The sequence below is a fragment of the Salvelinus fontinalis genome, chromosome 4, assembly GCF_029448725.1.
Source record: "Salvelinus fontinalis isolate EN_2023a chromosome 4, ASM2944872v1, whole genome shotgun sequence".
Classification (NCBI taxonomy): Eukaryota; Metazoa; Chordata; class Actinopteri; order Salmoniformes; family Salmonidae; genus Salvelinus; species Salvelinus fontinalis.
The window spans coordinates 51,213,892-51,502,249 of record NC_074668.1 but is presented as its reverse complement, the minus strand read 5'-3'; the positions used below and the strand labels follow the sequence as shown (position 1 = coordinate 51,502,249).

The following is a 288,358-nucleotide window of genomic DNA, read 5'->3' as shown; positions in this document are numbered from 1 at the left end:
GAGAAGCACATACAACCACCTTAGCAGCTGGCTGACTGATGCTAGAAACCTCACCAACCCTAATACTGTGAGTCATCCAGCTGGAAATCTGAACTCCTGATCAAACTGTGGGATGTCTTTACAAGACAGTTGTATATTTCCATGCTGCCATGACAACCCTGGCCTTTGTGCTATCTCCCCAGGTGATAATTCTTATTGGTAACAAGGCAGACTTGGAGGCCCAGCGAGATGTAACCTATGAGGAGGCTAAGCAGTTTGCTGAGGAGAACGGTAAGGTTTATCACAGCAGATCTCCGTGTACTGTAGATCATGGGAATCAAAGTTTGAACAATCACTTTCTATTTGCAAACAACTTTTCTTATGAACCTAATTCAGTCTGTTTTTGTAGGTCTATTGTTCCTAGAGGCTAGTGCAAAGACGTAAGTTAACACACCCAAATGTTTTCACTTGCATCAAAGAGGGCATTGAAGTTACTAGGAGACTAGTCAGTCCATTGTGCCTGAATCTGTTGTTTTCCTTTAACCCAGGGGTGAGAATGTGGAGGACGCGTTCCTGGAGGCAGCCAAGAAGATCTACCAGAACATTCAGGACGGAAGCCTGGACCTGAACGCCGCCGAGTCTGGTGTCCAGCACAAGCCCTCCGCCCCGCAGGGCGGCCGGCTGACCAGTGAACTGCAGCCCCAGAAGGAAGGCTGCAGCTGCTAATGACCACACCCGCTGACCCTCCAGCTGACCTTTGCCTCCCTGTGCCACAGCCTCCCTCCACCACCCAGGAGCTCACATGCCTCCACCAAGGCACTGACAGTCTGGGCCCCAGTAGGCTCTGAGCCAGGGATGGGCTTTATACCACTACCAGCCATCTACATCCATCTCCCTCTCTTTCTCTGTCTCCCCATATCTATCTCACACAGCTATACTGTATGTCCCCATAGCCTACATAACCCAGTGCACCCAGCACCTATGATGAGATGAGCAAGCCTCATGGGTCACACATTGTGATTAGAACACAGCAACAGGCCTTTGTGGCTGGCTGGCTGCTCTACTGAAGAAAAAGCCTTTTTCTATCCACAGAAGAAACCATGATGTGCATAACTATAAATGGAATGATTCATCACTCTTGTGGTGTTTTGAATGTAGTACTGTTTTAATTCAAATTAAATTATTAAGAGTGGCTGCAAAATACTTAGCAAACAGGCACAGATACCAAAGATAATGGATGCATGATTCACTCAACGTGTATAACCATTCACCAAATTGTTAATTCTTTTTAAACGTTTCCGGAGATTTTATCGGTCTTGGAATACGTTGGATTGACTTTTTGTTCGATATAATTATTATAAAATATTTGTTATTTTTTACCCATTTATTTTAATGAACATTAGTGGGAAATGATGTGTATAGTATAATGTAGAATATGAGCGTGTGAAAGACCAAATGGTCAATTTTTTGGGGTGCCTCAATGAGAGAGATCTGACCTGTAGCATGTACTATTGGAAAGTTAGACAGAACACTGGGCGTGGAGTCCAAGAGAAATCTTTGCACTTTTTGTGATGTGGTCTGGAGGCCGTTTCGGTGGAGATAGAGCTCCAGCAGGGGGGTTTTTACTAGAAACCTTACGGAAGCAAACAGGGAGGGACTAACCTGAAATTACCCAATGAATACACCCCATCAGTAGAGATTCTGATCAGTGAGACATCTCAGATGCCCACTCCAGCTGTGACTCAAATGGGAGTATTGTATGTGGATCTATGGTGGCTGTGGAAATTGGTCACCCTGCTCAGCCCGTGGCTTTGTATTAGAGGGATATCTCTCTCCTATGTCCCCTGGGGCACTTTAGTAGGACTTAGCTGGTGAACTGAGGTTGTGAGGTGGTTCAGCAATGCACCTCTCTCCCTTTGATTGATGTAATCTCAGGGACTTCATCTCACTGCTTGCATCCCAAATTGTACCCATAGGGCTCTGGTCAGAAGTCGTGCACTGCATAGGTAATATTGCGGCATTTGGGATGCGACCCCTGATCACACCCCCCATATCATTCACTCTGTGATTGTTTTTGCCTAATTTAGTGTTAACTTGTTATGCAAACTAATGTAGAACGCCTTCCTGTAAATTCAATAGGCTACTATATTAGATTCATAACTATTTTGATATATTTTACTGCCTCTCCAGATCATATGCACATATTGTACAAAACATTAGGGACGCATTAATATTGAGTTGCACCCCCTTTTGCCCTCAGAACAGCCTCAATTTGTTGGGCCATGGACTCTTCAATGTGTCAAGCTTTCCACAAGGATGCTAGCCCATGTTGACTCAATGCTTCCCACAGTTTTGTCAAGTTGGCTGGATGTCCTTTGGTTGGTGGACCATTCTTGATACAGGGAAACTGTTGAGCATGAAAAACCCAGCAGTGTTGCAGTTCTTGACACCTACTACCATACCCCGTTCAAAGGCACAAAAATATATGTATATTATTTTGTCTGGTTTGTTCCGATTCTAATAACACCAGATTCATTCCCTTGTAATGGAGCATCCATCAGGGCTATCTGAGCCACGCTGAGAGCAGTTTATCTTAGCTCCTCACCTTAAGCAGTTCCTGTCCCTTTTCTTCATGTCTTAGCAGGGGAGGCTGGTGGGAGGCCCTATAGGAGGACGGGCTCATTTTAATGGTAGAAATGGAACGGAGTCAAACAAGTTGATAAGGTGATTGATGTTACGATTCCATTCCAGACTTTACAATGAACTCTTCCTTCTATAGCTCCTCCCACCAGATTCCTCTGGTGTATACACTATGAACCAAATGAAAGCAAACAGGTAAGGACCTACCTGAATTTGTCCAATAACAAACCCTTGTTTTTGTTGCAAAATGTTTTCTAATGCAAATCGTTTTGCACTAATCAATACACCCCAGAGGACAGGAAAGCTCATTCCTCACCATTTCACAACAATGATCTCCACATTGGGATGAGCACACGCGGTGCATTCTGTAGAGAGCTTATGTTTCTCACTAATCTTTCGTTGAAGTCATTCCATATTTACCTTGACATCACTGATGTATGTGATTTCTTAGTCGGAGAGATGTCGAGCTATGATTCTGAATGTTTTTTTTTCTTTCTGCAGAGGTGTTAGTGTGTTATGTTCAATCGGTATTTGCTTGTGCTGTATTTCAGGGCCTAGTATCGCAACGCAGCAGTAGTGTTATCTTGAAAATGGGCTTAGAAGATACAACTGTAATGCAATTTCTCAAAGCTCGATGCACTGTAAAAAGACTGGTTCAGTCTGCCTTTCACTCAAGTTCTTTGGTGGCATGAAGAGACTGGCTAATATTAGTTGTGGTGCTTTTCCCCAAACGGTCTCCTTGGAAGTGTTGAGAAGGATTTAAATTGGTCTCATTACATGTAGCTCCATCACGTAGGCCTAGTCTCATATTCACAAAGCAGCTGAGTGGGAGAGAATCTAGGATCAGGTCCACCCTGTTCATGTAGTCTTATTCATTATGATCTTAAAGGCAAAACTAATCCTGGATCAGCACTCTTACTCTGATAGGCTTGATACATATGGTCCCTGGTCAAAAATCTTACGTGTTGGAATTGGTTCACTGATGGCTAGCCATTTCTGTTTGTAATGATTTTCTTTGATTAATGTAACATTTTTGGCTTGAGCAAATGTACTTTCATTATTGAATGACTTTATTTAGATAACCATTATTGTACATTCTTTATACTCTTGTGAATCTAAGCACAGATGCTCTTGACAAGACCAGATTATAAAAAGTGTTTCTGTGTAATAATACTGACTTCGAAGGACCACCTCTTAACCATGGTAAAATATTTATGGATAAACAACTCTTGATCTCAGTTTGGCGCTTTCTGTAATTAGATTTTGTTTTGAGAACAGCTCTGGATTAAGGGCAATCTTGTGTGTGGCAACTAGGGATGTGCATCTTTCTCTTTTAAAGATGATTCGGTACATATCTATACTGAACAAAAAAATAAATGCAACAAGTGAAATGTTGGTCCCATGTTTCATGTGCTGAAATAAAAGATCCCAGTAATATTCCATATGCCAAATAAGCTTATTTCTCTCAAATTGCATGCACAAATTTGTTTACATCCCCGTTAGTGAGCTTTTCTCCTTTGCAATGACAACACAACCACCAGACAGGTGTGGCATATTAAAAAGCTGATAAAACAGCATTACACGTGCACCTTGTGCTGAGGACAATAAAAGGGCACTCTACAATGCCACAGATGTCTCATGTTTTGAGGGAGTGTGCAATTGACATGCTGACTGCAGGAATGTCCACCAGAGCTGTTGTCAGAGAATTGAATGTTATTTTCTCCACTATAAACCGCCTCCAATGTAATTTTAGAGAATTTGGCAGAACAACCTCAGGACCTCCACATCCGGCTTCTTCTCCTAAAACCAGCCAGCTGATGAAACAGGAGTATTTCTGTCTGTAATAAAGCCCTTTTGTGGGGGGAAACTCATTCTGATTGGCTGGGCCTGGCTCCCCAGTGGGTGGGTCTATGCCCTCCATGAGTCCCTGCACAGTCATGTAAAATCCATAGATTAGGGCCTAATGAATTCATTTCAATTGACTGATTTCCTTTTATCAGTGGTTCCCAAACTTTTTATAGTCCTGTACCCCTTCAAACATTCAACCTCCAGTTGGATACCCCCTCAAGCATCAGGGTCAGCGCACTCTCAATTTTTTTTTTGCCATCATTGTAAGCCTGCCACACACTATACAATACATTTATTAAACATAAGAATGAGGTTGAGTTTTTGTAACAACCCAGCTCGTGGGAAGTGACAAAGAGCTCTTATAGGACCAGGGCACAAATAATAAATCATTCAACCATCTTACATATTAAATCTTATTTGTTTATCAAAAATTGTGAATAACTCACCACAGGTTAATGAGAAGGGTGTGCTTGAAAGGATGCACATAACTGCAATGTTGGGTTGTATTTAGTTTTCATGCTAGTGAGGGCCGAGAATCCACTATCACATAGGTACGTGGTTGCAAAGGGCATCAGTGTCTTAACAGCGCGATTTGCCAAGTCAGAATACTCTGGAGCAATGCCCAATCAAGAAATCTGGCAGTAACTTCTGATTAAATTTAATTGAGGCTCTTGTTCAGATATCGGTAAGTGGACTGGAGGCATGAAAGGGATAACGAATCCAGTTGTTTGTGTCATCCGTTTCGGGAAAGTACCTGCGTGATTGCGCACCCAACTCACTCAGGTGCGTCGCTATATCACATTTGACATTGTCCGTAAGCTTGAGTTCATTTGCACACAAAAAATCCTACAACGATGGAAAGACCTGTGTGTTGTCCTTGTTAATGCAGACAGAGAAGAGCTCCAACTTCTTAATCAATGCCTCAATTTTGTCCTGCACATTAAATATAGTTGCGGAATGTCCCTGTAATCCTAGATTCAGATCACTCAGGCGAGAAAAACATCACCCAGATAGGCCAGTCGTGTTAGAAACTCCTCATCATACAAGCGGTCAGACAATTGAAATGTATGGTCAGTAAGGAATTTTTTTAACTTGTCTCTCAATTTAAAAAAAAATTGTCCATACTTTGCCTCTTGATAACCAGCGCACTTCTGTATGTTGTAAAAGTGGATATCATAAGGTGAATGCACCAATTTGTAAGTCGCTCTGGATAAGAGCGTCTGCTAAATGACTTAAATGTAAATGTCTTACATGGTCGCTGCCAATATCATTGCATAGTGCAGAAAATACATTCAGGGTCCTTGCTTTAACAAAGTTAACCATTTTTACTGTAGTGTCCAAAATGACTTTCAAGCTGTCAAGCATTCCCTTGGCAGCAAGAGCCTCTCAGTGGATGCTGCAGTGTACCCAAATGGCGTCGGGGGCAATTGCTTGCACACGCGTTACCTCTCCACTATGTCTCCCTGTCATGGGTTTTGCGCCATCAGTACAGACACCAACACATCTTGACCACCAAAGTCCATTTGATGTCACAAAGCTGTCCAATACTTAAAACATATCCTCTCCTGTTGTCCTGGCTTCCAACATCTCCTGCCATGTCACTGATGCGTCGTGAAACAGTGTTGTTTGATGAAGGCATTGTCTGTATAGTTTTTTGGGCCTTTTCCCCCAGCATTGTCCCAGCCATATCCGCGGCAGTAGGAAGAATTAAGTCCACAACAGTATGGGGCTTGCCTGTCCTAGCCACTCGGTAGCTCACCATATAAGACACTTCTACCCCCTTCTTACTAATGGTATCTGTTGATTTTATACATGTCTTACTACTCAAAAGTAATCTTAATTTTCGCTCAATCTCCCATGGCTTATTTTTCAATTTGGCATGTTTTGTTTCTAAATGTCTGCACAAGAGTGAAGGTTTCATTGAGTTGTGAGATAGTACTTTTGCACATATAACACTGTGGCTGAGGAAAGGCACTAGTCCCAATATAAGTCAACCCCAAATCAATGTATTGCTCATCATATTTGCGCCTCTTCGATGGTCCAACGTCCCTGTCTGTTGTTCAGTGCTTTCCCGGGTAAGGGGGCAGTAGCTCTTCGGCTGCATCAGATTCACAACTGCCAGTGTCTATGCTAGCTGGGCTAACAACAAATGTAGAATTACTGATGCTAGCATTGGATGTGCTCGTGGAAGCAGAACATGTTTTGTCGACAGGTGCAGGTATAGCTGGTATGTGTCTCTATGGGCCTTACTTTTTTTTTTTTTTTTTTTTACCATTTATCCATTTTCGAGCAAACGGAATGAGCAGCAGCTACGTTTAGCTACATACGGATCGCTAATGGAATTCCCGCGAGAGAGTAACGGTTAATGTGATTGATGTTAATTTGACTAGGCTACCTGTATTTGACATTGTGTTATTTCGCTGAACACTAGATGGTTTAATGTTATTTTTGGTAGTGAAACGTGGCTACTCAGGCGAGAAAAAAACCCTTACCCAAATGTATAGCCCCGTTGGAAAATATAAAAGGACTGTTTGAAAATGTGAACAAATGTATTTATTTTCGTCTTAAAAAAAAAGAAGAAAAGTGAATCATATTTTTATTTGGCATCTCCCTTACGGCATTGCACGTATAACCCAGTTTAGGAATACCTGCCTTATATGAACTGTAACTAAGTAGAATTGTTGCATGTTGCGTTTATTTTTGTTCATTATAGATACATGGGCTCCGATGCGATACAGGAACGATATGTTTTAGTTTGAAACGATTCAGTGCGATACAGTAACATTTGCTTGATAAACACATTAATTTTCCATTCTAAATTAAAATCTGCTGCAGACGGAGCTCATGAACTTGGGCTTCTCTGAGCGGGATCCATCTGAGCTGACTTCTGTGTGTAAATTGTGTATGGACTATGTAGGCACCTGAGCTGAGCCTTATAAGGGAGACCAGGCATCTACCACCTCTACCACTATCATATTAGGGGGGGGCTTTTTTTCTGTCTCCCCACTTTTGTTCTGAAATCACCATCACCTACAAATGAATTTGTCATATTTGCAGATTAAGTGTTTGAGCTAGTAATGTATCAATATGTGTCATTTACAAATTAGCTATGACATAGCCCATATATATAGCACAACTTTGGATTTCACCCCATCTCAAAATCGAATGGTTTCGACCATTTGGAAATTTTTATGGAACGATATTTTCCATGCAGTGTGTCTCACAAAAGTGATTGCTCGTTATGAAATGATCAACATTACCCAGTATATCTAAAAATGACCATATACACTGATTTGTTTAAAGGAAAAACTACCAAAACTATTGCTGATGGTGAACCTGAACAATCAAAATAAAATATATTGTAGGCAATAGCTGTGCATGTTAGTTCATAGGCCTAAACCGAGACAATAAGAAGACACAATGGCAACCATACCTTAGTTTCATAACAAAACATATTACTTGTAATAAACAGTTTATATGACTTACAGCATGGTCAAGCAAGTTAATGCTTCCACATTTTCATGCTACTAAACAACTATTGATTTAGAACCACTGACAGTTACAGCAAGTCGCAATGAAAACAGGCACGGCCTCCACTATTCAAGCACCATTTCAACTTCAACATCCTCTAATCACCTATGCTTAATCTAATACAGTGACAACTAAAAGATACCAAAAAACGATTTAGTCCAATCAACTTAAGCTAAATATGATGTGGCTGTCCGTGGTACTAATTTGTGTGTGTGTGCAAGTAGAAAAAAACATGTTGATTCACCCTACTTGTAGAGAAATGCCAATGCCATCCTCCTCTTTCATGTTGCCTAAACAGTCTATGACTCTGTCATACAGTACACGCTTTTAGTTTTTGTTGTGCTGGCTAAAATGCTTGCTCGCCAGCCTTACTTCCTTTCATTGGCAACGATGGCCAGGCCAGCTAGTTAACATTAGCAGACTTTATATTGAACTTCCATCCTCAGGCCACGAGCACAATGCATGAATTTATGGTTGGATCAGAATCGCGGTTATAATCAATTGGCCAGTACGGAGAATTAAATAAAACTACAAGTCCAAATCTCTATCTACATCCATGGCTAATTTAGGAAAGGGACAATTTTAGTTAGCTAGCTAGCCACCGGAGGACAACGACACACCGAGATGCAACAATTCAAGTTTTCAGTCAATGACTTTTGGCCTGTGATGGGATTGGTGTGAAGCCAAATCCAAACTGGCTTCCCATGACACTTTTTTTGGGTGCATCAGGACCATTCACAGCTGAGTTCTCAGCCAATCAGTGTTCAGCTATCATTTCTTTATCAAGGGAGGCCAAATGCTCGCTGGCTTCCCTTGCATTCAGTGCTACAGGCAGCAACAATGTCATACTCTTTTTGACTAGACAGCATCAGATAGATGGGCTACACACACAGACAGAGGGTGCGCTGTTTCGTTCGCTCGGATGCTTTCTCCTGTTAGACACATACAGCCTCTTGTGAATTTAAGGAAATGTATGAAACACAGAGAGACCAAATAAATTATTTTCTATGTTTTATTCTTGATAAGTTTTGCGGGGAAGTCTGGCTTCCCTTAGCATCCATGAACTAAGCCCCGTTCAGCAGGTATAGTCAGATGAGAGTTGTCTCCTTGTAGCTAAGCCTACTTTTATTCCGGTTAAACAACATTTTCAACAGCGCATAGCTAACAATAACCTAGCAAATTACATAGGTTGTCACTAAACTAATAAAGTCTAATATCACACAAGGTATTTGAATACTGAAGTACCCGCTTACCTGGTCAGTGCGCGAATCACAGTGTTGCGGTGTCACTACAGCCTGGGGTTTGATCCCATAGGGCGGTGCAGAATTAGCCCAGCGTCGTCCGGGTTAGGGGAGGGTTTGGCCGGTAGGGCTTTACTTGGCTCATCGCGCTCTAGCGACTCCTTGTGTCGGGCCGGGCGCCTGCAGGCTGACCTCGTCGTCAGTTGAACAGTGTTTCCTCCAACACATAGGTGCAGCTGGCTTCCGGGTTACAGTGTATTCGGGAAGTATTCAGACCCCTTGATGTTTTCCACATTTTGTTACATTAAAGCCTTATTCCAAAATGTATTCAATATATTTTTTTTATCATCAATCTACACAAAATACCCCATAATGACAAAGCAAAACAGTTTTTTTGCAAATGTATTACAAATAAAAAATGGAAATATCACATTTACATCAATCTACCCAGCAGAAAATTATCCTGAAGGCAAAGTCAGGCGAAGAGAGAGTGGGAATTGTCAGAACCCTACAAATGCATTTGGAGCATGTTTTTAATTTACAATGATAAATAGGCCTACATCAAGATAACAAGCTAATATGAAGTTATCTAAACTAGATAACGTTAGCTGAACTAGATAACGTTAGCTGATGTTGTCACATAGCGAGCTAACGTTACATCACAGGCGAGACAGATATTTCACCGGATTTATGAATGTGAAGCATCCGCTTGGCATTTCCACTCACTACCAAATATGGTAGTGAAAGGAAGCCCAGTGTCCGGCAGTGAAACATGTGGACTACGTTTTGTAGACTTTACCCTTTGCCAAAGTTTTCAAAAATGGTGTTTAGTGCAAAGGCCGAATTGAGTTATTGCACACGCGCAATTCACAGAGTAGGCATTCCTTAACGGAAATATGCAAATACATGCTAGAACGAGCTAATAGGATCTCGCTAGCTCGTGCTTGGTTCTGCCCACTTCCTTGCTTGTTCTGCCCATTATGACTCATTTGTTCCCACTTGAAACGACGGGCTGTGGTCTATCTTCGTTTGGTTATACAGTATGTAAAGTTGGCCGGCTGTAGCCAGCTAATCATATATCTTTTTTTTTTTTTACATTTTCCAAATATATTCACTTGAATAGGTTCACTCCTACGCCCACAAAGCGGCCAATATTTTGGAGTGAAGTGTTTTCAAGCGGAGGCGCCACTACTGGTCAAAAGTGAAGGGTGCAATTGTGGCCAGCAATTTGAGGCGTTCCTGCATGTACTCACACAGGTCCAGAATTTGTTTCAGCCAGGGTTCGTTTCGGTTTCACACTTGCTTTATAGTGTGGATCAGGGTACCAAATGCTCCAGAATCTGTATCATAAGAGGATATGTGAAAGCGCCCCTAAAGGTAATTTCCGATTAAGCCAACATATGAATCTTTTACCACGTGAATGCAGTTTCCACTAACGTGGCAGGTAGCTTAGTGGTTAGAGCATTGGGCCAGTAACCGAAAGGTTGCTGGATCGAATTCCCGAGCTGACAGGGTAAAATTCTGTCGTTCTGCCACTGAACAAGGCAGCTAACCCACTGTTCCCCGGTAGGCTGTCATTGTAAATAAAAATTTGTTCTTAACTGACTTGCCTAGTTAAATAAAGGTAGCAAAAATCACTTTTACACTTTACTTGACACCCAGCATCATAACACATTATGACACAGTCATAACCATGTCATAATATGTCATAACAGCTGACATAACTTGTGGTAGAGAATCGTCCGCTGGTTGCCCTTTGAGTAATGTCGACTCGTTGAAGAATGCGGAGGACCTCATCCATAGCCGTCGCCAAATGAGCCAGCTGGTCATGGTGTTGACGAAGAAGGTGTTCCTGTTCGCCGACCATCTGGGAGATGTCTTGGTTAACTGCTGCTTCCATTTGTATAGTTAGTATCCTGTAACGTAGACGCAGGGAGTCAGGAAGCAGGTGCAGTTAGTGAGTTTAATAATAACGAACATGGAGCTATATAAAACAAGAGAAGCGTCTGACATAGAAACATAAACAATACTACCTGATGACTAATAACAAAAGCGTGCTATATACCACCTCAAGCTGAACCTCGGCAAGACGGAGCTGCTCTTCCTCCCGAGGAAGGACTGCCCGTTCCATGATCTCGCCATCACGGTTGACAACTCCATTGTGTCCTCCTCCCAGAGTGCTAAGAACCTTGGCGTGATCCTGGACAACACCTTGTCGTTCTCAACTAACATCAAGGCGGTGACCCGTTCCTGTAGGTTCATGCTCTACAACATTCGCAGAGTACGACCCTGCCTCACGCAGGAAGCGGCGCAGGTCCTAATCCAGGCACTTGTCATCTCCCGTCTGGATTACTGCAACTCGCTGTTGGCTGGGCTCCCTGCCTGTGCCATTAAACCCCTACAACTCATCAGAGAACGCCGCAGCCCGTCTGGTGTTCAACTTTCCCAAGTTCTCTCACGTCACCCCGCTCCTCCGCTCTCTCCACTGGCTTCCAGTTGAAGCTCGCATCCGCTACAAGACCATGGTGTTTGCCTACGGAGCTGTGAAGGGAACGGCACCTCCGTACCTTCAGGCTCTGATCAGGCCCTACACCCAAACAAGGGCACTGCGTTCATCCACCTCTGGCCTGCTCGCCTCCCTACCTCTGAGGAAGTACAGTTCCCGCTCAGCCCAGTCAAAACTGTTCGCTGCTCTGGCACCCCAATGGTGGAACAAACTCCTTTACGACGCCAGGTCAGCGGAGTCAATCACCACCTTCCGGAGACACCTGAAACCCCACCTCTTTAAGGAATACCTAGGATAGGATAAAGTAATCCTTCTAACCCCCCCCTTAAAAGAGTTAGATGCACTATTGTAAAGTGGTTGTTCCACTGGATATCATAAGGTGAATGCACCAATTTGTAAGTCGCTCTGGATAAGAGCGTCTGCTAAATGACTTAAATGTAAATGTAAATGTATATAAAGTGTAAGTAATCAAGGGAGTAGTGACTGATGATGAGACACAGGTGTGCACAATGATGGTTGCCAGGTGTGCGTAAAGATGGCTTGCCAGGACAGGTGGGTAGTAGACCGGTGACCTCGAGCGCAGGTGCGGGAGTGGACATGACATTCAGTTTGAAGTCAGCCCCCTGAAGTTTGGTTTCCAGGCTCTGGAGACCTTGTTGATTCTTCAACGGCAGAAGGCCTTCTTCGATCACATATTCTGCAGCATTCTGCTATGAGGCATAGGATGAGCGTTTGCTGTTCCAGGATCTTTTCTTGCTTGGTGAGCATTTCCCATATTTTAAGGGGCATTTCACTATAACACAATGAGGTGGGTTAGAGGGAGGTAAGTGTATATTGCTGCCCACCAGGAGAAGAGACAGGGAAGATGTGTCTTTCCTATGCAATGGATGGACACATCCTCCCCATATCTCCCTCCACCAGCTGATACTGAAACATTAGTGAGTGAGGAATTGTTGCCCACCAGGAGAAGAAGGAGAGAGGGAAGATGTGTCTATTCTCGGCGTTGGTTGGACACATGCGCCCTTGTGCGTCTGATGAATCCTTGGGTTTTCTTGTGGTGGTGTCTGCTGGGGCCAAGTTCTTGCATGGTCTTGAGGAATCTGGTTGACAAGAGCAAAGGGACTGTTAGATTAAGTGGGTGGACTGTCAAAAACAATGAATGGGAGCTAGGAAAGGAGAAAAGGGTTCTAGGAAAGGAAGATAATAAAGGATGAAATGAAATCAAGCTAGGGAAGGAGGAAAATACATTTACATTTAAGTCATTTAGCAGACGCTCTTATCCAGAGCGACTTACAAATTGGCGTTAGGTTCTAAATAAACAGAGTAAAAAACTCACGGACGCTTAATCAAGCTCGAACCAAGTTTATTCACCCACTGGGTCATACAGCTGCACATAACCACTTGTATTTAACCCTTTCTCCTATGCTGAGCCCCTCCTTGCACATCTGAGCAGCCAATACACCTCTGTTGCTATCCAGAAGATTAGTCATATGTTCTTCCTCACTTCATCTAACCTGACCTCTGCACAAATTCCTCACTCCTCCCCAACTCGCGGCTGTCATGTTGACTTGTACCAGACTGTGTCTCTTCTCCCTGATGGTTAACAATAACATATCCTGACAGAATGTAAACTCTATACAGTCCCCTTTCTCCCTTAGTGACATGAATAAGTATATTTCATATTATCACGTTTATAAGTCATAACTCATCAGTCCACCCTGTTGAACATTAACTCCATACTGTTCATCATTATATAAACTTGGAAATGACTTATAAATGAACAAACAATGATAATAACATATGATTAACATTCACAGTTGATTAGTATGTTTACAAATCTACGTCTTATGGACTTTGATCTGTAATCACACTATACACACTCTCATTCCAATTTCTCGTCGGATAACAGAGTGACATTTCAGCTGTAGCTTTGACTTTCTCCATTTCAACTTCTGGTTCCTAAGAGAGTGATAGCACAAGACTTGAAAAGCAAAAAGAAACACAAAACATAACAGTATTAATAATGTGTTAAACTATGCATAATTATATATGCAAAGAAAAACCCAAGTTTGATAACATGACAATTCCCACTCTCTCTTCGCCTGAGTATGCATTCAGGATACTTTTCTGCTGGGTTCCACAAAAATGAAGGCCATAAAAAAAATTCTTTATGCTTTCACCCAGTCTTCCCCTTTCAGACCACAGGCTCCAAGAGGTGTTCCCAAGCCATGTCAGTCTCACTTTGCTCCCCTTCTCCCTCCATAGCCACCGGATATACACGTGCGGTGGCCATAATCATTTGGACCTCTTCTTGAGGTAACTCAGTACTGTATATACGTTTCAACATCAATCCCCTCAGAAGATGATATCCCAACCAAAGGAACCCCTGCTACGACTAACACTGCCCATGACGCATATTTCACAATACCCCTCCACCGTAGTCCAGTTCCATGCTGTTACTATAGCCTCCTTCGCTACTACAACTGTTACTTCAATTACTGTCCCTACAGCGACTGTCGTGAGAATAGCTATTGCCTGAAATCTGTCTCCTGCTCTCCTATTATCTCCATTGTCTACTTGTAGGTCTACAACTGAACCTTTCAGACACTCCCGACCCAACCTGTCTCCCAACTCATACCTGCTTCCCTAGCCGCCAACATCTCCAATGACCTCATGTGTGCTGCTACAGTTGGTACCTGTGGATAATACTTTCCTGTGCTCAAATTAGGTACACATCGCTCATCCCAAGGCCGATCTACACCCCACCCGTTTGTGAACACCCTCGTTACAGTGTAAACGTTGGGTCCCAACGGTTGATAAGCAGCCACCTTCTGACACTTTCCGTTTACAGTCACTCAGTCCAAATCTTCTGGGAGGTATGTCAAGTGTTTGCTAGCTGTCAGAAATAGGGGAGAGATTAGTGGCATTGGAAGAGTATCCAACCTAACAAAACTCTGAGTCACATGTTTCTTAATCACTCTGCAGGAGATGTGATGCTATTATTACAGCGAACCTCCCTTCCGGTGATGTGGCCTCCTGGATACAGGAATCTGTGGCCATTCTTTTAAGCATTGTGCCTTCTTTGACACACCCATCACTGAAAGTTGACAATAGTGTCTGAAATGACATCACTATCTCTGCAAATCTCACCATGATCTGGGTATGTGTGACGTTCAATTCAACTTCATAGTAGTCTCTATATTGTGCACAGTTAGCTGTCATCCCTCTCCTACGAGCTATCTCCTGTAACAATATACATAGAGGAGTGGTATTATTCCCCAAAGACTCGATTACCCACTTCCTCAATGTATTACTCACACAGATCTCTGCCCCAGTCATATTCAATTCTGCTCTCCCAATTCCCTATAACGTTAACTCCTTGGTTTTTGGGACTCCATAGAGTCCCTGCACTGATATCAGTCCTGCCAGAATCTGCAACTGACACTCCATAGGACTGACCCTTGACCCCCCATCATATCATCTACACTGATGGATTTCTGTCTCAGTCAGTAGCTCAGACCCTAAATGAGTCTGTAAGTATACCTTCATCTGCATCTTCTTCCCCCTGACTCTTGACAGTGAGAATAGTTTGGTTCCCATATTCACTCCTTAGGATGTTCTCCAGAGTATAATTACCCCAACAAGCCATCTTTCCCCAGGTTCGTGGTCTACTGGTGTCTAAAACTTTCCCTGACCACTTCACTCCCTTAGTTGCTGTACTAAAAAGGGCATTACTGGTGACTAAAACCTCATTTTACGAGATGGCACTTCCCGCACACTCTCCTTTGCTGGTCCATTGTCAGCAATGGTTGTGTTCATGCTATCAACTTCCTGAAATGTTTTTAGTTCTGGTAGCATTCATCTGAAAGTTATCGACTGAGCTTCAGCTGATCTAGAACCATCTGCGGCAAAAGATAAAATCTAGTTTCGTTCTTAAGACTCTGTATTATTATGATCCTTCCACACTCCTGTCTGTAATAAAACTACACCTTGATCTGAACAACCTACGTACAATGTACTAATCCTGTTATCAAGTGGCTTCACCCATATCAACATACCTCTGTGATTAGTGATCTGTCTAGTATCCGTAGCACTGGTACTGACTCTACCCCAATGCATTCTCGTGTCTTCATATTTGGCAACCCATTCAATGCGAATTGTCAATGTATACTTTTTACATGGTTCAGTAAGCATTAAAGCAACAGACACAAAGACTATGGTGGTTAAAGTAGCTCCCAGACCCCACCCAACTGCTTGTCTACAGTGAAATCTACTCTTCCTCTCTCGGTTTAGCTCCGCTTCCTCTATCATGGCAGCTTCCAGCTCACCCATTATGCAGCTGGATCTCGTTTCACGTGAGAAGTGTGAACCCACCGAGAATAGACTGTGGACTTTACCGCTGCAGGTGCTTTAACACCTTCTCTTACTAAGGCTGCCGCCTTAGCAGTTTCGTCTGCTCTGCGATTCCCTATGGCTATTTTATCTGTACGACTAGTATGAGCTTCACATTTCACCACTGTTAATTTACTGGGTAGCTGACACACTACTAATAATGCCTCTAGCTCCTGTCCATTTTTTATTTCTGTTCCTATCGCTGTTAACATGCCCCCCATTGTGACCACAATGTACTGAAATCATAAACTACCCCAAATGCATATCGAGAATCAGTGTATATTGTTACATTCTCCCCTTCCGACAGCCGACAGGCCTCGGCTAATGCATATAATTCCACCCCCTGGGCTGACACCGAGGATGGCACTGGGCCAGCCTTTACTACACCCCTGTCATCACACACAGCGTACCCCGTTACTCTCTTCCCTTCTATGGTCATGAAACTAGAGCCATCTGTATACAATACTTGTCCCAATTCCAATGCTGTCTCTTCCAAATCGGCCTAGGCGTTTGGCGTAATTTGATCTGGGTCACATGTAAGTTCACCCTCCCCGGGCAACGGCATTAACGACGTAGGATTCAAAGTATCAATCTTATGGAAATGTAGATTTTACCCATTTAACTTTAATTCCCATTTTTTCCATTTCGCGCTAGTAACGTGTTGTGCTTTCGTGCTATTAGCTATGGTTGCTACTGCGTGTGGAACATACAAATCCACTTTTTGCCCCATTGTAATCGAAGCTGTGTTATGCAACACCATTTCTGTCGCTTGTACCGCCCTCAGGCACGGTGGCATTCCTGTCGCCACCGAGTCTAACGATATACTCTAGTACATTACTGGTCTCTCTATTCCCTCATGCTTTTACGTAACCACCGCGCTACAATGTCTTTCATGTTCATGAACAAATATTTTATAATATAAGGTCATTTTAGGTTTGGCAACCCCAATGCTGGCGCTTGACATAATTGGTTCTTTAGCTCGACAAACGCCATCTCACACTCTTGACTCCACTCTATCCTTTCATGGGGACCCTTCCCCCCTTTTGTCAACTCTGTAAGTGGTTCAGCAATTTCAGAGAATTACGGAATAAAATGTCTCACAAAATTGAACGCTCCTAGGGTTTTCCTGAGCGTGGAGGAGTGTTTGGCTGTGCCAGAGAAAGCATTGTTTCTACTCTATCACGTGTAATGTGTTTCGTTCCATTTCGAAATAGACACTCCCTAATATGTTACCTCTTGTTTCGATAGTTGTGCTTTCTCATATGATGCTTTGTGATCCTGCTCTGCCAAATAGTTTACTAATGTGGTAAGGTCTCGCATATGAGTTTCTTCATCTTTTTACGCCAATAACAAATCGTCTACGTATTGTACCAACACAGAACCCTGAAATGTACACCCTTTTCGCGATTGTTTCAATGCAGCGTGATACAAAGTTGGACTATTTGTAAATCCCATCGGTGCCCTAGCCCACGTATATTACTCCCCCTGGCAACAGAACCCAAACCAGTCTCGTGACTCCTCAGCCACCGGCACTGACCAGAATCCATTTTATGTCTAGCATACTGGTTTGAGAGAATTGATGCCAATAGGTCTGCCAAATCCGCTACCAAATCAAATTTCAATCAAATCAAATCTATTTATATAGCCCTTCGTACATCAGCTGATATCTCAAAGTGCTGTACAGAAACCCAGCCTAAAACCCCAAACAGCAAGCAATGCAGGTGTAGAAGCACAGGGGCTAGGAAAAACTCCCTAGAAAGGCCAAAACCTAGGAAAAACCTAGAGAAGAACCAGGCTATGAGGGGTGGCCAGTCCTCTTCTGGCTGTGCCGGGTGGAGATTATAACAGAACATGGCCAAGATGTTCAAATGTTCATAAATGACCAGCATGGTCAAATAATAATAATCACAGTGGTTGTCGAGGGTGCAGCATTTCAGGAGTAAATGTCAGTTGGCTTTTCATAGCCGATCATTAAGAGTATTTCTACCGCTCCTGCGGTCTCTAGAGAGTTGAAAACAGCAGGTCTGGGACAGGTAGCACGTCCGGTGAACAGGTCAGGGTTCCATAGCCGCAGGCAGAAGAGTTGAAACTGGAGCAGCAGCACGGCCAGGTGGACTGGGGACAGCAAGGAGTCATCATGTCAGGTCGTCCTGAGGCATGGTCCTAGGGCTCAGGTCCTCCGAGAGAGAGAAAGAAAGAGAGAATTAGAGAGAGCATACTTAAATTCACACAGGACACCGGATAAGACAGGAGAAGTACTCCAGATATAACAAACTGACCCTAGCCCCCCGACACATGAACTAATGGAGCATAAATACTGGAGGCTGAGACAGGAGGGGTCAGGAGACACTGTGGCCCCATCCGATGATACCCCCGGACAGGGCCAAACAGGAAGGATATAACCCCACCCACTTTGCCAAGGCACAGCCCCCACACCACTAGATGGATATCTTCAACCACCAACTTACCATCCTGAGACAAGGCCGAGTATAGCCCACAAAGATCTCCGCCACGGCACAACCCAAAGAAGGGCCACCAACCCAGACAGGAAGATCACGTCAGTGACTCAACCCACTCAAGTGACGCACCCCTCCTAGGGACGGCATGAAAGAGCACCAGTAAGCCAGTGACTCAGCCCCTGTAATAGGGTTAGAGGCAGAGAATCCCAGTGGAGAGAGGGGAACCGGCCAGGCAGAGACAGCAAGGGCGGTTCGTTGCTCCAGAGCCTTTCCGTTCACCTTCACACTCCTGGGCCAGACTACACTCAATCATAGGACCTACTGAAGAGATAAGTCTTCAATAAAGACTTAAAGGTTGAGACCGAGTCTGCGTCTCTCACATGGGTAGGCAGATCATTCCATAAAAATGGAGATCTATAGGAGAAAGCCCTGCCTCCAGTTGTTTGCTTAGAAATTCTAGGGACAATTAGGAGGCCTGCGTCTTGTGACCGTAGCGTACGTATAGGTATGTAAGGCAGGACCAACTCGGAAAGATAGGTAGGAGCAAGCCCATGTAACGCTTTGTAGGTTAACAGTAAAACCTTGAAATCAGCCCTTGCCTTAACAGGAAGCCAGTGTAGGGAGGCTAGCACTGGAGTAATATGATCAAATATTTTGGTTCTAGTCAGGATTCTAGCAGCCGTATTTAGCACTAACTGAAGTTTATTTAGTGCTTTATCCGGGTAGCCGGAAAGTAGAGCATTGCAGTAGTCTAACCTAGAAGCAACAAAAGCATGGATTAACTTTTCTGCATCATTTTTGGACAGAAAATTTCTGATTTTTGCAATGTTACGTAGATGGAAAAAAGCTGTCCTTGAAACAGTCTTGATATATTCGTCAAAAGAGAGATCAGGGTCCAGAGCAACGCCGAGGTCCTTCACAGTTTTATTTGAGAAGACTTTACAACCATCAAGATTAATTGTCAGATTTAACAGAAGATGTCTTTGTTTCTTGGGACCTAGAATAAGCATCTCTGTTTTGTCAGAGTTTAAAAGTAGAAAGTTTTCAGCCATCCACTTTTTCATTTTTTTTGGAGAGGAATGGAAGATTCGATATAGGCCGATAGTTTTTGATATTTTCTGGGTCAAGGTTTGGCTTTTTCAAGAGAGGCTTTATTACTGCCACTTTTAGTGAGTTTGGTACACATACGGTGGATAGAGAGCCGTTTATTATGTTCAACATAGGAGGGCCAAGCACATGAAGCAGCTCTTTAAGTAGTTTAGTTGGAATAGGGTCCAGTATGCAGCTTGAAGGTTTAGAGGCCATGATTATTTTCATCATTGTGTCAATAGATATAGTACTAAAAGTACCACTGGTGTGATTTTCACTACATGTTTGTTTATGCTGCGAAAATCCACAGTAATATGCCATTTTAGTCCCTTTTTCACTGGGAATAAAGGGCTGTTGCATCGAGCTGGTCCGTGTACCACTATGCCGCGTTCAAGTAATATTGGAAGATCCTCCGGAAATTATTTCTCAGGCTCCGGTTTAATAGGGTATTGCCTCATTGGTGGTGGCGGTTCTCCCTCCACCACAACAGGCTTGCAACCTTTGATTAGACCACAATCGAATGCGTCTTTTGCCATAGTGGATGATCCTGAAACAACAATTGTTCAGCTATCCCGATTCCTACTGCCAATTTTTATTTGTTACCTTTTAGAATCCACTCTCCCGGAATCTCGCAAAGATTATCCAACCCCAAAATCGGTTCTACTCCCATCGTCATGTAAAATGATCCTGGTATCATTACTGAACCAATGTTCAACGACATAGGTAATAGCTGTATCGCCTTAGATTGTGCCCCCTGTTAATTGTGATACTTTTTCCTGTCGCCAATTTCTCATCGTAAGGAATCAGTGATATTTGAGCGCCGGTATCTATTAGAAAGTTGTGTGAGACGTGGCCTCTTACGTCTCCCTTCACATAAATCCCTTAATGGATCTGGTGGCGTCTTTCTTTTTCCCAACGCAGTTAAGCCAAAACCACGCCCCGTTTTTCAGAGAGGCGTTGTACAAAGCTTTGAGCGCTCTCCAAGTCTCCAAGTCCGGAAGTGAAGGTCATGTAGCGCCAAATATTCAGTCACCGATTAATAACATTTGCCCTTGTATTTCAAGATTGAAAATTATAATAGCATAATGTCATGGACAGAGCTAGCCATTAACTTCTTATGGCTGGGGGCAGTATTGAGTAGCTTGGATGAATAAGGTGCCCAGAGTAAACTGCCTGCTACTCAGGCCCAGAAGATAAGATATGCATAGTATTAGTCGATTTGGATGGAAAACACTCTGAAGTTTCTAAAACTGTTTGAATGATGTCTGTGAGTTTAACAGAACTCATATGGCAGGCAAAAACCTGAGAAAAAATCCAACCAGGAAGTGGGAAATCTGAGGTTTGTAGTTTTTCAAGTCATTGCCTATCGAATATACAGTGTCTATTGGCTCATATTGCACTTCCTAAGGCTCCCACTAGATGTCAACAGTCTTTAGAACCTTGTTTCAGGCTTCTACTGTGAAGGATGAGGGAATGAGAGCTGTTTCAACCAGGTGTCTGGCAGAGTGCCATGAGCTCACTCAGGTGCGTCCCCATGAGAGGTAGCTGCGTTCCTTCTCCTTTCTAAAGAAAAATTAATTCTCCGGCTGAAACATTATTGAAGATTTATGTTAAAAACATCCTAAAGATTGATTCTATACATCATTTGACATGTTTCTGCGAACTGTAATGGATTTTTTAAACTTTTCACCTGGACTAAGTGTGCCTGTGCGTCGTGAATTTGGATTTTTGAATTAACAAAAAGGAGTGAACAAAAAGGAGGTATTTGGACATAAATTATGGACTTTATCGAACAAAACAAACATTTATTGTGGAACTGGGATTCCTGGGAGTGCATTCTGATGAAGATCATCAGGGAATATTTATAATGCTATTTCTGACTTCTGTTGACTCCACAACATGGCGGGTACCTGTATGGCTTGTTTTTGTGTCTGAGCGCCATACTCAGATTATTGCATGGTGTACTTTTTCCGTAAAGTTTTTAAAAAATCTGACACAGCAGTTGCATTAAGGAGAAGTTTATCTAAAGTTCCATGCATAACACTTGTATTTCCATCAACATTTATGATGAGTATTTCTGTAAATTGATGTGGCTCTCTGCAAAATCACTGGATGTTTTGGAGGCAAAACATTACTGAACATAACGCGCCAATGTAAACTGGGATTTTTGGATATAAATATGAACTTTATCGAACAACACATACATGTATTGTGTAACATGAAGTCCTATGAGTGCCATCTGATGAAGATCATCAAAGGTTAGTGATTCATTTTATCTCTATTTCTGCTTTTGGAAATATGGCTGTGTTTTTCTGTGACTAGGTACTGACCTAACATAATCAGATGGTGTGCTTTTGTCGTAAAGCCTTTTTGAAATCGGACACTGTGGTAGGATTAACAACAAGTTTATCTTTAAAATGGTGTAAAATACTTGTATGTTTGAGGAATTTTAATTATGAGATTTCTGTTGTTTGAATTTGGCGCCCTGCATTTTCACTGGTCCCATTAACTGGATCTCAGCCGTAAGAAGTTAACGTCTCTTAACGCTCAAAGACAGATTCAATGGCTGTAGCATAGGGTATTCGACTGAATGATTAGCTAATAGAGTAAATATTTGAGAAATGAATAATAAGCATTTGCTTTTACCCGATAATAGACCACTAATGATAATATAACATCTTCAAATGCAGCGAAACCCTGAGATGTTTAATTTGGTTCTGCCTATCCCCAAGATCTTTCTCTAATTCTTGATTTAGGTTTTGACTCTTTTCTAGCGCAATAGCCAATTCCTGCTTCTGTTCGTCTAATCTATGAGCATGACCTTCAGATATGCCAAGTTTTTTATTCGTCGCCTCATTCTGCCACCACTCACTGTCAAACGCTCCCTAAAACACTTCAGCGAGCAGGCCTTTCTAATCGACCTGGCCCGGGTATCCTGGAAGGAAATTGACCTCATTCCGTCAGTAGAGGATGCCTGGTTATTCTTTAAAAGTGATTTCCTCACCATCTTAAATAAGCATGCCCCGTTCAAAAAACCAAGAACAGATATAGCCCCTGGTTCACTCCAGACCTGACTGCCCTTGACCAGCACAAAAACATACTGTGGCGTTCTGCATTAGCATTGAATAGCCCCCGCGATATGCAAATGTTCAGGGAAGTTAGGAACCAATATACACATTCAGTTAGAAAGGCAAAGGCTAGCTTTTTCAAACAGAAATTTGCATCCTGTAGCACAAACTCCAAAAGGTTCTGGGACACTGTAAAGTCCATGGAGAATAAGAGCACCTCCTCCCAGCTGCCCACTGCACTGAGGCTAGGAAACACTGTCACCACTGATAAATCTGCGATAATTGAGAATTTCAATAAGCATTTTTCTACGGCTGGCCATGCTTTCCACCTGGCTACCCCTACCCCGGTCAACAGTCCTGCACCCCCTACAGCAACTTGCCCAAACCTCCCCCATTTCTCCTTCACCAAAATTCAGATTGTTGATGTTCTGAAAGAGCTGCAAAATCTGGACCCCTAAAAATCAGCCGGACTAGACAATCTGGACCCTCTCTTTCTAAAATTATCTGCCGAAATTGTTGCAACCTCTATTACTAGCCTGTTCAATCTCTTTTGTATCGTCTGAGATCCCCAAAGATTGGAAAACTGCCGCGGTCAGCCCCCTCTTCAAAGGGGGAGACACTCTAGACCCAAACTGCTACAGACCTATATCTATCCTACCCTGCCTTTCTAAGGTATTCGAAAGCTAAGTTAACAAACAGATCACCGACCATTTCGAATCCCACCGTACCTTCTCCGCTATGCAATTTGGTTTCCGAGCTGGTCATGGGTGCACCTTAGCCACGCTAACGGTCCTAAATGATATCATAACCGCCATCGCTAAGAGAAAATACTGTGCAGCTGTATTCATCGACCTGGCCAAGGCTTTTGACTCTGTCAATCACCACATTCTTATCGGCAGACTCAACAGCCTTGGTTTCTCAAATGACTGCCTCGCCTGGTTCACCAACTACTTCTCAGACAGAGTTCAGTGTGTCAAATCGGAGGGCCTGTTGATCGTACCTCTAGAAGTGTCTATGGGAATGCTACAGGGTTCAATCCTCGGGCCGACTGTTTTCTCTGTATACAGTTGTGGCCAAAAGTTTTGAGAATGACCCAAATATTAATTTTCACAAAGTCTGCTGCCTCAGTTTGTATGATGGCAATTTGCATATACTCCAGAATGTTATGAAGAGTGATCAGATGAATTGCAATTAATTGCAAAGAACTGAATCCCCCCAAAAATATTTCCACTGCATTTCAGCCCTGCCACAAAAGGACCAGATGACATCATGTCAGTGATTCTCTCGTTAACACAGGTGTGAGTGTTGACGAGGACAAGGCTGGAGATCACTCTGTCATGCTGATTGAGTTTGAATAACAGACTGGAAGCTTCAAAAGGAGGGTGGTGCTTGGAATCATTGTTCTTCCTCTGTCAATCATGGTTACCTGCAAGGAAACACGTGCCGTCATCATTGCTTTGCACAAAAAGGGCTTCACAGGCAAGGATGTTGCAGCCAGTAAGATTGCACCTAAATCAACCATTTATCGGTCAATAACTTCAAGGAGAGCGGTTCAACTGTTGTGAAGAAGGCTTCAAGGTGCCCAAGAAAGTCCAGCAAGCGCCAGGACCGTCTCCTAAAGTTGATTCAGCTGCGGGATCGGTGCACCACCAGTACAGAGCTTGCTCAGGAATGGCAGCAGGCAGGTGTGAGTGCATCTGCACACACAGTGAGGGGAAGACTTTTGGAGGATGGGCCTGGTGTCAAGAAGAGCAGCAAAGAAGCCACTTCTCTCCAGGAAAAACATCAGGGACAGACTGATATTCTGCAAAGGGTACAGGGATTGGATTGCTGAGGACTGAGGTAAAGTCATTTTCTCTGAATCCCCTTTCCGATTGTTTGGGGCATCCGGAAAAGAGCTTGTCCGGAGAAGACAAGGTGAGCGCTACCATCAGTCCTGTGTCATGCCAACAGTAAAGCATCCTGAGACCATTCATGTGTGGGGTTGCATCTCAGCTAAGGGAGTGGGCTCACTCACAATTTTACCAAAGAACACAGCCATGAATAAAGAATGGTACCAACACATCCTCCGAGAGCAACTTCTCCCAACCATCCAGGAACAGTTTGGTGACGAACAATGCCTTTTCCAGCATGATGGAGCACCTTAAGGCAAAAGTGATAACTAAGTGGCTCGGGGAACAAAACATCGATATTTTGGTTTCATGGCCAGGAAACTCCCCAGACCTTAATCCCATTGAGAACTTTTGCTCAATCCTCAAGAGGCAGGTGGAACAAACAAAACCCTACATATTCTGACAAACTCCAAGCATTGATTGGCCTCAATTTTGTCCCACACATTGAATATAGTTGCAGAGAGTCCCTGTAATCCCCGATTCAGATCATTCAGGCGACAAAAAACATCACCCAGGTAGGCCAGTCGTGTGAGAAACTCGTCATCATGCAAGGGTCAGACAAGTGAAAATGATGGTCAGTAAAGAAAACTTTAAACTCGTCTCTCATTTTTTTTTTAAAACGTGTCAATACTTTGCCTCTTGATAACCAGTGCACTTCTGTGTGTTGTAAAAACGTTACATGGTCGCTGCCCATATCATTGCATAGTGCAGAAAATACACGAGAATTCAGGGGCCTTGCTTTAACAGTTAACCATTTTCACTGTAGTGTCTAAAACGTCTTTCAAGCTGTTGGGCCTCTCGGTGGATGCTGTAGTGTATCCAAGTGGTGTCGGGAGAAACTGCTTGCACACGCGTTACCACTCCACAATGTCTCCCTGTCATGGCTTTTGCGCCATCAGTACAGATACCAACACATCTTGACCACCAAAGTCCATTTGATGTCACAAAACTGTTCAGTACTTTAAACATATCCTCTCCTGTTGTCCTGGTTTCCAGTGGTTTGCAGAAGAGGATGTCTTCCTTAATTGACCCCCCATAAAAATAACGTATATATACCAGAGCTGTGCCAGGCCCGCCACATCTGTTGACACGTCCAGTTGTAATGCATAGAATTCACTGGCTTGTATGCAAAGCAGTAATTGTTTCAAAACATCTCCTGCCATGTCACGGATGTGTCACGAAACAGTGTTGTTTGATGAAGGTATTGTCAGTATATATTTTTTGGGCCTTTCCCCCCAGCATTGTCCCAGCCATATTCGGGGCAGCAGGAAGAATTAAGTCCTCCGCAATAGTTTGGGGCTTGCCTGTCCTAGCCACTCGGTAACTCACCATATAAGACGCTTCTACCCCTCCTTACTAATGGTATCTGTTGCTTTTATACATGTCTTACTACTCGAAAGTCCTCTTAATTCTCGCTCAAAAAATGTCTGTGAAGGTTTCATCAAATTGTGATAGTACTTTTGCACATATCACTGTGGCTGAGGAAAGGCACTAGTCCCAATATGTGAACCTCAAATCAATGTAGTTCTCATCATATTTGCGTCTCTTCGATGGTCCAATGTCCCTGTCTGTTGTTCAGTGCTTTCCCGGGTAAGGGGGGTAAGGGGCCAGTAGTTCTTCGACTGCATCAGATTCACAACTGTCATTGTCCATGCTAGCTGGGCTAACCACAAATGTAGAATTACTGATGCTAGCATTGAATGTGCTCGTGGAAGCAGAACAACTTGTGTCGTTGATAGGTGCAGTACTGCTGGTAGAGGCAGTACTACCAGTAGAGCTGGTAAGTGTTTCTATGGACGTCTGCCTTACTATTTTTAAACCATTCATCCATTTTCGAGCAAACAAAATGCGCAGCAGCTACGTTTGACTACATTTACATTTACATTTAAGTCATTTAGCAGACGCTCTTATCCAGAGCGACTTACAAATTGGTGCATTCACCTTATGACATCCAGTGGAACAGATACATAGTGGACTGTCTCGTTCCCATGGTTCTGTCTGGTTTCACACCCATCACTCAGTGCTGTCGGCGAGCGAGGCTGCGTCATCCTCTGTGTTTGTGTTGTAGCTGCCGTTGTGCTGGATGCAGGGTGATGTCAAACCCTCGCTTGGTGTTGCCGACCCCTCCCTGTCACTCTGGTAGTCCTTCTCCTCCCTGTCGTAGTCCCTTTCCACCTTCATAGGTTTGGCCTTGAGCTCCATCTGTTCTTTATCTCTGCTGCTCTTCTTCCTGGAGTTGGAACTCTCCCTCTTTTCCCTGCTGCCATCCCTTGGTTTCTCCCTCTTCTTGTCTTTCCTCCCCCTCTTTGGTGAGGGAGACCTGGCTACATACGGACCGTTAATGGAATCCCGCGAGAGAGTAACGGTTAATGTGATTGGATGCTAATTATTTGACTAGGCTACCTGTATTTGACATTGTGTAGTTATTTAACACTAGATAGTTTAATTTTATTTTTGGCATTGAAACGAGGCTACTCAGGTGAGAAGAAAACCTCACCCAAATATATAGCCCCGTTGGAAAATGTAAATGGACTGTTTGTAAATGTGAAGAAATGTATTTCTTTCTTGTTGTTTTGTGAATCACATTTTTATTTGGCGTACCCCCGAAGGCATTGCGCATTGTAGGGACTTGCGTTGTCCCACACGGACCTGCGCAGTGATACTTCAGCCATTAGCTATCAAAACTGGGCAGCAGAATGGCGTCTAGTAAAATAGTTCCCCCTCGTTTGAAGGATAGGTACATTTTCAGGGTGATTTTTCATAATTCCAATAAGGTATCTTAAAATATATGTCTAAAGGAATTGATTTTTTGCTTTTTCACGTTATTTTGGATGCCAATTCCACCTGGGGTGCACGCACTTCAAACCACTTGTGGCCCTATCACCTTAATCATGATATTGGGCGAAGTAACATCACAGTCCCGGCAGATGTTGCACAATTTGATTGTGTTGTAGTAGTGGTGCGGGGGTAAAATCAGAGGAATCAAGCCAGGAAAAAAAATCCATGACAATCTATGTGTTGCGATAATTGCGTTGCTTGCTCTATAACCTGGTAGTTCCTCCTCTCTCATGTTGCCTGTCATGCAGTACACACTTAGTTGTTGTTGTCCTAGGCTACCTGGCTAAAATGCTAGCTACATGTTGAACTTCCATCCTCTCAGATCAGGGGCACAATATATGAATTTATTGTTGGATCAGAATCACCTTTATAATCATTGGCCAGTATGGAGAATTAAGCCAAACTGTTGCTAACTCTGACCAGTTTTGCCTTTTACTGTATCTTCCCGAGAACATGGAGAAATGTATAGTATTACCACTAATGGAATTTAGTAACTTTTGGATGCATGTGTGTATGTAAATGTCTCTCTGGGTCTATCCGCCCTTTCCTTGCTGTGTTTTGTCCTCTCCTTTCTGCCTCCTCTGTCTGGTGCAAGCTGCAGCCACCTTATGACAAACTTCTCCATCTCCCTATCTGTAGCTTTGGATGTGAAAGTGTTTGTCCTGACAGCAATCAATCAAATCTATTTATAACGCCCTTTTTACATCAGCCTATGTCACAAAGTGCTGTACAGAAACCTAGTCTAAAAAAAAGAGCAAAATAAGTAGTTACAACAATTAGTCAGATTTTGACAACACACAAAAATCCTAGGAATCACAATCCAGACTTCAAATGGGAGGTATATCAACACAATAACCACAGAGGTTTTCAATTTCAACACGGAGTCAAACAGATTTCAACACTGAGTGAAACAGATCAAGAGATATAAATGTGGGCCTGTTGTAGCGCCACCTTGTGGTCAATCCGAATGTGCTTGGATATGTTGAGTCTTGACAGGGTTTGGAACATGTGTATTAAGTTTGGTTACAATACAACAATTTGTGTCTGATTTATATGAATATGTGACAGACCACGCCCACATTAATATTTATTGGTCAGTTGTTTGACATACTAGTCTGGAATATATTGCGTTGAAAATCCTTGTTCCATAGATGCCATATCTCAAGTTTCGTCCAGATCGACCCTGTGGCTCCGGAGGAAATGTAATTGAAGTGTTTTTCAAAAATTCAAAATGACCTTGTAAGACCATATGTTTATCATCTGAGCTGTATCCGTGAATACTGGGCAGGGGACACAAGATAACAGAGATCAATTTCCCTCAGAAAAGAACTACTGTGTGATCTATTGTCAGGCTATGTCATAATACTATTCTAATTCCTAATTCTATGGTCAGGCCGCTGTCTGTGTCTCACACCAGTATTCATGGGTACAGCTCTCAGATGATAAACATATGGTTCGTGATATTCAGAATCCTTTGGACGTCCCTACCCCATTGAAGTTGACATTTAAAATGGTTAGGTAACGGATTTGGTTATGTGTAAGGTTAAGGTTATGGTCAGGGTTGGGTGGTTACTTTCTAAATGTAATCCGTTACAGTTACGTGTCCAAAATTGTAATCAGTAACGTAACATTTGGATTACCCAAACTCAGTAATATAATCTCATTACATTGAATTACTTTCCCTTTAAGAGGCATTAGAGGAAGACAAAAATTTTGTCACCAATTAAACAACATATATTGCAGGATAAATCAATGTTCAAGTTTACATAGCTGGCTATATATGGATGATACAATTTACTTTATGGGTTGGTTTGTAGGATTCTTCTAAACCATCGCTTTCTATAACATATAATATGATTAAATTATATATTTACCATAAAAACCAAAGTGTATCAGAATTTCAGTCATTCCAACAAATCTTATACCCCTTGATCTTCAAGAATAGGACTTTGAAATATGTAAGTATAGATTAGCCAAATTGTTTAACCTAAACATAACCCCAAAATTAAGCCAGCCCTACTATTCTGTTTATTATTTTGTTGTCATGGAGGACTGATTGGGCTCATTGATTCGAGTTAAATACTGTGCTCATGGAATGGCATGCTTTGAGCACTACAGAAAAGTGCTATTTACATGCGAAAAATGTTTGCCATATGCTACAGGCCTATTGTTGGTGACACTTTGATATCTTGATAATATGAAGCTGTTTAAAGGACAAATCCATAGATGAAGCAATAACGAAATGGTCGCCCCGCCTCTGTTTTGATAAAAAGCTGAGGGATGGGCCTGGAAAAATGTAACCACTCTCAGATTAATAGACAGAGCTATGGATTCAAGGACTAACCATCCATGATATCAAAATGATTGTTTTAACCATGATATGAGGCTATAGAATGTGAAACATTGGAGAAAAACAAGCTTATATTTTGTGTTCTCATGGAGTGTGACATTTGAACTAAGCTCATGAGGCATTTATAAGTTACATTCTTCAATAATCAATGGATATACAGTACCAGTCAAAAGTTTGGACACACCTACTCATTCAAGGGTTTTTCTATATTTTTAATATTTTCTACATTGTAGACTGTTAAACAAATCCAAATATAGTTGACATGTTAGAGTTTTCAAAGTAGCCACCGTTTGCCTTGATGACTGCTTGCACACTCTTGGCATTCTCTCAACCAGCTTCACCTGGAATGCTTTTCCAACAGTCTTGAAGGAGTTTCCACATATGCTGGGCACTTGTTGGCTGCTTTTCCTTCACTCTGCGGTCCAACTCATCCCAAACCATCTCATTTGGGTTGAGGTTGGGTGATTGTGGAGGCCAGGTCATCTGATGCAGCACTCCATCACTCTCCTTGGTCAAATAGCCCTTACACAGCTTGGAGGTGTGTTGGGTTATTGTCCTGTTGAAAAACAAATGATAGTCCCACTAAGTGCAAACCATATGGGATGGCGTATCACTGCAGAATGTTGTGGTAGCCATGCTGGTTAAGTGTGGCCTTGAATTCTAAATAAGTCACAGACAGTGTCACCAGCAAAGCACCCCAACACCCTCACACCTCCTCCTCCATGCTTCACAGTGGGAATCACACATGCGGAGATCATCCGTTCACCTACTCTGCGTCTCAAAGACATGGCCGGTTGGAACCAAAAATCTAAAATTTGGACTCATCAAACTAAAGGACAGATTTTCACCGGTATAATATCCATTGCTCATGTTTCTTGGCCCAAGTAAATCTCTTCTTCCTTTGGTAGTGGTTTCTTTGCAGCAATTCAACCATGAAGGCCTGATTCACTGTCTCCTCTGAACAGTTGATGTTGAGATGTGTGTTACTTTTACTCAGTTAAGCATTTATTTGGGCTGCAATCTGAGGTGCAGTTAATTCTAATGAACTTATCCTCTCCAGCAGAGTTAACGCTGGGTCTTCCTTTCCTGCGGCGGTCCTCATGAGAGCCAGTTTCATCATAGATCTTAGATCATGATGGTTTTTCCGACTGCACTTGAAGAAACGTTCAAAGTTCTTTAAATTTTCTGGATTGACTGACCTTCATGTTTTAAAGTAATGATGGACTGTCGTTTCGCTTTGCTTATTTGAGCTGTTCTTGCCATAATATGGACTTGGTCTTATCAAATCTTCTGTATACCACCATTACCTTGTCACAACACAACTGATTGGCTCAAACGCATTAAGAAGAAAATAAATTCCACAATTAACAAGGCACACCTGTTAATTGAAATGCATTTCAGGTGACTACCTCATGAAGCTGTTTGAGAGAATGCCAAGAGTGTGCAAAGCTGTCATCAAGTTAAAGGGTGGCTATTTGAATAATCTGAATAATAACACTTTTTTTGGTTACTACATGATTCCATGTGTTATTTCATAGTTTTGATGTCTTCACTATTATTGTACAATGTAGAAAATAGTAAAAATAAAGAAAAACCCTTGAATGAGTAGGTGTTCTAAAACTTTTGACCGGTAGTGTATGTACGGTTACTGTGTCTTTTCCCCCTCTGGTTACACATGTGACATGCTGGTAGAAAAGAGGTTAAATGGATTTAAAGTTGCCTTCATTAAAGTCCCCGGCCATTACCCTGGAAGAGTATTTTCTTGTTTGCTTATGGCCTTATACAACACTAACAAATTTTAAAGTTATTCCACTAGATGCACCATCATATTTCTCTCCCCAAATGATAGCCTTAAACTTTTCTAATTCCTTATGAGTAAAAGTGTAGTTATTTGTGATTAAATATGTGATCCAATTGCCCCACAGTTCAAAGTAATACGGTTGATACAGTCTATCAAAGTAATCAAACCAGATATTTTAAATGTAACTTTGACTATATTTCTCCGCTTCACTTAAGTAAAACATTTTAAACTTCTTCCACTAACACAAAAAAATACTTTCAAAAGAGCTGAAGCAAGTCACAGCATTTTTCTTCGTGGAAAATTATAATCTAGTTATTATTGTGGTTTAAGTGTAGGGTGTTAGGGGACAAAATTTTACTTTGGTTCTGGTGTTATTTGTATTCCCAGTTATAGCTTCTCAGGAACACAAAACACTTTATTTCATGAGGATATGATTTACCATTGCTGAGATATCTTAATTTCAAATGGAAAATGTAAAAAAAAAATCACAGACAGGTTAATGTTAATCCCTAGTCAATAATGGTACCAAATCAATTGTCTGGATTACAAAATTCAACACGTTTTGTCCAATATCTCAAGATAGGGTGGTCATACTGTTATGACATTTTCAGGGCTGATGTAAAACACACGATTAAAATAAAATTAAGAAGTATTAAATTAAAAAGCTACATTTTGCAAATGAAGCACTTAATATGCAAATGAGGCAGTACTAAATACATATTTACAGTAATTTAAGATCAACTCAAGGTACCCTACCTTGTCATTAACAAATCTTCATGCAAAACTGAGTTTAACAATTTAAAACAATTGATGTAATTATTACTACTTTTTATACAACTTCATGCAAATTAGATACTTAATACACACACACACCACATCACACAGCCTACACAGATACACACTTCTCACTAAATCTGAACTGTAACACAGCAGGTTACTAGTCTAATAACATAGCTTACTTCTAAGGTAGGCCTGAACCCGAGTTGGGTTACATTGTAGTGTTATGTTGGGTTTTGATGAGTTTCTCTGGTGATGGAGGATAAACTGCAGCAAATAATTAGCCTAGGCACAGAAGAGACAGAGTGAGCTTTGGTAGTCTATCAAAGTAATCAGAACAGATATTTTTTTATATATTTAGCTTTGACTATATATTTTACCGCTTCACTTATGTAAAACATTTTAAACTGTAACAATGCCACTCAGGAACATTCAATGTTGTCTTTGTAAGCGACTCCAGTGTTGGTTTTAGGTTGTTGTCCTACTGAAAGGTGAATGTCTCCCAGTGTCTGTTGGAAAGCAGACTGAATCAGGTTTTCCTCTAGGATTTTGCCTGTGCTTAGCTCTATTCCGTTTCTTTTTATCCTGGAAAAACTCCTTAGTCCTTGCCAATGACGAGCATATCCATAACATGATGCAGCCACCACCATGCTTGAAAGTATGAAGAGTGGTACTCAGTGATGTGTAGTGTTGGATTTGCCCCAAAACATAACACTTTGCATTTAGGACATAAAGTTCATTACTTAACCACATTCTTTGCAGTTTTACTTTAGTGCCTTATTGCAAATAGGATGCATGTTTTGGAATATTTTTATTCTTCCAATTAGGGTAGTATTGTGGAGTAACTACAAAGTTGTTGACTCATCCTCAGTTCTGTCACAGCCAACGTTATTAATTTGATATAGTAGGCAGATAAATTAAGTCACCAATTATCAACAATTATTAGTCCACTCAAGTTCCTACATTGGTATGAAAGGTATATTAGATAGACATTGCAAAAAATGAAGAGACTGTAAACTGAAAGAGTTTATTTTCATGCTTTAGCCGGATGCTAGGAATTAAATGCTACCGTGACTGGATAGCTTGTAAATAAATGAGACATTGATATTAAAAGTAAAAAAATATACCAATATATGTCATACAAAAAACAAGCATATTCATAGGCAAAAATGTAATTGAATTTGCCCAAAGAACTTCTCAAACTAGTTGAGGTAGTGGAAACTATGTTAAGGATACAGTACTTCTTAAGCCACACACATATATATATACTTGTATAGTTATGAATATATATATATATATATATATTTTTATCTTGCTTGATGATCCTGCTGACAGGCCAAGTGCACTTTGGATGGATGAGAGATTGTTCCTCTTCACCCTGGGTAAATATTGCTGTGATGGTGGGTCATGTTTATGCATGCCACACCAAACAAGACTGTTCACGCTCTAAGGTAAAGTTTCCCCTAGGTAGTGATCTAGGATCAGCTTCCCTCCCCCAATCCTAACCTTAACCATGTGGGGAAATGCAAAGATGACCCAGGATCAGCATCTAGGGGCAACTTCACCCTACACCAAGGCTGGGAGGCTGTCAGAGGCCTGGACTCAGCCTGGGGCCTGGCTACTTCTCAAGTAGTGTAGGATCCAGTCTCACAGGTTTGTGGGACACCTCTGCCTGCGCACTCTCCTGGAGACGCCATTTCTCTGGAGCATCTGGCTAAACAGATCAAGACCGAGACTGTATTGTTAAGAACTGATTTCCACATGTAGCTTATGGATACAATGAATCTACATGAACTATTAGGGTGGTTCTAAAATAAATGTATACCATACAGTAAACAGTACCATGGCAAATCACATAAATTCCTTTTACTGATGGATGAATGTAGCTGCTATAAGTGCTATTAGACAAGGGTTCCTTACCTTTTTGCTCACACTTACACAGCCTTGTTTAAGTGGGGGCTCAGAGGAGCTCAGAGATAAGGAGTCCGAGGTGCAGTTGCCGAGCAGTTGGCCCAGCTTGTCCACTCGTCTGCTCAGCCCCAGTAGACTCCCCTCGGTCTGCTGCCTGCGCTGGCTCAGAAACTCTTCCTGAGACCACATGCGTCTGCCTAGCTGAGCCTGGCGAGGACAACAGAACAGTCAGAAACAAATGAAGAGTGGCATAGATAGGCCTCCCCTGCCCATCTGTGACCCAGAAACCTAGGCGTATGTCACACGTCACTACATCACAGGAGAGGCATTTGCACAAAGACATTTACATTTTTTATAAAAATGCGTTTTTTGGCTGAAACGCCATCTGGAACATGTGAACTTTCATGTGCCTTAATAACAAACTTGTATGACATCTGTAAAAATAAATTTTGAGCCTGGTTGGTTTAGCCATGGAAAAAAAACACAGGAACCTTCCCGCTAGCCATGAATGGCCTAACCCTAGATGATGGATGGGCTGGACAGGGCGAGAGATGAGTTCGGATTGGTCTGCCATGTAGCATGCTCAAATCAAATTTTATTTGTCACATACACATGGTTAGCAGATGTTAATGCGAGTGTAGCGAAATGTTTGTGCTTCTAGTTCTGACCATGCAGTAATATCTAATAAGAAATCTAACCTAACAATTTCACAACAACTACCTTATACACACAAGTGTAAAGGAATGAATGAGAATATGTACATACAAATATATGAATGAGCGATGGCCGAACGGCATAGGCAAGATGCAGTAGATGGCATAGAGTACAGTATATACATATGAGATGAGTAATGTAGGGTATGTAAACATTATATAAAGTGGCATTGTTTAAAGTGGCTAGTGATACATTTATTACATACATTTTTTCAATATTAAAGTGGCTAGAGATGAGTCAGTATGTTGGCAGCAGCCACTCAATGTTTGTGATGGCTGTTTATCAGTCTGATGGCCTTGAGATAGAAGTAGTTTTTCAGTCTCTCCGTCCCCGCTTTGATGCATCTGTACTGACCTCGCCTTCTGGATGATAGCGGGGTGAACAGGCAGTGACTCGGGTGGTTGTTGTCCTTGATGATCTTTTTGGCCTTCCTGTGACATCAGGTGGTGTAGGTGTCCTGAAGGGCAGGTAGTTTGCCCCCGGTGATGCGTTGTGCAGACCTCACTACCCTCTGGAGAGCCTTATGGTTGTGTGCGTAGCATTTGCCGTACCAGGCGGTGATACAGCCCGACAGCCCGACAGGATGCTCTCGATTGTGCATCTGTAAAAGTTTGTGAGTGTTTTTGGTGACAAGCCAAATTTCTTCAGCCTCCTGAGGTTGAAGAGGCGCTGCTGCGCCTTCTTCACCACGCTGTCTGTGTGGGTGGACCATTTCAGTTTGTCCGTGATGTGTACACCGAGGAACTTAAAACGTTCCACCTTCTCCACTACTGTCCCGTCGATGTGGATAGGGGGCTGCTCCCTCTGCTGCTTCTCTCGATAACATGAGCTGCTCAGTATGTGTAGATAATCCTTTCTACTGTGGATCTTTTTAAAGATATCATGAATAACTGCAAAAGTGTGGCTACTGCTCTCAACAATGCTGCCCTGAATTTAACAGGCGCCATCGACAAAGATCAGAGGGAAAAAGTTGTGATGGACTACTTTCTGGAGGGGGATCGTGCGCCACGCTGACGCGCTCTGACTATAAAAATGAATCAGACATTTAGATTTTTTTTATATTGAACGAAACATTGTAGAGTCTTCTGATGACAGTGATGGGGAAGAAACGGCGCTCAATAGTATTGTTGTCGCGGAAGAAGTTGACCGAGTTTTGAAATCTGTAAAAATGCCCAGTGGAAGCAGAGTATGATTGCAAATGCGATGGGAGTCGAAAAGAGAACACAGAAGGCTGTTGTATAAAACCCCTGTCTCCGGATTACATCTTCAAACTAAGGGCAACCATGGCATCCATGACAGAGAGGGAGAAGCATTCATCCATGAATATGGGTAAGAGTCTAGCTACATTTTCAGATATTATACATTTCAAATTTTGTCAGAAAGTTGTTTTCATTGCAAGTTAAAGCGTACTGTTAGCTAGCAGGCAACATTAGCTGGCTGGCTCGCTAGCTAACGTTACGTGTATGAGCTGTGTATTAATATTAATCGCATCTCAGAAATACATTTGCATTGCTAGTTATAGCCTAATGTTAGCTAGCTAGCTAACATTGAACCAAGTTGGTTAGCTTTAGCTTCCTGCAGATTAATGCATGGTGCATGGTAGTATGGGCTTGGATTATTGGTCTAAACAAAATACTCCACTATGCAAGTTACCATTTCACTGTAGGGTTTACACCTTCTGTATCCTGGTCATGTGACAAAATACATTTTATTTTATGTAGTGTGTGTTTACCAGAGACGGTAATGTGAAAAACAACATGACCTGCATCAAAGTCAGATTAGGATGTAGGCCAAGGACTAGAGAAAGTGTATTTTTACTACTACTTTCCCCACAACATGAGATGAAGCATACTAGAATGTAAAGACAAGTTGGGGTAGTAGTACCTTCAGGAGGTCCTCCTGCTGTCGAAGTCTCTCTCTTAGCACCTCTCCCCTCCACTGCTCATCCTGAAGACAGACATGCAGAGAAACACAGACCTGTCATCGCTTCAGAGGAATTCCTACACTGTACTGCACACTCCATCAATCTAAGGAACACAGGCAAGACCTCTGCCTGCTAGTGATGGTAGAACAGCGGTTCTGCAGTAATCTTTGTTACAAGGTATTTCGCATGAGGTATGATGAAAATGTAAGTATGTTAAACTCAAATACCAAAAGTTAACCACAGACACAAATCTTGGGCATTGCTCAAAAAAGCTTTGTACACACAGACTTGAAGCCTGGTCTCAGATATGTTTGTGCTCATGCCTTTGTCATTGTCAAGCTAAACAATTCCACAAGGTATTGGCAAGAGAGCAGAAATAGACTGGCACCCAGGCTAACAGACTTGTGTGTGCAGCACAAACTAGATATGACAGGGAGAGATGTAAGGTAGCAAAGCTGAGGCATTACAGTAGGATTGCAGGCTGGCCTAGGCACGGCTGGGGTTGAGTAGAGGGGGTAGTTCTCTTTGTGGTCGTCAGTGTCTGAGGAGGATGAATCTTGGTCAGGGGCGAGGGGCAGCTCTACCATCCCACTGTTCAGCTCTGCCTTGACGTCAGTCTTCAGCCAACGCATGGCTTCCTTGATCTCCCTCAGGCGGCTCTCGCCCCCCTCCTCTTGACTGCGCAGCTGAGGGACACAACAGATTACATAACAGAATGCAACTTCATACTCTGTACTCAAAGTGCTCCATCTTGAAAACTTGACTGCTGATATGCATGATTTTCTTTATTGTATTAACAGTGGACTAATGAACAAAATATTAAAAAGATAGCTTTTGAGTGTAGTTTAAATGCCCAAAACAGTAATCTACTTTTTCGAGCTGAAAGACGATGGCTATGGCTTACCAACAATTTAAGTCAATAAGTCATCGTTTTAGTAAAAGTATGATATATTTGGGTTTGAAGTGACAAATCTGAACTGCCCACTATGTGCAAATCTCCATTGCTTTGTTTGGTGTAACGTTAGCTAGAAGTGTCTACCCAGATAATGAAAAGGCACCCGCGAAAGAAAATAAGGAAATTAAAGTTACATGCCATTTGCGGCATGCATGATCATGAGCAAAGTCATTGTAGCCTATCATTTCATTTCCCCTGTGAGAAACCAAGTGCATGGGCTGACATGGCTTTGCCACAGCCGAAGCCTGTCAGCAGCCCACCTACCAAAGGTTGCACAGTGATTCTTTCTAAATATTTTGATGGCGGATTTGCGGCCGCAATTTATGGAAGACTCTTTTGGAGATGACAATAGATGGTCAAATATAGGCCAGTGGTTTCTATCGGTGATGAAGTTTTCCCTAAATCAATGCTTATGACAAATCCAGCTCCAGAACCAGTCATAGAGCCAGCTGGCCAATCTTTTGAATACTGCATTTTAAAAACAAACAAAAAAACACTCCAGTTCCTTGATTTTCTCAATGACGTGACCCATCAGACAGGTTGGGAGATATACACTGAGTGTACAAAACATTAGGTACATCTACTCTTTCCATAACATTGCCTTCAGAAAGTATTCACACCCATTGACTTTTTCCACATTTCCTTGTATTAGTCTGAATTTAAAACAGATTATATTTTGTGTCACTGGCCTACAAACAATATCCCATAATGTCAAAGTTAGTTATGGCAAGCCTAAAATTAGTTTAACAAGTCATATAATAAGTTGCATTGACTCACTCTGTGTGCAATAATAGCTTAACATGATTTTTGAATGACTACCTCACATCTCTGTACCCCACACATACAATTCTCTGTAAGGTCCCTCAGCCGAGCAGTGTATTTAAAAAGCAGATTCAACCAAAGACCAGAGAGGTTTTCCAATGCCTCACAAAGAAGGATAAAAAAAGCAGCCATTGAATATCCCTTTGAGCATGGTGAAGTTAATTACACTTTGGACGGTGTATCAATAAACCCACACACTACAAAGATACAGGCGTCTTTCTTAACTCAGTTGCCGGAGAGGAAGGAAACCACTCAGGGATTTCACCATGAGGCCAATGGTGACTTAAAAACAGTTTCTTACTTTAATGGCTGTGATAGGAGAAAACTGAGGATGGATCAACAACATTGTAGTTACTCCACAATATTAACCTAAATGAAAAAGTGAAAAGAAGGAGGCATGTACAGGATACAAATATTCCAAAACACGCATCCTGTTTGCAATAAGGAACTAAAGAAAAACTGCAAAAAATATGGCAAAGAAGCATAATAGAGCTGTGCACAGGCAAAAACCTAGAGGAAAACCTGGTTCAGTCTGCTTTCCAACATACACTTGGAGACAAATTCACTTTTCAGCAAGACAATAACCTAAAACACAAGGCCAAATATATAGTATAATATAGTATATATTGCTTACCAATCCCACCTTGTAAGACAATAAAATGTGGAAAAAGTCAAGGGGTGTGAATACCACGTGAATCCATGTGAAAGCGATGATCTCTTATTGATGTCACCTGTTAAATCCACTTCAATCAGTGTAGATGAAGGGGAGAAGACAAGTTTAAGAAGGATTTTTAAGCCTTGAGACAATTGAGACATGGATTGTGTATGTGTGTCTTTCAGAGGGTGCATGGGCAAGACAAAATATTTAAGTGTCTTTGAATGGGGTATGGTAACAGGTGCATCGGTTTGAGTGTGTCAAGAACTGCAATGTTGCTGGGTTTTCACGCTCAACAGCTTCCAGTGTGTATCAAGCATGGTCCACTAGTCAAAGGATATCCAGCCAACTTGACAACTTTGGGAAGCATTGGAGTCAACATGGACCAGCATCCCTGTGGAACGCTTTCTAAACCTTGTAGTCTCATGCCCCAACGAATTGATGTTGTTCTGAGGGCAAAAGGGGGTGCAAATCAATATTAGGAAGGTGTTCCTAATGTTTTGTACACTCAGTCTACATTTGAAGGTCTAACTCTGTAACTAACTCCAACTCTGTAGTGGAGATGTACAGAACATTATCTCTGAGGCCCATCATCTCCTTGGACACTGTGTTGAGCTCCTTCTGCAGGCCTCTGGCCTTCTGGTTGTTGTCCTATGCAGCCTGATCTACCATGGCCAGCTCCCAGCCATTCAGGACATGCATATCAAGCGGTGTCTGAGGAAGGCCCAAAAAATTTCCCCAAACTCCGGCCACCCCTTCTATAGACTGTTCTCTCTGCTTCCTTCCGGTAGGCGGTACCAGAGTATCAGGTCTCGGACCAACAGGCTACGAGACAGTTTCTACCCCCAAGCAATGAGACTTTTAAACAGCTAGATTATAGCTGCCCACCCCCACCTAGGTCTCTAGCCACACACACAACCACCACTTATGATGCTGCTATATTGTTTAATATTATTATTATTTATCCTGTTACCAATCACTTTCTCCGAAACCCTGCAAATTTGCCACTCAGATTGCCTAAATATGTCAACAGAGACTATGGGCGACACATTTCATTCTTCTTAATCTCGGAAACAAAGAATTGAAATTGCTTCAGATGCTCGATTAGGTTCTGGGGGAAGATAGGAGAAAAGATACTAACGAGACTAGCGAAGTCTCCAACCGCCTGAACGGAAACTCACAGCCAACACATGGGCCAACTGTTCCCACCCCTTCCGAAAATTAGAAAGATGCGAACACCTGCGAAATCGTTATTTTTCCAAATGATCATTGATGAAAAAATGTGCACCGGAACAGAGTTCCAAATTAGTTCCTCCTTAGTCGTCGCAACCCACAGTCTGATGACAGACGCTACAATACCATCCTGTTAAAATGGTACAGCAATGAAAAATACGTAGATGTCCACTAAGTTTAGGTGAAAAGCCAGTAGCCATCCATAGATATCCCTCCCTACCATCTATCCATCCATCCATTCCTATGACCCACCTGCTCTGTCTCCTTAAGTTTCTCTTGGTGGGCGTGCTCGCAGCTCTTCTGGGCCTGCAGCCTGCTCTCGGCACTCCTCCTCTCCTCCTGCATACACTGTACCTCCACCCGACACGCCCCCAGCTCCTCCTGCAGCGTAAGCAGCTCCTCAGCCTGCTCCTGCAGCTGGGCCTCCCTCTCACACAGCTCCTGCCCTGGGATCACATTCACACACACACACAGGTAACAAACTGCTTCAGGTGTGGATGGACAAACCAGGCAGGCAAAAACCAGCAAACACTGCAGTGAAGATTGGTGATAGGAGCGAATGATGAAAGATAAAGTGTATTGAGATCAGACCTGAGTTCAAAGAGTATTTGCTTTCTTTCAAATACAGTACCAGTCAAAAGTTTGGACGCACCTACTCATTCAAGGGTTTTTCTGTATTTTTACTATTTTCTACATTGTAGAATAATAGTGAAGACATCCAAATGATGAAATAACACATATGGAATTATGTATTAAACAAACAAAAAAGTGTTAAACAAATTCTTCAAAGTAGACACCCTTTGCCTTGACAGCTTTGCACACTCATGGCATTCTCTCAACTAGCTTCATGAGGAATGCTTTTCCAGCAGTCTTGAAGAAGTTCAGACATATGCTGAGCACTTGTTGGCTGCTTTTCCTTCACTCCGCGGTCCAACTCATCCCAAACCATCTCAATTGGGTTGAGGCCGGGTAATTGTTGAAGCCAGATCATCTGATGCAGCACGCCATCACTCTCCTCGATCAAATAGCCATTACACAGCCTGGAGGTGTGTTGGGTCATTGTCCTGTTGAAAAATAAATGATAGTCCCACTACGCGCAAACCAGATAGGATGGCGTATCAATTAGAGGTTGACCGATTAATCGGATTGGCCGATTTCAAGTTTTCATAACAATCGGAAATCGGTAATTTTGCACGCCGATTTTGCAGATTTTTTACAATTATTATTATTATTTTTTAACACCTTTATTTAACTAGGCAAGTCAGTTAAGAACACATTCTTATTTTCAATGACGGCCTAGGAACGGTGGGTTAACTGCCTTGTTCAGGGGCAGAACAACAGATTTTTACCTTGTCAGCTCAGGGATTCAATCTTGCAACCTTACGGTTATCTAGTCCAACGCTCTAACCACCTGCCTCACGAGGAGCCCGCCTGTTACGCGAATGCAGTAAGAAGCCAGGGTAAGTTGCTAGCTAGCATTAAACTTATCTTATAAAAAACAATCAATCAATCATAATCACTAGTTATAACTACACATGGTTGATGATATTACTAGTTTATGTAGCGTGTCCTGTGTTGCATATAATTGATGCAGTGCGCATTCGTGAAAAAAGAACTCGTTGCTCCAACGTGTACCTAACCATAAACATCAATGCCTTTCTTAAAATCAATACACAGAAGTATATATTTTTAAACCTGCATATTTAGCTGAAAGAAATCCAGGTTAGCTCATTGCAGTTCATTGCACGCAGAGTTAGTTCATTGCACGCAGAGTCAGAGTATATGCAACAGTTTGGGCCGCCTGGCTCATTGCGAACTAATTTGCCAGAATTTTACGTAATTATGACATAACATTGAAGGTTGTGCAATGTAACAGGAATATTTAGACTTATGGATGCCACGCGTTAGATAAAATACGGAACGGTTCCGTATTTCACTAAAAGAATAAACGTTTTTTTTTCGAGATGATAGTTTCCGGATTCGACCATATTAATGACCTAAGGCTCGTATTTCTGTGTGTTATTATGTTATAATTAAGTCTATGATTTGATAGAGCAGTCTGACTGAGCAATGGTAGGCACCAGCAGGCTCGTAAGCATTCATTCAAACAGCACTTTGGTGCGTTTTGCCAGCAGCTCTTCGCAATGCTTCAAGCATTGCGCTGTTTATGACTTCAAGCCTATCAACTCCCGAGATTAGGCTGGTGTAACCGATGTGAAATGGCTAGCTAGTTAGCGGGGTGCACGCTAATAGCGTTTCAAACGTCACTCGCTCTGAGACTTGGAGTAGTTGTTCCCCTTGCTCTGCATGGGTAACGCTGCTTCGAGGGTGGCTGTTGTCGATGTGTTCCTGGTTCGAGCCCAGGTAGCAGCGAGGAGAGGGATGGAAGCTATACTGTTACACTGGAAATACTAAAGTGCCTATAAGAACATCCAATAGTCAAAGGTATATGAAATACAAATCGTATAGAGAGAAATAGTCCTATAATTCCTATAATAACTACAACCTAAAACGTCTTATCTGGGAATATTGAAGACTCATGTTAAAAGGAACCACCAGCTTTCATATGTTCTCATGTTCTGAGCAAGGAACTTAAACGTTAGCTTTCTTACATGGCACATATTGCACTTCTACTTTCTTCTCCAACACTTTGTTTTTGCATTATTTAAACCAAATTGAACATGTTTCATTATTTATTTGAGGCTAAATGGATTTTATTGATGTATTATATTAAGTTAAAATAAGTGTTAACTCCAAGTCTAAGTTAACTCTAATGAACTTATCCTCTGCAGCAGAGGTAATTCTAGGTCCTCATTAGAGCCAGTTTCATCATAGCCCTTGATGGTTTTTGCGACTGCACTTTTACTCATTGACTGACCTTCATGTCTAAAAGTAATGGACTGTCATTTCTCTTTGCTTATTTGAGCTGTTTTTGCCATAATATGGAATTTGACCAAATATGGCTATCTTCTGTATACCACCCCTACCTTGTCACAACACAACTGATTGGCTCAAACGCATTAAGAAGAAAATAAATTCCACAAATTAACTTTTAACAAGGCACACCTGTTAATTTAAATGCATGGTTGAGAGAATGCCAAGAGAATGCAAAGCTGTCATCAAGGCAAAGGGTAGCTACTTTAAAGAATCTAAAAAATATATAATATATTTTGATTTGTTTAACACTTTTTTGGTTACTACATGATTCCATATGTTATTTAATACTTTTGATGTCTTCACTAAAATAGTAAAAATAAAGAAAAACCCTGGAATGAGTAGGTGTTCTAAAACTTTTGACTGGTACTGTATGTCTTTCAAACTCTTTGGAGCATTTGATTGAGCCTGCGTGTGGCGTCAGATGGGCAGGCTTTGTACTTTGGGGACTATACCATTGGTTCCATGGTGCCAGGTAAGCTCAATCAAGTGCCTTTAAAGTATTTGAAAGAAAACTAATATTATTTTAACCCTGGTTGAGAGCAAGAGTACAGCGATAGCGAGCAAATAAGGAGTCTAAGTCTAATAGGAAGTTTACATACACCTTAGACAAATACATTCTAACTCAGTTTTTCACAATTCCTGACATTTGATCCGAGTAAAAATGCCCTGTCTTAGGTCAGTTAGGATCCCCACTTCATTTTAAGAATGTGAAATGTCAGAATAATAGTAGAGAGAAGTATTTATTTCAGCTTTTATTTCTTTCATCACATTCCCAGTGGGTCATAAGTTTACATACACTCTATTAGTATTGTCACGTTCGTCATAAGGAGTAGACCAAGATGCAGCGTGGTATGTTTCCATCCTTTATTTTGGAATAGAAAAACTTCAAACAACAAAACGAACAAACGAAACGTAAAGCTAGAATAATGCTCACAGGCAACTATACATAGACAAGATCCCACAAAGCACAATGGGAACCTAAATATGATCCCCAATCAGAGACAACGATAAACAGCTGCCTCTGATTGGGAACCATACTAGGCCAACATAGAAATATAATTCCCCTAGATAACCCACCCTTAAATCACATCCCGACCTAACCAACATAGAGAATAAAAGCTATCTATGGTCAGGGTGTGACAAGTATTTGGTAGCATTGCTTTAAATTGTTTAACTTGGGTCAAATGTTTTGGGTAGCCTTCCACAAAAGTTGGGTGGATTTTGGCAAATTCATCCTGACTCAGCTGGTGTAACTGAGACAGGTTTGTAGGCCTCATTGCACGCAAACGCTTTTTCAGTTCTGCCCACACATTTTCTATAGGATTGAGGTCAGGGCTTTGTGATGGCCACCCCAATACCTTGACTTTGTTGTCCTTAAGCCATTTTGCCACAACTTTGGAAGTATGCTTAGGGTCATTGTCCATTTGGAAGACCCAATTGCGCCCAAGCTTTAACTTCCTGACTGATGTCTTGAGATGTTGCTTCAATATGTCCACATCATTTTCATTCATCATGATACCATCTATTTTGTGAAGTACACCAGTCCCTCCTGCAGCAAAGCACCCCCCCCACAACTTGATGCTGTCACCCCCGTGCTTCACGGATGGGATGGTGTTCTTCGGCTTGCAAGCCTCCCCCTTTTTCCTCCAAACATAACAATGGTCATTTTGGCCAAACAGTTGTATTTTTGTTTCATCAGACCAGAGGACATTTCTCCAAAAAGTACTAGCTTTGTCCCCATGTGCAGTTGCAAACCGTAGTCTGGCTTTTTTATGGCGGTTTTGGAGCAGTGGCTTCTTCCTTGCGGAGTGGCCTTTCAGGTTATGTTGATATAGGACTTGTTTAACTGTGGTTATAGATACTTTTGTACCTGTTTCCTTCAGCATCTTCACAAGGTCCTTTGCTGTTGTTCTGGCATTGATTTGCACTTTTTGCACCAAAGTACGCTCATCTCTAGGAGACAGAACGCGTCTCCTTCCTGAGCGGTATGACGGCTGTGTGGTCCCATGGTGTTTATACTTGCGTACTATTGTTTGTACAGATGAACGTGGTACCTTCAGGCATTTGGAAATTGCTCCCAAGGATGAACCAGACTTGTGGAGGTCTACAATTTTTTTTCTGACATCTTGGCTGATTTCTTTTGATTTTAACATGATGTCAAGCAAAGAGGCACTGAGTTTGATGGTAGGCCTTGAAATAAATCCACAGGTAAACCTCTCCAATTGACTCAAGTTATGTCAATTAGCCTATCAGAAGCTTCTAAAGCCATGACATCATTTTCTGGAATTTCACAAGCTGTTTAAAAGGCACAGTCAACTTAGTGTATGTAAACTTCTGACCCACTGGAATTGTGATACAGTGAATTATAAGTGAAATAATCTGTCTGTAAACAATTGTTGGAAAAATGACTGTGTCATGCACAAAGTAGATGTCCTAACCGACTTTCCAAAACTATAGTTTGTTAACAAGAAACGTGTGGTGTGGTTGAAAAATTAGTTTTAATTACTCCAACCTAAGTGTATGTAAACTTCTGACTTCAACTGTAAGTAGTACAAGTTATTTTTCGCTTACCAAGCAGAGGCACGTGCTCTTGCAGGACGGCACACTGCTTGTGGTCCCTGGTCACTACTCGCCGGTTCCTGTCCTCCATGTCGGCCACTGCAGTGTTGACCTGCTCCAGTCTGAGTGTGTGCTGGGCCAGAGAGCTCTCCTCAACCTGGCTCTGGGCCTGCAGTTCCTGGAGCCTCTGCCGCTGCCTCTCCTCACGCTCTTTGGCCTCACATTGCAGCTCCCGCGCACACTACACACACACACACACACACAGAAATGACTGCTTCCTCCATTGCACTTAAGCAGCAGTTTTAGGTTTGAAACGTTGTGAACCAATACAGCTATGGAGCCATTGAGTATACAGTTGTGGCAAAAAGTTTTGAGAATTACAAATATTAATTTCCACAAAGTTAGCTGCTTCAGTGTCTTTAGATATTTTTGTCAGATGTTACAATGGAGTACTGAAGTATAATTAAAAGCATTTCACAAGTGTCAAAACCTTTTATTGGCAATTACATGAAGTTGATAAAAAGAGTCAATATTTGCAGTGTTGACCCTTCTTTTTCAAGATCTCTGCAATCCGCCCTGGCATGCTGTCAATTAACTGCTGGGCCACATCCTGACTGACGGCAGCCCATTCTTGAATAATCAATGCTTGGAGTTTGTCAGAATTTGTGGGTTTTTGTTTGTCCACCTGTCTCTTGAGGATTGACCACAAGTTCTCAATGGGATTAAGGTCTAGGGAGTGTTTTGTTCCCCGAGCCACTTAGTTATCACTTTTGCCTTATGGCAAGGTGCTCCATCATGCTGGAAAAGGAATTGTGTGTCACCAAACTGCTCCTGGATGGTTGGGAGAAGTTGCTCTCGGAGGATGTGTTGTTACCATTCTTTATTCATGGCTGTGTTCTTAGGCGAAATTGTGAGTGAGCCCATTCCCTTGGCTGAGAAGCAACCCCACACATGAATGGTCTCCGGATGCTTTACTGTTGGCACTACACAGGACTGATGATAGCGCTCACCTTGTCTTCTCCGGACAAGATTTTTTCCGGAAGCCCCAAGCAATCGGAAAGGGGATTCATCAGAGAAAATGACGTCCTCAGCAGTCCAATCCCTGTACCCTTTGCAGAATATCAGTCTGTCCCTGATGTTTTTCCTGGAGAGAAGTGGCTTCTTTGCTGCTCTTCTTGACACCTGGCCATCCTCCAAAAGTCTTCGCCTCACTGTTCGTGCAGATGCACTCACACCTGCCTGCTGCCATTCCTGAGCAAGCTCTGTATTGGTGATGCCCCAAACCCACAGCTGAATCAACTTTAGGAGACGGTCCTGGCGCTTGCTGGACTTTCTTGGTCGCCCTGAAGCCTTCTTCACAACAATTGAACCGCTCTCCTTGAAGTTCTTGATGATCCGATAAATGGTTGATGGTGCAATCTTACTGGCAGCAATATCCTTGCCTGTGAAGCCCTTTTTGTGCAAAGCAATGATGACAGCACGTGTTTCCTTACAGGTAACCATGGTTGACAGAGGAAGAACAATGATTCCAAGCACCACCCTCCTTTTGAAGCTTCCAGTCTGTGATTCAAACTCAATCAGCATGACAGAGTGATCTCCAGCCTTGTCAACACTCACACCTGTGTTAACGAGAGAATCACTGACATGATGTCAGCTGGTCCTTTTGTGGCAGGGCTGAAATGCAGTGGAAATATTTTGGGGGGATTCGGTTCATTTGCATGGCAAAGAGAGACTTTGCCATTAATTGCAATTCATCTGATCACTCTTCATAACATTCTGGAGTATATGCAAATTGTATAGGCCTATTTCACTATGGCTGCGCCTAAAAAAGTGCAGTTTTTGACCAAAGTAATGCACTATATAGGGAAAAGGGTGCTATTTCAGACTACGACTTATTGGCAACAGTGTATGGTGTCTAAATCTTGCCCTGTCATGTTACTTGTAGTTGAGTCTGCCTCTCAGCCAGGTCAGTGTGCAGCTCCATCAGCCTGTGCTCCAGCTGCTCAGCTCTCCGTTCATCCTCCTCCAGCTGCTTCCTCGCCTCCTGCTCCTCCCGCACGACACTGTCCCGGACCATGACCAACACTCGCACCTCCTCCTCCAGCATCTCTAATTGCCGTTGTTGCTCTTCCACCTGCTCCTTCCGACCACTAAAGATCTCAGACTCCCGGTATAGCTGTTGCTGAGTGGCTGCCGTGTTTCGTTCCATCTTCTGCCTGAAGGATAAGATGAGATAAGATAAAATAATGACTTTATTATCCCCGTGGAGAGATTTTGCTTCCGGCTCGTGTGCATACATTAAAACATATCATCAAGCATAGACAAAGGACATATCTTCTAGAAAATTAAAGACAATAAATACAATAATAGAAAAAGTGCAGTTTGTGAGTGATTCATACCTGTGTGTGTGAGCCTGTCTCTGCTCCTGTCTCAGCTGGCCCAGCTCTGCATGCAGCCTGTTCAGCTCAGCCTCAGCCCCCCGCGCCCCGTCCTCCGCCACCTCCAAGCACCGGTCGGCGTGTGTCCGTCTGGCCTCCAGGTTCCGGCATTGCTCCTCCAGCCTGTTCCTCTCCCTGGCGGCCTCCTCCGCCTGCACCCGGACTCCCTGCGCCTCCTCTTTTAGCTCCATCCGGTCCTGCTCCGCCAGCCTCCTCTGGAGCTCGCCCTCAGACTTCTGGCGCGATGCCTCCTGCTGCAGCGCCTGCAGCTCCACACGCACCTGGGGGAACACACAGAGACATAAAATACACACACACACAAAAAAAAAAAAAAGTGTAAACACCCAATTGTCTGTGCACACATTAAATGGCACTATTTCGGACAAGAGCCCTATGAGCCCTGGTCAAACGTAGCGCACTAAATACGAATAATAATATAACATTTTGGTAATCTCAGTCCATGTGAATCAACAAATCACAGCACATACAGTGTATTCGGAAAGTATTCAGACCCGTTGACTTTTTCCACATTTTGTTACAGTCGTATTCTAAAATGTATCAAATAGTTTGTTCCCCCTCATCAATACCCCATGATGACAAAGCAAAAACTGGTTTTTAGAAATGTTTGCAAATTCATAAAAAATAAAAAACGGAAATATCACATTTACAAAAGTATTCAGACCCTTCACTCAGTACATTGTTGAACCACCTATGGCAGTGATTATAATCTCGAGTCTTCTTGGGTATGACACTACAAGCTTGGCACACCTGTATTTGGGGAGTTTTTCCCATTCTTCTCTGCAGATACTCTCAAGCTCTATCACGTTTGACAGGGAGCGTCGCTGCACAGCTATTTTCAGGTCTCTCCAGAGATGTTCGATCGGGTTTGAGGACATTGAGACTCATCCCAAAGCCAACCTGCGTTGTCTTGGCTGTGTGCTCAGGGTCATTGTCCTATTGGAAGGTGAATCTTCACCCCATTCTGAGGTCCTGAGCGCTCTGGAGCAGGTTTTCATCAATGATCTCTCTGTACTTTCCTCCTTTCATTTTCCCTCGATCCTGACTAGTCACCCAGTCCCGTCCTCTGAAAAACATACCCACAGCATGATGCTGCTACCACCATGCTTCACCGTAGGGATGGTGCCCGGTTTCCTCCATACACGACGCTTGGCATTCAGGCCGAAGAGTTCATTCTTGGTTTCATCAGACCAGAGAATCATGTTTCCTATAGTCTAGTCCTTTAGGTGCTTTTTGGCAAACTCCAAGCGGGCTGTCGTGTGCCTTTTACTGATGAGTGGCTTCTGTCTGGCCACTACCATAAAGGCCTGATTGGTTGAGTGCTGCAGAGATGGTTGTCCTTCTGGAAGGTACTCAAATCAAATCAAATGTTATTTGTCACATGCTCCGAATACAACAGGTAGCCCTGTTATTTACGAAATAAACAAAAGTTAAAAATAATAACAGCAGCGTAGGGGGGTGGGGGGGTCAATACAAATAGTCCGGGTAACCATTTGATTAGCTGTTCAACAGTCTTATGGCTTGGGGGTAGAAGATGTTAAGATGCATTTTGGACCTACACTACCATTCAACAGTTTGGGGTCACTCAGAAATGTCCTTGTTTTTGAAAGAAAAGCACATTTTTTGTCCATTAAAATAACATCAAATTGATCCAAAATACAGTGAAGACATTGTTAATGTTGTAAATGAGCTGGCCATAGCCTGGTTCCTCTCTAGGTTTCTTCCTAGGTTCTGGCCTTTCTAGGAAGTTTTTCCTAGCCACCGTGCTTCTACACCTGTTTGGGGTTTTAGGCTGGGTTTCTGTACAGCACTTTGAGATATCAGCTGATGTAAGAAGGGCTTTATAAATGAATTTGATACGGCTGATCTTAAATGGAATATACACATAGAAAATGTCCAGAAACAAATCACTTTCTTCTGGAACTCATCAGTCTATTCTTGTTCTGAGAAATGAAGGCTATTCCGTGTGAGAAATTGCCAAGAAACTAAAGATCTCCTACAACGCTGTGTACTACTCCCTTCACAGAACAGCGCAAACTGGCTCTAAACAGAATAGAAAGAGGAGTGGGAGGCCCCGGTGCATAACTGAGCAAGAAGACATAAGTACGTAAGAGTGTCTAGTTTGAGAAACGGATGCCTCACAAGTCCTCAACTGGCAGCTTCATTAAATAGTACCCGCAAAACACCAGTCTCAACGTCAACAGTGAAGAGGCGACTCCAGGATGCTGGCCTTCTAGGCAGAGTTGCAAAGAAAAAGCCACATCTCAGACTGGCCAATATAATAAAAGATTAAGATGGGCAAAAGAACACAGACACTGGACAGAGGAAGATTGGAAAAAAGTGTTATTGACAGAGGAATTTAAGTTTGAGGTGTTTGGATCACAAAGAAGAACATTCGTGAGATGCAGAAAAATGAAAAGATGCTGGAGCAGTGCTTGACGCCATCTGTCAAGCATGGTGGAGGTAATGTGATGGTCTGGGGGTGCTTTGGAGGTGGTAAAGTGGGAGATTTGTACAGGGTAAAAGGGATCTTGAAGAAGGAAGGCCATCACTCCATTTTGCAACACCATCCTCCTACAACAGGACAATGACCCAAAGCAGCTCCAAACTATGCAATAACTATTTAGGGAAGAAGCAGTCAGCTGGTATTCTGTCTATAATGGAGTGGCCAGCACAGTCACTGGATCTCAACCGTATTGAGCTGTTGTGGGAGCAGCTTGACCGTAAGATACGTAAGAAGTGCCCATCAAGCCAATCCAACTTGTGGGAGATGCTTCAGGAAGCATGGGGTGAAATCTCTTCAGATCACCTCAACAAATTGACAACTGGAATGCTAAAAGGTCTGCAAGGCTGTAATAGCTGCAAATGGAGGATTCTTTGACAAAAGCAAAGTTTGAAGGACACAGTTATTATTTCCCCAAAATGTTTTAATCATTATATATAACCATGTCAGCATATTGACTATATTTCCTATTCTTTTGCAACTCATTTCATGTATGTTTTCATGGAAAATAAGGACATTTCTAAGTGATCCCAAACTTTTCAACGGTAGTGTACATTTGGTGCTGCGGTACTGCTTGCCGTGCGGTAGAAGAGAGAACAGTCTATGACTAGGATGGCTGGAGTCTTTGCCAATTTTTATGGCCTTCCTCTGTCACCGCCTGGAATAGAGGTCCTGGATGGCAGGAAGCTTGGCCCTGGTGATGTACTGGACCGTACACACTACCCTCTAGCGCCTTGCGGTCGGAGACCGAGCTGTTGCCATACCAGGCGGTGATGCAACCAGTCAGGAAGCTCTCGATGGTGCAGCTGTAGAACGTTTTGAGGATCTGAAGACCCATGCCAAATCTTTTCAGTCTCCTGAGGGGGAAAAGGTGTTGTCGTGTCCTCTTCACGACCATCTTGGTGTGTTTAGACAATGATAAATTGTTGGTGATGTGTACACCAAGGAACTTGAAGCTCTCAACCTGCTCCACTACAGCTTCGTCGATGACAATGAGGGTGGACTCGTCCCTCCTTTTCCTGTAGTCCACGATCATCTCGTTTGTCTTGATCACGTTGACAGAGAGGTTGTTGTCCTGGCACCACACTGCCAGGTCTCTGACCTCCTCCTTATAGTCTCATCGTTGTCGGTGATCAGGCCTACCACAGTGCTGTTGTCGGCAAATGAATGATGGTGTTGGAGTCGTGCTTGGCCACGCAGTCATGGGTGAACAGGGAGTACAGGTGGGGACTGAGCATGCACCCCTGAAGGACCCCCCGTGTTGAGGGAGGTGTTTAATCCCAGGGTCCTTAGCTTAGTGATGAGCTTTGAGGAAAATATGGAGTTGAACGCTGAGCTGTTGTCAATGAACAGCAAACATTCTCACGTAGGTGTTCCTTTTGTCCAGGTGGGAAAGGGCAGTTTCATCTGTGGATATGTTGGGTTGGTATGCAAATTAGAGTGGGTCTAGGGTTTCTGGGATGATGGTGTTGATGTGAGCCATGACCAGCCTTTGTAAGCACTTCATGGATGCAGACGTGAGTGCTACGGGTCGGTAGTCATTTAGGCAGGTTACCTTGGTTTTCTAGTGCACATGGACTATGGTGGTCTGCTTGAAACATGTAGGTATTACAGACTCAATCTGTAATCCGTCTGGTCCTGCGGCCTTGTGAATGTTGACCTGTTTAAAGGTCTTACTCACATCGGCTATGGCGAGCGTGGTCACACAGTCGTCCGGATCAGCTGGTGCTCTCATGCATGAAGTTGTTTAGCTCATCTGGAAGGCTGGTGTCACTGGTCATCTCACGGCTGGGCTTCCCTTTGTAGTCCGTAATAGTTTGCAAGCCCTGCCATATCCGACAAGCATCAGAGCCGGTGTAGTAGGACTCAATCTTAGTCCTGTATTTACCCTTTGTATGTTTGATAGTTCGTCTGAGGGCATAGCGGGATTTCTTTTAAGTGTCTGGGTTAGAGTCCCGCTCCTTGAAAGCAGCAGCTCTACCCTTTAGCTCACTCTGGATGTTGTCTGTGAACCATGGCGTGTACGTACGGTCACTGTGGGGACAACATCATTGATGCACTTATTGATGAAGCCGGTGACTGATGTGGTATAGTCCTTAATGCCATTGGAGGAATCCCGGAACATATTCCTCCCGGGTGGCGCAGTGGTCTAGGGCACTGCATCGCAGTGCTAGCTGCGCCACCAGAGTCTCTGGGTTCACGCCCAGGCTGGGCTGGGTTCGCGCCCAGGCTCTGTCGCAGCCGGCCGCAACCGGGAGGTCCGTGGGGCGATGCACAATTGGCATAGCGTCGTCCGGGTTAGGGAGGGTTTGGCCGGTAGGGATATCCTTGTCTCAGTGTGTAAAATGTAATATGTAATATGTAAAAGTGTAAAAAATGTAATAAAATGTATGCACTCTACTGTAAGTCGCTCTGGATAAGAGCGTCTGCTAAATGACTAAAATGTAAATGTAAAATGTAATATTCCAGTCTGCGCTAGACCTATCGGCTGCCTTTGATACTGTGAACCATCAGATCCTCCTCTCCACCCTCTCCGAATTGGGCATCTCCGGCGCGGCCCACGCTTGGATTGCGTCCTACCTGACAGGTCGCTCCTACCAGGTGGCGTGGAGAGAATCTGTCTCCTCACCACGTGCTCTCACCACTGGTGTCCCCCAGGGTTCTGTTCTAGGCCCTCTCCTATTCTCGCTATACACCAAGTCACTTGGCTCTGTCATAACCTCACATGGTCTCTCCTATCATTGCTATGCAGACGACACACAATTAATCTTCTCCTTTCCCCCTTCTGATAACCAGGTGGCGAATCGCATCTCTGCATGTCTGGCAGACATATCAGTGTGGATGACGGATCACCACCTCAAGCTGAACCTCGGCAAGACGGAGCTGCTCTTCCTCCCGGGGAAGGACTGCCCGTTCCATGATCTCGCCATCACGGTTGACAACTCCATTGTGTCCTCCTCCCAGAGCGCTAAGAACCTTGGCGTGATCCTGGACAACACCCTGTCGTTCTCAACTAACATCAAGGCGGTGGCCCGTTCCTGTAGGTTCATGCTCTACAACATCCGCAGAGTACGACCCTGCCTCACACAGGAAGTGGCGCAGGTCCTAATCCAGGCACTTGCCATCTCCCGTCTGGATTACTGCAACTCGCTGTTGGCTGGGCTCCCTGCCTGTGCCATTAAACCCCTACAACTCATCCAGAACGCCGCAGCCCGTCTGGTGTTCAACCTTCCCAAGTTCTCTCACGTCACCCCGCTCCTCCGCTCTCTCCACTGGCTTCCAGTTGAAGCTCGCATCCGCTACAAGACCATGGTGCTTGCCTACGGAGCTGTGAGGGGAATGGCACCTCCGTACCTTCAGGCTCTGATCAGGCCCTACACCCAAACAAGGGCACTGCGTTCATCCACCTCTGGCCTGCTCGCCTCCCTACCTCTGAGGAAGTACAGTTCCCGCTCAGCCCAGTCAAAACTGTTCGCTGCTCTGGCACCCCAATGGTGGAACAAACTCCCTCACGACGCCAGGACAGCGGAGTCAATCACCACCTTCCGGAGACACCTGAAACCCCACCTCTTTAAGGAATACCTAGGATAGGTATAGGTTCTAACCACCCCCCCCCCCCCCCCCCCCCCCCCTAAAAGATTTAGATGCACTATTGTAAAGTGGCTGTTCCACTGGATATCATAAGGTGAATGCACCAATTTGTAAGTCGCTCTGGATAAGAGCGTCTGCTAAATGACTTAAATGTAAATGCTAGCAAACAGTCCTGTAGCTTAGCATCTGCGTCATCTGACCACTTCCGTATTGAATGAGTCACTGGTACTTCCTGCTTTAGTTTTTGCTTGTAAGCAGGAATCAGGAGGAAAGAATTATGGTCAGATTTGCCAAATGGAGGGCGAGAGAGAGCTATCTATGCCTCCCTGTGTGTGGAGTAAAGGTGGTCTAGAGTTTTTTTCCCACTGGTTGCACATGTAACATGCTGGTAGAAATGCATTAAAGTCCAGTCACTAGGAGCACCGCCCTGATTTTTTTGTTTGTTTCTTGCATTTTTTTGTTTGCTTATGGCTTTATACAGCTCATTAAGTGCGGTCTTAGTGCCAGCATAGATTTTTGGTGGTAAATCGACAGCTACGGATTACCTACTCATCGAAGAATTCTAACAAAGGCACCCGGACCTGCGTCCCCCTGTATCGGCGTCTTCTCTTCATGCGAATGACGGGGATTTGGCTATGGTCTGGTATCTGGAGTAAATCCTTTGCGTCCGACTCGTTAAAGTAAAAAAGTCTTTGTCCAGTTCGAGGTGAGTAATCACTGTTCTGATAGCCAGAAGCTCTTTTCAGTCATAAGAAACGGTGGCAGAAACATTATGTACAAAATAAGTAAAAAAAGCAAAAAAACACAAAATAGCACAATTGGTTAGGAGCCCATAAAACGGCAAACATCTCCTCCTGCGCCATTATATATCTCCCATCTCCACAGAGGAACTCTGGAGCTCTGTCAGAGTGACCAACGGGTTCTTTGTCACCTCCCTGACCAAGGCCCTTCTCCCCCGATTGCTCAGTTTGGCTGGGCGGCCAGCTCTAGAAAGGGTCTTGGTGGTTCTAAATTTCTTCCATTTAAGAATGATGGAGGCCACTGTGTTCTTGGGGACCTTCAATGCTGAAGAAATCTTTTGGTACCCTTCCCCAGATCTGTGCTTCGACACAATCCTGTCCTGGACCTCATGGCTTGGTTTTTACTCTGACATGCACTCTCAACTGTGGGACAGGTATGTGCCTTTCCAAATCATGTCCAATCAATTAAATTTACCACAGGTGGACTCCAATCAAGTTGTAGAAACATCTCAAGGATGATCAATGGAAACAGGATGTACCTGAGCTAAATTTCGAGTCTCATAGCAAAGGGTTCAAGTCTCATACTAAAATACTTATGTACATAAGGTAATTCAGTTTTTTTGTCATTATGGGGTATCGTGTGTAGATCGATGAGTCAAAAAAGTATTTATCCATTTTAGAATAAAGCTGTAACGTACCAACATGTGGAAAAAGGGAAGGGGTCTGAATACTTTCCGATTGCACTGTATTGATGGGTGCACTTCCTGCTTTTACTTCCTGCTTTGCTCCTTTGGGTACACTCACAATGGCCGCCAGTCCACCCATTATACCATAATTGACTTGAATGAGGATGCCCATTCTATTTCTATGGCAGCACATGCAGTCAAGAGTGGAGGAAAATGTGCAGCAAATAATTTTTACTATTCAAACTGTCACAGCCCTCAATACGGTGCCATTTGAGATCCAGTCAGCGTTACGAGTGACCTCTGACCTGCTGCAGGCTCTCCTGACTCCTCTCCAGCTGGTCCAGGCGCTGGTCATGCTGCAGCTTCACCGCCTGCAGCTCCTGGCCCGTCATCTGCAACATCTCCAGAACGTGCTTCAGCTCTGCACATACACATATGCACACAGACAGGCACACACACACACACACACGTGCAAGCACAAACACACACAATGACACACAGTCATCAAACTGCATTACTCTATAAGGTTACTACTATGTAGTAATACATAAGCATTGAAGTGCAGAGTAACCTCATGGTTCATGGTCCTATGCCATGTCCACACTTTCTGATTCTTGGGCTGCACTCGCTTTCCCGCTGTAACCACACGTGGCAGATCTTGCACTAATAATAATAATAATTTCTTCTATACTGTTCATATAGTTATTGGGATGTCTGTACCTTGCTATCATTAGGCTTTTGGGCGTAGCCTGAGTGTCAGTTTGTTTGTGCCATCACGCCAACTCCTTGTCACTTATTGCCATTGTCATGACGTTGGCCTGGGGGTAGGTTTATGACAGTCATAAATACCTCTTTCCCCCTTTTTCCCTCTCCCTACTATAACTGATGTGACATTAGAAAACCCATTGGTTAACATAGAGATTCTGGGAACATCAGAAGTTGGGGGGAAATGAACTATATTCTGGTAATCCGACCAACTGAACATATGCGGTGGTACTTAAGGTATATTATGTCAGTTCGGTTGCCCTCTGACACATTCTCATCAATGATAGAATGACACAAACTCTACTGTGGAAAGTGTAAACGTCAGAGGTATCGGATTCACATGGAATTGTTGTTTAATTCAAATGTTTGAATATGAAATTATTTATGAAGAGATGAAATGTAATTTTAGCTTCCAAATGAGAGATTTGGGTTTTCATAAGTTTGGCCTCTGCTCAACCAGTGGCCCGCCCCTGTGAAGAGACATGGTTTACAAACTTTTTAGACACACCTCTCTCCCTCCACTATAAAAGCCATTGACAAAAATATAACTTCCTGTTCCGGGTACATTTAGGATGACGATCCGATGTCAGAATGGTTCAGATAATAACTACAGAACTAAGCCAACATCAGCATGGACTTTGGTTGTAAATGGTATGAACTTTGAACTCGTATTCACTACAGAAGTGATACCTCCTAGCCGTTGAGTTAGCAACAGCTGCTACAAACGCAGGTTAGGAAGGACAGTCAGAGTATCCCGTCTACTACACATCGACGTTACTCCAACGTATCCAGTGACCACCAGAGACATTCTTCAAAGGACAGAGGACTCGGGTTGGCGATACGGTCTTCCATCTACCACCAAACTACTGAAGCGCAGCTCAGAGTAAATATTTATTGCATTTTCCTTCTTCAAATGGGCGGTAATTTAGAATGCATAAGATACTGTATTTACGATAACACAGCTCGCCTATGTTCCAGTCTCCCGCTCTTTCACTAAAACTCAGCCCCTTCCCTTTGTGTAACAAGCTGTCATATCTATTCCGCCCGCTAGGGACGTTTTTCTTTATGACGGCAATTTGTGATCAAGTTATGATTTAATTGTGTATGTGTGATTCTGTGTAATTAGTTAGGTATTTAGTAAATACATAATTAAACCCGATTTTGTATTGCTGATTCAACTTGTTAGCCAGGATTCTTGCAGATAACCAAGGATTTACCACTTTCAGATGAGACTGAATAAAATGACGATTAATGTGACTGCTATGGATGGAAAATATTACTAAATCTTTAAGAGTTTATTCGGAAGATAACAGCTCTATAAATATTATTTTGTGGTGTCCCTCTCTAGTTAATTATATTTACATGATTAGTTCAGACAGGTAATATTAATTACGGAGAAATTATTTTATAGAATAGCATGTCATTGCAATTAATCTGGCTTAGCCAAAGACACGACACCATGCAAACATGTTTGGCTTGACAATGAGCAATGGAGTTAGCAAGAGCACAAACAGATCTTGGATCAGGCTATTTAGGGTCTGGGCCTTGAGCAAAACCCTCTGACCCTGTCAATCTAGGTGAGAACTAGGTGAGTTAGCTGTGTGTGACTCGTGCTAGGGCTGGTTACCTGCTTTGTGCTTGTTGATCTGTAAGTGGACACTTTGTAGGATCTCCTCTTCCTGACCTCCCTGCTGTTTGAGTGCAGCCACGCTGGCCCTCCTCTCAGTCAGCTGGGGCTCCAGCTCACCCTTCTGGACATAGAGCGCCTCTACATCCCCACGCAGCACCTACATACACACACACACAGTTACATACAAAGTAATTTGAACTACTAATTGGTCATTGGCACATTATTGATACAAACAGGTCTGTGACTATCGAACCGGCTATGAATATCGGTGTGCATTTAAATGAGGCTAACGTGGTTACCGGCAAGTGCCCCTAGTGACCCTCCCTGACATGCCAGTTTAAGGAGTGCTGCATGTTAAGCTGAACCCAAGAAAGGCATTTGATTAGTTTGATGTGTTGCGAGGTGTCACTTATTTACACCGGTTCTCCACCCCATTTTAGCTCATTTTGGCCATAGACTTCACCAGGCTTCCCGATTCTCATTGAGGCTAAGTGTGTTGTGACCCCTTTAAATAAAATTTGACTTGACATTGTGACAGAAAAACTAAGAATGTCATTGCAATACCTGAATGTTGAGTTGCTCTAGCTCGCTCCTGCGTTGGGCGAGGGTGCTCTCAGACTGTTTGCAGGTTTCCAGCAGTGCGACCTCCTTGTTCTGGGTCTCCTGAAGCTGGCTCCGGAGGGCCTCCAGTCGCTCACTGGCTCGTTTCACCTTCTTGTTGACCTCTTGGAACACCAGGTCGCGGGCAGCCACCACCTCCTCCACCCTCTGTAGAGTGTCTCCCTGCTCTTCCTTGTGTCTCCTCAGCTCCTGGAGATCCTTCTGCAGATCCCTGAGATGCTGTTTGGCCTCCACCAGCAAATAGGCGCTGTCCCGAGTGCGGAGTTCCAGCTCCTCTAGCTCCTGCTCTGTGTCGGCGAGCCGCTTCCGGGCCTCAGTTTGCTGCTGGAGAGTCGCTTTGGTCTACACAGGGTCACATGAAACAGTCTGTTACAACACTACTGGCTAATGATACAAGAGATGGTACTACAGACAAATATCACCATTCACCAGCAACAAAGTCTTCAAATGTAAGACGGTCAGTAATTCAACTATAATATTTTAAACCAGAAGGGCAGACTATCAAGCTGCTGATAACCAACTATTGCACCCCTCGCTACATTCTGCCACCCAAGAGGTAATAAGAATATGGCAGTGTATATTCGACTGGCAGAAAATGAATGGTGGTGGACGGCGGTATGCTAACATTAAGTAATTTATTTCGACCCCTATGCCTAAGCGTACGTTTTCTTCTTCCGGTCGAATATACACTTCCTAATAACATTATATATGTGATATATGTCAAGATATGTGACCTTGGTCCTTGTGTCCTTCAAGCTGCTCTGTGCCTCCAGCAGCAGTCGGTCTGCCTCCCTGAGTTCAGCCCTGCGGCGGAGCAGGGTCTTCTCCAAACAGCCTACTTCATCCAGCAGAGCCCCGTGGTGCCGCAGGGACTCCTCCACAACCTCTGACCCCCCTCGGCCCTCCAGCATCTCCCTGAGGAGACACACACATACCTGAGCAAGATGTCCCCAAGTTGGTCTTTTAGTCTCCCAAAAAATATGATGTACTGGACTGCAGGGTTGGGGTCAATTCAAATTGAAGTCAGTCAATTCAGGAAGTGAACAAAAATTCTAATCCAATAATTGAAAAAAGTGTATTTCTTTTCAATTACTTCTCAATAAGCTTAAAAGGAGAAGTTATTTATGTCAAAAGTTATCCCAATTTTGGACTTTTTTATTCAAATCACTTCCTGAATTGACTGACTTCAATTCGAATTTACCTTAACCCTGCTGGACTGTGAGAGCTGAGGGTTACCGTACCTACGGCGGCGAAGTTGGCTTAAGGCTCTCCGGAGCTCTCTGATCTCCAGTCTGAGCTGTGTGCGCTGATCCTGGTACCTGAGCACATCCCTCTCCACATGGGCCCGCCTCTCCTCCTCCCCTGGTCCCTGGCTGCCACGTGGCTGTTCCTCCACCAGCTGCTCCAGCCTGGCCAGCTCCCTTTCCTGACGGACGGACAGACGAACGAATGGATACACACACACTTTTATGGCTTACATGCTGACCACACCGCCCCCATCGCGTGAGCAAGCGCTGCAAAATAAATGTACACATACATGTTATTCAATCATTGCACCAACACTGCTCGCGAGGGTCTGCAAAGCCAATCGCTAAAGTAGAACTCGGTTCTATTTTGACGTTTGACACGCTGCAAGTCCCGCCTCTCCCATCTTCTGATTGGTTTTTAGGAGCATATACCCACATGGGTGATTGAAAGGTGAACAGAGGTCCACACTTCAGTCCAGTTGGTGGTGGGAATGCACCTTAAAGTTGGTTGCCAACCACCATATAAAGTCCAAAGAAGAAGAAGTCTGAAGGAGGAGAGATTACTAGAAACAAACTCATTTTACCCTTTTATTAGTGGATTGATTGTCGGAGTTGAGGACCCTATGCATTTCAGGTAAAATAACAACTCAATGTTTATATCCCAGGACAAATTAGCTAGCAACAGCAAGCAACCTAGCTAAATTGGTTCCATTTCCTTCCATGTCAAGTTATCCTGGTATGGTTACTGGCCCAATGTCCAATGACATAGGTAATAGCTGTTTCGCCTTAGAATTGTGCCCGTTACCCCGCTAAATGTGATACTTTTCCGGTCGCAAATTTAGCCCATTTCTCATCGTAAGGAATCAGTGATATTTAAGCGCCGGTATTTATTAGAAAGTTGTATAAGACGTGGTCTCCCTTCACATAAAAAAAGTAATCTCTATGAACCACTATTGATCTAACCGAGGCCATACACCGCTATGTGAAAGTTTCCTGTCCCACTGCTTTCAGGAGTGTTTGCTGCTGCTGTTTTGACAAAGATGCAAATGCTTGCATCGCAGCATCCCCTCGAATGCAGCAGGGATCCCCACATCTAAAACAGGGATCTGTCCCCCTACACTTTAAAGTTTTTCGCAATTTTTTCATTCTTGTTTCTTTGTCTTACCTTGGCCATTAAAACCACTGTTAGTGACTTTCACTGTGGCAGTATTAACCCCTTGCATGACTGCGAAGTGAGCTGAATTGTACTCAACTAGTATTTGAAAGCATCCTGCTCTATATCATCCACTACCCCCTCAATTGCCGTTTTGATCACAGCTTTCAAACCTGCCATCAAAGCTGACGTACAAATTCTATCAATGTTCTCACGTACCCAGTCTTTTTGCAGTGGAGTACATCTACTCATTTTGGTTTTATCGGTTATACTCTTCTGTTGATAAAACGGTGACATCAAAACACTTGTATATTGAGCTTGCGATTTCTCATTGATGTCATTGTGCCAGACCACAACAGCAACTAGTCTAAAGAAGGCCAGTTTTATTGCTTCTTTAAGCAGGATAACAGTTTTCAGCTGTGCAGGCATAATTGCAAAAGTGTTTTCTAATGATCAATTAGCCTTTTAAAATGATAAACTTGGATTAATTAACAAAACCTGCCATGTAGATATACCATTAAAAATATCTGCCGTTTCCAGCTAAAACAGTCATTTACAACATTAACAATGTCTACACTGTATTTCTGATCAATTTGATTTACTTTAATTGACAAGAAAAATTGCTTTTCTTTCATTAACAAAATAGCAATTTCTAAGTGGTGGTGTATATATAAATATTTATCAAAATTATATATGGGGGATTGGAAATGATGCAGACAATTACATTGATGGAAGCTACAATCTATCCGCAATATTAAAACTGATCCACCCCCTGGTAGTATATACACTGCTCAAAAAAATAAAGGGAACACTTAAACAACACAATGTAACTCCAAGTCAATCACACTTCTGTGAAATCAAACTGTCCACTTAGGAAGCAACACTGATTGACAATAAATTTCACATGCTGTTGTGCAAATGGAATAGACAAAAGGTGGAAATTATGGGCAATTAACAAGACACCCCTCAAAACAGGAGTGATTCTGCAGGTGGTGACCACAGACCACTTCTCAGTTCCTATGCTTCCTGGCTGATGTTTTGGTCACTTTTGAATGCTGGCGGTGCTCTCACTCTAGTGGTAGCATGAGACGGAGTCTACAACCCACACAAGTGGCTCAGGTAGTGCAGTTCATCCAGGATGGCACATCAATGCGAACTGTGGCAAAAAGGTTTGCTGTGTCTGTCAGCGTAGTGTCCAGAGCATGCAGGCGCTACCAGGAGACAGTCCAATACATCAGGAGACGTGGGGGTGGCCGTAGGAGGGCAACAACCCAGCAGCAGGACCGCTACCTCCGCCTTTGTGCAAGGAGGTGCACTGCCAGAGCCCTGCAAAATGACCTCCAGCAGGCCACAAATGTGCATGTGTCTGCTCAAACGGTCAGAAACAGACTCCATGAGGGTGGTATGAGGGCCCGACGTCCACAGGTGGGGGTTGTGCTTACAGCCCAACACCGTGCAGGACGTTTGGCATTTGCCAGAGAACACCAAGATTGGCAAATTCGCCACTGGCGCCCTGTGCTCTTCACAGATGAAAGCAGGTTCACACTGAGCACATGAGCACATGTGACAGACGTGACAGAGTCTGGAGACGCCGTGGAGAACGTTCTGCTGCCTGCAACATCTTCCTGCATGACCAGTTTGGCGATGGGTCAGTCATGGTGTGGGGTGGCATTTCTTTGTGGGGCCGCACAGCCCTCCATGTGCTCGCCAGAGGTAGCCTGACTGCCATTAGGTACCGAGATGAGATCCTCAGACCCCTTGTGAGACCATATGCTGACACATGCACATTTGTGGCCTGCTGGAGGTCATTTTGCAGGGCTCTGGCAGTGCACCTCCTTGCACTAAGGCGGAGGTACCGGTCCTGCTGCTGGGTTGTTGCCCTCCTACGGCCTCCTCCACGTCTCCTGATGTACTGGACTGTCTCCTGGTAGCGCCTGCATGCTCTGGACACTACGCTGACAGACACAGCAAACCTTTTTGCCACAGTTCGCATTGATGTGCCATCCTGTATGAACTGCACTACCTGAGCCACTTGTGTGGGTTGTAGACTCCGTCTCATGCTACCACTAGAGTGAGAGCACCGCCAGCATTCAAAAGTGACCAAAACATCAGCCAGGAAGCATAGGAACTGAGAAGTAGTCTATGGTCACCACCTGCAGAACCACTCCTTTATTGGGGGTGTCTTGCTAATTGCCTATAATTTAAACCTTTTGTCTATTCCATTTGCACAACAGCATGTGAAATTTATTGTCAATCAGTGGTGCTTCCTAAGTGGACAGTTTGATTTCACAGAAGTGTGATTGACTTGGAGTTACATTGTGTTGTTTAAGTGTTCCCTTTATTTTTTTGAGCAGTGTATATATACTGTATATTTATTTAAGTGATGCGGGCAATAAACTGTTCCTTCTTCCTTAATGTGACCTGACCTCAGCCCCCTTCCTCACTAAACCACATCAGTGATTGCCCATCCTTTACTCAATACATTCCAACCTTAATTGCCTCCACCATATACATTCGTCTTACAGATAACCATTAACTTCTGGTGTAGAAACCAGACTATGGCACTCAATATTTCAATAGGATACCTGATAATTAACAATATTTTAAGTTTCGGAGTCAGAACCCAGAACCCATGAATGCTTTTCCACCTGTCCCCAAATTAATATTTCAGAGTTTGTTTTGATATTTCAACCTGCGTGTCCTGATCGCGTCTGGTGTGGGTGGACAAAATCAACATGCGTGCGATGGCGGACGCGCACGAGCGGTGTGGTCAGCATGTTAGAGCTCCAGAGTCAGTAGAGCACAGTGTTGTGGAGCACTCAGATACAGATACTATTCATTCTGACATGTGGCCAGAGTAAGAAATGGCGTCTCTGGGACGTTCAGCATGTTGTAACCTTCTGAACGCCACCCATGTTGGAGCCAGAGAAAAAAGGCATCTGTAAGTCGAGGGCATCATTTTAGTTAATGCATTTTCAATATCATCTTAATTCACCCTCTAGTGGTCATATCGTAGATTAGCCCAGTGTTTTCCAATCCTGGTCCTGGGGACCCAAAAAGGGTGCAACTGTTAGATTTTGAGTAATTAAAATCATCAAAGGCTTGATGATGAGCTGGTTAGATGAATCAAGTGTGTTAGTGCTAGGTCTAAAAGCGGAAATCTTTGGATCCCCACGACCAGGATTGGGAACACTGGATTAGTCCATTCAAACCATTAGGAATCATCATCTCATCCATGTCACCCACCATCTCCTTGTGCCCTGGCATGTTGCAGTGGAGCACCCCGGTGGGGAGGCTGACTCCGAGCCAGGGCCCAGAGAGGCTGCTGGGGCCATAGACCAGGTGGGCCCCCTGTGGTGGAGACCCGTAGATGACCGTCCCGGGACTGACCGCCAGGCTGGCCGCAGGGGGGGCATAGATCACAGAGCCAGGGGGCAGGGGCGAACCGTCGGGCAGCATGGTGTAGATGGCCGAGCCAGGGGGATGGCTAAATTGATCCCCAGTCCCCATCCCAGAGGAGCTGCAGTCTGCCACATCGCTCTCACCACTACTGTCCCTCGCCTCACCTGAGGGGTCAAGCACACGCAGACACATACACACACATACGGATACAAACCGATGCACACATACACCGATGCGTGCACACACACGTTGATGTGTTGACTCTCACGGTTTGCTGTATCATAGTGTAACTACAGAGGTCTCAGAGGAAAATTGCAATGTGCCTATACATACCTCTTCCTTTGGAAGTGTGTGAGGATGTGTGCACCGGAGGGGAGTAGACCCAGTATTCCCCTTCAGGCTGGGGACCTCTATCCCTGCTGACCCCCCTGCGCCTGCCGCTGTGGTGCCCCCTGTCAGGCGAAGAAGGATACTGCGACCCTAGACCTGAATCCTGAGTGCCCTGAGAACCTAAACTGTGAGCCTGACGGAACAAGGAGAAACAGACAATAAAACTATAGTATATTAGTCCTGTACAATATCAGCCTTAAGCCTAATTTATACCAAATGCAATATAAGAACTACAAATAGCTATGCAAAAACGACGATCCTGCGTAATTGTGTAGGAAAAATACGCAAAGGTGTACAGCCCCGCAATTATAAACTCGACACAAGTAAGCAGGATCACCATTTTGCGGTCTTGCGTTGCATATATACAGTATAACTTAGGCTTTAAACATACTACATTTAAAACACAACTCCTCTGGCACCAAATGACCGATCTGCACGAAACTTGATCTGTGGACCAATGTCTCCCAACGCAACAATTTCTAGGCTAGTATGTCAAACATACTGACCGATAAACTTTCATGTGGGCGTGGTCTAGCACATAAATTCATACAGATCAGACACCGATATTTGAATTGTACCAAAACTTGGTGTACATATTCCAAACACTGTCAACACTCAACATATGCAAGCACATTCAGATCTACCACACGGTGGTGCTATAACAGGCACATGTTTATATCTCTTGAGTTTGGCTGCATGGTGGCACTGTTAGACAGGAAAAAGCGTTAATGCAAGCTCATGTTGTTTTATCGTGACTCTTGGAAAATTTTGCCTTTCATTCTTTAGAGTCTAAGGTGTTGGGGGGAGAGGGGGTGCTAAGCTGACATGGAATTGTTTTAAGATTGTCATAGTATGGATAATTTAACTATTTGGTTGTGAATATTAGGACCCCTTTAGGTTTAAAAATACATACTTTTTGGGGGGATAAAATATTGATTTTGGCCTTTAAAAAGAAACAAGGTTTTGAAGTGTCTGTCCTAAATCTAGGAGATAATAAGAAAAAAACTCAGGAAGAAAAACTTCAAATTAGTGGATTCGGCTATTTCAGCCACACCCGTTGCTGACAGGTGTATAAAATCGAGCACACAGCCATGCAATCTCCATAGACAAACATTGTCAGTAGAATGGCCTTACTGAAGAACTCAGTGACTTAACATGGCACCGTCATAGGATGCCACCTTTCCAAGAAGTCAGTTGGTCAAATCTCTGCCCTGCTAGAGCTGCCCTGGTCAACTGTAAGTGCTGTTATTGTAAAGTGGAAATGTCTAGGAGCAGCAACGACTCAGATGCGAAGTGGTAGGCCACACAAGCTCACTGAACAGGGTCGACGAAAACTGAAGTGTGTAAAAATTGTCTGTCCTCGGTTCCAATGCTCACATTCATGAAATGGGTTTCCATGGCCGAGCAGCCGCACACAAGCCTAAAATCACCAAGCACAATGCCAAGCGTCGGCTGGAGTGTTGTAAAGCTCGCCGCCATTGGACTTTGAAGCAGTGGAAAAGCGTTCTCTGGAGTGATGAATCACGCTTCAGATCTGGCAGTCCGACGGACAAATGTGGGTTTGGCAGATGAAAGGAGAACGCCACCTGCCTAAATGCATAGTGCAACTGTAAAGTTTGGTGGGGGAGGAATAATGGTCTGTAGCTGTTTTTCATGGGTCAGGCTAGGCCCCTTGACGCTGCAGCATAAAATGACATTCTAGACAATGCTGTGCTTCCAACTTAGTGGAAACAGTTTGGGGAAGGTCTGTTTAAGCATGACATTGCCCCGGTCATGACTCTCCTATGAAGATCTGAAGAATCAGGTTACAATGGGTCCGCTCTACAGCGCCCTCTCCCTTCCGCAGAGGGAGAGAGGGGTGAAGTTGGCCGTTTTATGACGCTCGTAAATACCAGCAGGAACTCTCTCACTCCCATACAATGAAAGGGAAGTTAAAAATCCCTTCATTACAACAGAGAGAGATTTTGTAGTACTGTGACATCCAAGATTGGATAACGAAACAATATTTCTGTAATCCAAACAGTTGGAAGGATCCGTGGGTACTTAAAGAACAATTATGTCAGATCAGTTGTTGTTTTAGGATCTCATTAAGGATGGTATAACATAACTGTATCTCTGAATGTGTATATTTCCCAGTTGTCAGGTTTACATCCAAATGTTGTGGAACTTCTAGGATTAAATATGAAACTCTTTGTGAGAAGACGAAATGTGATCTTGGCCTTCTAAATAAATAAAACGTTTTTCATGTAAAGTTTATCCAGTCAGTAACCACGCCTATGTCAGCACAGACATTATGCCAAACGTAATGGAACACCCTTTATCTCCAAGTGTTTAGAAGGACTCGCTGAAGAATTAACATATTAGACCAAAAGCCAGGTTGCTGCCATTCAGTCTGCAGCTGTTTAAGCACTCTTAGGTCTAGTAAACTCGACCGAGAACCACCGGGTGGTACTCTGAAAGAACCATTCTAAAGCACATTCCCCTATCAAACGACCAGTGGTACGTCTAACGTATCCACTATAACAGAGCCCGCTGAGCAATCTACAACTATGAAAGACTTTGATCTCTGGTGGACAAACCAGAGACTTTCTGTCGAATTACTCCCCAGACGGACCGGCGATTTCAACAGAGACAAGATATACACACGTAAATATGTACATTGCAATTATTTTTCGAATGAGCAGCCGTTCATGTGCAAAGTATTCACATTTCCATGAGCATAGTTATCAGCTGTATGTACGACAGTGAAGTCCTTAGTCTCTTCTCCCGTTCTTTCTTGCATGCCCCTCCCTTCTCATTTTTGTAACAAGCCATCATATCGGGTTAGTCCACTAGGGACTTTATTGCCTTGTGTAGTAATCAACCCGTAAACTATCCTGTTTGTGTGTGTATGTAATTCTGTGTGATTATTTAGTTAGAAAATAAATAACACAATTTGTATATCACTGATTCATCATTTATGCTAGGGTTTATGCTAGGGTTCATGCAGATTTGAAGTTGATGTTTGGAATTAGACTGAAGGTAAATAAGAATTAATGAATTGACTGATGTAAGAGATCTTTATCTTTAAGAGATAATTCGGAAAACAGTAACTCGTTATATAAACTTTTTCCGTGGTGCCCCAGATTACTACTTAATTAATTGTTAAATGGTTAATTTAATCGCGTAATAATTAAACATAGTTCATTGATTTTATAAAATAATATTCAAACACATTAATGACAGCAAAGACACGACACCCCCGTGTACAATGCGAAGTCCATACAAAAATGGTTTGTCGAGATAGGTGTGGAAGAACTTGACTGGCCTGCACAGAGCCCTGACGTCAACACCATTGAACACCTTTGGAATGAATTGGAACCCTGAATGCGAGCCAGGCTTAATCGCCCAACATCAGTGCCCGACCTCACTAATGGTCTTGTGGCTGAATGTAAGCAAGTCCACATACTTTTGGTCATGTTGTGTACTTAACCCCTTATTTTGGGTAGTCACAAAACTACATTCATACTTTCATTAGTTAAAAAAAATACACTACTGGTTACCTTCAGACGTGTCCCGGGACACTTGTCAGGGTCGAATGGGCAAAACAGAGAACACCTTAAGTTTGTAGTCCAAACAATTTGGATGCTACAGACGTTTACACGAGAAGACCGATTTTTAGGATGTCTCATGGTCTGACAAACACCGCTCTAGCTCTGCCACCTTTCACCAGATGTGGAAGTGCGACGTCGGCCGATGCGGTGGACTGAGACCCATCCAATGCATCCATCTCTCTTTCTTAAACTGACAGATTTTGATGGGGATTCTTTTATTATGTTACTTAGATTGACACACCGGTGCGTCAATCGACTCTAGGGGGTTAAAGACGTGCATCCATAGATGCTATATACCAAATGTTGTACCAATCTGTCCAGCAGTTCAGGTGAAGATGTTTAAAGTAGTCAATATCATAAACCAATGTCCAAAATACATCAATAGCATATTGCATGATCTGGTTGATTTTGAGGTTCTATTACTTGCCTAGTGTGGTAAGGAGTACAGAAGTAGCTCATCCTAAGGCAATGTGTCCAAATAGTCCTGATGGAGGCACAGTGGGCACACAGCTTGAACCTCGGCATTGCAGCTTTCATCTTGCAGCTGTGTCACCCTGCATCCCACTGCTGGCATGCCTCTGAAGCTAAGCAGGGTTAGTCCTAGTCGGTCCCTGGATGGGACCGACCAGGACCAGATACTGCTGGAAGTAGTGTTGGACCAGATACTGACCAGATACTGCTGGAAGTAGTGTTGGAGGGCCAGTAGGAGGCACTCTTTCCTCTGGTCCCCCCCAAAAATATCCCAATGTCCCAGGGCAGTGATTCGGGACATTTCCCTGTGTAGGGTGCAGCCTTTCGGAAGGGATGTTAAACGGGTGTCCTGACTCTCTGTTGTCACTAAAGATCCCATGGCACTTATCGTAAGAGTACGGGTGTTAACCATGGTATCCTTGCTAAATTCCAAATCTGGCCCTCAAACTCAGTCAACTCATACGGTCATAACCATGCCATAACAGCTGTCATAACCTGTTATAATATAGTCATAACACAGTTGACATATGTTGCATTATTTTATGGCTGGTTGTCAAAACCCACCACACAAGGCAGAGCATTTCATTATTATTTTTTTGAAATAGACCATATTAAATTATCATTGTAATTGCACTCACATTTATGTCAGACACACATCTACCCCAGTGCTCTGTTGCTGATGACTGGGATGAATGCAGGAGCATATTTCAGGAGCAGGACAAGACACACTGTTTTTGACTGATGACTGATATAAGGGCATGTTGGTGATGGATCATATAAGCCAGATGGGCCTAATTGGTCATAAAGTGTATTTTCTTAGTCCAAGTAAAGTGACACAGGATGGTCTTAATGCTTGTGTATTTTCTACAAGTTACTTAAAATATGAGGAAAACAAACATGGCTGTAAATAATTCATTACAGCAACAACAAAGGATTTAAAAAACAAACTTTCAAACGAAAGGAAACTTCTTAGCACTCTTATGTAGGTGTCATAACCTTCCATAAAATAACGCAATATCTGTCACAACAGGTGTAAATATATGGGTCATGACAGTGTTATGACAATGATCGTGTCAACGTGTTATTACACTGGGTGTACATTTTTTTTGTTATTTTGATGGGTCGGTGGTATAACATCACTATATCTTTTGTCGAATCAGGATTTCGTGGAGGTGGTTTCCTTCCCCAGAAGGAAACCGAATAAGTTAGCTTGATTTGGTTCTTCTGAGTTTGCAGCCAAGTAGCAGTCATATCCACACTCCAACAATCCCATAAAGCATTACCATCAACTACTGAAACAGTCACAGGGAGGTTGGTAGGTGGTGGTGATTCCTTACATTTGTGAATGATGGGACATAGTACCAGTGACCCCTGGTCCTGTGAGGGTCTCGGAGGCTGGATAAGACCTGGTTCTGCTGGACCAGGTTTTCCCTGAGAGCACACACCTCCCCCATAAGCTCCTCCAGGTTCCCGCTGTTCTCTGTGGAGTCAAAATCACATTGGGGATGTCAACAAAACAACAATAAAGTGGATTATAGTGCAATAAAGTATATATTTTTTTAAATATTGATGTAGGCATCGAAGCTTCAGAAAGACATACAGGGCTAGGCCTAATAGGTGAATTGGGGTGTTTTTACAGTGTTAAGACTAACTCAACCAAAAAGGGCTAAAACAAACTGTTCAGCCGACTAACTCTCTCTAGCCAGGGCGAGCTGCTCCCGCAGTTGCTTAGTCTGCGCCTCTTGTCTGTTCAAGGCCCATTTCAGTCGATCCAGCTCCTGCTGTTGAATGCTGATGTCTGAAATACCCCCCAGGCTATTTTGGTCCATCAAATGCATCTAATGGAAAGAGCACAAATATTGTTAAATAAGGATACATCTCTACTCATGTACAACACGGTGTGTATTCCAAATGACACCCTATTCTCGACATAGTGCACTACTTTTGACTAAAGCGCTATGTGCTCTGGTCAAAAGTAGTGTACTATATAGGGAATATGCTGCCATTTGGGATGCAGGCATTGTTTCTGTAGGAGTTGAGTCTTAGCTTTTTTTAATACCCTGTACTTCAGTAGCTTTTTCAGTAGCTTTTGCAGCAGCTGGATCTCAGCCTCGGCTTTGGTCAGGTTCTGAGTGATCTCAGCTGCTAGAACCCTAGACCCCTCCAGCTCCTCCGCATCCTGCATTAACACAACACGTCACAAATAGATAGACTCAATCTTAATGAGTCTTTCCTCAATTCCTCTCATTTTAACTCCTGGCCTCCTTCTCAACCGTATTGAATAAGGTCCGAGAGGAGAATTTTGAGATGGAGGAAAGAGGGAAAAAAGGGAGAAATTGAGGACAGATTCTTTGAAAAATAGCTATTCTCTTTAGTCTAACACAGTCTCTCTACACACAGACAGCACCGCAAAAGTATGGGACGACGAAAAGGAGAGAGAGATTTATTTAGTCCCATAGGGCTCTGGTCAAAAGTAGTGCACTTTGTAGGGAACAGAGTACCATTTGGGACACAACCTATAGGTGTTTAAGTTTATGAAGAGACACCCACCTCAGCCCTCTCCTGGTTGATTTGCTCCACGGTGGTGTGTAAGGAGCAGAGCTGCTCTTTGGCGGCTCTCAACTGCTGGACGGACATCTTGTCTGCCGTTGTGAAGGAGCTTCTTAGCTCCAACAGCTCCAAGTCCAGAGACTTCAGCTGCTGCTGGGTGTGGCACTCGCCCACTTCCATCTGGGGGAGACAAGAACCTACAGTCAGTGAGTGAGTGAGTCAGTCAATTTATCTGTCCATCTATATCCATTCATTCAGCAATCCTGTCAACTTAACTCATTTACAATTATGATGTGATACATTCCCAAAATGGTTTCTAAACAGTAGCTCTAGTGGTACATGTTGTTTTCTCTGTGTGTGTTATACTTATACACTAGTGGGCAAAAGACTCGTAGATCCTTTGAGCAGTGGAAGTAATGACCTGTTTGTCTTGTTCCTTCAGCTCAGCGAGCAAAAGCTCTTGCTCGTCCTTAGCCTCCTGGAGCCGCTGGCCCGTCAGTTTCTGGAGCTCTCGTGCCTCCTGCAGTTCCTCCCGGAGCTGGAGTATCTCCTCCTCACCGAGTTTCTTTGCTGCCTGCTGGTGGGTGGGACAAGCCATGAACAACAGGGAACAAGTAAAACAACAGCAGTGGCAAATCAGTCAGAGATGCTTCCCTCCTCCCAGGGGGTGAAGTTTTCCCTTGGTAAAGATCTTGGATCAGCTTCTTCTCCCCAATCCTAAACTTAAGCAATAAGGTAAAGTGTGCGAAACTGACCCAACTTCACCATACATCCTACCAGTGGCCTATGGAGGTGGTGGAAAAAGAAGAGACTCACCGTGGCCTGTGCTGCAGCCTGGCAGGCTGCCTTGTGTTGCTCTCGGAGGGAGGCCAGCTCCGTACTGAGTCGAGCCTGGCCCTGCTGGGCTTGGTCCCGGTCTGTTTGGGCAGCAGACACCACTCCCAGCACCTCACGCTGCAGCCGCTCCAAGTTGCGGCCCACCATGCTCACTTCACTGCGGACCCTGCTAACATGAGAGAGAGTAGTACTGCAGGTGATGATAAGTCCAACACTTGGCCACTCTGAACCATGTGTTTTTCTTTTTCTTCTTTTTAACGTCTTATGGCTGCAGGGGCAGTATTGAGTAGCTTGGATGAAAGGTGCACAGAGGTGCCTAGAGTAAACGGCCTGCTCCTCAGTCATAGTTGCTAATATATGCATAGTATTATTAGTATTGGATAGAAAACACTCTGAAGTTTCTAAAACTGTTTGAAATTCTGGGGAAATGGTGGATTTTCAACCAAGATGCCATTGACATTACAGCGGGATATGAATGGGTTTGCACTTCCTACGGCTTCCACTAGATGTCAACAGTCTGTAGAACTTTGTCTGATGACTCTACTGTGAAGGGGGCCGAATGAGAGAATAACTAGTCACCACTGCCATGACCTGACCATGCTTTCACCATGCGCGTTCACATAAGAGGGAGCTCCGTTCCATCGCTCATCTGAAGTCAATGTAATTCTCCGGTTGGAACGTTATTCAAGATTTATGTTAACAACATTCTAAAGATTGATTCAATACATCGTTTGACATGTTTCTACTGACTGTTACGGAACTTTTGGACATTTCGTCAGGTTTTAGTGAACGCGCTTCGTGACTTTAGAATTGTTTACCAAACGCGCTAACCAAAGTAGCTAATTGGACATAAATAACGGACATTATCGAACAAATCAAGCATTTATTGTGGACCTGGGATTCCTGGGAGTGCATTCTGATGAAGATCATCAAAGGTAAAGGAATAATTCTCATGTAATTTCTGGTTTCTGTTGACTCCAACATGGCGGAGAAATGTTGTTTCTGTTGACACAGCGGTTGCATTAAGGAGAGGTGTATCTATAATTCCATGTGTATAACTTGTATTATCATCTACATTTATGATGAGTATTTCTGTTAAATAGATGTGGCTATGCAAAATCACTGGATGTTTTTGGAACTAGTGAACGTAACACGCCAATGTAAACTCAGATTTTTTTATATAAATATGAACTTTATCAAACAAAACATACATATATTGTGTAACATGAAGTCCTATGAGTGTCATCTGATGAAGATCATCAAAGGTTAGTGATTAATTGTATCTCTATTTGTGCTTTTTGTGACTGCTATCTTTGGCTGGAAAAATGGCTGTGCTTATTCTGTGGCTTGGTGGTGACCTAACATAATCGTTTGTGGTGCTTTCGCTGAAAAGCATATAAGAAAATCGGACACTTTGGTGGGATTAACAACAAGATTACCTTTAAAATGGTATAAATCACATGTATGTCTGAGGAATTTTAATTATGAGATTTCTGTTGTTTTGAATTTGGCGCCTTGCACTTTCACTGGCTGTTGTCATATCATCCCGTTAACGGGATTGCAGCCATAAGAAGTTAAATAACTCCTCCACCACCTCCCCTCTTCGGAGAACAAATATCTTCTTTTTTTTATAGCTTTTTTGCCACATATACATACATGGTACTTTTATATAAAGCAGTCACATAACAATAATACATTACCAAACATAAGCTCTTTAATCCCAACCCTCTGCCACTCTCAGCTCATCCCACCTATCACCAAAGACCACCCTCGTTTGGTTCCCATGTGCATTATATTTTTCAAATGCGCTGTGATGTTTTACAAAATGTTTTAACCTTTCTAATTGTATATTATCCACAGATTGTGAGCTAAAGATGAAAACCTTTCCTATGAGTTATTATATTATTTATTGACTGACTATGGCTTTCCAAATCGCCCAACACTGCTATTTGTAAAGTTGATTTTAATTGCATGTTGTGATTTTTTTACCATTCCTGAACCTGTGACCAGAAACAAGCTACATGGGGTCAATACTAGAATAAATTATCTATTGATTCTGTCTCTTTGCAGCAAAATCTACAGAGCTGAGATTGATGTATGCCCCATATACAGTGGGGTAAAAAAGTATTTAGTCAGCCACCAATTGTGAAAGTTCTCCCACTTAAAAAGATGAGGGGGGCCTGTAATTTTCATCATAGGTACACTTCAACTATGACAGACAAAATTAGAGAAAAAAAATCCAGAAAATCACATTGCAGGATTTTTCATGAATTTATTTGCAAATTATGGTGGAAAATAAGTATTTGGTCAATAACAAAAGTTTCTCAATACTTTGTTATATACCCTTTGTTGGCAATGACAGAGTTCAAACGTTTTCTGTAAGTCTTCACAAGGTTTTCACACACTGTTGCTGGTATTTTGGCCCATTCCTCCATGCAGATCTCCTCTAGAGCAGTGATGTTTTGGGGCTGTTGCTGGGTAACACGGACTTTCAACTCCCTCCAAAGATTTTCTATGGGGTTGAGATCTGGAGACTGGCTAGGCCACTCCAGGACCTTGAAATGCTTCTTACGAAGCCACTCCTTCGTTGCCCGGGTGGTGTGTTTGGGATCATTGTCATGCTGAAAGACCCAGCCACGTTTCATCTTCAATGCCCTTGCTGATGGAAGGAGGTTTTCACTCAAAATCTCACGATACATGGCCCCATTCATTCTTTCCTTTACACGGATCAGTCGTCCTGGTCCCTTTGCAGAAAAACAGCCCCAAAGCATGATGTTTCCATTCCCACGCTTCACAGTAGGTATGGTGTTCTTTGGATGCAACTCAGCATTCTTTGTCCTCCAAACACAACGAGTTGAATCTTTACCAAAAAGTTCTATTTTGGTTTCATCTGACCATATGACATTCTCCCAATCTTCTTCTGGATCATCCAAATGCTCTCTAGCAAACTTCAGACGGGCCTGGACATGTACTGGCTTAAGCAGGGGGACACGTCTGGCACTGCAGGATTTGAGTCCCTGGCGGAGTAGTGTGTTATTGATGGTAGGCTTTGTTACTTTGTTACTCCCAGTTCTCTGCAGGTCATTCACTAGGTCCCCCCGTGTGGTTCTGGGATTTTTGCTCACCGTTCTTGTGATCATTTTGACCCCACGGGGTGAGATCTTGCGTGGAGTCCCAGATCGAGGGAGATTATCAGTGGGCTTGTATGTCTTCCATTTCCTAATGATTGCTCCCACAGTTGATTTCTTCAAACCAAGCTGCTTACCTATTGCAGATTCAGTCTTCCCAGCCTGGTGCAGGTCTACAATTTTGTTTCTGGTGTCCTTTGACAGCTCTTTGGTCTTGGCCATAGTGGAGTTTGGAGTGTGACTGTTTGAGGTTGTGGACAGGTGTCTTTTATACTGATAACAAGTTCAAACAGGTGCCATTAATACAGGTAACGAGTGGAGGACAGAGGAGCCTCTTAAAGAAGAAGTTACAGGTCTGTGAGAGCCAGAAATCTTGCTTGTTTGTAGGTGACCAAATACTTATTTTCCACCATAATTTGCAAATAAATTCATAAAAAATCCTGCAATGTGATTTTCTGGATTTTATTTCCTCATTTTGTCTGTCATAGTTGAAGTGTACCTATGATGAAAATTACAGGCCTCTCTCATCTTTTTAAGTGGGAGAACTTGCACAATTGGTGGCTGACTAAATACTTTTTTGCCCCACTGTATATATAGCATTCTGTTGGTGGAAAGAATGGTATATAATAATATTTTTAAAAATTAAAAAGTCTTGAATCAAGTGTAGTTTCTTGTACCAGTTCATAAACCATGTGCCATGGAATTGGTACATCGAAAAGCTCCTCCCATTTATTTTGCAACCTGTATGATGCAGCTGTCAACATTTTTGTCCTCAGATAAAAATTGTATATTTTTCTATTGCCAGTTCCTGTCAGCCAATTTGTATCTTTAACAAGTTCCCTACCTTCTCCCTTTTCCACTTGCCTCCTCCATTTTTGTCACGCCCTGACCATAGAGAGCCTTTGTTTTTCTATGGTATAGTAGGTCAGGGCGTGACTGGGGGGTTTTCTAGTTATTATTTTCTATGTGGGGTTCTAGTTTCGTTTTTCTATGTTGGTGTTTGGTATGATTCCCAATTAGAGGCACCTGGCTATCGTTGTCTCTATTTGGGGATCATATTTAAGTAGCATTTTTTTCCACCTGTGTTTTATGGGATATTATTTTGAGTTAGTCCACTGTAGTCACGGTTCGGTGTTTGTTTTGTTCTTTCTTTTTTGTTTTGTGCCTTATCAAAAAATATTCATGTGGAAACCATATCGCGGTGCAGTTTGGTCAGATAATTATTCCACCAAACGTGACAATTTTTGTGTTAGTACTGCAATCAGTTGGTTGTAAAGTTTGGATTGAGCAGATATTCCCATATATTTTCGATAACTGCATATGTGACATAACTCCTCCGTTTCTATTCATAATATCATTAACAAATATAATACACATTTTTTCAATTTTTTCCATAAAGAATGTTTTTTGATTTAAAAAAAAATCAGTATATTTTAATTTAACCATAACATTTGTTGTAATATTTGTTCTATCTTTTCTGGAGGATAAAACTGAAATTGTAACCAGCTTTGTACGGCTTGTTTAAGAAAGGGCGATACTTCAAACAAAAACAAAAAATTCCACTGGTCGGAAATGAGAAATCTGTATAAAGGCCATTTTTGAACAAAGGATGAGCCTTTCTTAATAATCTACTTAAACCATTTTGGGTTTAAGTATAACTTATGTATGAGTGAAGTTTTTAGTGAGAGGTTTAAAGCTTTAATATTTAATAATTTTAGCCTCCCAAACTCATTCATTATATAAATAGGCACGTTTTATTTTATCCGTCTTAGCATTCCAAATAAAATGAAATCTTTTTTAGATTTACATTTTTATGATTAAAAAAATGTGTTATCTGGAGTAGGCAGTGCCATTAGTAAGTGATAGGACCAAAATGTTAATCCATGTGATTTTTCCATAAATAGAGTATTTACCTCTCCATGGTTGCAGAATCCTATCTATTTTTGCTAAATTTCTATGAAATTAATTGTGGTAAATAAAAAATAAAAAATTACGATGTGAATACCAAGTATGCATAAACCATGTGTTTGTCCCAATCATAGAGTTGGAATGAGGGCCCATACCCTATCTTTACCATTATAACTTATTTGACAGCATGACGCCACTGAGGGCTACCTCCCTTATTTAGGCTTTGTGGCAAGTCTTCTACCCAACTATATGGTCCCACTCTCACTGGGGGTGAACAGTGGGAGACTCCCTCACCTGATGTGGCCAGGCTGCCCTGAGGTGATGGTCCTGATCATCTGCTCAAGATGCCTCTGCACCTCCTGTGGGCATAGCAATGTTCCCCTGGCCTGCTCTAGAGAACTCTGCAGAGCACCCACACACTCCTCCAGACTGGCCTTGTCCTCCTGTAGAGCAGTGAGCTGTTCCAGGAGCTCCTCCCTCTGCTGCTCCCTCTCTGCAGCCAGCTGTAGTCGGGCCTGGGCATTGTCCTTGGACTGCCTTTCCTTGTCCAGCGCCGCCTGCAGGGCAGCGTGCTCCAACTGGCTAAGCCTGCACATTCGCCCCAGCTCCTCCTTTAGCTGGCCCGCCTCAGTGTGGCGCTCCTGCAGCTGGCTCTCCAGCTCCGCTTCGTAGGCGCTGATCTGACCCTGCGCCCGCCGCAGCTCAGCGTTCTCCCTCCTCAGCGCGTCCAGCTCCTGCTGCTGCTGTGCTTTCTCTGTATCAGTGGCGGTGGCGATTGTCTCCAGCAGGCGGCGCTGCTCCTGGCTCTCATTCAGGTAGCGCTGCAGGGCCTCCATCTCCCTCTGCAGGTGGTGGCAGTCTGCCTGGGCACACCGGGCCTGCTCCTTCACCCCGCTCAGGTACTCCTGCAGGCCAGAGATTATATCCTCCAGGTCCCTCTTCAGAGCCTCGTTGGCTGCTATCTGACCTGTGGTGGGAGGCAGTGCCATTAATTAAGGACAATGGTGGGGAGACTCGTGACCGTGTCAGTGAGTCTAAATAGCAATTATACTCTCCAGGTATTTAGAAGGATCACAGCAAGGCCTGGTAGGTTTAATGTGAGTTTGGAAGAGCTCTGAATAATAATGGGGGGTGGGGGTTCTGAAACAAGGAAGCTATTGTGTCTAACTCAATTAGCGGGACTTTTGGAGGGGAACTGTCTGGGATATATGCAGATATGTTAAAGCTGCAGCTTCGCACATGATGCCACATTTTCCTGGGAAGAAACAAATAGTGTCAATGGCGTAATGATAAAATGTACATACAACTGCTATGAACATACCCCACTAAGGACCAATTTAGTAGATGTTCTGAGTTTTTGACACCAAGATCAACTGTACTAGTTGTTCAGGCTCTGATCTTGTCCCATCTTAATAGGGTCAGGTGCAGCAAAGAAAGACCTAGCAAAGCTGCATCTGGCTCAAAACAAAGTAGCTCACCCTGCCCTTAACTGCACACAGAACTAACATCAACAACATGCATGCTAGTGTTTCATGGTTAAGGAGAAATTGACTACTTCTCTTCTAGTCTTTTTAAGAAACATTTGTGTGTTGAAAATGTCTAACCACTTTATAATCTATTTGCATACACTTCAAACAGACATAGTGAGCTCCAAAAGTATTGTGAGAATGAAACATTTTTGTTGTTGTTTTGGCTCTGTACCGCTGCATTTTGGATTTGAAACGATAAAATGACTGGGGGGACCAATTAAAGTAGTCAAAAATGTTGTATTTGGTCCAAAATTCCTACCACGCAATGATTACATCAAGCTTGTGACTCTACAAATTTGTTGGATGCATTTGCTGTTCGTTTTGGTTGTGTTTCAGATTATTTTGCCCAATAGAAATGAAATGATAAATAATGTTTCATTTTGGAGTCACTTTTATTGTAAATAAGAATAGAATATGTTTCTAAGCACTTCTACATTTATGTGGATGCTACTATGATTATCGATAGTCCTGCATGAATCGTGGATAATGATGAGTGAGAAATATCATCCCCCCCCAAAAATGCTAACCTCCCCTGTTATTGTAATGGTAAGAGGTTAGCATTTATATAAAACCATTCCGATTTTATATTTTTTGAGGTCACTCTCTTTTCAATGGGTTTTCATTGGGAATCCAGATTTCTAAGGGACCATCCTGTAGTTCCTATCGCTTCCACTGGATGTCAACAGTCTTTAGAAATTGGTTGAGGTTTTTCCTTTGAGAAATGAAGAAGTAGCCATGTTCAGAATGAGGCTCCAGTGAAGTGTACTGTTTGTTAGAGGAGCGTGACCAGAAAGCATGATACACATTGTTTTCCTCCGGTATTGAACACAGATCATCCCGTCTTCAATTTTATCGATTATTTACGTAAAAAAATACCTAAAGTTGTATTACAAAAGTAGTTTGAAAAGTTTGGACAAAACCTTTGAGATATTTTGTAGTCACGTTGTGCAAGTTGGAACCGGTGTTTTTCTGGATCAAACGCGCCAAATAAATGGACATTTTGGATATATATCGACGGAATAAATCGAACAAAAGGACCATTTGTGATGTTTATGGGACATATTGGAGTGCCAACAGAAGAAGCTCGTCAAAGGTAAGGCATGAATTATATCTTTATTTCTGCGTTTTGTGTCGCGCCTGGAAGGTTGAAATATGATGGTCTGTGATTGTTAGCTGGGGTGCTATCCTCAGATAATAGCATTGTTTGCTTTTGCCGTAAAGCATTTTTGAAATCTGACACGTTGGTTGGATTCACAAGTGTAGCTTTAATTTGGTATACTGAATTGTGCGATTTCATGAAAGTTACATTTTTATAGTAATTTATTTGAATTTGGCGCTCTACATTTTCACTGGATGTTGGCCAGGTGGGACGCTACCGTCCCACATATCCCAGAGAGGTTAACAAGAAATTTGTGGAGTGGTTGAAAAATGAGTTTTAATGACTCCAACCTAAGTGTATGTAAACTTCCGACTTCAACTGTATTTATGAACAGTGTGTAAATAGTATTTTTGTTGTCTCTTGAGGTCTTTCCATTATATAACTTTTGTTGTCGTCTTTAACTGTTCTGTACTTTGTCATGTATTTGTACGTTTTATGAGGACCCCAGGAAGAGTATGTGCAATAGCTAATGGGGATCCTAATAAACTAAACTTTAAACCCAACCAGAAGCAGCTCTCTCTCATTATCTGTTTGGAGACAAACAGCAGAGTCGTGTTCATTAGGGCACATTGTAGGAAAATGTTTTACAAAGGAAAACGTTTCTAATTGAACACATTCAGGTAGAGTGGCGCAGTGGTATAAGGCACTGCATCTCAGTGCAAGAGGCGTCCCTACAGTCCCTGGTTTGATTCCAGGCTGTATCACATCCGGCCGTGATTGGGAGTCCCATAGGGCGGAGCACAATTGGCCCAGCTTCGCCCGGGTTTGGCCGGGGTAGGCTGTCACTGTAAATAAGAATTTGTTCTTAACTTACTTGCCTATTTATTTTTTAATTTTTTAAAGCCCCTCCCCGTGTCAGTCGGTTTTCTTCCTTTTTGTGGCTAATGAACAGGACTCAGGCAAATCATCAAGTTCTAGTCCCTCTCACCGTCGGTCAGCTGCTGCTCCAGGTCCTTGATCTCCTCGGTCTCCTTGGCGATACGGGAGAGCATGTCATCCAGCCGGCCTTCCAGCTCCCGGTGCTTCCTGCTCATCATGTCCAGCAGCTGGCTCTTACTGGACACCTGAGCCTTCACATGGGCCTGGAGAGGGGAGGATGGACAGGGTTCAGCGACAGTAGGTCAATATACACTCCTATTACTGTCAATGATGTCAATAGAAGATGAAAATTCTACTTTAATAGGAAATTAGGATGTTCCCCTAGGCTCCTATTACTGTAGGTATGGCCATACTTCAGCATGACAACTCCAAATTGAATCAATACATTTTGTGACGAAAATATGAATGCATGTGTTTGTAATAATGTGTTACTCAATGCTTAATTTGTAAACTGGGTGACCATTGCATGCATTATCCTCACTTTTGCGTACTGGCACAGAGCAGTAGAGTAGTAGGCGCTTGCAGAAGTTGCACACAGTTTGTAGCTTTTTTTAGTTGCCTTTTATAAACGCATTTCATGCAATTCCACATCATTTTAGATGACTGAAAACCTTAGCAGAATTTGTTTTAATACCTAACAAATGATTGAAATAACAGCCTATTTTGACAATGACAAACTATAATATGCGATCAATAAAAACAACCTTGTCATCAATAGCCTAGGCCTTGGTGTGTGGAGATGCATATTGTATAATATTCTAGTCCTAAAAAAGCCTTCCAGTTTCACTGACTCACCCAATGATGCGCAGCTCAATCACTGGCGATGGCTGATGCCCTTGTGTCAAAAGCCTTGCCTCTCTCGTTTTACTTTATAAAACAATGCTGTTCGCTCAACAGGCCTATTTGGAAGTTGATAACATATTTGGTAGCCTACAGGCAGATTAGGCTTCTATTTTCAGCAGGAGTCATTTGCTTTTACAACTTATTTTGCTGTGATTGTATTAGAAATATTGCTAAAGCCCTGTTTTGGCTGCATGCTGTTCACTGACATATTTGATGCGAGTTCCTGACTGGAGACCAGTAGCGGTGCATGGGTAAAATCAACGGGGATACCAAGCAAGGAAAAAAGCCATATTACAACCTATGTATTGTGATAATTGCGTTGTTTGCTCTATAACCTGTTAGTTCATACAGTACCTTCGGAAAGTACTCAGACCCCTTGACTTTTTCTAAATTTTATTAGGTAACAGACTTATTCTTAAATTGATGAAATCGTTTCCCCCCCTCATCAATCTACGCACAATACTCCATAATGACAAAACAAAAACAGGTTTTTAGAAAAATGTTCACATGTATAAAAATAACAAAAACTGAAATATCACATTTACATAAGTATTCAGACTCTTCTCAGTACTGTGTTGAAGCACCTTTGACATCGATTACTGCCTCGAGTATTCCTGAGTATGACGCTACAAGCTAGGTACACCAGTATTTGGGGAGTTTCTTCCATTCTTCTCCTCAGATCCTCTCAAGCTCTGTCAGGTTGGATGGGGAGGTTTACTCCAGACGTGACGCTTGGTATTCAAGCCAAAGAGTTCAATATTGGTTTCATCAGACCAGAGAATCTTGTTTCTCATGGTCCGAGAGTCTTTAGGTGCCTTTTGGCAAACTTCAAGTGGGCTGTCATGTGCCTTTTACTGAGGAGTGGCTTCCTTCTGGCCACTCTACAAAATTCACCCAGCTTATTGTGGGAAGATGGTGGAAGGCTACCCAAAATGTTTGACCCAAGTTAAACAATTTAAAGGCAACACTACCAAATACTAATTGAGTGTATGTATGTAAACTTCTCACCCACTGGGAATGTGATGAAAAAAATTCAAGCTGAAATAAATCATTCCCCTTACTATTATTCTGACATTTCACATTCTTAAAATAAAGTGGTGATCCTAACTGATCAGAAATTGTTAGACAGGGAATTGTTACTAGGATTAAATGTCAGGAATTGTGAAAAACTGAGTTTAAATGTATTTGGCTAAGGTGTATGCAAACTTCCGACTTCAACTGTATGTGGCCGTCCATGGTACTGGTGTGTGTGTGTGTGTTTGCAAGTACGCTGAACAAAAATATAAAACGCAACATGTAAAGTGTTGGTCATGTTTCATGAGCTGAAATCACTTCAGCAGTGATCAATTCATGAGCTTCTTTGACGAAAATATCATGATCATTAGAAAGCAAATTACGGACTCCTCTTTAAATCTGCGTATTTCTCCAAAGCTCAGTTGCACTGAGTCTGCACAACACTGCCAGGACGTAGGATCAAGGGAGACACTCAAGTATTCTAATCCTAGATCTCTTGACACATTCATGAAAATAGTGATGGCCTCTAAACCTTCAAGCTGCATACTGGACCCTATTCCAACTAAACTACTGACAGACCTGCTTCCTGTGCTTGGCACTCCTATGTTGAACATAATAAATGGCTCCTAATCCACCGGATGTGTACCAAACTCACTAAAAGTAGTAGTAATAAAGCCTCTCTTGAAAAACCCAAACCTTGACTCAGAAAATATTTTAAAAACTATTAGCCTACATCGAATCTTCCATTCCTCTCAAAAAAAATATGAAAAAGCTGTTTGCGCAGCAACTCACTGAAGAGAATGTATACAAAACTCTTCATGCTGGTTTTAGACCCCACCATAGCACTAAGACTGCACTCGTGAAGGTGATAAAGGACCCTTTAACGGCATCATACCAAGGGGTGGGCAACTCCAGTCCTCGAGGGCCTGATCGATGTCTCACTTTTTCCATCCCTAGCAAACACAGCTGATTAATGAAATTGCATTCTAAACTAAAGATCTTGATTAGGTGATTATTGGAGTCAGGTGTGTTAGCTGGGGCAAAACTGTGACACCAATCAGGCCCTCGAGGACTGGAATTGCCCACCCCTGTCTAGACCTTAGTGCTGCTTTTGACACCATTGATCATGACATTCTTTTGGAGAGATTGGACACCCAAATTGGTCTACACGGACAAGTTCTGGCATGGTTTAGAGCTTATCTGCCGGAAAGATATCAGTTTGTCTCTGTGGATGGTTTGTCCTCTGAAAAATCAACAAAGTTTCGGTGTTCCTCAAGGTTCCGTTTTAGGACCACTATTCTTTTCACTATATATTTTACCTCTTAGTGAGGTCATTCGGAAACACAATGTTAACTTTCACTGCTATGCGAACGATAAACAGATGTACATTTCGATGAAACATGGTGAAGCCCCAAAATTGCCATCTCTGGAAGCATCTGTTTCAGACATAAGGAAGTGGATGGCGGCAATTGTTTAACTTCTAAACTCGGACAAAATAGAGATGCTTGTTCTACGGTCTACGGTCACAAGACGCAGGCCACAAGACGCAGGCCTCCTTATTGTCCCTAGAATTTCTAAGCAATCAGCTGGAGGCAGGGCTTTCTCCTATAGAGATCAATTTTTATGGAATGATCTGCCTATCCATGTGAGAGACACAGACTCGGTCTCAACCTTTAAGTCTTTATTGAAGACTCATCTCTTCAGTAGGTCCTATCATTGAGTGTAGTCTGGCCCTGGGGTGTGAAGGTGAACGGAAAGGCACTGGAGCAACGAACCGCCCTTGCCGTCTCTGCCTGGCCGTTTCCCCTCTCTCCACCGGGATTCTCTGCATCTAACCCTATTACGGGGGCTGAGTCACTGGCTTACTGATGGTCTTCCATCCCGTCCCCAGGAGGGGTGTGTCACTAAAGTGACCTTCCTGTCCGGGTTTGGCTCCCCCCTCAAGTTTGTGCCGAGGGGGATATCTTCATGGGCTATACTCAGCCTTGTCTCAGCGTAGTAAGTTGGTGGTTTGAAGATATCCCTCTAGTGGCGTGGAGTTGGGTGGGGTTATATAAAACCTGATTGACCCTGTCCGGGGGTATCGTCGGACGGTGCCACAGCGTACCCAACCCCTCCTGTCTCAGCCTCCAGTATTCATGCTGCAATAGTTTGTGTTGGGGGCTAGGGTCAGTTTGTTATGTCTGGAGTATTTCTCCTGTCTTATCCGGTGTCCTGTGTGAATTTAAGTATGCTCCCTCTAATTCTCTCTCCATCCCCTCTTGGAGGACCTGAGCCCTAGGACCATGCCTCAGGACTACCTGGCCTGATGACTCTTTGCTGTCCCCAGTCCACCTGGTCATGCTGCTGCTCCAGTTTCAATTGTTCTGCCTGCGGCTATGGAAACCTGACCTGTTCCCCGGACGTGCTACCTTGTCCCAGACCTGCTGTTTTTGACTCTCTCTCTCTCTCTGAAAAGCCAACTGACATTTACTCCTGAGGTGCGGACCTATTGCACTCTCTACAACCACTGTGATTATTATTATTTGACCCTGTTGGTCATCTATGAACGTTTGAACATCTTGGACATGTACTGTTATGTCAATCCGGCACAGCCAGAAGAGGACTGGCCACCCCTCAGAGCCTGGTTCCTCTCTAGGTTTCTGCCTTTCTAGGGAGTTTTTCCAAGCCACCGTGCTTCTACATCTCCATTGCTTGCTGTTTGGGGTTTTAGGCTGGGTTTCTGTATAGCACTTTGTGACATCGGCTGATGTAAAAAGGGCTTAATAAATACATTTGATTGATTGAAATAAAAGATCCCAGAAATGTTCCATACACACAAAAAGCTTATTTCTCAGAAATGTTTAGTTCTTTATTTACTTACATCACTGTTAGTGAGCATTTCTCCTTCGCCAAGATAATCCATCCACCTGACAGGTGTGGCATATCAAGAAGCTGATTAAACAGAATGATCATGACACAGGTACACCTTGTGCTGGAGACAATAAAAGGCCACTCTAAAATGCGCAGTTTTATCACACAACGCCACAGACGTCTCAAGTTGAGGAAACTTGCAATTGGCATGCTGACTGCAGGAATGTCAACTGCATGAATGTCTCTGTTACCAGAGAATTTAATGTTAATTTCTCTACCATAAGATGCCGCCAATGTCGTTTTAGAGAATTTGGCAGTACATCCAACCAGCCTCACAACCGCAGACCACGTGTAACCACGTGTGATGAAACAGAAGTATTTATGTCTGTAATAAAGCCCTTTTGTGGGGGAAAACTTATTCTGATTGACTGGGCCTGGCTCCCCAGTGGGTGGGCCTGGCTACCATGTGGTTGGACCTATGCCCTCCCACCCATGGCTGCGCCCCTGCTGAGTCGTGAAATCCATAGATTAGGGCCTAATTAATTTATTTCAAATGACCGAAATGAATAAACTCATTAAAATTGTTGCATGTTGCGTTTATATTTCGGTTCAGTCTAAAAAAAAAACAACATGCCAATTCCATCCTCCTCTTTCATGTTGACTAAACTGTCTATGACTGTCATGATACAGTACACGCTTTTAGTTTTTTTGTCCTAGCCTACCTGGCTAAAATACCAGGCCAGCTATTTAACATTAACCTCATACATCTAGCTACATGTTGAACTTGTAGGCCAGGAGCACAACGTGTGAATTTATGGTTGGTTCAGAATCGCTGTTATAATCATTGGCCAGTACGGAGAATTAAGTAAAACCACAATCCCGATCTCCATCCATCACTAATTTAGGAAAGTGACAATTTTAGCTAGCTAGCTGGCCACCGGAAGACAACACAAAGCGATGAAACCATTCAAGTTTTTTCTGTATATGAAGATTGGCTTTTGAGGTGATGTGATTGATGTGAAGCCAAATCCAAACTGGCTTCCCTTGACACTTTTTTTTGGTGCTCTAGGACCATTCAAAGTTGAGCTCACTCAGTTTAGCTCCAAGCTGATTGGCTATTATTATAATTGTTTTATTATCAAGGTAGGCCAAATGCTCGCTGGCTTCCCTTCAGCGCTTCAATGCTGGTCAAAAATAATGATATTTTTGAAAGCATCCGAGCGAGCGTATCAGCTCCCCTCTCTCTGTATATGAAGCCCATCTATCTGAGGCTGTCTGGTCAAAAATATATTTTGCTCACTTGGATGCTTTCAACAATATCATATTATTTTTGACCATACAGCATCAGATAGATGGGCTTTACATACAGAGATAGGGCCGCTGTTTCGCTCACTCGGATGCTTTCTCTGTTGAGATACATTCAGCCTCTTGCGAATTGAAAGAAAATGATGAAGCACAGAGACAAACATTTTTATTTAATGGCATTAACAGAGAATTTAAAACCTTTTTTGTAATAACACAGTATATGGGATTGATTTTAAGAAATGTGGCTTAATTAATTTGATTAATATTATGGTGTTTATAGTCAGAGAAAAACAAAAAACGAAACCCTCAGGGTTTCCGTTAGAATGGAAAATATGACGCTGTACAACGGGAGGAAGGAGTAGGCTGTCTTTGTAAATAAGTATTTGTTCTTAACTGACTTGCCTAGTTAAATAAAGGTTACACTAAGAGCATAACATTTCTGCATCATCATTTGGCTCGGGGAACAAAACATCGATATTTTGGGTCCATGGCCAGGAAACTCCCCAAACCTTACTCCCATTGAGAACTTGTGGTCAATCTTCAAGAGGCGGGTGGACAAACAAAAACCCACAAATTCTGACAAACTCCAAGCATTGATTATGCAAGAATGGGCTGCCATCAGTCAGGATGTGGCCCAGAAGTTAATTGACAGCATGCCAGGGCAGATTGCAGAGGTCTTGAAAAAGAAGGGTCAACACTGCAAATATTGACTCTTTGCATCAACTTCATGTAATTGTCAATAAAAGCCTGACACTTATGAAACGCGTGTAATTATACTTCAATATTCCATAGTAACATCTGACAAAAATATCTAAAGACACGGATGCAGCAAACTTTGTGAAAATTAATATTTGTGTCATTCTCAAAATTTTGGCCACGACTGTAGGTAGATGTGGAAAGATGGATACAAATTATTTGTTGCAAGTTGGGGGGGGGTCACACCTAGCTCAACTATTAGACAATTCTTTAGTAAAAGGTTGAAAAGTCTATTGTTCAGCTAATAGCCCATCCTGCTTCTGAAAAAAAAAAAAAATAATACTTTTTCCCCTTTCCACGTTAAAGATTACAATTGATAGTGTTTTTAGCCACAACCTCAATTAAAACATTCGATAGCTTGCTGGACTTCGGGCTAGAATGTTGAGGGTTTGAAACCTGCTCCCTGCTTGTTTCGTTACATTATTATGCCGGTCTCAGAGCAAATAGCTTGGATTGTTATTCCCATCTCGTTCCTCGCTCTCTTCCACGCGTCATTATCCCCCTGAGTGGCTCGCTTGTGGACATGCTGGCAGGATGTACTGGGTTTTATTCTGTTTATATGAATTACAAATCAGCCTTTACTTAAATCATGTTTCTAGTCTATTGCATAGTTACAATGTGTAATCATTGATGTCCCAGGGGCAGGAGTGGAAAAGAATGTTGACGTGTATAATTGTAATACATCATTCAAAGAGTGGAGTTTGATACACCTGGTATTGGATATGATAAAACTTGCGAAATAGCGATTTTCATTATTACATTTTATGACAAAAAAAATATGCACAATCGTTTGTCTCTACATTAACTAACATATTCCTCTCAATTGTACATTTTTAGCTTCTCGTTATGACGTTATAATTACTTAAATTTGCTTCCACCATAATGTTTTGTCAGCCATCTTTGCTGAAGAAAGTCACCAGGGACGTGTAGCTCGCATCAAATTCGTCATTGGAACCACTCAATATGATGATTGGTAATATAAAAACCTTGGGACCAAAATGCATAATGAGTGCTCTAACTCCCCCTTGCAGTGGTCTGGAGCAATGAAGCCGTGATGCTGGGTACCTCTAAGTCCCGCGGTGAAAGCTCGCAACTTTTAAAGGAGGAACCAGTGTATGTTTTTTATTTTTGTAAATTAGTAAATTAGGAGTAGCATAGTAGCATTCGCGTGAAAGTGAAATCGCGAACCACCGCATTTCACCATGGCAAGGCGACTGGTAATATGGCAGAATATAAACAGTGTAGTTATTCACTCCACAAGGCAATCAAACAAGCTAAACGTCTGTATAGAGATAAAGTGGAGTCGCAATTCAACAGCTCAGACGTATGTGGCAGGGACTACAGACAATCACAGACTACAAAAAGTGCCAATGCCATCTGGACAAGAGGAATACCTATGTAAGAATGCTGTTTATTGACTATACCTTAGCATTCAACACCATAGTACCCTGCAAGCTCATCATTAAGCTCTGGGTCTGAACCCCGCCCTGTGCAATTGGGTCCTGGATTTCCTGACGGGTGAAGGTAGGAAACATCACCTCCACTCCATTGATCCTCAACACTGGGGCCCCACAAGCGTGCGTGCTCAGCCCTCTCCTGTACCCCCTGTTCACCCATGACCGCGTGGCCAAGCACGCCTCCAACTCAATCAAGTTTGCAGACGACAACAGCAGTAGGCTTGATTACCAACGATGACGAGACAGCCTACTGGGAGGAGATGAGCGCTCTGGGAGTGTGGTGTCAGGAAAACAACCTTTCACTCAACATCAACAATACAAAGGAGATGATCGTGGACTTCAGGAAATAGCAGAGGGTGCACCCCCCGCATCTACATCGACGGGACCGCAGTGGAGAGGTTGGAAAGCATCAGGTTCCTTGGCGTACACACCACAAACAAACTGAATTGGACCACCCACACAGACAGTGTGGTGAAGAAGGAGCAACAGAGCCTCCTCAACCTCAGGTTGAAGAAATTTGGCTTTTCACCCAAAACCCTCACAAACTTTTACAGATGCACAACTGAAAGCATCCTGTCGGGCTGTATCACCGCCTGGTACGGCAACTGCACCGCCCGCAACCACAAGGCTCTCCAGAGGGTGGTGCGGTCTGCCCAACGCTTTAACAGGGGCAAATTACCCGCCCTCCAGGACAGGTACAGCACCCAATTTCAGAGAAAGGCCAAAAATATCATCAAGGACATCAACCACCCAAACCACTGCCTGTTCACCCCGCTATCATCCAGAAGGCGAGGTCAGTACAGGTGCATCAAAGCTGGGACCGAGAGACTGAAAAATAGCTTCTATCTCAAGGCCATCAGACTGTTACACAGCCATCACTAGCACATTAGAGGCTGCTGCCTATCGACATATACTAGAAATCACTGGCCACTTTGAGGAATGGAACACTAGTCACTTTAATAATGTTTACATATCTGGCATTCCTCATCTCTTATGTATATAATGTATTCTATACTATTCTACGGTATCTTAGTCCATTCCGCTCTGACATCGCTTGTCCATATGTATAGTCTTAATTCATTCCTACTTAGATTTGTGTGTATTGGGTATATGCTATGTAATTTGTTAGATATTACTGCACTGTTGGAACTAGAAACACAAGCATTTCCCTACAACCGCAATAACATCTGCTAATCACGTGTATGTGACAAATAAAATTTGATTTGGGATTGGGCTACACACAATCCACAGCTAGGCTATTTAAAAAATATATATATAAAAAAGCTATTGATCCTATGTGGCTAAATTATAGGCATACTCCTGGTGTAGTCTTCCAAATTTTTTCATTTATTTCTTAATAACCTACATTTTACATTTACATTTAAGTCATTTAGCAGACGCTCTTATCCAGAGCGACTTACAAATTGGAAAGTTCATACATATTCATCCTGGTCCCCCCGTGGGGAATGAACCCACAACCCTGGCGTTGCAAGCGCCATGCTCTACCAACTGAGCCACACAGGACCAACCTCTTGGAAATAGGGGGCGCCCTGGATAAAATTCTGGATAAAATTGTGCCCAATTTAAACGGCCTCGTACTCTGTCCTAGATCATATGATATGCATATTATTATTACTATTGGATAGAAAACACTCTGAAGTTTCTAAAACTGTTTGAATTATATCTGTGAGTAAACCAGAACTCATTTGGCAGGCAAACTTCCAAACAAGAAGTGAAAATTCTGAAATGGGTCTCTGTGAAAGGCATTGCCTATTCAATGGTCTTGCATTTATGGATCTGTATGCACTTCATACGCCTTCCACTAGATGTCAACAGGCAGTAGAACATGGAATGAAGTGTCTAGCCTTTTCTGGGACCGGATGGGACTCGTTGGAGTGAGAGGTCAGCCATATTGGTAGTACTTGGCTTCGCACTTGGGTTTGTCATATCGTTGTCCTCAATGCATTAGGTAGACACGAAGAAATGCTCCGTCTGGGACGTTATTGGATATATTTGTGAAAAACATCCTAAAGATGGATTTTCAACTGAGATTGACCAGTTTATTCGACTTTTATTATGACTTTTTGAATTTTTCGTTCATGCGTAAAATCTTCATGGACACGTGAGCTCCACCATGCTAGCCAAAGTTGCTAATTCGACAGAAGAAACGGACATTCTAAAACAAAACAACGATTTATTGTGGAACTAGGATTCCTGGCACTGCATTCTGATGAAAGTTCATCAAAGGTAAAGGAATATTTATGATGTTATTTCGTATTTTTGTGGACTCTTTGGACTCCAACATGGCGGAGAATGGCTGAGCGCTGTCTCAGATTATTGCATGCTGTGCTTTGTACTAAAGTATATATTTTTTTTAAATCTAACACAGCGGTTGCATTAAGAACCAGTGTATCTTTAATTATATACGCAACATGTATTTTTCAGCAAAGTTTATGATGAGTTTTTCTGTTAGATTATGTGGCTGTCTAAAATTTCTCTGGACATTTTGGTGCCATTTGTGACCATGGCGGCAATGTAGAACCACGATTTATAGCTATAAATATGCACATTTTCGAAAAAAACATAAATGTATTGTATAACATGATGTCATAAGACTGTCATCTGATGAAGTTGTTCAAAGGTTAGTGATTCATTTTATCGCTATTTGTGGGTTTTGTGAAAGCTATCTTTGCGGTGAAAAAATGGCGTTGTGTGTTGGGCTATTGTGGTGAGCTAACAAATATATGTTGTGTTTTCGCTGTAAAACATTTTAAAAATCGGACATGTTGGCTGGATTCACAAGATGTTTATCTTTCATTTGCTGTATTGGACTTGTGATTTCATGAAATTATATTATATGATATCCCTGTGGCGCTAGGCTAGGCTATGCTAGTCAGCGTTTCTGATGAGGATGATCCCGGATCCGGGATGGGGGGTCCGTAGAGGTTTTAACAGACAGCAGGAATTAAATAACTTCAACAAATATATTTAAATGTATCATCTGGGGTGCTGCGGCACCTCCAGCACCCTTACCGTGCCTATGATTTTATATGGAAATAAATTATGAGAGTTGCAGGCTCATGTCTATCAGAGTAGAGTGAGGTCATAGAAAGTGAATGTATTTCTAGTTCTGTGAGAGGTACAGGCACGCTTCTCTGTCTCACCACAGCAATGGCCAGGCGTTGGTCTACGGTTACAATATTGCGCAAACCATAAATCCAGGCAGGCCCAACTCTATTAAATTCTTAGAATATCAGCCACGTTCACGTTACGTTTTTTAGGGGGCAGGATAATTACAGAGGTAACTTTAACTTCACTAGGGTAGGGGGCAGCATTCGGAATTTTGGATGAAAAGCGTGCCCAAATTAAACTGCCTGCTACTCAGGCCCAGAAGATAGAATATGCATATAATAGGTAGATTTGGATAGAAAACACGCTAAAGTTTCCAAAACTGTTAAAATAATGTCTGTGAGTATAACAGAACTGATATGGCAGGCAAAAACCAGAGGAAAATCCAACCAGGAAGTACAATTATTTTGAAAGGCTGTTTTACCATTGAAAGCCCATCCACCATACAAAGACTTAGGATCCAGCTCACGAGCTCTCTGGCTTCCTCTACATGTTGCCAGTCTTTAGGCATCGTTCCAGGCTTTTACTCTGAAAAATGAGGGCGATACAGCACTTTCAATCAGTGGCCAGTGGAAATTTCCATTAATCAGCCATGCGCCTGATCGGGAACGCGCCTTCCTTGTTTCTCCTTTCCTATTGACGAAGCTTTTGTCCGGGTGAAATATTATTGATTATTTATGACAAAAACAACCGGAGGGTTGATTTTAAACATCGTTTGGCATGTTTCTACTAACTTTTATTGTACTTTTTTGACTTTTCGTCTGGACTTAGTGCACGCGCCTTAAGCATTCGGATTACTGGACAAAACGCGCGAACAAAAAGGATGTATTTGGACATAAAGAGGGACATTATCGAACAAAACAAACATTTATTGTCTAACATGGAGACCTGGGAGTGCCACCAGATGAAGATCATCAAAGGTAAGTGATTCCTTTTAATGCTATTTCTGACTTTTGTCACACTCTCCTTAGCTGGAAAATGGCTGTATGGGTTTCTGTGGCTAGGTGCTGACCTAACATAATCGCAAAGTGTGCTTTCTCCGTAAAGCCTTTTTGAAATCTGACACAGCGGTTGCATTAAGGAGAAGTTTATCTTTATTCGTATGTTTAACACTTGTATCGTTTATCAATGTTGATGAGTATTTGATGTGGCTCTCTGCACTTTCACCGGATGTTTGTTTGAGACAATGTATTTCTGACCATAACATGCCAATGTAAACTGAGATTTTTGGATATAAATATGAACTTTATTGAACAAAACATACATCTATTGTGTAACATGAAGTCCTATGAGTGCCATCTGATGAAGATCATCAAAGGTTAGTGATTCATTTTATCTCTATTTCTGCTTTTTATGACTCCTCTCTTTGGCTGGAAAAATGGCTGTATGGTTTTCTGTGACTAGGTGCTGACCTAACATAATCGCATGGTGTGCTTTCGCAGTAAAGCCATTTTTAAATCGGACACTGTGGTTGGATTTACAAGAATCTTTAAAATGGTGGATAATACTTGAGTATATTTGAGGAATTTTAATCGTGGTATTTCTGTTGTTTTGAATTTGGCGCCCTGCAACTTCACTGGCTGTTGTCGAGGTGGGACGCTAGCCTGCAATAACTGGTCAGTATTTGCCAAATAGTGAGCCAATATTTACCTCCAGTTATTAACAACTTATAAATGCACTTAAACACTTGTAAGATTAAGGATACCTCCTCCAACTGTGCAACTATTGAAAATAAAGTTGCATGATGATACATAAGGGTTCAATATTACACGCATTTGTAGGTGAATTTAAAAATGGTCAATAGTTTGAGGTAAATAGTGGCTTACTATTTGGCAAGCACTGACTGGAAATCAAACTATTTTGACCAATTTGTTATAACATTTATTAAAGGTTTATAATGCATTTACAAATGATGAAATAACTGTTAATAACATAATTACAAACTTTTTGTAAGTCCTTTAGAAATGGAGCCTTATCAGAAAGTGTTACCAGAATGGGTACATTGCAAACAGTGAAAACATTTCTCATGCCAAGAGAGGTACTGGATCCTGGCAAATTGTTTGCGGAATGAAACAGTCCAAAACTCAGAGGTGCCGGATCAAATTAAGCACTTGTTATACTATATTATCATTAGTTCACATTCAATAGAGGTAGTCTATGGTGAGTTAACGAATACAAAATGTGAGCATATGCCATGAAAAGCAAGAAAAATACTAATATCCCATCACATTTACATAACTGTGCAGGTTATTTTTATGGGTATCAGGTTAACCTTATTTTAGAGTGAAAACACTAGCTTTGGCATATCAGAGGTGACCAAAGAGGAATGTGAGTGACCTAACTCCACACTAAAGCAGAAGAGGACTTTTATGCTTCCTACTCAATTCTTCCTGACCGGGCCAACTTACTTATTCATTACTTCAGCTCTGTTACACTCACAGAGCAAGAACAATTGCACCACAAACCTAATTATAATTCACTTCACATTGTTCACTAAATATAATAACCAGTCGGTCACTTTATGTTATGTGACGGCTGTCATATTTGATTGTGTACTGGCCCCCCCAAAAATGTTGTAAAAATGCTTAGTAGGTCAAACTATAACAGTGCAGTAATTTTAGGTAATAGCAAGAAAAACTGTGTATTCCTGTTTACAGAAGAGTGATGCAAATATGAAATCAAGACAGGAGAAGAACAACATTTTTGGAAAACCTTCAGAACAACATTTCACCCAGAGTCCTGTTACATATTAGTAACGGTTGCAATAACAAGTATGTTTCTGTTTAAACATTCTCTTCAATTTAGAACACAGTAGAGAAAGAAGATACGAGAGGGGGAGAAAAAGCTGAAAAATGTCAGGAGTCCCTCCCAAGGCCAAGTTGTGGTACTCACTAGAAATCAGTGCAGTCAGATTACTCTTTGGTTTGCATCCCCGCAAATGTATCCAGTTAGCCAGCTCTCATCTGCTTCTCCCGAATCTACAGGAGGCCCCCGGGTGAAGACGTTGCATTTCCTGACTCCCTCCTGGTTAGGTCCAACCCCCCAGCTCTACAGGCTCAGGGGCTGAGGTTTCCGCTTCTTTAGGACTTCACTCTTTAGTCCCCACACCCTGAGCATGCCTCCTAACCCCCTTCCCTCATGTACTCCACTCTCTCTCTTCGAATCAACACAGGAAGCCGCCCTGTAGACCAATCAACATGCATGGATAGGCTATGACAATGCCCCTGGCATTTGGTGGAAGTGAGGCAAGTTCTCTTTCCCTGCCCTCTATGGTGATTCCCCAGAGAACTCTCCGACTTATTTTAAAGGCACAGTAGCCCCTTTTGTTCACTTGTTGCTTCCATGGAATAATTCCCACAGAATTCCCGTAGGGTAAAAATAATGAATTATTCTGAGAGGTCCATCAAGTTAAGCTTTGACACATGCAGGTGCGATGAAAATATAGCAATGTGCACTTCTTTGTTTGTGACCGAGGTTCCACAAATGAAATGTTACTTTTTATGGATTTAGATTACATGTACATCTTCATGTATGTTGAAAACGGTTCAAAGCGTTTTGACAAGAGAAATAAGAACACATGTGGAGAATATCTTCTGTAAATGTATGATTAAAGTCCACGACCTGGAGGGGCAGATAAAACAAAAAGAGTGGCTACGCATCCTGTGTTTGTCCTGCCCCCCGAAATGCCTTTTCCTGTTTTCTAAACCTCTTTTTAACATTCTGCACATGTTGTTTTTCTGCAATGTAATATCCCTATAGTGTTATGCTATCTGTTGTTAAAAGTTGAAAAAAACATGCATTTCCAATGTAATGTTTAAACAGGGCTAATTGTTTCATGTAGGTTATGCAAGCAAGAAATAAGTGTGTATGCTAAGAGCGTCTGCTAAAATAGCATAACACTATAGGGATATATAAAAAAAAAAGTGATGTAAATCTAATAAATATTAGAGTATGAATTATCAGAGTAATGAATAATGGCACTAGAGGGAATGGCGGCCGTTTACTGACCAATTGTGCTATTTTGTTTATTTTTGGGCTGTAATAAAATAAAATAAAAATGTACATAATGTATCCGCCATCGTTTCCTATGTCAGAAAAAAGCTTTTGGATATCAGAACAGCTATCACTAACCTCCATTTGAACGAGGACTTCTACCTCAATGAGTAGGAGGCAAAAGACATATTGATTATCACGGACCAGGCCCAAATCCCAGACACTTGAAGGTGGAGACGGCGCTATAGATACCTGACAAGACTATTTCGGAGAGTGGATAAATCGCCTCTACCCTCCATTCTATTGGCGAAAGTGCAGTCACTGGAGAATAAACTGGATGAACTCTGTTTGAGACTATCCTATCAACGTGATCTGAAGAACAGCAAAATCCTATGTTTCTCAGAGTCGTGGCTGAACAACGACATGGTAAATATAAATCAAGATGTTTTTTCTATACATCGGGCAGGACAGAACGGCTGCGTCGAGGAAGCTCAGAGGGGTTGGGTGTCTCTTAACACTATTTACCAAGAGAGTTATCTATATTTTTCGTAGCTGTCTATGCAAGGGTTCCCAAACTTTTTCACTGTGGCTCCCCCTTCCAGCATTGGGGAACATCCCCCGCCCCTTGTCTATAGCTATGGGCACAAGCACTCATGAAACAAACTGTTCACACCCTCTTGTTGGTGGCAATTTTACACTTTGTCATGGGGCGCAATTTGTTTTGTTCCAGTTTTAAAGTAAATTTTCTTGCAGTTCTTTACAATTTGCCATGTCTAATGTGTGCTATGTGAGTGACAAAAATATTACAACAACATCTATGGGCTAAAAAACCTAAATAGAAAATTGTTAGCTGACATTAGTTGATCTGGACATTTCTGACAAGTTCTAAATAGCTATCTAAGGTATGTAATGAAAAACATGAGGAACTGATGTGGAACTACCCAATTTCGAAATTGCACCTTGTGCATTCTACTATTACAACTTTCAAAAGTAAGTTTAAAGCCGGACCACTGTGCCCACCCTGCTGACCCCTGGGGGCGCACCCCACAGTTTGGGAACCACTGGTCTATAGTACCACCACAAACCAATGCTGGCACTAGGACTGCACTCAATGAGCTGTATAGGGCCATAAGCTCTATAGTGCTCCTAGTGGCTGGTGACTTATATGCAGGAAAGCTGAAATACGTTTTCTCATTTCTACCAGCATGTCACCTGTGCAATTAGAGGCAAACAACTCTAGATCACCTTTACTCCACACACCGAGAAGCATACAAAGCTCTCCCTCGCCCTCCATTTGGCAAATCTGACCATAAATCTATCCTCCTGATTCCTGCTTACAAGCAAAAACAGAAACAGAAAGTACTCAATACGGAAGAGGTCCGATGAAGCAGATGCTAAGCTACAGGACTGTTTTGCTAGCACACACTGGAATATGTTCCGGGATTCATCTGATGGCATTGAGGAGTTGCCCACATCAGTTGCCAGCTTCATTAATACGTGCATCGTCAACGTTGCCCCTACAGTGACCGTACATACATATCCCAACCAGAAGCCACGGATTACAGGCAACATCCGCACCGAGGTAAAGGCTAGAGCTGCCGCTTTCAATGAGCGGGACTCTAATCCAGACACTTAAAAGAAATTCCGCTACGCCCTCTGACAAACCATCAAACAGGCAAAGTGTCAATACAGGACCAAGATCGAATCCTACTGCACCGGCTCTGAATCTTGTTGGATGTGGCAGAAGCTGAATAAATCGCATGATCATTACACAGGTGCACCTTATGCTGGGAAAAATAAAGGGAGTAATTCTGTTTAAAATAAAGCCCTTTTGTAGGGATTCTGATTGGCCTGGCCCCTGCCCAGTCATGTGAAATCCATAGATTAGTGGCTAATGAATATATTTCAATTGACTGATTTCCTTACATGAACTGTAACATGGAAAAATCTTTAAAATTGTTGCATGTTGCGTTTGGTGGGAAAGGGCAGTACAGTTGAAGGTGGAAGTTTACATACACCTTAGCCAAATACATTTAAAATCAGTTTTTCACAATTCCTGACATTTAATCCTAGTAAAAATTCCCTGTTTTAGGTCAGTTAGGATCACCACTTTATTTTAAGAAAGTGAAATGTCAGAATAATAGTGTAAAGAAAGATTTATTTCATCTTTTATTTCTCAAATCACATTCCCATTGGGTCAGAAGATTACATAAACTCAATTAGTATTTGGTAGCATTGCCTTTAAATAGTTTAACTTGGGTCAAACGTTTTGGGTAGCCTTCCACAAGCTGCCCACAATAAGTTGGGGGAACTTTGGACCATTCCTCCTGACAGAGCTGGTGTAACTGAGTCAGGTTTGTAGGCCTCCTTGCTCGCACACGTTTTTTCAGTTCTGCCCACACATTTTCTATAGGATTAAGGTTAGGGCTTGTGATGGCCACTCCAATACCTTGACTTTGATGTCCTTAAGCCATTTTGCCACAACTTTGGAAGTATCCTTGGGGTCATTGTCCATTTGGAAGACCCATTTGCGACCAAGCTTTAACTTCCTGACTAATGTCTTGAGATGTTGCGTCAATATATCCACATCATTTTCATTCCTCATGATGCCATCTATTTTGTGAAGTGCACCAGTCCCTCCTGCAGCAAAGCACCCCCACAACATGATGCTGCCACCCCCGTGCTTCACGGCTGGGATGGTGTTCAATGGCTTGCAAGCCTCCCCCTTTTTCCTCCAAACATAACAATGGTCAATATGGCCAAACAGTTCTATTTTTGTTTCATCAGACCAGAGGACATTTGTCCAAAAAGTACCATCTTTGTCCAAATGTGCAGTTGCAAACCATAGTCTGGTATTTTTATGGCAGTTTTGGAGCAGTGGCTTCTTCCTTGCTGAGGGGTCTTTCAGGTTATGTCGATATAGGACTTGTTTAACTGTGGATATAGATACTTTTGTACCCGTTTCCTCCACAATGTCCTTTGCTGTTGTTCTGGGATTGATTTGCACTTTTTGCATCAAAGTACGTTCATCTCTAGGAGAAAGAACGCGTCTCCTTCCTGAGCGGTATGATGGGTGCGTGGTCCCATGGTGTTTACACTTGCGTACTATTGTTTGTATAGATGAACGTGGTACCTTCAGGCGTTTGGAAATTGCTCCCAAGAATGAATCAGACTTGTGGAGGTCTCCAATTTTTTTTCTGAGGTCTTGGCTGATTTCTTTTGATTTTCCCATGTCAAGCAAAGAGGCACTGAGTTTGAAGGTGGGCCTTGAAATACATCCATAGGTACATCTCCAATTGACTCAAATTATGTCAATTAGCCGATCAGAAGCTTCTAAAGCCATGACATCATTTTCTGGAATTCCCCAAGCTGTTTAAAGGCACAGTCAACTTAGTGTATGTAAACTTCTGACCCACTGGAATTGTGATACAGTGAATAATTAAGAGAAATAATCTGTCTGTAAATAATTGTTGGAAAAATTACTTGTGTCACGCGCAAAGTAGATGTCCTAACCGACTTGCCAAAACTATAGTTTGTTAACAAGAAATGTGTGGAGTGGTTGAAAAACGAGTTTTAATGACTCCAACCTATGTAAACTTCCGACTTCAACTGTACAGTCCCAGTCAAAAGTTTGGGGACACCTACGCATTCAAGGGTTTTTCTTTATTTTTACTATTTTCTACATTGGACTTCCTGACAGGCCACGCCCAGGTGGTGAGGGTAGGCAACAACACATCTGCCACGTTGACCCTCAACACGGTGGTCCACCAGGGGTGCGTGCTTAGTCCCCTACTGTACTCCCTGTTAACCCACTACTGCGTGACCGGGTGACACGACAATGGTAGGCCTGATCACCAAGCTCAGCCTACAGGGAGGAGGTAAGAGACCTGGTAGTGTGGTGCCAGGACAACAACCTTTAAATCAACGTCAGCAAGACAAAAGGAGCTGATCATGGACTACAGGAAACAGAGGGCCGAACACTCCCCCATTCACATCGACAGGGATGTTGTGGAACAGGTTGACACCAGTGAGAGCATCTTGACTGGCTGCATCACCGCTTGGTATGGCAACTGTTTGGCATCTGACCCAAAGCGCTACAGAGGGTAGTGCATACAGCCCAGGCGGTGTCAGAGGAAGGCCCATCCAAGCCATAGACCGTTCTCTCTGCTACCGCAAGCGCTACCGATGCACAAAGTTTGGTTAGCTATAACACTGCTAAATAGTTCACCAATAGCTACCCGGAATATCTGCATTGACCCTTTTTGCGCTAATCTCTTTTGACTCATCACATACTCTGCTGTTACTGTTTATTATCTATCCCGTTGCCCAGTCACTTCATCCCTACCTATATGTACATATCTACCTCAACTACCTCGTACCCCTGCACATCGATCCTGTATATTGAAGTGCTGCATCAATTCCAACTGAAGGGACTAGTTTAGAAAAGTGCTAAATCTGTATCCAATTGAAGGGAATAGTTTAGGAAAGTGCTAAGACAATGTATGCAACTGAAGAGACTAGATTAGGAAAGTTCTAAAATGGTGTATCCTGTGAATTTGCCGTATTCAGTATGAATAAACACTTGCTAAAGTGCCAGAATACAGTGTATCCAACTGTAGGGATTCATTCAGAAAAGTACTAAAACAGTGTATGCAACTGAAGGGACTAGTTTAAAAAGGTTCTAAAGTGGTGTATCCTGTGAGTTTGGTGTATTCAATATGTAATAAGTTGCTCTGCTCTGCAGTGTGTCAGTGGTGCGGGTGGTGTAAAGTGATGCTGATCGCTCGCTCTGGTCCAGGCCGTTAGTGGAGGAATGCACACTAACGACCTGGACCAGAGCTAGTAGCTAGCTATCTAAAGTACTAACATGCTGGGGGTCCCTGGGATCCAGTGTGTCGAGTAGGCCCTGGAGGTTGTCCAGCTCTCCCTGGGTTCGGTTCATTTCCCCTCTCTGTATCTCCAGCTGGCCCTCCAGAGCCTCCGCCTCATCTCTCAGCTGCCTCACTTGCTGGATCCTCCAGTGGAGCTTCTGCCTTAGTTGCTCTTTCTCTGCCTCGGACACCTAGATGAAGGATGGAGAGAAGAGGCTTTTAAAAGTGTCCGGGGTGGATTAGGCTAGTTGATGTGGAACAGTGCTGTTATTGTAGCATGGTCGCAGATCTGTTTGTGCAATCATGTCAACTCTTTGACATGACAATAAGTGACAAGGAGTGATGAGGAGTTGACATAATAGGACAAACAGATCTGGGACTACTGGATACTGTTATTACACTATTAGGGGAAAAAAATTGGGATAGTGCCAAGCCAATCTACACGGTCACCGACATAACCGGTGGGGGGGGTGATATCGGCAGCTGCTCCGCCCATAACCGGAAGGCTCTCCAGAGGGTAGTGAGGTCTGCACAACGCATCACCGGGTGCAAACTACCTGCCCTCCAGGACACCTACACCACCCGATGTCACAGGAAGGCCAAAAAGATCTTCAAGGACACAACGACCCGAGCCACTGCCTGTTCACCCCGCTATCATTCAGAAGGCGAGGTCAGTACAGGTGCATCAAAGCGGGGACCGAGAGACTGAAAAACAGCTTTTATCTCAAGGCCATCAGACTGTTAAACAGCCATCACTAACATTGAGTGGCTGCTGCCAACTCATCTCTAGCCACTTTAATAATGTAAAAATGGGAACCAGTACCAGAATCACGCAGGTCCTCTAAACTGGGGCCTTTACATCATTAATATAAAAAAATGTAACATTGAACATCTAATTGTCAAATCATAGCACCACATGTGAGCTGGTTCTACTCATTCAATTTCCCCTTCCTGTTGCACACAACAAGCTTCCATACCCCCTGTCAAGGGGATTTAAGGCTGATTTGAGATGTAATCATCAACCCTGTCACTTTATTTGGCACTTACTATAGTAATTTTTTGAAATGGAAAAACATGTTTTTTATTAAGTTGAACATGTGCTGTTCATGACAGATTGTTAAAATTAGGTAAAAAATGTTTTAATAAAATTCAAAGTTACACTACCAAAAAGGGACAAATTTGATGGAACGACCAAGTGCATTAATTTTGACAAAAATACTGCACTGTATAGGGAATAGGGTGCCATTTGGGACACAGACAATAGGAGAGCCGGTGTCTCACCTGTTTCTGGGAGAGTGTCTCCTGCAGCTGGCGAAGCTCTCCACCGGCCCTGAGGACCTGCTGCTCTGCCTCCTCGATCTCCCTGTGCAACTGCTGCAGACGCTCCTCGGCTGGGGACACAGTCACACAAACAAGAACTCACCTAACTACACCTCACCTAACACTCACGTCAGTCAGCAACAGTCAGAGGAACAACCCTGTAGTTCACTTCACATACAGTAGGCAGGGTGATGCAGACAATAGGAAAATCTTGTTGTGTTACCATTTCAGCTTCCCCTCCTCCAATTCGAACCTTAGCCATTAGAAGGAAAAAAACTTAACTGATCCAAGATTAGCATCTAGTAGGACGAACTTAACCATACTCCCTCTTCTGTACCTTTAGTCTGTTCTTGGCTGCAGTCTCTGGAGCTGATCTTGGCCACGACTTGCCTGGGGTTGTCTGTCTCTATGTGGCCAGCAGTTGGCATCTGATGACTCTGGATGCCATCTGAGGCCACCGTGTTCCTCTTGTGCCGTGCCTTTCCAATGTAAGGGCTTTCCTCCAGCAAGCTCTCTGCCTCCAACTCCTGGTGAGAGAGAGGGGAAATTAATCATGAATTCATGCAGATTCCAAGGGTGCATCCAAAATGGCATCGTATTTCCTGAGTGTACAACTTCCTAATCTTAATGCACCCCCCATGGCCTCAATTTGTCTGGGCATTGACTCAAAAGCGTTCCACAGGGATGCTGACCCATGTTGACTCCAATGCTTCCCACAGTTGTGTCAAGTTGGCTGGATGTCCATTGGGTAATGGAACATTCTTGATACACACGGGAAACTACGGAGCATGAAAAACCCAGAAGTGTTGCAGTTCTTGACACAAACCAGTGCGCCTGGCACCTACTACCATACCCTGTTCAAAGGCACTTAAATCCATTGTCTTGCCCATTCACCCACTGAATGGCACACAATCATGTCTCAAGGCTTAAAAATCTTTCTTTAACCAGTCTCCTACCCTTCATCTACACTGATTAAATTGGATTTAAAAAGTGACATCAATAAGATTAATCAAGCTTCACCTGGATTCACCTAGTCAGTCTAGGTCATGGAAAGAGGTGTCCTTAATGTTTTGTACACTCAGTGTATAGTTGACTACTACTGACCAGAAGTATTGCACTGTATAGGGAATAGGGTGCCATTGTCGGCGGACCCTAAGACAACAACTGAATGAAGAGATGGCTCATGAGGGGTCTGGATGGATGCACTCACATGGTCTGGGTAATAGGGATATGGTTCAAACTTGGCGTCGATCTTCTGAAAGGCTAACTCCTGCTCCAGCTCATACTGCTTCTGGCATGCTCGCGTCAGCTCCACCGTTTTCTGTTTCAGCTGTCAATACGGCCATGCAGTATAGAGATTATACAGAGATATAACAAACACATTGAAGAAAAGCATCATACACTCACTGCAAGTTAGAATGGAATGTAATTGCAATATTTTGGATTCTCCGAAAAATATAGCTCATCATTATGGTGGTCAATCCCATGTAAGCCACTGCTCAGTATAATAGCCTATCTAAAAGCAGCTGCTATCTACCTAAATGTACTTTGTCACAATAAAAAACAAAAGTGCAAATGTACCTGTATATTATACTAGCTTTGACCATATAAAGTCAAACCAAGAAAAAACAGGCAGCATCTATCATCTTTACATTTAATCTGAAACACGAGGTAAACAAACAAAAACAACAAAATGCTGGCAAACATGAGAGTGCTCTGCGAGTGAGAACCTGAATGGACAGAAGAGTCATGGACATTTAAACAAGGACATGGGTCAGCAGTGGGCATTGGGTTCACATGAATATGTGTGTGTCTTCAGGAGTACCTGACAAATAGCATCCAGTAGAGGAGCAGGCAATGAAGGAGGCTGAAGAGACCGAAGCAGTGGGAAAACAAACAGAAAATTCATGCAAAGAGCAAATGAGAAAAATGGATGAAGACATGATCATGGCCTGTATTCATAAAGAGTAGCTGTACTGATCTAAGATTAGTGTTGCCTATTATATTATAATGAATACGAGTTACTGGAGTGAGGCGCTGGCATTTGAAAAGGTTAGTGTTTTGTTTGTTTGACGCAACCTGGGTGCATGACTTATGAAACTAAATCATCTATACCACTGAGTCATAAAAGGCCATTAAGAAATCATGTGAACGATGAGCAATAAAAACTAAAGAATTTGCTTTCTGTACACACAAACACTATGCCACACCATGCAATACCACACCATGCAATTATTTTACTAAGACTTCATAGGAGGCGCATGAGTTTCAAGTATGGAAACATTAACAATTTATCATTGATCTGCGTGCCAGTTATGTATGCATCTTCTGGGAACAGTTTAATTTCAAAAATAAAATTTTGGTTTCTCAATTTTTGTCAAGTGTTTAATCATAAAAATCTTAATTAAAAGGCAAAAAATATAAAACAAAAAATGTAACTAATGTGAGAGCATCAGCCTCTGCCATACGAACACTGATACACCGTGATCATTGGCGGCTATATACAGTGCATTCGGAAATTATTATTTTTCCACATTTTGCTACGTTAAAGGATAATTCTCAAATTGATTAAAACGTTTTTTCCCCCTCATCAATCTACACACAATACCCCATAACGACAATACAAAAAACAGGTTCAAAATTTTTCCCAATTTGTAAGAATAACAAAAACTGAAATATCATATTTACATAAGTATTCAAACCCTTTACTCAGTACTTTGTTGAAGCACCTTTGGCAGTGATTACAGCCTCACGTCTTCTTGGGTGTGACGCTACAAGCTTGGCACTTCGATTTGGTACAAGTCCGGGCTCTGGCTGTCCTGCGGCCACTCCTGCATTTCCTTGGCTGTGTGTTTAGGGTCATTGTCCTTTTGAAGGTGAACCTTTGCCCCAGTCAGAGCAGGTTTTCATCAAGGATCTCTCTGTACTTTGCTCCGTTCATCTTTACCTCGATCCTGACTAGTATCCCAGTCCCTGCCACTGAAAAACATTCCCACAGCATGATGCTGCCACCACCATGCTACACCGTAGAGATGGTGCCAGGTTTATTCCTGACATGACGCTTGGCATTAAGGCCAAAGATTTCAATCTTGGTTTCATCAGAGAATCTTGTTTCTCATGGTCAGAGTCCTTTAGGTGCCTTTGGCAAACTCCAAGTGGGCCGCCATGTCCCTTTTACTGAGGAGTGGCTGCCGTCTGGCCACTCTACCATAAAGGCTTGATTGGTGGAGTGCTGCAGAGATGGTTGTCCTTCTGGAAGGTTCTCTCATGTCCACAGAGGAAGTCTGGAGCTCTGTCAGAGTGACCATCAGGTTCTTGGTCACCTCCCTGACCAAGGCCCTTCTCCCCCGATTGCTCAGTTTGGCCACGTGGCCAGCTCTAGGAAGAGTCTTGGCGGTTCCAAACTTCTTCCATTTAAGAATGATGGCCACTGTGTTCTTGGGGAGCTTCAATGCTGCAGATTTTTTTTGGTACCCTTCCCCAGATCTGTGCCTCAACAAAATTCTGTCTCGGAGCTCTACGGACAATTCCTTCGATCTCATTGCTTGGTTTGCTCTGACATGCACTGTCAACTGTGGGACCTTATATAGACAGGTGTGTGCCTTTCCAAATCATGTCCAAACAATTTAATTTACCACAGGCGGACTCCAATCAAGTTGTAGAAACATCTCAAGGATGAACAATGGAAACAGGATGCACCGGAGCTCAATTTCGAATCGCAAAGGTTCTGAGTACTTATGTAAATAAGGTATCTGTTTTTAATTTTTAATACATTTGCAAACATTTCTAAAAACCTGTTTCCCTTTGTCATTATGGGGTATTGTGTGTAAATTGATGAGGGGGAAAAAATTATTTAATACATTTTAGAATAAGGCTGTAATGTAACAAAATGGGGAAAAAGTCAAGGGGTCTAAATACTTTCCGAATGCACTGTAGCCGAAATGAGCGCATGGAACGCAGAGATGGCCAATGTAGCCGTTTGTCAACCAAGTAAAAATACATAAAGCCGACAAATAAAAACAGTAGAAAAAAATACTGATTAATTATTTGGTTCTTTGAATCACATTCATTGCGCTACAGCCAGTCTGCCTGCATTTCTATTGGTCTTGAGCTATAGCTAGTGAAGTGCAACATTGTATCAACTAGCCTATTCCGGGCCCTCAGAGTTTTCTGAGGGACAGACAGCTGTTTTTGCGCAAGGGAAAGCTATTCTATGACGCTCCACTTGATATACAGTATGGGATCATCAGATGATGATATTTTGCTCTTTCACGCAGGCCTACTGTAAGGAACTATTAGGGTATCATTCACAATGGATGTTTAGAAAACAGACTTCGTTGAAAAAATGACTGAGAAGCTCAGCTTATTAGTGGTGGATGTGGTTAGAAAGAAAATCACAAATCAAACATTCGCAAATGGGCACTTTATTGCATTTATTCGCAGCAGGTCAGGTATGCTACTTCTGTGTATGCTCAGGCACTCATGCTCCCTCAACATTAACAAGACCGAGAAACCCGACCCATCATTGCTCACATGGAGCACTCCAAACAAAAGACAATGAAACAAATTAACAAGTTGTAAATGATAACCAAAAGTTGTTTCTCACAGTGTAGCAGTTTGTGAACTCTGCAAACAACTTTTCCACTCCGAGAATGAAAACGGTAAATATGAGGCCTAATTAGTAATACAATGCATTAACAATAGTGTAAGAATTGATATTCCTCTGTCCCGCACGCCCTGAAAAATACACTTATTTTTTTGTTTCTACTTGTCAGCATTACTTACAACTGTTGTTACATTAAGGTTTTTATTCTAAGAGAAACAAAAATGTTCAATTATATTCCATGATATATGTGTTGACTGAATATAAGCAAGTGATGTCTGCTAAATAATAAAGTTGATGGCACAGTCATATAGCCTCGGCACCTACATAAAACTGAGTGACTCACTCATTCATGGCTTTAGATCGAAATAAATAAGTACCAACTCTTTCTTTCTGATAGTCTTTAATAAAGAAATGTTTTGGTTATCCTGACCTGGACACCATGTATTATATCAGCCCATTATGGGCTATTAGCAGGACAATAGACTTTAGCCAACACCTCTTTGTATTTTGATACTTTGTGCAAGGCAATTGATCAGCATTAAAAACTTTGTGGATGGGGCCTCCCGAGTGGCGCAGCGGTCTAAGACACTGCATCGCAGTGCAAACTGCTTTGCTACAGATGCTGGCTTGATACCCGTCCCGGCCGCGACCGGGAGACCCATGAGGCAACGGTGGGCTTTTGGTTTCTCTCCCTCTAAAAACAGAAATAAATAATTCTAAATAACAAAACTGGCTTTATTTACAAATTAGTAAGAATGTTTCAGCCCATGTTCAAGAATGTGCCCCCCCCCCCCCGCTCACATTAGGTTATTTGAAAACGAAATCATCTCCAAAATATCATAATTAAAATAAAAAAGTTATTATTATTATTCATTAATTGAATTTAGAACGATATAAAAGCCCCTGAGATATTCTCACAGATCAGATTTGCCCTTATGAAAAATGCCCCTTCGATAATAATTTTGAATCCTCCAAATCTAATTATTTGCGGAGTCACGTCATTGAAAAAAATATTTTTCCAAATACTGTTGGCCTACCGTAGGTGACATGAGTCTTACTTAGTGTTTAGTAATGTGCTGTTAAAAGTGGAATAGGTCTTATTTATTTAAAAAGCATATTGAAGTTTGAAGCAATAGCCTACCCGCATGTGATAAACTATTTCAGCACCATTTCACACTGCTCTGAGACAAGCATGGGGACTGGTCTTGATAAATCAATGAGATTTTTATTTTCCCTGAATCTCTGTTTGGGTTAGACTACAATTAGGGTGTGGAAATGTTATGCTCTTAGTACTGTAGCCTACTAATGACTGTCATGTTGTACAGCGCCATATTTTCAAAAGGGAAACACTACAATATTAATCTAATTAATTAAGTAACCTTTTCTTAAAATCAATCCCATATACTATGTTCTTAAGATTTTAAATTCTCTAGTACAGACAATATTGAAAGCTATCAAATGCTTCTCAAAGATGCCCTTTGGTTGTCAAACTAGCACTTACTAGCATTAATGGTAACTATGGCTGACAATTAAATAACGTCCCATAGAATTCTGCGGCAGCCCGTAAGATGTGCTGCAGTATGATGCAACTTTTACAGGAAGGACCACTGTATATTAGCAACCCATCCTAGTTGTTGCATCTTTAGATTCACCCCCTCCCAAGTTTCTAACGAAGATGTTCATCTCTGTCATATACCGCTCGCATCAGGTGCATTGTTTAGATTGGTGTTTTCCCGCTAATTGTATTTTGGCAAAGGTTTGAAAATGACGTTTTATCGGATGCCTCATTACAGGAGCTACATGGTATGTTATGATGAATTGCCATAATCAAAATGCGATCTGTCATTCTGAGCCCCGTGGGTGGCTGCCGTATTGAGACACACCCAATGCATAGCGGTCCGGTAAATTTCTCAAATGGCCGGTAAATTAAAATCTTACTGGTCACGTTGTCCGGCACCACATTTTCCTAACGGAAACCCTGGTGTGTGTGTGTGTGTCTCTTTCTCTCTGTCTGTCTGTCTGTGTTTGAGTGAGTACGTGCATGTTGAGATAAATGCCCACCAGCTCTGTCTTGGTGTCCAGCTCCTGCTCCTGCTGGGCCTGGCAGTGCTGTTGCTGCAGGCTCTTTAGCTGCAGTTGGTCAATGAGCTCCTCCTGCTGCTCAAGCTCCTCCACTGCAGCCACCTGCTCACTCTGCAGCCTCCCGATCTCTGCCGCACGACACTCCAGGTCCTGCTCCAGACGCTCAATCTCCTCTGCAACCACAGCATGAAAAGAGTTGCAATTTCCACTAACAGTGCCAACTAGGAAACAACCTAAGTGTGGTACTGAGTTACTGTACATTCACTAGGAAACTAACAGAAGCAAACGGGCCAAAATGAGGGACTTTTCTAAGGTTTGCACTAATGAATACACACCAAGTATCTAAAATATACAAAGGCTCATCTAGTAATGAGACCCTTTCAGGGTTTTAAGCAGGGATTGTGCAATACTGCAATGTACCCATTTGAAAGCGCTGAGGGGCCTGCTCTCTCTCTTCCTGGCTGATAGGCTGCCCATCCAGTGTCTCAAGTGACCTCAGATGGAAAACCAGGAAGAGACGGTAATGGGGGAGATTGGCTATAGGGTTCTCTGCCACAGTCAGCTCTGTTAGGTTTTTCAGAGGCTTTAATCTGGACAGCTCATGCAGCTGCAGCAGCCCCGGGTATGAAGAGAAAGACAAAAATGGTTAGCAGATGTTAGCACATGTTAATGCGAGTGTAGCGAAATGCTTGTTCTTCTAGTTCTAACAGTGCAGTAATATCTAGCAATTCCCCAACAACTACCTAATACACACAAATCTAAAGTGGTGAATGAAAATATGTACATTGAAGTATATGGATGAGCGATAGCCGAGCGGCATAGGCAAGGTGCAGTAGATGGTATAAAATACAGTATATACATGTGATATGAGTAATGTAAGATATGTAAACAATATTAAAGTGGCATTATTTAAAGTGACTAGTGATCCATTTATTAAAGTGTCCAGTGATTGGGTCTCAATGAAGGCAGCAGCCTCTCTGAGTTAGTGATTGCTGTTTAGCAGTCTGATGGCCTTGAGATAGAAGCTGTTTCTCAATCTCTCGGTCCCAGCTTTGATGCACCTGTACTGACCTCGCCTTCTGGATGATAGCGGTGTGAACAGGCAGGGGCTCGGATGGCTGTTGTCCTTGATGATCTTTTTGGCCTTCCTGTGACATCGGGTGCTATAGATATCATGGAGGGCAGGTAGTTTGCCCCCGGTGATGCGTTGGGCAGACCGCACTACCCTCTGGAGAGCCTTGCGGTTGAGTGCGGTGCAGTTGCCTTACCAGGCTGTGATACAGCCCGACAGGATGCTCTCGATTGTGCATCTGTAACTGTTTGTCAGGGTTTTGGGTGACAAGCCAAATTTCTTCAGCCTCCTGAGGTTGAGGAGGCTCTGTTGCGCCTTCTTCACCACGCTGTCTGTGTGGGTGGACCATTTCAGTTTGTCTGTTATGTGTACGCCCAGGAACTTGAAACTTTCCACCTTCTCCACTGCTGACCCTTCGATGTGGATGGGGGGGGGGGGGGGGGGTTCTCCCTCTGCTGCTTCCTGGAGTCCACAATCATCTCCTTTGTTTTGTTGGCATTGAGCGAGAGGTTATTTTCCTGACATTGAGCGAGAGGTTATTTTCCTGACACCACACTCAGAGTGCCCTCTCCTCATCCCTGTAGGCTGTCTCGTCGTTGTTGGTGATCAAGCCCACTACTGTTGTGTCGTCTGCAAACTTGATGATTGAGTTGGAGGCGTGCATGGCCACGCAGTAGTGGGTGAATAGGGAGTACAGGAGAGGGCTGAGCACACACCCTTGTTGGGCCCCAGTGTTGAGGGTCAGCAAAGTGGAGATGTTGTTTCCAACCTTCACCACCTGGGGTTGGCCCATCAGAAAGTCCAGGACCCAGTTGCACAGGGAGGGGCTGAGACCCAGGGCCTCCAGCTTGATGAGCTTGGAGGGTACTATGGTGTTGAATGCTGAGCTGTAGTCAATGAACCGCGTATGTATTCCTTTTGTCCAGATGGGATAGGGCAGTGTGATGGTGATTGCGTCATCTGTGGACCTGTTGGGGTAGTATGCAAACTGAAGTGGGTCTAGGGTGGCGGTGAAATGATCCTTGACTAGGCTCTCAAAGCACTTCATGATGACAGAAGTGAGTGCTACGGGGCGGTAGTCATTTAGTTCAGTTATCTTTGCCTTCTTGGGTACAGGAACAATGGTAGCCATCTTGAAGCATACGGGGACAACAGACTGGGATAGGGAGCGATTAAGTTTCTGCCTATAAGCCGGGATGAGCAAGATGGCGTCGTGGTCAGATTTGCTGAATGGAGGGCGGGGGAGGGCTTTGTATGCAGCGCAGAAGTTAGAGTAGCAGTGGTCGAGAGTATTAGCCCTACGTGTCGTGCTATTAATATGCTTATAAAATTTAGATCTCAAATTTGCTTTGTTAAAATCCCCAGTTACAATAAATGCAGCCTCCGAGTATATAGTTTCCAGTTTACATATAGTCCAGTGAAGTTCCTTGAGGTCCGTCTTGGTGTTTGCTTAAGGGGGGGGTGTACCCAGCTGTTACTATAACTGACGAGAATTCTCTTGGTAGGTAGAATGGCCTGCATTTGATAGTAAGGAATTCTAGGTCGGGTGAGCAGAAGGACTGGAGTTTCTGTCTGTTGTTATGATCACACCATGAGTTGTTAATCATAAAGCATACACCCCTGCCCTTCCTCTTCCCAGAGAGGTGTTCATCTCTGTCGGCGCGTTGCATGGAGAAGCCCGGTGGCTGGACCGATTCCGACAACATATCCCGAGAGAGCCATGTTTCTGTGAAACATAATGTTACAATCTCTGATGTCTCTCTGGAAGGCAACCCTTGCTCAAATTTCATCTACCTTGGGTCAAGAGACTGGACATTGGCGAGTAGTATACTCGGGAGCGGTGAGCGATGTGCCCGTTTACGAAGCCTGACCAGAAGACTGCTCTGTCTGCCCCTTCTGCATCGTTGTTTTCAGTCAGCTGCTGGGATTAGATCCATTGTCTTGGGTGGTGGTCTGAAGAGAGGATCTGCTTCGGGAAAGTCGTATTCCTGGTTGTAATGTTGGTTAGTTGACGTTGCTCTTACATCAAATAGTTCTTCCCGGCTGTATGTAAAAAGACTTAAGATTTCCTGGGGTAACGATGTAAGAAATAATGCATAAAAAAATAAAAATACTGCATAGTTTCCTAAGAACGCGAAGCGAGGCGACCCTCTCTGTCGGCGTCATCTCAAGAATGTATTGGCTGGTGCAATCAAATTTCCCCTTTGAGGATTAGTAAAGTACTATCTTAAAAAGGTTCAATGCATCTCATTATCAAATTATTACTATGTAACAATTAAGTACCTGACTGCAATTGTCTTCAATTAAAATTGTCAAAAAGAAACAAAAGAATAGCTTCATTGCAAAGAGCAATTTCTCAAGCAAGAAATTTGCTAGGACTGTTTGGGAGTGGTCTGAGTGGAGAGGGGAAAACTAGCTGTTATTGGTAGACCTGTTTGGAACTCTTTCTCATTGGTCTATTAACTAATGTACTACCTATTTGGCCTAATTTACCACTTGTTTGGCCTAAAATGTGTCTATTAACACATTTTGAACCAAAACTCCATCCCGCCAAAACAGGATGAAATGTCAGGTCTTTACAAACTACTAGGGCTGAGCGATTAACCAAAATGGTGGTTATTTCTCAGTTTTTAAACAACTAACTGACCAACGTCGGTTCAATTATCTGAATTCCACTTCGTAGTTTTTTTTCTGTGAGCTCAATGTGCACATTGTGCTGCACTTTCTGTACAGACAAATCAGATCATGCCCGGACTGTGTGATGTAGTAGGGAGTTGTAGTTTCCAACAGGCCAATGTTCTACATCACGTTTTCTGCGCTAATCTAACAACAATGACCATAATCTATTGCACAGCTAAACTTGTCCGGTCTATGTTTCTTTTACGCCTGCTACGTAAGAGACCGAAGAATGCGAGACAAGAGGGGATACACAGAGAGCAGTTTCTTCGTGAGGTATCTCTACCTGAAAATACATGATCTAAGTGATAGTTCGTATTCAGCAGTCATAAAAGTATGCTTTATTACTTTAAAGAACTACTAAAATAGTAAATTTGTCAGACAGCATAGGCAGCAGCTCTATAGAGATGAGATGACATGGAATTAAATAAGTCATAAAATAAAACAAATGTAATATACACAACTGAAATATTTTATTAAAGTAAAGTAATGTGAATAACTGACGGTTAATAAGTGATAAGCAGTCATGGGCAGTCACTACCATCATCTGACTTTTATTTAAAAAAATATTCTGTGTTGTTACAGCCTTCAACCCACATAATGCAGAGTGAATTTAATGTTTTAAAAAATGTATCGAAAGTGAAATCTTGATTCTTTTTTTATGATTGAAACCGAACCGACCTCAAAAAGCACTAATCGCTCAGCACTTACAAATAAAAAAGGGCATTATCATAATTTTCACAATTCACAGTATTATTCCAATCTCAGTGTGGAAATATACACTGAGTATAACAAACATTAGGAACACCTACCTAACATTGAGTTGCACCCCACCCCTTTTGCCCTCAGAACACCCTCAAATCATCAAGGCATGGACTCTACAAAGGTGTCGAAAGCGCACCACAGGGATGCTGGTTCATGTTGACTCCAATGCGTCCCACAGTTGTGTCAAGTTGGCTGGATGTCCTTTGGGTGGTGGACCATTCTTGATACACGGGAAACTGTTGAGCATGACAAACCCAGCATCATTGAAGTTCTTGATACCAACAGGTGCACCTGGCACCTACTACCATACCCAGCTCAAAGGCACTTCAATGATTTGTCTTGCCCATTCACCCTCTGAATGACACACAATCCATGCCTCAATCGCCTTAAGGCTTCATTAACCTGTCTCCTCCCATTCATCTAAAATTATTGAAGTGGATTTAACAAGTGACATCAATACGGGATAGTAGTTTGCACCTGATCAGTCTTTGCCATGGAAAGAGCAGGAGTTCTTAACGTCTTGTCAACTCAGTGTATGTACAGTTGAAGTCGGAGGTATAGATGCACCTTAGCCAAATACATGTACACTCAGTTTTTCACAATTCCTGCCATTTAATCCTAGTGACAACTACCTGTCTTAGGTCAGTTAGGATCACCACTTTATTTTAAGAATGTGAAATGTCAGAATAATAGTGTAGAGAAAGATTTATTTCAGTTTGTATTTCTTTCATCACATTCCCAGTGGGTCAGAAGTTTACATACACTCAATTAGTATTTGGTAGCATTGCCTTTAAATTGTTTAACTTGGGTCAAACGTTTTGGGTAGCCTTTCACAATAGTCCCACAATAAGTTGGGTAAATTTTGTCTCATTCATCCTGACAGAGCTGGTATAACTGAGTCAGGTTTGTAGGCCTCCTTGCTCACACGCTTTTTCAGTTCTGCCCACACATTTTCTATGGGATTGAGGTCAGGGCTTTGTGACTGCCACTTCAATACATTGACTTTGTTGTCCTTAAGCCATTTTGCTACAACTTTGGAAGTATGCTTGGGGTCATTGTTCATTTGGAAGACCCATTTGCGACCAAGCTTTTAACTTCCTGACTGATGTCTTGGGATGTTGCTTCAAAATGTTGTCACAATTTTCCTGCCTCATGATACCATCTATTTTGTGAAGTGCACCAGTCCCTCCTGCAGCAAAGCACCCCCACAACATGAGGCTGCCACCCCTGTGCATCACGTTTGAGATGGTGTTCTTCAGCTTGCAAGCCTCCCCCTTTTTCCTCCAAACATAACAATGGTCATTATGGCCAAACAGTTCTATTTTTGTTTCTTCCGACCAAAGGACATTTCTCCAAAAAGTACAACCTTTGTTCCCATGTGCAAACCGTAGTCAGGCTTTTTTTTATGGCAGTTTTGGAGCAGTGGCTTCTTCCGTGCTGAGGGGTCTTTCAGGTTATGTCGATATAGGACTTGTTTTACTGTGGATATAGATACTTTTGTACCTATTTCCTCCAGCATATTCACAAGGTCCTTTGCTGTTGTTCTGGGATTGATTTGCCTTTTTCGCACCAAAGTACGTTCATCTCTAGGAGACAGAACGCGTCTCCTTCCTGAGCGGTATGACGGCTGCGTGGTCCCGTGGTGTTTATACTCACGCACTATTGTTTGTACAGATGAACGTGGTACCTTCAGGCGTTTGGAAATTGCCCCCAAGGATGAATCAGACTTGTGGAGGTCTACAATTATTTTTCTGAGGTCTTGGCTGATTTCTTTTGATTTTCCCATGATGTCAAGCAAAGAGGCACTGAGTTTGAAGGTAGGCCTTGAAATACATCCACAGATACACCTCCAATTGACTCAAATTATGTCAATTAGCCTATCAGAAGCTTCTAAAGCCATGACCTCATTTTCTGGAATTTCCCAAGCTGTTTAAAGGCAGTCAACTTAGTGTATGTAAACTTCTGACCCACTGGAATTGTGATGCACTGAATTATAAGTGAAATAATCCATCTGTAAACAATTGTTGGAAAAATTACTTGTCATGCACAAAGACTTGCCAAAACTATAGTTTGTTAACAAGAAATGTGTGGAGTGGTTGAAAAGCGAGTTTTAATGACTCCAACATAAGTGTATGTAAACTTCCGACTTCAACTGTATGTATGTATGCATGCATGCATGCATGCACGTACGTACGCACAAACGCAGTGCCTTCAGAAAGTATTCATACCCCTTGACTTATTACACATTTTGTTGTGACAGATAATTTAAAATGGATGAAATATTTTACCCCATATTGACAGTGAAAACATCTTTAGAAATATTTAGAAATAAATGTCTAATTTACGTAAGTATTCACACCCCTGAGTCAATACCTTGTAGAAGCACTTTTGGCAGCGATTAGAGCGTTGAGTCGTTCTGGGTAAGTCTCCAAGAGCTTTCCAAACCTGTATTGTGCAACACTTACCCATTAATATTTAAAAGATCTTCAATCTCTGTCAAATTGGTTGTTGATCATTGCTAAACAACCATTCTTAGGTCTTGCCATAGATTTTCAAGTAGATTTAAGTCAAAACTGTAACTAGGCCACTCAGGAACATTCACTGTCTTCTTGGTAAGCAACTCCAGTGTAAACGTGACCTTGTGTTTCAGGCCTGCTGAAAGGTGAATTAATCTCCCAGTGTCTGGTGGAAAGCAGATTGAAAACAGGTTTTTCTCTAGGATTTTGCCTGTGCTTTGCTCCATTACGTTTATTTTTTATCATGAATTACTTTAGTGCCTTGTTGCAAAGAGAATGAATGTTTTGGAATATGTTATTCTGTACAGGCTTCCTTCTTATCACTCTGTCAATTATGTTAGTATTGTGGAGTACCTAAAATGTTGTTGATCCATCCTCCGTTTTCTCCTATCACAGCCATTAAACTCTTAACTGTTTTAAAGTCGTCATTGGCTTAATGGTGAAATCCTTGAGCTGCTTCCTTCCTCTCCGGCAACTAAGTTAGGAAGGATGCATGTATATTTGTAGTGACTGAGTGAGTCTCATCTTTCCATAAAGGTGTCATAATAGTTTTTAGGCCAAACCGTTCAGATGATTTTATGATTAGACAGATTTTCGGGATGACTCATGGTCTGACAAACACCGCTCTAGCTCCGTTATCGCTCAATGCAGATGCGGTGGATTGAGACGCATCCAATGCAAAAAAGATATCTCTAGCTTAAACAGACAAATTTTAACTGGGATTTTTTTATGTAGACGATTATTTTAGGACCTTGCAGACACCTGGGAGAGGGAGGGAAGGCTGTTTGTATGGCTGGCTGGCTGGCTTTATGGAGAGTGCATTGACGCAGCTACTGGAAACAGCGTAACTTTTTCTCAACACATTGCAGATGTAAAGATGGCTGTAGTACATGGCTTAGGTATGGTAACTGCTGTTTGACTTGACATGAAACTAAACTAGAGTTTTAATCCTGGTTCTGAGCTAGTGCGTAGCAGGCAGCTAATTATTGTGGGTAAAAAAAAAAAAAAAAAAAAAAAAAATATCCCAATGCCCCAGGGCAGTGATTGGGGACACTGCCCTGTGTAGGGTGCTGTCTTTCGGATGGGACGTTAAACGGGTGTCCTGACTCTCTGAGGTCATTAAAGATCCCATGGCACTTATCGTAAGAGTAGGGGTGTTAACCCCGGTGTCCTGGCTAAATTCCCAATCTGGCCCTCTAACCATCATGGTCACCTAATAATCCCCAGTTTACAATTGGCGCATTCATCCCCCTCCTCTCCCCTGTAACTATTCCCCAGGTCGTTGCTGCAAATGAGAACGTGTTCTCAGTCAACCTGGTAAAATAACGGTAAAATAAATAAAATAAATAAATAAAAAATTGTATGACATGTGTTTGTAGAATGTTACGTTCCCTATTGACTGAGGTGAATGAAGCTACAGCAACAAAGTGATACTTTCTGTTCTCTAAATTGCATTTCGTTTTTAAATTGTGTAGAAATGCAGTAAATTATCTTCAAATATTGTTTTTTATCCTCTCACCCCGTCACTTTGCCATTCTTTAAGTTTAGCTGAAATGACACCCCTGACCTGAATAAATTATACATCATAAACTAGCTACAATCGGAAAGATAGAAACAGGCTAAATTAAGTGCATAGGTGGTGCATGATGAAGAAGACAGAGAAAAAACAGAGATACTCACAGAAGAGATCTTGTTACGTTGAAGGTTTAAAGTCTGGAGTGATCTCAGTTTCTTAGCCAGCCATAGAGGCACATGTTCAATGTCATTGCTGGAAAGATTTAAAAGCTGAAGTCTTGTCATGTGCTCTAGGCCCTCAATTTTACTGCAGAAAGAAACAATGTTTCTTAAAATGTTTTATTACAAAAAACAATATTACAATTAGCAATCGTAATAAATGTTTGATACACGTAGTCTGTTAACCGAATGGCAGAGTACATCAATAAAAGGAATTGATTGAGTGTTGTTTAAGTGTGCTGTGCTCTTACTGGATTATGTTGTTAGAGAGATGTAGTTCCCGCAAGTTGTGCAGCTTTTCAAGCTTCTCAATTTTTTCAATGACATTATGGCTGACGTTGAGGATCTGCAGGTGTTCGCACTTCTCCAAATTCTCAATGAACTGAAACACAGAAGATATGCCACTGTATTACGTCTGTATCTATGTCAGTGTAGGCTCCTCAGAAGAGGAACATTCTACTCAGTAAAAAAATATATACTTTAATATATTCACGTCACCAAATACCTGATTAAAACACAATGTTTTGCAATGGTCTACAATAATCTCAACAGCACCCACTAGGGACACACCACGGTGTAGCCAGAGGACAGCTATTTTCCAACCTTCTCTGGCTACATTGACTTCAATCCAAAATAAACTAGGAGGCTTGTGCTCCTCACGTCCTTCCATAGACCTACATGGTAATTATGACAACTTCCGGAGGACATCCTCCAACCCATCAAAGCTTTTGCAGTATGAACTGACATGTCCATAAAAATCAAAGGACCAGAGAATGAACCTAGTACTACACATGTGTGATTTAGAAGCTTGGTGAGTTGGTGACATTGTTGGGTTGATTGAAATAGTTCAGCAGTTTCAGGACATTATTTAATTCAAATTAGTTTATTCAAACTACAGGAGACAGCGGAGGTAGATTATATATTGTTTTCTTGGTTTTAGATCTTTATTTTTGTGTTGATGTAGTGCCATTTTCTTCAATTTGCCCTGCAAACTTTAGTATCAAGTAGCTAGCTACCAGAGTGCAGTTTTCTCCGCCAGAATGGCAAGCTAACGCTAACGACAAATAGTGCCTTTTTAAATTGAAGAAGCCATTTCATTGCCTACATCAGATTCCAGCTTCTGGGAAAAAGCTGTATCAATCATGTAATGGAGGAAGGTCTGGTTAAATTGTGCAACAACAAGAAGGTAAGAAAAAGAAACAGTGATACTTCATTTTTGGGCATGTAAGAGTTGGCTTTTAGGGGGCATGTTGATCGTCCTGCAACGAGCCAAGGGCAGAAGAGGGAAAGTTCTGCAAACAATGGCAACTACAAGGAGCTTGGAGAGGTATTTGCCATTACAATACTTTACTTGCTGAGCATATTGTAACGGTCCTGACCTGTTTTATGTTGTTTTTGTATGTGTTTATGGTCAGGGCATGTGTTTTGGGTGGGCAGTCTATGTTATCTGTTTCTATGTTGGTTTTGGTTGCCTGGTATGGCTCTTAATTAGAGGCAGGTGTTTTGCGTTCTCCTCTAATTAAGAGTCATATTTAGGTAGGGTGTTCTCACTGTTTGTTTGTGGGTGATTGTCTCCTGTGTCGTCGTATGTATGTACCATACGGGACTGTTTGGCTGTTCGTTTATTTTGATGTCGTCTGTTTCCTGTCCGTGAGTTTACGTTTAGTTATGTAAGTTTATGTTCAGGTTTCGTCAACGTCGTTTTCTTGTTTTGTATTTTTGAAAGTGTTTTGTTTTTTCGTGTTGCCATCATAGTTTTTTCAAATAAAGAGATGGCCTATTTCCCTACTGCTGCATTTTGGTCTGATGATCCTTCTCTCCTCTCCTCGTCCGAGGATGAGGAGAGAGACAGCCCTTACAGAATCACCCACCAAACTAGGACCAAGCGGCAAGGGAGTGCTCAACAGAGCAACAAGGACTCCTGGACTTGGGAGGAGATCCTGGACGGTAGAGGACCCTGGGCTCAGCCAGGGGAATATCGACGTCCCAAGGAGGAGTTGGAAGCAGCGAAGGCTGAGAGGCGCTGGTATGAGGAGGCAGCGCGGCGACGCGGTTGGGAGCCCGTGAGTCAGGCCCAAAAATTTCTTGGGGGGGGGTACACGAGGAGTGTGGCAAAGCCGGGTAGGATACCCGAGCCAACTCCCCGTGCTTACCGTGGAGGTAGAAGGCGTCGTACTGGTAAGACACCGTGTTATGCGGTAAAGCGCACGGTGTCCCCAGTACGCGTGCTTAGCCCAGTGCGGGCTATTCCACCTTGCCGCACTGGGAGGGCTAGGTTGGGCATCGAGCCGGATGTCATGAAGCCGGCCCAACGTATCTGGCCTCCAGTACGTCTCCTCGGGCCGGCGTACATGGCACCAGCCTTACAGGTGGTGTCCCCGGTTCGCCTGCATAGGCCAGTGCGGGCTGTTCCACCTCGCCGCACTGGCAGGGCTACGGGGACCATTCAACCTGGTAGGGTTGGGGAGGCTCGGTGCTCAAGAGCACGTGTCCTCCTTCACGGTCCGGTAGACCCGGTGCCACCTCCATGTACCAGTCCTCCGGTGGCAGCCCCTCGTACCAGGCTGTCTCTCCGGGTTCTCTCTCCTGCTGTTTCCTCCTCTCCAGCGCAGCCAGTGCCTAGACCCCGCACCAGGCTGTCTCTCCTTCTCCTCCCTACAGAGCCGTCCTGCCATGACCAGCCAGAGCCGTCCTGCCATGACCAGCCAGAGCCGTCCTGCCATGACCAGCCAGAGCCGTCCTGCCATGACCAGCCAGAGCCGTCCAGCCAGGGCCTGCCAGAGTCCCTCAGCCAGGGCCTGCCAGAGTCCCTCAGCCAGGACCAGCCAGAGTCCCTCAGCCAGGACCAGCCAGAGTCCCTCAGCCAGGACCAGCCAGAGTCCCTCAGCCAGGATCAGCCAGAGTCCCTCAGCCAGGATCAGCCAGAGTCCCTCAGCCAGGATCAGCCAGAGTCCCTCAGCCAGGATCAGCCAGAGTCCCTCAGCCAGAGTCCCTCAGTCAGGATCAGCCAGAGTCCCTCAGCCAGGATCTGCCAGAGTCCCTCAGCCAGGATCTGCCAGAGTCCCTCAGCCAGGATCTGCCAGAGTCCCTCAGCCAGGATCTGCCAGAGTCCCTCAGCCAGGATCTGCCAGAGTCCCTCAGCCAGGATCTGCCAGAGTCCCTCAGCCAGGATCTGCCAGAGTCCCTCAGCCAGGATCTGCCAGAGTCCCTCAGCCAGGATCTGCCAGAGTCCCTCAGCCAGGATCTGCCAGAGTCCCTCAGCCAGGATCTGCCAGAGTATATCAGCCGGGACCTGCCCCTTGTCCCGGTGTTGCCCCTTGTCCCGGTGCTGCCCTTTATCCCGGTGCTGCCCCTTGTCCCGGTGCTGCCCCTTGTCCCGGTGCTGCCCCTTGTCCCGGTGCTGCCCCTTGTCCCGGTGCTGCCCCTTGTCCCGGTGCTGCCCCTTGTCCCGGTGCTGCCCCTTGTCCCGGTGCTGCCCCGTCTCCCGGTGCTGGCTGTTTATTTAGGGGATGTTAGTTTTAGGGTGGTCATTGGAAGGGGAAGACAGAAGCGGGGAGTGACTATGGTGGTGTGGGGACAGCGTCCAGAGCCTGAGCCACCACCGTGGTCAACTGCCCACCCAGACCCTCCCCTGGACTTTGTGCTGGTGCGCCCGGCGTTCGCACCTTGAGGGGGGGGTTCTGTAACGGTCCTGACCTGTTTTATGTTGTTTTTGTATGTGTTTATGGTCAGGGCATGTGTTTTGGGTGGGCAGTCTATGTTATCTGTTTCTATGTTGGTTTTGGTTGCCTGGTATGGCTCTTAATTAGAGGCAGGTGTTTTGCGTTCTCCTCTAATTAAGAGTCATATTTAGGTAGGGTGTTCTCACTGTTTGTTTGTGGGTGATTGTCTCCTGTGTCGTCGTATGTATGTACCATACGGGACTGTTTGGCTGTTCGTTTATTTTGATGTCGTCTGTTTCCTGTCCGTGAGTTTACGTTTAGTTATGTAAGTTTATGTTCAGGTTTCGTCAACGTCGTTTTCTTGTTTTGTATTTTTGAAAGTGTTTTGTTTTTTCGTGTTGCCATCATAGTTTTTTCAAATAAAAAGATGGCCTATTTCCCTACTGCTGCATTTTGGTCTGATGATCCTTCTCTCCTCTCCTCGTCCGAGGATGAGGAGAGAGACAGCCCTTACACATATGGACGTTTCTACTGTCTTCTCTGGGATGTCGAAATCAATTCAGAATTATGATCATTTATCACATCATCCATTAAGTGTGATTAAAAGAGGTTGACGCAGCACATTTTTTCACATGGTATGTGGATGATCAGGGTTTTAATTCAGGAAAGTTTCATGGGCTACATTTGATCCCACTGGGAACACCACATCATTTCAATTTGGAAGTTAGGTAATATTTGGTTGAGACGTTGATCAATGAGATTAAACTATATTTAACCACTCAAAAAGACAGCAAAAATGTTGTTGAATTTCCAATGTGTAACCACTACGATTTCAACCATCTAAAAGCACAAGCAAAAACCATGATTTTTGGTTAAGGGCCCTGTGCAGTCAAAAACGTGAATTTCCTGCTTGTGTTTTATACATATTCCCACACTATGAGATTGGAATAATGCTGTGAAATTCAGAAAATTATGATAATGCCTTTTTAGTGTAAGAGCTGTTTGAAAAGACCGGCCTAAAAAGTCCACCTGTTTGGTGTGGTGGAGTTTAGGCCTGCCTGGTGACATCAGTAAATGTGTTAATAGACCAATAAGAAAGACAGTTACAAACCTCTGTCAATAACAGCTAGTTTTCATCTCCCCAATTAGACCACCAAAATTCTTGCTTGAGAAATGTATGTTTGCTAAGAAGATATTTGTTTCTTTTTGGCCATTTTAAATGATAACAATCACAGTAAGGTACTTCATTCATTCATCCGGTGCATCCCATTTCCATTGATCATCCTTGAGATGTTTCTACAACTTGACTGGAGTCTGCCTGTGGTGAATTAAAGTGATTGGACATGATTTGGAATGGCACACACCTGTCTATATAAGGTCCCACAGTTGACAGTGGATGTCAGAGCAAAAACCAAGACATGATGTCAAAGGAATTGGCAGTGAGCTCAGAGACAGGATTGCGTTGAGACACAGATCTGGGGAAAGGTACCAAAAAATGTCTGCAGCATTGAAGGTCCCCAAGAACACAGTGGCCTCCATTATTCTTAAATGGAAGAAGTTTGGAACAACCAAGAGTCTTCCTAGTGCTGGCCGCCCGGCCAAACTGAGCAATCGGGGGAGAAGGGCCTTGGTCAGGGAGGTGACCAAGAACCTGATGGTCACTCTGAAAGAGCTCCAGACTTTCTCTGTGGAGATGGGAGAACCTTTTAGAACGACAACCATCTCTGCAGTTACTCCACCAATCAGGCCTTTATGGTAGAGGCCAGGCGGAAGCCACTTATCAGTAAAAGGCACATGATAGCCCACTTGGAGTTTGGCAAAAAGCACCTAAAGACTCTCAGACCATGAGAAGCAAGATTATCTTGTCTGATGAAAACAAGATTGAACTATTTGGCCTGAATGCCAAGCATCACGTCTGGAGGAAACGTGGCACCATCCCTACGGTAAAGTATAGTGGTGGCAGCATCATGCTGTGGGGATATTTTTCAGTGACATGGACTGGAAGACTAGTCAGGATCGAGGGAAAGATGAACGGAGCAAAGTACAGAGAGATCCTTGATGAAAACCTGCTCCAGAGCGCTCAGGATCTCAGACTGGGGAGAAGGTTCACCTTCCAACAGGACAACAACCCTAAGCACACAACCAAGACAACGCAGGAGTGGCTTTGGGACAAGTCTTTGAATGTCCTTGAGTGGCACAGCCAGAGCCCGGACTTGAACCCGATCGAACATCTATGCAGACCTGAAAATAGTTGTGCAGCGACGCTCCCCATCCAACCTGATAGAGCTTGAGAGGATCTGCAGAGAAGAATGGGAAACTTCCCAAATACAGGTGTGCCAAGCTTGTAGCATCATACCCAAGAAGACTCAAGGCTGTAATCGCTGCCAAAGGTGCGTCAACAAAGTACAGTAAAGGGTCTGAATACTTATCTAAATGTGATCAGTTTTATCTTTTTTTTTTTATAACTTTGCAACAGTGTAAAAAAAACAGTTTTTGCTTGTCATTATGGGGTATTGTGTGTAGATTGAGGAAAAAAACTATTTAACCAATTTTAGAATATGGCTGTAACGTAACAAAATGTGGAAAGTCAAGGGGTCTGAATAATTTCCGAATGCACTGTACAGGGTGCAAGTGACCAATACTGTTCAAGATTCTGTGCAAAATATTACAGCAATTGTGACGATCTCCACAGACCTGCAACAACCTACAGTATGCATGCAATCTTGAACATGCACGCTTTATATGATTAGAGAAGAAAAAAATGTATAGTTACAGTAACCTCAATGTGGCCATGGATGTTACTAATTTTAAGATTGAATGTTACATTTGTTTTTAAGATTACTTTTGTAATACAGTAAATTTCCTAAAGTTACCAAATATCAACATTTAAAGGGGATTCATCTTCTGCCACTGACTTAGTCTGGTTTTAATTACAGTTTTTCTACAAATTAATAATTGCTGTGTTGGATTCACATCTCCATCTCAACCAAAAATCTAAATTAAAGAATAGGATTAAATCAATCAAATTTAAATATAGTTTGGTTTAGTCCTATTCTTTAACTTAGATTTTTTGGAGACGTGCACAGAAGGTACTATCCAAGCAGAAGATAGATCTCCTTCAAATGTTGATACTGTATTTGGTTGCGTTGACAACCAAGCACATTTCAATATCACTACATATTATACAATTTAAAATCAACAAGAGCTTGAAACCCTAGACCTATTGTATTGTCTATTTTTAAGTTGAATTCTGTGTTGAATTGAAACAATAGATGTTGATGACTTTGCAACTGCTATATAGGCTTAAATAGCATTATTGATGATACATGAATGATAAAGTATGGTCACATTTCATTTGCTCTGTAAACCCACCCTTTGGAATGACTGATAGCAACAGTAAATCTATTTAGTTTTTATTGGAGATCTCAATCATTCTCACGATGGCACATTGGTAATAGTCAGTGACAATAGCTATGCAGGGCTTGGTTAAAACCCTGGATGGGAGACCAAAGGGTAGCTGAAGATCAATTCTCCAGTAGGTGCTGTGCCCAGCCTATTGTTTTTTTCTTCTTCTAATAGTGGATATAACATTGAAGATCTGACATTTTAAAAAGGTACAAATTCAACATATTTTACACAAGGTTTGTCAATGTTGAAATTTGGTTACCACTAACATGCTTCCATCCATTTCCATCCGTTTTATGCAAGTCATAACAAACAAATAATAATAATCACGACAGCTGTGATGGAAACAGGAAGTTTCGGTACAATTTTATAAATGCCGACAGATAATTTGTTCATTCACGATGGTGGGATCTTTTTGTGTCGGTAAAATTAATTATGCGAGAAATAGCGCTGGAAACACCTTTATGACAATTACATTTGACATTTTAGTCATTTAGCAGACGCTCTTATCAAGAGCGACTTACGGGAGCAATTAGGGTTAAGTGCAATGCTGAATGGCACATCGACAGACTTTTCACCTAGTCATCTCGGGGATTCGAACCAACAAGCTTTTGGTTACTGGGCTAAAGCTCTTAACCGCTAGGCTGTGCGCAAATATTGATATAAAAACCATCATATCGAAAGTAAACTTGGAGTCATGCGATGATCTGGTGTGTGGTCCTTCCACTACGAATCATGAAACCATGCAGTTTATTAGGCTACAGATTAAATAATTTATGATGAACTTCACAGGGTGGTGAAAGTAATAATAATAATATCATTATGTAGACAGCCTTGCCACACTGTATCTTCTGGCTAGAGCGCACGTGCCAACCAGAGTAGGCAGATTTGCTATTTAACCCAACTGTTATTGTGACAAAACTATCGGTAGAGTTGAAAATGCAAGGGAACCACAGTGAACTTTAGATTATAATACAGTACATGAAAGTGCACACGAAATGTACTTTTTCGTTTAAGTTATGTTATCACACACTGATTTTTATCTGCAACAAGTCAGTTTGGCGGAAACATACCACTGGTGAGAAAATTTGCATATTTTCTTTATGCATATTTTTGAATATTCGCATTACAATCTGTTGCCAATTGGTGACAAAAGTTTGCAGACAACAACGGTCGGTGCTTGATCACCGATAACGATGAGACAGCCTGTAGGGAGGTCATAGACCTGGCAGTGTGGTAAAAGGACAACAACCTCTCCCTCAACGGGATCAAGACAAAGAAGATGATCGTAGACTACAGGAAAAGGAGAGCCGAGCACGCTGCCATTCTCGTCGATGGAGCTGTGGTGGAGCAGGTCGAGAGCTTCAAGTTCCTTGGTGTCCACATCACCAACAAACTATCTCGGTCAAAACACAACCAAGGCAGTCGTGAAGAGGGCACGACAACAACTATTCCCCCTCAGGAGCCTGAAAAGATTGGGCATGAGTCCTCAGATTCTCAAAAAGTTCTACAGCTGCACCATCGAGAGCATCACTGCCTGGTATGGCAAATGCTCTGCATCAGACCGCAAGGCGCTACAGAGGGTAGTGCGTACGGCCCGGTACATCACTGGGGCCAAGCTTCCAGCCATCCAGGACCTCTATACCAGGCTGTGTCAGAGGAAGGCCCTAAAAATTGCCAAAGACTCCAGCCACCCTAGACTATTCTCTCTGCTATCGCACGGCAAGTGGTACCAGATCGCCAAGTCTTAACATTCCTTAACAGCTTCCTCCCCCAAGCCATAAGACTGCTGAATAGCTAATCAAATGGCTATCCGAACTATTTCCATTGCCCCCCCCCCTTTCTTTTTAACGCTGCTGCTACTTGCAGTTTATTATCTATGCATAGTCACTTTACCCCTACCTACATGTACATATTACCTCGACTAACACGTACCCCAATATATTGACTCGGTACCGGTACCCCCATATATATAGCCTCGTTATTGTTATTTTATTTAAAAAATATATTCTTTAGGTTATTTAGTAAATATTTTCTTAACTGCATTGTTGGTTGAGGGCTTGTAAATAAGCATTTCAGAATAAGATTGTTGTATTCAGCGCATATTACAAATAACATTTGATTTGAAACCTGCGGTTTAAATTTTTCCCTAAAAACAATAGTTGATGTGGATGACTTTTTTCAAATCCAATGTTTTTTCCACGTCACAATACCGTCAGACAAAATTAGTATCGTAACGCATATGGAGAATTTTCCAAATACGATTATGACAAGTATTTTTTGTAATTATCTGTGATCTAAAAAATGTGCTTTCAGCTACCAGCACGCATCGCTCTTTCACTCAGTGTGAAGCGCTATGTGCTCTAAACAACTATTGGCTAGTTCTTCTGTCTGTAAAAAAACGGGTGGGGTATCGGTTGGGCCTGCTGCAATGATTGGATTAGAACAAGCTCTGTTTCAGTCACACGGTCACTCGTCTCATGGCACAAGTCTCCCTTCTCCAAACATTGTGTATGAATCAGAATCCGTAGCTAGTCATTGTTGTTCAATCTAATAATATCCTGCCGACTTTGCTGAAGCCATATGGTTGTTTTTTTCTGTCTACTTAGTCTGTCCGTATAATTATTCCATTGCTGACGACGTTATGTCACGATCCAAGCCCATGCTTGCTTGCTATTATTTTTCTCGCCCAGGAATGTTTATCAAGCGGCAGATCATTCGAAGATAAAATGACAAATGTTGATTGTTTATTTTAATTGTACAAATGTTGTGGCATAAGTGTCGGGAGAGAAAATGTTCGTTTGAATAGGACTAAGTAAGTAAATCATGTACATTTTCATCTATCGGGATAATTTACCTTTGAACAATGTGTGTGAAGGAACATAACGATGCGCTGTGAGATGCGCTCTAAGTGGTAGTATAGTAATGCACACTTGAGGAATAGGCTTTACTGGCATTTAAAGCGCACTTCTGGGTTTTCCGATCACGAGTAAATCCAATTACGAGTATCAAGTGTGATAAAACAGATACAATTATGACAAGATCGGCACACCGATACTCTGAACACCTCAACCCCTGTCCTGCACTGAAGTCTTACCTCAGTTAATCACTCAATGCTCAATGATCAGAATCCCTTCCAAACTCTAAAGTAGCTCTCTCATTCCCTTCCCCATTATATTTGACTATAAAGGTCTTTATTAAAAAGTTTTGGGTTAAAATAATATATCTTTGATGATTTTGAAAACAAGCTTTGTTGTCTCTGTGCGCCTTTACCGTAGGTCTCCTACATGGTGCTGTTTTGGTGATTGTTAAATCCGACTGATGGAAAAGGATATTTCAGCTTCATCACATAATTCTTACCTTGAATTTCTTCTCTCCACTCTTTATTACGGCCAGGTTTAGGGACCGTACAAAGGCTAGATTGTCCTGCTTGGTCAGTCTCGAGATCAGGTCCTCTGTGATATATCTGATTCCCTGGATACTCTCTTCATCTATACCAAAATGACGAAAAAGAGTGTTTCATCCAAACAGGTCAAAGGTGAAAGCAACACATTAAAGGAATTGTTGTAGCTAGCTAGTACCTGAATGTTTTGACCAGACTCGTCCTTTTCTACCTTCAATGGCCACAGTCTCTGCGAGTAGACAATCTTCATTCGCATCAGTAATGTCTAACTGGTGATTACTGTCCATCTTGGAGTGGGTTGTCCGGTGGAGAGGTAAACGGGTGGGATATGGAGTAAGGCTGTAAGGGTCCAACAGTGGTGAGCCCAGACTCTGTATCCTTAAGCTTACTTTGGCTCCTCTCCTGGGTGAGATCCTCTGCGTAACCCCCTTTTTCATTGTGAAGCTGTGAAGTGGGGGATTTGATCAATTTATGAAGCTAACATTAGGTAGCTGCTAGCAAAATTAATTAGCTAGCTATTTTATCTAGCTAAGTTACCTAGTGACTGTTGAATGAAGCTAGTCTTAAGTTCTACCATAGATAGCAGAGTTATATCAGGGATTTCCAGCAAACAAAAACCAATGAATCTGGCTAGAAGAAGTCAAGATATAAATAACTTTGTCGTTCGTTAGCTAGCTTGCTACTTAGTTATCTAGCTGATTAACGTAGCATACCCTAACTTTACAAATTAGTTTTATTCACAGTATCAGTGCGTTAACACAAGTCAAACCAACTAACGCTAGCAACAAACATTAACAATATCAAGCACTTGGGACGATAACATTAGCTAGTAAGGCTCTATCAAAAAGATGATTGAGATAAATTAGCTTTAAAGTTCCAAACCCTCATTGATTTGAATGGTGTCAGCAATTTTTATCTAACGTTAGCTAGCTAATTTCCCCCCAACATCGGCCACCCCCTAACTTCGGATACTTTCTAGTGGTTGGAGGACTAAATCACCTCGAGCTCAACATTTAAATGGACTGGAAAATAACGGTAAGTTTTGCGACTAAAGACACGCTTCTAGCTAGCTGACCACTGATTTTTATTGCAATTTATGTAAGTTAAGTAAGGTTGAGGGTTTTCAAAAAAGTAACATGTATACATACACGTTGTAACGTACGCTAACCCCATTCGGTACAAATGTGCGCAACCGCGACATTCAAACGAGGCTGCAAAGAAAACTAATGGGACTGTAGCGACTGTGTTGACATGAAAATCTGGGGTGTGAACTACGTTTCTATTCAAACATTGATTGACATGGTAATGGGTCTATAGTATTGGAGAAAATGTGAAAAAACGGATCCCTCCGACGCTGTGCGTAACGTACAGCACGCATAAAGCAACTAATTCTGTCTTACAGCCTCTCTCCACCAAGTGTAGCACTTCTCTCACCTTTTAAAAACAAGAAATGGACAGGGTAAGGTGGGATACCAAGTCATTTTTTGCGTCATCACTGCAAGCTATCATGACTCTCAAAAGCCGCTGTTTACTTCAAGATCACTTTAACCCCTCCCTAAACCTGATTCAAATTTGACACAGACCTTCAAATATGTATGTAATGACACATTGTATAAAACTATTTATCATGTTTTATTTACATTTTAGAGGCGATAAGGTGATAAGTTGGACAGTGAGTGAAAAAAGACGTTTCCCCTCACGACATCTCTACTCACTATCACGCAATAGGTTTCGCTTCCCCCCCCATTTTTAAAAAGACCCGACGGAGCTCATTGCCTTCTTGAATCATGCAGAGATGGGCATCATGAAGGTCTCGTCATTGACTTTGTTGGAAAAGAGAGAAATTGTGCTTTACAATGGCATTGATATTACAGTCGATCTGGAAGTATTACGTTTTTTGGGCGCTAAAATAAGGTCAATTGTACGGACCAGCACGATGTACAAAAGTGAGTTATTTTACGATATAACATAAACTTCAACTACGCGACAGACCAAACAACATTTAATATCCAACTTTTTACCTCAAATATAGTTAACGGATTTGCTAATGTTGCTAGCTTGGTTGCTAAATGTTGATATAACTGTTAAGTAAGCAAAAAGAAAATAAATTGTAAGCGTTAGATAATACATATGAAAACAACTGAATGTTGTCAAGCTTTTACCGTATCAAAATTGGAGTCCTCTGATGGGGGCGTTTTGCACAATCTGCAAAAATTCTATTTGAACCATGAACTTTTTGACACCTATCACTGTTGGCTATGTTTAATCTTACAACAGCTACAGTACATAGAGGCAGTATTTAGTCAAATGTTACAATGTATGCATCAATATTAAACTAATTGGGACACTAATTTTCATTACAGATATCAAACAAAAAACGTCAGTACACTTTCAGTTATTGTGATCATCATCACCTTTCAATGCCTTAGCTCTGAAATGTAAATGTTTATACATATTCAGATTAAGTTATCTTTCTAAAACGTGTATTGTGTGCCAAGTTATTTAGCACCACAGCATGGAGAAAGTCAAGAGAAAGCAGTGGAGTGAGATGGACATTTTCCATGCCATGGAGGACTGCGGGGCAGGGATGGCTAGCCGCCAGGCTGCCCAGGTTAGGCATCTTTTGTTTTTAGGAGATTACCACGTGTATGTGAATTTTATCTGCTAGTAACAGTTTTATTTTCTTACCTACCAAGGTGCATGGTGTACCTCGGCAGACCGTGGCAGATTAGCTGAGCGGCCGGTAACCCATGGTTGTCGCAGTGGACCACCCACATCGCTTGCACCAGAGGATGAACATTATCTGGTGCAGTACAGTATCTACTGCGCCAGCCATGTATCTACTGCGCAAGTATTTGGTGTTCTATGTGTTTATGTATGTAGAATGCTGGACTGACTGTTCTCAATGTGTGTGATGTAAATGTGGATGTGTATGGTGATGCCAAAACAAACATTTTCATCCTGGATGGACAATTTTATATTCTATTCTAGGTTTCGGCACCCAGGGGAAACAATCCCACCGCTGGGGAAAAGGTGGTGGGAAATGTTCAGGAAGAGGCACAAGAACCTGAGCTTGAGGAGGCCGGACAACATAGTTAGGGGGACAGCTGAGTGTGCCACACGTCTGACATAGACACCTTCTTTACTTCTTATGAGAAGCACTTGGAAGAGAGAGTGGATTGAGGGAGAAACCTAGAACAAATCTATAACGATGCGATGAATCTGGGTTTCGTAGCGACCAGAGCAGGCACAAAGTGCTGGCTCCCCGGGGCGCAAAACTGTGCTGGCACCCCCCCCCCCCCCCTGACAGGGACCTGTTCAGGAAGTGGTTTAGGTAGCCTAGTGGTTAGAGCGTTGGACTTGTAACCGAAAGGTTGCAAGATCGAATCCGCGAGCTGACAAGGTAAAAATCTGTTGTTCTGCCTCTGAAAAAGGCAGTTAACCCACTGTTCATAGGCAGTCATTGAAAATAAAAATGTGTTCTTAGCTGACTTGCCTAGTTCAAAAAAAGTTCAAATACATTTTTAAAAAATGGACACAAGAGCCACATGGACCCGGATGTGCTCGCAGCAGCACTAAGGGAAGGGGTTATACCTCTTTGTCTTCCAACACACTCCAAGGTAGCTGGAGACCTCAGCCATATTGACCGATCCTACATTGTAAACAAATCTGAATTTGCCAGAGTATTCCGCTACCCGTACCAGCGCTGCAAGGACATGCGCTACATGGTGGAAGGGTTTAAGAAGTATGGCCTTTTCCCTTTTGACCCTTCAGCCATTGAAGTGTCCCGTTTAATGGCGTCTCGGTCCCTACCGGGTCCCACTACCGGCTCTCCTGGAACCAGTAGCACTGTACCGTCTATCAGCACCTCCTCCCCAGCGACCACAGGAGGACCCTCAGCCCCTGCTCCAGTCCCAGTCCCTGCTCCAGCCCTAGCTCTAGAAGAACACCCCCTAATAGAGGGGGATGCTGATAGCAAAGGACCTGAGGCACATCCTTACTGTCCTGAAGTATCGGCTAGACCAATACAGAAGACTCCCTGTGGTCGTCACATGCCTCACCGGGGAAGAATACACGCGCCAGTGGCAGGAGAGGGGTGAGAAGGAGAGGGCGGAGGAGAAAGAGCGTCGGGCAGCCCTCAGAACACAGAGGGCACAGGAGAGGGCTGCCATGGATGAGACCATTGACGCCATCGTCTCCGCTGGACCTCCCGCTGGAACCACTCCTGACAGCTGCATCACCACCGTCAGTGCCTCCCAGTGTGCAACACTTGTAGGACCCCCCAGCTACAGAAGAAGGCCACGTGCCTATTCTCCCGGCCACACCATCATCGGCCCCTTAACCCCACCATAACAAACACCAGCTCCTCCAAGCCATTGTCAGTGGTTTCGTCCACCACCACCACCACATCACCCCCCCTGTCTGTCACCACCAAACCGGCCTCCTCTGGACCAACTTTCTCTCTCTCATTTGTATCAATTACTATTGTTGCTGTAGTACTTCTACACTTTGAAAAACCATGTTAATCAATTTGATGTGTTTTGTTTCCAAATAAAAGAAGACACCACTCGCTGTGCTCCCTGCGGGGAGCGTGATCCACCTGCAAGCTCCCCGTAAGAGTGTAGGCCCGAGGTGCCATGGGTGTGCTGTGACTTCTGCCAGCACTGGTTCCACTGCAGGTGTGTAGAGTGAGATCTATAGTTAGCGATGGAGCTGGATTTTTGTGACAATATAGGGGTGGAGGTTGAGATTTAATTATTTGTTTTGTTTGTTTTCATAAGAAATTATTTATTTGTAAAAAAAAAAAAATGACATGTCTAAAATATAATACACTGCTCAAAAAAATAAAGGGAACACTTAAACAACACAATGTAACTCCAAGTCAATCACACTTCTGTGAAATCAAGCTGTCCATTTAGGAAGCAACACTGATTGACAATAAATTTCACATGCTGTTGTGGAAATGGAATAGACAACAGGTGGAAATTATAGGCAATTAGCAAGACACCCCCAATAAAGGAGTGGTTCTGCAGGTGGTGACCACAGACCACTTCTCAGTTCCTATGCTTCCTGGCTGATGTTTTGGTCACTTTTGAATGCTGGCGGTGCTTTCACTCTAGTGGTAGCATGAGACGGAGTCTACAACCCACACAAGTGGCTCAGGTAGTGCAGCTCATCCAGGATGGCACATCAATGCGAGCTGTGGCAAGAAGGTTTGCTGTGTCTGTCAGCGTAGTGTCCAGAGCATGGAGGCTCTACCAGGAGACAGGCCAGTACATCAGGAGACGTGGAGGAGGCCGTAGGAGGGCAACAACCCAGCAGCAGGACCGCTACCTCCGCCTTTGTGCAAGGAGGAGCACTGCCAGAGCCCTGCAAAATGACCTCCAGCAGGCCACAAATGTGCATGTGTCTGCTCAAACGGTCAGAAACAGACTCCATGAGGGTGGTATGAGGGCCCGACGTCCACAGGTGGGGTTTGTGCTTACAGCCCAACACCGTGCAGGACTTTTGGCATTTGCCAGAGAACACCAAGATTGGCAAATTTGCCACTGGCGCCCTGTGCTCTTCACAGATGAAAGCAGGTTCACACTGAGCACATGAGCACATGTGACAGAGTCTGGAGACGCCGTGGAGAACGTTCTGCTGCCTGCAACATCCTCCAGCATGACCGGTTTGGCAGTGGGTCAGTCATGGTGTGCGGTGGTATTTATTTGGGGGGCCGCACAGCCCTCCATGTGCTCGCCAGAGGTAGTCTGACTGCCATTAGGTACCGAGATGAGATCCTCAGACCCCTTGTGAGACCATATGCTGGTGCGGTTGGCCCTGGGTTCCTCCTAATGCAAGACAATGCTAGACCTCATGTGGCTGGAGTGTGTCAGCAGTTCCTGCAAGAGGAAGGCATTGATGCTATGGACTGACCCGCCCGTTCCCCAGACCTGAATCCAATTGAGCACATCTGGGACATCATGTCTCGCTCCATCCACCAATGCCACGTTGCACCACAGACTGTCCAGGAGTTGGCGGATGCTTTAGTCCAGGTCTGGGAGGAGATCCCTCAGGAGACCATCCGCCACCTCATCAGGAGCATGCCCAGGCATTGTAGGGAGGTCATACAGGCACGTGGAGGCCACACACACACTACTGAGCCTCATTTTGACTTGTTTTAAGGACATTACATCAAAGTTGGATCAGCCTGTAGTGTGGTTTTCCACTTTAATTTTGAGTGTGACTCCAAATCCAGACCTCCATGGGTTGATAAATTTGATTTCCATTGATAATTTTTGTGTGATTTTGTTGTCAGCACATTCAACTATGTAAAGAAAAAAGTATTTAATAAGAATATTTCATTCATTCAGATCTAGGATGTGTTATTTTAGTGTTCCCTTTATTTTTTTGAGCAGTGTATACATTTATTCAACCCATCTTGTGCATTTCTTCCTTTACTTTCCAAGTGCATCTTTGCAACAAACTCCAACAGTGTTTAAGTTGTTTATGTCAATGCATATGACTGAAATTAAAGTTCTATTTATTTAAACAAATTTATATTTTAGTATTAAACTTTACTTTCTCAAAACATAAGATTAATCTATAAAACAAATTATGACACATTATTTGGTTACAACACTGAATATGTTGATGAAGAAACATTTTTTAAGAGTCCACAGGAGGGCGCAACGGGCTACGCAATGAAAAGTTGACATGCGAGTAAAAACATTTTTTTTTTACCAGAAAGTTAGCCAACTATCTAGTAAACACTTCGGATACGGGGTTGGCTTCTCATTTTTTAAGCTGATAACGTTAGTATTTCCACTGAAATGTCAAACATGCTAATTGCTGACCCGTTAGCTAACGTTAACATTTTTATGACACCAATAATCACAAAACATTGATGGCTTGATCACAAGACAACACTGTTGAAGGTAATATATTTCTTAAACGCTGTTGAATATACCGATAATACGGGGTTCCACGCTAACGTTAGTATTCTTTTGAACTTAACATTAATTTGGGTAACGTTATTTAGTTACTAGTTAACGTTCCTAGCTATAACGGTACTGTAGCTATATAACGTTAGGTAGAGAACATTGAACAGAACAAGGTTATGTCAATAACTAAATGTTATTGCAGACAGAACCTTAGCTATAGTCCCTAGCTATCAACTCACATTTTTGTGACTTTTTGTGATCCTCGGTCTTGTGTGTGTGAATTTAACGGCTAACATTACCGTAGCTAGCTAACCAACTGCCTCCATAGTAACCAAAGTGATACAAAGCACTTTACAACTTGACCAAATACTACTACTTCTTCGATGAGGTCTAACGGCGTTTGGCATCCAATAAATGTTCCATTACCGCCACCTACTAGACTGGAGTACAACTTCCTTATACTTTGCTTGAAAAAATAAATAAACAAATACATCTAACAATACACTCACAAGAAAATACAAAATAACACCACCCTACTCCACTATTTAAATATATTTTGTCCTACCTCAAGCCAACAACCTGAAAGGGTGGGACACCACCACTTAACACACCATGTAACTCTTCTGATGTCATGTCTCTCACACGAAAATACCTCTGCAGCTGCCACCACAACCTACATTTTCTGCGGCTTACGTTCCATCCCTGCAGTACAGTTGATAACCATTGCTATAAATGCAAAAACTCCAATCTCACTGAAACATATATCACTTGTTGGCCTATCCCTCTGTACTGGTACAGATCTACTACTCACACCACTCCTCTCAGGATCCCACCCCCTTGACCCATCTTCCTCTACTTTCTTCACTGCCTCAGCATATGACAACTTCTGCTCTACTCTAACCCTGGAAACCTCAACCTGGAGGAGGCTCCAAGATGGCAGCTTGAGTGCACGTTTCCTACCGAGCTCTATATACCAGCTTTTGAAAGATAGTGAAAGTGTATTATTTTGAACTACCAAAATAACACCTCCAGGTCCATGTGGCTCTTGTGTCCATTTTTTAAAATGTAATTTACCTTTTATTTAACTAGGCAAGTCAGTTAAGAACAAATTCTTATTTTCAATGGCGGGGTTACCTGCCTTGTTCAGGGTCAGAACGACAGGAATTTACAAGTATAGACAGAGCAAGGAGAGAGAAACTGTGGCCAGCTGTGGGGGAAAAAAGCACAGACAAGTACAATTCTACAAGTATTGTGAGGTTTCTTTTTTGACTCTGGGGTGTGTGAAATCAATTGGGAGGCTGAGAGGGAACAGTGTGATGACCCTATTATAGTTGAAGAGATCATTTATTCTACTGAACACCTTAAAAATAATACGTTTCCTGGGACTGATGGTATATCTGCTGAGTTTTACAAAACTTTTTCTCAACAGTTAGCCCCATTTCTGTTGGAGGTCTTTTCTGAAAGCAAATAATGCTCTCCCTCCCAGTTTGACTCAAGGTCTGATTACATTAATACCTAAGCCCAAGAAAGACTTACTTCTACTCGATAATTACCGTCCAATCTGTCTGCTCAATAATGACTACAAAATATTAGCAAGTAGAATGAAGGCAGTATTGGACTAAATTATAGAAGAGACCCAATCTGGCTTCATGAGGAATAGACATATACAGTTGAAGTCGGAAGTTTACAGACACTTAGGTTGGAGTCATTAAAACTAGTTTTTCAACTTGTTAACAAGCTATAGTTTGGGCAAGTCAGTTAGGACATCTACTTTGTGCATGACACAAGTAATTTTTCCAACAATTGTTTACAGACAGATTATTTCACTTATAATTCATTGTATCACAATTCCAGTGGGTCAGAAGTTTACATACACTAAGTTGACTGTGCCTTTAAACAGCTTGGAATATTCCAGAAAATGATGTCATGGCTTTAGAAGCTTCTGATAGGCTAAGTGACATAATTTGAGTCAATTGGAGGTGTACCTGTGGATGTATTTCAAACCCTACCTTCAAACACAGTGCCTCTTTGCTTGACATCATGGGAAAATGTAAAGAAATCTGGAAAAGAATTGTAGACCTCCACAAGTCTGGTTCATCCTTGGGAGCAATTTCCAAACGCCTGAAGGTACCACGTTCATCTGTACAAACAATAGTACGCAAGTATAAACACCATGGGACCACGCAGCCGTCATACCGCTAAGGAAGGAGACGCGTTGTCTCCTAGAGATGAACGTACTTTGGTGCGAAAAGTGCAAATCAATCCCAGAACAACAGCAAAGGACGTTGTGAAGATGCTGGAGGAAACAGGTACAAAGTATCTATATCCACAGGAAAATGAGTCCTATATCGACACAACCTGAAATGCCGCTCAGCAAGGAAGAAGCCACTGCTCCAAAACCGCCATAAAAAAGCCAGACTACGGTTTGCAACTGCACATGGGGACGAAGATTGTACTTCCGGCGCCGACAGCGATGACCACCTCGTTTCACGTTCCTAGGAAACTATGCAGTATTTTGTCTTTTTATGTATTATTTCTTACATTGTTACCCCAGGAAATCTGAAGTTTTATTACATACAGCCAGGAGGAACTTTTGGATATAAGAGCAACGTCAACTTACCAACATTACGACCATGAATACGACTTTCAAAAGGCGGATCCTCTTTTTGGTCCACTACCCAGGGCAATGGATCGGATCCCAGCCGGCGACCCAAAACAACGGCGCCGCAAAAGGGGCAGACGGAGCGGTCTTCTGGTCAGGCTCCGTAGACGGACTCCCAAGTATACTACTCGCCAATGTCCAGTCTCTTGACAACAAGGTAGACGAAATCCGAGCAAGGGTTGCCTTCCAGAGACACATCAGAGATTGTAACGTTCTTTGTTTCATGGAAACATGGCTCACTCGGGATACGTTATCAGAGTCAGTACAACCAACTGGTTTCTTCACGCATCGCACCGACAGAAACAATCATCTCTCTGGTAAGAAGAAGGGCGGGGGTGTATGCCTTATGATTAACGAGACGTGGTGTGATCATAATAACATACAGGAACAAAAGTCCTTTTGTTCACCTGACCTAGAATTCCTTACAATCAAACGCTGTCCGCATTATCTACCAAGATAATTCTCTTCGATTATAATCACAGTCGTGTATATTCCCCCCCAAGCAGACACATTGACAGCCCTGAAAGAACTTCATTGGACTCTATGTAAACTGGAAACCACATATCCTGAGGCTGCATTTATTGTAGCTGGGGATTTTAACAAGGCTAATCTGAAAACAAGGCTCCCTAAATTTTATCAGCATATCGAATGCGCAACCCGGACTGGTAAAACCCTGGATCATTCTTACTCTAACTTCCGCTACGCATACAAAGCCCTCCCTCGTCCTCCTTTCGGAAAATCTGAGCATGACTCCATTTTGTTGCTCCCAGGCTATAGACAGAAACTAAAACAGGAAACGCCCGTGCTCAAGTCTGTTCAACGCTGGTCCGACCAATCGGATTCCACCCTTCAAGATTTCTTCGATCACGTGGACTGGGGTATGTTCCGCATAGCGGAATACGCTGATTCGGTGAGCGAGTTTATTAGCAAGTGCATCAATGATGTTGTACCCACAGCGACTATTAAAACCTTTCCCAACCAGAAACCGTGGATTGATGGCAGCATTCACGCAAAACTGAAAGCGCGAGCCACTGCTTTTAATCAGGGCAAGGCGACCGGAAACATGACCGAATACAAACAGTGTAGCTATTCCCTCCGCAAGGCAATCAAACAAGCTAAACGTCATTATAGAGACAAAGTAGAGTCGCAATTCAACGGCTCAGACACGAGAGGTATGTGGCAGGGTTTAGTCAATCACGGACTACAAAAATAAAACCAGCCCTGTCGCGGACCACGATGTCTTGCTCACAGACAAACTAAACAACTTCCTTGCTCGCTTTGAGGACAATACAGTGCCACCGAAACGGCCCGCTACCAAAACCTGTGGGCCCTCCTTCACTGCAGCCAACGTGAGTAAAACATTTAAACGTGGTAACCCTCCCAACGCTGCCGGCCCAGACGTCATCCCGTCATCCCTAGCATCCCTAGCATCCTCAGAGCTTACGCAGACCAGCTGGCTGGTGTTTACGGACATATTCAATCAATCCTTATCCCAGTCTGCTGTTCCCACATGCTTCAAGAGGGCCACTATTGTTCCTGTTCCCAAGAAAGCTAAGGTAACTGAGCTAAATGCCTATCGCCCCGTAGCACTTACTTCCGTCATCATGCTTTGAGAGACTAGTCAAGGACCATATATCACCTCCACCCTACCTGACACCCTAGACCCACTCCAATTTGCTTACCGCTCCAATAGGTCCACAGACGATGCAATCACAATCACACTGCATACTGCCCTAACCCATCTAGACAAGAGGAATACCCATGTAAGAATGCTGTTCGTTGACTACAGCTCAGCATTTAACACCATAGTACCCTCCAAACTCGTCATTAAGCTCGAGACCCTGGGTCTCGACCCCGCTCTGTGCAACTGGGTCCTGGACTTCCTGACAGGCCGCCCCCAGGTGGTGAGGGTAGGAAACAACATCTCCACCCTGCTGATCCTCAACACTGGGGCCCCACAAGGGTGCGTTCTCAGCCCTCTCCTGTACTCCCTGTTCACCCATGACTGCGTGGCCATGCATGCCTCCAACTCAATCATCAAGATTGCAGACGACACTACAGTAGTAGGCTTGATTACCAACAACGACGAGACGGCCTACAGGGAGGAGATGAGGGCCCTCGGAGTGTGGTGTCAGGAAAATAACCTCACACTCAATGTCATCAAAACAAAGGAGATGATCGTGGACTTTAGGAAACAGCAGAGGGAGCAGCCCCCTTTCCACATCGACGGGACAGTAGTGGAGAAGGTGGAAAGTTTTAAGTTCCTCGGCGTACACATCACGGACAAACTGAAATGGTCCACCCACACAGACAGCCTAGTGAAGAAGGCGCGGCAGCGCCGCTTCAATCTCAGTAGGTTGAAGAAATTTGTCTTGTCACCAAAAACACTCACAATCTTTTACAGATGCACAATCGAGAGCATCCTGTCAGGCTGTATCACCGCCTGGTATGGCAACTGCTCCGCCCACAACCATAAGGCTCTCCAGAGGGTAGTGAGGTCTGCACAACGCATCACCGGGGGCAAACTACCTGCCCTCCAGGACACCTACACCACCTGATGTCACAGGAAGGCCAAAAAGATCATCAAGGACAACAACCACCCGAGCCATTGCTCGTAATACCATCAACATTGTGCATCGCCTCGACAAGAAGCAACAGCAAAAGGATTCAAGACCAAGGGGTATCATCATCCTCTTCACTGCCAGATTCTACAGGGATGCTGTCTGGAAAGCTGCTAAGAAGAACGTCTTCCTTCAGAGCCATGGTATGCGTTTCGACGAGCATCTCAGCCTGGAGGACATAGAAAGAAGGAACAAGTTGTGGCCAACGATCAAGAAAGCACGAAATTAGGGAAAGGCTGCTTACTTTGTCAGAGGACGAGGCTTCATCAACGGTTCAGAAATCCATATTCCTCCCTATAATCTCACCAGAATGAACAGATTGATGGTTTCGGCCATGGTTTCTCATTTTCCTTGTATTGGTTAACTTTACCTAACAAGCATCAGGTGACTATTTTCGGAATACTCAGGTACTTCAATTTATTAGTTTGTTCTTGTATGACCAGAAGGCCTATTTTGTTTACAAACTTACGAAGAAGACTGAAAGTTGTATTTATTTTTTATGTATACAATAACTAAGATATTGTTTTAAAGGGCATACAGGTCTGCTCTGACTTTACACGGTTATTGTTCTATTTAGTTATTAAAGGTCTTAAAGGTGAAAAAGGTCTTAGGAACATGTATATGTAAAACAATTTTTATTCAATTTTTTTTTATGATCAGTTTTCATATGCACTTAAAATAGTAGGTACCCTTTTATTAAAATTATTATTTTGTATTTTATTTATCAGAATAGTTCCTGATTACACTAAAGAGGTCTCTCTTACTACAAAGAACCCTTGGTTTGGTCTTGAACATAAGTTTCAGTTGAGTTGAATTTCAAAAGCTGGATAACATTGTCGTGATGCTGTATTAGTTAATGTGACGACTGCTGCTCATCAAATGATTAACGGTTTATAATTGCGTGATTAAATGAATCAGGCAATTATTAACTCGTTAACCTGGGGCACCATGGTAAAATTACTTTTATTGAGTTTCTATTTCCCAAATGAACTCAAAGAATATCAGAATATCGATTTTACAACAGTCGCTAATTAATCAATTTCCTCTACAGTCTCATTCTGAACATCGCATAATCCGAAAATCTGCACAAACCTGAGTCACACCAATGAGCTTGTACCACACCAATTTTAGTTGATTATTTATTTACTACAAAGCTAAAATTATAATAAAAGATACACATACACAAAAACACAGTCTAGGCTAATTGCCCTTAGTACAATGGGCCAACACACTCTGGTGCGTCACCCAAAATGGTGATTTAAAAGAGAGAGAAACAGAGAAAGTACACGAGAGAAATATAAATTTGGGTGCATTTGTCAGCTATGCTTATTTTAACCCTAACCTTGCCCTGAACTGCCGTTCTTATGGGTCAGAATATAATGATGTAATTACGTGTTTAAGGTCTGCGCTGGGGGTCTCTGCGTGGACCGTTTCTTCTTTTCGGATGGCGCACTTCTCTGGTTGTCCGCACGATGTCAGTGTCCTTTTTGCTTAGTGGTCTGAATCCTCGCCCTTGTTCTGAAAGGAGTCTTCTGAGGAAAGCCAGCCCTGTAGCTCAGGGCTCACAGCGTAGGAATGAAAACAGTGTAGGTACACGCTTCGATGGGGAGTGGAGACCGGGTGATCAGTTCTAAATTCACCCTCTTAGACGCAGCTACTCATCCGTAGCATGGATAGAATAAGGTTCCTTTGTCTTCAACCTCGTTTTGCGTTTTGGGTTCGTTGACTACTCAGACCTTGGCTGCAGCTCGGGTCACTTAGTCTGATATGTTAATTCTTAACTCACATGTCCTATACCCTCGGGTCAGAAGTGGGCGTAACCGCCTTTAGGGCAATTCTCTGGGCTACCAAGTTATGAGGCAAGGTCTAGATTTTACTCAGATCCAATTTAGACAATTAACTTCACATTTCATGTTTACAAAAACATTCTCTTTGATTTGGACATTTTCCACACAACGTACAATGTATAAACATCAAGCACATATTAGGAAAACTCTTAAAGTTACAATGTTGTCATTATAACATCGTCTTTTGACTTTTAATAACATAACAAAAATTATATTAATGTTCCATCTATCGTCATTACCACCATTGTGGCTGACGAAACCATTGTTCCAAAGTCCATTTATTGCATGTTTAATGTTCTGAGGCCGGTTCTCCATAGTGAGAGGACAAAGGAATTTTGTCTGTTGCCTAAGATTTACAATGTGCGTGAGGGGTCAATAACCCCCACATCTTCATACCCCTAGATCTCTCATCCTCTGTTGGGGTGAGAGATAATCTGTAGGGTTGTGGTCTCCTGTAACCTGACCTGATCAGGACAGTCATGACAACATCTAGCTCAGAGTTTATGGAATAAGCTATTTTCACTTTAAGTTGACTTAAATGGTGCAGATCTCGGTACCTTATATGTTCACTGCTCCTACGTTTTTGACTCATCCTACTACAGTTTATACTTTTATATAATCTTTGTTGTTTTGTCTTTGCCTATAGTTTTTCTTAATGCTAGGGGGTTACGAAACAATGTGAGGCGCAAGGCCTTATTTTTATTAGCTAAACAATTTCAAACTTCTGGAGGTCACAGTTTGAGAACCATATCAGACCAGACATAGAAATATAACAACATAGAAAAAAGAAAATAGACTACCCACCCCAACTCACGCCCTGCCAAACCTAACACAAAACATAAAAAAGGAACTAAGGTCAGAACGTGACAGTACCCCCCCCCAAAGGTGCGGACTCCGGCCGCAAGACCTAAACCTATAGGGGAGGGTCTGGGTGGGCGTCTGTCTGCGTGGGCGGCACTGGCACGGGACGTGGACCCCACCATAGTCTTTGCCCGCTTAAGTGGCGCTTTTGGAGCGGCGACCCTCGCCGCCGACCTCGGACTGGGAACCCTTGCAGCGGGCCCCGAATAGATGGGAGGCTCCGGCACCGCCGGACAAGCGGGAGACTCCGGCTACGCCGTAGTGAAGGGCGGCTCCGGCAGCGCCGTAGTGAAAGGCGGCTCCGGCAGCACCGTAGTGAAAGGCGGCTCCGGCAGCTCCTGACAGACGGGCGGCTCCGGCAGCTCCTGACAGACGGGCGGCTCCGGCAGCTCAGGACAGACGGGCGGCTCCGGCAGCTCAGGACAGACGGGCGGCTCCGGCAGCTCAGGACAGACGGGCGGCTCCGGCAGCTCAGGACAGACGGGCGGCTCTGACCTGGAGAGAGAACCTGGAGGGAGGAGACGGAGAGACAACCTGGTGCGTGGGGCTGCCACAGGACCCACCAGGCTGGGGAGACCTACAGGAGGCCTGTGCATGGAGGAGGCACCGGATGGACCGGGCTGTGGGGGAGCACTGGAGCTCTGGTGCGCAGCCTTGGCACCACTCCTCCAGGCTGGATGACCACTTTAGCCCGGACCATCCAGAGTGCAGGCACAGGTTGAACCGAGCTGTGGGTGAGCACTGGAGATCTGGTGCATACTACTCGTACCTCTCCCTTAGGCTCAATGCCTACATTCGCCTGGTACGGGGCGGAGCGCAGGCATAGGATGCACTGCACCCTCCCAGCGCCCCGGAGACACAGCACGCAGAGCCGGCGCAGGATACCCTGGGCCAAAACGGCGTACCGGAGACCAGACACACTGAGCCAGCACAATACACCCTGGCTGGATGCCCACACTCGCATGACACTTGCTGGGGGCTGGCCTATAGCGCACCGGGCTATGAGCGCGTACTGGCGACACCGTGCGCTTAACACGGTCCCTGACCAGTAACGCGCTGCTTACGATAAGCACGAGGAGTGGGCTCAGGTCTCCAACCTGACTCTGCCACATTCCCCATGTGCCCCCCCCCCCCCCCCCCCCCAAACAAAATTGGGTGTTCGTCATATTTTAATACCAAACTGAACACTACACAAAATAACAATGAATGAGAAAACGAAACAGTTCCGCTAGGTGAACAGACACTAAACAGAAAATAAACACCCACAACCAAAATGGGGAAAACAGGCTACCTAAATATGATTCTTAATCAGAGACAACGATCGACAGCTGCCTCTGATTGAGAACCATATCAGTCCAGACATAGAAATATAACAACATAGAAAAAAGAAAATAGACTACCCACCCCAACTCACGCCCTGACCAACCTAACACAAAACATAAAAAAATAACTAAGGTCAGAACGTGACAATTTGGGCATAACCTTTACAAAGGATCGAAAGCCTAGAGGCTTACTAAATTTCAACCCTCTTATTAAAAAAACCCAGGTGAAGCTAAATCAATGGCTACAGAGGGACTTATCTTTAAAAGAAAGTCCTAATAACCAAAGCTGAAGGTATCTCTAGACTAACATATGGCGCTCTATCTTTATATATTGACAGTAAAATAAGCAAGGAGATAGACCAGATGCTTTTCAACTTTCTGTGGAGTAACCGTATCCATTACATTAGGAAAACTGTTGTAATGAACACTTTTGAGAATGGTGGGCTAAATTTCCTGGACATTACTACCTTAAATAATAATTTTAAGATCAATTGGATAAAACAATTCATAAGAAGACCCACTTCTATGTGGAATTTTATTCCTAATCATGTCTTCTCTACTTTTGGTGGCCTTAACTTTATTGTTGGTTTGCAATTATAATATTGACAAAGTTCCAGTGAAACTTTCTGCTTTTCATCGGCAGGTTTTGTCATGGTCCTTAATTTATAAGCATCATTTTTCTCCACACAGATATTATTTATGGAATAATCGGGATATATTGTATAAAAATACTTCTTTGTTTTTAGAACATTGATTCCGAAATAATATCCTATTGGTGAGCCAACTGGTAAATGCAGAGGGTCTTTTGCTCAGTTATAAGGAATTCTTATCACTTTTCAATATCCCTGTAACACCTAAAGATTTTGCAATTGTTTAGATGCCATTCCCTCAGGTGTTGATTTATTATTCAGGAACGTGTCAAGACCTGACCCTCAGAGCCTACCTTCCGTTCACCCTGTTGACTCATCAGTAGGAAAGATTTGTTTCTCTTTTGGTCCATTCAACAACAAAGCGATATGAACCTTGTTTCAGCAGGATGTTGTATCTATCTATACCTTATGTCATGCCTAATTGGAATGGATTTATTGATAATATCAGTTGGAAAAAAGTTTGGATGTTGCCACACACATACCTACTTGTTAACAAAATTACGGAAGTTTCCTTCAAAATTATTCATAAATATTATCCTGCAAACCACCATATGAAGAAGTTTAAGGAAAAGATCAACTCAAATGGCTCCTTTTGTAATGACCACCCAGAAACAGTGTTCCATCTTTTTTGGCATTGTATTCATGTAAGAAAACTGTGGCAAGACACTAGTAGATTTATAATTGAACACATTTATGAAGATCTTACACTATTGTGGAGAGATGTACTGCTTGGATTCTTTACCTACGATAGAAATAAGCTGAAACGTTTTTATGTAATTAATTTCATTATTCTTTTGGCCAAATGTCATATTCACAAATGTACATTTTCAAACAAAACACCACATTTTCTTACCTTAATTTTTTTTATTGAACTGTATTTTAAGACAATTACATAATCTACTAACAGAAAAGATGTTAGAATAATAAGTGTATGTATGTCCCTTAAGGTCCTTGTGTAATGTGATATTGTACCCCCTAGCCTAATTGTCCTTTGTATATTATTTAAATATACTTCAAATCAAATGTATTTATAAAGCCCTTCTTACATCAGCTGATATCTCAAAGTGCTGTACAGAAACCCAGCCTAAAACCCCAAACAGCAAGCAATGCAGGTGTAGAAGCACAGTGGCTAGGAAAAACTCCATAGAAAGGCCAGAACCTAGGAAGAAACCTAGAGAGGAACCAGGCTATGAGGGGTGGCCAGTCCTCTTCTGGCTGTGCGGAGATTATACCATAACATGGCCAAGATGTTCAAATGTTCATAGATGACCAGCAGGGTCAAATAATAATAATCACAGTGGTTGTCGAGGGTGCAACAGGTCAGCACCTCAGGAGTAAATGTCAGTTGGCTTTTCATAGCCGATCATTCAGAGTATCTCTACCGCTCCTGCTGTCTCTAGAGAGTTGAAAACAGCAGGTCTGGGACAGGTAGCACGTCCCTTGAACAGGTCAGGGTTTCATAGCCGCAGGCAGAACAGTTGAAACTGGAGCAGCAGCACGGCCAGGTGGACTGGGGACAGCAAGGAGTCATCAGGTCAGGTAGTCCTGAGGCATGGTCCTAGGGCTCAGGTCCTCCAAGAGGGAGAGAAAGAAAGAATTAGAGAGCGCATACTTATATTCACACAGGACACCGGATAAGACAGGAGAAATACTCCAGATATAACAGACTGACCCTAGCCCCCTGACACATAAACTACTGCAGCATAAATACTGGAGGCTGAGACAGGAGGGGTCGGGAGACACTGTGGCCCCGTCCGACGATACCCCCGGACAGGGCCAAACAGGCAGGATATAACCCCATCCATTTTGCCAAAGCACAGCCCCCCCACCGCTAGAGGGATAACTTCAATCACCAACTTCCAATCCTGAGACAAGGCCGAGTATAGCCCACAAAGATCTCCGCCACGGCACAACCCAAACAGGAAGATCACGTCAGTGACTCAACCCACTCAAGTGACTTGTGTTCCAACATCTACTTCCTGTATTGATTTGTTATTAATTAAAACAATATTTTTTTTAAAGGGGGAAAAAAATCAATAATACATTTTTAAAAAGTGCTTTTTGACGTGTATATTTTTTGACACAAAAAGACCCACACGGCGTTCCATAGTTCAAAGTCATTAGCCCCCGTTCTACTTTTGAGCATCAATATGGCTGAGGCGTCTGTAGAACGTTGACAACAATGGCAATGTCGTGACAATAGTGACGGAGGCGCAACCCACAGAGTTTGGTCAGAGATACTCAGAGTTGGTACTTTTGAGGAGTTGGGAAACTCTTTTGGAATCATAGTAATGTACGTTGCCCATGATGGGACAAGGAGAGCTGTCCAAATAGGGAATGGGAGTCAACTGGGCGCCAGATCAAAAACCCAATATTAGCATTAATTTCGTCAACAAGAACTACAACATTACAATTTTTTTCCGAGATGTGAGATAATTAACTCGTTGTCTGTAATACCGTATAGCTTTGGAATTGTGACCTTATGTACTTTCGAGGAAAATAGGCAGGTTTTTCGACTCATACCCTGACTTTGAGAAGGGATTGCATGACGATTAGTTTAGCAAATACGTGACACAGCATGACAACGTGAACGCGATTGGTCTACAGTCTGCTAGAATGGCTGTTATAAGTTCCTCCATTCATTACCCAATGGGATTCCTATTTGTGTACACTTTTCGTCAATGTTTGGCGTCGCGTTTCCATAACAACATAAGATACCAACAGGAAGTAAAGAGGTATGTAATGTCGATTTCTTCATTTGTAAACTAGCTACAAAAAACTAAATTGCAGTTCTTGCCTCTGATATGAATAACGTTATATTATTTTGAAACTATGTAATTTGTAATGGTTTTCATCAGTTGTATAGTAACGTTGTTGACTCTGGCCTTAGCTGCTGCCGATTTCTTGCTAGCTCTTGATCATAACCAAACCCAAACGGAATCAGCTGGGATTTCTTATATTTTCTGCATCGATTTCTGCTGAAATTCTGCGGAAAGTTTTTTTTTGCCTCTAGGGTAGTAACATTATTTTATAACATGGGAACATGGCTTATGTGAATGAATGCTTAGATGACAATGAACCTACGGTTATCCTTCTACTAAAGCTCAGTCAAAAATAACCTCTACACAAACTCAACCTTTACAGTATATGATCCTTTAAATCGTAAATATGATAGATAAATAAAGTGCAAAGGCATATAAATACAAATGATACATTGACGAATCCAGCTATAAATACATTAACGCCAAATAGTTTAGGTGAACCATTCTGCCTCTTTGTTCCATTCAAGATATAACTATTGATTCATTATCAAATTGCTTCAAACCAAAACACAGAAAGAGTGGTAGAGTTGGTGGGTGTGACTGACATGCTTTTTAGTGCTCAATGCTACTATACTTTGCAATCAACAAAATTGTAATTTTTCTCCATGAGGCTCCTTCTATGCTGACTAAGTAGCATCTTATAATGTGAGAAGTCTTTCTACATCCACTGAGGTAGTGGGGTTGGCACAGATGCATCGCCGCAATGTGAGCTAAGGCTGTCTTGTCCTCCGTAGCTGCCCACCAGTCCACTGCACTGACTTCTGTAGCATCTGCCTTGTCGATGCCCATGTATCTGTGCAACTCTTCTGCAGACACCTGGCTCCGAGCAGGGATGGCATGGACAGTCCTTAATGTCCTTTCTTGCGCCTACACCCTGGGCTGGATCTAGAACAGTTAGTGACAGGTGAATGCAGGGGTGCTACTTCAGCACAGTGTGCAGCTTGATTGAGCCTGCTGCCATTGCAGAATGGAACAACTCGGTGCAGGAGAGCCTGTCTTCCTCTACAAGCTGCCACAGCAGCTCAGTTGTATGAGAGTGCCAGTTGTCAGCCCCAGCTGTTATGCCATACTCAACTGCATTTGCAGGTCCTCCAGCTTGCTGGCGATGTTGTGGGCTGTTGGCACAGAGGTCTCCTGCAGCTTTATCAGGTTAGCCGCTATGCTCCACAATGAACACTGCCTGGGCCTTCAGCTGGGCCTTGTGTTCCCTCAGCAGCTCACAAAGGTCCTGGACATACTTTGCTGTTTCTGGTAAGGTCGTAGTGAAGTCGGTGAGCACATCCATGTACTCACAGGAGAATGGCCATTTTCCAGCATGAATGATCTCTGCTCCAGACGACGCTGGGGTGCCTAACACCTTTTTCACCAAAGCACACAGCCTGTTCACGTCCTGAAACACCTCTGGAAAAACCTCCAGCACCAGGCTCAGGCTCAGGAGATGGGAAAAGCAGGTGACGTGTCCAGAGTTGGGGAAGAGGCCCTTCAAGATGCTGGTGAAAGCCTTCTTCATGTAGCTAGCTGAGTCGCTTACAAAAGCCCACACATTGTTAAAGTCAACCCCCATATTATTGATACAGGAAAGCTTGGGACACCGTGGTAAATTTGACTTTATCCAAGAAAGCCAGTTCTGCTACAACAGGTCATTCAACCACTGGCTTAAGTAGAATGGCAAGTGCACACATCTTCCAAAGGTATCGGTCGTCTCATCAAGGATGACATACAGTAAAGATCTTTTCCCTCTACAGCATGATGTCCTGCTCAAATTGTGGATAGAGCTCTCGCAAGTCCCCTTCTCGCAGATGGGATGGTGCTGGGATAAACCCTCCCTGCTTGCAGTGTTTCTTCAGAAATGTGGAGAACTTGGGCCCCTTTTCGAGAACTATATATCTGCTTTGATTGAACTCCTCTCAGCTGTGGAGGGGTCTTTGCCAGACACGTGTTCTTGTTTGGACTGAAACATTTTTTGAAAATAAAGAACAATGGTTACATTTAGTAAATTAAGATTTCTCAGGTTGAGTTCAATAGCAGGCCTATAGTCGATCTCATGCTTTGAATCTAAGCACACACTCTCCTGAAACGACACTAACACAGCCCATAAACCTGACAGTATGTCTCTCACACAAATACATTTTCAAACAATGATAGTTAACATATTTTAAGACATTTTTTTGTTATTTACTTGCTGTTTTTGTGATTCCTAACTTGATAGCTCCATCACATCACTTTGGCTAACTTGTTAGCTGAAGTAATGTTAGCTAGCTAGCCTAAATGAAACGGTGGAGCTGGAGTGACAACATGGGGAAGCTTGCCAGGCTAACTTGCCACTATGTAGATGGACAAAAATGTAACTGTCAAGAACCGATATTAGCTAACTAGAACAAACCTATTATATAATGTAGCTAGCTAAAGCATCAGAATGTTTACCTGGTCCACGGAATTAGCCCTCCTATTTTTGTTTCGGAGTGACCTCAGGTGCTCCACCACAGTTTGATGGCGATTGAATGCTGACAGACTTTGCAGAAAAGTACTCCTCCATCCTCATACAGTTCAGCTGGAAACGCCCTGGCTGTTATTCTGGTCGCCAAGTGTTTACTTCTCAGCTCTTCTGCTGTAAATCTGGGCATTTTTTGTTGGTTCTCTCATCAGACAGCTGTCATTCATTCCCGTAGCTGTCTGCACCTCTCACTCACACAGGGGAAGGGCTACACTTTTTGATTATAGAAATACATCAATGAAAATAGAGGATATTTAAATTAAACAAGTCAATTTTATTTAACTTTTATATCAGCTGGCAGCTTATTTTTAGCTATAGATATCTATGAAATAGATATGCATTCTATTTCAAATTCGGCAGATTTTCGTAAGGAATTCTGCGTGCGCGGATTCCGTGCGGGTCTAATTATAATCATAACTCTCAGTGCCATTACATTGCACATAAGAGTCATTGACATTGGACGAAGGCGTCAATTGTAAGGGAGGATTTTTGTTAAGAGCCGCGACGCTCGGTCTGAACATTAACACGCAAACATTAACACGCATCGTTTGCGGTATGGTTTTGGAAGCATAAGGACCTTATCTTTCATATCGGCAAGACATTTTTTTCTAAAAACAAAAGGTTAAATTCAGGGGCGAAAATCTGATATCAACCTTGGAGGGGACAATTACATTAAATTTTCTCAGGAGCAATTCCTGAGGGGGACAACAAAAGTAGTGCTGTAACACATAGCCTACGTTGTAATATGTTAAATGTATATTGAGGGACCATAATCACTACTACTGGATAATTGTTAGGTACAGTAGTTAACTGAAGGGTTGTCCCAACTTGTTTAAATCATTATAATACTACTACTAATAATAGTTATAGCAGTGTTCCTTATCAGTCCAGTATGTATACAGGTATTCGTACTTACAACCAGCAATATCAAGAAAGGCCAGTAAGCGGCAATGGTACTGTACACTGTATGGGTGTAGTTTTCATAAATACAATGAACATGGTGTGATCTCATCGTAAAGAATCTCCATTGAGAACATTCACAAAGTTGGTCTCCGTATTGAATTGACCTTTTAATTTGACTTTGTGATACATTTATAAAGTCATTAAATATGTGCACCTGGCCTGAGTCTACTACAATATCTTTACAAGAACAAAAAGCTTAAAATAAGTACAGTTCTAAAAGCAAAATAACTACTTCAATGAAAAACCCAAATAAATCAAACAAAATATCCTTCAGTCAGTGTCTCAACTCTTCAAACAGCAGCTATGGACAAGTATTTTTTTTTATTTTTTTATTTTACCGTTATTTTACCAGGTAAGTTGACTGAGAACACGTTCTCATTTGCAGCAACGACCTGGGGAATAGTTACAGGGGAGAGGAGGGGGATGAATGAGCCAATTGTAAACTGGGGATTATTAGGTGACCATGATGGTTTGAGGGCCAGATTGGGAATTTAGCCAGGACACCGGGGTTAACACCCCTACTCTTTCGATAAGTGCCATGGGATCTTTAATGACCTCAGAGTCAGGACACCCGTTTAACGTCCCATCCGAAAGACGGCACCCTACACAGGGCAGTGTCCCCAATCACTGCCCTGGGGCATTGGGATTTTATTTATTTTTTTAGACCAGAGGAAAGAGTGCCTCCTACTGGCCCTCCAACACCACTTCCAGCAGCATCTGGTCTCCCATCCAGGGACTGACCAGGACCAACCCTGCTTAGCTTCAGAAGAAAGCCAGCAGTGGTATGCAGGGTGGTATGTCACACAAAGTATGCAATTTTAAATAAAATAACATGAAATAATAATAATAATTTGTAAGTGTACTGTCATGTACTAAAAACTGAAAACTACTAAACAAAATAACAAATATCAATTACACCAGGGGTTCTCAAACAGGGATCCATGGACTAATTGCAAGGTGTCCGTGAAATAAAATAAAGTGTAATGAACGTATTCAGTACCACAAGGTTTCCAGTAAGTTTACATATAATATAGAGGGGGTGGAGGTCCCTGAGGGCCGCTCAAAACCTTGCCTGCCTTGCCTCAAAATATGCAGGGGTTCCAGTACCCAAAAAAGGTTGAGAACCACTGCTATACACACTACTGAACAAAAGAACCAAACATATGTTTGCGGGTTTCAATGGATCCAACAAATTGCTGGCAGATATTTTCCCTCTTGAGACTGTCCAGCCTGTCTTTATGTACATTACAGACAACTACGCCGTTCAGTCTCTCTTGGCCCATGCTGGCCCGTAGCCAAGTCTTTAACCTGCGGAGTGCACTGAAACTCCTCTCAGCCTCACATGAACACACTGGCACCACAAACAAAATTCTGATCAGCACCTCAACTTGGTCAAACAACCCCCGCACCTCCACTGGAAGCCTCCTGAGGACCTCTGCTGCCTCTCAACTGCTGCTACAGGGGTATTTGTTGTGAAAGAGAGGGATCTGCACTGAAAGAGAATCTATGTTCAGCTCAGGGTACTGATCTAGAGACTCATCCAACTCGCCCGTGAGAAGCGCTCTTTCCAACTTTTGCAGGACGTTTAGACTGTCCTGGTCAAAACGGTCGCCAAACTGAACCTCCACACCATCCAACACTTAAAAAAATTCTGCCCTATAGTGATCCACTGCTTTGCCAGCAAATCGTCTTGAGTGCGTCTCAATGGATTCAATGGATTCAATAGAGTCAATCAAAGTTGTTGCTTTCTCATACAGTGCAAGGTAGCTTTCGTCATTTCTCTTGCCCCTAAAAGATGACCGCACACACTCGACTGCAGCCTGCATACCAGAGACAGGGTGTCGGAGACAACAGGCGAGTCCTCGTGAGGGACAAGGTCATGGTCAACATAACGCAGACAGACACTCTCCTGTTCAGCACCAGAGACATCTTGAGTACCATCAACAATTAATGAAAATTGTACAATCGGAAGAGACCTAATCTCAGCTGCAATGCCTCGAATGACTGTATTGGCCATGATGTTCAGAATTTCATTCTGTGCTTTGCGGCCTGTGTACATTGTGGTACGCTCTGTTAACCACTTCAGTAAAATGGCATCATCCTCTTCTGCCCTGAGTTTCAAAAGCTGGTATAAATTCCCACTGTCATCCGTGTGGCCTCTAAAGGCTTGTCCCTGTCTTACTACATGCCGCACCGAACTAACAATTTTCATCAAGCAATGCCTTGCGTCCTCCTGCTGTTTACCCCACGCGCTGGATAACTGGACACTGATTGGATTTAGCTGGTGTGCTGTTACAGTTACAAAGTGGCGGTGGGTTTGGCAGTTTTGATGTGCTGTGAATTTTTCAATGGCTTTTCTCCAGTTCCTAAATCCTGCACTAATGAAGGGAGCATCTGCTCTTTGGCCAAAAGATGGCTGGCTTGAAAACCCTTGGCTACAGTGAAAACACAACACTCCTTTTATTGATGGATTATAATGTAGCCAGGGGAAATCGCGAAACCATCTCTCTTGAAACGTCAACACTCTGTTGGCAAGAGTTTGCGGTTCTATAAATTGTGGGTGTGGCTGATATGGTTTTGTGCCATCACTGAGGTAACTGGACGATGCTGTGCCACTGTCCCCTATACTGGTGCTGCTGGCAACAAGGGTGACACCTGGTCCTGCCGTGGCTGTGACACTGTCCTCTGAAGTCTCTCTCCTTGGCTCTTTCCCTTTCACCACCCTCACTGACTCACAGTCTGACTCCTAGAAAAGAAATAAGGTGTTTGCTGTACTCCTAACTACCGGTACCCAAAACTACACAATTAATCACAACAGCAATACCATTGCCTTTAACAAATCTTAGTTTAGTCACCAGTTTAAGTTGAGAGTGGGGTATCCATGGCATTTTCCAATTATGTCCCTATTTTACAAATCAAAAAAATTGAGAACCTTTCATAATGTTGCCAAACAAAGACTCAACAAACTTACCTGAGACTCCCTGTCTCTGCCAGTCTGTCCCTGCATATCTGTCCCCAACTCAGCTGTCTGTGTGCCATCTGTTGCCTGCTCTGCCTAATGACATCATTGTGAAACAATACCATTAGCATTTCACTTCTTTCTTATGAACATTTTATCAACTCGTCTTTGAGATAATAGGCTACTAGAGTTCTTAATTTGCGTTTTGGTGTACTGAAAAATATTCTGATGTCCGTCTTTTTACTTTTTTCTGACATTTTTCTACCTGACTGGCTGGCTGGCCGGTCTAGCTGCACACACACACATTTACACAACACATGCTGCAACCTTTTGTAATTTTAACATAGTTTGTTTCATATTGGCTAGCTTCCAACAATAGCTGAATTTGCAAAGCTAGCGATCACCAATTCCGTTTCTGTGGTGTTTGCTATAATCTTTGCTACCTGGTTAAATAAAGGTGAAAAAAAATAAAAAATCACTAGCGACAATTTAGCTTTTGCAACGAGACCATTAAATATATTTAAGACAATGGTATAAGAGAGTGTAGTTCTGTTCAGTTTGGACTTCAGTTTATCGCTAACCTTATCACAGGGACTTTGAAGCACTACAGCTGCATGCTAATCTTGGAATAAACTGACGATAGCAAATATTCCATCTTTGACGACGCCACATAAATGGAATAGGTACTAGCTAGCTTGATAGTTAATGTTTGCTTTAGTTTGCGCGTTAGCTCTGCAAATTCAGCTAGTGTGTGAACCCTGCAACATTAGAAAAATATATACATTGCTATGGCGCAATTGACTGAATTACCTCACGTCAGTTACGTACATGTGCCTTTCGGACAGTAGATACGAACCCTCTATTACCTTGCAAGCTAAAGAACTGGCAGTGGATCAAACCATCGTGAGGCAAAGGACGGGGGGGGTCGCAATCTTGTGAAACTTAAAAACGCGCTATTAAGTGTCTATAATCAGCACAAGTGCTTTCATTGCGTATTATTAATATTATTGAAATTACATAGTTATGTTTACAGTGATATATTGGGGGGGACAAGTCATATTTTTCCCAGGATGGGGGGGTCGTGTCCCCCCCGTCCCCCCTGGGATTTCCGCCTATGGTTAAATTGATACACACCGTTTTAGGGTTAGGTCCCACACAGCCATGTTTCCATGTTACCATTAAGGAAAACCGACAGAAGACAGAGTAAAACGACCTGTGCTAATTGACTATCTGTGTCTCCGAACACCTGTGTGTAAACAGAAGACATGCCACAAACGTCTTGTCACTGAAAAATACTGTTGGCTGCAATTATGTTACAACCGGTTAAAACAGTGTACAGTAAGTGTGTATTTTTCATTTGTTAAGTTATTTTGATGTCAAATGAAAGTAGAGGGATTAATGTTTCTAGAACCGTACAGCAATTGAGCATCAATTCACGTTTAGATATAGTATTTGGCTGTTTTGGCTTCTACAGCAAATTCGCCATTTAAACAGAACATGTAAGGAAGGTCCTTGGACTAAGGAGCAACGTTAGGCTTCTTTAATCGACTATTAGGCTAATTGCTTGCTAACAAGCTGTTTAAATAAATCCATGTTCAGTCAGGATTGATACATTTGAGATGCCAGTATGAAATAGCTAGTATAAAAACTTGTTTGAATTCTTGGCCTTGTATGATACAGTAGTGATAATGGGGGGCTGGGATTAAAAATAAAAGTATTTAAATATAGGACAAAAAACACATCAAGACAAGAGAAACAACACTACATAAAAAGAGACCTAAGATGACAACACAGCATGGTAGCAACACAACACATGGTACAAACATTATTGGGCAGAGACAACAGCACAAAGGGAAAAAAGGTAGAGACAACAATACATCACGCAAAGCAGCCACAACTGTCAGTAAGAGTGTCCATGATTGAGTCTTTGAATGAAGAGATTTAGGTAAAACTGTCCATCTTTGAGTGTTTGTTGCAGCTCGTTCCAGTCGCTGGCTGCAGCGAACTGAAAAGACGAGCGACCCAGGGATGTGTGTGCTTTGGGGACCTTTAACAGAATGTGACTGGCAGAACGGGTGTTGTATGTGGAGGATGAGGGCTGCAGTAGATATCTCAGATAGGGGGGAGTGAGGCCTAAGAGGGTTTTAGAAATAAGCATCTTTCATTAGAGAGAAAGAATCCTTCAAATAAACAAGATGCTTACACACAGGTGTTCAGAGCATGCTAGATAGCTAATTAGCACAGGTGCTTGTCTCTTGTCTTCCGTAAACAAGCGCTGTAACATGGCGATATGGCCGATCCCATCAAGGTGTGCATCAATTTAACCTTTTGTTTTTTGAAAATTATTTTTTGTTGATAAGGTCCTTATGGTTCCAAAACCGCACTGCAAGAAACGCATGTTAATATTCAGATTGAGCGTCAGGGCTCTTAACAAAACTCCCCCGTACATAAAACACCTTCGTATAATTTTGGCCCTGGTGGCACCAAATAATCAAAGGTCTGACTGTACAGAGATGCTTGGGAAAATGGTCACAACAGGGGACTAGCGTGTGTGTGTTTCAGGGGAAAGGGGTGATCTGCTCTCCATCACCTAGGACTTGACAATGGTTAATCAAATATCCCCATTTTTGTGTCAATTTTGCATGCCTTCTCAAACAGCTGCAACTGTATATGCCATTGTAAATCAAGTCTTTGGGCTCAGGGATGGAACCACTTTTGAGCATCTGAGCTTATGGTTGTTTGTGGGGGAAAGGGGTTGAGTGTGTGTGTGTCCCACATCTGTTGCTAGAGGGTAATGATGTTAGGGACAATATAGGATGAATCACAATAATTGTTTGCTAAAATAATAATTGCTTGCCAAAAATGTCATTTTTGTAATGGTAATCTTGGTTATAGTTAACAACCCTCTGCACGAACTGCCTGCATTATTATGCATATTATTTGTTAATTATTGGAAATTAAGATGACGTTGTGTTGAAAAAGGAATGGGGAGGCGGAATATATTTCTCCCATGGACAAAGTAATTCAAAAGGGGTGATGATATTAAGTAACTGTAATTTTTTGATCCGAATGTGCAAATTGTCCAAACTGATCCTGAAGGTAGTTGGGTGATTTTTAACATGTTATTAGGTCATAAACAGATATGACTAATTAACCTATACGGTCCAAATAATGATGATCCACGTTTCTTTGAAAATATGTATAATAATATATTAACCCTACAAGCAATACAAGTCTATATTATAATACAGTTTTAAATACCTCTATGGCCAGTGAAGGAAATCACACTACAAACTATCACCCTCATGCACTTATATATCACAAATATAGATATATTGGAACTAGTGGATATATGGAGGCTTAAATATCCTGACCTCGTGAAAGCTTGTCGTCTTGACTACTTATGTCATTCTCTCCGGCATAAAAAGTTTAAAAAGTGTTGATAGGGGGCAGAATGCAGTCGGACCATCAAATAATTGGCAAATATATTACTCTTGCAGAATTTCCACATGGGTGAGGATATTGGACATTTAATCAAAGCCTATTGGATGATAACTTGTTTTTAACTAGGATTAAATAATTTATAACTGACTTTTTCTGACATTACATAGGTACAGCAGATCCCCTTATTGTATGGGACTCTTTTAACCATGGACTTCGGTACTCCTCTCTAAAACAAAAGCAATTTAGGTCAAAGGAGTTCATATTAACAAAGGAAATGGAAAGACTAACAGTACAGATAGATAGCAATAAAAACTGCCATAGAGGCTCAGAAAAAGTAAGCAATAAAAACAAAAATAAATGGAGGAACTTATTCAAGAAAGCACCTCCATACACACAACACCTGTTAGACATTGCTACCTGACAGATAGCTAGAGGCTAGAGCTGACCTGGCTGTGGAAGCTACTAGCTAGCTAGCTAGTTAGTTAATTCACTTCAGACAGAAGTTCAGTCGAGAGGGGATGAAACACTAGCTAACGTTACATGTCATTTACACTACTAACTCAGCACTGGGATTATTTATGTTAAGTCAGTTACCTTGCCATCTACATCAGTCAAATAAAGAGTAGCCAGTTTCTGCTCTGCTTGCTTTTACAACGCAGAGAAAAAGCAAAACACACACAGACAACAGCTGCCTCTGTTTGCACTCTCTGTGGTCATGTCCCCAGTGAAAATTGCACCCCTGCTGTAACCTACAAAAGCCTCTTCCTGCTCTTTTCCCACAATCCAGCAAATACATTTAGTGTGTCATAGGGTCTCTGACTTGTGGTCAGACGCAGAACAAAAATAAACTTGCACCTTTTTTCAGTGTGTTTTTCGAATGTAATTTTGAAAACAGAAAGGTGTCATAAAGAATTTTTTCGCAAACATAATTTTTGATCATAAAGAGGCCCTCAGCATTTGCTACATCCATTTTGGAATTTATAAATGAATGATATATATACCCATTGATTCTTGAAGAATGTAACTTATAAATGATTCATGAGCTTAGTTACAACCGTCTTACCCCACCAGAACCCCAAATATAAGCTTGTTTTACTCCAATGTTTGTAAAGAAGAACTAGCTAGCTAGCTTCTGGGGCGGCAGGTAGCTTAGTGGTTAGAGTGTTGGGCCAGTAACCGAAATGTTGCAGGATCGAATCCCCGAGCTGACAAGGTAAAAATCTGTCATTCTGCCCCTGAATAAGGCATTGTTCCCCAGTAGGCTGTCATTGTAAATGAAAATTTGATCTTAACTAACTTGCCTAGTTATATAAAGGTTAAATGAATAAATAAAATTTAAAAAAAGAAAATGTAAGCAAACACTATATAGCCTCAAAACATGGTTAAAACTATAACGTTGATATCATGGATGGTCAATTCTTGCATCATAACTCTTATCTATGAATTTAACGGTGATTACATTTCTCCAGCCCCATCTCTCAGATTTCTACTGAACCAGGGGTTGAAAAGCCACTTTATTGTTTCTACTGCAGATTACCTCTAAAAGTAATCCTATAAGTAATCATTTTTTTTATTTTTTTAAGTATCTAATCTGATTACAATATTTTAGCTGGTAACGGATTACAAGTTGAATTTTTTTGTAATCAGTTTTTTTGATCTGTTACTCCCCAACCCTGTATATTAACTATACTGAACAAAAATAGAAACGCAACATGTGAAGCGTTGGTCCCATGTTTCATGAGCTGGAATAAAAGATCCCAGAAATGTTCCATATGCACAAAAAGTTTATTTCTCTCAAATTTTGTGCACAAATGTGTTTACATCCCTGTTAGTGAGCATTTCTCCTTTGCCAACCGAATCCATCCACCTGACAGGTGTGGCATATCAAGATGCTGATTACACAGCATGATCATTACACATGTGCACCTTGTGCTGGGGGTAGTAAAAGGCCACTTTAAAATGTGCAGTTTTGTCACGCAGACGTCTCAAGTTTTGAGGGAGCGTGCAATTGGCATGCTGGCTGCAGGAATGTCCACCAGAGCTGTTGCCAAATAATTTAATGTACATTCTTCTACCATAAGCCACCTCCGTCATTTTAGAGAATTTGTCAGTCTGTCCAACCGGCCTCACAACCACAGACCACATGTAACCACACCAGCCCAGGACCTCCACATCTGGTTTCTTCACCTGCGGGAACGTCTGAGACCAGCCACCCGGACAGCTGTTAAAACTGTGGGTTTGCACAACCAAACAATTTCGACCCAAACTGTCAGAAACCGTCTCAGGTTAGCTCACCTGCCTGCTCGTCATCCTCACCAGGGTCTATACCTGACTGCAGTTTGGCTTCGTAAATGACTTAAGTGGGCAAATGCTCACCTTCGATGGCCACTGGCACACTGGAGAAGTGTGCTCTTCACGGATGAATCCTGGTTTCAACTGTACCGGGCAGATGGTGTTGTGTGGGTGAGCAGTTTTCTGATGTCAGTGTTGTTAAAACAATGCCCCATGGTGGCAGTGGGGTTATGGTATGGGCAGGCATAAGCTACGGACAACAAACACAATTGCATTTTATCGATGGCAATTTGAATGCACAGAGAATACCGTGACGAGATCTGAGGCACATTGTCTGTCATTCATCCGCCGCCATCACCTCATGGTTCAACATGATAATGCATGGCCCCATGTCACAAGGATCTGTACACAATTCCTTGAAGCTGAAAAAGTCCCATTTCTTCCATGGCCTGCATACTCACCAGACATATCACCCGTTGAGCATGTTTGGGATGCTTTGGATCGACGTGTATGACATCGTGTTCTAGTCCCCGCCAATATCCAGCAACTTCACAAAGCCATTGAAAAGTCGGACAACATTCCACAGGCCACAATCAACAGCCTGATCAACTCTATGCAAAGGAGATGTGTTGCGCTGCGTGAGGAAAATATACTAACTGGTTTTCTGATCCACTCCCCTAACTTTTTATCTTTGACCAACAGATGCATATCTGTATTGTGAAATCCAATCATGTGAAACCCATAGATTAGGGCCTAATTAATGTATTTCAATTGACTGATTTCCATATTGGAACTGTAACTCACTAAAATCTTTGAAAGCATTTAGGCATTCTTTTCAAATAACAAATTACACTGAAACGGCATTATCATTTTCACAATATTATTCCAGCCTCATAGTGTGGAAATATACAGTACCAGTCAAAAGTTTGGACACACCTACTCATTCAAGGGTTTTTCTTTATTTTTACTATTTTCTACATTGCAGAATAATAGTGAAGACATCAGAACTCATCAGATGATCATGTGCAAGTAGAGATACTGGTGTGCAAAAGAGCAGAAAAGTAAATAAATAAAAACAGTATGAGGATGAGGTAGGTAACTTGGGTGGGCTATATACCGATGGACTATGTACAGCTGCAGCGATTGGTTAGCTGCTCAGATAGCAGATGTTTAAAGTTGTTGAGGGAGATAAAAGTCTCCAACTTCAGAGATTTTTGCAATTCGTTCCAGTCGCAGGCAGCAGAGACCTGGAAGGAAAGGCGGCCAAATGAGGTTTTGGCTTTAGGGATGATCAGTGAGATACACCTGCTGGAGCGCGTGCTACGGGTGGGTGTTGCCATTGTGACCAGTGAACTGAGATAAGGCGGCGCTTTACCTAGCATAGCCTTGTAGATGACCTGGAGCCAGTGGGTCTGACGACGAACATGTAGCGAGGGCCAGCCGACTAGAGCATACAGGTCGCAGTGGTGGGTGGTATAAGGTGCTTTAGTAACAAAACGGATGGCACTGTGATAAACTGCATCCAGTTTGCTGAGTAGAGTATTGGAAGCTATTTTGTAGATGACATCGCCGAAGTCGAGGATCGGTAGGATAGTCAGTTTTACTAGGGTAAGTTTGGCGGCGTGAGTGAAGGAGGCTTTGTTGCGGAATAGAAAGCCGACTCTAGATTTGATTTTGGATTGGAGATGTTTGATATGAGTCTGGAAGGAGAGTTTGCAGTCTAGCCAGACACCTCGGTACTTATAGATGTCCATATATTCTAGGTCGGAACCATCCAGGGTGGTGATGCTAGTCGGGCGGGCGGGTGCAGGCAGCGACCGGTTGAAAAGCATGCATTTGGTTTTACTAGCGTTTTAACAGCAGTTGGAGGCCACGGAAGGAGTGTTGTATGGCATTGAAGCTCGTTTGGAGGTTAGATAGCACAGTGTCCAAAGAAGGGCCAGAAGTATACAGAATGGTGTCGTCTGCGTAGAGGTGGATCAGAGAATCGCCCTCAGCAAGAGCAACATCATTAATATATACAGAGAAAAGAGTCAGCCCGAGAATTGAACCCTGTGGTACCCCCATAGACTGCCAGAGGACCGGACAACATGCCCTCCGATTTGACACACTGAACTCTGTCTGCGAAGTAGTTGGTGAACCAGGCAAGGCAGTCATTAGAAAAACCGAGGCTACTGAGTCTGCTGATAAGAATATGGTGATTGACAGAGTCGAAAGCCTTGGCCAGGTCGATGAAGACGGCTGTACAGTACTGTCTTTTATCGATGGCGTTTATGATATCGTTTAGTACCTTGAGCGTGGCTGAGGTGCACCCGTGACCGGCTCGGAAACCGGATTGCACAGCGGAGAAGGTACGGTGGGATTCGAGATGGTCAGTGATCTGTTTGTTGACTTGGCTTTCGAAGACCTTAGATAGGCAGGGCAGGATGGATATAGGTCTGTAACAGTTTGGGTCCAGGGTGTCTCCCCCTTTGAAGAGGCGGATGACTGCGGCAGCTTTCCAATCCTTGGGGATCTCAGATGATACGAAGGAGAGGTTGAACAGGCTGGTAATAGGGGGTGCGACAATGGCGGCGGACAGTTTCAGAAATAGGGGGTCCAGATTGTCAAGCCCAGCTGATTTGTATGGGTCCAGGTTTTGCAGCTCTTTCAGAACATCTGCTATCTGGATTTGGGTAAAGGAGAAGCTGAGGAGGCTTGGGCGAGTAGCAGCGGGAGGGGGGGGGGGGGGGGTGGAGCTGTTGGCCAAGGTTGGAGTAGCCAGGAGGAAGGCATGGCCAGCCGTTGAGAAATGCTTGTTGAAGTCTTCGGTTATCACGGATTTATCGGTGGGGACCGTGTTACCTAGCCTTACCTGTTCTTGGTTCTGCATTTTTTAAACGGAGCATGGTTGTCTAAGATGGTGAGGAAGTTACTTTTAAAGAATGACCAGGCATCCTCAACTGACGAGATGAGGTCAATATCCTTCCAGGATACCTGGGCCAGGTCGATTAGAAAGGCCTGCTCGCAGAAATGTTTTAGGGAGCGTTTGACAGTGATGAGGGATGGTCGTTTGACCGCAGACCCGTAGCGGATACAGGCAATGAGGCAGTGATCGCTGAGATCCTGATTGAAGACAGCAGAGGTGTATTTGGAGGGCAAGTTGGTCAGGATAATGTCTATTAGGGTGCCCATGTTTACAGATTTAGGGTTGTACCTGGTGGGTTCCTTGACGTGCGGCTAAAGGCTATCAAAACTGGTCGCCTAGAGCGTTGGGGACAAGGAATAAAAGGAGCAGATTTATGGGTGTGGTAGAATATATTCAGGGCATAATGTGCAGACAGGGGTATGGTGGGGTGTGGGTACAGCGGAGGTAAGCCCAGGCACTGGGTGATGATAAGAGAGGTTTTATCTCTGGACATGCTGGTTATAATGGGTGAGGTCACCGCATGTGTGGGAGGTGGGACAAAGGAGGTATTAGGAGTGGAACTAGGGGCTCCATTGTAAACTGAAACAATGACAACTAACCCGAACAACAGTATACAAGGCATATTGATATTTGAGAGAGACATATAGTAAGGCATAAAGTAATCGCAGGTCTTGATTGGGAGAGCTAGCTAAAACAACAGGTGAGACAACAGCAGCTAGTCAGCTAACACAACAACAGCAGGTAAAATGGCGATGACTAGGCAGAGAGGGTCGGATTAACTACACACAGAGCCTGAGTTCGCTGCTGGGGCCGACAGATGAACACAAATAAACAGAATGGAGTACCGTGATTAATGGACAGTCCAGCAGGCATCAGCTATGTAGCCAAGTGATCATAGTGTCCAGGGGGGAGCAGTAGATGGAACAGGGAAGCCGTCAACACGCTAGCACGTGGCGTTTAAAGTTAGTAGCCCGGGGGTGGTCTGCTCAGACGGAGGCCGGTTGAGGGCACAGTGGATGGAGTATTCGTCGGCAGACCAGACGTGGTGGTGCGGCGGGGCGCCGTGTCGACAGAGAATCCAAGCCAGATGGCGAAAGAGGTATTGTAGAATTTTGTTTGCAAACTGGTGCTAGCTTCGTGGCAGTGGCGTTAGCCACTATAGCCAATCGGTAGCAGTGGTGATCCGGTGCCAAGGTCCAGAGTTAACAGCAAGGATCCGGTGGAGTATTGGGCTCTAGTCGTGTATGAGTGGGGTTCGGGTAAACAGCTGAGTAGGCCGGGGGTGGGCCTCAGGGATAGCTTCGGTACTGGGTGCCACGGAGGGTGCAAGCTAGCTGTTAGCTAGCTAGCTGTGAGCTAGCTAGCTGCAAGCTAGCTGTGAGGATCAGAAGTAGTGGCTCAGGGATTACGGCAGGAATCAGGCGTTGTTGTGGAGAGAGAGTCCGATGCTGGTAGATTGGCGAGTAATATCCAGGCTAAGAACAGGGCTGGTGTCTGTGCAGAAGGTAAAAGCCGCTAGCAGTGGCTAAAAATGACTAAATAGCTTGTAGCTGGTTAGCTACTGGAGGTTCTTGAATGTGTTCCAAAGTTAAAAATAATAGCGATTCCGTATCACATTGGGTGAGGCAGGTTACCGGAAGGTATAATCGAATAAAAAATCGAAAAGAGATAGAATTAAAAATATATATAATTACAAAAATACGAAAAATACAAAAGTACACGAGAGGACGAACAAAACACGCCTACACTGCTACGCCATCTTGGATCCAGAAGATCAAGAAGTTTAAAGTTAATATGTTGAATTTCTTTCCTTAATGCATTTGAGCCAATCAGTATTGTTGTAACAAGATAGGTGTGGTATACAGAAGATAGCCCTATTTGGTAAAAGACTGAGTCCATATTATGGCATGAACAGCTCAAGTAAGCAAAGAGAAATGACAGTCCATCACTACTTTAAGACATGAAGGTCAGTCAATCCAGAAAGAACTTTGAAAGTTTCTTCAAGTGCAGTCGCAAAAACCATCAAGCGCTATGATGAAACTTGCTCTCATGAGGACCGCCACAGGAAAGGAAGACCCAGAGTTACTTCTGCTGCAGAGGATAAATTCATTAGAAATGAAATGGCAGCCCAAATAAATGCTTCACGGAGTTCAAGTAACAGACACATCTCACATCAACTGTTCAGAGGAGACTGAGTGAATCAGGCCTTCATCAAATTCTATTGGTCACATACACTTGTTTAGCAGATGTTAATGCGGCTGTAGCGAAATGCTTATGTTTCTAACTCTGACAGTGCAGTAATATCTGAAAAGTAATATCTAACAATTTCACAACATATACCCAAAGGAATGGAATTAAGAATATTTAAATATATGGATGAGCAATATCAGAGCAGCATAGACTAAGATACAATAGAATACAGTATATACATATGAGATGAGTAATGCAAAATATATAAACATTATTAAAGTGACTAGTGTTCCATTTATTAAAGTGGCCAGTGATTTCAAGTATATATATATATATATATAGGCAGCAGCCTCTAATGTGCTAGTGATGGCTATTTAACAGTCTGATGGCTTTGAGATAGAAGCTGTTTTTCAGTCTCTTGGTCCCAGCTTTGATGCACCTGTACTGACCTCACCTTCTGGATGGTAGCGGGGTGAACAGGCAACAAGGGGTTGTTGTCCTTCATTTTTTTGGAACTCCTTCAAGGTTGTTGGAAAAGCACTCCAGGTGAAATTGGTTTAGAAAATGCAAAGTTGTCATCAAGGTAAAGGGTGGCTACTTTGAAGAATCTGTTTAATCAATCAATTTTATTTTATATAGCCCTTCGTACATCAGATAATATCTCGAAGTGCTGTACAGAAACCCAGCCTAAAACCCCAAACAGCTAGAATGCAGGTGTAGAAGCACGGTGGCTAGGAAAAACTCCCTAGAAAGGCCAAAACCTAGGAAGAAACCTAGAGAGGAACCAGGCTATGAGGGGTGGCCAGTCCTTTTCTGTTTAACACATTTTTGGTTACTACATGATTCCATATGCGTTATTTCATAGTGTTGATGTCTTCACTATTATTCTACAATGTAGAAAATAGTAAAAATAAAGAAAAACCTTTGAAATAGTATGTGTGTCCAAAGTTTTTACCGGTACTGTATAGAAAACACAGTAAATCACGTTTTTGACTACACTGGGCCTTTAAGGTTAGGATTGGGGGAGGGAAGCTGATCCTTTATCTGTATTGGAAACTTCACCCCGGAGCCAATTGCCACATTACTAATTTTTAGACCCTAGATAAAACCAGAGCATGTGCTGTCAGTTCAATAAGAACATTAAATCTGAGCAGAAATTTCTGAAGGATGTGTATCTCAAATCAAATGTTTAAATCAAAATCCTAAGAATGTGTATCTGTGTTAAGATGCCAAGCGTTTAGCTGTTTCGTGAGGGTAGGCCTATAGAATTACAGAGAACATTATACGCCGGTTTCCTGGACACAGATTATGCCTAGTCCTGGACTAAAACACATTTCAAAGTAGATTCTCCATTGAGCTTCTTTAGTCCAGAAATAGTCTTAATCTGTGTCCAGGAAACCCACCCTTGATGTAGGCTAGCCTTCTCCATGGATATCAAGGTCTAGCAGCAATTGTACTATTTTAGGTAGGCCTAATTGATTGATTTGCTTGTTGGTTGTACCATCTGGAATAACTCCTCTATTTCCCCAAGGTGTAACCGTCCTGAACCTGGAAATGCAGGCTTCTCGCGTCGGAGTGGTCAGGGACTCCATGCTGGCTAATCCTCTTTTAATTAGGGTAAGGAGCATGGTTTGAAGATAGGCTACATGGACCACGCAAAGCGCCGAGCAATCATACCCATACTGCATTGGCTGCCCTCACCTGCTTATTAGGCTGTTTGCACAGGCAGCCGAATTCTAACATTTTTTTCCACAAATTGGCCTTTTGACCAATCAGATCTTTTCACATCAGATATTTTTCAGATCTGATCTGATTGGTCAAAAGACCATTAGTAAAAAACAATATCAGAATTGGCCTGCCTGTGCCTTAGTTTCTTCTTTGAGATATTTCAATGTCATTCGATTTCAGAAAACAACACTAGGGGGCAGCATTACCAGTTGAATAATATATTTCTTATCTCTGTCCAAATGATTTCTCCTTCCTAAAGTGTACACTTCTTCACCTTCAATGATTTAAAACTGGAACATGAAATATGGTGCAAACTCCTACTTGCTCTGTGTATGGACCCTAAAACGTTTGGTGTGAATATTAGTTCAGAACCTATCTATGAACCTCAGCTGCATCATAGTTGTTGTATCGACTTCAAGTCTGAAGGGCATTAATGAAGCCTATGGATAGAGTAGAATATAATAACGTTATTGTGCCATATACATGTACTGTAGTTATTACCACGCATGAGATCCCCATATTGTAGCCTGTACATTGAATATATTCACTGATCATGTACTCTTCCTAGGGCAAATAAAGGTGTCATTCAGGTATTTATTTTTATTTTTTACCTTTATTTAATTTGACACGTGGAAGAGGGCGAGGAACGAGATGCGAGTAACGATTCAGGCTATTTGCTCTGTGACCGGCATAATAATGTAATGGAACAAGCAGGGAGCAGGTTTCGAACCCTAAATATTCTAGCCCGAAGTCCAGCACGCTATCGACTGTGCCCAAATGTATTAATTGGGGTTGGGGCCGATTGTGGCTAAAAACACTATCCATTTTAACAAGTGGAAAGGGGAAAAGGTATTATTATTAGTTTATCACAAGGGTAGCAGGCTGTGAATTCTGCAAACAATGTTTCTAGGATGGGCTATTAGCTGAACAATAGACTATTCAACCTTTACTAAAGAATTTCCACATTGGCAGTACCAAAGAATTTAAAACCTGTTTTGTAATAGCATAGTATATGGGATTGATTTTAAGAAATTTGGCTTAATTAATTTGATTAACCTTTCTGAACCACCCATCCCGGATCCGGGATAATTGTCATCAGCAACACTGAATAGCATAGCGTAGCTAAGCGCCACAGGTAAATAATATTACTCGAAAATATTCATATTCATGAAATCACAAGTGCAATATTGCAAAACACAGTTTAACCTTTTGTTAATCCATCTGTCGAAATTATGCTTTACAGCGAAAGCAATACAAGCGTTTGTGTAAGTTTATCGATCGCTCGACAAAACAATAACTACACTTAGCATCAGGTAACTTGGTCACGAAAATCAGAAAAGCAATCAAATTAATCGTTTACCTTTGATGATCTTCGGATGTTTTCACTCACAAGACTCCCAGTTAGACAACAAATGTTCCTTTTGTTCCATAAAGATATTTTTTATATCCAATTACCTCCGTTAGTTTGGTGCGTTATGCCCAGGAATCCACCGGAAAGAGCGGTCATGACAACGCAGACAAAAATTCCAAATTATATCCATAATGTCCACAGAAACATGTCAAACGTTTTTTATAATCCATCCTCAAATATCTATTCGATAATATATCAACCGGGACAGTTGGCTTTTCACTAGGACCGGGAGTAACAATGGCTGCCTTTCTCTTTTGCGCACAACTCACTCTGAGAGCACCCACCTATCCACTTACGCAATGTGGTCGTTCACGCTCATTCTTCAAAATAAAAGCCTGAAACTATGTCTGAAGGCTGTTGGCACCTTAGGGAAGCCATAGAAAAAGGAGTCTGGTTGATATCCCTTTAAATGGGCAATAGGGATGCATAGGAACAGAGAGGTTTCAAAAACAGGGCCACTTCCTGATTGGATTTTCCTCAGGTTTTAGCCTGCAATATCAGTTATGTTTAACTCACAGACAACATTTTGACAGTTTTGGAAACTTCAGAGTGTTTTCTATCCTAATCTGACTAAATTATATGCATATTCTAGTTTCGGGGGCTGAGAAATAGGCAGTTTCAAATGGGTACGTTTTTTAGCCAAAAACGAAAATACTACCCCCTAGCCTTAAGTTTTAACGGGACTACAGCCATAAGAAGTTAACGGGATCGATATGACAACAGCCAGTCGAAGTGCAGGGCGCCAAATTCAAAAACCAGAAATCTCATAATTAAAATTCCTCAGACATTCATGTGTCTTATATCATTTTAAAGGTAATCTTTTTGTTAATCCCACCAAAGTGTCCGATTTCAAATAGGCTTTTCAGCGAAAGCACTACAAACGATTATGTTAGGTCACCACAAAACCACAATATTCACAGCCATTTTTTCCAGCTAAAGATAGCTTCACAAAAACCAGAATAGAGATAAAATTAATCACTAACCTTCAATTATTTTCATCAAATGACACTCATAGGACTTCATGTTACACAATACATGCATGTTTTGTTTGATTAAATTCATATTTATATACAAAAATCTGAGTTTACATTGAGGTGACTAGATTCACTAGTGGCAAAAACATCAAGTGACTTTGCATAGCCACATCGTTTCAACAGAAATACTCATAAATATAGATGATAATACAAGTTATACACATGGAATTATAGATATACCTCTCCTTAATGCAACCGCTGTGTCAGATTACAAAAAAACTTTATGGAAAAAGAAACCCACGCTATAATCTGAGACGGCGCTCAAAAGTAAAACACCACAGCCGCAAAGATGGTGTCAACATAAACAAGAAAATATATGATAAATATTCCCTTTGATGATCTACATCAGAAAGCACACCAGGAATCCCAGGTCCACAATAAATGTTTGTTTTGTTCTAAAAAATCCGTTATTTATGTCCAAATACCTTCTTTTGTTAGCGCGTCTGGTTTACATATCCAAACGCTAATTCTGGTCAGCGTTATATCGGACAAAAACTTAAAAAAGTGATATTACCGGTCGAAGAAACATTTCAAACTAAGTACAGAATCAATCATTAGGATGTTTTTAACATATAGCTTCAATAAAGTTCCAACCGGAGTATTCTTTCTTGTCTTCGTGAGCAATGGAACTCAAGTGAGTACCATGAGGGAAAAGCATGATCAGAAAATGGCTGCTTGATGGACACCTGACTGATTCTGCTATCATTCTCTCCCACAACATCATAGAAGTCTCATTATAATTTATATTGATGGTTGACATCTAGTGGAACCCCTAGGCAGTGCACAATCATTCATATCTCAAGGGAATTTCATTAGGGACTCTGGTGAATAGGGACTTCATTAGGGACTCTGGTGAATTGGAGAATACCTGTTTTGATTTCAACTGAGGATTTTGCCGGCCAATATGAGTTATGTTAATCTCACAGACATAATTCAAACAGTTTTAGAAACTTTAGAGTGTTTTCTATCCAATACTAATAATACTATGCAAATATTAGCAACTATGACTGAGGAGCAGGCCGTTTCATATGGGCACCTTTCATCCAAGCTACTCAATACTGCCCCTTCAGCCATAAGAAGATAAAGGAATTTGAATATGCCTCAAGAGAAAAGATCATTTGCCCTTATTAAACTTTTAAAAAACAAATGTTAGGCTCTTTCTGGCAATTGTGCCAGATGTTATGAATACAAACGGTTATAAATGGCCTATTTGGGAGATTGACTTGTCATTTTCAACAGGCATAGGCTAGGCCTACTGACTAAAATCTGTTTATAAATGTAAATCAACTTTGCCATGGTTTGGTTACCTAGATGCAGATGGCCTATAGCCCCTGATAGGCCTACATCTAATTTCAGATGGCCTACACAGTATCCTAGTTAATATCTCAAATTAATGATTTTGCAGCTTGCTTAGGTCGAATTGTCAGATTAATGTATTTAACATGAATAGTGAGACTCTTTCGTGGTAAGAAGTGCTTGTGTTGCAAAAATAGCCTGCTGGAATAGGCTACTGAGGATGGGATTGTCAATGTATAAATTTTTTACCTGTAGCCTAATCTGACTGACGGTTACCTTCAATCTAATGCATTCTAACAACAGCTGATCTGCAATTGCGATAGAACTGTGACCATGATCACAATTGATAACTTCCAATTTCATTAAATTTTCATGCACATTAATAATTGCATAATAACACAAGGCTACGACAACAATAAACTGAAGTTAAAGGCAATTTTTAAATCAGTTTGCCAGCTCCAGGTAGGCAACACGTGCCACAAATTGATTTGCAATGACTCCAATGATATTATAATTTCAACATATTTATTTTATAAAATGGTAGAAATGAATAGGATAATCATAAATTGAACCATGTTCAATTTTAGCGCCTGTCTGCGCAGACGCTCGAGAGCAGTTTGGATGCAATGATTGAATAAAATTATTGCATCCAAACTGCTCTCGCACGTCAGCGCTAAAATTGAACTTGGTTGAACTTGGGAGAGGCAAGTTCCGCCTCTCCCATCTCCTCATTGGTTTCAATGAGCATATACCCACGTGGGGGTGTATGCACCTTAAAGTTGGTTGCCAACCACCATGTAGTCGAAAGAAGAAGATGCCTGATGGAAGAGAGATTACTAACTCGGTTTACCCCTTTATCTGTCGATTAATTGTCTAAGTAGAGGAAATTGTACATTTCAGGTAAAATAACAGCCCTAGCTAAATTGCCATGAATGTTTAATGCTTTTCGACCTGTCCCCAAATTAATATAGTTGGTTCAAAGTTTGTTTTGATATTTCAACCTGCATGTCCTGATCAGTCTGGTGTGGATGGACAAAATCAACATGAGTTTGATGGCACACGCCCTGTCTAGTCAGCATGTAATGCGCCTAAAGTCGTTTTCCTGTGCTTTGTCACCGTTACTTCTTGATGCGCATCAGTTCTAGCGCGTTAAAACGTTTTATGGAAAAAGGGTTGGAAATAGGTGTCTCCATAATGACATTCTAAAGTAGTAAAAAGTTGTCATGATGCGCGTGCTGCTCTGTCTCCTCTCACTCACATGACTCAGCTGCCTGCTGCAGCGCTCAGTCTCAACACATACACACACACCCCTCCCCCTCCCCACCACTCACTCTGTCACATACTCACTCAGAAACAAGCGGCAGCAGGTCACAGTGAAATATATATTTGTAAGAAATTGCCATGGCGGCCGCGGTGCAATTTAGAAGTAGCCCAAAATCCTGCAACCCAATACATTTTCACGCGCGACATCGTTTTCAAAGACGCACAATTTGGCAAAAAAAAAAAAACACAGACATGGCAACCCTGACTATGCTGATAAATGACAATATTCATCCTGAACTTTGTGTGACCGGACCATCTTGAATAGTACTTGAGTACACCTGCTATAGGCCTACACCACAAATATATTCTAGCCTCCCATGCATACTGTAAGTCTACTTTATGTCCCTAACACTGAAACGAAATTTTATAAAACTAATATAAATATAATATAAATATTTTTATCAAACTAAAACTGAAAACAAACTAGTAAATCAAGTCTGAAAAGTAATTGAAACTAAACTGAATTTAAAATAATAATTTAAAAACGAATAGAAAATTACAAAACTAAACCTTGAGGCCTACCCTACATAGGGCTCTGGCTTGTTAGTGGCCAAAAGAAGCGCACTGTGCTATTCGGGACGCAACACATCTCAGGGCCCACTAACAAGCATCTCTGTCCCCCCTGCTTGATGGGTGTAGCAGCAATTACATAGAGGAAACCAAGTCCAGATTTAGCCTGCAGCTTGGATATGTGTTGAGAGAAGGACAGTGTACCGTCTAGCCATACTCCCAAGTAATTATATGAGATAACTAAACCCTCAGAGGTAGTAATCACACCGGTGGGGAGAGGGGCATTCTTCTTACCGAACCACACAACCTTTGTTTTGGAGGTGTTCAGAACAAGGTTAAGGGCAGAGAAATCTTGTTGGGATTATTGTTAATTGTTTAGCTAGCTAGCTAGCTACATGCCTAAACAAAAGACTCCACTGTGCAAGTAACCATTTCGCTGTACCTTTTACACCTCCTGTATCCTGTGCATGTAACAAATAAACATAGATTTTATTTGATATAGTGTGTGTTTACCAGAGACGGTAATGTGAAGAACAACATGACCTGCACCAAAGTCAAATTAGGATATAACAGTAACGTTTGGCCAACAAGACCGTGTCCAAGTTCTAAAATTCTCCGGGAGAATGCCCTGCTTTTATTTCGTCACACTCACAACTGTAAGCTACTTTCTGTAATTAGCTCGCCATTAACTTGTTAAAAATGATCTTCTTGTGAGTTTATTTTCCTGTAATAATGAATACAAATTAGATAAAGTTAGGAGGTCGTCAGCTATGATATGTCATTATTTGAACTGGTTAGCCAGCTAATTTAACGTTAGCTAGCAAGCTAACAAGCTAGAAACTAACGAAAACATTGTTTAGTAAGTTGCTTTTAGTTGCCTGGTTTGCTGGCTTGTTTGCTATTTTGGACCACCAGGCTGCTGATGTAATGCAGCCTGTCGTTTTTGTGTTTATACTTTTTCATAAAAACAACAACAAGTTTGACATCGGACGACAATAGAATGTTCATTATGTCACTGTGACAACTGTACACAGACATGTTGATATACATAGTTTAAACCAGCCTTTAGTCTTGAAGTCTTTGGTTGTTTAGTACACTACCGTACTCACATGTGAATCCTTAAAGTGATGGGTAGGGCTTAAGAAGGTGTGAACGATGCTGAATGGGTAAGAGCTCTCCAGTAGGTGTACAAAATATTCAAGGGCTATTTTCTTAAAAGTTACAAGTTTATCAACTTGATGATTTGATGTTAGTTTGATGTTCAGCTTTTCAACTGACCTAAGAAGGCAGGAAAGGAATTATTGATGTTTAATTTACTGCAGTGGGCTAAATCAGGGTCACACAGTGTTTCTTGGTAGTCTTAAACAAATCTACTTTGAAACCGAAGTATACACCTCACACATGGTTGTGGGCTTAAAAAAAAGACACCTGTACCATGTCAGATATAGTTGAAATGTGTTAAATTTAGAGTTTGCATCCCAATATTACACTTTATATACATCACAGAGCTATAACAGAGCTATAACAAAACACAGTTGACATAGAAACACCGGATATATATTGTTGATTAATTATGAAAAATATTAATAACATTCCACCCATGGAGCCACTAGAGGGCGATTTGATCAGTTGACTGCAGGAAAGCGGTGCATCTGAAATGGGAAGAATTCTATCCATCTTTGATGTTTCGATTTCTGTAGGGGAGAGGCGAAGAGCCTATAGCAGCTCATCTGTAGTACGGGTCCTTGAGAGTCTGTGGGGGGCTTACCCAGACACATGCTCCCAATTAGTTGGCCTTCTTTATGTAAATGCTTTATAAATTATCCCCAATGCTTGGGGATTAGGCGCTCATAAGGAGAGTTTGCATATCAATAAACAGACAGGTTGTGCATGGAGAATGGATCACAGACAGACATGGGAAGAGAAGGGGGAGGGTTATGGGGGTGGGATGGGGTGGAGGAGACATTATGGAATGTGGGGTGGTCTGTTTAGGGAGCTCTAGCTAAGTTTTACATTTTTAATTTTTTACAGCCGCCCACAAATACGGCAACATATGAAGCATGATTCATCAATTCATAAAATGCTTTTCCACTGCTCCAGAGTCCAATGCCGGCAAGCTTTACACCTCTCCTCTTTACACCTTGAGAATGCTGTTCCTCGATTACAACACAGCGTTCAACACCATAGTGCCCTCCAAGCTCGTCATCAAGCTCGGGACCCTGGGACTGAACACCTCCCTCTGCAACTGGATCCTTCTTGACGGGCCAACCCCAGGTGATGAGAGTAGGCAACAACACCTCCGCCACACTGACCCTCAACAAGGGGGCCCCCCACGGGTGTGTGCTTAGCCCCCTCCTGTACTCCATATTTGCCCACGGCTGTGTGGCCACGCAGGATTCCAACTCCATCATCAAGTTCGCTGACGACACAACGGTGATCACCAACACACGATGAGACAGCCTAGAGGGAGGAGGTCAAAGAACTGGCAGTGTGGTGCCAGGACAACAACCTTTCCCTCAATGTCAGCAAGACCAAGGAGCAAATCGTGGGCTACAGGAAATGGGGGGGGGGGGTAGCTGGTTAACTTCTTGTGGCTGCAGGGGTAGTATTGAGTAGCTTGAATGAAAGGTGCACAGAGGTGCCCAGAGTAAACGGCCTGCTCCTCAGGCATAGTTGCTAATATATGCATATTATTATTAGTATTGGATAGAAAACACCCTGACGTTTCTAAAACTGTTTGAATTATGTCTGTGAGTATAACAGAACTCATATGGCAGGCAAAAACCTGAGAAAAAATCCAAACAGGAAGTGGAAATTATTAGGCTGGTCGATTTTCAACCAAGATCCCATTGAAATTACAGCGAGATATGAATGAGTTTTCACTTCCTACGGCTTCCACTAGATGTCAACAGTCTGTATAACTTTGTCTGATGCCTCTACTGTGAAGGGGGGCCGAATGAGAGAGGAATTTGTCAAGTCTTCCATGACCTGACCATGCTTTCACCATGCGCGTTCACATAAGAGGGAGCTCCGTTCCATCGCTCATCTGAAGTCAATGTAATTCTCCGGTTGGAACGTTATTCAAGATTTATGTTAACAACATTCTAAAGATTGATTCAATACATTGTTTGACATGTTTCTACCGACTGTTACTGAACTTTTGGACATTTCGTCAGATTTCAGGGAACGCGCTTCGTGACTTTGGAATTGTTTACCAAACGTGCTAACAAAAGTAGCTAATTGGACATAACGGACATTATCGAACAAATCAAGCATTTATTGTGGACCTAGGATTCCTGGGAGTGCATTCTGATGAAGATCATCAAAGGTAAGGAAACATTTATCATGTAATTTCTAGTTTCTGTTGACTCCAACATGGCGGCTAATTTGACTATTGTTCTGAGCGCCGTCTCAGATTATTGCATGGTTTGCTTTTTCCGTAAAGTTTTTGAAATCTGACACAGCGGTTGCATTAAGGAGAGGTATATCTATAATTCCATGTGTATAACTTATATTATCATCTACATTCATGATGAGTATTTCTGTTGAAACGATGTGGCTATGCAAAATCATTTGTGAATAACTCACCACAGGTTAATGAGAAGGGTGTGCTTGAAAGGATGCACATAACTCTGCAATGTTGTTTTGTATTGGAGAGAGTCTCAGTCATAAATAATTTCCCACACACAGTCTGTGCCTGTTTTTAGTTTTCATGCTAGTGAGGGCCGAGAATCCACTCTCACATAGGTATGTGGTTGCAAAGGGAATCAGTGTCTTAACGGCGCGTTTTGCCAAGGCAGGAAACTGCGCGCAGCCCTATCAGGAAATATGGCAGTGGCTTCAGATTAAATTCAATTTTCACAGAACCGCTTGTTGCAATTTCGATGAGGCTCTCTTGTTCAGATATCAGTAAGTGGACTGGAGGCAGGGCATGAAAGGGATAACGAATCAAGTTGTTTGTGTCGACCGTTTCGGGAGTAGTACCTGCGTAATTGCGCTACCATCTCAGTCAGGTGCTTCGTTATATCACATTTGACATTGTCCGTAAGCTTGTGTTAATTTGCACACAAAAAATCATACAATGGTGGAAAGACCTGTGTGTTGTCCTTGTTAATGCAGACAGAAAAGAGAACATCACCCAGATAGGCCAGTCGTGTGAGAAACTCGTCATCATGCAAGCGGTCAGACAAGTGAAAATTATGGTCAATAAAGAAAACTTGAAGTCTCTCAATTTAAAAGAAACGTGTCAATACTTTGCCTCTTGATAACCAGTGCACTTCTGTATGTTATAAAAGCGGTATATGGTCGCTGCCCATATCTTTGCATAATGCAGAAAATACACAAGAGTTCAGGGGCCTTGCTTTAACAAAGTTAACCATTTTCACTGTAGTTTCCAAAATGTCTTTCAAGCTGTCAGGCATTCCCTTGGCAGCAAGAGCCTCTCGGTGGTTGCTGCAGTGTACCCAAGTGGCGTCGGGAGCAACTCCATTATCTCTCCCTGTCATGGCTTTTGCGCCATCAGTACAGATACCAACACATTTTGAACACCAAAGTCCATTTGATCTCACAAAGCTCTCCAGTACTTTAAAAATATCCTCTCATGTTGTCCTGGTTTCCAGTGGTTTGCAGAAGAGGATGTCTTCCTTAATTGACCCCCAATAAACATAACGGACATATACCAGGAGCTGTGCCAGGCCCGCCACGTCTGTTGAATCACCCAGCTGTAACGCATATAATTCACTGGCTTGTATGCAAAGCAGTAATTGTTTCAGAACATCTCCTGCCATGTCACTGATGCGTTGTGAAACAGTGTTGTTTGATGAAGGCATTGTCTGTATAGTTTTTTGGGCCTTTTCACCCAAATCAAATTTATTTATAAAGCCCTTCTTACATCAGCTGATATCTCAAAGTGCTGTACAGAAACCCAGCCTAAACCCCCAAACAGCAAGCAATGCAGGTGCAGAGGCACGGTGGCTAGGAAAAACTCCCTAGAAAGGCCAGAACCTAGGAAGAAACCTAGAGAGGAACCAGGCTATGAGGGGTGGCCAGTCCTCTTCTGGCTGTGCCGGGTGGAGATTATAACAGAACATGGCTAAGATGTTCAACTGTTCATAGATGATCAGCATGGTCAAATAATAATAATAATAATAATAATCACAATAGTTGTCAAGGGTGCAACAGGTCAGCACCTCAGGAGTAAATGTCAGTTGGCTTTTCATAGCCGATCATTGAGAGTATCTCTACCGCTCCTGCTGTCTCTAGAGAGTTGAAAACAGCAGGTCTGGGACAGGTGGCACGTCCGGTGAACAGGCCAGCAATGTCCCAGCCATATCCGCGGCAGCAGGAAGAATTAAGTCCTCCACAATAGTATGAGGCTTGCCTGTCCTAGCCACTCGGTAGCTCACCATATAAGACGCTTCTAGCCCCTTCTTATGAATGGTATCTGTTGATTTTATACGTCTTACCACTCGACAGTCGTCTATATTCTCGCTCCAAAGACTCCCGTGGCTTATTTTTCAAATTGTCATGCTTGTTTCTAAATGTCTGCGCAAGAGTGAAGGTTTCCCGCAAGAGAGTAACGGTTAATGTGATTGGATGTTACATTTTTGACTAGGCTACCTGTATTTGACATTGTGTTGTTATTTCACTGAACACTAGATTCCATTTTATTTTCGTCAGTGAAACGAGGCTACTCGGGCGAGAAAAAAAACCTCACCCAAATGTATAGTCCCGTTGGAAAATATAAATGTACTGTTTGAAAGTGTGAATTTTTTTCTTCTTAAAAACAAATGTTAAATTATTTATATATATTTTGAAATGTGAATCACATTTTTATTTGGCGTACCCCCGACGGCATTGCGCGTACCCCTGGGGAATACCTGCTCTGCTCTACAGGATCGGTGTCGCCCCCGCGGGACGGTTGAGCTAACGTAGGCTAATGTGATTAGCATGAGATTGTAAGTAACAAGAACATTTCCCAGGACAAAGACCTATCTCATATAGCAGAAAGCTTAAATTCTTGTTAATCTAACTGCACTGTCCAATTTACAGTAGCTACTACAATGAAAGAATACCATGCTATTGTTTGACGAGACTGCACAGTTATGAACATGAAAATGTATTAATAAACCAATTAGGCACATTGGGCAGTCTTGATACAACATTTTGAACAGAAATGCAATGGTTCATTGAATCAGTCTAAAACTTTGCACATACTGGCCAAAATCTACATTGCGCCTAACCTGGAATATTACATTTTGGGCTTTCTCCTGCGTTTCAAAGATGGAACAAAGAAAAAAACGAATTATTCTCCTACATTCACATTTCCACAAACTTCAAAGTATTTCCTTTCAAATGGTATCAAGAATATGCATATCCTTGCTTCAGGTCCTGAGCTACAGGCAGTTAGAATTGGGTATGTAATTTTAGGCGAAACCCTTAAAGGTTCATCATTATGCAATCATTAATTCACATTCATTATGTTATTGTGTGCTTCCACACATTAATTAATGGGCTACCCCTCCATATTTGTTTAGTTCTTTAACGGTATCTACATTTCTTAACAGCAGCCAACTTTTAGATCAATCAGTTAAGTAATTCTAGGCCTATTTTAAATTCAATTTGGTTCACTTAAATTCAATTCCAAAGATCAGTAAACTAATTTCTCACTCCATTACTCCTCCCTTTTGACACATTGTTTCACTTCCCCAGGCCCTGCACCTGATTGCAGATCAGAAACATCTTGTAGAGAAAACATATTTTTAACAAACATAGGAAGTGCAATAAAATAGCCTCCAAGTTTTCAACCAATTTAGAATGTGAAATTGTCTTCCGAGATGAGGTGAGGAATCCACGTTGCTTCCAGATTGTACCAAAGTCACGCACAACCCAAAATGCATACCTGCTGTCAGTATTAATCTGAACAGTTTTATCCTTAGCCAAAATGCATGCTCTAGAGAGGAAAAACAATTCTGCAGCTTGGGCTGACTCTTTAGGGTAGTGACAGCCATAGTTACTGCATAAGCCACTAAAGTCCCCATGGAGTCCACTGTATCTTGTCATTCATTGCCATCTTGTGGTCAGAGAGACTCTGTACAACCTCAGCATACTAAACCTCAGGGTACAAAACCCTCAAAATTTTGCGCCAAAGTGGTAGACAACACCGCAGGCATTCCGATTCCATGTAACCTTAGGGGCAAACGGTCCAAGTCCAACGCTTGTTTTAAAAATGTAAACACAAACCAGAACTGTGATTCTGGAGCGACAGGAATGCTAAAGAAAGCATTAGCCAAATCAACAACTGAAAACCTTTTAGCCGACACCAGCACAGCAGATTGTACTGTAACGGGTTTGGCATAACAGTAGCTCTTGCGTGAACTACATTGTTTAACTGGTCTAAGATCTTGAACCAAACGCCAATCACCCGAGACTTTCCGGACATGAAGAATGGGAGTGTTGCAGGGATTGTCTGGACAAGGCACAATTGCTCCTCTTTCTACCAATGAAGTATTAACGGGTAATCCCCCGCACTGCCTCCAGACTCAGGGCTCGGCCGGGTCTGTGTGTTCTCAGGTGTGATGTAAGCGGTTTCACCGCCCCCACCCATCATTCACCCAATGTTTCTCTCTAGACATGCATTTTGCATCGTCTGTTCCAGAATGTCCCTGCCCCACTTATCCACCATTACCTCACCGGCCTGGTCAGCAGGTCAGGCGGACAGGGTTCTCCCTTACTGCTTTTGGCTCCCATTGTGAAACTCCAGTATTTAGTTAGGAACATCTTACTTTCTTAAAAGTAATTATGGGTTAAGTGAAAAATAAATTGATCATGGGTTCGCCATCAAAATATTTTTTTGATTTCTTTATGTAATTTAGAATATAGTATTTCCCCCTATACAAAATGTTGTATGTGTTTTATGCACGTAACCAATTATTTCCCTACGGCTCCATTGGTCAAATTACGGCCTTCTAAAATAATGTGCTAACCTACAGGAATAATTTCTTACTTCTATCTCAGGACCCTGTCCTGGAATCACATAGCTCATGCATTTACATCTGACGATTGCAAACCATGGCATATCAATTAATATTAAATTAGTACTTTGTCAAATAATGTGCATTTACCCAGGAATACCTCTGTTATGAAAAACAGGGTTTTCTCCACACAGAGTAGAGCCCTCCTTGTCACTAAGACAAGTTATTTTTCACACACAGTGAAAACTCACACACAGTGAAATCCACCCACTGACGCTCCCTGGAGGGTCCGAGGCGGGTCTCTTCTGCTCCAATCAGGCAGAGTGTGGGCTCCCTGAGCCACGTCTAACGTGGCCCCAGTGCACAGTTAACCTTGGTGTCCCCGGGAACAACCAGCAAGCGGAGTTAGCCATCCCATCCTCGTCGCCAAGAATTGTTGTGGAAATTCTAACCAGAAAAGAAGAGACTATAGATTCTTCAAACAACAACTTTTTATTATAAGATTTGCAAATCTGGAGCTGGTTAACAATCACTCAAAAGGTGCAAAGTTAAGAGCCCAAAGAACAAGAGTTGGGTCTCAGCTTTTATAACCTTTGTCTACGTGGCAGTTTAGCAGGTGTGTGAGATCATGATGGGAACCTAGCGTAAAAACAAGTGTTATCGGCAGTTTTGTTACTCCTTTCTGCTGACAGGATTGTCGCTGCTGCTCAGGCACGCCTATGTTCTCTTCATATCTCCACACAGCTGTGCCCTTGAAAGATACGAAAAGAACAAGATGGACCAAAAACTGGTCACTCTCTGACGGCCCTTTGTCTTTGGCTGCGTGACTAAGTTACTCAAAAACAAGAGAGGAAAAAGACAAGCTTCTTCTTACATGAGAGGCTCATACAGCGCATGTGCATAACAGAGTTCGTCATTTTTTCCACCATAGAACTTAACATGGTCTCATACCAGAAAAGTAATGAAGAAGGCACAGCAACACCTCTACTCCCTCAGCAGACTGAAAATATTTGGCATGGCCCCTCAGATACTCAGACACTTTTACAGCTGCACCATTGAGAAGCATCCTGACTGGTTGTATCACCGTCTAGTATGGCAACCGTACCGCCTGTGGCCGGAAGGCCCTAGTGTGGACTGCTCACTGGGGCGAGCTCCCAGCCATCGTACATGCCAGGCAATGTCTGAGAAGGTCACGAAAAATTGCCAAAGACTCCAGCCACCTGAGACATTGACTGTTCTCCATACTGCCGTCCAGCAGGCGGTACTGGCACATAAAGGCTCAGACAAACAGACTCCTAAACATCTATCCCCTGGTCATAAGACTGTTAAATGGTTCAGAAATACTGCTGTCCCTCTCCCACAGAGTATCCACACTGCCCATCCACAGGTCTCTACCAACTCAGACAACCTAAGCTGCTGCTAAAATGATTATTGATTTCCATTACCATTTGTATTTTTCTATTTATCCTGCTACTGGTCACTATTGCTACTGTTTATAATGTATATATTACGATTAGTATATTACCATAAGTATTTACAGTGCACACCTGTCTACATAAGGTCCAACAGTTGACAGTGCATGTCAGAGCAAAAACTAAGCCATGAGGTCTATGGAATTGTCTGTAGAGCTCCAAGACAGGATTGTGTCGAGGGACAGATCTGGGTAAAGGTACCAAAAAACCTTCCAGAAGGACAACCATCTCTGCAGCACTCCACCGATCAGGCCTTTATGGTAGAGTGGCCAGACGGAAGCCACTCCTCAGTAAAATGCACATGACAGCCCGTTTGAAGTTTGCCAAAAGGCACCAAAAGGACTCTCAAACCATGAGAAACAAGATTCTCTGGTCTAATGAAACCAAGATTGAACTCCTTGGCCTGAATGCCAAGCGTCAGGTCTGGAGGAAACCAGGCACCGCTCATCACCTGGCCAATACCATCCCTACAGTGAAGGATGATGGTGGCAGCATCATGCCGTGGGTATGTTTTTCAGTAACAGGGACTGGGAGACTAGTCAGAATCGAGGGAGATGAACGGAGCAAACTACAGGGAGATCCTTGATGGAAACCTGCTCCAGAGCGCTCAGGACATCAGACTGGGTCGAATGTTCACCTTCCAACAGGACAACGACCCTAAGCACACAGCCAACGCAGGAGTGGCTTTGGGACAAGTCTCTATGTCCTTGAGTGGCCCAGCCAGAGCCCGGACTTGAACCCAATCTAACATCTCTGGAGAGACCTGAAAATAGCTGTGCAGTGACGCTCCTCATCCAACCTGACAGACAAGATTTGCTTAGACTTGAATACAATTGACCATAAAATAGAATGAATATTTTCTCCAAAGGATTTGAGGGAGTGCGTACATATGGCTATTCTCTGTTGAGTGGTTAACAAAGAAACTTTGCTACTTTTTACTCCTATGCTTAATTTATAGCTATTTATGTAACTTTAGTTGCGATACAAACGTTGGGCTATATGTTTTGATTTTTAATAAACTCAGCAAAAAAAGAAACATCCTCGCACTGTCAACTGCGTTTATGTTCAGTAAACTTAACGTGTAAATATTTGAATGAACATAAGATTCAACCACTGAGACATAAACTGAATAAGTTCCACAGACATTTGACTAACAGAAATTGAATAATGTGTCCCTGAACAAGGGGGGGGGGGGGGGGTCAAAAGTAACAGTCAGTATCTGGTGTGGCCACCAGCTGCATTAAGTACTGCAGTGCATCTCCTCCTCATGGACTGCACCAGATTTGCAAGTTCTTGCTGTGCGATGTTACCTCACTCTTCCACTAAGGCACCTGCATGTTCCCGGACATTTCTGGGGGGAATGGCCCTAGCCCTCACCCTCCGATCCAACAGGTCCCAGACGTGCTCAATGGGATTTACATCCGGGCTCTTCGCTGGCCATGGCAGAACACTGACATTCCTGTCTTACAGGAAATCATGCACAGAATGAGCAGTATGGCTGGTGGCATTGTCATGCTGGAGGGTCATGTCAGTATGAGCCTGCAGGAAGGGTACCACATGAGGGAGGAGGGTGTCTTCCCTGTAACGCACAGCGTTGAGATTGCCTGCAATGACAACAATCTCAGTCCGATGATGCTGTGACACACCACCCCAGACCATGACGGACTCTCCGTCATGAGGGCCTACAAGCCCTCAGTCCAGCCTCTCTCAGCTTATTGCGGACAGTCTGAGCACTGATGTAGGGATTGTGCATTCCTGGTGTAACTTGGGCAGTTGTTGTTGCCATCCTGTACCTGTCCCACAGGTGTGATGTTCGGATGTACCGATCCTGTGCAGGTGTTGTTACACGTGGTCTGCCACTGCGAGGATGATCAGCTGTCCGTCCTGTCTCCCTGTAGCACTGTCTTGGGCACGGACATTGCAAATTAACGTGTGGCCATAATGCCCCTTTAAAAAATCCATGCCTTTTGCTGCTAGTAGCCGTTGGACTGAATATAATAATTACAATTCCCTTCTCCCGGCTGGCTGCTCCGAAGCACCTCTCACTTACATGGCTCTCCGTCACGCGATTGGGTGTTTCTCACAGGCTGAAGGCAGACACATCGGGGACGCAACTGCGCGAGTCCTTATCCAATTCCGAGGGGCATATTGAAGATGTTGGAAAAACTCTCCACATTTAATTTTCGTCAGCCAACAAGATGAGTAGTTCTAACGAACAGCAAAAGCACTAGCCAATATCAATCTACTATCCCCCATGGTACAAAAGTTGACCTATTCTGTGCAAAAAAATTATATTCCAAACATAGTCTGGGATAGTTGTGGGATGTGATAGATCCCAAATGAATACAACCACTAGCCTCAAAAAACTTTTTTAAAGTAATGACTCTGATGCAACAGATCAGAACGTTTAGCTTAAAATGTTGATAAACTGTTAGGCTATTTCTTCACATTATAACGCAGAAATGGCACTGCAGTAGGCTATATGCATGAATGTTCCAATAGCAGGAAAACACCATTCTCAAATGTAACTGCAAATGCAATTATGCATGTAATGCTTTTATTACAAAGGTGCATTTTTATGGTGAAAATTATCTTCCCCAAACTTGAAACTCACGCACTGTATATGTATGCCAGTTAGACTCTACACCTGTTGTAAAGTGGATTAATGTGCTTAATTTTAAGAAGTTATTTGGCCACTTTAGTTGTGATACCAACATTGGGCTATATGTTTACATTTTTAATACATTCTAAGGCTGCATGATGCGACTCTAATAATGGTTTGAAAAAAGTTGCATTAAAAGCATGAGCTCTGCTTTGTTTGGTTTTTTTGCGCAGGCTGTACACACTTGATCAGTCTCATTCACAATTTGACAAGCACTTGATAATGCCTTGAATTTCCCGGTGGTAAATATATCATTCACAGGTGATAGGCTAATATTGTCACCCATCAGACTATTCTTGATTTAATCTTGGCTTTACATATACTAAATAAGAGAATGCCAAGAGTATGCAAAGCTGTCATGAAGTTAAAGGGTGGCTACTTTGAAGAATCTAAAATCTAAAATATATTTTGATTTGTTTAGCACTTTTTGGTTACTACATGATGCCATATGTGTTATTTCATAGTCTTCACTGTTATTCTACAATGTAGAAAATAGTCAAATAAAAAAAAGTTAAACCCTGGAATGAGTAGGTGTGTCCAAGCTTTTGACTGGTCCTGTATGTGTGAAATTTGTTTTGATTTAGAATGGACTATTATCATGCATAGGGAAGCGCACAATTGGCCCAGCGTCATCCGGGTAAATGTCATTGTAAATAAGAACGTGTTCTTAACTGACTTGCCTAGTTAAATAAAGGTTAAATAAAAAAAATATTTAAAAAATAAATAGTGTGGCATTTGGGACCATGGTGGTGTAATCCACATTTCATACATAGATGCTCAGGCAGGCTTTAAACGTGAGGTAATTTTCACAATGGTTATGCTGTGATTAACTATCTGGTAAAAGTGTTTCCATTGTATTCTAAATGAGACTTATGTTTTGAGTCATGCCATAGCTGAAAGCCAGGCTTCAAGCTAGCGATGCCATATTGTATCTGTGTGTTTCCGTTGCTGGCACAAGGTATTCGCTATAACCAAAGGATGTTTTTATCTGCCTAGAAATCACACAAGACAGCATGAGTGGGGAAGCTTTCGTATGTGCTCATCTGTGTGACTGACGCGTGCTCAGAACCTCTGTTTCTGTCACTCAGTAAAGAGCCTGCAGATCATAGGTACATGTCATACACTTCAATGTGTTCAGGTAATGTGGAGTAGCAATCCCTCGCACCCTTCTCTCATCACCCTAGCTGGGGTTTGGATTTTCTCTTCCCGTCTTTGTGGAGAGATGATGAGAACTTAACTTAAAAGCAAGAACTTGAATGGAGAACTTTGAAACAAGACGACCAAAGCGCAGTACGACATCACCTATTGCTCGTTCCCCGCACTCCTGACTTCCACCCCCTTGGAGATTCTCTGAGCTACAGTGTAGAGATGGCAGACAGGTGGTATAAAGCCGCACCTCAATACTGGAGAAGAGGAGCTGCTTCATTCAGCCCCGTTTCTCTTAATCACCCTTCAATCCTGGGCTGTGTCCCAACTGGCCCCCTATTCCCTATTTGGTGCACTACTTTAGGGGAATAAGGTGCCATTTGGGCTGGGGGGGGGGGGGGGGGGGGGGGGTCCAACGCCAGTTAACAGGGGGGTCCAACGCTACAGAACACGCTATAGAAATGCATTATGTAGAACAAACCCGATTTGTCTACCATGTAATAGAATATGGGGATCGAGTCAGGTGCTCTATGCATTACATTTCCATCTGCACCTTTCTGAACATTTCACCTCTCTGTGTAGGCTACAGAAGCCAGTAAGAGACAAAGAACCACTCGACCACAATTGTGTCTTACTGCCGCTACTAAAACGCTCGCTCTTTTGAAACAAAACTCTCCATTTAAAAGGGTTGGTTAAATGTTTGTACCATATGACAATCAATGTCTTTCCAAAAATAATTTTGATCTTGTTTGGGATATTTTATGGAAATTAGTGCCTTTTAAGTACCTGGGATAATTAACAGTAATTTATACAGGTAGTGTCTTTCCACCTATTAACGTCTCTAAAGACTTACTGATAAAGTAGCTGACAATTGATCACTTCCACACAAGTCTGACATATTTGACGTTCTTGTCCGTGAGTTACAATTTTCAAATGTGCTCCCAAGTGCTGTTCTTCTTGCGACTTTGGCATAGATTTTTTTTTAAATTCAAAATAAATATGAATGGTTTCAACAGTGAGGTTAGAAACTTCAAGGTCCTCAAGCTTTCCATGTTCGTTTCTGACAGCTTAGGGAATCTTCTGCATCTAGGAGCTCTTCAAAAATAGGCCTGGTGAGGAAGAAATTGTGGATTCCGAAGCTGGCTGATACTGTTGTAGCCTGGTCCCAGATCTGTTTGCCCCCCCCTCCCATTCCCAAAGCAAACGAACACGTCATAAGCCATGGCAAAAATGTTTTGAATTTCAGTAAATTAGCTGTAAAACTGCAAAATGTTTTTTCAGCATCATGGCAAAATGTGTCATAGTCACAAAGGCTCTCCGCACTGCCAAAGCAGACTCTTTCTTCTCTGTTCTCATCCTCCTAGATCTATCTGCTGCCTTCAACACCGTGAATCATCAAATTCTCCCGTCCACCCTCTCAGGGCTGGGAGTCACAGGCTCTGCACACTCTTGGATTGCATCCTACCTGGCAGACCGCTCCTACCAGGTGACATGGAGAGAATCTGTGTGTGCACCACGTACTCTCACTACTGGTGTCCCCCAGGACCTGGTTCTAGGCCTTCTCCTCTTCTCTCTATAAGTCATTTGGCTTCGTCATATCCTCACATGGTCTCTCCTATAATTGCTATGCGGATGACACTCAACTACTTTTCTCCTTCCCCCCTTCTGACACCCAGGTGGCGACAAGCATCTCTGCATCCCCGGCAGATATCTCAACTTGGAAGTCGGCCCACCACCTAAAGCTTAACCTTGACAAGACGGAGTTGCTCTTCCTCCTGGGGAAGGCCTGCCCGTTCAATCACGGTTGGCAACTCCACAGTGTCGCCCTCCCAGAGTGCAAAGAACCTTGGCGTGACCCTGGACAACACACTGTCGTTCTCTGCAAACATAAAACTAGTGACTCGCTCCTGCAGTTTCATGCTCCACAACATCCGTAGAGTACGACCCTACCTCACACAGGAAGCAGCGCAGGTCCTAATCCAGGCACTTGTCCTTTCCCATCTGGACTACTGCAACTCGCTGTTGGCTGGGCTTCCCGCTTCTGCCATCAAACACCGGAAACTTATCCAGAACGCTGCAGCCCGCCTGGTTTTCCACCTTCCCAAGTTATCTCATGTCACCCCGCTCCTCCGCACACTCCACTGGCTTCCAGTCGAAGCTTACATCCACTACAACAACATGTCTACGGAGCAGCAAGAGGAACTGCCCCTCCCTACCTTCAGTCTATGCTCAAACCCTATGCCCCAACCCGAGCACTCTGTTCTGCTACCTCTGGTCTCTTGGCCTTCCCACCCCTACGGGAGGGCAACTCCTGCTCAGCCCAGTGCACGCTCTTCTCTATCCTGGCACCCCAATGGTGGAACCAGCTCCCCCTAGCTGTAACCAGCCCCCCCACAACCCCTGGCTCTGACTCGACTGATACTGTAGCCACTTTGAGGAACAATGCACCTTCTATGCCTGTGATATGTGGTTGTCCCACCTAGCTATCTTAAGATGAATGCACTAACTGTAAGTTGATCTGGATAAGAGCGTCTGCTAAATGCTTAGCTATCAAACTGCACATTTTTCTCTCGGCCCCATGGCAATATGTGTAGAATTGTAGGGAATTAGCTTTAAAAGAGCAACATTTTCTCTCAGCCTTATAGCAAAATGTGTGAAATTGTCACCACTCTCACATTCATAGACAGCGCGATGGATGGACTAACCATCCATGGTATCGAAATGGAGTTTTAACCATAGAGATCCTATTCTAATTCCTAATTCTATGTTCTGAGGCTATACAGTGTTTGTTTTCATTTACATTGTTTACAAACTGGAGTAAAACCAGCTTATATTTTGGCTTCTGATGGGGTACCGCAGATGTACAAACTCATGAGACATTTATAAGTTATTCTCTTCAATAATTCATTGATATATACCATTAATTTATCAGTCCAAAAATGAATGTAGAAACCAAGGATTCTAGCTTTAAGGTGAATACTGTCCTGTTTTTCTGTCTGTTACCTACAGCCAGTGCTTGGGAAGACCAAGTCTAAAGGGTTGACATGTCTTGGACCTGACTTTGTGTACGGAACTGTTGCGACCATCCAGGACGGAGGAGTCTCAGAAGGTAGGGGGTGTGCAAAGTGTCCATCCTGCATCACTCAATTTGGTGTTAGTCTACACATTGGGGGTGACAAAATCATTACTATTATTATGAATCCTCCTTTGCATCCCTTGTGGTCCATTATTTTCTTTAACCCCAGACTTAGCATTGATAGGTGTGTGGAACCCCTCCACAGCACACAATAAAATTTAAAAAACATTTTTTACTGTTTAAAAAAACAGCACATGGTAAAAACGATCTTGGATATTATTCAGAGGTGTGTCTGTCAGGCACACACACGCTGAGTGCACTGGAGAGGGCTGGATTGTGACGGCCATGGCAGTGTCATATGGCCAACTATTTAATTACTTAGGGAATAGGGTGCCATTTGGGATACAACCAATGTGTCCCCATTACCGTCAGCCCTGATGTCACAGTGTGTTTGGCTGAGAAAGCATCCCCTCAGGCAGCCGGCCCTCCCTGTCACTCTTCCTCTTCTCACCAGCTAAACTGTGCATGTCCTCCTCCTTCTCCAGCTGGAGAATGATAATGATGCTCTTCCGTCAGCGGACAGACGCCGGGGAATGTCAAACTCTCTCCTGAACCCCCACCAAACCAACCCTTGAACCCCCCTCCAGGCCCTCACCACTCACCCAGTGGAAATGTCTCCCGATTGAGCTCGACTGTCAATCGTGAGCCGCTCTAAGTGTTTAAACACTCAACTCTCTCAAATTAAACCCCCCCCCCCTTAAATCTGTCACTACCCACTAGACAGAGAGCGCTCTTTTAAAAATGGCATAAAAAAACTGAATTTCAATAATTGTGACAAGGATAACAAAGGCTCACTGTCAGCGACGGTGGTAACGACACCTGGGGAACACACCTCCATATTGTCACCGAGACAGAGATGACTGAGAGAGAGAGTCAAGCGTCTTATGGAGATGTCACCGTCTCGCAACTAATCAAAACCCCTCTGATGGAAATTGGTGTTGCAATGAGCTGCTTCACAGAGAACAGCCTTGTTCCAACTCTTTACACAGCTATAAATATTTCAGGAAAGACATTATCTACTGTACGTGAGCGATTGATCTATCTTTGCATAGTTGTAGACGCCGCCCAGCTAGCACATGTGGTTCCTTTAAAGTTGTGGGAACATATGTTTTTGGATTTCAATTGGTTGTGGGATCCAAGCCAACGTTCTGAGAACAGAAGTGAAAATATCGTCTGTTCTGGGAACGTTTATTTTTAAGTTGCAGTGAGGTTCTGAGAAAGTTTTACTCTGGTTCCTTTAAAGTTCTCCTGTGAGATTTTAAATAAGTATTTTAATTTCACTGCTTGCTTATTTTGGGTCAACTTTTTGGAACTCCATGCACAGATAGGACACATTAATTGATTTCCTTAGGCATTAATCATGCAAACACATTTCTTTTTTATTGTGACACAGCATCAGTGAGATACAAACCTATGATTATCTGTTCTCTATCCATGGAATTAGTCCCCTGTGACACCAGTATCCATACATACCAGCTCCAGCTAGCATGTCATGTTTTTTTTACGCACACAAAGCTGTTCATTTTAGTCTATTCAAACAGCCCATTTCAAAAGAAACAAGCACTCATTAAGATCAGGTGTGGCCAATTTGTATGTATGGCCAACATCCCTGAACACACTTAACAAGATAGAGGATAGAGATAGTTTTGTCTTAACTTTCGTAAAACAATTTGAGAACATGACTTTAAATGTAACCATGAGGAAAACTGTAAGAAACATTATGCTGAAGTACTGAAATTCCCACAGAAGAACATTGTTTCTTAATGCTCTCTAAACTATTTGAGAACATTCCCAATATCTCACCTCACTTGCTCACATTGTATATAGACTTATTTTTTTTTATCTTTTTCACTGTATTATTGACTATATGTTTGTTTTTACTCCATGTGTAACTATGTGTTGTTGTATGTGTCGAACTGCTTTGCTTTATCTTGGCCAGGTCGCAATTGTAAATGAGAACGTGTTCTCAATTTGCCTACCTGGTTAAATAAAGGTTAAATAAATAAAAAAAAAACCAGTTGGAGAACATTCCTAAAACATTAACAAAATGTAACCATGTTTGAACACTTAGGAAACTTTCTGTTAAAGTTATGAAATAGGAAGAACTTTTTTTTTTTTTCTAGTTCCATGAATGTGCTGAGAATGTTCCAAAGCCAAGCAACTATCCTGCACTATTCCCAGAAAGTTGTGGGAAGGTTTTATGCAAAATAACCACAGAACAACTACACTCTCACCAAGCTCCAAGAAATATATGGTTCTCAGAATGTTATGTGCTAGCTGGGCATGCTTTGTACCTGTAAAATAGTTCAATTTGATTTCCATTTCAAAGACATCTGTAGGGAATTTGTCTTGGATGAGTTGATAAGGGTGTGTGTGTTACGTTACGGCCTTATTCTAAATGTGATATCAGTTTTTTATTTTTAATACATTTGCTAACATTTCTAAAAACCTGTTTTTGCTTTGTCATTATGTGTGTACATTAATGAGATTCATTATATATATTTTTTGAATTAGGCCAACGTAACAAAATGTGGAAAAAGTCAAGGGGTCTGAATACTTTCTGATTGCACTGTACTGTATATTTCCAAACTATAAGGTTGAAAAAAATACTGCGAAATTGTGAGAATGATAATAATGCCCTTTTAGTGTAAGTGCTGTTTGAAAAGACTGCCTGACATTTCAGCCTGTTTTGGTGGGATGGACTTTGTCGTAAAAATTGGTTAATAGACCAGAACTCTAAACGTTTCTGCCAATAATTTTCAGTTTTACCCTCACTACTCAGACCACTCCCAGACAGTCGTAGCAAAATTCTTGCTTGAGAAATACATTTGTCTTTTTTACAATTTTTTAATTTTAAAGAATCACCGTAAGGTACTTAATTGTTACCCAGAAATGATTTGATATTGAGATAAAATTTGCTGCATTGGACCTTTAATAACAAATTCAACATTTGTCTTTGGAGGAAGTAACTGTGTTGAAGTATATATGGGGAAAATATTGGGGGTGAATCTTTCTTATTTTGTTTTGTCAACCTGATTATACACAGAAAGAAAAACGGAAATAAATAAATACAAATAATAACAATAATAATATATTCGATAAAAATAAATAGTAATTGCGTGTTAGAGGAAACACTGAATACAGGCCTTGAACTCACTCTGCCGTTGTGTTGTGCCCTACTCTCCCAGCCTTGTCCAACTGGCACACACACTCCCTGCCCACCAGTGGCAGTAGAGGCCACTCCAGGAGGCCTGAGAAGGACTTTGTGGCTCTGAACCGCGAGGGGGTGAAGTCCGGCCTGGTGACTGCCAAGGAGCATTATCAGTACCGCGCCACCCACGACAGGAGACAAGCCACTCTTGCCAGAAGGGGCTCCCATGTCCCTGTGCCCCCTCGCATCCCCCCTGACACTACCTTCGGCATCTCGACACAGTGAGTGTCCCACTTTATTTGATCTGATGTGGGGTTGTGTTCAAAATGACACCCTATTCCCTATCTAGTGCACTAGATAGGTATTAGCAATAATGTAATTTCAGACGCAACTTCTCTCATACTGGAACAGGGCATCACAACATGAATGGAAGGAAACTAGGGTTACATTACTGTGGATGGCCAATTTGCTAACATGTTCTATCCATTTTCATTGAGTTATAGCAGTAAATCTTCTCTACACTGTTTTCCTTTTGACAAAAGGTGAATTTGCCATTGCACTTGTTAATGTGAGCTGGATAGCCAGCCGACGCCACCACTTAGCTAACAAATCAATTTGTAGCGATTATGCACAACGGCACAACTTGTATAGAATGTGCACGCTGTGCTCTGTAGCGTACAGATATATCTCCACCAAAGCTTTATACATGTCTGTCTCCTCTCAAGGGCACAAATGTTTGAATTCACAGCAGCAGTGGATATGTTATTAATAGATCTCAAGCAAGAGATCCCATTGAAATGATGAAATCACAACCACAGCAACATGAATAGGTGCCAGCATTTATTTAGCTTAATTCCCTCTGAGGATCTGCTCTGAATGTTCATAAGGAAAAATCCGAACACACATAGATACGAGTAATTGGTAAATGGCTAATCCAGTTGTTTTCAGCTGCAATGTTGTGTCGTGTCTTTGGCATCATTAAAAGTGAAGACTGTTATTTTATCAAATCAATTCTCTGTAATTATTATTACGTGATTAAACTAATCATGTAACTGTAACTAGGAAGTCAGGGCACAAAGGAAAATCTTCAGATTACAAAGTTATAATTTTCCTAATAACTCTACAGATATTTTAATATCTGGTCAATTTGTCTTCTTATTAATGAATTATCCTTTACCTCACGTCAGTCTCATTCCAAACGTCGTAAAATGTTGGTTATCTGCATGAACCCAGCCTTTACTATGAATCATCCATGTCTTAATCATTTATTTACTAACTAAATAATCACAGAAATACACAAACAAACAAACAGTAGATCTGTTACAAACAAATGATAGGGAAGTATCCCAAGTGGGCTAAGTCCATATGACGGCTTGGTGGACAAAGGGAAGTGGGTGTGGACTGAACGAGAGCGGGAAAGACAAAAGGGATCACTACACACACACAGTTGATAATTATATTAATTGAAATGCTAATCCTTTGCACATGAACGCTCACTCATTCGGGAATAATTGCAATCAATATATATTTACGCCCAGGAGTCGTCGTGATCTCTGTTGGATTCGTCAGTCCATCTGCTGGAGAGTCAGTTCATCCGCATCTCTGTTTCTCAAAATCTTTCAAAATCTTTCGTGGTTAGAATGGCTACTTCATTCTAACCATGAGTTCCATTCAAAAATGTTCTCATAGAATAGGTGTTTCGGCGGTTGTTGGTATCCGCAACCCAGGTTTACATAATTTCTAGCTGCAGACTAGTATCTAAGATTTGCTCATATCCTGTAGGGATCGATAGTCTCAGAGTTTAACCATTTCCAGCCGTGTAGCCAATGATCCATGTGGTATGGTTAGGAATTCAATAACTATCCGCAATCACAGCTCACGCTGTGGGTTTGCTCAGTCTTGGTACTCAAACCTGTGCCACCTCAGCTGACACCGATGTATGCTTGGTCTAAAGAGGATTTCCTCAGGAGGGAATTATATTCGTAACAGTAGAAAAGGCAGTTCTATGATGCCTGATCATGTCTGTGCTCACGGGGGCGGGCCAATGACTTAGTTAAACTTTAAAGGGAATAGAGTTCTCTCACATTAAAGGTTTAACATCGCATTACATCATTTCACAAATAGTTTCATTTTTACTCATTCATTTTATACAATAATTAGATGCAAACCTCATAACGGAGGCACCTGTATAAACAGAGATAGGGTAATGTGGCTGTATTGTCTTTCTTTCATGAGGTCACAAACATGAAACGGATCGGGTCGTAGCTGGCTTCTCCACCGACCGTTTACACATTCTCCAAAATATGGATATTGTTCCATTCTCAAATTCTGGAACCTAGTAGAATTTGCCAGGAGTTTCTTTGTTCTACTGTGAAACTCTCTCTCTTCATGCTGCATGAAAAGGGGGAGAGAGTCTCCGCCAGGAGTTTGACCTGAGATAACAGAACCTGGGTGTAGGAGAGAGTGAGAAGCCACGATCTATTACCAGGAAGGACCACATCATGACAGTTCTCCCCGTCCCCCGTCCCCAGTCCCGATGGTTTGGATCTTGTGATTATCCTGCAATTATCCTACAAATAACATAAAAATAATGACCACGTGATGTCCTGTTTGTAGTTCATCGTTGCAGTCCCCCTCTGTTGGTTGAACTTGGTAGGCTCTCTGAAAGCGTAGCAGTCCACCACAAGGATGGGCAGTGGATGTCCGGTCTGGTCATCCAGACTGGAAGATCTGGGCGGTAACTTAGGCATATTTTAACAACGCACACACACTCACAAAATATATAATTACCTTGCCGTTGCGGTCCCCCTCTAGTGGTTTACCCTGGTAGGTTTCCTGGAAGCTGAAAAGTACCACAGGAATGGCCAGGGGATGTCCTGTTTGGTGATCGCCATTACGGTCCCCCCCCTCTGGTGGTTTACCTTGGTAGGCTCTCTGACAGTGGGGCAGGCCGCCACAAGGATGGGCAGTGGGTGTCCAGTCTGGTCATCCAGACTGGAAGAGCTGGGCAGTAACTTAGGCAGATTTTAACAACGCACACACACAAAATATATAATTACATTAATTCCCCAATGAGCGGCATTGTGGCAGTAAGTGATGGTTGTATGGGGACTTTGTTTATGGCTCTATCACTTCCTAAGTGTCAAAGGAACTGAACCGAAAAGGAATAAAAGCATAAACAAAAGATATACCAAATATATATCTTGCACCAAAATCCTCTAATTGGACTGTATTCTATATACGTTCAATGTCCTGGCTAAATGACTCTATCGTGGAATTGTCTCTAATGTCAAGTCTAGGGTTTTCCTACTTGGTGTGTTGCTTAGGCACTATCCTAAGTTGATAACTATATGATAAGTCTACAGCTGTAAGGCACCAGTTTTGGGCAGTCTACAGGGATGACCTATGGAGCTCTGGGAAGAAAACTGGTGAGTACTGTAGCTGTAGAGTCAAAGGCCTCAAAGTAAATGTTCAACTTTACTAAGGCTGGTATTTTGCTCAGACCCTTAAGTGATCCTAGCATAAATCCTAATGGGATGTTCCGTTGTACATGTGCGTTTATGCTTACACAAGCGTGCATGTCAAGGGAAGAAAACCAAGTATCCTGGCATACTACAACTTGTTCAGAATGAGTCTGACGTAATCAGGTAATTTTCAGGTCAATGCCTGGAGGTTAGTCAGAATTGGTCGAGGGAGTCTATTAGCGGTTATACTACAAGTCACTGCGTATTCCACAATTGTAGTGGCGATAGGTATGTGGCGATAGGTGTGAAGAAGTCTATTTCATAGCTATGCTATCCACGGAGGAGCTAACCTCACGACGGAAGTACTCTATAAGCACTGGACCAGTCATACGCGGTGTGATCATGGTTCATGACTTCTAATAACTTTCCTCCTGAATGGAGGGTTTTATTTATTAGTGGAAGAGTGCTCTGGAGATTCCCTTCCCTGTGTTGCACTCTGAGTGACTCCTATGTCGCTGTTGTCAAGGGTAATTTGATTGGTTAGGTCTCTAACCTTCTTACTGATTGTAGCTAGTCTGACTGTTGCTGGCATTGGTACTGGTACTCAAGGGAACCAGTTATCCTACCGATTTATTATGAAATATTATCCTACCGGAACACATGATTAGAGCATTTTACTAGTTGTATTGTAGTTGAACCTACACATGGCAAGGCATGACTTCTCTGACCAGTGTGGTACTCATCCTGGGTCTGGGCTACTATACCCCCCCCCCCCCTCAAACCCACAAGCGGGTGGTGTTGGTATCCGAGGCACAAACGAAAATGTCGGACCCTATGTACGAGTTGTCAGTGGCCGCGTTATGGGAATGGCTGTAACCTTTCAACCAAATCTCCTGGTGTTTGTGCCTCAAAACGCTCAGTGGCTGTCGAGGGCTGTCAGTCACCATAGCGTCCACGTGTGGCAACCTCTTCATTACCTGCGAACTGAGATGAGCATATCTGTCTGTGATATCGCAAAGTGTTTCACCAGTGGGAGTCATAGGGTCAGTTGCTGGACTGACGCCATTAGTGTCATTGTAAGGGGGGACAGTCCCCCACAAAGCGGAAGGTGTATCATCGGAAGCAGAGTACACTCTATGCATCAATGTTTTTCTTGCTGAGACGGTCGCAGTGCTTGCGGAAGTGTCCGAAGGGCAAGAGAAGTTAATCTAAATGACCATAATGCACGACTGCAAGGAGGGAGAAATTTGCTCATTCACAGAGCCAGCTGGCTCAAAATCATGAAAAGAATGGTCAATCAGGTTTTCTGATGGACTGTGTCGAGATATCGTAATATCTCCTTGGTTTCTAAACATCTTTTTCCCAAGGGGTGCTTTTGAGAGCTACCACCCGTAAATGACTGCGTTGCAGCTAGCGTTAGGGGAAGACAGTGTGGTCAGTGGAGAAGGCACTGTGGCCTGTGACCATACCTGGTTGGTTTTCCAATTCATCAGTGGGAGTAACCGCTCCATCAAGTCTGCTCCAAGTAGCAGAGGTACAGATTCGAGGCTGGTAACATACACAGGAACGAGCGATACGTCCTGGAAGTGTAGTTTCAGCATGACTCTCAATGTGAGAGGCGAGGTAGTCTGAGTGACCCCTCGAAGTGTAGTATCGCATCGTTCCACTTTTAACCAACGTTTAGTTGGCTTCAAAGCCCCTTTGAGATCATCAAACAATTTTTGAGAGATGAGCGATATTGTCGCGCTCGAATCAATTAGTGCATGACAAGTTAAGCAGTCCTCCAAGACTGTTTCCAGGTATGGGTGTTTAGATTCGGGTTTAGTGGCATGTCTGTTCAAGGTGAAAGCAGATCGACTTTTCGGATTTTGAGTGGGCTTGGCTTTAACTAAGCTTTTGATCTTTTTCTTCGCAACTTTTGAATCAGAATCTATAGACGAAGCCTGTGGGCTTTTTTCTTGATCAAGCGGGCCCTGGATAGGGTCTCGAGTGAGAGCGGGAGAAATTCTAATTTTAACGTCCTTGCTATGGGTGTTAATTCCTGCGGACCTGGTGTCCTGTAAATCCCCGTCCAGTCCTTGTGACTTTTACCCTTTTCTCAAATTTTTATTGCTTTAGTTCTTCACGTAGTGGAACTTCTGGAGAACATTGGTCTATGTTTTTTATCGTCCTTTAACCCTTTGTTACCCTTGTGCTCTGACACTTTGTGTGGGTTTGGTGCAGGAAAGTAGCGAACAGGTCGATTGTAGCGGTAGTTTCGATGGCTACGTACTTTACAGTTATTTAGACTGTGGAGGTTATTGGAATCGCGGTTTTGTGGTAGAAACCGTTGTGCGTCATCTCTCCAATACCTGATAATGCACCCTCTAACTGGTGTGAGTGCTCCTGGTCAAACTTCAAAACCGAGTGGTCAGGGCTCTATGTCTGCTAAATAGAAAGCTCTGGAAATGGGTTGTTTTTGCTCATCTTTAATTGATTCCAAAATTGTAATTACTTAGTAAAAAGGCAAAAAGGTTTATTAGTTATTGAAGAAAACAACATTCGTTTTTAAACCCAGATTGTGAAAGCCTCAAAAGCTTTGCTTGCAAGCTCTCTGAGTTGTAAGATGGGCAAGTCAACGTGGGCTACAGGGCACAAGTAGGTAATGAAGGTGGGATACATGTTCGACAGAAACATTTGTTTGAATGGTAACAGCTCTTCTATTCCTGTTTCAGTGAATAGGCCAGAGTAAGCTGAACGAAGCCTATGATAGTAAGCTTGTGTGTGTTCGTTCCGAGCTTGTTTGATGGTGTTAGCAAGTGAGCTATCGGGTTTGCGAGTCGCAGAACCACTGAATTCTAATTTCAAAGCTGTGGCAAGTTTAGCATTGTCATTTAGCACGTGTTGCTGTTGTAGACGAATGAAACTTGTCACGTGTTTATTTGATGTTCGCGTCAACAGGTAAACCCTGTCAGAACCCGTAGCGTTCGGGTAGCCATCAATGCGTCCTCTATGTCAGCTAGGAACGTCTCAGTATCGTTTGGCTGACCTGGTACAGGGTCAAAGGTGGGAAATTTCTAGACGAGTTTGTGAAGGTATTCCGCGCCAAGCGGGCGCAGGCTTCATCCTGTGGGGAAATTGGGGCTGAAAGGCCAAGAGGGGAAGCCAAGCTTTGGCTTTGTTGGCCAAGAGGCACCCTATTACTCAGTGCCGAATGGCCAAGAGAAGAAGACTGAGGGACACGAGGGAGGCAAAGTCTGAAACCTATCATCTTTACTCCTTTGAGTACAGGGCTCCGGTTGATTGGATGGGTAGTCACGCTGTAGAGCGTGACCATTCTGGACTTCCTCCAGATGGTACCTAAGGGTGGTATTCTGTTGCATTGCATAGTCCATTTGAGCGCTTAGAGTACTGATTTTGGACAGGTGAGTGTTGCACTTTCTCCTTTCGGTCTCAAACTTATCTGTCATGGTTTACAGATAGAGGTATTGAGTACAGAGCGAGAGATTCAGTGATGAGATTTCCTCCGCTTGCTTAGAAATCAATATTTCCATCTTCATCACCTGAGTTCTCTCATCATTAATTTGGTCAGCGACTTCAATGAGTTCTGCTGATCTGTCATCCAACTTAGTCATTGTGTTCTTTAACTGATCGTCTTTGGTCTAAAGCATTTTGAGGTGAACCATGTTAGTTTGAGTAACGTTCAACAAAACTGCATGTATGTTATCAAGTTGAGCGCTCCTGTTTGTAGATAACTTGTCAGATTTATCTAGTTTGGCGTGGACCTCATCGTATTTAGTTTTGGCTAAATTGAGTTGTTCCTTTCGCATACGATTTTGTTCCTGTAGAAACGATTTTGTTGAAGAGTTTGTGCTTGTTCATCATCATAAGTTTTTGCAATTACATTTAATTCAGTTTTCAAACGCAGTTCCATAGCTAGCAGAATGTTTCCCTTTTCTGAATTTGTCATTGGTTTCCCGGTTCTATCCACCTGTCCCTTTTTATGCCTACCGTTACCTGCTCGTGCTTCAACTGTGCACTGCGGTATTGGACCGATGCCAATCTGGGATGGCAAGACATCAGGGCTAGACTGGAGAGACACTGAGGCCTGCGCCCGATGGTTTATTTTGGAGAGCGTTGTTTGCCATGTCTGCTGTTTTTCCGCTAATGGCATAATTAGGGTTGTTATCACTGCTGAGTTCAGAGATCAATCCATTTATGGGTGGAGGTTCACTAATTAGCGGGCGAGTGGGGGCTACCCCCTCTGATAGCTTGCGCATTATTAGAACATTTGAAAGAAAATGTTTTTCTTAATTTTCCAAAGTTTGGTTTTGGAATATGTTGGAAGCTGCAAAGACGATTTTAATCTATTTATAGACGTTAATGAACCATCAGTACTGTGGGAGTTGGATGTGAATGAATTTGCAAAACCAAAAGCAAATTGAATTAATCAATGATAAATCATACCTGGATAGGCTATCTGGTAATTCATTAACCGGGGAAGTTGGTTCATCTAGGTTACTATTGGAAAGTTTAAAATGTCTCATTTAATTGGAAGACCTAAAAAGGTATGTCCGACAATTTAACCTATTCAATTGAATGAGACGATGATATCCAAGCAATTGGGATTGTCTGGATTGTCATAAAAGGTGTAAACAGTAGTTTAAATGTTAGGTTACATTCACCACTAGGTTCACCTCTCCCTAAGGCCGAAGCCACATGGGATTCCCGCTGGAGGCGGGACTTCCGTCAGTACTGGTGTTTACTGAATGTGCTTTGAAAAGGCAGATTTTACTGATTGATCCATTTTAATGATAAATCAAACCTGTATGGGCTATTTGGGAATTAAACTTTAACCTGAAAGCGTTACTCTAGGTTAATGTGAAAACCAATCAATTTTGATATTATTTAAAAGATCCACCTGAAAAGGTAAATATGGCAATTTCACTTGTTAGTTCAATTGAACTAACATCAATACCCAATCAATTGATTGGCTGGATATCCTAAGTACCCACTTTTTGAATGTGATCCACGTTTGGGTGTCACCTAATTACTGTACTGACGATTCTTCACCACCAGGGGGTCACTGATCGCATAAAGCCAAAATCCCGGAATTACAAAGGGCGTTGCGCAAGCTGGAGGAATTTCAACGTGACACAGGAAAAATAAAATGCTGTTTTCCATTTGTTAGATGTAGCATCTAGTGCTAAGCTAATCCTAATTGTACAAAAATGTCACTTGCAAGCACAAAATAGGGTGGTTTTACTTATGTCATTCATTTCAAACCATTTCTCGGCATTATTTTCTCAGCGTTTTAACCGGAACGTGCGGCAAACAACGAAATGCACACCGTGTTCTACTCGCGTGGAAACCGTGCTCCGTGGGATGGTCAAAGTTTCGGATATTTTTTTATAACCCAACCCTGATCTGTACTTCTCCACAACTTTGTCCCTGACCTGTTTGGAGAGCTCCTTGGTCTTCATGGTGCCGCTTGCTTGGTGGTGTCCCTTGCTTAGTGGTGTTGCAGACTCTGGGGCCTTTCAGAACAGGTGTATATTTACTGAGATCATGTGACACTTAGATTGCAGACAGGTGGACTTCATTTAACAAATGATGTGACTTCTGAAGGTAATTGGTTGCACCAGGTCATATTTAGGGGCTTCATAGCAAAGGGGGTGAATACATACACCTTTAAAGGTTGCGAGCTTACACCGCGGGACTTAGAGGCACCCAGCGTCACAGCTTCATTGCTCCAGACCACCACAAGGGGGAATTAGAGCACTCATTATACATTTGGGACCCAAGGTTTTTATATGACCAATCATGGTTCCATTAACGAACTTGACTAGAGCCACCTGTTCCTGGTGACTTTCTTCAGCAAAGATGGCTGACAAAACAGGACGGTGGAAGCAAATGTAAGTCTTATAACGTCACGAGTCAAGCAAAAAATGTACAAGCTAGCTAAAGCATTTACTGCAAATTGAATGTACAATTGTGTAAGCTTGCCTTGCCGTGCAATGCAGCTGAAGTAACATAGCTAGCTAACTATTTACTTGCTTATTGTGTAGTGGAGGATAAAAATAACTGTATGCCTATGGATGTGTAGCTAGCTACAGTATGTAACCTATCTGTGTATGGACCCTAAAACGTTAGATTCTGAAACTAATATTCATACCAATCTATGAACCTCAGCTATCATAGTCGTTGTATCAACTTCAAGTCTGAATGGTATTTTTTTTACCTTTATTTAACTACGCAAGTCAGTTAAGAACAAATTCTTATTTTCAATGACGGTCTAGGAACAGTGGGTTAACTGCCTGTTCAGGGCCAGAACGACAGATTTGTACCTTGTCAGCTCGGGGATTTGAACTTGCAACCTTCCGGTTACTAGTCCAACGCTCTAACCACTAGGCTACGCTGCCGCCCCGAAAAAAAGTATTAATGAAGCCTATGGATAGAGTAGAATATAATAACTTTATTGTGCCAAGGATGCAAGTCCTACATACAGTTGAAGTCAGAGGTTTACATACACCGTAGCCAAATATATTTGAACTCAGTTTTTCACAATTCCTGACATTTAATCAGAGTAAAAATTCCCTATCTTAGGTCAGTTAGGATCACCACTTTATTTTAAGAATGTGAAATGTCAGAATGATTTATTTCAGCTTTCACCCAGTGGGTCAGAAGTTTACATACACACTAATTAGTATTTGGTAGCATTGCCTTTAAATTGTTTAACTTGGTTCAAACGTTTTGGGTAGCCTTCTACAAGCTTCCCACAATAAGTTGGGAGAATTTTGGCCCATTCCTTCTGCCAGAGCTGGTGTAACAGAGTCAGGTTTGTAGGCCTCCTTGCTCGCAAAAGTTTTCAGTTCTGCCCACAAATTGGATTGAGGTCAGAGCTTTGTGATGCCCACTCCAATACCTTGACTTTGTTGTCCTTAAGCCATTTTGCCACAACCTTGGAAGTATGCTTTGGGTCATTGTCCATTTGGAAGACCCATTTGCGACCAAGCTTTAACTTCCTGACTGATGTCTTGAGCTGTTGCTTCAATATATCCACACAATTTTCTTGCCTCATGATGCTATCTATTTCGTGAAGTGCACCACAACATGATGCTGCCACCCCCGTGCTTCACGGTTGGGATGGTGTTCTTCGGCTTGCAAGCCTCCCCCTTTTTCCTCCAAACATAACGATGGTCATTATGGCCAAACAGTTCTATTTTTGTTTCATCAGATTAGAGGACATTTCTACAAAAAGTACGATCTTCGTCCCCATGTGCAGTCTGGCTTTTTTACGACGGTTTTGGAGCAGTGGCAGAATGCGTCTCCTTCCTTAGGGGTATGACGGCTGCGTGGTCCCATGATGTTTATACTTGTGTACTATTGTTTATACAGATGAACGTGGTACCATCAGGCCTTTGGAAATTGCTCCCAAGGATGAACCAGATTTGTGGAGGTCCACCATTTTTTGGGGGGGTCTTGGCCGATTTCCTTTGATTTTGCTTGACATCATGGGATAGAGGCACTGAGTTTGAAGGTAGGCCTTGAAATACATCAACAGGTACACCTCCAATTGACTCAAATGATGTCAATTAGCCTATCAGAAGCTTCTAAAGCCATGACATAATTTTCTGCAATTTTCCAAGCCGTTTAAAGGCACAGTCAACTTAGTGTATGTAAACTTCTGACCCACTGGAATTGTGATACAGTGAAATAATGTCTAAACAATTGTTGCATAAATTACTTGTGTCATGCACAAAGTAGATGTCCTAACCGACTTGCCAAAACTATAATTTGTTAGCTTCTTCGGGGTAGGGGGCAGCATTTTCACTTTTGGATAAATAGCATGCCCAAATTCAACTGCCTGCTACTCATCCACAGAATATAAGATATGCATATTATTAGTATATTTGGATAGAAAACACTCTGACGTTTCTAAAACTGTTTGAATCATGTCTGTGAGTATAACAGAACTTATGTCGCAGGCAAAACCCAGAGGACAAACCATTCAGATTTCTTTTTTTGAGGTCACTGTCTTTTCAGTGAGTTTTCATTGGGACACCAGATTTCTAAGGGACTTGTTTGCACTTGTTTGCTTCCACTGGATGTCACCAGTCTTTGGAAATTAGTTGAGGTTTTTCCTTTGTGTAATAAAGAAGTACGGCCATCTTAAATGAGTCACTTGAAGTAAATTGTTTGAGAGAGGCACATTACCAGAAAAGTTACGTCAGTTTGTTTTCTTTTTGTATTGAACACAGATCATCCCGTCTTCAATTTGATCGATTAATAACGTTTAAAAATACCTAAAGTTGTATTACAAAAGTAGTTTGAAATGTTTGGACAACGCTTACAAGTAACTTTTGAGATATTTTGTGGTCACGTTGTGCAAGTTGGAAGCTGTGTTTTTCTGGATGAAACGCGCCAAATAAATTGACATTTTGGATATATATCGACGGAATTAATCGAACAAAAGGACCATTTGTGATGTTTATGGGACATATTGGAGTGCCAACAAAAGAAGTTTGTCAAAGGTAAGGCATGAATTATATTTTTATTTCTGCGTTTTGTGTCGTGCCTGCAGTGTTGAAATATGCTACTCTCTTTGTTTACTGTTGTGCTATCATCAGATAATAGCATCTTATGCTTTCGCCTGAAAAGCCTTTTTGAAATCTGACATGTTGGCTGGATTAACAACGAGTGTAGCTTTAATTTGCTATTTTACATGTGTGATTTAATGAAAGTTAGATTTTTATATCATTTTATTTGAATTTGGCGCTCTGCATTTTCCCTGGCTATTGGCCAGGTGGGAAGATTGACCTACCCCAGAGAGGTTAACAAGAAATTTGTGGAGTGGTTGAAAAACGAGTTTTAATGACTCCAACCTAAGTGTATGTAAACTTCCGACTTCAATTGTAAGTAATTTTCTATTAAGGTATCTTTACTTTTACTCAAGTTTGAGAATTTAGTACTTTGTCCACCACTGCAAATAACCTATAATTTCCATTCTGCGGAGCATTAAAATTAAGCGACCAGAGTAAAAATTCCCAGAACCTCCCAGCAACCTAAAAATAAACGCTCCCAGAACAGGCAAAATTGTAATTTCTGTTTTCAGAATGTAAAAAAACCTTTCCGTTTTACCAGTCTGGAAACTTATGGCTTAATTCTCACAATCAATGTGAAACCAAAAACATACGTTCCCACAACTTACATTCACAGTAAGTACTATGAAGCATTCACAGTCAGTACTCTGAAGCATTCAGTTAATATGAAGGATTCACAGTCAGTACTGTAGAGCATTCTGTCAGTATTATGAAGCATTCACAGTCCGTACTATGAAGCAGTGGTGTAGCGCAATTTTTCTTTTATGACGTCATAATTTCTAATTCAAAGTTTTGTACCGACAGATGTAGAATTGGGCTATGCATAACATCCGTCCTCCAATTGCAACGTCCGCTTATGCCCACACATATATTGTCTCAAGAAAAAATTATATTATTGATACACTGAAACACCAAATTAGGCATAGGCCTACCTAATTTCAAAATAGTAAATAATACTTCACGTTTTACCGGTGAAATTTCCAAACTTAATGCCAATCATTTAATCTCAATCAGTTTCATGGGAATATGCATTTAGATCTTCTTGAATTACTTTAAAAAATGTACTCTTCAGATAAGAAATGAGGTGTTTTTGGTGTTACATTGACAGTATATGCGATTATTTTCGGTTCTGTTATGTAAAATACAAATTAACAATTATATGACTTTGCGAGAGATCGATTCAGCTTTTATCTAAGTTTGCTAAACGGCACCATTGTGAGAAGAGAGAATCTTCTATTTGTAATAATAATAAGTGATGAGTAGGACTATTAGGCGTAGGCAACAGATCTTGATGATGAGAGCTATTTTAAGCAATTTGAGCGCCTTTCAAATTGTGGTGCTGAAAGGACAGCACCTTAACCATGTGATCACATATCTTTCTGGGTTCTGATACACAAGAAGGGAGTTCTACCGATTTGGCCCGCTCAAAGTGGTCAAGCCTCCGATGAAGTGGTGGATTTAGGTATAGGCGACATAGGAATCTGCCCAGGGCGCCCGCACAAAAAACGTCTCCCACTCAGAAGTATGAGATGGGAGGCGGGGTAGGTTGACCTCAGGTCCCCCCACTGGAAGCCTGAGATACGGGGAGCGGGAGAATCTATCAAATAGCGCACCTCTAACTTTGTACAGTACTAATGCAATTAGTAAAATCAGTCACACTACGAAATGCTCCTAAATAAACCACAATTCATTCATAATACTGTGAATATATTTTTGCAGATAGCAAGGAGAGGTGAGGGGAGTGGTGATTGAAGGAAAATATCTTGCTGGCTCCACCCACAAGCCTTATATGGACTTCCTGCCCCAACAAGGCAAGCTGGTGGATAATTAAGCCATTGAGTGCTTTGGGATAAAAGAGGAAGCGGGCTGCACAAAGAGGGAGAGGACTGAGAGGGAAACGCGTGTTATGGAGCGTGTAAATTATCTGTACGATTACCCGTGTTTGGTTATTGAACTTGTGGAGACACCACACCCTTGAGCCTGCTACATGTGATGGAGAATACGGGCATAGCAAACCAAGCTCAATAACTAAACAGACACAGAGCATAATGGAAGCATTGGTGAACATAACGCAACAAGCTATACATTGGGAGCTGCTGGAGGAACAGCGTCAGCAGACCACTCTCCTGCGAGCTGAACTCAGCCAGCTGACAGCTGCCCATGCAGGTGCAGCAACGCCTCGTCCCAAAACCCTGTATGTTTATACTGAAACTGACAGGGGCTGACAACATCGAGGCTTACCTCCATGCCTTCGAGAGGACGGAGGCTAGGGAGAAATGGCCCCATGAGCAATGGGCTAGCCTGCTATCACCCTTCCTGTCAAGCGCGGCACAAAATACCTATCAGAATCTGACTGCTGACTAGGCGACGCATTATGAGGGTCTGAAAAAGTAAATCCTGCACCGGTATGGTTACACCCTGATTAGCAGGGCGCAAAGATTCCATGATTGGGTGTATGATGTCACAGTGCCCCCCCGACCGCAAATACATGATGTGATTAGGCTGGCCAAGAACTGGCTAACTGCTGAACCACTGACGATCAACGCCCATCGAGAAAGTGGTCATAGATCTATTTCTACACTCTCTCCCGTTCAAAGCTAAAGAGTTAAGCCAAGCTAACCAGCAGAAAGAGGATCTGCTAGTGGAACTGGTGGAAGATCAACAGGTGGCTTTGGAGGTACTGCACAGAGGACAACCACAGAAAGCTGAACCCTCAGCTTTCTCCAACGATGTTGTAAGCTGGAATCATTGAAGAGTGAGTGGTGCAGCCCCATAGTGATGGTGCCGGATGGCACCATTCAATTTTGTAATGATTTTAGAAAGTTAAATGAACTCTCAAAGTTCGCCTACACCATGCCCTGAATTAATTAACTAATAGAACGGCTAGGGACCGCCTGATTTATCAGCACGCTCGACCTGACGAAGGGTTATTGGCAGGCGCCCTTAGCTCCCGAGGTTAGGGAGAAAACTGCTTTTGCCACCCCTGATGGGCTGTCCCACAACAGGAAGCTGCCCTTTGGGTTGCACGGGCCCCACCCACCTTCCAGAGGTTGATGGACCGGGTTCTCCGTCCCCATCGCGAGTACGCGGCGGCCTACCTCGATATTGTAATCCATGGGAGCGAGTGGGAGACCCATCTAAACCAGGTGAGCGTGGTATTTCAGGCCTTACAGGGGGGGGGAGGCTGAGTACCTGGGGTACTCGGGAGGGGATGTGTAAAACCCCAGGTGAAGAAAATGGAGGCGATTCAGGACTGGCCACGCCCCCTCACCATGAAGCAGGTACGCACGTTTATGGGGTTGACTAGTTACTACCAGAGATTTATCCCCCACTTTGCCTCCCTAGCCAGCCCCCTGACAGATCTGACCAGGAGCTGTCTGCTCGCCCAGGTGATGTGGACAAAGGAGATGGAGAAAGATTTCCAGGGCCTAAAGGGAGCCCTGTGTTCTGGACCCGTGCTGGTGACGCCGGACTACTCCAAACCACTGGTGATACAGACCGATGCATCTGAAACAGGGGTGGGTGCCCGTCCTATAACAGCTACAAGAAGGTGAGGAACACCCAATTGTATACATTAGTCGAAGCTGTTGCCGAGGGAACAAAGATATTCCACTGTGGAGAAAGAATGTCTCGCGATCAAGTGGGCGCTGGAGACTCTAAAATATTACTTATTGGGACGGCACAACCACTGGTTTGGATGTCACGGAATAAGGACAGTAACACCCGGATCACTCGCTGGTTCCTTTCCTTACAGCCCTTTGCTTTCTCTGTCGTCCACAGATCAGGTGCAGCCCATGGAAATGCTGATACCCTCTCCAGGAGGGATGCTCTAGGGAGCTGGGGGGGATAAAAGCCTCAGGGGTGCAGCCCGCTGGCTCCACCCCCGCACCTTATATGGACTTCCTGCCCCAACGAGGCAAGCCGGTGGAGCTTTAAGCGCTTGGGGATAAGAGGAAGCAGGCTGACCGAGAGGGAAACACCTGTTATGGAGAGTGTGAGAAGCGGGAGAATTATCTGTACGATTGCCCGTTGTGAACTGGTTGCTGGATCCCCCCGTGTGCAAATATCCCTAATAAATTCCCCCATTTGCATTCTAGTTGTGCTCCCTGTGCGTGTTTGGTTATTGAACTTGGTGACGTGGAAACCCCACACCCTTGAGCCTGCTACAATATAGTTTCACAGACGTATTGTAGCATTTTTTTTCTGGTTTGTGCGAAATCGTTAAGAATAATATAAAACCATTCTGCACACCACCAAGGTGAATCGGTTTAGTCTTGACTCTTGGTTGACATTGTTGGGGGATGGGTAACGTATTGATGCTCGTGTGCCAAATCAACACAAATTTGTTTCTATTAGTCTTTGTTACTACTTTTTTATATTTATGAGTCTTATTTTTATATTTATATAGTTTTAAATGTTACGATTATTTATCCGCCAGAGAGAGAAGACAGGGAAGAAACCACCATTTACCTTCCTATAGGCTGCTGTAGCCTACATATTTACTTAGTTGGTCATTCTATAGTTTTCATGGAATTTTAGTGGTAATTAAATATCATTTATTGAGAATCTATCAGAAATATTTTTACCAGGTCCATGTATTCTCAAATTGAAAAGAATGAAGGAGCGCCGCTCCTCCACATTTCGGCAGCACTCCATTCCTGCTATGAAGCATTCACAGCCAGTAGTATAAAGCATTCAGTTAGTACTATGGAGCGTTCAGTCAGTATTTAGTCAGTACTTTGAAAAGCATTGCAATGTTGCTTTTTGTTCTATGTTGCTCTGTCTGTATGCTACGTCTTGCTTGTCCTATGTTGCTCTGCGTGTGCTCACTGCTCAATGATTGTCTATATTGTAATTGTTTTTAATAACCTGCGCAGGGACTGCGGTTTAAAATTAGCCGGCTGGCTAAAACCGGCACTTTTACTGAAACGTTGATTAATGTGCAGTGTCCCTGTAAAAATAAACTCAATGCTGACATGGGTCTGGAGACAAATTATAGAAATATAAAGCCCATCATCCACACATATTCTTTCACTGTGCATTTTGATACTTGGAATTGGTTTAAGAAAGACATTATGGAAGTGGACGTGTTAATTCCTATTGTCTGATCCTGCTGGCTCTCACACGACATAGCCACTGGCTGAGAGCGGAGGCTGGGGATGGAAAAGAGTGGGAGGGCATGGGGTGGTAGAGGGACTATGTGAGAAAGAAAATGATGCCTCCACCATCATGTGACAGGGGATCTCACATCACATCCTAATTGTAGTAGGATTGTCACAATACCAGTATACGTTGATACCACAAAACTCAATTTTCCATGGCAAAAAAGAAAACACGAAGCAGACTAAACTCTATGGTCCTCCGGAAATAAACAAATGTTACTCTTGGTGACAACAGAAGGCTGTGTGTTTGGAACATTAGCACTTTTGCTCAACAAATAAGGCTGGCATTCAGTTCAAGTGCATTGCCCTTCACTTTTAAAGGTAATTTACGATTGGCTGACATCAAGTATTTACCATGAATGTGATCTCTGCGAATGTCAGGGAAATTATCTTTAATAGGTACATCGCTGGTTGCGCAGTGCTGCAACGGGCCTTTAAATGAATCCTGGCCGATGTCAGCTTCATGTTTTGTTTCCTAGCCATAATACTTCTGAGTGTTGCACTACTGGTATCGTGAAAACCCTCAAATGCAGGGATTGTTACGATGAGGCAAATGGACATAGGTTCCAAGAATCCTGTCTATCTTCTCCCTCCTTGTGGGCAATGGATCCGTAAAATGGAGCAGGATTATTTGGCTAACGCCCTTGTGTGCAGTTGCTCTCCTTCTCCGAGTATTTCCCCATCCCTCTCTCTTTTTCCCCTCTTGGTGTCAGGGGAAGGTTTATCTTCTATCTTGACGCTTGGGCCTGTGAGGGGGCTGAGGCAGGGTCACGGGGAGGGAGGGGGGAACCATGACAGATAAAATCATGGTTCCCTGGGGACTTGTTTGGCCCCACACCCTATCCACCAAATGCCAAGGTGAACTCTTGTGTGCATGAGTTAGGATCCTACTACTGAAGCCCCCCTTCCCCCATGCATATGACAACACACTGATGCTGCTGATGATGATGATAACAACACACACAGTCCTAGAGCTATGTATTCTGAAAGAGAACATAACATCCTATAACAGTCACTCTCTACACTTGTGAGTGACTCTTTAATCACACTTATGAAATTGGAGAAGGAATGCTTACACTCCGCTCTAGGTGGTCTTATTTCCGCCATGATAGAAAAGAGGAATGCTCAGATCCAGGCAGACCGGACGGGCAGGGACCAATACTCTCTCCTCTTCTCCAGACCAGGCTGCTTGTAGCGGGGCTCCTGTAGCACCCCTGTCCAACTTTATTAGGGCTCGTGGAGAGGGGATGAGTGCAGGGGCATGTGGCGTGCACTAATGAAGCAATAAAAGTCACCACGGGGGGTGGAGCTGGAGGGGAGGGGCCTGCAGGTTACCAGTGCCAAGGCAGGCGTTAATTGAGACGTCCCAATAACTCATATTACCTCCGTATTGCACATATCACAGAGCGAGAGCGAGATAATGGTGGGAGAGTTCCTCGAATCCTCCTCCATGGTAATAGGTTCTGCGTCCCATATGGCACCCATTTGGGCCTTGGTCAAAAGTAGTGCACTATTTAGAGAATACCCACTGTGCACATCAGATTATTTCAACATCAATTACTGGATAATATTTGGTTGAGACATTGATCAATGAGATTCCAACCTATATTCACCCACTCAAAAAGACAGCCAAAAGTTGAATTTCCAATCTGTTATCAATATGCATTCAACCATCTAAAAGCACAACAAAATTCCAATAGAAAAACAAAGGTGGTGGGGGGCTTGCTGAGTTTTTCTCCGCAAATATAGGAGTAATAATGGGCAAGTTTACACATTTTATGAGGGGGGGGGGTCAGGGAATGCTGCAGCACCCTTAGCACCCCTACTTCCTGCGGCTATGCCTGCGACAACCTATGAATGCTGCTGTGTCTTGAACATGCATGCTTTATATGATTACACCAGAATAAATGTATAGTCAGAGGCGTCATGCACCCATTATCTTAGAGGGGGCATGATGTACGTGAGGGTGGAGGGCATTTTTCAAACAATCTAGAATCATATTCATTATGTCTAATTGTATATTTTCTGCATAGGTTATCTAAGCATACTTATTTACCTGTTCAATTGTCATTTTAATGAGGGTGTCATTTTGACTGTTATAAATCACACATCTCAATATACTGCACTAACATGCCTAGGATATTACATCCAAATTACAACGCAGTACATGGAATCATAACACGTCAATGCAGGTGCATATTATGGCATGATATTTACACTGGAAAAAAACATGAAGGCAACTTGTAAAGTGTTTAGTCACATGTTTCATGAGCTGAAATAAAAGATCCCAGAAATGTTCCATATGCCCAAAAAGTTTTGTGCACAAATTTGTTTACATCTCTGTTAGAGAGCATGTCTCCTTGCCAAGATAAACCATCCACCTGACAGGTGTGGCATATCAAGAAGCTGATTAAACAGCATGATCATTACACAGGTGCACTTTGTGTTGGGGACAAAAGGCCACTCTAAAATGTGCAGTTTTGTGACACAACACACAGATGTCTTAAGTTTTAAGGGAACGCGCAGTTGGAATGCTGACTGCAGGAATGTTCACCAGAGCTGTTGCCAGATAATTGAATGTTCATTTCTCTACCAATGTTGTTGTAGAGAATTTGGCTGCAATGTGCAACCGGCCTCACAACCGCAGACCACGTGTATGGCGTCGGGTGGGCGAGTGGTTTGCTGATGTCAACGTTGTACACAGAGTGCCCCATGGTGGCGGTGGGGTTATGTATGGGCAGGCATAAGCTACGAAGAATGAACACAATTGCATTTTATCAATTGCAATTTGAATGCACAGAGATACCTTCACGAGATCCTGAGGTCCATTGTTGTGCCATCACCTCATGTTTCAGCATGATAATACACGGCCCAATGTCACAAGGGTCTGTACACAATTCCTGGAAGCTGAAAATGTCAGAGTTTCATGGCCTGCATACTCACCAGACATGTCACCCATTGAGCATGTTTGGGATGCTCTGGATTGACGTGTACGACAGCTTGTTCCAGTTCCAGCCAATATCCAGCAACTTCGCACAGCCATTGAAGAGGAGTGGGACAACATTCCACAGGAAACAATCAACATGCAATGGAGATGTGTCACGCTGCATGGAGATGTGTCACTACTGACTGGTTTTCTGATCCACGCCCCTACCTTTTTAAAAAAGGTATCTGTGACCAACAGATGCATATCTGTATTCCCAGTCATGTGAAATCCATAGATCAGGCCCTAATGAATTTATTTAAATTGATTGATTTCGTTATAGGAACTGTATCTCAGTAAAATATTTGAATGTGTTGCGTGTATATGTTTGTTCAGTACAATACACAAATATCATGATATTATCATAAGGTGTCAGATTACATTTAAACCAAGTATTTTTCTGCCTATCCAAGCATACCTCTTGAGATGTCTGTATCCTCCTGACTGGTGGTTATTTTTTTAAAGAAACTAAATATGCTTCTCTGCTAAAATCTGGGTAAATTATTTGAAAGGAATGCAAGTCTTGTTCAGTACATTTTAATAATTGCTTGCTTTTCTAAAATCTAGCAACCTTGCCAGCAGGTATGCCAGCAAAGATGGTTAGACAAACTACTCTAACTTTGATAGCCTGAAATGGCTTAGTAGCTAATTGTGGTTGGGAGATACTTTTCTATAAACTCAACAAAAAAAGAAATGTCCTCTCACTGTCAAATGCGTTTATTTTCAGCAAACTTAACAGCTGTAAATATTTGGATGAACATAACAACATTCAACAACTGAGGCATGAACTGAACAAGTTCCACAGACATGTGACTAACAGAAATGGAATAATGTGTCCCTGAACAAATGGGGGGTCAAAATCAAAAGTAACAATCAGTATCTGGTGTGGCCACCGGCTGCAGTGCATCTCCTCCTCATGGACTACACCAGATTTGCCAGTTCTTGCCTTGAGATGTTACCCCACTCTTCCACCAAGGCACCTACAAGTTCCCAGACATTTCTGGGGGTAATGGCCCTAGCCCTTACCCTCCGATCCAACAGGTCTCAGACGTACTCAATGGGATTGAGATCCAGGCTCTTTGCTGGCCATGGCAGAACACTGACATTCCTGTCTTGCAGGAAATCACACACAGAACGAGCAGTATGGCTGGTGGAATTGTCATGCTGGAGGGTCATGTCAGGATGAGCCTGCATGAAGGGTACCACATGAGGGCCTTGGTGTAATGCTTATTCCTTCGACGATAAACGCGAATCCGACCCTCACCCCTGGTGAGACAAAACCGCGACTCGTCAGTGAAGAGCACTTTTGCCAGTCCTGTCTGGTCCAGCGATGGTGGGTTTGTGCCCATAGGCGACGTTGTTGCCGGTGATGTCTGGTGAGGACCTGCCTTACAACAGGCCTACAAGCCCTCAGTCCAGCCTCTCTAGGCCTATTGCGGACAGTCTGAGCACTGATGGGGGGATTGTGCAATCCTGGTGTAACTCGGGCAGTTGTTGTTGCCATCCTGTACCTGTCCCGCAGGTGTGATGTTTGGATGTACTGATCCTGTGCAAGTGTTGTTACATGTGGTCTGCCACTGCGAGGATGATCAGGTGTCCGTCCTGTCTCCCTGTCGCTCTGTTTTAGGCATCTCACAGTACGGACATTGCAATTTATTGCCCTGGCCACATCTGCAGTCCTCATGCCTCCTTGCAGCATGCCTAAGGCACATTCACGCAGATTAGCAGGGACCCTGGGCATCTTAATGTTTGTGTTTTTCAGAGTCAGTAGAAAGGCCTCTTTAGTGTCCTAAGTTTTCATAACTGTGACCTTAATTGCCTACCGTCTTTAAGCTGTTGGTGTCTTAACGACCGTTCCACAGGTGCATGTTCATTAATTGTTTATGGTTCATTGAGCAAGCATGGGAAACAGTGTTTAAACTCTTTACAATGAAGATCTGTGAAGTTATTTGGATTTTTACAAATTATCTTTGAAAGACAGGGTCCTGAAAAAGTGACGTTTCTTTTTTTGTTGAGTTTATATAGTGTGTGGACACCCCTTCAAATTAGTGAATTTGGCTATTTCAGGCACATCCGTTGCTGACAGGTGTATAAAATCAGTAGATTGGCAGTAGAATGGCCTTACTGAAGAGCTCAGCTACTTTCAATGTGGCACCGCCATAGGATGCGACCTTTCCAACAAGTCAGTTGGTCAAATTTCTGCCCTGCTAGAGCTGCCCGGGTCAACTGTAAGTGCTGTTATTGTGATGTGGAAACATCTAGGAGCAACAACGGCTCAGCCGCGTAGTGGTAGGCCACACAAGCTTACAGAACGGGACCGCCGAGTGCTGAAGCACGTAGCACGTAAAAATTGTCTGTTTCCAACTTTGTGGCAACAGTTCGGGGATGGTGCTTTCCTGTTCAGCATGACAATGTCCCCTGCACAAAGTAGGGTCCATACAGAAATGGTTTGTCAAGATCTGTGTGGAGGAACTTGACTGGCCTTCACAGAGCACTGACCTCAACCCCTTCAAACACCTTTGGGATGAATTGGAACGCAGACTGCGAGCCAGACCTAATCGCCCAACATCAGTGTCCAACCTCACTAATGCTCTTGTGGCTGAATGGAAACAAGTCCCCGCAGAAATGTTCCAACATCTAGTGGAAAGCCTTCCCAGAAGAGGCTGTTATAGCAGCAAAGGGGGGACCATATTAATGCCCATGATTTTGGAATGAGATGTTCGACGAGCAGGTGTCCACATACTTTTTTCCATTTCCATTTTATTTATTCATCGAGAAGGAATCAATAGGCTACAAAGCTAGATCAAATTAATTTAGCAAAGATACCTCCTTTGAGTTCTGCCCATCACCGGCAGCTAAAATCAATTTAAATGCTGTGTGTCACTCTACACACTCTCTTTTGTTCTGTGGTGCACCTTAGAAGGAAAAACTTACTGGGGAGAATAGGGAGGGGGGGTACTCTCTGCATTGTACAGTCAATGTGCCTCCTCCGCAAAATACAGCTGACAGATATTTTTATAAATAATTATGAAAAACCTGGGAATAAAAATGAAGTTTAGTAAAAAGAAATTACAAGACAAATCAGAGGGGGCACGTGCTCTTGTGCACCCTATGGCAAGATGCATCTGTGTATAGCAGGGGTGTCAAAGTCAAATGGACGGAGGGCCAAATAAAAAATTTAGCTACAAGCCGAGGGCCGGACTGTTCGAATGTTCATTGAAAAAATTTTAAATTACGCATATAGTCTAGTGAACCTAATTGAACCTACTGAAAACCTAACAAATATATTCCAATATGATCAGATAAATAAAGCAATATTTTCTTATGGCTCTGTCAGTAATCTTTAATTTTCAACAGACACAAAAGACAAATTTCCTTTATATAAAAATCCCCATAACATGAACATTAAATGAAAGAAACCGGTATTCAAGGCACCATCAGTAGCCTATATTTTCTATTTTAGCAAAAGTGGGCTAAATTTACTTCAAAGAAAAAAACAATAATAGCAATTTTCTATCATCCACTCAACTGAAATATTTTTAAAATATAATTGGATTGAAATACAATAAAATAAAGTGCAAAAATCTATTAATCAAAAACAACACTTTGTTTAAGGAGAAGTAACATGCAGTGAAAACAAATATTAAACTTTAACTTTTAAACTTGAACTGAGTAAAAACTCTAAATATGTGATTGCACAGTAATGTTCACTTGTTTGAGGTTGAGGGTGATACTTGGTGGTGTCCCATCTTTTCCACAAGTTCATCAATGTTCGGGGTAAGGCTCTGAGCTGAGGAAATCCTCAGAATTGAGTGGAGGTGTTCAGCAGTAAGTCGACTTCTGTGTGATGTTTTGTTCAGGTTCATCAAAGAAAACAGTTGTTCACACAGGTATGTGCTGCCAAACATAGACAACGTTTGAGCAGCCTGGATGCGCAGCTGGGGCATTGTGTCGGGGAGGAAACGGGCGAACTCCGCAGCACCCACTGCCGCATATTTTGCCCTCAGTGCATCATTGCATTGGAGGTCAATCAACTCCATTTGGAGGTTTGGTGGTGAGCTTTCCACGTCAACAGCAAATGGGTTACCGAGCAGTTCCAACCTGCTTTTTTGTGCTTCAAAGTCAGCAAATCGGCGTCGAAAGTCAGCGGCAAGCATACCTATTTTATCAGCCAACTGTGCGCTCGGGAACGCACTGGTAGAGAGCTTCTCTTTCATGGTCTGGCAGCTGGGAAAGTGGCTCAAATTTTCTTTCCGCATCTGCGTCTCCCACAGAGTCAGTTTGGTTTTAAATGCCTTCACTGTACTGTACATATCAGAGATGACATGATCCCGACCCTGCAGCTGCAAGTTCATTGCATTCAGATGACTCGTAATGTCACACAGAAAAGCCATTTCACACAGAAACATTTCGTCTCGGAGTTGTGTTGTGTCTTTCCCTTTGCTGTCCAAGAACAGACAAATCTCCTCACGAAGCTCGAAACATCTTTGAAGCACCTTTCCCTGGCTTAGCCATCGCACCTCTGTGTGATAAGGCAAATCACCATGCTCCGTTTCTAACTCCGTCAGAAATGCCTTGAACTGGCGGTGATTCAAACCTTTGGCTCTGATAAAGTTAACTGTGCGCGTGATGATGCTCATTACATGCTCCATTTTCAAGGCTTTACCGCACAACGCTTCCTGGTGTATGATACAATGATAAGCTGTCAGCTCACCTGTCGCGTTTTCCTCTTGCATCTTTTCCCGTATCTTCGCCACCAGTCCGCTCCTGTGTCCACACATCGCAGGTGCTCCGTCGGTTGTCAAACCCACGAGTTTTTCCCAAGGCAGCTCCATCTCATTTACACATCTTGACACCTCTTCATACAAATCATGCCCCGTAGTTGTGCCATGCATAGGACGTAAAGCCAAAAACTCCTCTGTCACGCTTAGGCTGGAGTCCACTCCGCGGATGAAAATTGACAACTGGGCAATGTCAGAAATGTCGGTGCTCTCATCCACAGCCAAGGAATATGCAATGAAATCTTTTCCCTTTTTCACAAGCTGCTCTTTTAGATTGATGGACAACTGGTCTACTCTCTCGGCAATGGTGTTTCTGCTCAGACTCACATTTAAAAAGAGTTGCCTTTTTTCTGGGCAAACTTCGTCACAAACTTTAATCATGCAGTTTTTGATGAAATCCCCCTCCGTAAATGGCCGGGCTGATTTAGCGATCTCTTCTGCCAAAATAAAACTGGCCTTGACAGCAGCCTGGCCTTGTGATTTGGCTTTTTTGAACAGAGCCTGTCGAGATTTGAGGCCTCGTTTTAATTCCTCTGCCTTTTGTAGCCTTTGTTCCATGTCCATATTCTTGTTTTTGTCCGCGTGTTTCGTTTCATAATGTCGTCTCAGATTATACTCTTTCAGTACCGCCACACTTTCTCCACACAGAAGACACACAGGTTTTCCAGCTACCTCCGTGAACATATACTCCGACTCCCACCTTGTTTGAAACCCCCGGTTCTCAGTGTCCACCTTCCGTTTTGCCATTTTTGATGGGTATCTGAAAGTTAATTTTACTGTGATGCTGACGACTGCTGTGCCAATAAATATTGAAATGAAGCAGCCTACTGCTCGGTGCGTCACCGTTGCATTGTGGGAAATGTAGTATTGGTGCGTGTAAAAGATCTGCGGGCTGCCGGCTTGCTGCGGTCTGCGGGCCGGTTCTAATAATAAATCAAGATCATCCCAGGGGCCGTAAAAAACCTTCTCGCGGGCCGGATGTGGCCCGCGGGCCTTGACTCTGACATATGTGGTGTATAGTTACAGTAGCCTCAAAATGTGGCTGTGGATGTGTTACTCATTTTAAGGTTGAATATCACATTAGTTTGTAAGATAGCCTTAACTTGGGCCTCCCAAGTGGCGCAGCCGTCTAAGGCACTGCATCGCAGTGCTAGAGGCATCACCTCATCTCAGTACTAGAGGCGTCACTTATGACCCGGGTTCGATCCCAGAAGGTATCACTACCGGCCGTGATCGGGAGTCCCATAGGGTGGCGCACAATTGGCCCAGTGTCGTCTGGGTTAGGGGAGGGTTTGGCCAGTGGGGCTTTACTTGGCTCATTGTGCTCTAGGGACTTCTTGTGGCGGGCCGGGCGCCTCTAGGCTGACCTCGGTAGTCAGGTGAAAAGTGTTTCCTCCGGCACATTGGTGCGGCTGGCTTCTGGGTTAAGCAGGCGGGTGTTATTACGAAGCGCGGTTTGGCGAGTAATGTTTCGGGGGACGCATGACTCGACCTTCGCCTCCCGAGCACTTTGGGGAGTTGCAGAGATGAGACAAGTTCGAAATTGGAGAGAAAAAGGGGGTAAAAAAATATATATTTATGCACATATATATTTAAAAAAAGATCACCTTAACTTTAGGCTATTTACTGTACTACAAAAGTAATATCCAATTGTGTTTGGTTGACAATGCAACTAAATATCAACATTTAAAGGAGATATTTACATCTCAGCCCATTCTTTAACTTTTGGTCGAGTTGGAGACGTGAATCCAACACATAATTAATAGGCTATTTATTGTATTTCAATCTCGAGACATGAATCCAAAACATCAATTATTCATTTGGAATTTTAAAAAATACTGGAAATAAAGCCAGACTAATCAGTGACACAGATGGAACAATCCACACAGAACATGAATCTCCTTGAAATGTTTATATTAGGTTGCGTTGACAACTAAACACATAATTCAATATCACTACATGTTATTAAATTTGAAATCAACTGGAGCTTGAAACCCTAGGCTTATTGTATTCTACAATTTTTTATGCTGGGTTGAATTGAAACAATAGCTGTTGATGACTTTGTAAATGCTATAGGCTTAAATAGCATGATTGATTATACAGTATATGAGTGATAAAGTATGGGCACGTTTAATTTGCTTTGTTAAACCTACCCTTTGGAGTGACTTCGATAGCAACAATGAATCTATTTTCCTTTTTATTCGAGATCCATTCTCAACAATCGTTCCCACGATAGCACATTGGTGATAGTCAGTGACAAATATCCTAGCTAAGCTGGGCTTGGTTCAAATCCTTGATGGGAAACCAAAGGGTAACTGTAGATAGATTAATTATCCAGTAGGAGGTACTGCACAGACTGTTTTTTTCTCATAGTGGATATAATGTTGAAGATCTGACGTTTTAAAGGTACTAATTAAACATTTTATACAAGATTTGTCTTTGTTGATATTTGGTTACCTTGATGACATAATCCTGTGGTTTAAATTTTACCCTCAAAAGAACAGTTTACACTGATTACTTTTTTGAAACCAATGTATTTTCCATGTCACAATACGTTGACAAATGACGTTGAAACAATGTTGATTCAACCAGTTTGTGCCAAGTTGGTAGGAAGTGATTTCAGATGCAGCCACATTCACATTTTTCAGCTGCATCAAAGAGGTCCCTCTTCTAGTGGTCCCCTAGGACAGTCAGTCAGGTCAATGTCAGTCCTGTGTTGTGTTGTGTCGTCTCAGGCCATCCACTCCCATCTGTGAGCTGCTGGAGCACAAGTACGCCCAGCACTGGTTAGAGGAGCAGCAGGCCAAGAAGAGAGCCCTGGAGGAGAGGCAGCTCAACTTGGTGAGATTTGGGGACGAGTGGAGAGGAAAGGAGAGGAGGCTGGTTTGAAGGTAGCCAGGAGCCGTGTTCTCCAGGGTTTGGGTCAATTCCGTTTTCAATTCGGGGGGTGGATTCTGAAATTGCTTATTGCTTCCTATGAGCATTTTTCCATTCATGAATTGAATGTCTATTTACTTCCTGAATTTACTTTATTGAAAACTGAATTGAGCCCAACTCATATGCACTCAATCCTGAAGACTGGCACGCAAGGAAGGGGTTATATTTGTATAATTTTATATAACCTGTTTTGGAGAAGGTATTACCAGCAATAGTAGTAAGTCGTACTTGTAGTGGTGGTAGAATAAGTATTTATATGTATGTCCATTTCTCTTCTGGCGTGGCTTTCCTTGCAGCCTAAGCTGGGCCGCATCCAGGAGACACGGACAACTCTGTTGAGGAAGAGTCGGCCCATGCCTGAGTCCACCCCGCTGTGGAAGCTTCCCCGCTTCCAGCAGGTAAAAGCCCAGTACAGTAACACCAGAGCACAGCTACAGGGTCACCAACACTCCAGCCTAGACAGCCTAACCAGTATTATTGTAGTTGTTCTATTACCGTGCGTGCGTGCGTGCGTGCGTGCGTGCGTGCGTGCGTGTGTGAGTGAGAGAGGTGTATCCTGGTCTGCTGAAGGCATTTCTACACACAGTCCATAGGGAATCAGTGAGGAATGGAAGGCAAAATAGGGAAGGGGAGCAGAATAAAGAATAGACTGCCTTAGGGAATGTTTATAGTCAAATTTAAGATTTCCTCCCTTTCATTTACAACACACAGGCACACGTAGACCTACACACCCTCAGTGATCCCCCTCGCTCACCTACTTCATGGCTAGCACAGGCCTCCAATTAAATCAAAAGTGATGTGTTTTTATTGGTGTTTTACACTGACAAGTGGGCTATCATTGTGACGGCTCTACCTGTCAGCGAGGCAATGAAAATACTCCATTGACAATGGCCACTGCTTCCAATTATGGGGGAATCAGCCTCCTGCCACGCTAACAATCTGCGCACACACACACAGTCTTCCCCACATAACTTTACTTCCCCAATCTTTTCCCATTCCTGCATATATATTTTTGGTGGAAATTACACACAAAATGGGGTGGCGTGCTGCCTGGTGGCAAGGTCTGCATTCTATGCCTGTCAGCTTTAATGAGGCGATTTAAGGTTTATTTTGGCGGCATGCGCACCACTAAAGTCTTTCTTGTCTGACAGCTGACGGTGAAAGGCGAATGTTAACCTTATAAAATACTTAACAATCCTCAGTATTTTCTGTCAAGTAGCATTTCTGATTGCTCTGGGTTCGACATTTGCATCCCTGACTTTTCCGGCGTGATCCGCGTTTCATCTGCTCATCATTTGTTTGTTTGTGTTGTCATTTTTCTTTTGCTTCTCTCAATTCTATCTTTGTTGAATCGCTTGTTTTTTCTTCCCTGTTTCAAAAAGATACTATGGTTCCACAGGATACATGATTTCTTACCAAACAAAGACAACATAACAAACAAGTAAATATTTAAATAAACAAATGACACACAGGCAAAGTTACACTGTGCTTTTTTCTTACTTGTAGATTTGATAAGGGAACTGATTGATAGGAACTGTTTTCTCTGTATTTGAAGCATCCTACACGCGATTTGCAACATGTCAAACGTAAGAAAAAAGTGTGTACTTGCAGGATTAAATGGCACTCCATATCTGAGAACAACTTTTATTCCAAATTCTAAACGTATTTTATACAGTACTCTTCCACAATCCACACACAGAAATCTAAATGACTGGAGGAAAGAGTGAGAAGAGCCGGTGGAGATGCATTAGATGTGCTCCTCAAACTCTCCATCACATCTTTCAGTGGGTTTACTCACACATTGGAGTTAATCCACATGGCAGGTCGCTTTCATTTTGTTTCCAGTGTTGAGCCCTATCTGGCAGGATGGATTGATCGAAGAGCCCAGAGTCATATCTACAAGACTTTCCTACATATCTCTATATAAAACATTGCCATATAAGACTGGGCCAAGTCAAACTCACCATAACATATCTCTATGTAAATCTTGTCAAACTAACCATGTCATATCTCTATACAAGCCAAACTCACCATCACTGTTCGTCTCTTATCTGCAGGTTGGCCCAGCTCTGGACACCTTCCGGGATCCATATGCTAGAAAGAAGGCATTCAATGCACACTTCTCAGACTCAGTGGCACGGACAGGACAGCTGGGCCAGGGAACCTACACTGTGGGCTAAAACATACATAGAGAAGAGTCTATGTAGTAACTGTTTGGGTAGGGAGTAGGGGGCAAAGTCTTATTTTCCAACCGGCCTTAATCAAATTGCTCTCAGATGCAATCAACCTATATGTATTACTGATACTGACAATATTATTATCATGGGATTTTACTGATTTCTAAAACTCCTCAATTACAGATTGGCAAAAAACAAACAGATATTGTACTTCTGGCCAGACTTACACTGTTACCACCACAAGGGTTTGTAATATAATGTTTGTAGACTACACTACTCTTTAACTCAGCGAGAAGGTAAAGTACAATGGTATGAATATGTGTTCCAGGAAAAATAAAGGAAAAATATTTCAAGTTATTAAAATATGCTAATATTGCTTCACTTTTCACTGTTTGTTATTAGGTCACAGCTTGGCTATAAATAATTTTCTCGGGTTGTGTTCCGAGTATAAAACATTTAATGGAAAAGTCAGACTGAATTAGAGTCATTTATTTCAATAAATTCATATTTTCTATTTTTTGTTTGTTTGCCTACATAGAAAATAATGTTTTCTATGTTCATTAGCATAATATAAGGAAAACCACAACCTATACATATGGTACAATACTATATGTATACTGAACAAAAAAGCAACAATTTCATCGATTTTACTGATTTACTGTACATGTAAGGAAATCAGTAAATTAAAAAAAATTAAATAGGCCCTAATCTATAGATTTAATGACTGGGCAGTGGCGCAGCCATGGGTGGGCCTGGAAAAAATCAGAATGAGTTTTTCCACACAAAAGGGCTTTATTACAGACAGACATACAGCTCAGTTTCATCAGCTGTACGGCTGGCTGGTCTCAGACAATCCCGCAGGTGATGAAGCTGGATGTGGAGGTCCTGGGCTGGCGTGGTTACATGTGGTCTGCGGTTTTGAGGCTGGTTGGAAGTACAGCCATATTCTCTAAAACAACATAAAACGGCTTATGGTAGAGAAATGAACATTACATTCTCTGGTAACAGCTCTGGTGGACATTCCTGCAGTCAGCATGCCAATTGCACACTCCTTCAAAACTTGAGACATCTGTGGCATTGTGTTATTTCAGCTCATGAAACATGGGACCAACACTTTTACATGTTGCGTATTTATTTTTGTTCAGTACATATACCTGACACTCCCAAACTCACTCCACAGCAACCCCAGTAGATGAGCTGAGCACAACTGCAGATCACAGCACCATTATAAAGGGTGTCATGCTGATTGCTAAGCCATAGCGCTTTCTCCCGAGCCAGTTCATACCAAGATGAGAAACTCGGGACCTCTGCCTCACAAATACACATGACAGGCCTCCTGAAGCATTCTAACCTGTTGCGCTACTGCAGGCTAAGGAGTGAGTTTCATAGATCCTCATCTGCTACATCTCCTTAAATATCAGACTGGGAGGAACTGACATACATGCCCCCCCCCCCCCCCCCCCCCATTTTACCTACACCTAACATGCCAATTCAACAAATATGAATATGTAAACATTGAAATACATATTTCTGCAGTGGCAAGAAGTGAAAACATAAACAACCCTGTTAGACATGGATTACCAAGGAAAAGGTACATCTAGGTTACCAGAGGACTATTGCCAGCGTTGGTAAAGGTGTAATGAATCAGTGTGGAAAATATCTGTACGGAGATATAATTTATTATGCCCAGGCCAAATATCTGTATCATATTTACAGTAATGAGGAGTGAGATGAAACAGGGTGGTAGTGGTTGAATCCACCCTTCCCCCCCACTCCTCCTCCCCTCAGTTATCACCAAAAACTCTCTGAGCCAATGGGCTCAGGGCATTGTGGAAGACTGTTAGAGACACCTTTAAAAGCTGACAATTGTGCTTTAGTTGTGAACAGGGTCACTAGGGGACTTTGTCTATTATTTTCTGTTTTCTTGGGTGCCACAACATCACCCATATACAGTACCAGTAAGCCCATCATGTTTGTTCGTGTCGTCAGAGTCTCCCGGTTTCCTCAAAGGCAGGACGTGACTGCAGACTGCATGGACCTTAAGACTGGTGCTGAAATGAACTCGCTAACTGGTTGAGGTCCTTCCCAAAACATGTAGATTTAGGCTATTATTAAGCTAGGATACTTTTTTTGTGGGGGGGGGGGGAATAGCCTACAGTGTCGTTTTCAGAACATAAACATATTTCTACAGACACGCTGCAGTAAAACTGGTAGGCCTAATGACGGAAAGTGGATAAAAACAAATTGCCTGGTCAAAGTTGTTTTGGGATTTTCCAACTGGACAGTTGACTTGGTCTCAAATTGTAGTTTAAAAGTACGAAATTACCCAGTTGCCCTGTTCATATTTATATTTATCATGGAGGTCTCCACAAACGGGTCGAGTTTTGGTGTTGACTCTCTGCTGTCTCACAGACCAGCAAGCCTACACATTTTGAAAGGAGAAAGTTCGATCGAAAAATGCCGGTGTCCACTGGAGTTAAGCCCGAGGTCCGTCCTGGAAAGCGGCTGCTCATCTCCTCTCTCCCCGCGACCGGAATCTGTCGAAGATGCAATGCACAGACATGATTTTGCACTGGAGTCCTCGCTACAGCATGGGCAACTGCCCCAGCCACGGACAGTCGCATCATCTTTTCTTATTCGGGATATTCTTGCAGACTGTAACAAACCACTTGCAGCATGTGCCCCATACAAGAGTCATGAACATCCCATGCCAGACTCCGAGCATTTTGAGTCCAAAATAGCGGACGACTTTATGGATAAAATCGACAGCAACTCGTCCTCGGACAATGAATACAAAGGTAAGCTTTATTACTTGACAGTCCGTAAAACAAGTTGACAGTGAGTAAATCGCTCATATAGACGGCTGTTTTAAGAATTGTCAAATTATGATAGGCCTATAAATAGCCGAATGTCTTATAAACTAAAGAAAAAAAACGTTAATTAAAAAAACTAGGCTATCACATTAGTTCATAAATTATATGAAGGCATTAGGCATATAGCCCAATACCCTTGGTTTGTAGGCCTACTTTCAATACATTAGTATTTATATTGAGAGAAAATAAAATTGCGCGCCCATTTAACTGCCTTTAAAGCCACTTATTTTGAAAACGCAAACAGAAAAAGTCCAAGTATAGTCCTATATGATGATTTGTTCAATAAGGCCTTTAAGCGTAAACAATGTATTCGGCGTGGTTAATTTACTATGGCTGCAGCTAACATAAATATGATAATAATAATGTAATTTCACTAGGACTATTATAGGCCACTTTAATATTATAGACCGTTCCTTATTTGTGATCAACCTGAAAGTGTGTGCGTGTGCGTCAAACCACCATCTCATCCTTACATTGACCAATATAAATGCCTATGATGACTGGTTTTCATTGCATGGATGAGTGGTGGTTCGTATATCAGATTGTCTCTCTCTCTCTCTCTAGTTGGTTTATCTTCCACCGATACATCCAATTGTTCGGGGTTTGGGTGCAATTTGTCTACCTGATAATCAGATTTGTAACCCGAGGATCTTGTCAGCTCTATATTTCGGATTTATCCACGGTCCTGTGAAGTCGCGCCAGTCAGTTGACTGGTTTCCATCCCTTGTGGATCAATTAACTGGATTATTGTACTCCCTGAGAATCACATCAGCCCATATAAAAAACAGTTTTCGCGCTTCACATATCCACTGTGCAATAACCATGGAAACAACCGAGATATTTTATGTGGCAGTTATAGGCCTATAGCCCTTGAAATCCCTGTCCAATCATAACCAAGATTGTAGGCTAACCGGAAAATGTGCAGATCACAATTCTATCCTTTATGATTCTGGTTAAATTTTGGTCATGTATCTAATTGTAAATACATGTTCATGAATTTTAGCGCGAGACCGTGACATGGACAGCAGCAGGGACAGTCCGTCGTGTCGGCTGAAGAAGCCCCGGAAAGCTCGAACCGCTTTCAGTGATCACCAGCTGGCCCAGCTCGAGCGCAGCTTCGAACGGCAGAAATATCTGAGTGTGCAGGACAGAATGGAGTTGGCAGCTTCGCTCAACCTCAGCGACACTCAGGTCAAAACTTGGTACCAGAACAGACGGTGAGTTGCAAGACAGATCGAAACCGTAATTTGTAATTAATGTAAGTAGGCCTAGTTATTGGATTCAGCCACTCAAAAATATGTTATTACAAACCTATAGTTTTGTCTAAGTCCTCTAAGTCCGTTGTGAAGAAATTACAAGTAACACAATTACGGACAACACATGAATACATGCATAATCAATTACTGCATTCTGTATCAATAATTGAAGTGCCGTGCTGTTATTACACAATTGCTATAATTATTATTTACCCCAAAAATGGCTGTCAACTGTGAGGAGATTTGACATTTTCCCCTAATGTAGCTACATTGTTTATTTAATAAACAGGCCTGTTGGGTGAGTAAAGTAGGCCTATGAAAAATTCTGGGCTACATCCAATTCTATTTCCTCCTGCTTGTTATAATAGCAGATAACGATGGCCAAATAAATAGCTTAATTTTTTTCTCTAAACCCTAATTTTCCTTTTTCCTTTTAGAACGAAATGGAAGCGACAGACCGCGGTTGGACTGGAATTGTTGGCCGAAGCTGGCAACTACTCGACTCTTCAAAGAATGTTTCCCTCGCCATATTTTTACTCACAAAGTCTGGTTTCGAACCTAGATACCACAGCGGGCTTATATCTGTACAGAGGACCCTCGGCACCACCACCTATCCAGCGTCCGCTGTTTCCACGAATCCCCCTCCGTGGTCTTCAGGGAGGCGGGGAGCCGCTCTCCTCTCTATCTGGGGTCCTCCCTCGACCTACACATCGATGAACGGACATAGCTGTCAGCACCCACGCAAGCTCCTCGCTGACAAACAAATGGGACTGCACATGAACAAAATTACATGACTTTGAAAGTCAAAACTTTTATTTGGGTCGATATTTGTGAAATGTAGTGAACTGTTTGGCGTAGGGGAAAATATGACAAACATGTTTGTAGGCCAATGTGTAGGCTAATTGAACATTGTGTGTTTCAGAGCGGGCTTTCATATTTTTTTTAGGCTGACGAAAAGGCTCTTTCATCAACGTGAAATTATTGGATTGAGGCCAAAATGCTATTTTGTGTTAGCACAAATTTGGGTCTGGATCAAATTTGTATTGCTGAAATTCTGCGTTAGAGCTGGCAAAGGCAATCTTCCCACATTTGTGTGTACTGCATCCACGATAAACGCCGCATGTCGGCCCCCATCGGAAATTAACTTTTCGATCACGCAATCTGTAACGCTTAAGCGATAGATTGAATAGAGCCCTGTTATTCTCTAAAAACAAAAATAAGTAAAATAAACACGTGGTTACAGCCTATGTTATAACAATATATATGTCCATGATATTTGCAAATAATGGAGATGTGGGGGCCTACGTTCCAGATTTATCTTTAGCATTTAATTCAATATGACATACATTTTTCGTTCCGCTCAAATTGGACGACCAATATTTGGCATGGGGCAACAGTGAAACTTTTTGAAGATGAAAGATGTAGCCTAATTTGAAATTGTTCGCCCAATGTCATCTGGTTGTTTCAAGGTATCCTATCCCAGTTAAAGCCAAAACAAGGGGATGTATTTACGTTTTTTAAATGTATAAATACGTTCTACAAAAATTACCCTTCACTCAAAATATGTGGTCGAAAGAAGATTTAGTACAGTTAGTCTAGACTGAGTTTTTATTTTATTAGGCCTGTTTAACTTTTATTTTGACAGGGAGTCATGTTAGCCAATCAATGGGCACAGAATTGCACACTGGCCTCTATACGGTTAAAATTAAATTAAGGAATCATTAGAAATGAAAGCAAAATGTGGCCTAGGGTGGTCTAGCCGCTGCCTCTGGTGCACAAAACAACCCCAGATAGGTGCTGTTAAATGTGTTGTTTTACATGGTCAGCCATAGTAGTAGGAGGCCCTGGATCAAATTAGCGTTTAGTGCCTTGCTCAAGGGCACAGAATATTTTTCATCTTGTCGCTCGGATATTTGAACCAGCAACCTTCCGCTTCAGCACACTCTCCTCTTTCATCTCTAAACATACAACTAAATGTTCTTTAATAAAGGCCCAATGCAGTCAAAAACATAACTTTTGTTTTATATATATATATACACTATGTTGGAATAATACTGTGAAATTGTGAAAATGATAAAGCCCTTTTATTGTAAGCCAAATTAAGTGGGAACGGTCAGAAATGGTGTGTTGACAAACGTAACTCTTAAAATATAGCCTACATGTAAAATAAAAATATGAAGGTGAATTCGACAATTAGCTGTCAAATTAATATCAGATTTGGTCAAAATTGATGTTTTGCAGAAGGCTACCTATAGCCTACATTTTACACTTGATTTAAGTTGCAAAATCTAATTCCAATCAAGTGTTCATATCTAAAATGCACTTGGTTGAGAGCTGAAACTTCACAAAATTCTTGTTCATTTCTAAACCACACAGAGAATTAAAGTAATCCCTTAGAAATACAGTTGAAGTCAGAAGTTTACATACACTAAGGTTGGTGTCTTTAAAAGTCGTTTTTCAACCACTCCACACATTTCTTGTTAACAAACTATAGTTTTGGCAAGTCAGTTAGGACATCTACTTTGTGCATGACACAAGTAATTTTTCCAACAATTGTTTACAAACCGAATATTTCACTTATAATTCACTGTATCACAATTCCAGTGGGTCAGAAGTTTACATACACTAAGTTGACTGTGCCTTTAAACAGCTTGGAATATTCCAGAAAATTATGTAATGGCTTAAGAAGCTTCTAATAGGCTAACTGACATCATTTGAGTCAATTGGAGGTGTACCTGTGGATGTATTTCAAGGCCTACCTTCAAACTCAGTGCCTCTTTGCTTGATATCATGGGAAAATCAGCTAAGACCTCAGAAAAAAAATGTGAGACCTCCACAAGTCTGGTTCATCCTTGGGAGCAATTTCCAAACGCCTGAAGGTACCACGTTGATCTGTACAAACAATAGTGTGCAAGTATAAACACCATGGGACCACGCAGCCATCATACCGCTCAGGAAGGAGACGCGTTCTGTCTCCTAGTGATTAATGTACTTTGGTGCGAAAAGTGCAAATCAATTCCAGAACAACAGCAAAGGACTTTGTGAAGATGCTGGAGGAAACAGGTACAAAAGTATCTATATCCATAGTAAAACAAGTCCTACATCGACATAACCTGAAAGGCCGCTCAGCAAGGAAGAAGCCACTGCTCCAAAACCGCCATAAAAAAGCCAGACTACGGTTTGCAACTGCACATGGATACAAACATTGTACTTTTTGGAGAAATGTCCTCTGGTCTGATGAAACAAAAATAGAACTGTTTGGTCATAATGACCATCGTTATGTTTGGAGGAAAAAGGGGGATGCTTGCAAGCCGAAGAACACCATCCCAACCGTGAAGCATGGGGGTGGCAGCATCATGTTGTGGGGGTGCTTTGCTGCAGGAGGGACTGGTGCACTTTACAAAATAGATGGCATCATGAGGGAAGAAAATTATGTGGATATATTGAAGCAACATCTCAAGACATCAGTCAGGAAGTTAAAGCTTAGTCGCTAATGGGTCTTCCAAATGGACAATGTCCCGAAGCATACTTCCAAAGTTGCGGCAAAATGGCTTAAGGACAACAAAGGCAAGGTATTGGAGTGGCCATCAAAGCCCTGACCTCAATCCTATAGAAGATTTGTGGGCAGAACTGAAAAAGCGTGTGCGAGCAAGGAGGCCTACAAACCTGACTCTGTTACACCAGCTCTGTCAGGAGGAATGGGCCAAAATTCCCCCAACTTATTGTGGGAAGCTTGTGGAAGGCTACCAAAAACATTTGACCCAAGTTAAACAATTTAAAGGGAATGCTACCAAATAGTAATTGAGTGTATGTAAACTTCTGACCCACTGGGAATGTGATGAAAGAAATACAACTGAAATAAATCATTCTCTACTATTATTCTGACATGTCACATTCTTAAAATAAAGTGGTGATCCTAACTGACCTAAGGCAGGGAATTTTTACTCTGATTAAATGTCAGGAATTGTGAAAAACTGAGTTTAAATGTATTTGGCTAAGGTGTATGTAAACTTCCGACATCAACTGTACGTCTAATCAATAGTGACAAACCCACTTGGAATTTCTTAAAACAAATTGTCATTATGGCAGTAGTCTGGTAGTTGTAGGCTATAACTAATGTTGTGGCGGACCATCTGAGCAGCTAACGTTATTTGTCAACAATAGATTTGCCAAACAATTAGTCAATAAAATATTAAATGAGCGAATATCACAGCATTGTGAATGATGACTCCCAAAGTGCTGGTGATGGTGTCTTGGGCTCTTGGCCAAAATACAATAACAGCTGGTGACCAGACGATACTGCCTGATATGACCGTGGAGAGACTTGGACGGGACAGCTGGTCAGCGGCGACGCACGCAACACTCCTGACTCCTCAGCCCGGCTTGAAAGCTACTCTACCTGGCGATTGGTGAAATTCAGGCCAACCAAACCTGTGAAATGGCCCCCAACGATTAAAACAAAAAGACAATGTGTTTAGGTTAGAAGTGAACAAATTAGGGATGGATAAAAATTGACATAATGGGTACCTGGAGGAAAATGGGGGAGGGCCGTGATTTTTCAATTTCAGTCAAGGGGAGGGTTTAGTATTTTCTAAATCGTCCAGGGGAGGGTCATGTAATTTGTAATTTATTAAATATCAACATTTCTTAGTGTTTTAGAATTACTTGCTTATTAAGAGGGAGATTAACCCGATGCCCCAATCAAGTTAAGCGTCAGAATAGAGACAAAGTAGAGTCGCAATTCAACAGCTCAGACACGAGACGTATGTGGCAGTCTACAGTCAATCATGGATTACAAAACGAAAACCAGCCCCGTCGCGGACAACGACGTCTTTCTCCCAGACAAACTAAACGTCTTTGCTCGCGTTGAGGACAATACAGTGCCACTGACACGGCCCGATACCAAAACCTGCGGTGTGGGCTTTCCTTCACCGCAGCCAACATGAGTAAAACATTTAACCGCGTTAACCCTCAAAGGCTGTCAGCCAAGACAGCATCCCTAGCCGCGTCCTCAGAGCATGCTCAGACCAGCTGGCTGGTGTGTTTACGGACATACTCAATCAATCCCTATCCCAGTCTGCTGTTCCCACATGCTTCAAGAGGGCCACCATTGTTCCTGTTCCCAAGAAAGCTAAGATAACTGAGCTAAACGACTCTCGCCCCGTAGCACTCACTTCCGTCATCATGAAGTACTTTGAGACTAGTCAAGGATCATATCACCTCCACCCTACCTGACACCCTAGACCCACTCCAATTTGCTTACCGTCCCAATAGGTCCACAGATGACGCAATCACACTGCCCTAACCCATCTGGAAAAGAGAAATACCCATGTAAGAATGCTGTTCATCGATTCCAGCTCAGCATTTAACACCATAGTACCCTCCAAACTCGTCATTAAGCTTGAGACCCTGGGTCTTGACCCCGCCCTGTGCAACTGGGTCGTGGACTATCTGACGGCGGCCCCCCAGGTGGCGAGGGTAGGAAACATCTCCACCCCGCTGATCCTCAACACTGGGGTCTCACAAGGGTGCGTTCTCAGCCCTCTCCTGTACTCCCTGTTCACCCATGACTGCGTGGCCATGCATGCCTCCAACTCAATCATCAAGTTTGCAGACGACACTACAGTGGTAGGCTTGATTACCAACAATGTCGAGACGGCCTACAGGGAGGAGGTGAGGGCCCTCGGAGTGTGGTGTCAGGAAAATAACCTCACACTCAACGTCAACAAAACAAAGGAGATGATCGTGGACTTCAGGAAACAGCAGAGGGTGCACCCCCCTATCCACATCGACGGGACAGTAGTGGAGAAGGTGGAAAGTGAAGTTCCTCGGCGTACACATCACGGACAAACTGAAATGGTCCACCCACACAGACAGCGTGGTGAAGGCAGCGCAACAGCGCCTCTTCAACCTCAGGAGGGTGAAGACATTTGGCTTGTCACCTAAAATCCACAAACATTTACAGATGCACATTCGAGAGCATCCTGTCGGGCTGTTTCACCGCCTGGTATGGCAACTGCTCCGCCCACAACTGTAAGTCTCTCCAGAGGGTAGTGAGGTCTGCACAACGCATCACTGGGGGCAAACTACCTGCCCTCCAGGACACCTACACCACCCGATGTCACAGGAAGGCCAAAAAGATCATCAAGGACAACAACTACCCGAGCCACTGCCTGTTCACCCCGCTATCATCCAGAAGGCGAGGTCAGTACAGGTGCATCAAAAGCTGGGACCGAGAGACTGAAAAACAGCTTCTATCTCAAGGCCATCAGACTGTTGAACAGCCATCACTAACATTGAGTGGCTGCTGCCAACATACTGACTCAAATCTCTAGCCACTTTAATAATAAAAAATTGGATGTAATAAATGTATCAGTAGTCACTTTAAACAATGACACTTTATATAATGTTTACATATCCTACATAACTCATCTCATATGTATATACTGTACTCTGTACCATCTACTGCATCTTGCCTATGCCGCACGGCCATCGCTCATCCATATATTTATATGTACATATTCTTATTCATTCCTTTATACACACACGTGTAAGGTAGTTTTGAAATTGTTAATATTACTTGTTAGATATTACTGCACGGTCAGAACTAGAAGCACAAGCATTTCGCTACACTCGCATTAACATCTGCTAACCATGTGTATGTGACCAATAAAATTTGATCACTGATTCTCCGCTGGGTGCGCAATATCAAGTGCGCCTATAGGCTATTTAGTGTGGTTTCAATCAAAATATCCATAGCCTATAGGCAACAAAGTGCCTGCTCGGAGAAACAAAGAGCAAAGTTATATTTCTAAGATAGCTGCTGGGATGGTGTAAATAAAACTAGGCTGCATTACACATGGCAATGGATATTAGAACCCTGGGCCTGCTCTCTTGCTGATCAAAAAATTGTGTGTGCTGCCTAACAAATGACTGTGCTGTGTCGGCCTACAGTGGCAGTTCAGGAGAGTCAAAGGCTTCTTCCGAAAATAATTTTGGTTTATGCCTAGTCCTAAAAATCTTGCATGTGGACTAGCCTATAGCCTATGTTCTGTTCAGTTTGAAAAGGAGAGCATTAACATGAGGACAGGTCAACTTTGATAGCTTGCTACTACTATAATTGATTTTATTAAAAACAATACACAATGCATTCGGAAAGTATTCAGACCCCTGGACTTTTTCCACATTTTGTTACGTTAAAGCCTTATTCTAAAAGGGATTAAATAGTTTTTTTTTACCAATCTACACACAATACCCTATAATGACAAAGCAAAAATAGGTTTTTAAATGTTGGCAAATATATAAAATTGTAAAACCCCGGAAATATCACATTTAAATAAGTATTCATACCCTTTACTTAGTACTTTGTTGAAGCACCTTTGGCAGCGATTACAGCCTTCGAGTCTTCTTGGGTATGACTCACAAACTTGGCACACCTGTATTTGGGGAGTTTCTCCCATTCTTCTCTGCAGATCCTCTAAAGCTCTGTCAGGTTGGATAAAGGCCTGCTTTAAAAAAAGAAAAAGCCTGATTGGTGATGTGCTACAGAGATGGTGGTCTTTCTGGAAGGTTTTCCCATCTCCATAGAGGAACACTAGAGCTCTGTCAGAGTGACCATCGGGTTCTTGGTCACCTCCCTGACCAAGGCCCTTTTCCTCCTCCGATTGCTCAGTTGGCAGGGCGCCCAGCTCCTGGAAGAGTCTTGGTGGTTCCAAACTTCTTCCATTTAAGAACCATGGAGGTCAGTGTGTTCTTGGGGACCTTCAAATGCTGCAGAAATATTTTGGTACCCTTTCCCAGATCTGTGCCTCGACACAATCCTGTCTCGAAGTTCTATAGACAATTCCTTCGACCTCATGGCTTGTTTTTTGCTCTTACATGCACTGTCAACTGTGGGACCTTATATAGACAGGTGTGTGCCATTCCAAATCATGTCCAATCAATTGAATTTATCACAGGTGGACTCCAGTCAAGTTGTAGAAACATCAAGGATGATCAATGGAACCCTGATGCACCGGAACTCAATTTCGAGTCTCATAGCAAAGGGTTTGAATACTTATTTAAATAAGGTCTCATTTCTAATACATTTGCAAAAATGTCTAAAAACCAGGTTTTGCTTTTTCATTATGGGGTAGTGTGTGCAGATTGGATAATTTTTTCAATCTGCATTTTAGAATAAGGCTGTGACGTAACAAAATGTTTGAAAATGGAAGGGGCCTGAATACTTTCCGAATACACTGTATTTCTTGCCCATGATGTAGACCTATTTATTAGAGTTATTGACCTCACAATAAGCCAGATTCTAGTAACTTACATTGTGGTGCTGAAACTTGAAGCATCAGCCATGGCACAATCAATCGGAAATTAACATGGTGCTGAAAGTAGGCAAATTCTGATAGGCATAATTCATTTCAAACCTCTTCAATTTTATTAGAACAAGAGTGTGTTGGAGCCTATTTCTTCCTATTTAAGAAATAAGAGCTAGGCCTACCTTTGTGACAGACGGAATTAGGTTGTAGGCTGCTATATCCATAGATATGTCGGTCAATTCCTCCACCCTCAATGCACTCTAAACGACATCCCTTCACTGACACAGAGGTAGGCTAAGTTAAGACCAAGACTTGAATTGAGCGGGTATGCCATAGGCCTACTTTTTATTAAAGAAAATGGCAAAAAGCACAGGCCTACCCCTTGTTAGCGTAAGACAGCAGTTACCACCCCGCATACCACTGCTGGCTTACTTCTGAAGCTAAGCAGGGTTGGTCCTGGTCAGTCCCTGGATGGGAGACCAGATGCTGCTGGAAGTGGTGTTGGAGGGCCAGTAGGAGGCACTCTTTCCTCTGGTCTAAAAAATATCCCAATGCCCCAGGGCAGTGATTGGGGACACTGCCCTGTGTAGGGTGCCGTCTTTCGGATGGGACGTTAAACGGGTGTCCTGACTCTCTGAGGTCACTAAAGAGCCCATGGCACTTATCGTAAGAGTAGGGGTGTTAACCCCGGTGTCCTGGCTAAATTCCCAATCTGGCCCTCAAACCATCATGGTCACCTAATAATCCCCAGTGTACAATTGGCTCATTCATCCCCCTCCTCTCCCCTGTAACTATTCCCCAGGTTGTTGCTGCAAATGAGAACGTGTTCTCAGTCAACTTACCTGGTAAAATAACGGTAAAATAAATAAAATAAATAAATAAAAGCTTGCATCGGTAGGCCGACTGGTGGAAAAGAAGGTCTGCATCGGTAGTCCGACTGTCTGTGGTTGAAAAGTAAGACTCCGTTTCGAAAGTACCATGCTCAGAGTCCCAATGACATATCAGATTTTATTAATTTGCAAACAGGGACAGTTTCACTACAAGACACACTGATTAGGCATTGGAGAAATATGATAAGATGAACACATAGGTCTCTCTCTGTCCATTCTTAGCCCGTCATTTCAGTAATTTGTGTGGTATTACAAAAGATTCTGCTAAAATGACAAAATTGAACTTGATACATATGAAAATAAAAGGACACACCTGTATAGCATACCAATCAACCAACCATAGCGGCAGGTAGCCTAGTGGTTAGAGTGTTGGGCCAGTAACTGAAAGGTTGCTGGATCGAATCCCCGAGCTGACAAGGCAAAAAAATCTGTCATTCTGCCCCTGAACAAGGCAGTTAACCCACTGTTCCCCAGTAGGCCGTCATTGTAAATAATAATTTATTCTTGGTTAAATAAAGGTTTTTAAAAAAGCCTATTTGTAAGACGGTAGTCACCTGGAAAAAGTAGCAATGTAGAAACATTTTTTTTTATATCACAATTGGAATTTTCTTTTGTTTTATCGGAACATGGTCATATACACTGAGTATACCAAACATTAGGAACACCTTCCTAATATAGAGTTGCACCCCCCCCTTGCCCTCAGAACAGCCTTAATTCATCAGGGCATGGACTTTACAAGGCGTTCCACAGGGATGCTGGCCCATGTTGACTCCGATGCTTTTGACAGTTGTGTCAAGTAAGCTGGATGTCCTTTGGGTGGTGGCGCATTCTTGATCCACATGGAAAACGGTTGAGCATTAAAAAAAACAGCAGCGTTGCAGTTCTTGACGCCAACCGGTGCGCCCAGCACCCACCATACCCAGTTCAAAAGGAACTTCAATATTTTGTCTGGCCCATTCATCCACTGAATGGCTCACATACACAATCCCTGTCTAAAGGCTTAAAAATCCTTCTTTAACTTGTCTCCTCCCATTCATCTACACTGATTGAAGTGACTTCAATAAGGGATCACAGCTTTCACCTTTCATGTCATGGAAAGAGCAGGTGTTCTTAATGTTTTATATACTTTGCTTATATGATTTCTGACATTCTGAAACATTTAAGATAGCATGAATGCATTTTGTTTCATTTTTTTATGAAACAAATAAAACACCAAACATATATTTTCAAAATTGAAAATGTTAATTTAAAGTCGTGTCCACACAGACGTATACCAAAATTCCTATCGATGCAGTAGCTGAAAATACAATTCTGACATTCTGGAGAACAACCATACTCTTTTCAGGAAACAGTGACATACTTAACTTGTGTTGACGTGATAGACCATGGTGCGTGGCTCACCATACAATTCATTATAAAATAATACACACAACCTGAGACTGTGTTCTGTTCTGAACTGCTAAAGAAAAACACTATACTCACTACGTCAACTTCTGGTGCCCCATACTTGTGGGTGTTGTGTCAAGCACTGCTCTGGGATCAATTCTGTACAGACAAACAGTGATTGTGCAAAGGTAGAGGGTTAAATGGTTATGGTAAGGATGGAATTCACCCATCCTTAAGCTACACAACCAGCACAATCACAAATCAACCCCTAGAACCCCTTCACCCGTTCTAGGTGCACCATTTTAGATGAGAAGATACTGGGCATAATGAATATCAAGTGACAGATACTCCACCTAATCTAGAAAAAGGGCTAGGTGGAGTTATTACCTTTTCAACTATAATTTGATCGGTTTAGATCTATGAGGGGCCATCACAAACATGTCTAGACTATAGCTGCTAGGGACAGGAGATTGGTTTAGGAGTTAGGAGAGCTGTCCTGTGTGAGCGGGGATAACCTTCCAGCCCCTGACTTCTATTCCACTCTGTCCTCCTCTCCGTTGGCTTGGCTTTTCTTCTTGTTCTTCTTCTTTTTGGCTGCGGATTCTCCATCAATCCCGCTGGCGTATTCGGAGCGCGTGAGACTGGCCACCCGCTCTTCAGCGCTAAACTTCTTGAGAGGTCTGAGGGGAGAGAGCAGAGGATGCAGCAGCTTCATTAGACAAGTGGGTGATATATCTGGAGTACTTCTCCTGTCTTATCCGGTGTCCTGTGTGAATTTAAGTATGCTCTCTCTAATTCTCTCTTTCTTTCTCTCGGAAGACCTGAGCCCTAGGACCATGCCTCAGGACTACCTGGCATGATGACTCCTTGCTGTCCCCAGTCCACCTGGCCGTGCTGCCGCTCCAGTTTCAACTGTTCTGCCTGCGGCTATGGAACCCTGACCTGCTACCTGTCCCAGACCTGCTGTTTTCAACTCTCTGGAGACCGCAGGAGCGGTAGAGATACTCTTAATGATCGGCTATGAAAAGCCAACTTACATTTACTCCTGAGGTGCTGACTTGCTGCACCCTCGACAACTACTGTGATTATTATTATTTGACCATGCTGGTCATTTATGAACATTTGAACAGCTTGGCCATGTTCTGTTATAATCTCCACCCGGCACAGCCAGAAGAGGACTGGCCACCCCTCATAGTCTGGTTCCTCTCTAGGTTTCTTCCTAGGTTTTGGCCTTTCTAGGGAGTTTTTCCTAGCCACCGTGCTTCTACACCTGCATTGCTTGCTGTTTGGGGTTTTAGGCTGGGTTTCTGTACAGCACTTTGAGATATCAGTTGATGTAAGAAGGGCTATATAAATAAATTTGATGAGGGAGTCGCTATTAGACATACAAAGTCGTAGCATGCGTGAAAATCTATTTTCTTCTGGGATTCCTGAGGAGGCATCCAATACTCCAGAGGGCGCAATCAGAGAATTCATTAAATCCGCCTTGAAACTTCATATAGAGACTGTAGACAAGGTGGCTTTCCACCAGGTACACAGACTTGGAGCGACAAGACCAAGGGTCCCCAACCGATCGCAAAATTTGAACACTACCAACAAAAGGAGCAGATCAAAAGCAGGGGAAGGGAGCTTAAAGGGACCAAATTCAGTCTCTATCACCAATTTTCAAGGGAGATACACGAACGTCATAAGAGACTATCAGGTATAAAGGCAACAAAGGAAGAAGGATAAGCGTGCCTTTGTCATTGTGGACAAATTCTCTATAGATGGCAAGCTGTTCTGAGACCGCCCCATAACACAATGGCTGTACTAAATTCAAAAGGGACTTCAGGTTACGAAAAAAATAAAGTATAGGAACTGTAAAAATATCTGAACATTATGAAGTGGATATGAATACATACAGTTGAAGTCTGAAGTTTACATACACTTAGGATGGAGTCATTACTCATTTTACAACCACTCCACACATTTATTGTGGCTAGGGGTTAGCATTTTCGCATTTGGAGGAAAAGCGTGCCCAGAGTAAACTGCCTGCTACTCAGTCCCAGTTGCTAATATATGCATATTATTAGTAGATTTGTATAGAAAACACTCTGAAGTTTCTAAAACTATTTGAACGATGTCTGAGTATAACAGAAATCATATGGCAGGCGAAAACCTGAGAAAAATCCAACCAGGAAGTGGGAAATCTGAGGTTTGTAGGTTAAGTCTTTGCCTATCCAATATACAGTGTCTATGGGGTCATTTTGCACGTCCTAAGGCTTCCACTAGATGTCAACAGTCTGTAGAACCTTGTTTGATGCTTCTACTGTGAAGTGGGGGCGAAGGAGAGGGGATTGAGTAAGGTCTCTCCCAGAGTGCCACGAGCTGACCATGCGCGTTCACGTGAGAGTTAGCTTGAGTTCCATTGCATTTCTGAAGACAAGACAAGGAATTCTCCGGTTGGAACATTATTGAAGATTGATGATAAAAACATCCTAAAGATTGATTCTATACTTCATTTGACATATTTCTACGAACTGTAATATGACTTTTCGTCTGAACTTTTGCCTGGACCTGCCCGCGCGTCGTGAGTTTAGATTGTGTACTGAACGCACAAACCAAAAGGAGTTATTTGGACATAAATGGACTTTATGGAACAAATCAAACATATATTGTGGAACTGGGATTCCTGGGAGTGCATTCTGATGAAGATCATCAAAGGTAAGTGAATATTTATAATGCTATTTCTGACTTCTGTTGACTCCAACATGGTGGATATCTTTTTGGGTTGTGTTGGTCTCCGAGTGCCGTAGTCAGATTATTGCATGGTTTGCTTTTTCCGTAATAAAAAAAAATAAAATCTGACAAAGCGGTTGCATTAAGGAGAAGTATATCTTTAAATCTGTGAATAACACTTGTATCTTTATCAATGTTTATTATGAGTATTTCTGTAAATTGATGTGGCTCTGTGCAAATTCACGGGATGTTTTGGAGGCAAAGCCAAATGTAAACTGAGGTTTTTGGATATAAACATGAACTTGATCGAACAAAACATACATGTATTGTGTAACATGTTGTCCCGGGAGTATCTGATGAAGAATATCAAAGGTTAGTGATTAATTTTGTCTCCATTTCGGCTTTTTGTGACAACTCTCTTTGGTTCGAAAATCGCTGTTTGCTTTCTGTGACTAGTTGCTGAGTTCTGCTTTCGCCGAAAAGCTTTTTTGAAATCAGACACTGTGGTTGGATTAACGAGAATTGTATCTTTAAAATGGTGTCTAATACTTGTATGTTTGAGAAATTTCAATTATGAGATTTCTTTTGATTGAATTTGGCGCCCTGCAATGTCATTGGCTGTTGGCAAGAACCCCAGTCCTAGACAGGTTAACAAACTATAGTTTTCGCAAGTCGGTTAGAACATCTACTTTGTGCATGACAAGTCATTTTTCCAACACTTGTTTACAGACAGATTATTTCACTGCATCACAATTCCAGTAAGTTGACTGTGCCTTTAAACAGCTTGGAAAACTCCAGAAAATTATGTCATGGCTTTAGAAGCTTCTGATAGGCTAATTGACATCATTTGAGTCAATTGGAGGTGTCCCTGTGGATGTATTTCAAGGCCTACCTTCAAACTCAGTGCCTCTTGATTTTCCCATGATATCAAGCAAAAAGAAATCATAGACCTCAGGAAAAAAATTGTAGACCTCCACAAGTCTGGTTCATCCTTGGGAGCAATTTCCAAAGGCCTGAAAGTACCACGTTCACCTGTACAAACAATAGTACGCAATTACAAACACCATGGGACCACACTGCCATCATACCGCTCAGGAATGAGACGCGTTCTGTCTCCTAGAGATGAACGTACTTTGGTGCGAAACGTGCATATCAATCCCAGAACAACAGCAAACAACCTTGTGAAGATGCTGGAGGAAACGGGTACAAAAGTAGCTATATCCACAGTAAAACGAGTCCTATATCGACATAGCCTGAAAGGCCGCTCAGCAAGGAAGAAGCCACTGCTCCAAAACCACCATAAAAAAGCCAGACAACGGTTTGCAACTGCACATGGAGACAAACATTGTACTTTTTGGAGAAATGTCCTCTGGTCTGATGAAACAAAAATAGGGCCTCCCGGGTGGGGCAGTGGTCTAGGCCACCAGAGTCTCTGGGTTCGCGCCCAGGCTCTGTCGCAGCCGGCCGCGACCGGGAGGTCCGTGGGGCGACGCACAATTGGCCTAGCGTCGTCCGGGTTAGGGAGGGTTTGGCCGGTAGGGATATCCTTGTCTCATCGCGCTCCAGCGACTCCTGTGGCGGGCCGGGCGCAGTGCGCGCTAACCGAGGGGGGCGGGTGCACGGTGTTTCCTCCGACACATTGGTGCGGCTGGCTTCCGGGTTGGAGGCGCGCTGTGTTAAGAAGCAGTGCGGCTTGGTTGGGTTGTGCTTCGGAGGACGCATGGCTTTCGACCTTCGTCTCTCCAGAGCCCGTACAGGAGTTGTAGCGATGAGACAAGATAGTAATTACTAGCGATTGGATACCACGAAAATTGGGGAGAAAAGGGGGTAAAAAAAAGTAGAACTGTTTGGCCATAATGACCATCGTTATGTTTGGAGGGAAAAGGGGGAGGCTTGGCAAGCCAAAGAACACCATCCCAAACGTTACGCACGGGGGTGACAGCATCTGCAGGAGGGACTGGTGCACTTCACAAAAGTTTAAATGTATTTGGCTAAGGTGTATGTAAACTTCCGACTTGAACTGTACGTACTCAATTACATGCTCACTGACACATACGGACTTACACACACACCTGATCTTGCTCTCTTCTCTTTCACTCCTCTCCATTGTCGAGAAGTGTTTTATAATTGTATATGTTTATTGTTGGTCTATCTTTTTTATGTATTTGTCTACAAGTTTATATGTTTACAAAAAGCAAGGGGAAGATATCAGAATAGGGGCATTGGGGAATAATAACATATTGTACGGAATACATTTTTACTGTAGTGAAGCCGTCTCTTGAGTCTTTCATGCTCATGTGAAACGTCAATTGCTATGGAAATGCTGGGATGTGTTTTACAATGATGTTAAAGGTAATTATGATGCAACTATGACGGTGATACGATATGGATTACAATTATCATGACTATTAAGGCTATACGCACTACATGTTACACACACTGACACTCAACCATGCAAATTGGCAGAGTTATTTTTTATTTGGACATCACACAGTCTTACTCCTATACAGACATCGTACACACTCTCACTAAATCACATCCAATATCATACACATCAACCTACTCCGATTTACTACACACAATATCTTGTCTCAATTTCCTAACATCTGTGGCATTGGCTCACAGGCAAGGGAATAAAACAAATATTGCTAGAACCTTGAATTCTAAATATCAGACATTCGAAAGCTCTAGTTTTGACCGTCATCATACCTCTGATGGCAGGAACTTTACAAGCACTAATTATGGTAAATATAGACGGAGAATAGTAAGGGTGAAATTAGCATAGCGAGTTATAATTGTAACGGTTTAGCAGATTATTAAAAAAGATCAGTCTTTACATGGCTAAAAGAAAAGGAATATAACATACTGTTTACAGGAAACTCACTCTACATCCTTAGATGAAGTTGCGTGGAAAAAGAAAATGGGGTGGTGAAATAATTTTGTTACGGACAAAGGAACTCAAAAGGTGTGATGATATTAATTAACAAAAATGTTGATCTGAATGTGTAAATAATCAGGAATGAGTTGCAAGGACGGCAGCGTAGCCTAGTGGTTAGAGCGTTGGACTATTAACCGGAAGGTTGCAAGTTCAAATCCCCGAGCTGACAAGGTACAAATCTGTCGTTCTGCCCCTGAACAGGCAGTTAACCCACTGTTCCTAGGCCGTCATTGAAAATAAGAATTTGTTCTTAACTGACTTGCCTAGTTAAAATAAAGGTTAAAAAAAAAAAAAAAAAAAAAAAAGGAAGGTGGATCCTCATTAAAATATAAATGGAAGAAAAAGAGATTTGGCTCATTAATCTATATGGTCCAAATCAGGACGATCCACACTTCTTCGAAAACATTTATACCAATCTATTGAACTTACAGGCAACAAATGATCAAATCATTATGGTAGGAGACTATAACACAGTGTTACGTACCTCAATGGATCGTAAAGGTAATCACTCTACAAACTATCATCACGTGCCCTTAAGGAAATCACAAATATTATGGACACATTAGAAATGGTGGATATTTGGAGACCAAAAAAACCCAGATCTAGTGAGATATACATGGAGGGGACTTAATCAAGCTAGTCATCTTGACTACTTTCTCATCTCTTTCTCTCTTGCATCAAAGGTTTAAAAAGTAATAATAGGAGAGAACGCGATCGGATCATCATCTAATTGGCATTCACGTAACTCTTATATATTTTCCACGTGGACGGGGATACTGGAAATGCAATAAAGGTTTACTGGAGGTCAACTTATTTTTAACTAAGAAAATAATTTATAACTGAATTTTCCAGTATAATATACGTTCAGCAAACCCCCTTATTGTTTGTGATACCTTTAAAATGTACCTTTAGGGGTCATTCAATTTAATATTCATCATTAATAAAAAAGCAGTTTCTGGCTAAAGAAACAAGACTAACAAGGGAAATCCATGAACTAATAGTACAGGTAGATAGCAATAAAAACGATACTACAGAGATACAAAATAAGTTAGAGTAAAAACAAAAAGAACTTGAAGAACTTATTCAAGAACGATCTAATGTAATCTATTACAAAAATAAAGCAAACTGGATGGAATATGGTGAAAAATGCAAAAAAATCTTCCTGGATCTCCAATACAGGAACGCTAACAAAAATAATTTGCAGAAACTCGTTACATAGATGACAGAGTCATCTATGATTCTCCAAATGATATTTTAAAAAAGGAAGCTAATTATTTTAGGCAGATGCTCTCTTTTCCGTCTCATCCTCTCCCACTGAATTAAGATTACGGTAAGGAATTCTTTCCAAATAATATAAAAAAAGGAAAATTAACAAATGTACAGAAATATCAGTGCGAAGGTCAAATTACAGAGGAAGAACTTTTTGAGGCTATTAAATCCTTTCAATCTGGAAAAACCCCAGGGCTTGATGGCATACCGGTAGAGATATATCAAGTATTTTGTATTATACTAAAAGCTCCATTGTTAAAACAATCTAACTACTCCTATAGAAATGGTAGTCTGTCAGGTACTCAGCAGGAAGGTCTGATTTCTCTATTATTAAAACAAGACCCAGATGGCAAATATAAAGACCCGGTCTATCTAAAAAACTGGAGGCCCCTTACACTTCAATGTTGTGATGCAAAAATACTAGCAAAATGCATAGCACTTTTACCAGGTGTTGTTCATCCTGATCAGACAGGTTTTTTACATGGACAATACATTGGAGATAATATACGACAACTACTAGAAATAATAGAACATCATGAAACATAAGCCAGGAATGGTATTTATAGCGGATTTTGAATAGGCATTTGATAAAGACTGGATTTTATTTATAAATTCCTTGATTTTTTCAATTTCGGTAATTATCTTGGGTAAATAAAACGGGTAAAAATATTGTATAGCAACCCCAGGTGTAAAATAGTAAATAACGGCTACTTCTCAGAGAGTTTTGAATTGTCAAGAGGAGTTAAACAAGGGTGTCCGCTGTCACCATATCTATTCGTTATGGCCATCGAAATGCTAGCTATTAAAATCAGATCCAATAACAACATTAGAAGATTAGAAATCCAAGGCTTAAAAACAAAGGTGTCCATGTATGCCGATGACTCAAGTTTTATGTTAAGTCCGCAAGCTAGATCCCTGCAATGTCTCATTAAAGATTGAGATAACTTTTCTGTACTCTCTGGACTAATACCTAATTTTGATAAGTGTACAATATTACGTATTGGATTCTTAAAAAATACAACTTCTACATTACCTTGTAGCTTACCTATAAAATGGTCTGACGGTGAAGTAGACATACTTGGTATTCATATCACAAAATATATAAATAAGCTCTTCACAATGAATTTCAATAGAAAACTTGCCCTGATTAACTCCTTAGTCATATCTGTTTACTCACTTATGGCGCTGCCTACTCCTGATGATTCGTTTTTCAAATCATATGAGCAAAAAATAGTTTGCTTTATCTGGGACGCTAAACCAGATAAAATAAAACGTGTCTATCTCTATAATGAATAGGGTGGGTTGAAATTAAATAAACACTAAACCTCTCAAAGCATTTCTTATTCTTATTATTACTTGAACCCTAAATGGTTCTCAAATAGATTACTAAGAAAAGCTTAGCTTGTTTAAAAATGGCCTTTTTGCCTTTGTGTAGATTTCCATGTCTCATTTTCGATTAATTGAAAATGATACTTTTTTCAAAGTATCTCTCTTTTTCAAACAAGTATAGCTACAAATCCTATTTTATCCCCTTGAAATACAACAAATATTATGGCTGAACTAAATGTGCTGGTTGATAAAATACCTGTATTTATGGGAAATATGTTTGAAAAGTGTATTTTGTTCTTAAATTATAGTGTAAATTGGATTGGTAGAGTTATGTCCTTCATGGAGTTATCAGAATTGTACAGACAGGTCTGCTCAATCCAAGAGTACAACCAATTGATTACAGCATTACCCCAAAAATGGAGGCGGCAGGTGGCAGCGGGAGGAGGTAGGGAACTGCTCTGTCTGCCCAATATAAAGGATCAAAACTGGCGGAGGAATAAAATAGCATAAATAGGAAAGTATACCAGTTTCATTTGAGGACCAGGATGTTGACAACTGTGCCATACAGACTGCAAAATAGTTGGGAAGAGATTTTTAATGTACCGATTCCATGGTACAGGGTGTATGAGTTAATATATAAAACAATGCAAGATTCAAGACCTCGTGCTTTTCAGCTAAAATTATTATATAGAATTCTTGCCACCAACAAAATGTAGAATATTTGGGGCATAAAATCATCAAAGCTCTGCAGATTTTGTTGTGAGGATACTGTTAGGAGATCTGGAGAGACCGAGTCAGTCAATTACTAATATACAAATACTCTTAGTGAAAGTATTTATCTTCAAATCGCAATCTGTTGATTCTATTTGATTAGATAGATTGAAATTGTACGTTAAACATCACAGCATAGTTGAAAGATATGTGTTGCGTAGAAACCCGAAGTGGGTGGCCAGCAGAGATAGATGGGATGGGCTGAGGGAAGCTGAGGGTTGGGATGTGGAATTGGAGACAAGTGGGAGTGGAGTTGCTGTGCGGGAGACAGAATGATGGTCAAAGAGAAAAGTACAAATAATGAAAAGTGTGTTTGAATGACACGGAGGGGCAGGGTTTTTATAACTAATGCCGGTTTGCCTGAGGCTGATGCCGTGCAGGTGTTTGTACACATGCATATACACAAACACTCATTCAAATAAACGCATACAAGAACAGACACATGCATGTAATGGTGCCAGACATGCATACAAACATATACAGCTGGCATTGCCGTTATGATGTTAGCTGTCCTTGATGTCCTTTGTTTTGAATTGATTTATTACATTTTTTTGCATTGTTGTTCGCTGTTTTCTTCTGTCTTTTTCTTTTTTCTCTTTAGTTCATTCTCTTGGTTGTTGGTGAATTGGGGGGTTCTTGAGGGTGGGGATGGATATATTTGTATTTAAAAAAAATCTTCTCGGGGGGGTCTCGAATGGTTGAGGGACAGCTATTGGGGAACTGTGTGGGAAATTTTTGAGGGTTCGGGTTCACGTTTTTTTGCCTGCTGGGAGATCTGTCAACGTGCCCTTGAGCAGGGCATTGACCCTGGATGCTTCTGTGTGTCGCTCTGAATGGGAGTCTGTTGGATGACTTGTATAATGTAGTTGTTGAGCGGCCTCACTGCAAGTATATTGTATGTTTCGGATATTAAATATTATATATTTTTTTACTTAAAAAAAAACAAAATCTCTACTTCATCCTGAACATACTACCTCTTCCCAAACAAGCCTCAGCTAGCCCAAAGACGGCACTACAGGAGAACAGACCCATCTCTGGCTGTGGTGAGTACTAATAACCATCTTCACAAGGAGGAAGAGAAGCACCAGAGAAAAGAGTGACTGACTGTTGTGTGTATAGGTGAGGATCTCTATTGACCAACGATAACTGTCATGTCACATCGCAGCAGGGGGACCATGTAAAACCAGCCTGTGTCTTTATCTAATCAATAACCCCTGGAGCTGCAGCCTGCCCCAGGCTGCCCAGCCCAGAGGGACATTTAGGGCCCACGGAGCACAGTAGGCTGCAGCAAACACCCAGGGCTGTGAAACTGATCACCCCAGAGGAGCCTGCCTTCCAGTAACAGGATTATTGATCTGCAGCTATAGTGTGCTCTATAGGGACCCCTAATGGAGGACATATGAATGGGGAGCCTGACTGACTGACTGAAGAGCATATATCTCCACAAATCTCGGTTAACCCAGAACTGAAGTCTCCCATAATTGGTCAGATGCCCGATTAAGTTCTGGGTCCATAAATGTTAAGAGTAGAGCTAGAACGAGGATCGGAACCGGAACAAAGAGCTCCTCTCTCTTTGCAAGTTAGACGGGTTGTTTGTTAAGCAACAAAATCGAGGTGTGCGCCACTATGGGGAAAAACAGACAGGGTTGGCTTAGATTGTTAACAAAATGTAAGCTATATTTCATCTCCAATATATATTTTTAAACATATACATTTGCACAATGAGCATGTCTCTAAAATACATCGTTACAGTTGTTAGTTAGCTAGCGAATTTGACCCATATTAGCATTGACATGAAGTCAGTCAAAACACCTCAAAACAAGATATGATATCAATAACATGATGAAACAAGCCACTTACGATTCCCCACATGGGAGTTCATCATTCTTGCTAACAATCTGGCCATCCAGAATCACAACAATACGCTGACTTCTGCCCCATGGAAGCGCACATATGGTTAGCTGACGTCACAAACTATCTATGGACCAAATGTCCCCTCCCCTTCCGAAATGTGAAGGACGCACCTGTGAAATCGTGATGTGTCTAAATCACAGGAAATAATGCTGCTCGTTATCTCATGCATCCCATTGTATCATGAGATCTACGGTACCATTTATGTTTACATTGTGTGTAGATTAATCTCTCATAGACAGACTGAATGCATCACTCTCACTGCCGGATCTGGCATCCGTCAAAAGTTCAATACTTAGCGGAGAATCCCCCCCCCCCCTCAAACCCACCCCAGCGCATATGCATGCCTTCGCCCCTTCGCCTCTCCCCCTCACAGACGATTGTTATTGAAGTACATCAACCCGCCTCGACTACCATTTTCTAGATCAGTTTCTTTGAAATTGCAATGAAAGTTGTAACCAATTCCTTTTCAGTGATGGCTCTTAAAAAATACATAAAATCAACTACCTAGCTTTTCAAAATGTTAATTCAAACAATTCCGAAAGTTGGACCAAATAACATTCACAATGACTGGAAAGATAAGGAATGTAGGATATGGGGCACAGTCTAAATATACTGCTATTTTATAGTCAGCTCTTGTTTGTTTAATTGTTTGCCGTCTGTTTGTTACCAAAGGACAAAGAACATCGTAAGCACAAGGGACAAAATAACCCCCTCAGGCAAGTCCTAGTGCAACCTCAGCCTCACCACCAGAAACGGCAATGTAAATAAACAATGAAAGGTGGTCTCCATGTATTCTTAACACCCTTAGCTGTGTGAAGTCTAGCTAGAGTTTACACCAGAGGGAGTAGGGAGTGTGTGTGAGATGTGCCTCAGAAGGCTTTGTGTATGTGTTTGTATGTTTGTTGCTGGACTATTCAGGCAATTAGAGAGAGGACTTGCCTGGACAAGGACAGTGCAACACCGCAGCCATACCACACCTGTAATGAAGTCTCTACTGACAGGTGGCCGGAGAACCAAAAAAAAAAAACACTGTCCCAGGATGCTTTCCAAATGGCACCCTATTCCCTATACAGTTCACCAATTTTCACCAGGGCCCATAGGGCTCTGGTCAAACTAGTGCACTGTATAGGGCCAGAGGGGTCCTGAGAGAGACACTAGGAGAACGAGGGAGTCTGTTAGAAAGAGCCAATAGCTGTTATCAAATCAGTGAGACTGGGTGTGTGTGAACACGAGAGCAGTGGTAACACATTCAAAGCTGAACCAACCATCAGACAGGCCATATGGATGATGTCTAGGCTGGGGTTAAAACAGTGAGTGTCGCTGTGTAAGTGTGTGTCTGTGAGCATAGTAAAACTGTAGAGAGGAGTGTCCGATACTGTTTCACGCAGGCTTTATTCATTAGGGGTACTGGCCGATAATTAACCTAGCTGTTAAGGACAGCAGCCAGTGAGGTCATTAACACTAGAACAGTCATTTGGACTGCTCGTGAATTAAAAAATATTATTAGTCTGCCATTTTTAAAGTCATGCCCCCCTTCGTCGTTGACTTTTTCTAAATAAGTCTATATAAAAATGGGACAGATGGAGCAGGAGAATATGTCTGCCGTTTTATGGGCTCTTCAACAACCGTGCTATTTTATTTAGTTATTCACATTGTTAGTCACTTATTTTGTACATAATGTTGCTGCTACCATCTCACATGATCAAAAAGAGCTTCTGGATATCAGAACAGCGATTAGTCACCTTGAACTGGACAATGAATTTATCTTTAATGAGTTGGACGAGAGGGATTTATTCCAAACACCTGAACAGGTCCTCATCACCGTAATTTGCAGGAGAAAGAGACGGAAAATATATCGTGGAAAGAGATCGGGGTGCCTTGTGAGGATCAACCGACGAGTGGCTAATCTGCTGTTGCCATCGGTACTATTGGCCAACGTACAATCGCTGGATAATAAATTGGACGAACTATAAGCACGTATATTCAAGTGCTTTGAAAGGCTGGTCATGCCTCACATCAACACCATTATCCCAGAAACCCTAGACCCACTCCAATTTGCATACTGCCCCAACAGATCCACAGATGCAATCTCTATTGCACTCAACACGGCCCTTTCCCACCTGGACAAAAGGAACACCAATGTGAGAATACTATTCATTGACTACAGCTCAGCATTACAACATCACAGTGCCCTCAAAGCTCATCAGTAAGCTAAGGACCCTGGGACTAAACACCTGCCTCTGCAACTGGATCCTGGACTTCCTGACGGGCGTCCCCAGGTGGTAAGGGTAGGGAACAAAACATCCGCCACGCTGATCCTCAACATGGGGGCCCCTCAGGGGTGCGTGCTCAGTCCCCTCCAGTACTCCCTGTTCACTCATGACTGCATGGCCAGGCATGACTCAAACACCATCAAATTTGCCGATGGGCCAGCTCAACTTGCCCCCCACTTGCACCCCCTCTTCACTATTTTACACTGCTGCTACTCTGTTATTATCTATGCATAAGTCACTTAACTCTACCTACATGTATATATTACCTTAATTACCTCGACTAACCGGTGCCCCCGCACATTGACTCTGTATCGGTACCGCCTTTCTATAGCCTCGCTATTGTTATTTTACTGCTGCTCTTAATTTGTTACTTTTATTTCTTAAAATTGTTGGTTAAGGGCTTGTAAGTAAGCATTTCACTGTAAGATCTACACCTGCTTTTATTTAATTTAACAAACTGTTAGAATCATAATATTACAAACTGGAGTTTTAACCAGCTTTAGGACCGAATGGCATAAACAAATTTTAAAAAATGGATTTCATCCATTGCCCCTCCTTTTCGACAGTAGTGCCTGCTCTGCTCCTTCTTCTGACAGTGGTATGTGCCGTGCCCAGTTGATAATCACCCCGATAATTGCCTCAAAACTGAACCTAAACAAATTTCACACATAACAGATTAAATAAATTAAGTATCACGAGGGAGAAAAGGGGGAGAATGGCTGAGTTGATGAACAAGGCTGGAGCGAACGATGCATAGTTATGTAATCACCAACTGTGAATGAAAAGGCCTGGCTATTCTATTCGATTGACCTAATTATAATCTACAAAATACTAGGGATGTAACGGTACATGTATTCGTACTGAACAGTTCCGTACAGGGACCTCTGTTCGGTCCGCACTGTGAATCCGAATGAACACACAATGAAACATTTTACAAAATAAAAACACTAGGCCTATAGGCTATGCCTATGCTGCATTGTATGCCTCTGAGTAAATCTGGTGGAAAAAACCTAACATTTCAGGATATTCATTAAAACTAGCACGTTGTAATCAAAATTCTAATCATAATTGGCACATTTCAAACTGTCCTTTTGTGAGGCGCAGAGGTGGGGTCGATAAACCAGAATTGGAGGATCGTCAATTGTTTCAAATCTCCAGCTTGGGAAATATTCTGCTTCCCAGTAGATCACAACGGCAATGGACAGAAAGTTGTGGATGAAACATTAACAGTATGAACCATGCTCAACGAGAATAGCTTATGCCGCTGCCAAAACCTCAAATATGTTGACATTTACACCAACATCACCCCAGTATACCAGAGCAAGACGGAAACGCAAAGAAATAACATCTCATCCCCTCTGCATTCAAACAGCCCTTGCCAGGCGATTCTGACTGGGCCAAACTAAACAGCGATATGTAGGCTGTGTTTATATATTTTTTACAGTCTTTGGTTTATAGCTGCGGATATGCGCCGATTCTTGGTGGTTGAGAATAGGGGTTTCAGCACCTCATGAAAGTGTTCGAGCCACATTACGAACATTTCAGCAAACACGTAGGACCTGCTTTATAAAAGCAAGCCAAAGCCTTCAATGAATTGGCGAATGCACCCTGTGTTGCACTTACTTAACTTGTTTGGGATAGGGGGCAGCATTTTCACGTTTGGATGAAAAGCGTGCCCAGAGTAAAACTGCCTGCTACTCAGTCCCGGTTGCTAATATATGCATATTATTAGTATATTTGTATAGAAAACACTCTGACGACAAACAAGAAGTGGAAATTCTGAGTCTGGTAGATTTTCAACCAAGCTCCCATTGAAATCACGGCTTCCACTAGATGTCAACAGTCTGTAGAACTTTGTCTGATGACTCTACTGTGAAGGGGGGCCGGATGAGAGGAGAATTAGTCAGGTCTGCCATGAGGTGACCATTCTTTGACCATGCGGGATCACATGAGGGAGCTCCGTTCCATCGCTCATCTGAAGTCAATGTAATTCTCCGGTTGGAACGTTATTCAAGCTTTATGTTAAAAACATTCTAAAGATTGATTCAATACATCGTTTGACATGTTTCTACAGAATGTTAAGGAACTTTTGGACATTTCGTCAGGTTTTAGTGAACGCGCTTCCCTGACGTTGGATTTGTATACCAAACACATGACAAAAATAGCTATTTGGACAAATTATGGACATTACCGAAAAAAACGAACATTTCTTGTGGAAGTGGGAGTCCTGGGAGTGCATTCCGACGAAGATCAGCAAAGTGAAGATTTATAATGCTTTTTATGAGTTTTGTTGACTGCACAATTTGGGCGGGTAACTGTATGGCTTGCTTTTGTGGCTGAACGCTGTTTTCAGATGATTGAATATTGTGTTATGCCGTAAAGCTTTTTGAAATCTGACACAGCGATTACATTAAGAACTAGTGTACCGTAATTGCTGGACTATTAAGCGCACCTGAATATAAGCCGCACCCACTGAATTTAATTTGTATTTTTTTTTTGTACATAAATAAGCCGCACGTGTCTATAAGCCGCAGGTGCCTACCGGTACATTGAAACAAATGAACTTTACACAGCCTTTAAACGAAACACGGCTTGTAACAAAAATAAATAGGCTTTAACGAAACACGGCTTTTAACAAAAATAAATAGGCTTTAACGAAACAGGCTTGTAACATTTATTTATTATTTTTTTTTTTTTTAAATAGCAGTAAACAATAGCCTACCAAGAAAGTCCTTGGTCACTATCTTCCTCCTGTGCACTGAAACCACTGAAGTCATCTCCTTTGGTGTCGGAGTTGAATAGCCTCAGAATTGCTTCATCCGATGTTGGATCGTTTTCATTGCGCTCTTCTCACTTTCATCCGGAGGCAAACTCATCCAAGCCTCATTTTCTAGTTCGGGCCATCTGCTTTTCTTTCCTCTGAAAACTTTTGTTGTCTTTTTGCACTAAGTCAGTTTCTCACGCTGCTGTTTCCAACGTCTTATCATCGACTCATTAAGGCTCCCGTGCAGCAGCACTATTTCCTTTTCCAACAGCCAGATCGATCGCCTTCAAATTGAAAGCTGCATCATATGCATTTCTCCGTGTCTTTGCCATGATGAGGGTGACAAAATGACTACCGTAATCAGAATGATGGAAAGTTTGAGCGCGCTCGAGTTACGTCACATTATGTGACGGTGCTCAGTTTTTTGGCGGCATGAATGTGTGAAAGCGGGAAAAATCCATAAATTAGCCGCGTCATTGTATAAAGCGCAAGGTTCATAGCGTGGGAAAAAAGTAGCGGCTTATAGTCCGGAAATTACGGTATCTTTATTTTAATTTTATTTATTTAGTTAAATTTTATCCCATTTTCTCCCCAATTTTCGTGGTATCCAATCGCTAGTAATTACTATCTTGTCTCATCGCTACAACTCCCGTACGGACTCGGGAGAGACGAAGGTCGAAAGCCATGCGTCCTCCGAAGCACAACCCAACCAAGCCGCACTGCTTCTTAACACAGCGCGCCTCCAACCCGGAAGCCAGCCGCACCAATGTGTCGGAGGAAACACCGTGTACCTGGCCCCCTTGGTTAGCACGCACTGCGCCCGGCCCGCCACAGGAGTCGCTGGAGCGCGATGAGACAAGGATATCCCTACCGGCCAAACCCTCCCTAACCCGGACGACGCTATGCCAATTGTGCGTCGCCCCACGGACCTCCCGGTTGCGGCCGGCTGCGACAGAGCCTGGGCGCGAACCCAGAGACTCTGGTGGCGCAGTTAGCACTGCGATGCAGTGCCCTAGACCACTGCGCCACCCGGGAGGCCCGAACTAGTGTATCTTTAATTCTATGTAAAACATGTATCTTTCATCAAAGTTTATGATGAGTATTTCTGTTATGCAATTTCTCTGGATATTTTGGAGGCATTTCTGAACATGGCGCCAATGTAAATAGAGGTTTTTGGATATAAATATGAACTTAATCGAACAAGACATATGTATTGTGTAACATGAAGTCCTATGAGTGTCATCTGATGAAGATCATCATATGGTTAGTGATTAATGTTATCTCTATTTGTGCTTTTTGTGACTCCTCTCTTTGGCTGGAAAAATGGCTGTGTTTTTCTTTGAGTTGGTGGTGACCTAACAATCGTTTGTGGTGCTTTTGCTGAAAAGCTTATTTGAAATCGGACACTTTGGTGGGATTAACAACAAGATCACCTTTAAAATGGTATAAGATACATGTATGTTTGAGGAATTTTAATTATTTCTGTTTGAATTTGGCGCCCTGCACTTTCACTGGCTGTTGTCATATCGATCCCGTTACCGGGATTGCAGCCATAAGAAGTTTTAAGCACTTTTTTACTACTGAACTTATTTAGGCTTGTCAAAACAAAGGGTTTAAATACCTGACTCAAGACATTTCTTAAAATATTATTCCACTCTGACATTATGGGGTATTGTGTGTAGGCCAGTGACAAAATCTCAATTTAATAAATGTTTTATTCGGTCTGTAAGAAAACATTATAAATGCTTACTCTATAATAATACACTAAATCAAGATGGCACATTACACATCATGAAATATATTGAGCCAAAAATGACAAACAGCCTAGTACTGGCAAATAGAATGCAATTGAATGAACATACAATTGACTTCAATGTGATTTTAATATACAGGCATACGTAGCCCATTTATCTTTTGCAGTCATCTCTATTTTCACTTCAAACAATTTTATTCTTTACTTGTTCGTAACAATTGCAAAGAAATTGACAACGTTGTATTTGTAGTCTACTTCGTTCTGAAGTTATCGGCGGTCACAGCGCGACAGAAAACTCTTAATTCTGTTTTTAGCTGAGCTCTTCTGTGTATAAAGTGACTGGGAAGGGCAAAAAAGCATCTAAGGCAATCGGAAAATAACAAATGTTTTCAAGTGCAACTTTAGTAATAATTGTGGTTAGGACACAACCGATGGTAAGACGGTTCTAACAATGATCTGAATGCTGTGAAGGCTTTGGGAAACGAGGCCCAGGACCCTGGTCAAAAGTAGTGTACTATATAGGGAATAAGGTGCCACTTGGGACACACACAGGAACCACATGAACCAACATGAACCACACTCTTACATCACGGTGATGGTCAAGGAATCGTTTTACAAACCTAGCTCACCGAAACCAAATGAACCAAGTTCCACTGAGCTGAACGTCAGTCAGACTGCATTAATCTATAGCAGGTGCTAGCTGCTAGCTCGCTGTAGAAGTGAGAGCCCACGCAAATCAGTCCAAGCAGCGCAGAATATACTAACATGTCTCCCACAATCAGCAGGCTAATGAGCACTAGGGCACCCTGCTGAGCTGACCCTCTTTCCCTCTCTCCGGCTGTGCTGCGCTGCCTGCGTCTGTCTCGGGGGCGAGTCCAGGCCAAGCAGCCAGCCAGAAGCCAGTCAGGCCAGAACCTGAGTGCTGGGCCTCAGGGGGATCCCTCAGATGACCACTAATAGCTGTGTGAGAGCAGAGATGAGTGGAGGCAGGTCCAGTGTCAGACACCCCTAGCAACGGCCACGCCTGGCCATACGGATCGTCCTCTAGGGGTCTAGACATACAGCCACTCCTCTACACCCAGAGGGACAGGAACGGCAGCTCGCTATGGCTGCTATTTCAAAAGCAAAAAGAGGCAGCTTCCTCCACTGCACACACACACATACAGTTGAAGTCGGAAGTTTACATACACTTAGGTTGTAGTCACTAATCTCGTTTTTCAACCACTCCACAAATTTCTTGTGAACAAACTATAGTTTTGGCAAGTTGGTTAGGATATCTAATTTGTGCATAACAAGTAATTTTTCCAACAATTGTTTACAGACCGATTATTTCACTGTATCACAATTCCAGTGGGTCAGAAGTTTACATACACTAAGTTGTCTGTGCATTTAAACAGCTTGGAAAATTCCAGAAAATGCTTTAGAAGCTTCTGATAGGCTAGTTTACATAATTTGGGTCAATTGGAGATGTACCCGTGGATGTATTTCAAGGCCTACCTTCAAACTCAGTGCCTCTTTGCTTGACATCATGGGAAAATCAATCAGCCAAAACGCATAAAAAAAATTGTAGACCTCCACAAGTCTGGTTCATCCTTGGGAGCAATTTCCAAACGCCTGAAGGTATCACATTCATCTGTACAAACAATCGTACGCAAGTATAAACACCATGGGACCACGCAGCCATCATACCGCTCAGGAAGGAGAACGCGTTCTGTCTCCTAGAGATTAATGTACTTTGGTGCGAAAAGTGCAAATTCCAGAACAACAGCAAAGGACCTTATGAAGATGCTGTAGGAAACCGGTACAAAAGTATCTATATCCACTGTAAAATGAGTCCTATATCGACATAACCTGAAAGGCCGCTCAGCAAGGGAGAAGCCACTGCTCCCAAACCACCATAAAAAAGCCTGCACATGGGGACAAAGATTGTACTTTTTGGAGAAATGTCCTCTGGTCTGATGAAACAAAAATAGAACTGTTTGGCCATAATGACCATGATTATGTTTGGAGGGAAAAGGGGGAAGCTTGCAAGCCGAAGAACACCATCCCAACCATGAAGCACGGGGGTGGCATCATCATGTTGTGGGGGTGCTTTGCTGCAGAAGGGACTGGCACACTTCACAAAATAGATGGCATCATGAGGGAGGGAAAATGATGTGGATATATTGAAGCAACATCACAAGACGTCAGTTAGGAAGTTAAAGCTTGGTCACAAATGGGTCTTCCAAATGGACAATGACCCCAAGCATACTTCCAAAGTTGTGGCAAAATGGCTTAAGGACAACAAAGTCAAGGTATTGGAGTGGTCATCACAAAGCCCTGACCTCAACCCCATAGAACATTTGTGGGCAGAAATGAAAAAGCGTGTGTGAGCAAGGAGGCCTACAAACCTGACTAAGTTACACCAGCTCTGTCAGGAGGAATTCACGCAACTTATTGTGGGAAGCTTGTGGAAGGCTACCTGAAACATTTGACCCAAGTCAAACAATTTTAAGACAATGGTACCAAATTCTACTTGAGTATGTAAACTTCTGACCCAATGGCAATGTGATGAAAGAAATAAAAGCTGAAAAAAATATTTCTCTGCAATTATTATGACATTTCACATTCTTAAAATAAAGTGGTGATCCTAACTGACCTAAAACCGGGAATTTTTTACTGGGATTAAATGTCAGGAATTATGAAAAACTGAGTTTAATGTATTTGGATAAGGTGTATGTAAACTTCCGACTTCAACTGTACATACATACATGCTAAACAGATTTTTACATAAAAAAAAAAAAAGATGCTGTATGAATGACAGTAAAAAAGTGACAGACAGTTAAGTAATGCTAGCAGTGCCGCAGTGTTTAGGCTCACCTCTTGTTCTTGGCCTGTCCCTTGTCTTTGTTGGAGCCCTTGGCAGCGGCGGTGACCAGGCCCTGTGGGGCGTCCCTCAGGCCGAAGCTCTTGGCGGCGTGGCCCAGGTGCAGGGCTTTGATATGGAAGATGTGCTTCATGTTGGACGGGTAGGCAGTGTACGCCCGTAGGAACGACTGCAAGGCTAAAGCAACAGAGGAAAGCGCTGCGTGAACGTCACTAAAACGAGGACCACAAAACAGGAGTTTAAACCAGTCACCAAGACAAACTGTTAGTGAGGAAGCCGTTCTTTTGATTCTGTACCCAAACTTTCCTGCTATATACACTCTAATTTCAACGACCATTTAAACATAATTTTTCATTTTTTTTGTCCTTTTAACCCAGCAATGTTGGGTGAAGTTGGTTTGTAACGCATGGTGATTACGCACTTATGGTGATATGCACGTGATTTTTTTTTTTTTTTTTAAACCCATGTGCTTAAATCTGTTATTTTTCTTTGTGTTATTCCCAACTATTTGTTTTTCTTCAATGTTAGGGTTCTGTTTTAAAATTGGAAAGGGGGAGGTGCCATACTTTCCCATCTTTTTTCTACTCTCCTGCAGTTTTCCTTTGTCTTTAAACTCTCATCTTATTGCTTTGTCTTTTCTTGTGTGCAAATTTTAAACAAATTTAACACACCTCTCTTGGCTGCTTGGACAGAGTCATTATCGTTATGGACAACGTCCTCAAACTCCGTCTGTAGGACAGTTGCTCTTTCCTGCACCTCCTGCTCCAGAGCCCCGGAAGACTTCTACAGACACACACAGGTTATGTGGATTGAACTGACCAGAAGGAAAGCACTTTTAACATTGGTGAAAGCTGAATATAGTCATATAAGTATAAAATGTGTTGAGTTTGTTGCTCCCTCACCTTGCCGTCATACTTTCCCCTGACTTTGAAGCGGTCGTCCAGCATTAGCGTTGACAGAATCAACTCCATCTTCATCTCGGACAGGCTGGAGGAACAGTTGACAACAGGAGTGTATTCATTAGTGCACTGTGCAAACCGTAGCAAACCGTTTTGATGCAGAAAACATTTTGAAAAACAAGAGTTTCTTATTGGACAAATTCAGGTAGGTCCATTCCATTTTTAGGCCCCTATGGTTACGTTTGCTTCCTAGTGAATACACCCCAGACACCCTGAGTTCCACTGTGGACTGCTTTCAAAAAACTACCAAGTAAGTACATTTGGGGAAACATTGTGATTTAGCCTCAAACGGGTGCTTGTTCTAAAGACGCAAAGTAGTGAGACTTTTGTAGTATGACTTTCTATTGGATTTCTCCGGATGTCTTACTCCCTCGTCCTAAACCCTTTTAATAAACCTATAGCACAGTGGTTCCCAAACTGTGGGGTCGGCAGGAGGGTCAATGCCCCCCCGCCCACCTCCACCCTAGCAGCAGGCTGTCATGTGGCTTGTGGTAAATGACGTTGTGAGCAGAGGGTGAGCACATGACCATAGAGGGTGACAGCTCTGGCTGGCTCTGCTCAGTGGCTGTCAGTGCTCCCCTTCACAGAGATTGATCAGCCCAGACGATTCAGCCGGGCTACACAGAGCTTAGGAATGAAGCATTAGTGTGTGTGTGTGTGCGCGCGCAAAGTAAACCAATAGAGACCACGTGTATGAGAACAGTACAGGGAGAGAAAAGTGTTTCACGGTCTTGTATGGAGCATAGAAAAGTACAAATAAGACTAACTTTAAAGTTGGAGACGCAGACAGACTGTGTGGAGATGTGTCACACAACCATAAAAAGGTTGTGAACATGGGCACACGGGTTAGAGAAGGGATGTTCAGTGATCATCTACAGACCTACCTGATATTGTGATTTGCCAGGGAAGTGACATAGGACATTTCAGCAGGGGTGAGAAAGAGAAGGCTGCTTCCCTTAGCTCCTATACGGGCAGTTCGCCCGACGCGGTGCACGTACTCTGCTGGAGTGGTTGGAGGGTTGTACTGAAACACACAGACACACACATTACTAAATTAAATACAAATATCTGACATTTCACTTGGAATCCCTCAATGGACAGAAATGTCATGTTCTTATATTAGAATTTTACCTGTACAATCCATGTCACCTGAGGCATGTCAAGTCCACGTGCTGCAACATCCTGGAGAAAAAAGTTATAATAATGATTGTGAGTTTGTGGACCTCCCAATGCAAGCCTGAAACCAACCCTCTGACTTTTAGGTAAGATTTATAGTGGCCCTATAAGAAGTACATTTTCCTGGTCAAATACCACTGTCTCTCCCTACAAACACACACAGTTGGGCTAGATGACTGTGTGCACGCACAGGAGTTTGTTTGAAATGGGATAACATTTCAAAAAGGCCATTGTCTTTATTGGTCTGGGAGGCCATTGTGGTTTGTGGCCTGCTACGCTGCATAATATAAATAAATAACTGATATTGGAGTGCTAGGAAGAGGGAAGATGCTGCATGGAGCTCTGGGCCTTCGGTTGCCAGTGGCAGGGCCAGGATGAGCCGTGTATTGGCCGGGCACACTGGACTGCCTGGGGAAGAGTGTAGTAGCGATGCTGGCCTGGCCAGCCAGTACAGATGGAGGCCAGTGCTGGGCCATGCCAGCCTGTCAGACGGATTAGATCCACTTATTTATTCAGCCTTGTCATTTAGCATTAAGGGGTCTCTCATTCACACACATTTAATTTCCCCAAAATGAAGTTGTCATTGTTGATATTGTTTTGACATCGGGGGACGGTGTGCCTCAGTGGCTGGTTGAAGAAATGCAAGTCCAAACGAATGGCAAAGGACAAATATCTAGGAACTAAGCAATTTAATTGAATGACCAATCAAGTAGTGAAGGAGATGGGGGGGAGAAGTGAGAAACAGAGAGACAGAGGGAGAGAGAGGTGTAAAGAAGGATGACAAGAACTGGCCATGCAAAATCAAGTGAAAATGATTTTGAGAGGCAACAGTTCTGGGTTTAAGTCCATGGCAAGCTCAGTTGCCTAGGGAACTTTTTAGCAAAATGCCAAAGCTAATGGAAAGAGAAGCTGGGCTGGTTCCCGCAGGGCAGGGATATTCTGTATTTTCCTTCCAGCAAACAGGGGCTGATGCTCAGGCAACTCGCTGCCTGGGACCCAGGGCTGCACAATTTAGATCTGGTACGACAGTCATTATTTAATCTAACCGTTTCCCTCAACCTGCAGGAAGAAATCCGGCGTCATGTAGGCCCAGGCAGTGTCTCAAACGTTGAGCTGGCTTACCGTACAGAGCAGAATTCCAGTCTTGCAGAGAGAGAACTCTTGGAAAACATCTGTCCTTTCCTGTTAAAAATAAAGTTTGTTGTTTAATTTTGTACAGGTAAAAAATGATTTGCCCATGTAAGACAACACCAAAATCCATAAAGGGTATTTGTGGAGGACAATCTGTTTTAGGTGCAATAACAGCTGTGTCACCTGCCATCCTCGTCACAGGAGCAGTTGTAAGGGGCCCAGCCTGTGCACTCCTATTACCAAACACATCCATAATAACTCTGTCCGAATCCCAAATGGCATCCTATCCCCAACATAGTGCACTACTTTTGATCAAAGCAGTGCACTATATATGGAATAGGGTGCCATTTGAGACGTAGATCCAGCCTCGATGACAGCCTCTGCCGTCCATACTTCCACCTGACTCATTCCTCTTTAATATCCAGAGCTTTAATATAACCAGAGCTTGTGCCCACTGCCCATCTCCAGTCCCACGCCCCCAGAGGTGCCATATGGGCAGCCCCCGTTGACTGTCATTAGCGGCCCTGGGACAGGGGTGAACACTGGGCAGGGCATTAGCCCTCAGCTCCTCCCCGGGTACAGCCACAGGGCATGGCCTGGTGACTGCCACACTACACCAGCTGGTTAGTGGTAACACAGGGCACGGTATAGCCACTCTCTGACCCTGACTAAAAGCAGGCTTCATTGGAAAGACTGTGCTGTTGCTGTTCCAGAGAAGGCCCTGGGAGTGATGCCTGTGTAGCACAAATGTAAATAACAAAACTGTCCTGTACTCCCATGCAACAGTCACATGGGTACATGGTAGGTTAAAAAAGTAGTGTCTCACCTCCTGCTTCATGTTGCCGTGGAGACGGAAGAAGCTGAGCGGAGGCTGCTGTTTGGCTTTTGGCCCAGAGAGCACGGCGTTGAAAAGGATCAGCAGGAACTCCACTGCCTCACAACTCGACACAAACACAATTATCTTGTGACCCTTCTCAAACTGCAGGGGTGAGAGAGGATAAACACAGCCATAATATAAAATGGGACAATGTGCATATCCTTTACTTTAGGGATACAAATTTCAGTCACTTTTGCTGCCGAATAACAAAATTTCATTAACCGGTTAACAAACAGTAAAAAAAAATCTAAACAGTAAACGACGTGACCAACAGAAAATACTATTAGAGATCTGTATATAATGACGAGACGCTTATTTCTCCGCCCTAACAATGTTACAAGGCTGGAAGGCAGTCGACATAGAAACGCATTTTTATGGACAGATTTTGGCGAGAGTGAAACCTCTCGCTTCGCCTCTTGCGCTCTGATACTAGGCGTGCACACAAGGACCGGACAGTTTCCCTTAAGAGCTTAATGAAAACATGCGACAAAAGCAAGCGTATTGTCTTATCAGTCAAAATTTAATAGCCAATTATTGAACATGTAACTCCTGTAATGAAGCAGTAGCAACACAAATATATATATATAAAAAAGCATTCAAACATTTGCCAAAATGCAATTCGGGGGAAAACACCACTTGAAACAGCATACCTAATGCGAGCGGTTCCATATGTGACAGATGAAAATCTCTGTTAGAAACGTAGAAAGAGGGGGAATCTATAACAACTAGGATGCATTGGTAATATGACTAAGATTGGGCCTTTGGCTTTCTGGGCAACGAAAGAAAGTTATGAAAACCAATAAAACAGGAGAGAAACACGCGATTTCATTTAGAATCGTTGCGCAGTGACTGGGCTTACAAAAAGCAAGTTTCACTCCACTGAGGATCTAATCTCGCGTTGTCTGACAGCTGGTAGGATATTCCACTCCTTAAACTTGGCTCTGTATGCTGTGCACGTGTCATAAGATGCATGACGACTAACGAAAATACACACGGGCCAATTCAATTCCACTAAATTATGCAAATTAACCTACAGACCAATAAGCAATGACTGGTCAAATGTAATTTTCAGAAGCTAACCGATTAACATCCCTACTTAGTTTCCCAGAATGGTAAGACTAATTGAGCTCCCCGATTTAACATGAACAATAAAATAGCCAACCCCCAAATATCAACCTATCTGCATGTGGACTGTGCATTCTGGGGAAAAGTTTCTCCAAGGCACAGATCTAAGACCACCTTCATATCCCCCAAGCCTAATCTCAATCATTAGTGAGAGAAACGCTAAAACTGACCCAAGATCAGATCAGCATTTGGGGAAACTTCACCCAATACCAGACCGTGCTCACCTTGCACTTGGACAGGATGAAGGCTGCCAGGCAGACCAGCCTTAGTTTGCTGGGAACCACCACCATGTGCTGCTGCAGCCTTTCGGGTACAGCAAAGCGGTCCGATTTGCCCTGGGCTGTTGTGGGGTCCGGAGTTAGATCGTTGATCACCTCCGAGTTCTCTCCCACCTGGATGCTGACCGGCTCCTTCATGCAGATCCCAGCTAACCGGGATAAGCCTGCCACCACAACATTAATTAGAACAGTGAGATAAACAGAGAGACAATCTCAATTTAATTAATTTTAAATTTAGCCTGTAACAACAAAATGTGGTATAAGTCAAGGGGTATGAATACTTTCTGAAGGCACTGTATACGCATCTCTATGCCAGGCACACAAGCACAGTGTTAGTCGTGTCATACATTTACTTGTAAAATATCATACAAAATGTGCAATCCAAAGTCCATTGTCACTCCCCTAAATACGTACAGTTGAAGTCGGAAGTTTACATGCACTAAGGTTGGAGTCATTAAAATAGGGGGTGCTGTTTGCATTTTGTAATAATTTCGCTCCCAAATTAAACTGCCTCGTACTCAATTCTTGCTCGTACAATATGCATATTATTATTACTATTGGATAGAAAAAAACGCTAGTTTCTAAAACCGTTTGAATTATATCTGTGAGTAAAACAGAACTCGAGTTGGAGCCTTTTTCCTATGTGGATGTGAGAATGCTGAATTCTGCAAGCTGTTCCCAGGTCAGTTTATTAATTTGCCTGTCTTCTATTGGTTGAGATGCACTGCATACGCCTTCCCCTGGATGGCAGCGAATAGTGAGATTTGAAATGGAGTCTCTAGGCAGATCTGAGAGGTTATAAATGGCTTGGGAACGAATGGTCCGGTCTTTGTTCTCTTCGCTCTGACGCAGGAAGGACCTTGGCATGACGTACTAGAAAGCTCCGGTTATAGCTCTTGGATATATCCGGCTCTGTTTTTATTCGATATAGGCGTTAAAGACATCATAATGTTGTTATTTTAAACCAAGTTATATCAGTTTATGTCAGTATATTGCGATTTTCGGGTATTTATTTGTGTTACGTTCTAGGGGGTTGGGTATGTCTGGCCCACATGGCTAATGTTTACTGCTAATTGCAACGTTGAAGACTACATTCTACAACCGAGCAATGATTCTTTTGGACAAAGGACAACTTCCCCAAGATTCTGATGGAAGCACATCAAAAAGTAAGAACTATTTATGCTGTTAATTCGTTGTTCTGTTGAAAAATGTAAAATGCATAATCCGCCATTAATTTCAGTGCGGTCTCGCTTTAACCTGTTTGGGCTGCAGCCCGACACCGGTACACTTATGACAACATCCAGCTCAAGTGCAGGGCGCGAAATTCAAAAGATATTTTTTTTAAATATTTAACTTTCACACATTAACAAGTCCAAGACACCAGATGAAAGGTGCACATCTTGTGAATCAAGCCAACATGTCCGATTTTTTAAATGTTTTACAGGGAAGACACAATATGTAAATCTATTAGCTAACCACGTTAGCAAAAGACACCACTATTCTTACTCCATCAGTTTTTGACTCCATCAGTAGCTATCACAAATTCAGCCAAATAAAGATATAAATAGCCACTAACCAAGAAACAACCTCATCAGATGACAGTCTGATAACATATTTATTGTATAGCATATGTTTTTTTGTTGAAAAATGTGCATATTTCAGGTATAAATCATAGTTTACATTTCAGCTACAATCAGAAATTGCACCGAAAGCAGCCATAATATTTACAGACACCAACGTCAAATACCTAATTACTCATCATAAAGCATTTCTGAAAAATACATAGTGTACATAAAGACAGGCATCTTGTGATTCCAGACAATATTTCGATTTATTAAATGTTTTATAGCGCAAACAAAATGTAGCGTGATATTAGCGTAGCCACAATAACCAGAAACACTTGGGCGACCAGTTCACATGCACGACAGATATTATAAATAGCATCATAAAATGATATAAAATGTTTCTTACTTTTGGTGGTCTTCCGTCAGAATGTTGGACAAGGTGTCCTTTGTCCAGAACAGTCGTTGTTTTGATCTGGAACGGCAAATATCCCTCTTCATTTAGCATGGGCACTTGCCAAGTGGCACGGATCACTCCAACGTCAACAAAGTCAGAACGGAACACGGCAAAACTCCCGAAAAATGTTCAATAATCTGATTAAACTATATTGAAAAAACATACGTTACGATGATATGGTCACATGTATCAAATGAAATCTAAGACGGAGATGTTAGTCGTTCATAACGACAGCTAAACAGAAGGCATATCCATGTCCTCTTTCGCACGCTCCAGAAACAGGATATGGACGGTCACGTCAAACAAAGAGCTTTTATTCCACCTCAGACCAAGATAGACACGAAATTTCCTGGTTGTCAGGGGAAGATAGACACCTTCCCCTGACAACCAGGGGAAGGTGTATGAAGTGTATGTAGTTTCTTACGTATCACGCCCATGTATAGGCCCTTCTTTTGACACTGTGTTAAAAACCCTTCAGGCGAGCTTCAATGCCATACAACTCTCCTTCCGTGGCCTCCAACTGCTCTTAAATACAAGTAAAACCAAATGCATGCTCTTCAACCGATCGCTGCCTGCTCCTGCCCGCCTGTCCAACATCACTACTTTGGACGGCTCTGACTTAGAATATGTGGACAACTACAAATACCTAGGTGTCTGGTTAGACTGTAAACTCTCCTTCCAGACCCACATCAAACATCTCCAATCCAAAGTCAAATCTAGAATTGGCTTCCTATTCCGCAACAAAGCATCCTTTACTCATGCTGCCAAACATACCCTTGTAAAACTGACCATCCTACCAATCCTCGACTTCGGTGATGTCATTTACAAAATAGCCTCCAAAACCCTACTCAATAAATTGGATGCAGTCTATCACAGTGCCATCCGTTTTGTCACCAAAGCCCCATATACTACCCACCACTGCGACCTGTACACTCTCGTTGGCTGGCCCTCGCTTCATACTCGTCGCCAAACCCACTGGTTCCAGGTCATCTACAAGACCCTGCTAGGTAAAGTCCCCCCTTATCTCAGCTCGCTGGTCACCATAGCAGCACCTACCTGTAGCACGCGCTCCAGCAGGTATATCTCTCTAGTCACCCCCAAAACCAATTCTTCCTTTGGACGCCTCTCCTTCCAGTTCTCTGCTGCCAATGACTGGAACGAACTACAAAAATCTCTGAAACTGGAAACACCTATCTCCCTCACTAGCTTTAAGCACCAGCTGTCAGAGCAGCTCATAGATTACTGCACCTGTACATAACCCATCTACAATTTAGCCCAAACAACTACCTCTTTTTACCTACTGTATTTATTTATTAATTTATTTTGCTCCTTTGCACCCCATTATTTCTGTCTCTACTTTGCACTTTCTTCCAATGCAAACCAACCATTCCAGTGTTTTTTAGTTTTTATTTTACTTGCTGTGTTGTACTCACTTCGCCTCCATGGCCTTTTTATATTTTATTTATTTATACATATATCTGTTTGCCTTCACCTCCCTTATCTCACCTCACTTGCTCACATTGTATATAGACTTATTTTTTTTCACTGTATTATTGACTATATGTTTGTTTTTACTCCATGTGTAACTATGTGTTGTTGTATGTGTCGAACTGCTTTGCTTTATCTTGGCCAGGTCGCAATTGTAAATGAGAACGTGTTCTCAATTTGCCTACCTGGTTAAATAAAGGTTAAATAAAAAATAAATAAAAAATAGGCATGAAGTTGAACAGAGCATCGATTTCTGACATTCCACTTCCTGGTCAGGAAAAGTGATGCAGAAGGAGTTCTGTTTCACTCAGAGAAATAATTCAAACGGTTTTAGAAACTAGAGTGTTTTCTATCCAATAGTAATAATAATATGCATATTGTACGAGCAAGAATTGAGTATGAGGCCGTTTGAAATGGGCATCTTTTATCTGGCTACTCAATACTGCCCCTTGCAGCCATAACAGGTTAACGCACGCTGTATGTTGTAGTAACGTTAATTTAAAAAATATAACACAGCGATTGCATTAAGAACTAATGTATCTTTCAACCTGTATTTTTTAGTCAAGTTTATGATTAGTTAATGATTAGAATAGGTGCCTCTCCCAAGATTTCTCCCGACATTTTGTTGGCAGATTGGCTACTTTTCTCATTGTATAACCACGATTTGTGCCGCTAAATATGCACATTTTCGAACAAACTCTATATGTATTGTGTAATGTTATAGGACTGTCATCTGAAGAATTCTGAGCAGGTCAGTGAAAAAATTAATATATTTTGGTGGTTTATACGTTATCGCTTTTTTTGGCTTGAATCAATGCTGGTGTGATGTTTGCTATTGTGGTAAGCTAATATAACGCTATATTGTGTTTTCGCTGTAAAACACTTAGAAAATCTGAAATATTGGCTGGATTCACAAGATCTTTGTCTTTCATTTGCTGTATGCTGTGTATTTTTCAGAAATGTTTTATGATGAGTATTTAGGTAATACACGATGGTCTCTGTAGTTATTCTAGTTGCTTTGGTGAGAGTTGTGATGGTGGCTGCAATGGTAAACTATGATTTATACCTGAAATATGCACATTTTTCTAACAAAACATATGCTATACAATAAATATGTGATCAGACTGTAATCTGATGAAGTTGTTTCTTGGTTAGTGGCTATTTATATCTTTATTTGGTCGAATTTGTGATAGCTACCTATGCAGGAAAAAAATGGTGGAGTAAAAAAAGTTGTGTCTTTTGCTAACGTGGTTAGCTAATAGATTTACATAGTGTCTTCCCTGTAAAACATTTTAAAAATCAGAAATGATGGCTGGATTCACAAGATGTGTATCTTTCATCTGGTGTCTTGGACTTGTGATTTAATTATATTTAGATGCTAGTATTTACTTGTGACGCTATGCTAGGCTATGCTAGTCAGCTTTTTACTGATGGGGGTGCTCCCGGATCCGGGATTGTGTGGAAGTAGAGGTCATTAAAACTAGTTTTTCAACCACTCCACACATTTCTCGTTAATAAACTCTAGTTTTGGCAAGTTGGTTAGGACATCTACTTTGTGCATGACAAGTAATTTTTCCAACAATTGTTTACAGACAGATTATTTCACTTATAATTCCCTATATCACAATTCCAGTGGGTCAGAAGTTTACATACACTAAGTTGACTGTGCCTCTAAACAACTTGGAAAATTACCCGAAAATGATGTCATGGCTTTAGAAGCTTCTGATAGGCTAATTGACATCATTTGAGTATATTGGAAGTTTACCTGTGGATGTATTTCAAGGCCTAACTTCAAACTCAGTGTCTCTTTGCTTGACATCATGCGAAAATCAAAAGAAATCAGCCAAGACCTCAGAACAAAAACTGTGTAGACCTCCACAAGTCTGGATCATCCTCGGGAGCAGTTTCCAAACGCCTGAAGGTAGCACATTCATCTGTACAAACAATAGTACGCAAGTATAAACACCATGGGACCACGCAGCTGTCATACCGTTCAGGAAGGAGACGCGTTCTGTCTCCTAGAGATTAACGTACTTTGGTGCGAAAAGTGCAAATCAATCCCAGAACAACGGCAAAGGACCTTGTGAAGATGCTGAGGAAACAGGTACAAAAGTATCTATATCCACAGTAAAACGAGCACTATATCGACAGAACCTGAAAGGCCGCTCAGCAAGGAAGAAGCCACTGCTCCAAAACCGCTATAAAAAAGACAGACTACGGTTTGCAACTGCACATGGGGACAAAGATTGTACTTTTTGGAGAAATGTCCTCTGGTCTGACCATCTGACCATCATTATGTTTGGAGGAAAAGGGGGTGGCCTGTAAGCGGAAAAACGCCATCCCAACCGTGAAGCACGGGGGTGGCAGCGTCATGTTGTGAGGGTGCTTTGCTGCAGGAGGGACTGGTGCACTTCACAAAATAGATGGCTTCATGAGGAAGGAAAATGATGTGGATATATTGAAGAAACATCTCAAGACATCAGTCAGGAAGTTAAAGCCTGGTTGCAAATGGGTCTTCCAAATGGACAAGCATACTTCCAAAATTGTGGCAAAATGGCTTAAGGACAACAAAGGCAAGGTATTGGAGTGGCCATCACAAAGCCCTGACCTCAATCCTATTGAAAATTTGTGGGCAGAACTGAAAAAGCGTGTGTGAGCAAGGAGGTCTACAAACCTGACTCAGTTACACGAGCTCTGTCAGGAGGAATGGGCTAAAATTCACCCAACTTATTGCGGGAAGCTTGTGGAAGGCCACCCAAAACGTTTGACCCAAGTTAAACAATTTAAAGGCAATGCTACCAAATACTAAATGAGTGTATGTAAACTTCTGACCAACTGGGAATGTGATGAAAGGAATAAAAGCTGAGAATAAATCACTCGCAACTATTATTCTGACATTTCACATTCATAAAATAAAGTGGTGATCCTAACTGACATAAGACAGGGAATTTTTACTAGGATGTCAGGAACTGTGAAAAACTGAGTTTAAATGTATTTGGCTAAGGTGCATGTAAAACTTCAGACTTCAACTGTAAATGCCAATAAAATAATTTTTCTGTCAATATGGTGTGTGTGTAAACTTCGTTTAACTAGGCAAGTCAGTTAAGAACAAATTCTTATTTACAATGACAGCCTACCCCGGCGACGCTGAGACAATTGTGCACTGCCCTATGGGACTCCCAATCACAGCCAGATGTGATAGAGCCTGGATTCAAACCAGGGACTGTAGTTACGCCTCTTGCACTGAGATGCAGTGCGTGTGCATTTCGTCCGTGTGCGTTTTAACTATTTAACTGTACTAGAATGCTTGAAAGGCCGCAAAAATGTAAAAAATGTGTTATCGGACATCGGTATCAGCCAAAAATGTCATATCGGTGCATCACTAGACAGTGGATGTTATAGCAAAAACCAAGCCATGAGGTCAAAAGAATTGTCAGTGGAGCTCCGAGACAGGATTGTGTTGAGGTAGAGATCTGGAGAAGGGCACCAAAAAATGTCTGCAGCATTGAAGGTCCCCAAGAACACAGTGGCGTCCATCATTCTTAAATGGGAGAAGTTTGGAACAACCAAGACTCGTCTTAGAGCTGGCCGCCCGGCCAAACTGAGCAATCGGGGTAGAAGGGCCTTGGTCGGGGAGGTGACCAAGAACCTGATGGTCACTGACAGAGCTCTAGAGTTCCTCTGTGGAGATGGCCTTCCAGAAGGACAACCATCTCTGCAGCACTCCACCAATCAGGCCTTTATGGTAGAGTGACCAGGCCTTTATGGTAGAGTGACCAGACGGAAGCCACTCCTCAGTATAAGGCACATGACAGACCACTAGGAATATGTCAGAAGGCACCTAAAGGACTCACACAATGAGAAACAAGACTGTCTGGTCTGATGAAACCAGCTATTGAACTCTTTGGTCTGAATGCCAAGCATCACATCTGACACCATCCCTACGGTGAAGCATGGTGGTGGCAGCATCATGCTGTGGGGATGTTTTTCAGAGGCAGGGACTGGAAGACTAGTCAGGATCGAGGAAAAGATTAACAGAGCAAATTAGAGAGATACTTGATGAAAACCTGCTCCAGAGCACTCAGGATCTCAGACTGGGGCAAAGGTTCACCTTCCAACAGGACAACAACCCTAACTAAGCACACAGACAAGGCAACGCAGGAGTGGCTTCGGGACAGATCTCAATGTCCTTGAGCGGCCCAGCCAGACCCTGATCAAACATCTCTGGAGAGACCTGAAAACAGCTGTGCAGCCACGCTCCCCTTCCAACCTGACAGAGCTTGAGTGGGTCTGCAGAGAACAATGGGAGAAACTACCCAAATACAGGTGTGCCAAGCTTGTAGCATCATACCCAAGAAGAAGAGGCTGTAATCGCTGCCAAAGGTGCTTCAACAAAGTAATGGGTAAAGGGACTGATTACTTGTGTAAATGTGATCAATGTTTTTTATGTATACATTCGTAATATTTGACTCAGATGAGGAAGAAATGAATCATGACATCTTGGATGACTATTCTTCTAATTCTGAGCCTCAGCCTGAACCTACACCTTATTTTTAATACATTTGCAACAACGTATAAAAACTTGTTTCCGCTTTGTCATTATGGGGTATTGTGTGTAGATTGATTAACCTTTCTGGCGCAGGGGTCCCGCTAGCAGCCCACCTCGACAACATCCGGTGAAATTGCAGAGCGCCAAATTAAAAATACAGAAAACGTAATATTAAACCTTCATGATAATACAAGTGTCAGACATGATTCTTTAGCTTAGAATCTTGGCAATCTAACCGCCTTCAAAAAGGCTTTACGGCGAAAGCACAGCATTCGATTATCTGAGGTCAGCGCCCCACAACAGCATATTATCCAAACAAGCATAGGCATCACAAAATCCCAAATAGCAATAAAATAAGTGACTTACCTTTGAAGATCTTCCTCTGATCACAATCACAAGAGTCCCAGGAACATGGTCGTTTTGTTCGATAAATTCCTTATTTATATCCCAAATAGTCCGTTTAGTAGGCGTCATTGAGTTCAGTAATCGACCCGTTCAGAATGCAGACATAGGAGTTCCAAAAGTTACCAGTAAAGTTTATCCAAACAAATGAAACAACGTTTCTAATTCATTATTAGGTACTCTAATATCTAAATAAACGATATTTCATACAGAGCGAACTATTTTCAATAGGAAAGGAAAAGAACGCAGCGTGCTCCCTCGGTCACGCGCGCAATGAGACTAGTTTTGGCATGGGACTTCCTGAGGATAAACAACTATTCCTCGTTGGTTTTTCAAAATACAAGCCTGAAACCATGTATAAAGACTGTTGACATCTAGTGGAAGCCATAGGAACTGCAATTTGGGAGGCGGAAGTCTTTGGTTTCATTAGCTTAAGCTTGGAATTGGCTGGCAGGTCAACAGAAAAAAATTGGTCCTCGGGTTTTCGCCTGCCAAATCAGTTCTGTTATACTCACATACATTATTTTAACAGTTTAAGAAACTTTCGAGTGTTTTCTATCCAATACTACCATGCATATCCTAGCTTCTGGGCCTGAGTAACAAGCAGTTTACTTTGGCCACCTCAGTCCTGCAAAATTCCAAATACTGCCCCCTATCCTTAACAAGTTTGAAATTGTCTTTTTCCTCAATTGTAGAATAAGGCTGTAATGTAACAAAATGTGGAAAAAGTCAAGGGGTCTGAATACTTTCCAAATGCACTGTAGACATGCTCATGTTATTTACGTTAGTGCAGGGGGAGCTGCACACATAGGGACTTCCTACTAGGCCACACCGCCTCAGTGCTAACAGTATAACTCTGGTTAATCTGCACATGATTACCGCATTCAATCGCTGTAGGATCAGCAGAGGCATTCAGGCATGCAGTTAGATGGACATAAATTAGGTTACTCACATTGTGTCTACCAACGTCCCTGGTATAATGTACATTTGCTGAAGTATTATGACTACTCAGAAACACAATGGTAGGGATTAACTGAGCTGGGCTTGGGTCATTGAGTGCAAGAAATAAGGGACCAAATGCTAAACTTTTGACTGCTTTAATACACTATAAGTGAATCTGTCCAAATACTTACTCCTTCAATTGGGGGCACTAGATATAGTGCTTTAATTTCTAAACAGTGAAACAGATCTGTATGAAAATACCCTAAAATAAAAATATGACATTCTGTATTGTTGCCTAATTTGATCTCCAATCTAAAATGCTAAAGTATTGAGACAAATATAAAATGTTAGCTTTACTGTCTAAATATATATTGAGGGAAGTGTATGTTCTATTGGTCCACAAGAGAGCTGATATAGCAGCTGTCACACAGAGACAGATCTGATTGGCCTGTGGCCCGCAGTCCCAGTTACCTGGGACCAAACAGACCATATTAGGGAGGGACTAACATGAACTTGTCCAAGATTATTTTATTTATTTTTTGTTGCAAAACGTTAGTGTGCACTAATGATTACACCCAAAGTAATGATGATGATTCCGTGTGGCTCAGTTGGTAGAGCATGGCACTTGCAACGCCAGGGTTGTGGGCTCGATTCCCACGAGTGACTAGTATGAAAAACGTATGCACGCACTACTGATAGTCGTTCTGGATAAGATAGTCTGCTAAATGACTAAAATGTCAAATGCAGTTCCTCCCCCATTTTTTCCCATTTGGTGCCTAACAAACAGGACACTTGGGCAGCTTACCATCTGTGAGAGTAGCAGACAGGAGCACGTTCTGCCTGGGAGGTCCAGTGGCATTCAAGGAATTGAGGATCACTGTCAGGTCCTTCTCAAAGCCCAGGTCCAGAATCCTACACCCCGACAAACACAGAACCACTCATTCACCATAAAGCAAAGCCAGATACACAATGTAGCGTTGGCAGGAAGAAGGAAATGCCAACATCTGAGGGCCTTAAGCCCTAAAATATAGGTCAAAGAGTGTGTGTGTGTGTGTGTGTACCGGTCAGCCTCATCCAGGATGAGCCACCGGACAGCGCTGAAGGCTATGCTCAGAGTGTTCTTGATGTGGTCCACCAGTCGGCCCGGCGTGGTGATCAGAATGTTAATCCCTTTACGCAGCCTAAACACAGACAGACAGGATTGTAAGCGCGCACACACAGCCTAGGTTGGATCCACTGACACCAACTATAGTGAAAGCTTCCCCCTTCAAACCAATATGCTACCCAAAGTCAATCAATGGTGGAAAAAAACCTGGCTTTCTCTGCCTTCCTCTTCTCTCCCCCCATCAGGACTCCAGGCACGATCCACGTGAAAGGCTGGCAAGAGGAGAGGGATGGGAATGAAGGTACAGTACAATACGCAGACAGCCAGGGGAAAAGAGCCCATCACATTCCAATGCTTTGCTGGCTGACTGTGGCTGTAGTGCTTTGCTGGGCAGAGAAACTAGGGATGCATCCCAAAAGGCACCCCTATTCCCTATATAGTGCTATACTCTGACCAGAGCCCTAAGAAAAATGATCAAAAGAAGTGCCCTGGAAAGGGAATAGGGTGTCATTTGGGGCTAGAAAAGGAATAGTGTGTCATTTGGGGCACAACCTTACTGTACCTTGAGGAGCTTCTGGAAGATCTGAAAGCTCTGCTGGGCCAGCTGGGAACAAAAATCAAGAAGAAATCAAAGTAGTTATGACTCAAACTCAACATCCATTGTGTGTATGCTTATTGTACAAATGACAACTGCATAGTGACTCATGGTATAACACATGCACCCAGGTGAGAAGTTAGGCAGGTTAGAAAAGTAAAGATGAACAACAAGTGGGACAGAGAAAAGAGAAAATGATCTGGGCATACCTCTCTGGTGGGGACCACAATGACAGCAAGAGGCCCATCCCCTCTCTGGAAAAAGGATATGCAGAAGGTTTAGACACACGGATATAGGGTATCAACTCTGGAAACTTTTCCAGAAATCCAAGATGAAGGATTACTTGGACATCCTTCTCATTCCCTCCTGATTTCATTAACCTTATAATATAGACTTAAATACATATATCTCTCTATTTTGTGAAATGCACCAATCCCTCGTGCAGCAAAGCACACCCACAACATGATAATGCCACCACGTGCTTCACGGTTGGGATGTTCTTCGGCTTGCAAGCCTCCCACTTTTCCCTCCAAACATAACAATGGTCATTATGGCCAAACAGTTTGATTTTTCTTCCCTCAGACCAGAGGACAATTCTCCAAAAAGTACGATCTTTGTTCCCATGTGCAGTTGCAAACCGTAGTCTGGCTTTTTTATGCCGGTTTTGGAGCAGTGGCTTCTTAATTGCTGAGCTGCTTTTCAGGTTCTGTCGATATAGGACTTGTTTTGCTGTGGATATAGATACTTTTGTACCCGTTTCCTCGAGCATCTTCACAAGGTCCTTTGCTGTTGTTCTGGGATTGATTTGCACTTTTCGCACCAAAGTACGTTAATCTCTAGGAAACAGAACGCGTCTCATTCCTGAGCGGTATGACGGCTGCATGGTCCCATGGTGTTTATACTTGCGTACTATTGTTTGTACAGATGAACATGATACCTTCAGGCGTTTGGAAATTGCTCCCAAGGATGAACCAGACTTGGAGGTCTAGAATTTATTTTCTGAGGTCTTGGCTGATTTATTTTGATTTCCCCATGATGTCAAGCAAAGAGGCACTGAGTTTAAAGGTAGGCCTAGAAATACATCCACAGGTACACCTCCAATTGACTCAAATGATGTCAATTAGCCTATCAGAAGCTTCTAAAGCCATGACATCATTTTCTGCAATTTTCCAAGCTGTTTAAAGGCACAGTTAACTTGGTGTATGAAAACTTCTGACTTGTGATACATTGAATTATAAGTGACATAATCTGTCTGTAAACAATTGTTGGAAAAATGACTTGTCATGCACAAAGTAGATGTCCTAACCGACTTGCAAAAACTATAGTTTGTTAACAAGAAATTTGTGGAGTGGTTGAAAAACAAGTTTTAATGACTCCAACCTAAGTGTACGTAAACTTCCGGCTTCAACTGTATGCATGCATGTATGTATATGTACACCCTACATGCACATGATCACACTATGATCACACTTCTTAGGCAATGAGCTGGTCATTCTGACATTAAAGCGGTTCCCTGGATATGAAAATAATATGTTGACCTTTTTAAAATTAATTTTAATTAACAAATCAGTGTACTTGCCTTAATTTTTGGTTCCACTGCTTGTAAAGACTGAACAAGCGGTATCCCGTAGGCAAGAGTTTTACCTAGACATTCCAGTACAAAAAGGAAAACATTTCACTTTAGGACTATTACTCACACAAAGCTCTAAAAAATAAAAAGCATCTGCATCCTCTCCACAACGTTGCTAAATGATTAAATCTGTACAATGTATATAGAAGAAAACATTCTCCCATTCCCCCAAAAACTCGTATAGTAATTAGGCTCTACAGGAAAAGAACAGTGTACTCCGAAAGTATTCAGGCCCCTTGACTTGATTTCCACATTGTTACGTTACGCACGTAATCTAAAATGGATTCAATTGTCCCCCCCCCCTCAATCTACACACAATACCCCATACTGACAATGCAAAAACATGTTTAGAAATGTTTGCAAATGTATTACAAAAATAAACTGATATATCACATTTACATAAGTATTCAAACCCATTACTCAGGACTTTGTTGAAGCACCTTTGGCAGCGATTACAGCTTCATCTCTTCTTGGGTATGACGCTACAAGCTTGGAACAACTGTATTTGGGAAGTTTCTCCCATTCTTCTCTGCAGAGCCTCTCAAGCTCTGTCAGGTTGGATTCGGAGCGTCATTGCACAGCTATTTTCAGGTTTCTCCAGAGAAGTCCGGGCTCTGGCTGGGCCACTCAAGGACGTTCAGAGACCTGTCCCGGAGCCACTCCTGCGTTGTCTTGGCTGTGTGCTTATGGTGAACCAAGTCTTGGTGGTTCCAAACTTCTTCCATTTAAGAATGATAGTGGCCAATGTTCTTGGGGACCATCAATGCTGCAGACATTTTTTGGTACGCTTCCCCAGATCTGTGCATCAACACAATCCTGTCTTGGAGCTCTAACAGACAATTCACTCGACCTCATAGCTTATGTTTTCGCTCAACTGTGGGACCTTATATAGACAGGTGTGTGCCTTTCCAAATCATGTCCAATCAATTGAATTTACAACAGGTGGATTCCGATGAGGTTATAGAAACATCCAGGACGATGAGTGGAAACAATACGCACCAGAGCTCAATTTCGAGTCTCATAGCAGAGTATGAATAGTTATGTTTACATTTGCAAAAATGTCTAAAAATCTTTATGGGGTTGTGTATGGATTGATGAGGGAAAATATGTATTTAATCCATTTTAGAATAAGGCAGTAATATAAGAAAATTTGGAAATAGTCAAAGGATCTGAATACTTTCCAAATGCACTGTATGTGGAATATATAAAAATAATATGCAGTCAAACATCAAAAGGAAGCATAAAGAGCTGGAAATGCATCCTACCGGATCCTGTTTGAGAGCGCACGACAGCGTCTTGACCAGACAAGAGGACAGGAATGGTCTCTTTCTGGACACTGCCAAGGAAAACAGCGTTAGTATACAGACTGTGCCGATTGATCTGAGGGGCATCTTGAATGCTAAGGACAGTTGGCAGCTATGTGTTCCAAATGGCACCCTATTCCCTATATTATAGTGCACTATAAAAGTAGTGATGCACAGATATGACATTTTTGGCCGATATCCAATATTTTCCTTGCAAAAAAAAAGGAGACCGTAACGATAACCGACATTAAAAATGTTAGCGGCCTTAAGCATTCTAGTACAGTTAAATAGTTAACACACACGGACGCAGCGGTCTAAGGCACTGCATCTAAGCATGAGGCATCACTACAGTCCCTGGTTCGAATCCAGGCTGTATCACATCCAGCCGTGATTGGGAATCCCATAGGGCAGCGCACAATTGGCCCAGCGTCGTCCGGGTTTGGTCGGGGTAGGCCGGGAATGTAAATAAGAATGTTCTTTCAGCTAGGGGGCAGAATTTTTATGTTTGGAAAAATAACGTTCCCAAGGTAAACGGACTATTTCTCAGGTCCAGATGCTAGAATATGCATATAATTGACAGATTAGGATAGAAAACACTCCAAAGTTTCCAAAACTGCCAAAATATTGTCTGTGAGTATAACAGAACTGATTTTGCAGGCGAAAACCTGAGGAAATCCAACCCGGAAGTGCCTTTTATTGGAAAAACCCCTGTTCCGTTGCCTGCCCCTCCATTTAAAGGGGTATCAACCAGATTCCTTCTCCAATGGCTTCCTCAGGCTGTGACCAGGCTTTTGACATAGTTTCAAGCTTTTATTTTGAAAAAATGAGCGAGATTTTTCAAAACGCGTCAGGTATCCTTTGATTAGTTCCTGCGCGCGAGAGATGTAGCTCGACATTTTCTTTCTCTGTAGTATTGAATAGGTTACCGTCCGGTTGAAATATCGATTATGTTTGTTAAAAACAACCTGAGGATTGATTATAAAAAAACGTTTGACATGTTTCTACGAACATTACAGATACTTTTTGGAATTTGTCTGCCTTTCAGGACCGGAACGAGCCTATGGTTTTCTGAACATAACGCGCAAGACTAATCTTTATCAAACAAAAATAACATTTATTGTGTAACTGGGAGTCTCGTGAGTGCAAACATCCGAAGATTATCAAAGGTAAGCGATTAATTTTATTGCTTTTCTGACCAAGCTAATTTGAGGCTAGCTGTTCTTACTGTTTTGTCTAGTGATTGATAAACTCAAACGCTTGGATTGCTTTCGCTGTAAAGCATATTTTCAAAATCTGACACGATAGGTGGATTAACAACAAGCTAAGCTGTGTTTTGGTATATTTCACTTGTGATTTCATGATTACAAATATTTATTTTACTTTATTTGGCGCTCTGCAATTCAGCGGTTGTTTACGAAAATGATCCCGCTAAAGGGATCCGTGCGTCAAGAAGTTAACTTCTTATGGCTGCAAGGGGCAGTATTGAGTAGCCAGATAAAAGATGCCCATTTCAAACGGCCTCGTACTCAATTCTTGCTCGTACAATATGCATATTATTATTACTATTGGATAGAAAACACTCTCTAGTTTCTAAAACCGTTTGAATTATTTCTCTGAGTGAAACAGAACTCATTCTGCAGCACATTTCCTGACCCGGAAGTGGAAAGTCTGAAATCGACGCTCTGCTTTTCTTCCTGCCCATACATGGGCATGAAACGTAAGAGTCTACGTTCACTTCATAGACTTTCCCCTGGGTGTCAAGAGGCTGTGAGAGAAGAAATTTCGTGTTTATCTTGGTCTGACGTTGAATACAGGCTCTTTGTATGACGTGTCCCTCATTTCCGGTACTCTGAGGAGCACGCGATGGACAGTGGGATTGCTGTTTAGCAGCCGTTATGGACGACCAATATCTCCGGCTTTGATTTTATTTGATACATGTGACCATATCATCGCAAAGTATGTTTTTTCAATATACACTGCTCAAAAAAATAAAGGGAACACTTAAACAACACAATGTAACTCCAAGTCAATCACACTTCTGTGAAATCAAACTGTCCACTTAGGAAGCAACACTGATTGACAATAAATTTCACATGCTGTTGTGCAAATGGAATAGACAAAAGGTGGAAATTATAGGCAATTAACAAGACACCCCCAATAAAGGAGTGATTCTACAGGTGGTGACCACAGACCACTTCTCGGTTCCTATGCTTCCTGGCTGATGTTTTGGTCACTTTTGAATGCTGGCGGTGCTCTCACTCTAGTGGTAGCATGAGACGGAGTCTACAACCCACACAAGTGGCTCAGGTAGTGCAGCTCATCCAGGATGGCACATCAATGCGAGCTGTGGCAAGAAGGTTTGCTGTGTCTGTCAGCGTAGTGTCCAGAGCATGGAGGCACTACCAGGAGACAGGCCAGTACATCAGGAGACGTGGAGGAGGCCGTAGGAGGGCAACAACCCAGCAGCAGGACCGCTACTTCCGCCTTTGTGCAAGGAGGTGCACTGCCAGAGCCCTGCAAAATGACCTCCAGCAGGCCACAAATGTGCATCACTCATTCATATATCTTTATGTACATATTCTTTATCCCTTTACACTTGTGTGTATAAGGTAGTAGTTGTGGAATTGTTAGGTTAGATTACTTGTTGGTTATTACTGCATTGTCGGAACTAGAAGCACAAGCATTTCGCTACACTCGCATTAACATCTGCTAACCATGTGTATGTGACAAATACAAATTTATTAACATTTTTTTTGGTAGCATTTCTATATTGAAGATTGAAAAATAATTTGGTGCATTTTTCCCAACATTCCATCCAGTTCACTTTATTTTTATAATATATTACACTGAATCTTTCTTGAATAAGTTAGTATTTTTGTTTTTCCTCTAACTTATTCTGGGCCTCTATGGTACAGTTTTTATTGATATCTAACTGTACTGTTAGTCCTTCAATTTCCTTTATTAATATGGACTCTTTTGATCTAAATTGCTTTTGTTTTATAGATGAGTACTGAATTGCATGGCCCCTAAAAGGCACATTTAAAAGTGTCCCATACAATAAGGGGATCTGCTGTACCTATGTTATGTCTGAAAAAGTTAACAATTATTCTGTCCTAGTTCTAAACAATTTATCATCTAGTAAACTTTGATTAAATTTCCAATATCCTCGCCCACGTGGAAATTCTGTAAGAGTAATAGATATGCCAAATATGTGATGATCCAACTGCATTCTGTCCCCTATCAACACTTTTTATCCTGTTGAGGATGGGGGCGCTGTTGTGACTATTTATGCTAATCGGGTAATTTTTGAAACGGATTCCCACAAAGTTCTTAATCGTACAATATGCATATTATTATTGGATAGAAAACAGTCTATAGTTTCTATAGGAGTTGAAATTTTGTCTCTAAGTGGAACAGAGCCCATTCTACAGCAATTTCCCTGACATGGAGTCAGATTTCAGAAATGTTGGCCACTGTTCTGGAGTCAGTTAAAAGGGCACTGTTATTGCTATGACTATACGGACACTGCTTACGTCTTCCCCTGGATGCCTTTACGTGATGACGATTTCAATGGGGTCGATTGCGCGTTCACAGGCACTACAAATTAAAAAACCCTGTAGCTAGGAACTCTTTTCTTGCTGCGTAACGCGCGTGGAGGACACCGACCCGCTCCTGTTCCAAGCGTTAGTTTAGCCTGTTATATTTCTCCGGTCATCTTTTTACTCGTTAACATCATAAGGTAGTTAATTTAAAGCGTTTTATAGCAATTTATATCCGTTTAGTGCGATTTTGGGACATTTATTTTTGAAACGGTGTGAATAGCTGGGCACGCTTTTCAGTTCATCCCGAACGCAGTTGGCATTTCCACATGGCAAGAGGACAGCTTTCCACCAAAAGACGATTACTCCCAAGAAAGGATCCTTTGCCCAAGATACTGATGGAAGAACAGCTCAAAGTAGGACATTTTTATTATGATAAATCGTGTTTCTGTCGAAAAATGTTAGTGGCTTAGGACGCCATGTTTTTTGACGTAGCTTCGCTTGGCGCAAACTGTATTGAAAAGTAAGGATAATTTAAAAAATGTAATTCCGCAATTGTATTAAGAATTAAATTGTCTATCAATCCCTGTCCACCCTATATTTTTTAGTCACGTTTATGAGTATTTATGTATAAGAGTAGATCACTGTCTAAGTGGCGCAAGGACATTTTCTGACCAGCTGAGCTACATTTCACATTGTCTAACCATGATTTTGGTGGCTAAATATAAACATTTTCGATCAAACTCTATATGGATTGTGTAATATGATGTTACAGGAGTGTCATCTGAAGAATTCTGAGAAGGTTAGTGAAAAAATTAATATCTTTTTGGCGATGTTGACGTTATCGCCCACTTTGGCTAGAATCAATGCTGGGCTGCTATGTGCTATGTGCTATGCTAATATAACGATTTATTGTGTTTTCGCTGTAAGACACTTAGAAAATCTGAAATATTGTCTGTATTCACAGGATCTGTGTCTTTCGATTAGTGTATGCTGTGTATTTTTACGAAATGTTTGATGATTAGTAAGTAGGTAAACACGTTGCTCATAGTAATTATTCTAGTCCATTTGTGACGGTGGGTGCAATTGTAACCTATGCCATCTACCTGAAATATGCACTTTTTTCTAACAAAACCTATCCCATACCTTAAATATGTTATCAGACTGTCATCTGATGAGTTTTTTTCTTGGTTAGGGGCTATAAATATCTTAGTTTAGCCGAATTGGTGATAGCTACTGGTGTTGGTGGACAAATAAAAGATGGTGGATTATGCTAATGTGTTTTTAGGTAATAGATGTACATCTTTACATATTGTGTCTTCCCTGTAAAACATTTTAAAAATCGGACATGTTGACTGGATTCACAAGATCTGTGTCTTTCATTAGCTGTATTGGACTTTAATGTGTGAAAGTTAAATATTTAAAAAAAATATTTTTGTTTAATTTCGCGGCACTGGTTTTTCAGTGGGGGTGGGGGGGGTGTGCCGCTAGCGGCACGCTCATCCTAGACAGGTTAAACTTTTGGTGCCAGAGAGAATGGCATAAGAAAGTAGTCAAGACGACTAGCTTGATTAAGCCTCCGCCATGTATATCCCACTAGGGCAGGGCATTTAAGTCTCCATATATCCACTAATTCCAATATATCCATGACATTCATGATTTCCTTAAGTGCCTGATGGTGATAGTGTGATTCATAGAGGTATTTAAGACCGTATTAAAATCTCCCACCATAACAATAGAGTCTAGTGTTTCTTGTAGTTGATAAATTCTTAGATATATTTTCAAAGAAGATTGGATCATCATTATTTGGACTGTATAGGTTAATAGGCCATATGTTTCTTGTCCAATAACATATTCAAAATAATCCACCTATCTTGATGATCTATTTAGACAATTTGCACATTTGGATCAAAATTACTGTTAACTAAAGCAATCACCCCTTATGAATTTCTTTGCCCATGGGAGAAATATTTCGCCCCAGTCCCTTTTCCACAAAACTTCATCTAAAACTGTTGAATGAGTGCTTTATTAACAACGCGGTATTGTGAACACATCGTTCGTGGCCGGTGTTTGCAGACTTTTTTGTACAGCTTTGACAGTGCTACTGTATCTTTTTTGACACGCAAACACCTAAACGGCGTTCTGTAGTATACATGTCGTGAAGCTAATGGCAGTGACGCTATTACTGTGGAACTCCGGTAGGGCAACATCTGAAAAATAACGCACTTGGTAGTGTGTACCGGTGCTCGACCAGTCGGCGAAAATCAACATCACCAACGACAGAGAACGGTCGATTGTCAAGGGCAATGAATTCCATTGTCTTGGCTTTAATGGATTCGCCTTTGAGTTGTCTCGCTGAAATGTTCTTACTCTTTCAAACGACTGCTCGACTTGTTGGCTGCGCGATCCACACAGCAATCATTGTGTGGGCTAGGTTAGGAATGCAGTGTTTCACGTTTAGCTGAACATTTTATGTGGCGTCATTACGTCATGTACCTACATTATATAGGTATGCACGGCAGCTTTGACATCGGTTTTTAACATCGCCGTTTTTAGCATTTTTAGCTAAAATCGGCCAATTCCGATATGTTCACCGATATATCGTGCATCACTACTATAAAGGGAATAGGATGCCATTTGGAACATATAGTTAGAAAACCACTAATGGAGGCTTTACCTGGTCATAGTGGTCACATTCAGCACTTTGGTCAGCGTCGCCACCTGATGCGGGAACCAATTCAGTTAGCCAACAAAGTCTCACAGGGCCACTGATTTATAAGACAGACAGTACTTGTAAAGTAGCATTATCATCTTGACAACGACCGTGGTCTAGACTCCAGCTACGATGACCTGGGTCATATTCAAAAGTCACAAAAACAGAAAGAAAAACACACTAAAACAGGGAGGGACTACCTGAACCGTGTCCAATCAGACACCCTTGTTGTTTTCTGTTGCAGTAATGTTTTGCTACAGTGCACCCTACTGAATAAAACCCTAGAGACAATATTTACTGTCGAGCTTCAGTGTGAATGTAAAAACATTTAAATGAAATTGGGACTAATGTTAAGAAAAAAATCCCTAACCGAAAAGCAATGTCTTTCCTTCAACAACATTTAAAATCACAAAACAACCACTAACAGGTCCCAATCATCAAAGATACAGTACTTGTCAAAAGTTTGGACACACCTACTCATTCAAGGGTTTCTGTATTTTTACATTGTAGAACAATAGTGAAGACATCAAAATTATGAAATAACACACAGAATCATGTAGTAACCAACAAAAAAGTGTTCAGAATCTTCAAAGTAGCCACCCTTTGCCATTCTCTCAACCAGCTTCATGAGGTAGTCACCTGGAATGCATTTAAATTCACAGGTGCCTTGTTAAAAGTTTAAAGAGGAATTTCTTTCCTTCTTAATGCGTTTGATGTGTTGTCACAAGGTAGGGGTGGTATACAGAAGATAGCCCTATTTGGTAAAAGACCAAGTCACATATAGCAAGAACAGCTCAAATAAGCAAAGACAAACGACAGTCCATGGTCAGTCAATTCGGAAAATATCAATAACTTTGCAAGTTTCTTCAAGTGCAGTCGCAAAAACCACCAAATGCTATTCTGAAACTGACTCCAATGAGGAGGAAAGGAGCCATAAGAAAGGAGGCCCAGAATTCTGATGCAGAGGATAAGTTCATTAGAGTTAAGAGCCTATGAAATTGCAGACCAAATACACGCTTCAGAGATCAAATAAGAGACATCTCAACATTAACTGTTCAGAGGACACTGCGTGAATCAGGCCTTCATGGTGAAAAGCTGCAACAACAAAAAAGACACTTAAAAGAACACAAAAAAAGGTACTTCCTTATGAAAAGAAACACAAGCAATGGACATTAGACCGGTGGAAATCTGTCCTTTGGTCTGATGAGTCCAAATTTGAAATGTTTGGTTCCAACCGCCGTGTCTTTGTGAGAAGCAGAGAAGGTGAACTGATGATCTCCGCATGTGTGGTTCCCAACGTGAAGCATTGAGGTTGTCTTTGTTGGTGACACGCTCAGTGATATATTTAGAATTCAAGGCACACTTAATCAGCATGGCTACCACAACATTCTGCAGCGACACGCCAACATATCTGGTTTGCGTTTAATGGGTCTATCATTTGTAATTCAACAGGAAAATGAACCAACACTCCTTCAGACTGTGTAAGGGCTATTTGACCAAGAAGGAGAATGATGGAATACTGTATCAGATGACCCGGCCTCCACAATCACCCGACCTCAACCCAATTGAGATGGTTTGGGATGAGTTGGACTGCAGTGTGAAAGAAAAGCAGCCAAAAAGTGCTCAGCATATGTGGGAACTCCTTCAACACTGTTTGAAAAGCATTCCTTATGAAGCTGGTTGAGAGAATGCCAAGAGTGTGTAAAGTTGTCACCAAGGCAAAGGGTAGCTACTTTGAAGAATCTCAAAAATAAAACATTTAGGTTTAACACATTTTGGGTTACTACATGATTCCATATGTTATTTCATAATTGTTGTCTTCACTATTTTTCTACAATGTAGAAAATGGCAAAAATAAAGATAAGCCCTTGAATGAGTAAGTGTCTGTGTGTGTGTGTGTGTGTGTGTGTGTGTGTGTGTGTGTGTGTGTGTGTGTGTGTGTGTGTGTATATATATATATATATATATGTGTGTGTATGTGTATATATAGATGTGTATATACGTGTATATAGATAAATATATACACACACATACATTTATATATATACATACACACACATACATATATATATATACATACACACACATATATATATATATATATATCTACACACACACACACACACACACACATATATATATATATATATATATATATACACACAAACACACATATATATATATACACACACATAAAACAGTTGAAATCCCTGGAGACCGATACATGTGCACATATTTTGTGCAGGAGTAAGATGACGTTTTTACAACTTTCTCAATGCCTATCAGAGTATGTGTCTGTTCCAGTGCCCGTGTTTAAATAGCAAATGAGTCATGCACAAGACCAGTTGAAACAATGCTCGCAAACAGATTTTGAAATATTGATAAGTGGCAGTTGGGACGTCGAGCATGCATCGTCTTAATGTTCATTTTGGCCAAAATAATTTCAGACTTGAGTGTTCACTATCGAACACAACAGCAAGAGGCCACTCAATAAAGGGCTTAGGGGCCAAGCGTTCGATTTATGATTCAGCCTATGACTGCGGTAGATAGAATTTCATTGCACCCTAGAGGTCATACGCAATAGGACCATATTCTGCATTATGAATTCACGGTTTCCATTTGTCACATCCCTAGTTTAAGTGCTCACCAGGTGGGGGTGAAGGTCCAGCTCTGCAAATGAGTCGCTGGTGAAGACTTTCTCCTTCAGCTGGGTCACAGCAGGCCTGCAGTCACAGCCAGTGGAGGGGTTACTACTAACCAAACATTTCACTAAATAGGAGTAACAAACCCTCTAACCCTCCATCCAAGCCTGTTTTTTCTTAGACTGTACTACTATCATGATCAATAATTGTATTTGTAGCAAGTCTTGGACCTTAGACATGTTTTCAGCAAACCATTAGTGGTGTAGAGAAAATAGACTATTTGAATAAAGGCTTGATTCAAGATCAAAACCACATAGGACAACAGCCAGGTGCAACATTACCAACTCAACACCCTCCCATCGTCATTGAAAGAACTTACCTGTGAACTTCTGGGATATCTGGGTTATTTCTAAAGAGGGACGAAGTCTTTATGAACACACTGTCCTCTCCTCCTTTGTGTTCCCCTACATGTTTACTTTTTGGAGTCATTTTTGGCTGGGCTTTGAATCTCTGGGCAGGTTTTGGGGTCTCAGGGGACAAGGCTTTAGCTGCAACCTTTGGTGCTGGCTTTCCGACAGGGCTTTTATGGGTTGGTACATCCTCTTCTTCCTTGTCCTCAGGGGGCTGTTGGTCCTTGGTCTTAGGCCCATTGAACCCTTGTTTATTAGGTAACCCTTCCTGTATTCCTGAGTATTTTCGTTTCTGTGCATTTTTCTGGAAATTAAAACAAAAACCTGTAATATCTATTCAGAGATGAACTGAGAACAAGGAAACAAAAGTAGTAAGGTAGTTTGCAAGGTACATGTGCTGACAATGATTGGTCAACCTTACCAGATTCAGAGGGGTTTGGTTAAATGTAGTAGACACATTTCAGTTTAAGGAATTCAGTTGTACAACTGACTAGTTATCCCGCTTTCCCAAGTACCTCAACTCCACAATGATTTCATCCATGGAGTTGAGAGCAGGCTAGTTATATATTATTTTTTTACTGACTCGCTATGCAGCCGATATTTTCAAAATATAAACCCTTATCGTGTTATTATGTTTGTCCTCTGTTGCTGAAAGCATACTTTATAATAAAACGTTAATAAAATACAACCACCGACTGTTTCCTCAGCGGGAACGTTCAAGCATGTGCCAATTTAATCTCAACAAGTACAGTCGGTGGTTGTTTTGATTCACGTTTAATTAAAAAAAGTATGATTTCAGAAAACAAATAAAGGCACAGAGGTACACTGTAAAAGCAACTGCATAGCGAGTTGGGGATTCTTTAAAAAAAAACTATAGTTTGTACTCAACTCCGTGAATAAAATCACCGTGGAGTTGAGGTACTTAGCAAAGATCTAACAAAACTCGTGACATTGTTATGACCCGAGTTTACCTACCAAAGCCCATTTCTCCTGAGACGTTGGTCTCCGATAACTCTTCGAGTGAAATGCTGGAGCTGAGTCAGACGAGAGGTTCAACATCAACGTATCCTCTGCCATGGTGACTGGTAGGCTGCGATACACGTCCCTATGCAACACACACAACAAATGATCCCATAGCTAGCTAGTTGTACATGTCTGCTACAGCTAAATATAACATTATAATGACATAATGTGAATGCAAAGTTAATCAAAATGGGTCAGTCCTAGGCAGAACATATTACCTTTACCAGTCCAGTGCTATGATCTGAGGCACCGATTCACACGTGTGTGCAGTTAGCTAACTTAGCTAGCTAGCTATTGATATAACTAGATAGACACTGAAAACGTGTACTGCTACCCTGAAAGTCAGCAGTCTTCCCCCTCCACGTTGGTCTCACAAATAATCTAGTGCTGCAATTAGTCGACTGAATTTCAAATTACCCACAATAAGTCAAA

At 42.5% G+C, this 288,358-nt stretch overlaps 6 protein-coding genes across 12 annotated transcripts in view; 3 read left to right on the top strand and 3 right to left on the bottom strand.

The window, feature by feature from the left end:
* rab14 (RAB14, member RAS oncogene family) overlaps positions 1–4,061 on the top strand; it is a 15,234-nt gene extending 11,173 nt beyond the window's left edge. For all 3 annotated transcript variants that reach the window (XM_055920543.1, XM_055920541.1, XM_055920542.1), the window contains 4 exons: positions 1–67; positions 183–270; positions 389–419; positions 528–4,061. In XM_055920543.1, coding sequence (XP_055776518.1) covers positions 1–67; positions 183–270; positions 389–419; positions 528–705 — 364 coding nt within the window. In that variant the 3' untranslated portion in view covers positions 706–4,061. The remainder of the gene's footprint in view (positions 68–182; positions 271–388; positions 420–527) is intronic.
* Positions 4,062–33,424: 29,363 nt separating this feature from the next.
* Positions 33,425–136,108, bottom strand: cntrl (centriolin). Of its 5 annotated transcripts, none has more exons than XM_055920540.1 (34): positions 135,987–136,108; positions 129,000–129,265; positions 128,779–128,909; positions 118,603–118,733; positions 118,298–118,439; positions 110,009–110,195; positions 109,568–109,761; positions 104,111–104,230; positions 103,238–103,427; positions 102,862–102,971; positions 101,577–101,771; positions 81,409–81,562; positions 78,087–78,759; positions 72,736–72,925; positions 72,341–72,496; positions 71,920–72,099; positions 71,429–71,548; positions 71,063–71,207; positions 70,707–70,849; positions 65,249–65,438; positions 64,760–65,079; positions 60,355–60,539; positions 59,848–60,028; positions 59,057–59,455; positions 58,490–58,649; positions 56,403–56,518; positions 48,521–48,840; positions 48,061–48,337; positions 46,134–46,362; positions 40,878–41,071; positions 37,428–37,646; positions 36,921–36,983; positions 34,332–34,529; positions 33,425–34,125 (listed from the first exon to the last, which is right to left on the bottom strand). In XM_055920540.1, exons 2-34 carry the CDS (start codon positions 129,256–129,258, stop codon positions 34,030–34,032), a joined length of 6,567 nt encoding a protein of 2,188 aa, XP_055776515.1. In that variant the 5' UTR covers positions 129,259–129,265; positions 135,987–136,108; the 3' UTR covers positions 33,425–34,029. The 5 variants fall into 5 exon arrangements, with proteins under 5 accessions (XP_055776515.1, XP_055776510.1, XP_055776512.1 ...); XM_055920535.1 differs by lacking the exon at positions 135,987–136,108 and adding an exon at positions 129,970–130,075; XM_055920537.1 differs by lacking the exon at positions 135,987–136,108 and adding an exon at positions 129,970–130,075 and having other exon boundaries at positions 72,341–72,493.
* Positions 136,109–147,975: 11,867 nt separating this feature from the next.
* cfap77 (cilia and flagella associated protein 77) lies at positions 147,976–223,224 on the top strand. Its single transcript, XM_055920534.1, has 7 exons — positions 147,976–148,445; positions 167,314–167,399; positions 189,347–189,446; positions 192,662–192,905; positions 220,332–220,437; positions 220,830–220,931; positions 222,591–223,224. Exons 2-7 carry the CDS (start codon positions 167,337–167,339, stop codon positions 222,711–222,713), a joined length of 738 nt encoding a protein of 245 aa, XP_055776509.1. The 5' UTR covers positions 147,976–148,445; positions 167,314–167,336; the 3' UTR covers positions 222,714–223,224.
* LOC129853970 (zinc finger MYM-type protein 1-like) lies at positions 152,914–155,091 on the bottom strand. Its single transcript, XM_055920533.1, has 2 exons — positions 154,961–155,091; positions 152,914–154,735 (listed from the first exon to the last, which is right to left on the bottom strand). The coding sequence occupies exons 1-2, from the start codon at positions 154,994–154,996 to the stop codon at positions 153,722–153,724; spliced, it is 1,050 nt and encodes a 349-aa protein (XP_055776508.1). The 5' UTR covers positions 154,997–155,091; the 3' UTR covers positions 152,914–153,721.
* A 1,297-nt stretch (positions 223,225–224,521) lies between the features above and the next one.
* On the top strand, positions 224,522–232,792 carry barhl1a (BarH-like homeobox 1a). Its single transcript, XM_055920532.1, has 3 exons — positions 224,522–225,508; positions 226,587–226,800; positions 227,277–232,792. The coding sequence occupies exons 1-3, from the start codon at positions 225,067–225,069 to the stop codon at positions 227,554–227,556; spliced, it is 936 nt and encodes a 311-aa protein (XP_055776507.1). The 5' UTR covers positions 224,522–225,066; the 3' UTR covers positions 227,557–232,792.
* A 3,350-nt stretch (positions 232,793–236,142) lies between these two features.
* Positions 236,143–288,007, bottom strand: ddx31 (DEAD (Asp-Glu-Ala-Asp) box polypeptide 31). Its single transcript, XM_055920531.1, has 20 exons — positions 287,879–288,007; positions 286,873–287,207; positions 286,499–286,574; positions 283,816–283,859; positions 277,561–277,631; positions 276,245–276,309; positions 274,875–274,919; positions 274,633–274,674; positions 274,278–274,342; positions 274,027–274,146; positions 273,771–273,877; positions 263,512–263,729; positions 262,112–262,264; positions 261,277–261,336; positions 260,110–260,160; positions 259,863–260,002; positions 258,922–259,006; positions 258,691–258,802; positions 258,013–258,196; positions 236,143–238,104 (listed from the first exon to the last, which is right to left on the bottom strand). Exons 1-20 carry the CDS (start codon positions 287,978–287,980, stop codon positions 237,957–237,959), a joined length of 2,223 nt encoding a protein of 740 aa, XP_055776506.1. The 5' UTR covers positions 287,981–288,007; the 3' UTR covers positions 236,143–237,956.
* Positions 288,008–288,358: the final 351 nt, after the last annotated feature.

Coding starts and splice junctions, on each gene's coding strand:
- barhl1a (XM_055920532.1), top strand. CDS start 225,067: ATGGAGGTCTCCACAAACGGGTCGAGTTTTGGTGTTGACTCTCTGCTG. Junction 225,509..226,586: donor CTCGGACAATGAATACAAAG/GTAAGCTTTATT, acceptor CATGAATTTTAG/CGCGAGACCGTGACATGGAC. Junction 226,801..227,276: donor ACTTGGTACCAGAACAGACG/GTGAGTTGCAAG, acceptor TTTTCCTTTTAG/AACGAAATGGAAGCGACAGA.
- ddx31 (XM_055920531.1), bottom strand. CDS start 287,980: ATGGCAGAGGATACGTTGATGTTGAACCTCTCGTCTGACTCAGCTCCA. Junction 283,860..286,498: donor TGGACCTTCACCCCCACCTG/GTGAGCACTTAA, acceptor TTCCCGCATCAG/GTGGCGACGCTGACCAAAGT. Junction 274,147..274,277: donor AGGAAGGCAGAGAAAGCCAG/GTTTTTTTCCAC, acceptor GTCTGTGTTTAG/GCTGCGTAAAGGGATTAACA.
- cntrl (XM_055920535.1), bottom strand. CDS start 130,022: ATGTCGCGGTTGCGCACATTTGTACCGAATGGGGTTAGCGTACGTTAC. Junction 101,772..102,861: donor AGACACTCTCCCAGAAACAG/GTGAGACACCGG, acceptor TCCTTCATCTAG/GTGTCCGAGGCAGAGAAAGA. Junction 72,926..78,086: donor GGGCAGCCTGGCCACATCAG/GTGAGGGAGTCT, acceptor CTCTCATGTTAG/CAGGGTCCGCAGTGAAGTGA.
- LOC129853970 (XM_055920533.1), bottom strand. CDS start 154,996: ATGCAGGGACAGACTGGCAGAGACAGGGAGTCTCAG. Junction 154,736..154,960: donor GCAGAGACAGGGAGTCTCAG/GTAAGTTTGTTG, acceptor TTTCTTTTCTAG/GAGTCAGACTGTGAGTCAGT.
- cfap77 (XM_055920534.1), top strand. CDS start 167,337: ATGCAGGCTTCTCGCGTCGGAGTGGTCAGGGACTCCATGCTGGCTAAT. Junction 167,400..189,346: donor CTAATCCTCTTTTAATTAGG/GTAAGGAGCATG, acceptor TGTTACCTACAG/CCAGTGCTTGGGAAGACCAA. Junction 192,906..220,331: donor ACCTTCGGCATCTCGACACA/GTGAGTGTCCCA, acceptor GTGTCGTCTCAG/GCCATCCACTCCCATCTGTG.